Source organism: Amia ocellicauda, chromosome 13, assembly GCF_036373705.1.
Source record: "Amia ocellicauda isolate fAmiCal2 chromosome 13, fAmiCal2.hap1, whole genome shotgun sequence".
In the NCBI taxonomy this organism is placed as follows: Eukaryota; Metazoa; Chordata; class Actinopteri; order Amiiformes; family Amiidae; genus Amia; species Amia ocellicauda.
This window is the reverse complement of record NC_089862.1, coordinates 30630853-30919210: the sequence shown is the minus strand read 5'-3', so window position 1 is coordinate 30919210 and position 288358 is coordinate 30630853. Positions and strand designations below refer to the sequence as shown.

Sequence of the window (288358 nt, the reverse complement as noted above, 5' to 3'; positions counted from 1 at the left end):
CTTTGAGACCTTCAGCAGCTTTACAACAGGTAATGTAACTTCTCACATCTGGGGCAGCCATCTGGTTAATGCGAGGGGCTGAGGTCTGATCTCATTTCCTCCCACAATGCTGCCTGACTGTGAGCAGAAACCAGCCATGCAGACTTCATTAATCATCACACTGCCGGTGGAGCTGTCAGTAAGATTGTTTGCATGTGTTAGGTGTCTGTACACACACCGTTGCACACCATATCTGTGCTCAAAATATTCATAACCTTGTCTACTTCTCCAGTGAGAGACACACAAAAAGAATCGAACCCAAAGTGAGATAATAGAGACTATTTATACTGTCACCTGCTGGTACCTTCCATCACTCCGAATGAGATATATTCTCAGGCTGTCTTCTCAAGATCATTTGCAGGGTTTTTAATTGTATTAAAAACCAAAACAGTGAACAATTTGGTTCTCAAGAGGAAGGAAAATAATCCAGAGAAAAGAGCAAGTGCAATAAACAACAGCTCTGCATAGCTGCACACATACCTGGGGAGGGGAAGGTATCAGTCATTTCATTTTGTGTTTAAACAATGAAGGAAAAAACCTTGAGTTCATTTGCAATTACATTCTCAGACTTTGTTGCATTTAGGACTTGCAGTGGCTGTCACCACCGCAATTAATGTGTGCACCAACGTCTCAAGACCTTTACAGTGTGGTAATCAGTGGCTTGTTTACCTGTAGCTCAGGATGTGCTACACAGGAAGTCGAGCAGCTAATGTGTTATGTCCTTGTTAACACATGCTATTTAGAGGGAGTGGGTGTGTGTGTGGGGGGGGGGGTGTTGTTATTGTCTACCATAGCTTAAATGAATGTTTATTGATCTGGCTGTTTTTATTGTTTTGATAGAAAACCGCATGATACTCGATGCCTTTGCCCAGCAGTGCAGCCGGGTCCTGAGTCTCCTCAACAACAACGGCAAGTTCCTGGACCCCAAACCGCCGCCATCGATGATGCCGCACATAAAGCAGGAGGAGGGGTGCTACATGGAGAGGTTAGGACCGTGCCAGATGGGCAAGGGAGCCCCCAGCGACATAGAGACCCCGGACAGCCTCGACACAGAGCTGCAGTATGCGCAGAAGAAGCACCAGACCTCCGCCTTCCTGCGGGTCTTCACTGAGTCCCTCCAGAGCTACCTGATTGCCGGTAACCGGCCGTCTCAGAGCTCCGCCGGGGACTACTGCCACACCACCGACATGGACCCTCTCTCCAGCTCCCCGGCACACACTCTGGGGGGCTGGACATCGCCCACCACCTCCGAGTCCCACGGCCACCCCTCGTCCACTCTACCAGAGGAGGAGGAGGAAGAGGAGGGATGCTGTCCGCGCTGTCTGGAGCTGGAGCAGGAGGTCCTCTCCCTCCAGCAGGAGAACGAGGAGCTGCGGAGGAAACTGGACAGCGTTCCAGGTATTATTCCTGCGGGTACCTTCTCGTGGGGTTTAAGGTCAAACATCACATGATCACATTGACCCCCTGTGTCCCCATTCACCCCAGTTTACAATTAAGTGTAGTAGTATAAGTAGTAAATCTAGTGTACCCAGATTGTGGTAGCAACTCGCATGGAAAACCAAACATCTCACCTTGTAGCTACATCTGCTATTCACCCAGTGCCAGTACTGGTAGAATGAGCGCGGGAGGACGGGGCCCACCCTGGGGTTTCCACCTGGCACCTTCTCGTCAGGGGATCGCGGCGAGATGAGGTGAGACAGCCATAGCTGCTTCTCTCTTCCTCACTGCTGGGAGCACAGATGCCAGATGTCCTGTAGCATATTTTATCACTGCGTACTGCGTGCCATCTGAATTTAACAGGCTGATCACAGAAACCAAAGGTGCTTTCTACTCCAATAGATGAAGGTGGAAATAAGTGGAACAGTGGGATCACGTGGCCCTCAAAAGCTTTTATATAGACAGTGTTGGAAAAGAACAAGCAAAGGGGCAAAGTATTCAAATGTGAAGGATACTTATTGAGTTATAGCTCATTAAAGAAACAATACTTCACCAAAATCTTAGCTAGCTGTGATATTCGTATTGGAATACTCCACCTTATTCTGTTTATTGTCTTGATTAGATCACAACTCTTACCTTTATAAAAGTTTACTGTAACGTGCTGTGGTAATTACTATGTAAATTGTAGGAATGCAAATAAAAAGGTATCATTAACAATGATACCAACAATGGGGGTGGAAAAACCTTCAAAGCAAAGTGTATGTGTGGAAAAAGACAGATTTCTTAAGGGAATCCTATTACCCTGGTGAATTCTTAATGAATACTCACGCAGGTTCATGGCTGAATGACACAATTTAACACTGTTTTACTATCTGAAACATGCAGCTTGATTTCAGTTAATGCCTGGTGACCTGGAATCAAAAGGGTTATTTATGCACTACCTTTTCGTGCCAACACTTTGGTGGATGAATCACATAGTCTAGTGTGGTGAAGTAGCAATTAAGAAATTACAGGGCTTTCTGTTCCACAAAATGAGTCCTCTGAGGCAGTTTACTTGGGATTAAAAAGGCCTGGAGGTGGGTCCCTGTGAAGAAAAAGCTTTGCAAATTCCACAACACCTGCTAATTAAACACAGAAACGGCAGAGACTTTTCTCAGATTCTGTAATTCCATATCTAAAGAGTTTATTAAATTCTATTTCCTCATGGAACGTGTCAAATTAATTTGAATTGCACTGCGACATATTTCATACTAATCCACAAAACGTACTGTTGCTAGTGTAAATGAAAACGGCCTTTTATGCATTTTATTTAGGTCCTGAGTTGGAGCTAATTGTGGATGCTGCGAGCAAACACACCATTTTTCCTCAATAGAAAGATGATTGGATTTACAACAAAACGTCCCTGGTTGCTCCACTTGCCTTAACAGCACATTGTGTGGTGATTACATTAATCTGTGCTTATAAATGTATTTCAGTCACTCACCCAGTTGCTGCCAAGTTCCCAATCTTTGTAATACTGTCACATTGGCACTAGTGGCCTCTTTGAAATTTTAAAATGGATTGTGTGATATACCCTCAAGAAGGCGATTTGTAGGCAAAGGTTTTGTTTTTCAAAATGATATGCAGACAGCCTGAAATGTTATTTGCATCAGAAACAACAACAGCGGGTTTTAAAGTTGAGGTAGCTCAAGAACAACTAATCTGTCTGCTGAAATAACCCCATCTGAATTGATACATCATGCATGTTCTTTCATTCTTGTTGTAATTCTTTCTTTGTCTCTTTATTATTTTTACTGCCCAGTGTCTATTGTGTCAGAGTTTTAAATTAATACCAGAGGCAAACATTAGACAGATATTGTAGGCATCTAGGTGATTAATCTGGATTTTAATGAAAATATAAATATGATTTAATATTGTGTTATCCCTCAATCGGATCTTATCAAACAAATGTAAAAGCGTTAACTATAAGACAACCTCAATCATAAGATAGGAAAAGAAAATGGCTTAACAGTTATAAATACAAATATAATAATGAAAGTGAATGGGGTTAGGAAGGATTTCTGTGAATTAAAATTCAGATATTTGAACAGGAAGTGTGTTGCAGCTTACTGTAAAGCAGCTCAGAAGAGGTGCTGCATGTGAATAGTGAAAAACCTGCTGGGATTTTTCACTCTTAGCAGAAGTGCTCGCAAGAAAACAGATTAACATTCCTTAATGGGGTTTCCTGATGATGTCTTAATTGTCTCCTTGCAGTGCCCTGTCAGAACGTCTTAGACTATTTCAAAAGAGTGCTTCAGCATCATAACCAGTTTGTGCAGCCGGTAGCGGAGGAGCAGCTGACGGAGGTAAGGACCTAAACAGGCCTACTGCTCTTCATGATCATCCAAAAGGCCCCTAAATGTCCTCAGAGTGTTTTTTTGCATCCCAATCAAATCATGTTCTTATCCATTGGGAGTCACCTCATGGTTAAGTGTTTTGCTTCCTTGAGATTGTGTCCAGAAAGGTAGAGGTGAACTCACAGCGGCCTTCCTAATATTGAATTGTGCTTTCCTGAAGCAATGTCTTGCAAAAATAAGATGAAAGTGTTTGAATTATCGCAGTATGTTTTGCAGAGAGTTGATAAACATTGACAAATTGTTGAAGAACGTAAAGAGGGTAATTTTGAAAGCTTCTTGCTTCATCACAAAATCAACTCTTCTTTCTGAACTGAATTTCTTTTTCCTGTGCTTGAATATACCTCATGATCTCTTCATCACGGTCTTGATTTCTTTCACAAACACTAGCCTGCACCCACACATTTTTGTGAATATTTTATTTTTGAGTACACATTTTGTTCTGCATATTATTTCTGGTACATTCCTGATGATGCATTTTGGGCAGTGTCTGGTAGATGGTTAATTGTAAGTGTTAAGTAGTCTTCCCTGGATAAATTAACAGTGCAGAGATCAAATTTGAACAGACAAAGCAATGTCAGGTTGGTTGATAATGTGCGTGAAACGAGCCTGCGTCAGGCCATTCTCAGTGAGGAGATGGAAGAGCAGTGCGAGGGCGCACTGTAGCAACAGGGGGGAGTAGTGTAGCGATCTTGAGCCTCGCTAAGGGGCCTGGGCCTTTTAGGGATGCAGTAAGATCACTGCATTGTGGTGCGGGAGAATGGGGTCGAGTCCCTGTCATGGCCAGAACCCCCCGGGTCGTTACAATATAATGTGAAGAGATTGAAGAATTCTCTGCATTATAGCCAGTGTGTATAAAATAATTGCTCAGAGAATATGTTCATATTTCAAATTGAGATTGACTAACTTGTACAGGTTTGTGTGCCTTAAGACCTTCAAGGTAAAAGATGTTACACAGTAATGGGGAATGAGCATTGTGGATTATTGTGTTTCCTGTAGAATGGGCTTTTACTGTTGAATTATATAGAAACTGTCATCTGTTTTTTTTTAAATACATAAGACAGGGTTTTGTTTTGTGAAGGGCAGGCTCTTTATTGCAGAAGAGGCGGAAATCGAGTGAAAAGCGTACTTTTGTGGTTTTAACTTTTACGTTCTGTGGTTTTCTTCTTACTCCAACTGATACTGCCCTGATCTGGGCCGACTATTAATTTAAAAATGGTCTTGTAGCATGCAGCAGTCCTACTGCACAGTTTTGATTTGCCACACTCTCTACGCACCATAAAATTGTTTCTTTGGGGCTTGAGAAAAAAGTTTAAGAACAAGGAGGTTCTACTACTCATTTATTTTCTTCTTAATTGCTAGAAGCTTATTAATTCAAATACTTGAATGAGCTGCATTTAAGAAGGATCCCAGTGAACCTGCTTCCAGCTGGTTAGGCACTTTGTTCTTGACAACCACAGCTCTTTGAGTAAAGGCCTTCTGTTTTCTGTCCAAAATAGCTTGCACTTCACCTGTTTTGTTTTATTATTTTAATTGAGTAGTTATTTGTGTTTACTGTGTCCTTTCAGGATTTTGAATACTTAAATATATGAGCTGTTTTGTTGTGCTATATATACATAGTATACATGTGTGTGTTAACGTACAATATGTATTGAAGAGAATAATTAACTTTCATTAGAATCAGCTTTTAAACTCCAAGGTTAAATTGCTGGAGCATAGAAATCTCATTATCGCTGGTGTAGATACGTTTGTTAGGGTTTTTAAAGGGGTTAATATGGTGGTGAAGTTAACTTATGGCTCTTCAGATAGGGCAATCAGCTTGAAATGTTTTCACCATGTTAATTGTTATAACATTTATTACCTAACACAACAAATGGATACTATTTTTATAGGCAAACTATAGGTTCTCTAACACTGGTCGTTCTCTTGGTGTTTAGGGAAGTAAGCAGCTGCTGGGCAACTATCCTGTTTACATCACCAATAAGCAGTGGGACGAGGCGGTGAACTCCTCCAAGAAAGATGGCCGCCGGCTCCTGCGCTACCTGATTCGGTTTGTGTTCACCACAGATGAGCTGAAGTATTCGTGCGGGCTGGGGAAGAGGAAGAGGTCCGTGCAGATGGGAGATGCCGGCCCCGAGAGACGCCCTCTAAACCCAGTTAAAGTCACATGCCTCAGAGGTACGGCAACATCTTCGGTAGAGCTGGGATCAGCATGTTACACTTTCCTGCCTTTTTGCTTAATTTTCAAGATACTTTTATTATATTCAAATGTATCATGTTTACTACCTTTTCAGAGTTTGGTCGTTGATATAAATTTGAAAGAGCAGCCTAATGTTCATCTCTGTGGTCCTCACTAGTTACACATCCCTGCTTTGATTCTCCTCTCGTGCGATCCTGCTGTTTTCCAGATATTTCTAATTCACATACATGTTTGAAGCATTACTCCTGCCCTTACTAATGAGCTCCACAAATCTCTTCACTTATCTCAAATCTACATCTGACAGTCAGTTTTGCGCTCTGAGCTCCTGCAGAAGAGCATTTTCAATTTGAAATGCCGACCTTCAGATCGGATGTCTTCAAGGAATTTTCCCCTCGTTTGATTTTAATCCGTCATTTGCATCCTAACAGAAATTTTTGGAATGTGTATGCGTTTTCTTTGTCACAGATTTACACCGACACACAGTAGAGATCGCGAAAACGGACATTAAGCTCTGTGGATGAGATTTGCCGCAAACGGGGACTGAATCCTCTTCTATGTCTTCCCCCCGCAGAGTTCATCCGAATGCACTGTGCCTCAAACCCGGACTGGTGGATGCCTTCCGAGGAGCAGATCAACAAGGTGTTCAGCGACGCGGTGGGTCATGCGCGGCAGGGCCGGGCGGTGGGCACCTTCCTGGGCAGTAGCTGCAGCAGCAGCGGCGGCAGCAACAGCACGTACTTTGAGAGCTTTGAGAGTCATCTGTCACAAGATGACATCTTCCTCAAGGTTTCCCAAGACGGCTCTGGGGACTGAGCCGGCCCCCACGGTGGGGAGAGGTTTGTCAGCGTTTGCCCGATTGGATGTGACCTCTCAAGGCCAAAACAAAACTAAGCAAGTCACCAAACTATTTGGGCACTTAACACACCATTAAGGGATTTCTATAGTATTCCTCACATGGGATGATTACCTTTCTCCAGATCTCTTCAAAAGCTCACATATCTTAATCTTACCCAGAGGTCAGCGTTTTATTCCAATGAATCTGGCTGTGGCACTGTCATTTGTTTCGAACCAAGAGCCTGTGTAAATGTGCGTACATTTTTAATTCAATCATACAATTCTCGAACCTTTTTTATGCCTTCTTGAAGGTTATTGATGTATTTGGGGGGGCAGCTATTTTTATATCTTAACTTATGGACCAGTCAGACAAAAGATGCCTAGAACTATATATGTATGTATATGCAGTACATATATTTTTTTAACAGAAAAAGAATATACCTCTGAAGTTTTCCAAAGTTAAGATAACTAATAGGTGGAAATAAAATAGAATGATCTGGGTTTTCATCAAAGACCTCAAAAAAAGAATAGATTAATTTTATGATAACTAATTATGTTGCCATTCAGAAATCGCTACAGTTTGTTATTCAGATAAAATCTTGTTCCAGATTATTACTTCTTACCTAAAATTTGAAAACAAGAGAAATACATCTAGTTATACATCTGAATCAATTTGTACTTGATTTTTATCTTTGTACTTGATACTTATCACACACAGCTTTTCTCAACTTCTCAAGCTAAGTATATAAAATATATCATTTTATAAAGGGGCTCTAGGTAGATAGGGTCTGCTGTGTTGTACTGTAATAAGCTACTTATACTAATACATAATATTTACTTTTTTAATACATGGAGAAACCAAACACATGGAGTGGTCAGAATTATTTTAGTTGATTTAAAAGTGGTTGTGAGAAATGGCAGTGAGTTCAACTAAACATACAGCAGCAGTTAGATTATTGTTTACAAAGAAAGAGACAGAGAAATCTGTGAATTTATAAGAACATATCTCCAATTAATTATTGGAAAAAATATACTTTCTTTGACCAAATGGTACTATTAGTAACTAACAAAGGTGCTGCAGGTCGCTTAATGCCTTGATCGACAGTGGAGACTAGATTTTCCTACATTCCTTAGGTTGGTGGATTGAATATTATTCACTGACAGCCAACGTGTTGCACACAGGCTGTGTCGTTTACATCAGCTGGAAGGACCTTCTCCCTCGACCTTTTTAAAAAAGGGAGCAACTTTTCCAACAAAAACAAGACATTCCATTTATACTCCAAAGTGTCAGGCTGAAACATGCTGGTCCGACAGTGTACGTTTGGTAACCGGTTTTCTCACCATCTCTCAGTCATGTGTCATGTTCTGTGGCTTGTTTGGATCCATAAAAAATGTATAACTCATTGAAGCTTACATGTGCAAGTGTCATTTCTTTTGCTTTTGTATGCCATCAAGTCAGATTCACTTGGCCTCTGCTGTACGTTTCTAGATGGAAGGATAGTGGCAGTTTTATCAGTGTGCAGGACAGCAAATGTGTTACTTCCCTTGTGCTGGTAACTTACCACTTACTTTCCGTGTAAGTGATAGTACTTCAGTTTGTATTTTTGCATAGATAATTTATGAAAACATAAATAATGCCTACAGCAATATCTTTATCTCAAAATGCCCCCAGCATTGGACTTGCTGTTTAAGTTACCCTTCTTTACTGTTACTATTGCTCTAGGTACCTTGCTTTAATGCTTCTAGATCAATGCTCTGATGTCTTTGTTTCCTGAATGTCATTTCATGCTCCTTCTCATTACGTCCCTCCAGAAATGGTCGGTGTCGAAGGCTTTATTGATACATTGCTTTGCTGTGTGTCAATATTGTATACCTGTTCACTTCAGACGCAAGGTGTCATGGCTCAGGATTCAATCAACGCACCCCTCTCAACAGCTGCCCCAGTAGGAGTAGAGAGCCCCACAAACTGGCCAATGAATTAGACCACTAATGTTCAATTATTGTTGGTGGAATTCAGCTGTTTAACAAAACAGTACTTTAAACCCTCTTTTAAATGTTCTCAGTTTCTCCAAAGATACCCGTGTGCTTGTGCCTAAATATTTTTGTGACTTGCCATTGGGACTGTTTTTCAAATATTGTCTTCTTACTTAGCCTCAATGACTGTTTCAGTGGTTTACTTCTTACTGGTGTAACAGCACTTCTCAGTACATAGGTGTGTGTGTGGTAGGTCTTATAAAGGATATGCATTCCACCCAGTGTTTCAGTTGTCAAAAACAGATAACCAAATATCCAGCAGTACTGTATTTAGATTCAGTTCCATAGCTAATGAACAAATAAAAAAGAGACTTTCATTTCATTCTCATTTTGCATTTTTTTTTATATTCGTCATTCTCAGCTTGTGGCCATTTTACATTACTACTTATATATATATATATATATATATATATATACATACACTCACCTAAAGGATTATTAGGAACACCATACTAATACTGTGTTTGACCCCCTTTCGCCTTCAGAACTGCCTTAATTCTACGTGGCATTGATTCAACAAGGTGCTGAAAGCATTCTTTAGAAATGTTGGCCCATCTTGATAGGATAGCATCTTGCAGTTGATGGAGATTTGTGGGATGCACATCCAGGGCACAAAGCTCCCGTTCCACCACATCCCAAAGATGCTCTATTGGGTTGAGATCTGGTGACTGTGGGGGCCAGTTTAGTACAGTGAACTCATTGTCATGTTCAAGAAACCAATTTGAAATGATTCGACCTTTGGTGCATTATCCTGCTGGAAGTAGCCATCAGAGGATGGGTACATGGTGGTCATAAAGGGATGGACATGGTCAGAAACAATGCTCAGGTAGGCCGTGGCATTTAAACGATGCCCAATTGGCACTAAGGGGCCTAAAGTGTGCCAAGAAAACATCCCCCACACCATTACACCACCACCACCAGCCTGCACAGTGGTAACAAGGCATGATGGATCCATGTTCTCATTCTGTTTACGCCAAATTCTGACTCTACCATCTGAATGTCTCAACAGAAAGCGAGACTCATCAGACCAGGCAACATTTTTCCAGTCTTCAACTGTCCCATTTTGGTGAGCTTGTGCAAATTGTAGCCTCTTTTTCCTATTTGTAGTGGAGATGAGTGGTACCCGGTGGGGTCTTCTGCTGTTGTAGCCCATCCGCCTCAAGGTTGTACGTGTTGTGGCTTCACAAATGCTTTGCTGCATACCTCGGTTGTAACGAGTGGTTATTTCAGTCAAAGTTGCTCTTCTATCAGCTTGAATCAGTCGGCCCATTCTCCTCTGACCTCTAGCATCAACAAGGCATTTTCGCCCACAGGACTGCCTCATACTGGATGTTTTTCCCTTTTCACACCATTCTTTGTAAACCCTAGAAATGGTTGTGCGTGAAAATCCCAGTAACTGAGCAGATTGTGAAATACTAAGACCGGCCCGTCTGGCACCAACAACCATGCCACGCTCAAAATTGCTTAAATCACCCTTCTTTCCCATTCAGACATTCAGTTTGGAGTTCAGGAGATTGTCTTGACCAGGACCACACCCCTAAATGCATTGAAGCAACTGCCATGTGATTGGTTGGTTAGATAATTGAATTAATGAGAAATTGAACAGGTGTTCCTAATAATCCTTTAGGTGAGTGTACATACATCATTGTAGTTATGTCTTCACACCCTTCATTTTGAATCGTTTGAGAGTCAGACAAGGAAGAAGTCACTGCGTTGATCACACCCAAGAGTGTTCATTCACACCTGTCCAGGCAGTCTCTACGAACAAAAGATCACAAGCGGTTTTATAGCAGTAAAAGATAGGTGTATACATTCTAAGAGTCTCCAGTCAGGAGGTCACACAATCACAATATTTTGCCTTACTTCATGGCTACTTATCGCGTGCAGCCCTTTGATGTCGCTTAACTACCAGTTTGTCCTTGTTGCTTTTTCGTAGTAAGTCAGCTTGATTAATTAACAGACTTTCTCCGAAGCACGCTGCTGCACCTGGTACAATAATGAGACAGACTTCTCATTCTTTCTAAAACATATATCCTTCTGGATAGTTCTTTTTGTGATCAATTTATTACAAAATGTTGGGACATGGAAGAGACGATACAAGAAGACAAATCAGAACAATCCCATTATCCTCCTTGTCTCCTCTCTGTGGCAACCCATCCCTCCACACACTTTTTAGCTACACCTGACCCTCAATCCTTCTAGATAGTTTTGTAACTTACAGACAGTTTTGCAATCTTACAGACTTCAGTTTGGTTTCTGTGGAGCAGGAGACAAAAGTCTCAACGTCTTAACAGAGTTCAGCCGTCTGCATTCCTTACACTTTCCAATGGCCAACAAGCTGAAAATATATTATTCATAAAGAAATATAGTTTAAAGAACAATGTTTATTACACTAATTTAATGAATTAACAGTTTGGTTTCAAATAAAGGGTGTGAATACTTTCAACAAGGGTATACACATTTATATATAGATTTGACTTTTGTGGAGGCCAAAATGTTGAGAATATTTTTATTATTTTGTATCCAGGTGATGTATGTTTAAAGCCATTACCCAGTATTGCTTTAACCGGTCATCTTCAATTCCATGGAGGGATCAAATTACGATACAGCACTTTATTTTAGAAGCCTGTGGTTGAAAGGTGAGGATTCAGTATACCGAAAACTGAAATGCAGTCAGCTCTGAGAAAGATGGTGTCAGTGGTTCTACATTACTGTGGAGACAACAAGGGGATTAATAAAGTGTACTTAGTTATATACAGAACTGACCCAGGAGGCTGCGCATCTGATATGTACAGTTTATTTCCGAGCGATTTCTCTCCACCCTGTCATAAGGGCTGGAAGGATGAGCGGTTTGAATGTAAGCTGCTTAAAGAGCATTATTTAACACAAAAGTAAATTACTTCATAGGAGATAGCTGGGGTGTGAGCAGTCTGGGTGGATGTAAATAGGGCCGATGAGAAATTGTACTCAGGGCATTGTAATTAGCGCCTTTTCAGGATCTCTCTTCAACTGTCTTGTCACTCCCGTGTACAACACCTTTAACCTCACACACACACACTTCAGTCTCGGAAAACACTGGAATTTGAAACTGCCACTTTTCTGAACTCCTACAAGACGGCATATTTCAAAGTAATAAGTTCCGTGCCAGCCCAGACGTGGCAGGCAAGAAAGGAGACAAGACCAAAGGAACAAAAACAGATCGGTTTCGATACATCAGTCAAGTCACTTTAATTCGTTTCGGGCTGAGGAATAGAGAGGGGTCTGTATCTAGAGTCTGAATTCCAACTCCAGACCTTGCCTTTGTGACATCGTCCTACGTCTTTTCAGTCTGAAGCAGTATGTATGTCACAGGATAATTTTGAATCCAAATGCAAGTCGGTGAATTTGACTGTTTGGAAGACAGATCTAGTGTAGGATATCTCCCTGGTAGGGTTGTGGCTGAAGTACAGGTTACATCTTAAGCAAAACATGAAATATAACAAGCCATTTTCATAGTGAGATTTAAAAATAATAATAAAAAAATTCTATACACGCTAATAAGCCTAATCTGTAGCATTTGACTGTTAAATTGGATGTTGGCATTAAAAAAGGGAAGAGACTTAAGAGAAATTCAACGTGAATTCTGTTACTTTAGTCTGGCACAGGTTTTAAACAGTAGGGTTTTATGTTAGTCGCAAAGTGGTGGTCATGTTTACAATCAACTAGTCATCTTCTGAGGTGCCTTGTGCATGATGTATCGCCCCCTTTCTCAAAGAGCATTTAATGTGCTGAACCAGACTGCAGACAGCTTCTTAACCACACAGCGTGAGTCACCAAAAGATATTGCTCTTCAGATCCTGTGCTCAAACATTTTTATCATCGCCATGGATGATAAAGCCTGCAGGAAAAACAAAACGCTCCTCATGCACAACATATTAGAGAAAATAAACAGAATGGGAAAACGACTGGTTAGTAACGGCTTTTGTGATCCGTTTGTGAAGTGTCAATTAAATTAATTTAAATACAGCAAATGCATTCCTATAATGAGTTTGGACTGTCCTTGTACAATATAAAACAGGTGAAAACCTCACAATTACATCACATTACAGCTGTCTGCTGAGTATAGTATTGATGTTTTTTTATGGATTACTGTCTGAAATTACGATTTGTGTGAAAGCCAATTATTAATTCTGTACAGCCTTTCCTTTGAAAAGATATATTATTTGTTAAAAGCCTTTCTCTCCTCGAAATCAAGGATGTGAAACTTAAGAAAAAACATTCTTTAATTTGAAAGGAAACAAAGATAGTTTAGATAAAGTGTTCATAAAGTGATGGTGCTGCCATTAAAACCAAAGCTTTTGTAGCAAACGTGGCTACACGTGCAACATGTTGTTGTAGCATTTGTACATTTACGTAAAATTCAATTTAATGAACTAATCCAATAGTACAGAATTATTGTTGCCTTTATAGTTGGATGGTTTTTTAACATTGTTTTCTAGAAATGTAGTATGTAACAACTTGATTGTGCTGTACATAAACACCACATATTGGTATATTGTTGGATTTTTTTTTACTTCATGTTGTATTTAGAAAGAAGTAGCACAGAATTGGCCTATGTAGCAAATATACACTGTACAATGTTTAAAAACGTTTTTATTTGGTGGTTTATGTCATGGTGGGTGATTTTCTTTTTTTCTTTATCATCAGTACCTTTTCTTTTTGATTTTGCCTCATTGATCGCTTTATGAACACTGACCTAAATTATAAAAGCCAAGTTGCTTTTATCAGATGTACAGATGACACGGGGGTGCGGTTTGCAATTTGCAAGATTCTGATTTACTGCTTATCCTGAAACATATAAAACAAAGGATTTCATTGGCCTAATGTTTGTGTTTTGGTTCAGGGGTGGTTAACTGGAATTTACAACCGTAAGGGAAGGGTTTGCAGAGATGATACCTTATTTTAAAACTGATGTCCACCTGCTCAGAACTCACTGGTAAAGATCTGCTCAAATTGGAAGGAAATCTTTCTCACTGCCCAGTATTAGAAAGGCCAAGGCTGTACAGAGAACAGAACATTAACCAGCAGAGTCCAAACAAGAAAAGATTTGCCTTTATGACTACATGATGAGTCTTCTCAAAAATGTAGTCCAGTTTGGTTTACACGTTGGTCCTGACCCTGGCAATAAAGCAATTAAATGTTTCAAGTAAAGGGCTTGCACTCACTTTGTCTGGTGATTACTGCTTATGTATGTCTTGGGAGTAAACGAGGGCACCGAAAACGGTCTGAAAGTGTCCTGGAGTTGTGAAACTTGTTCACAACCTATCTTTTTTTTTTTTTTTTTAAACCCACCACACATGAATTTTGCATCTTCCATCATCCAGCATATCTCAAAACGTTCTGAAGGCCTTTGTTAACAAATGACCTTGAAATATATACTTTTTTTTAATGCTGTGACTGGCCTTTGATTGTGAGCATTCAAACAAACAAAACTAGGCTTCCTCGGAGTGGCGTCTCAGATGCCTCTACATTGTTTTAATGCTTACACATAGAATGACCATTGTGAACTTGTACTGAAATGTCAAACTTAATTTATGTATTTTATATTCTTAAGTGACTGTTCCTGTAAACACTGTGAAGCAAAAAGTAATATCTATTTTTTTTTAAGGTCATTGTTATACTTTGTTTTTTCCTTCCTGCTGTTGTGTGTAACGTTCATGGCACAACCTTTAACCATGTCGATTTTCTTGAAATGAAAGATCTCTAAATTGTTTCAAATTCATTACATTTCAAGAAATTACATATTAAATGTGCTTTGATTCACGTTTCTCAGTTTGTGATGATTTTTATTCTTGGTCTGATATGGGGGTTGTTCTATCAAACTATAAACCACATTAACATGCATAGATAGTATTCAGGGAGGCATCTGACTATTTAATTGGGGACTCGCCGAGTACAAAGGTGGGGAGCCCTGCCCTGAACACTGTGTAAGGATTGTAGGCACATACAATGAAAGGACTGCAAGAGCCAATGTAATAAATAATCACAATTTATTTACCTCCTCCTTCAACAGAAGTCCCATTGGTCTTACAAGGTCAATCTGAAATCATCAATAATGCCATCTTTAAAAATATATATCCCCATAAATACATTTGCTTCAGTCTCCAGCACTCCGTGGTTGAACCCAGGGCTTTTTATTTGCAGATGAATCCCTTGTTCCTTTGTGACAGGGATTGCGATCATAACTGGTATTTTCACAAGACGGGTCAAAATTAAAACGATACGAGTCACTTTTGGATCAGTTCGTGCTTGCATAAAACAGGTAAAATTAAACATTCAGTAAGGTGTTCATTAATCTGAATGTTTGAGGACCAGTTAAAACATTATAATTAAAAATAATAATAATAATGGATCTGCCTGTAAGACCCAGCACGTTTTGTCTGCACAGAAATCCAATTGACAACATCAACTGCTTCGGTCTGTTTTTAAACATGTTCAGAATTAACATATTTTTAAACCACACATGGCAGGAAACATTACAGACTTCTTTAAATGCATCTAATTTCCAAACAAAGGTACATTCCCCCCAAATAAACAGTGATTCAATCCTTACTAAAAACTTGCGGGCACTGTTTAATAATACACCACATTTACGCAATATTAAATAAACAGCAAATAAAAATCAGATCTTTGGGACGTTTCTGTGTATCGCAGCAGACCCTCATGATTCAGATGCATGGAGCCCTGCTTGTCAAATTGCTGAAAAGCTTGAAGTAAAAACTGAAACTAGGATACAATATCTGCTTATGTATAGATTCATTAAATGTCAACATATTTGTAATGTCACTATAGTTTCCAATAATTGCTAAACAGATGTTGTATTCATCTAATACTGCCAGATGTGATTTTCAAATACTCTACCAGCTCTGATAAACATAAATGCATTCCTCAACTACCTTTTACTAACGTTTCCATTGGACCACTTCACTGAAACAGCGCCTCAATTCCTGCAAATTGCTAATTTCCATTAAGTTAAACCCGATTGCTTATACTGCTCACCTGCAATTGTGAAATCAACAGGGGAATTTAACCACATAACTCCACATTGTACACCACCAGTATTTTCACCGCGGGGGGGGAGGATATGCACAGATTTTTGCTACTGAATGGAAGGACAAGCAACATGTGATCGATAAACAACAACTACGGCACTAAACTGCTCTGTCTGTTGGCCAGCGAAGTCAGGGTTTTATTTTCATGTGTGGTACAGAGGCTGGCATAGTTTAAGTTAAAGGGCACGAGCTGACAATAACCTATGTTGTTAAGGATATAGCAATCTTCTTTTTACCGCTTTCTTTTGCATTCCTTCTCTAACTACTTCTTCTGACAGTCACTTCAGATACAGCACAGTACTTTTACAGGATCTCCAGATCTACGTGCCGGACGTCTGGGTTGCGTTGCTGGAACAACAAACAAGAAACCAAGGTTAGATTGGAGCGGCCAAAAGTTGGTATATATTCAAATACTTGTTTTAAAACGTAAACGAACATAAAACGAATTTCCACATAAGCGCCAGCCCCAGATGTTTGGGTTAATCTGGGTTCCTGGTGCAAGCTCTTATGTGCCTCACGTTCTTAAGCATCGTCAAGATAAAGCCCTACAGAGCTAGGCAGATAGAAAACCAACCAGTTTTGTAAATAACATTCCACTAATCTTGAGCTTCATCTCTAATAACATAAGTCTTAAATCAAAATATGGATAGCCATTCAGAGAAATAGGTTCCTTTCAGATTTTTTTATTTTTATTTTTTTCCTCCTTGCAGTAATTTGGACTTCTGGAGATTGTACAAGTCAATTGGCTTTGACGTCCCACGGCCGGCGTTTACACTGGCATCCTCACACCACGAGGATCCCACCAGCCCGTCTCCGGCAGCCAGCTAGTCTTGGTGGCCTGTTTTCTTTGGAAGGGAAGTCTTATAACCTGAGCTTCTCCGAGTCCTAATACAATCCACTTTGGTCCTAATCTCTGTTTTTCTTGGACGGCTATACGCTGAGGTAAACATTCACCTTGAAAACACAGGCGATGCGATCCTGACATAAAGAACGGCAACTCTACAAGCTCACCTTCAGCTCCTTTTCCAGCCGGTCCACCTCCGCTCCCAGCGTGTCGATGATGTTCTCCCCGTGTTTCAGCATGAAGTTTTCCAGCTCCTCGGGACTCTTGACCAGCTGAATCTCCTGTGGGGATGAAGGGCCACAGTGACGGAGGGATCGTAGCAGAGACACGTCAGATGGGTTTTGTTTTCTGACTTTGTCATACAGGGTTTAAACGCAACCTTTTAACAGGAATCTCATATGAAAATGAAGTGTATTTATCTGTATGTGAAATTCTTATTTATGCATGCGTGTTCAAATGCCAATCTTCACAGTGATCTATATTACCAAAGCAAAACAATAATAGACGTATTTATAGTTCGTTTTTTTTTTTTTTACGATTCTGAAATTCCACCCTTCAATGTCATGTAAGGATGAAAGTTTTTTTTTTTTTTTAATAATATTGACCATAAACACACTGCCATAACAAACCTAAAATCACTTAAATTTGAAAGCCCAACTTAAAACATGAAAAAGGTACACTGGTCTTACGCCACTAAAGTCTTCACAAAAGACAAAAATACAACCAGCCTAAATACATCAAGTTCACAGAATTCGTATTGTGATTGAAATGCGCAAAAAAACAAGATGACAATCCCTCATTCTTAACAAACACAACTTTTCCAGAAACCCTGGCTTCCATGAACAAAAAGCCATATATTTTTTTATTTATTTATTTATTTATTTATTTTTTTTAAGTGCCAATAGGGATCTCATAGTATAAAATCAACACATCAAGAAAACGGTAGCCTGCATTTTTCATATGGATAAAAAGATTTCAACTTCAACGTATTCAATTAAAAGGGGCGTGGGGGGCCACAACAACTTTAGAGAAAGGACATTTAGTGCCTTGATTGATCCTAGAGGGCTCCTGCCACAGACACCAGCTGTCACATTGTGGCGATAAGAGATAAAACAAGGAGGGGAAACATTAATGTAGAATTAAAGTCACTACGGCAGAGAAATGGTTATCGGGGACCTGCTCTCATTTTCCGAGGTATGTCCGGAGACTCCCGTAGAAGAGAGTAAATCACAGCGGAGGCATGCGAAAATGTGCACGGGCGAGATAACCAGTGAGCAGATAAAAGGAGCTGGGGGAAAACAAAAGCCTATCAGAGGTAGGTAGGGAGAAGGAGCCGCTGTTCATAAAGAGTGACAAAAGGGGGAAGGACAGTGAATAGAGATACAATGCATACAGGGCCTGACAAGTAGAGGCTCTGAAGAAAATAAAAGTGAAAGGGAAAGTAAAGACAGAGCAGCCCCATTAAAAAAAAAAAAAGAGGAAGCAGTACAGATATACAGTGCCTATTGCAATCTTGGTGGTGCAATGCCATAAACATAGCTACGACCGAACCAGCTTTGACAGAAGACCTGGGCGTCATCTAACAGCGATGCAGAGCTCCAGGCGCAAGACCGTGGTGTTTGTTACAGGTTTGAAATGCAGGTTTGAAGTGCAGCAGTCCTCCATACGTACATTCAGAATTTGTTCGATGTCTTGTTTCTCCAGGTAAGACCTTGTAACGACTCTGCCGTCAAAATCCACTTCTGCCTTGAAGCGCACTTTGCTTAAACCCATATCTGTGGCTTTCACATCGTGGATACCCCTGCAAGAAAACAAGGACACTTAAAACATCCCATAATGCAACGGCCCCGCTCTCCAAAAATCCACGCGTCCACGATCGCGTCCACAAACCAAGGGGCTTCCGCTCACACGTCTTCATTTTCATAGACTGCAGTAAATACGGGATCTTCTGAATGTGCTAATTTCTCCACTATCAGGGAAAAGATCTGATAAAAACGAACAGACTATAATATGATCAAGTGAAAGGGAATTGGGTTTGATGGGTATGAAATTAATCTCTGTCAAGGGACTCTTCACGGAGATGCGAAAAACACACATCCAAGCCAGCTGCATATTTAAGCTCATTTATTTTTAGAGGATTTCATACGCTCCGTGAATTTTGTCACGGGTTTCCTCGGTTTACGATGCACATCACTTTAAAACATGACTGCTACTTTCAGAGTAATAAAGAGCCTAAAGATTTTCCAGTTCCATTTAAGAACCTTCACAATCACACAGTGACGGTTTTGGTAGAATGAAAGCACCATTTAAATAGGGGACGCTTGGGAGAGGGATACTCCATTGGGAAGATAACTCTGCTCACCTTACGGCCGGGTCACTTTCCAGGAACTCCGTTAGCTTCTGGACCTGTTCTGGCTGGATGGACCTTCCCAGCAGGGCCTCAGTGTTCGTGTAGATCAGGAAGGCAGACACAGTCCCTAGAAGAGTGCCGACGCCCAGCGAGCCAAGGCAGTCATAGTAGGGATTCCCTGGAGGAACGACGTCACAGTGAAGAAAGAGAAAACACACACAATGTGCTATATAAAGTGTATTTCTAACACTTTACACTGTGCTCAGGGTATTAATGAACCAGTGCTACACAGAACAAATGAAAAATATATGATGAATCATTATTTATATTGTAAACATGTAGAGACCGACTGCTGTTTACTGGGATATTGGTAATTTCATTTCTAAACAGCTGTGTTTGCCGTAATAAGAACTGAACGCCGCCTCTCACATGTAACCATCCAGAGTTCTGCAAACATCAAATCACCCCCCTTTGTGGAAAACGAAATGTAAGATTGTAATGGTGACCTCTAGTGGTGTTCATTTGTAATGTAGCACAGTTTGAATGACACCCAGTTAATACAGTTTAATTGGCATTCTGGGGAGTTTCCGAAATAAATACAATATAATAGATTTCCCAGGATTGCATAAGTATAAGCTTTGTACAGAATGATAGGACATTTAAGCCTCAATTAATCTTAATAGATAGTTGAGGGAGCTTGCAAAAAAGGGGTTTACACGACAGACTTATAATAATGTTTTTAACAGTATTTCTATCCCTTTTAAGAATTTCATGAACTATAGCACTTCAAAAAACACGTGATGGCATCAAATTATTACATCTTAATAATGTCCTCCCCCCGTGAAACTATTCATTTGGAAATTTTTTTTTTTTTTTTCCGATAGATCATTTGTGACCAGAAAGCTCTGGGGTAAGCGTGACTATGTGACAATGCATCATATTTCAGATTTCCAGCGGATCCTTGACCTAAACGCACAGTCGTCTTGGGTACCTGTTAAAGATGTGAGTCCCATACAACCCGCCGCTAAGATGACTCCCAGCACGGCGGCAGTGTCTTCCAGCAACACGACATTGGTGCTGGGGTCACGGCTCTGCATGACTGCGAGACAAACACGACACGGAGCATCCATGTTATGAACAGCATGAGAATAACAACGAGCGGATACTGAAGGATACTGGGGTTCCCACAGCATATTAATAGGAGCAAGTCTGAGTTTCAACCCATATAAGTATTATATAGTGATAATATATATTAAGAGAAGCCGCAGTTCGGAGCAAGTGGACACATCTTGCAGAGGGCTTCACCCAGCAGTGGATCGCAGTGCTAGCAGGGATTCACTCGTATGTTAAAGTATGGTCCCCTGACCTTAAACTAGATGGGATTGATTGAAAAACAACAGCTCTGAATCTATAGCACTGTTGTACACTGTAAACTATATGCACACAACTATTTTCTGAAGCAGAAGTGGAATTATTTTGTCTTTCATCTTGGTCGATGTCCCAGTTTGACCTTTAGCAAAAGATGCACACATACTTAACAGTTTGATTGACTTCATAGTTAAGAGTGCAGCTACAAAAGGCCTTCTAAACACATGTCAGTTTGAGGTATGAAAAGATGCTGAAATGTTAATGAAATTGTGCGATCTAGGGCATGCGTCAAGACAACCCACAAAGACGCCAGGCATTTGATCAAAGGCACAATGCCGAAGCATCGGAGGGGGTGAAGAGGTGAAGGAGGTTGTCTGGCACAGATGCGGAGAATGTCAATGTGTAAAGTATCTAATATTCGCAGTCCATATCTTCATCTCCTCATTTGTCTACATAGTTCTAAGCAGATAAGTATGTTGTCTGCATTTGTGAATTATTGGTAAATCATCAAAAAGCATTTTATTGTGAAAGTAGAGGAAATACCACTTCTGGCCTCCAACAGCCCTCTCAGCCCTCTGTACACTGCAATAGGTTTCAAAAGATGCTTGGAAAGTCTTTTTAATATTTGTTAATGCATCCTTGAAAACAGACAAGGGGTGAACAAAATGTCATGTGTCAACAAATGGGGGAAACAGTTTCAATTATTAATTATGTAATCAGTTATTTGTGTTTGGCCATTTGACCTTTAAAGCACATGTACATACCGTACTCATAAAAGGAGACCCCGTGTAATTTAGAGCTCTTCTTAATTTCATTGATCGCCACCAACAGTGTTGCTGGAGAAAAAAAGAGAAGGAAGAAAAATAGGTTATAATGATGCTATCTTCCTCTTTAAGAGCAAGCTGCACAGACAGAGCAGGGGACTGGTACCCAAGGGCCCATGAGCCAGTGGCCCGAATTCCTGGGAGCTCAATTAAGGCTGCGGTGATGGCTCATGTATGAGACAGAGGGATCAGGTTTGTTCTAGCTGATCAAAAGAGGAAAAGGAAAAGGATATTTTGGGTTGCCACTCTTTGATCTCTCCTAGGTTGAGAACAGGAGATGCCTTCTAAGTAGCGCTACGCCTTCAACAGACCTGTTCTTCACTCATTACTGTGAATCATTGGAATCAGTTCATCTTTTTCTCTTCTTACTTGACAGCTCTGATACGCTTTATCATTCTTCATACGTGACTTGAGTCCAGTTACCAGGGCAACAAATGAAAGAAATTATTCCAGAATCGGATAGTAATTAAAAACTGTCCCCCTCATTTCACGCTTCATTTCCAGGGCAATATACATCACAATGGCACTCATTATTATTTTACATACCTCCCTCGGAGACCAGGGACCCTGCCAGGATGCAGTACGCCTGAAAGAAAACAAGAGTGTCAGTTTTTCAGACAAAAATGAGCCAGCGAGTTGTGCCCAAGATGGAGCAGTTTGAATCTGAGTTGGGGTTCCAACCTCCAACTCCCCTTCCACAATTACAAGCCAGTCTACCTTTTCCTACTAATTTGTTCTATGATAATTCTTAATGTACTGCTCTGCGTTGGCTCAGTCTTTTAGCCTAGCTTGGTGTGTAACATGTACCGAATCACGAGCAGCATGCGTGGCTCGCAGAATAGCATTGTGAGCTGCCAGACACGTCCCCAACAACATAAATTAACAAGACACTAGAAAATAACTATACAACTATAAAAAGACTAGAGTAAGCAATATTTTTCATTTAAATTCATTTCATGATTGAAATATTAAAATTCTATTTCAGGAAACTCAAAGACACTCAGTTTGTACCTATAAAGGCCACATCCAGGTCCAAGGTACCCATCAGACCCCTCAAAAGCATTTGCCAATCAAAAGTGACCAAACCGCACAGACCCAGACCATTGTTTCTTACCCAGAGCAGAGACTCAATGGGCTGGGGGTGCAGGAGACCAATCACCCCATGGTACCAGGAGAGGCCTGCTCCCATCATAAAGATGCCCACACCACTGATGAGGGACGCAATGTAGCGCATGTTGGAAAATCCATACCTGCGAGTAGGAAATGGGTATAAAGATTACACGCACATCTGAGTTGAGGAGCATGTAAGATTCAACTCACCGTAGGGGTAAAGGCGAATGAAAAACAAACACTACAGCAAGGCCTCCGTCATCAAAACTCAGGCAATAAATACGTTTTGAGGAGTAAACTCTACAAGTAAACACTAGATATCTAGTAGCCTGGAAATTAAGTTGGAAATCTTCCAGGATTCATGGGAACCCGGACAGGTGAAATATGAAAATAAAGTGAGCTCGGAGACGAGTCACTCATTACAATCTAAAGGTTTAAATTCTGTCTGTTATAATACAGGTTCTACTATCAGCAAGAAGACAAACTCCTTTTTGTGACTTTGATTTTCAAATTCAAATTAACATTCTTCACTAAATTCTATTTTGAATTTAATTCTAAAACTCAGCTTAGCAGAAACAATATGATCATGATTAATATGATGCAGGAATATAAGCAGTGAAAAATAAAAACACAAAAAAGGACTGTCTTACGGATGGATAGCATCAGGGTTCCTGACAGACTGACTGATGCCCAGAGCAAGCAAGGCCTAAATGAACGAAAAGCCTACATCAGTGGGGATAAATATTTTGGTCGGAAGATAACCATCACAGTGCATATCTGCTTAATACTTAATCGAATATTATGTCACACTGTAAAATGTATAAATTTAATACAGCTGCTGAAAATTGCACACAAGAATCAGACTGTGTATTCAATAATTAATTAAAACTTAATATGAGCAGACAAGTGTGTGTAATTACAAATTAAAACTTTTTCAGACACTTTTTCCACTGTTTTTGTTAGCTCAAAAACAAACTAATACCTGCGCTGTCGCAAATGAACATGAAAGTGAAGGAATGTCATCACATTCAGAAGTTAACACTGTTAGTCAACAGCTCTAAAGTTATCGAAGACTCAGTATCTTAGATCTAGGTCTTTCTTCACTGAATAATTATATATAACAAGTACGCAGCAAGAAACTTCAACACGAGAACAGGACTAACCTGGTTGCATGTGTCTGCCAGAGAGTGAATGGCTTCGGAGAACATGCTGGCCGATCCAGTGTACACCCAAGCCAGAAGCTTAAAGAAGAAATTCAACCCATTGCTGAAAATAAAAGTTAAATGTGTGTGTAAATATATTTTCATTCAAAGAAAAAAAAAGACAACCAGCATATCAAGTTGCAATACAGATATTTTGAATCGTGAGTGAGATTTCTTCAAATACTTCTGTGAAATACACATTTTATTTCAGGACTGTAGTGTAAATCATACGAGATGATTTTAAATTATTATAATGGTGTTTTTAAAAAAAGAAATCCAATACTAGGAAGAATGGTAGAATGAAACAGAATGAACGTCCTAGATAACAGACTGGTGCTGTTTGAGTGACCTTCGACCTCGGACAAAGCACATCCAAAATACCACACGCAGTTCTCAGGAAGAGCATGTTTTACTGTGCAGCTCAAAAAAGCACAGGATGCTGAAACAGGTTTCAACACCATCAAAGTTCACAAGCAGCCAGACTCAATAACTTTCAACCACAGCTTAGAAACAACACAACTCACATCATAATGTGAAGCTTAAACCCTCACTCTGAATACTGAACTATACCGAATTCCTCTCTAAATTATTTATTAAAATAGATATAAAACTGACCTTTTGGGTTAATTAAATGAGCATGCTGCATTAAAATCTTGTCTTAATGTCATGCACTGATAGTGAACTTAACTATCTAAGCAGGATGGGGCTAATGCAGTCAAGGCACACTGCCTTGCATGTGATCGCACAAGCATGGGAACTTAATCAATGTAATGTAATATATTAACAGGGTTAAAGAAATAGCATGTGAAATATTAGTGTGCCTCATCTGCTGGAGGGTGGCACCCGTGTCCACTATATGTTGATGTGTGTGCATTAGCCTTAGAATTGCACACATACACATAGACAGGACATCACGCTGAGGTGGTCTTCGCACAAAACTGCTGTTCATTCTGAAAGACTTGTCCAACTCAGAACAGGAAGTTTAATTTTAGAAAACTCACATGCATATAGCCACCATCACAACCTTCCCCGGCCCTTGTAAAAACGTTGTCCGCTTGCCTGCGCGTGGCTGTGTATGAAGAAAAAAAGCTTCATAAGTATTACAAAATGGTAGACAAAATCTAATTCCGTTTGTTCAAGATAAGACATGCACCCACCTTAGTGTTGCCAAAAAAATCTTTGTATTCTTTTAACAACTTCTGATTTCGAAACAAATCTGAAAGGGTAGAGGGAATTGTGGGGTTTCGGATTAGTTCAGTTTGGTTAAAAAGAAAAAAAACAACAACATTCAAATCTGAGATGGGGCTATGTTTTGATGATCATAATCTCCAAAGAAACAATACCACAATATTTTTTTTGCTTTGGGCAACTCTGAACTGTACCTACTTTCTTTAAATTCTCTCTCCACTTCTTTCCTCTGGTTGCGTTCCCTGGCAAGGGCCTCTGGGCTTCCCCACACCTCCAGTGCTCTGAAGGAAGGGATACAGGACATTTCTACTTGAACAAGTGTATCTGGCGCAGACAACAATAACAAGATATATTCAGTCACAGAAAGTGGGTAGAATATGTCACATAATACATTGTACTTTTATTTTTTTTCCATACACCACCATTTTGACTCTATGGACATTCATCTTCTTTTTTTTTTATATATAATACCATTTAAAACTCACTTGACTTCCACATCTGAGCGCAGGAACACTGTAAAAGCCTCCGTATCATCATGTGGGCTCCTTCGCCGGATCTTCCTTAGCTGTTCTAGGTCACTACGTGAAAATGAAATCTCCTTAAGCTTACAGTGTAAAATATTAAGCGGTTTCACACTTCTTGGTCTTTGGAGGTGGAGGTCTGGTTACCTGGTTTTGAGACAGAACTCATTCATGGCCCTGACGGCAGTGATGAAGTTGTTCTGGGTGTATCTGGAGCCATAGTCCCTCTTCTTCAGCACTGCCCTCACTAGGAGCATACAAATAATACACTGAAATACTGGCATAGACATTTAACATCAATCAGGGAAAAAACAACACAAGGACAGTCTGAATGAGATTCCACACTGGCTTGACATTTACTACACAGTATGTTAGAGCGGATGAACAATATTATGAATGGACAGAAACTTCTAGAGTGGTATTTATTCAACCATGGATCTTTTTACATGTTGACTAGAACCATGTCACCGATTGTCTTTTGTATTCACAGGGCCGATACAAATGTATCCAATTAGCTCAATTGGTCAAAATGTCGGGACAATCAGAAGTCACTGCAAGCTACGAAGGGCTAGGTATAGCCTTTACATTATTCTTCTCTGAAATAAGAGGATAAAGGTTACCGAGAACAGCAGAGCTTTTAAACAACTCTGTATTTGTGTTGAAACATAATACCTAAACATTTAATAGATGTGGATTCACTGGTACCATTTGAAATGCACAACAGTGAGGTATTTTGATGAATGAGCTGCTAGCAAGTCAACTGAGCAACGCGTGCAGAGTGACACCCACTGGTTTGCAACCCTTCAATTTGTGTAATAAAAGCCGCATTGGGCTTCGCTCAGACAAAAGTGTGTGTCCGCAAGCATCACCTTTCACTTGTATTGTTTCATTGGCACCGGAAACTGATGCAGAGGGACTCTGACCTAAAAACAGAAAAAGAAAGAAGCGTCTCTTTAATTGAATTAGTTCTACCCATGCCCGTATATGCACTGTAAACTGGAATCACAGTCAGAGGTCTGATATCATCAAGAGAGACACCTCTCATTGGAGCACATGTTGAGCTCAACCAACAAAAAGTACAAAAGACTGAAGAACCCAGTTACTGGTAATCTCAGAATTTCTTGATGGTTGTACGTGGGATTTAACAGAGTGGATGTGGGCCAACTTACCATTGTTAGCTGTTGGTTTTTCTGGAGTTCCTGAGGTACTAGGTTTGTCTGGCCCAGATGCAGACGAGCCATTCTTCCGACTGTCAGAGTTTGAATAGAAACGTATGGGGCCTGTTGCTAAGGCAGACACATGGCTGTCAGGGAAATTAAACCAGAGGGTTCGTATACCTCCGCCACTTTGCCATCCTACAGTAGAAAACCAAAAACATTACACTTCATTAATCTCATAGGAACCCATCATTCGCTATATTGGCATGGCCATCTTGATGGTTCTTTTGTAGATTCTGCAGTAGAGTTTCACATTATGTCTATTTCACACCCCATTACATTATTGGGAATTGTCTCCAGGAAATATTAGTTTCACAAATGTTTTGCAGCTTATTTTTTAGGGCAGAGGCCTGACGAAATAGATTGTTTTGGAAAATACAATCGAATCATAGCATTGCGACTACCATCTTAAAAACAAAAAACAGGTGTGGGGAGGGGGCCTTACCATGACAGATTCGAGTTGCATGGTGCTGCAAATAGAATCGACAGAATGCATGCCATGGTCTCTGGGCCAGACCTGGAAACATCCTCACTAGACTCTGGAGGAGAAGGGATGATCCTGCTGGGAAGACAGATGCAGCAATGGTTTTACAGAATTTACCACAATGGCAAGATGAAAACCCAGAAGAAAATGATTTTAAGCATTTCAAGTATAACTTTAAACAAATAAAGAGGTTAATTAAATTGTATTTTTGATGAGTGGATTACTAAAGAGCAGAGCAAGAGTTCTGGGGTAAAGATATTCTGATGATGAATGTTTGATGTCAAAGCAGTATCCTTTGAAACCTAGACTGTGGTGACTGTAGCAGGCTAGTTTACACAGAATGGAAAATTACAATTGTATTTGGGGAGAAATTAAAGATGAATGACCTGACATAGGCTAAATAAATTAAATGGCTTTAATGTTCTTAGTTATTCTGCTTCTCTACGTGGAATCACAGAAGTGGAGAAAAAGAAATACAGGCTTCTGTCTCTGCAAGAAGCAGAAAACTGTTTGAGCAACATAGTACATCTCTCTCTCATATACACACACAAACACAGTACTGTGCAGAGGTTTTAGGCAGGTGTGAAGAAATGCCATAAGTAAGAATGCTTTCAAAAATAGATGTTAATAGATTATATTTATCAATTAACTAAATGCAAAGTCAAATCAATATTTGATGTGACCACCCTGTGCCTTCAAAACAGCATCAATTCTTCTAGGTACACTTGCACACAGTTTTTGTAGGAACTCGGCAGGTAGGTTGGCCCAAACATCTTGGAGAACTAACCACAGTTCTTCTGTGGATTTAGGCAGCCTCAGTTGCTTCTCTCTTCATGTAATCCCAGACAGACTCGATGATGTTGAGATTAGGGTTCTGTGGGGGCCATAAAATCACTTCCAGGACTCCTTGTTCTTCTTTACGCTGAAGATAGTTTAATGACGTTCTTAATGTTTGGGGTCATTCTCATGCTGCAGAATAAATTTGGGGTCAATCAGATGCCTCCCTGATGGTATTGCATGATGGATAAGTATCTGCCTGTACTTCTCAGCATTGAGGAAACCATTAATTCTGACCAAATCCCCAACTCCATTTGCAGAAATGTAGCTCCAAACTTGCAAGGAACCTCCACCATGCTCCACTGTTGCCTGCAGACACTCTCCAGCCCTTAGGTGAACAAACTGCCTTCTACTACAGCCAAATATTTCAAATTTCTGCACCCCAGTTCCTGTGTTTTCATGCATAGTTGAGTCGCTTGGCCTTGTTGCCAAGTCCGAGGTATTGCTTTTTGGCTGCAAGTCATCCATGAAGGCCACTTCTGACCAGACTTCTGCGGACAGTAGGTGTACCAGGGCCCCACTGTTTTCTGACAATTCTGAGCTGATGGCACTGCTGGACATCTTCCGATTGTGAAGGGAAGTAAGCATGATCTATCTTTCATCTACTGCAGTAAGTTTCCTTGGCCAACTTATGCGTCTCCGGTCCTCAGCATTGCCCGTTTCTTGTGCTTCTCCAAACGAGCTTGGACAGCACATAAGAACATAAGAAAGTTAACAAACGAGAGGAGGCCATTCGACCCATTGTGCTTGTTTGGTGTCCATTAACATCTGAGTGATCCAAGGAAACTATCCAGTCTGATTTTAAATGTTCCCAAATTTTCAGCTTCAACCATATCGCTGGGGAGTTTGTCCAGATTGTGACAACTCTCGATGTGAAGAAGTGTCTCCTGTTTTCCGTTTTGAATGCCTTGAAGCCCAATTTCCAGCTGATCCCAGCTGATCTGGAAAAGCTCCTCTGATTTGATGTGGTCAATGCCTTTCATGATTTTGAAGACTTGAATCAAGTCCCCACGTAGTCTCCTCTGTTCCAGGGTGAAAAGGTTCAGGTCCTCAGTCTCTCAGTAGGACTTTCCCTTCAGACCTGGAATAAGTCTGGTTGCTCTCCTCTGAACTGCCTCTAGAGCAACAATATCTTTCTTGAAGTGTGGAGCCCAGAACTGTCCACAGTATCCAGATGAGCTCTAACTAGTGCATTGTACAGTCTGAACATCACTGCCCTTGTTCTCAATTCTACACTTTTGACAATATACCCTAGCATTTTGTTTGCCTTTTTTATTGCTTCCCCACATTGTTTGGATGGAGAAAGTGAGGAGTCCACATAGACTCCTAGGTCTTTCTCATGCGTTACTTCAGCTAGTTCTACTCCTCCCATAGTGTAATATAGTGGACATTTTTGTTACCTGCATGTATTATCTTGCACTTGTCCACAATGAATTTCATTTGCCAGGTGTCGGCCCACAACTGAATATTGTCCAAGTCCCTTTGAATAGCCTGTGCTGCCGAGATTGTATCTGCTGAGCCACCTATTTTAGTATCATCTGCAAATTTGACAAGTTTGCTAACTATCCCAGAGTGCAGATCATTAATATAGATTAGAAAAAGCACAGGCCCTAGTACTGATCCCTGTGGAACTCCACTAACAACCTCACTCCAGTTAGAAGCGACTCCTCTAATCGACACCCTCTGTTTCCTAGACATCAACCAGTTCATAATATCTACTTACATTACCCTGAATGCCTACAGCTTCCAATTTGAGGATCAGTCTTTGGTGTGGAACCTTATCAAAAGCTTTTTGAAAATCTAAGTATATCATATCATATGCTTTCACATGATCTACAGCTGCAGTTGCATGTTCAAAGAACTCTAATAAGTTAGTAAGGCATGATCTGCCTCGTCTAAACCCATGTTGACTATCTCCAAGTACATGGTTTTCATTAAGATGCTCCTATATTTTCTGTCTAATCTATATATAATCTGCTAAAATATTAAATATTACTTAAACATGTATTAAACACTCACCTCCTCACAATATAGGAAACAGTGATCCAAATAGCTTAACAGTGTTCAACTACCATCTTCACAAACACTGAACAAAGGATGCTAATATTGTTGAATTCACAAGTTTATATATAGAAACTTATAACTTAGTGGTAAAACAATTTCTTGCACTGCCATCTACAGTTCAGGGTACTACTAATAATCATATAAATCATGCCGATATTCCTTTAAAGTAAATCCCATACAACACTGCCAAACCAAAACAACCTATATTGCTTTCTGATTGCGCCCCAGATATGTGCAATTCAAGTCCCAAGTAGTGTCCCAACTGCATGCACAAATCAGACAGGAATAAGTTGCACCCAAATCACAAATAGGAGGCTGAACCAGCAAACATTTTTATTCAGTTCACTTCATATGTTGTTTACAGTCATAGGTCCCCGTTTCTAATCTTGGGTTTTGAAATATGCAGGTTTCGGTTTAATAATGACGGCTGAGGGATTGGGCTAAAGTCAGGACTGCTGGGGGATCCTGGATAAGATCAGCTCCAGCAGCAGAAGACAGTATTTGAACCCGCTGCAAGTCACGCACGTCGGCACGTAGACTGCACCACATGAACCCATCTCACCAACTTGGAAGTGCTCATAGGCTTATGTCAGCCCATGCAAACCCAAGCACAACTCGACCGGACAATCATGCAGTCATCCAACCGGTTATCTGCACATGTAGTCATGCGTGGTATGTCCGGACAGCCCCCGGCCATCACGTCGTCCTTACCTGTGCGCGGTAACTACTGATCCTCATTTCTCAATCCATCCTCTGCCTGACAGGCTTCACGGAACTGCCATCGCCGCCGCAAACACTAGGATGATGACGCTGCTCTCGCGAGATCTCGCTGCACGGTAACTCCGTGCCTTCGCCTGTCATCGCGAGAGTTTGTGATTCCGGTCTCCGCGGTTGTGACGCGGTGAAGGTCATTGATATTCAGAGCTGGAAACGAAATCGAGGCTCTCTTTAGATGAGCAGTTTGCCATTCAGGAGCTAGTGTAATGTCACAGTCGAAATCTTATTTAAATTATGTATATATTTAAACTTTTACAATGTCACCTTAGGAATAGAACTATCTTCTCAGACCAGTTTTGCCATTCAATAAAGTTATTACTTTTCATATTTTTATCTATAGAGTAGCTAACTCTAGTAAAATGTATCAATGTGGTCCCTAGTATCAATTGACATGTTCATTTACTTATATTGTTTGGTACAGATTTGAAACACCAGGAGCCCAAACAAGTATATACATGTTTTTTGTTTGTTTGTTTGTTTGTTTGTTCGTTCGTTTTTCATTGCTGAATCTGTTATTTTAAAATGTATTTATTGAATGTGGTCATATTGTATCTATTATCTTTAGTAATATAAATGTGTCATGCGGTCTTTTTATTATTCGTCTATTCAAGATGCAGTTGTCTCCGCAAAATAAAAATCCATTGGGTAAAAAGAAAATCCTGTACAAATGAATATATATTGCCACCATTATATTCAATGCAGATGTACAAACAACCACACTTCTGCATTAATATTATGAGAGCAGAATATACTCAGAGGGCCACTGGATGGCAGTCATACACAAATGCAGTGCTGTGCTACGGACATGTTTGCAGTAACATTTAGTTTAACGCAACAGGTGTCTGGGAAGTGTGTGTGTGCTATATTTTAATGTGCTGTACAATATTAATGTTTCATAATGCATGATGCCTGATGACATCTCTGATGATACAACTATACACCCTTCACACGACTATGAACTTATATTATTACCTATTCACTGAACGGGAATGCCATTAAACACGTAAACATGTCTAGCTGTCTAGCTGTCATTCCTCTTCAACCATTAATGATCAATAATTGGATTAAAATAAAAATTGGAGCTGAATATTTCTGCAGGTTGGCTGCCCTGATTCACAGTGGGTTAGTTTCGTTTTGTTTAATTTGATTGACCGAAACTGAATCCTTCTCAAAGGTATTATCTGCGATCGTCTATGAAAAATGACTCTGAGTCATATCCTCACTGTCAGAAAGATGGGTCTCTTAAATAAACCTGGCCTGAAATGTATGTACTGGACATTTTAAACGCAGTTCTAGTGGGGGGAAATGAAAGATACACTGCAACGCCTGCTCTTCTGCTGAAACCAAGTGACTTCCTCATTTGGAAATCACGTGTCAAGTCTGTGATCATGTGACCACCCGACTGCACAGTAACCCGGAACCAATTGCCGTTTCTAGTCATTCATTCGTTGTTTATGGTGTTCCACATTGACAGGTAACTCTTATGTCTTTTAAAAAATACGAAATATATCCGTAATATTCACAAGGTGATGCGAGACTAATACTAGGGGCACAATACGTGTGTAGGTCATGGCCAGCACTGTTTGCAGCTGGTGCAGTGCAGTGCAGTGTAGTGTGTGTTGAAGTCCGGTGTGGTTGTGGACGGAGGCCTGGAGATCAGTGAGTAAGCAGTCTGTCAGTTTTGTAAAGAAGGAAACAAGAAGGGTAAAGCCACTTAAAAACAATAAATAAGCTAACATGAACACGAATTGAAATTACTACTCCTTCTCCCTGTACATATATTTTACATTTACTGTATTTGTAATGTAATAATTAAATTTCACTCTAGTCATGTCATATGTACAGCTATATTTATATAGCTTAATCGGGTTTAGGGAATATTTCAGCCATTGAATGAAAATCAAATGTTTGATTAATTTACTTTTGGGTGCGTCGGTGCTGTTGGAGGGTATGCATTTTCGTTGCAGTGCATTTTGTTAAATCGCTCTCATCGCATGTGTTTGTTACCATTAACTTATCGATATTTGCATAATTTAGTATTATTTATGATGGGAGACTAATATGTGACGTTCACTGTGTGTGTGTGACTGTCAGGTAAAATATATATGTATGATCCTGCAGTTTCTAAATGAGTAACGTAACAGTATAGTAGTGTTTTAGATATATTAAATATTCAACCTAGGGTAATACTGAATAATATTCTATAATTGCTTTTTTTACATACATAAATCACCGCCTCTTCATACAGTCTACTGTCCGTGTTCTTTTGATTTAGTTTGATCACCAGCAGGTTTAATTTTTACTAATCATATTTTTAACTGAAATCAGCATGTCATTTTTCTTTTATACATACAACTAGTGCTACACAACATGTATGTTTTCTGGGTGGGCTGCAGAATGACTGACTGAGGTGATTGACGGTATAGAATATACATTTAAACAATTGCAGTTCTTGGAAGAAAAAGTGGCAACTGATTTACTTTAGAAGAAAGGATGAATGTCCTTTACTTAACATTCATATATCAATAAGCTACTATTTTTATGTGATTTGATTTTCGAGCTACTGTTAACCTTTTTTATTATTATTTTGGTTCACTATGAGCAGTTAAAAACAGATGGAGAAACTATGTGCATTGATTTCAGAATGTAAATTAGGTACAGTACAATCTAGTTTGTGTAATACAGCTATGCCAAATGTCTGCTTTTATAATAACATAATTTCTGTATGCGTTTCCTTTATTTCTAGGATTTTTTGAGCATATCAGTGAAAGTATAACGTATCCAAATATGGCTGCAGATTCGATGGAAATTGATGACTCTTTGTACAGGTCAGTGGCACAGTATTTGTCTCCTACACAAGTTTTAACTACATTTTGATTATCTCTAAAATCATATTCAACAGAATGGATTGTTCTTAATATGTCTGCTTATTTGAAGCTCGCCTATACATCAGACACAAGCTCTGTGTTTTGATATTTTTATTCATAAGCTGCCCAGCTTTGTTTGCATGGAGATAGCTATTAAAGCCTGTGTTGTATTGTAGTATTCTGTTTAAATTAAACTCTGGTGCTTCTTTCTCTTTCTGTCATAGTCGCCAGCGCTATGTCCTGGGAGACAATGCCATGCAGCAGATGGCCCAGTCTAACGTGTTCCTCAGTGGATTGGGAGGGCTTGGCGTGGAGATGGGTAAGGCATGCTGTCGTACTGAAGGAAACCATAAGGACATCCTGCACCTTTCAGAATTGTACCCCAGTTCACAAACATTGTTATATCTCACTTTTGGTTAATTAGGGCTACTTAATTAGAGCACCCACCTCTCCTGGATTTGCAGTGATTTTCTTAAGGAAACCCAAACTAATGCTTTGTATATCTTCTCTGTTTTTTTTACAGCAAAAAACATAGTTCTCGCTGGAGTAAAGGTATTTAAATCGTTTTTCTTTCCAATGTTACATTGTTTTCCTATTGACATAATCCAGAGAGAGACTATTTAGTGTCTAGTGCAATAGTCTCTTTGAGCTGTTTTTCTTGTTCCATTCCATCATGTAAAAATATGTGTAGTGCAATATTCATTTTCAGTCAGCTCTTTTAATGATTAATTCACAGATGCAGAAATCAGTTCCCTATGCTTTCCTTATGCACTTATTACAGGCATTGACTGTCCATGACACAAAGAAGTGCGAGACGTGGGATCTAGGTACCAATTTCTTTATCCGTGAAGAGGATGTCCTGAGCCACAGAAATAGGTATATAATTGCATTGTAAAATCTGTCCAGCACTATCAGGATACTCTTGCACTGCATTGTCCCAAATCCACGTACACAGTGTTTGGTTAAAGTACAATCTTGTTTCAATGTATTTTATATTTCTTGCATAAGATGACAACATATATTTTAATATTTACCACACCCAGCACAGTGCATCACATAAATAACCATGAAAGCAGAGCCCAGAACAAAGTATTGAAATACATACACAAATAATTGCAGGAATAAAAGACCTCAGTGACCTAGTAAAAAAAAAAAAAAAGAAAAGAAAAACGTGAAGTTCAGATATCCAAGGTGAAGAGGGATTGTATTTTAATATTAGCTCTGCCTACTATGAACGTTAGACTCAAGTCCAATTGTCTACTTTTTGAATGTGAATCCACATGGAGGTGTTGTCATATTTATTTTCTTTATTTAATTTTTTTTCTTCAGAGTGGAAACTGTGTATCCCCGTATTGCTGAATTAAATCCTTATGTTCAGGTCAACATGTCATCTGCTGCTCTGGATGAAACCACTGACTTGTCATTTTTAAAGAATTATCAGGTCAGATTGTTTTTCTATGCTGGCAGGGAGACCTATAATTTAGCCGCGAGTTACTGTTGGAAGTTTTCAATGAGTGAAAAGTGAGAACTACAGAGTTTAATATTACCCCTCAAATTATGGGCATGTATGAAAAGTAAGAATAATATATTCTGTAAAATAATTAAGTTTGGTCAACAACAGAGCTTGTATATAGAACCAGTTATTTAGAATATTAAGTTTTTCACACAGCTTGGATTTTCTTTTTTTGTACATATAAATGTAAAGGCTGGAAAATATAAGAAACGATAAATAACATAGAAAGTTAATAAACTTATTAGCTTATCACCTAAAGGTAGGAAACATATGTGTTAGACTGGCTTTGTGTTGTGATTTTCCAATGCTGCAAATGGCTATACAGGGAAGAGAGTCTTGTGTTGCTTTGGTTGATAAAATAAATGCTGGTCCAGTGGCATTTTAACATATTAAATAGTGACAATTTGTAATGTAAAACAAATCTCTGCACCTCTAGAAAGAGGCTGTTATAATTTTTGTGTTGCTTGTAGCCTACAGCATTGTTAAAAATAACATAAATTAGCAATTGATTTTGTAAAGTGAACTGTTTGTTTCTTTATTGCTTTTATTAGTGTGTGATTCTAACAGAAGTGAGGATTCATCTGCAAAAGAAGATTAATGACTTTTGCCATTCACAGCAACCACCAATTAAGGTAAAGATATTAGAAAATCAAAGTTAGCACTACTTAATGCAATTGTAAATAAAAATGTAAATACAGTTTCTGAATGAAAATGAAACGTATAATAGCCATTTGAAAATGCAGTATTTAAAAAAAAAAAAAAAAAAAAAAAAGTATAATTGATTTTGTGTTGTGTTTCTTTGGCAGTTCATCAGCTGTGATGTGTATGGAATCTGTGCACGCATTTTCTGTGATTTTGGCAATGTGTTTGAAGTCTCTGACCCTAATGGAGAAGAACCTAAGGAAATCTTTGTGCAGAGCATAACACAGGTACGTGTTATGTAAAGGATTATCAGATTAACCTCAAAGCAAGGTAAAAGGCCACCTTAATTATGATGCTGTCTTTTTCAAAACCTTCCTCAAAAGAAAACCACATGATCACATCTAATCTGAGAAAAAATTCAATTATTTGTCCCTGAAACTGCAGAGTTGCAAATTAGTAGCTGTAATAACATTTAAGTTTTCATTTGACTAAAATAGTACATGGCAACTTTAGTACATTGTGCTTTATTATTTATTTATTTATTTATTTATTATTTAAGGCTTCTTTTAACATTCAGGAAAGGCTAAAATAGCTATTAACAGTATTACAATAAGCTGTACGTTATAATTAGTGACAAGTTTGGTAACATTTGCAGAATTCCCAGAAAAACAGCACCCACCCCAAAATAATCTTACTGTACTCAGTGCTGTGTTTACGGTTATGCTCTTCTTTCAGGACAATCCTGGTATAGTGACTTGTATGGACAACAGGACCCATGGCTTTCAAACTGGACAGTGTGTTGTCTTCCGGGAGGTTAATGGCATGTCAGAGTTAAATGGAACCACTCGCCAAATCACAGGTAAGAGACGCAGAAGTTTGTCCTCTGGGCAGTGTTGTGTGACTGTGGATCAAAACCTTCCACAAGGTCCTCACAGGACCAGACACTGACTCTTCCCTTCAGTGGATTTGCTTCAATCCTCAAATATTTTAAAGCAACCTGTGTGTGTGTGTCTCTTTGAGTAGGGGTTAGGGACATTTGTACATCAAGAGAAACATATTTTCACATGAGTATGAGATAAACAGATGTTTTGAATATTCTATTTGTTTTGCACCATTTCCACAAGTTAACATGTATTTTCTCACATCTGATTAGTCATCCTTGTCACATATGTTCATCCTGAAAAAACATTGAGTAGAATATATGGTAAAATACACAGCATTTGGAAGAACAATGTAGTTTCCATGTGTAGAAGTAGGAGCTCTGTTATTGAGTTTACTATAATGAGTTTAGGTTTTATTTATGTCTTTAAATTATTTTGTTATCTTGTTTAGACTGGACTCATATTCCAATCTACATACATATTTATATAATGTTGTTAACTTGTCTTCAAAATGGAATAACTCTATTATTATTATTAATTGTAAGCATGTTTTTTCTTGCTTTCCCCAGTGCTTTCGCCCTATACATTTTCAATAGGAGACACATCTAGTTTGCAACCCTATGCCCATGGAGGAATAGTACTTCTGGTTAAAACCCCCAAGACATACTACTTTGTAAGTGGATGATCGGTATTAGAGTATTACATTGAAGCAAATTGCACTGACAGTACTTTAAAAACTTTTAATCTCTCATTCAAATGATTCCTGTTTTAATTTCTATGTACACAGCCTGATTTGCAAATGGGTGAGACTGAAAAAAGAATTAAATCTTCACTTTATCTCCTAATTTGTCCATTTGAAGAGGTTTCTTTTTCAAACATGTTTCTGGCTCATAAAAGGGAGGATTTAAGATGGAAATACGAATGTATAAATGTGGATTTTTCCAGCAAAGAGTAAACGCTTGTGTAAACATATATATTTTATAAGTGGACATTATTTATGGCATTCAACAAAAATAAGAAGGCCTTGAGGTTATTGAATACCTCTCCTTTCAGCATTTTTAATTTTCTATTTTTGGAAGGTAATAAAGCACCCTTTCGTACCAAAAAGCTTAAGAAATGGTCGCTGAAGATGATATTTTGTTATTGTTGTAGGATACATTTTCTCCCAGTTGTGATAAACAAGGAAGTACCAGATAGGGTCTTTAAAATAATGAACTGCCAGAGACATAAATTAGTGAGACACTGCTTAGCTGTGGAGTCTGAGGTCGATATTTCATTCTCTGTGAATCGATTAATCTTTTTTTTTTATTATTCCAGGAAAAAATGGAGAAGCAGCTTTTAGAACCAACTTGCCTTACTCCTGACTTCAGTAAACCTGACGTAAGAGTTCTGTCTTTTTGCTACTTTTTAATATGACTACAAAATCATATTTTACTGATATAATGTAGGATTAGTAATACTTCCAATTCCTTGGTGGTAACTGTTTCCCCTCTGTTTTTTCAACAGGCACCGTTGCAGATGCACGCAGCTTTGCTGGCCTTGGATTTATATCAGGAGCAGAACCAACGTTTGCCAGGCATTGGGTAACTCTCCAATCCTCTTTAAATCAGCAGCATAAATATAAAATCTTTTTTTTATTATTCTCCATCTGAAAATGAGTGACTAATGAGATGTTTCTACTCAGGCCAATGTGACCTATATAAGACATATAATTTAGAAAGTTTACAAACGAGAGGAGGCCATTCGACCCATCGCTTACCTTTTACAGGTGGTAGTACAGGATCAATGGTTTATAGGCCTGTTGTACATTATGTGGAAGAAAACACTCAGGAAATAGCTTACCAGATGCACACACTGTTATTTAGTTATTCATTTATCTATTTGGTGTACTCTATATACAGTTGAAGTCAAGGAAAAAATGTTGAACTACATTATTTTTGGATAAATTTGTTTATAACATAATGACATTCATTCAAGCAAAAGAATAATTATAATAGCAAACTGTTAGTTTATGTATGCATTCATTCATTTCATAGGAGTCTTCAAGATTCCGAAGTACTAATCAAGCTGACGAACGAAATTAACAAAACCTTAGTGAATAAAGTAAGTATGATTTTATTTGTTGTTTTAGAGCCGGAGAAAGCACTAGGGTTTATGCCAATCCAGCTATAATTTGCAACTATCTATATATGAAAAGAAAAGTTCTATATTATAAAAATATGTGGTGGGGGTCTTCTCCATGTAATATGTAATGTTTCTTTTTTTACATTAATTAAATTAGATTTTTTTTAATTATCCTAAAAATGCTATGTATTGTTGTATTGCCAGGCTGATGTCAATGAGGAGCTGGTGAAGTGGCTGTCCCGCTCGGCTCGGGGCTCCCTGCCCCCTCTGGCAGCTGCAGTGGGGGGGATAGCCAGCCAGGAGGCCCTGAAAGCGCTGACGGGGAAGTTTGCTCCTCTGCAGCAGTGGGTGGGTTCTTGCTTCATGCTTCCTTGCCCAGCACAACGTCACAACAACTTGCAATTCAGTCCAGTCCAGTCCGGTCTCAGCTGCCAGTGAGCTCATTCCATGGCAAGATACCCGAGAGCTCAACGGAATTGGCTGACAGACGACGAAAATAATGTCTTCAGAAATCAATAAAATCTCTTGATCAAATGGCTCCCTCAAATGGAGAATGTGCACAGAGCAGCAGTTTCTGGGACTTCACAGATGTATCATTTATATGGGCAGATAAATCAAGTGTGTTTGCTATATACAAATTAGATTTTTCTCTTTCTTAGAGCAGTGACCTGGAGGTGCAATTTACTGTATTGACTTTAAGAATTCACACATACATATTTAAATATAAATAAATAGTTGACAGATTTATTATAGCCCAGGTTTGTCTTGCACACAAGAAGTGACATATTCCGTGCATAACGCTTTTCTCCCTTTTTCACGCTGGAGGTTTAGAACAATAACAAATTGTTCGACGAATGTCTATTGATTGTTTTAGAAATGTTGCTTGATCTTATTTTGATGCAACATATTTATTGTCTCTGTCTTAAGTTCTACCTGGATGCAATGGAAGTGCTGAAATCTCTTGACAGCTGTTCTACAGAGGAGTTCTTTCCAAAGTAAGACTCTGTTTTCATAAATATTGTCCTGTCCCTAAGAGGTTACAAACCAGACTTTGGTTGTTTGGTTGATATTAGCACTGTGCTTATTGAAGGATCGAGTGCATCAGTGACCACACCACGGTGAAATTGTTTGTGACGCCAACATCTGTGTGTCAGGGCACTGTGTCTGTAATGAGCAAGGAAGAACAACACATATGTCAGCTTATCGGTTTCGGTGAGGATTAGTAATGTGAGGTCTCTTCCTTTTCTGTGCAGAGGAGATCGATATGATGCCTTGCGTGCTTGCATTGGAGAAACCATGTGCCAAAAACTACACAAAATGAGAACGTTTATGGTAAGCACATTCAGAAAGGAAACCAGTGTGTAAATGTGATAATAGCGCACAAGAGCAGTATAGTAGAAATAATCTCTCTGTCCCTGGCTTCATTACTCAGATGAGTTCCTACCAATTTCAAATAAAAATAAAAATATGACTGATTTAATTGATGTGCACTTACCTTATCATGTACAGGAAATTGTGAGAGTTGTAATTGTAACATCATTAATTGTATTTAATAAGAGATTAATTACTTTACACACAACGTTGCTAGAGTCAAGCTGTATTAGTAGGATTGTCCATAAGATTGTAGCACGTTTTGAATTTACATTTAATTTCATGAGTGAGGTGGGTGACAGTCCCTAGCAAATGCTCTCATCTTTCATGCCGTTCTGTCTTCCAGGTGGGCTGTGGTGCGATTGGCTGTGAAATGCTGAAGAACTTTGCTCTTCTTGGTGTTGGGTTAGCCAGCAACTCTGGAGAGGTAGGGAGCAGTCGGTCAGGGACTCCCTTTACCAATTTAGATGGTTGTCCATTCGTTAGTGGTCTTGACACCATCTTCCCATGTAGTCCTCCTGAGATTATGGTATGGGAAAGATAGGGGACAAAGACTGTGGACTCTTGGGCAACCTCATTTCACTGTATTGAATTTCCATGAGAAACACACAGAATGTAAATGAATGGAGTCGCCTTCCCATTACTAAGCTTGTATGAATGTTTGTGATTTTATTTATGTGTATTAACTGTTTTTTTCATTTCTCTTCATTCCAGATAACTATCACAGATCCAGATTTAATTGAAAAGTCTAATCTGAACAGGCAGTTTCTTTTTCGACCTCATCATATACAGGTAACACAGCTTTACACACATCACTTATAGTGTTGACCACAAACATGTAAACTTCTAATGGGATTAAAGAAGGACAACAAAATGAATTGTTTATTCACTTATCAAGGTATTTTTCTCACGTGTTTCTGCAGAAGCCAAAAAGCTCAACGGCAGCGGCGGCAACATTAGAAATCAACCCACAGTTAAAAATCGATGCTCATCTCCACAAAGTATGCCCAGCCACTGAAAGCATGTACAGTGATGAGTTCTACACCAGACTGGATGTTGTTGTGACAGCACTGGATAATGTGGAGGCCAGAAGATACGTAGACAGGTACAGCCTTTGACTCATATTTGATCTAATTACTATTATTTTAAAATGAATTGGTCTAGTCATACCTTCTTGAAGAAATATCAACAGATTTTATATCGAGATGACAGATGGAGTGCTTGATTTTTCCAGTCATTGGTACATAACATAGACTTTGGTTGGCACGTGTCTACCACATTGGCCTGTTGCAATAATCCACGTGTATTTAATGTGTTTTAGCCGAAGCGTGTCAAACCAGAGAGCTCTCCTGGATTCAGGGACCATGGGAACAAAGGGACACACGGAAATCATTGTACCAAACCTGACCGAGTCTTACAACAGCCATGTGAGTATATACCGAATCAAAGAAGTGAGCAGCTCTAATGCCAGTGCCAAGCGAGAGTTACTGAGGCACTATCATGTGGTGCTTTTGACAGCTGAGGGCAAGGATGTTGAGAAAGTGGAGGGGGTTATAAAGCAACATCTAAGGGACCTTCAGTTAAACTGCCAATACACTTTCTCCTTTTGATTTAAACTACTTAAATCCAGCACCTACACCAAGGGGGCTTCCATCTAAGGTCCAATAACCTCTTTTGTTCTTGCTAGTGTGTTTATGTATTTATGCTTTTCTTTCTTCAGCGAGATCCTCCAGAAGAAGAGGTACCATTCTGTACATTAAAGTCTTTCCCTGCAGTTATTGAGCACACGATACAGTGGGCCAGAGACAAGGTAACCCTCATCCCTCACACTGGGTTACACTGAGGAGGTGGTGGTTTTTTAAATGTCAGCTGACTGACACTCTTGATTTCTCCCTGCAGTTTGAAAGTGCATTTACACACAAGCCTTCAATCTACAACAAATTCTGGCAGACATACTCATCTGCAGAAGAGGTATTACAGGTAAGAACAGGCATGAATACACAACTGAAGTTTAAACACAATAATATTAGTATTATGTAGCAGATATAGTTTTGAACAGATACTGAAAGTCACTAATCTTTCCCCTCTGTCTTTATGTTGTCAGAGAATGAAGGCCCAAGAAAGCATGGAGGGATCTTTTCAAGTCATCAAGTTACTCAGTCGAAGACCAACACAGTGGGCACATTGCATCACCCTTGCTAGATTGAAATTTGAAAAATACTTCAAAAGAAAGGTAGGCTTCCTATGAATCGATTGCACTAATTGAAAGTTTCTTGCCTTGCCTGACTGTCTGTGGTTTACCGGATCAGTTTAGGCTTCGGTGGCAAGAAGAATTTGAGGATTCGAAGACATTGTAACAAATATAGTGATTCTTAAAAATAAAGTGCTTGCTTACGGTGATCGATCTACCTTAACCAATAGATATGTTTTGTGTGTTTTCATTACTGTTTAGTGCAGAATTACATAATGTTTCTGAATTTCAGGCTATCCAGTTGCTGCATTCGTTTCCTCTGGATACAAAGCTGAAAGATGGCAGTAAGTATTACAATTTACAGAATTAAAGTATTTATTACATATGTCTCTCTTCTAAACTGTATCCTTCATCCTTTGAAAACCCATAATACAATGATGTTAGTTTAATAGTTATTTAAAATGAATCCATTTTAGTTAAAGGACGAAAATGGTACCTTCACATGTATTTTGTGATTTGTGAACAAAATGTCCTATTTGTTTATAATGTTATATAAGAACATAAGAATATGAGAGTTTACAAACGAGAGGAGGCCATTCGACCCATCGTGCTCGTTTGGATATCATGATATCATACAGTAAGGGTATACTTGAAGAAAAGGCATCATAGATCAGCTCCTAACACAAGTAAACTTGTATTTTAATCTATACTATAGCCATATTTTTAACTTTGTCGAATATTTAAGGATTTTTTCTTACCACAAACTAACATCAATCATGGATGGTATCAATGATGTATACTCTTCTGAAATACTGCTCAGCAGAAATATTGTATTATTAGCAGCTGTGCACTATTTCCTTTTTAATTGTACATTGAGGTATATTTGTAATTTTCTTTACAGGTCTGTTCTGGCAATCCCCTAAAAGACCACCTTCTCCAATTGAATTTGACTTGAAAGATTCTTTGTAAGTTACCGATCTCTCTGGAGAGATGTCTGAAACTAAAACATGTTAGTGATACATAAAACAACCAGTATACATTTTATCTGGATCATTGATCATACTACTTTTTATTTGTAATGTTTTAATAATCATAGTAAATAACCAAGCTTTTAAATGCATTGTTTTGTGAGCTAAATAGACAATTAATTGTTAACTTAAAATAACTGACTCTAACGCCGTATAGCGTTTTAATTAAATATACAAAAATATAACTCATTTATTGCAAGAGCACCATAATGTATGTAGGTGTATTATATTCTAAACCTTTTCTTATTTGTCTCAAGGCACTGCAGTTTTATTGTTAGTGCAGCAAAACTGTATGCAGCAGTATACAACATCCCTTACACAGAAAAGGTAAGTAAGTTCTTGTCACTTTTTTTTAACACAGATTTGATTTTGATAGTCTAATTCTTGTCTGCTTAAACAGTCTATACTATTAGAGTGTTGCAAAGCTTCAATTGGTTTTGACCATTAACTTTCCACACATTCTCTGGTCCTTGTGTCACTGTGGAGTTGGAAGTATTCCTTGGGCTCAACCTGTTCAGGTCCTCCATAAACCCCCTTGTCATCTCCTCATTGTTTGGTGTCCTGTTTCGCCCACAGGATCTGTCACTAGAAGCCATCTCCCAGATCATTACAGATGTGAAGATTCCCGAATACAAGCCTGCGGAAAAGGTTTGTCTTTTCATCACGCGTTCAAGCAATCACATGACTCGTTTCAGTTCATTGCACATCTGTTAACGTATCTGATAAAATGTGTGTGGATCTCAAGGAAGCCAGCATACCATCCGCTTGAATTTGATCCAGGGTATTTGCCTAGAAAATATAGGGGTGGTGGGGGAGTGCAGACACTGGCAGTGCTTTTAAACAAGACAGGAGGACACACGTAGTGCTGAAATGTGATTCCCGTGTTTTTAGTAGACGTTAAAAAACGAATGGGGAAAAATGAATGCGTTTCTTCAGGAAGTTTTTTTTTTTTTTTTTTTTTTTTAAATACTCTTTCAACAGAAAATTGAAATCGACGAAAATGCCAAGAAGCCTGAGCAGACGAAGCTGGTAGTGAGCAGTGAAGAGGAGCGGGAAGCCATCGCCCAGCTGGAGGAAGCCATCTCTGCAAATGCAGTCACAAAAGGTGTGCTTATCTGAACAGAAAGGTAGTCATAGCTCAACGGGTGGAGGAGTATTTAAGAGAGTAACTAAAGCTTTGTGTTTTCCTTGCCTTCAGCTCATCTCCAGATGAAGCTGGTCATGTTTGAGAAAGACAACGACAGCAACGGACACATAGACTTCATCACAGCCGCCTCCAACCTGAGAGCCAGGATGTACAACATTGAGGCCGCAAACCGACTGAAGACTAAGAGAATAGCGGGCAAGATCATCCCTGCCATCGCAACCGCCACCGCAGCTGTGTCAGGGCTGGTAAGATGAACTTCTAGACCTTTAGTTTCAAAAGTGGGGGGGTTCAGTCTTGTTCAGGAGAATAAAGTGTTGGGGGGAGGGCATTACTGCTGCTAGGTTACGTGAGTTTCCACATGGTCTTCGTTCATGAAAAGTGGTTTTACGCTACGAAAATAACAATTGAAAGTAAAATAACATGTCTCTGTCTTTCAAAAAGTGAGAGGGACAATATGTGAGGCCTCCCCTAGATTTCAAGTTTCCATTTGCTTTGATCTGTATCTTCCCTTTACCACGTCAGTTTATTTAATCTACTCATCTTTTATGTGGATGGCTTCAAAGTCTTTTTCATCTCTTGGTATCCATCTTTTGCCCATCTTTGGCCCATTGCCGTTTTAACATTTGCATTTTTTTATGTAACCTGTCCTTGGATCCATTTGTTTATTGTTTTCTCTCTCCTTGTCATTCCAAGATACTTTTCAATCATTTAATTCTCTATTTCTAGGTGGCATTAGAGCTGGTGAAGATTGCTGCAGGATCCAGCTTTGACTCTTACAGGAACTGTTTTTTCAATCTCGCTATCCCGATAATAGTGTTCACAGAACCCGCAGAGGTGAAACGGACACAGATCAGGTACGTGCCTGAGATTATAAATGAGACGGGAATATGTGGTTTAATAAATGATGCTAACAGGACCTTCTGTTTTCATACTTTGCATTAAATTAGGCCCATTGAAAGAATCCAATGCAAGTCTGTGGAAAGTGATATGCAGTTGGATGTTATAGGCTGATCCGTGGACTGCTTGCTGCCCCTCAGTAAGCCTCACTATTTTGTGCCGCTCATTAACATTTGCGGCCGGTATTTCAACAGAGAACACATCTCCTTCTCCATTTGGGATCGATGGACGATTTATGGGAAAGAAGACTTCACCCTCTCAGACTTCATTAATGCTGTTAGGGTAAGACCACAGTTCGCAGCGTGTTTATTTTTAAAGTACAGGTATACCCAGTGAGAACTAAAACCATTAGCCGATTTAAAATAATAGTAAAAAATGCAAAGCAGGGTACAAAGTATATTGTTCGGTAATCTGGAATAAGAGACGAGGCTTTGAGGAAAGCCTTCAAAACCCTGCCGCGTTGCTAGGTATGTTGTTATATAATCTCGCTCTGTAATGCGATGACTCTTTTTACTGGGCAAAGTCCTGTTTGTTGAACTCCAAGAAGAAATGTCGAGGCTGTGCAGAGCTTCGCATGGACCGCTCCACCAGAACTCCGATTCTGTCACAGTCATTGCTTATTAAGCCTTAAGACACTCTTGGCAAAACAAGATCTAACACTTTCCTTCCACTGTTTCTTAAAATCGCCTGATCACTAGTCCAGTTTGTCCAGACGGCGATGTAAATGGAGAACATCAATTTTCTTTTTTTTTCTTACCCCCCAGGAAAAGTATGGGATCGAGCCCACCATGGTGGTCCATGGTGTAAAAATGCTCTATGTCCCGGTAATGCCAGGACATAACAAGAGACTTAAACTCACGTAAGTAGAACAAGGACAGCTTGAGAACGAGGTACAGGGTGGGCCAAACATAAAATACATACCTTTTCTCTTCACATTTACTTCCAGGGCTTTTACGCATGAGATGGTTTAAGGAGACTGACCTGGACAAATTGTTAAAGTTATATAGCCATGTTTTTTTCTCATTTTTAAATTAATTAATTAATGTAAACATCACTCTGTAGTACTAGAAGGATTCCATTCTCAACTCAAATGAACTATTTATTTGCTCCACCAATCAACCATTGTGTTCTATATAGTGCATGTATGTATACACCAATCAGCCATAACATTATGACCACTGAGAGGTAAAGTGAGTAACACTGATAATCTCGTTATCATGGCACCTGTCAATGGGTGGGATATATTAGGCAGCAAATGAACATTTTGTCCTCTAAGTTGATGTGTTAGAAGCAGGAAAAATGGGCAAGCGTAAGGATCTGAGCGACAAGGGCCAAATTGTGATGGCTAGACGACTGGGTCAGAGCATCTCCAAAACTGCAGCTCTTGTGAGGTGTTCCCGGTCTGCAGTGGTCAGTACCTATCAAAAGTGGTCCAAGGAAGGAAAAGCGGTGAACCGGCGACAGGGTCATGGGCGGCCAAGGCTCATTGATGCACATGGGGAGCGAAGGCTGGCCCGTGTGGTCCGATCCAACAGACGAGCTACTGTAGCTCAGATTGCTGAAAAAGTGAATGCTCGTTCTGATAGAAAGGTGTCAGAACACACAGTGCATCACAGTTTGTTGCGTATGGGGCTGCATAGCCACAGACCAGTCAGGGTGCCCATGCTGACCCCTGTCCACTGCCGAAAGAGCCTACAATGGGCACGTGAGCATCAGAACTGGACCACGGAGCAATGGAAGAAGGTGGCCTGGTCTGATGAATCACGAGTTCAAAGTGTTGACTTGGCCTCCAAATTCCCCAGATCTCAATCCAATGGAGCATCTGTGGGATGTGCTGGACAAACAAGTCCGATCCATGGAGGCCCCACCTAGCAACTTACAGGACTTAAAGCATCTGCTGCTAACGTCTTGGTGCCAGATACCACAGCACACCTTCAGAGGTCTAGTGGAGTCCATGCCTCGACGGGTCAGGGCTGTTTTGGCAGCAAAAGGGGGACCTACACAATATTAGGCAGGTGGTCATAATGTTATGGCTGATCGGTGTGTATATATATATACAGTGGGGGGAAAAAGTATTTGATCCCCTGCTGATTTTGTACGTTTGCCCACTGACAAAGAAATGATCAGTCTAATTTTAATGGTAGGTGTATTTTAACAGTGAGAGACAGAATAACAACAAAAAAATCCAGAAAAATGCATTTCAAAAAAGTTATAAATTGATTTGCATGTTAATGAGGGAAATAAGTATTTGACCCCTTCGACTTAGTACTTGGTGGCAAAGCCCTTGCTGGCAATCACAGAGGTCAGACGTTTCTTGTAGTTGGCCACCAGGTTTGCACACATCTCAGGAGGGATTTTGTCCCACTCCTCTTTGCAGATCCTCTCCAAGTCATTAAGGTTTCGAGGCTGACGTTTGGCAACTCGAACCTTCAACTCCCTCCACAGATTTTCTATGGGATTAAGGTCTGGAGACTGGCTAGGCCACTCCAGGACCTTAATGTGCTTCTTCTTGAGCCACTCCTTTGTTGCCTTGGCTGTGTGTTTTGGGTCATTGTCATGCTGGAATACCCATCCACGACCCATTTTCAATGCCCTGACTGAGGGAAGGAGGTTCTCACCCAAGATTTGATGGTACATGGCCCCGTCCATCGTCCCTTTGATGCGGTGCAGTTGTCCTGTCCCCTTAGCAGAAAAACACCCCCAAAGCATAATGTTTCCACCTCCATGTTTGATGGTGGGGATGGTGTTCTTGGGGTCATTCCTCCTCCTCCAAACACGGTGAGTTGAGTTGATGCCAAAGAGCTCGATTTTGGTCTCATCTGACCACAACACTTTCACCCAGTTCTCCTCTGAACCATTCAGATGTTGGCAAACTTCAGACGGGCCTGTACATGTGCTTTCTTGAGCAGGGGAACCTTGCGGGCGCTGCAGGATTTCAGTCCTTCACGGCATAGTGTGTTACCAATTGTTTTCTTGGTGACTATGGTCCCAGCTGCCTTGAGATCATTAACAAGATCCTCCCGTGTAGTTCTGGGCTGATTCCTCACCATTCTCATGATCATTGAAACTTCACGAGGTGAGATCTTGCATGGAGCTCCAGACCGAGGGAGACTGACAGTTATTTTGTGTTTCTTCCATTTGCGAATAATCGCACCAACTGTTGTCACCTTCTCACCAAGCTGCTTGGCGATGGTCTTGTAGCCCATTCCAGCCTTGTGTAGGTCTACAATCTTGTCCCTGACATCCTTGGACAGCTCTTTGGTCTTGGCCATGGTGGAGAGTTTGGAATCTGATTGATTGATTGCTTCTGTGGACAGGTGTCTTTTACACAGGTAACGAGCTGAGATTAGGAGAGTCCCTTTAAGAGAGTGCTCCTAATCTCAGCTCGTTACCTGTATAAAAGACACCTGGGAGCCAGAAATCTTGCTGATTGATAGGGGATCAAATACTTATTTCCCTCATTAACATGCAAATCAATGTACAATTTTTTTGAAATGCGTTTTTCTGGATTTTTTTGTTGTTATTCTGTCTCTCACTGTTAAAATACACCTACCATTAAAATTATAGATTGATCATTTCTTTGTCAGTGGGCAAACGTACAAAATCAGCAGGGGATCAAATACTTTTTTCCCTCACTGTATATATATTACACACACACACACTTTTTCTCCCTCCTAAATGTTTACTCTTCAGTTTGTACATTATTTTACAACTGGCATTGAGAAATGTCTCTCTGTGGCATAGCTGTACATTTCATATCTTGGAATATTCCTATTGTTCCAGAATGCAAAAGCTCATCAAGCCATCGTCGGAGAAGAGATACGTGGACTTGACTGTGTCTTTTGCTCCTGAATTGGATGGGGATGAGGACCTGCCAGGACCCCCGGTGAGATACTATTTCTGCCAGGAACACATCTGAGAGAACAGCTGACTGAGAAACCAAGGACCACTAACAATTTGGACTGCAGTGTAGCACTTGACTGTAAATACTTTTATATTTTATTGCATAGTTCTCTATGCCGATGCCTTAAGGTGTGTTTAACAGTTAACTTTATAAATGACCCAGTAAAAATGTACACATGGAGACCGTTTTCATTGTTTTTTTTGTTAGCCTTTCACATCCTTGGTATCTTGAACACGAGCTCGAGGATTAATGTAAGCACCAGCACACCAAAGATTCGTTTTTTTGTTTTTTTTAAAGCAAATGAATGCTGAACTGTGAAGCGTAACCCTGATGCATTGTAGTACTGCAGGTTCAGAACCAGTCCAACAAGAGATCAGCCCGTTCACGCCTGCATTGGTTCCTTACAATAACTCATGAACACAAGGGAAGCAACCAGACGTGTTGATTTCGATCGTTTTTTATGTATTTAAAAAGAGATCTGAAGTATTATTTATAGATGTTAATTGCCAATCTTTTTCTTTATTTATTTTTCTTCGTGTTAAGTCGCTCTGTTTTATACTGGTGTCACGAACCATTGGAAAGACCGCAGTACTATAACTTCTTGTGCATTACAGGGTATTAGATTGTGCCAGTTACTTTTTTATCTTTAAATCTGTCTTTATTTATCTTTATGAAACAAACCACAAACTGACTCTGAACACCTTTATGTGAATGTGTTCATCTCTGCAGTACATATAGCATTCTTGCCACATTGGTCTCTGTTGACTCTCACGGGCTTGTAACTTACATTTGTGTGCAGTATTGCCTGCAAGTTCCTTCTCACTGCGCCTGTACGGTACAATAAAGGCTCTGTAAAGCATCTTGTATTTGTATACACACAATATGTAAAACTGTGCAACATCTTACTGCAGCTTGGAACAATACAGACAAACACCATATCAGTAGGTCAAAGTGCAGTTATTATACTTTGATTTTGATTCAATAAACAGGTGGTAAATCTGTCAGAGTGCGATAACTTGAAACCAACATATCTATCATTTGTGTCCAATCAACAGCATTTATAAGTTACACTGAGGTTCCTTTTTATAGATTTTCCTTCCTCCCCCATTTCGAACAATCAACGACTGAAGTTTTGAAATGTGCATCATGTTTCTGAATGAAATGTAAAACACCCAGTAAAATATGCATTTGGAATACACCAGAAATCTTGTTTTATCTTTGAGAATTACATCCCATTCCAGTGATGAGTATAAGGCCATTTACATGACTCAAATTGAGATTTAACCAGACATCAAGTTACGTGCATTTTGTTTTCTCTCATTCTTCAAGGAAAAAAAAAAACACTGACTAGATCCAATCAATGGGACTTTAACAGATTTGATCAGATCAGAATTGTTTACCACAAGGAAGCAAACTTGGTATAAAATGTCTGAGATTCCAGTAAACCCATTCCAGCTACATGTTTCCCTATTATTTGAGATTGATTTGCTCTTGTTAACCTCAAAGTTAACCTTAAAGGCATCCTTAACCATTCTTTTTTTAAATTTCTTTCCTCGATTTTCTTAAATCACCAGAAAGTTATAACTGAACCCAGTGTGTTGAAAGCCATATTCCTTTGATACATTTAAACTACTCTTTGTTTCAATAGATTGACTATTGAGAATGTAGATGTGGAAACTGGACAAATAAAATGCCAAACTGCAGATGGACCAGATTCATTTTGAAAGACAACATAACTATTTAAATTGTAGTTGAACGCTTCACCAACCAGTTTATTATTTATCCACTTTCATTGAGATTCAAAAAACAGTATCACAAACATGGTAATTACATTTAGAAATATAATACACAAGTATCAAGAGCAGTCCTGTCACAAATACAGTTTATAAAACATACCATGATTGAAGCTTTTATACATTTATGGTAATATATATATATATATATATATATATATATATATATTAATGTTTCTCAAGTCTAGTTCATGGGGGCTGCAATGGAAGTCTGACTTGGTTAAAAAATCCTATTAAATATAATAAAGTATGGTACTCAGTTGAGAAATAGTGGCATAAACTATTTGATTTATATGAACATGTTTTGTTTCAGAGACCGTCTGAAATACTGATTTCAAGAAACCCAAAACCAAATGGTGCAGTTTGGTTTCGATTTCTACAGGTTTATGTTTGTACATCTTTGAATTCAGAAACTAAACACTTTTTCTTAGCACATCATCCATACATACATTGTGAGGTCTTACATAAATTGGGAACTTGCTGAAGCTATCGTCAACATTGTGAAGATAGTGCTAAAATTCACATCATGAGTATCGTATTCTCGACACTAACAAAAACTCCACTAGTGGTTGAACTTTGTGGAGGAGGGTACAAATGCTCTATGGATTTTAAAGCACAAGTGTCCTTAATGAATGCAGGTGACAGGGCAAGGAGATTTTCTGTTACACTGTACCTGATTGATTTATTAACCCCTGACAAGTCTGGATGTTTAATTTATTTGTAATCCTTTAAGCTCCATTAATTAGCTTTTTCCTGGCGTTCTTTCCTGGTCTGTAACTTCTGAGTGAGTTCCTTTTTAAAAGCATCTGGACATCCTTGAAGGAAAGGGAAATTCATCAAAAAAATATTTAGTAAACCACCTACACATACGTAATATTAGGTCCCTCTATTTAAAAGAGTGTGTGCGTAGGCCGCCACCATCAACACTGCGAGTGAGATGGGTTGGGACTGAACGCAGTGGGCTCTAGGTCTCACTTAACATAATTTTCCATGTGGCCCACTCTCTCCTCACCTTTATCTTCGGGGCAGTCAATATCAAGGTAAAAGTCGTCATCTGCTGAGCTCTGAGATGACCTGAGAAGAGGAGGCCGTGGGTGTATCATAGGAGACACTTTTGCCTGGGGAACCACCTTCTGAGAAAACCCCATCTTGGCCAGAAGAGGGGGCTTTTCTAGGGGCATGACTGAAACAGACAATGGTACCAGTAAGGCGGGTCCCACTGTAAATCTGTGAGCCACAAAGATTATGAACTATGTATTCCACTGTGTTTAATTATAATGAATGTTATATATCTATGTATGTTCATTATGGCAATGCTATCTGTGTGCCAGAGAATACTGAATGCTCCAAAAGAGAGTAAAATCAAAACGTTCTTATAGATGACAAGTGTAAGTACAGGATCATGTTCATAATATGATGGTTACATACTGTACCTATTCTGGTGTCATACTGTTGTTCCATAATGTAAGGCCTGAGGTAACAATTTGTCTCCTTTATAAAATGTTCAAGAACAGCATTTAGAGATTTGACGGTAATCTGTGAACCATAAGAAAAACATTTGTATTTTTAATATATAGGCCTATTTCTAAAATCCAAATGCTGTCACAATGCCGGATGACCTTGGCAGGCTTGTCATGTCCTAATACAATGGATATTAAAAGCCTCCTCTATCTCTCACCAGTGTCAACAGCTTTCTAATGTAGATATACTCTAGGGAAGATACGTGATATATATATATATATATATATAACATTTTTAGTAAACAGAATTTTTGGGAGTTCAACCCCAATAGATGTATGTAGTAGAAGGTATACAGAGTTTATTTTGGCCAAGACACGCTTGATTAAGGGACCGATGACCTGGCCATGAGGACAAGATCATTGGAACCCCCCCTCCACTAGATCAAACTAGCCAAACTTCAGTTTAAATTACATGAAAGGAACTTACAGGTGTCTCAAGAGCAATGGCATATCCGCCATCCACAGAAGTCACCCTGTAGTGTTTTAGAGTTGGTCCGCTGCAATACAATAAATTATATTTCCTTATTTGTAGGTTCAAAAACATTCCAGATCAGAGTAATAATGGACATTTCCATGCCATAAACATGTGATGTGGCATGTGTTCCTCTGAATCAAATCCCACTTTGATTTGCACCACTATATAACCCTGGATGCCTTTAATTCTCAATTATACCATATTGGTGACTGTATTTACTGTAAATAAGCTGAGGTTTTTAACCAATTAAGCATTACTGTGGGTTTCAATGGATCCCATTTTCATGTATCTCAAATTCATGGAAGTTCTTAATTTAAATTTAAACACTTTCAATTTAAATGATGGTTGTTTGGCATCCTACACAAGACAGCAACTGATATATGGGAACATCTTATAAATTATTGGTATACAAAGCATAGTGGATATGCACCACAGTAACCTGTACATCTGTTGCAAGCAACAATTTAAGACGACTCGTACACTGTGTATATGAGTGTTGTAATATCTAATACAAATATTACTGTTATTATTTTTATAGCCAACGTTAACCTTCAACCCTCAGAATCTGTCAGCTATATACACACAACATATTTTTTATAAATCACTTAATGGCTCAAATACAAACCTTGGGAGCAACTGCCTTATTGTAACAGCGTAGTTCAGATTGTCACTGCCCGGCCTCAAAATCATGTTTCCATAATCTGGGAATTCCTCCAACATTTCTATAGCTTTTGACCGAGACACATTGTAGAAACACCTGGCAAAATCATATGTTGGTATGAACACATGTTACACATCCATGTTAAAAAAAAAAAAAATATATATATATATATATATATATATATATATGTTTGATATTGAAATGATTGCATTAAAATGTTTTTAAACAGGAATAACTGGCAATTACAATGCATAGATGAAGCAGAAATTCTTATGAATAAAGCAGAGGGTACTCATTAACACAGATATGTTGTAGTTGTGGTAAATGACAGGTGTTTTGTGTCCCTAAGGTGGTAAGGTAGTCCTCTGTGGAGCATACATGGATGTCCTGTTGTAACCCTGTCGCTGCAGGTCTGGAGAACACCACAGTCTTTACTTACGCAGGAACGTCTGTAATGACATCATCGTAAGTCTCAGACACAGAATGCTGGACCGCCGCTGCTGCTGCTGCTGCACAGGGCTCTGAAACCCTTCGAGCAGGAGGCTTGGTGGCCCGTCTTTCTCTTTCCATCTCGTTCACTTCCGCCAGGCGATAGAGCTGCCCAGGGAGCAGCTGGAGTTTAGTGGGTATTTTCAACTGCGGAGAGAAAACAGAAGGGAGATGTCAAGATGCCCAGACAGAAACAACCCCAAACTCTTTTGGAAGTGATCGTGTTCAGGCCATACCACCATATAATGGCACGACTGTTACAATCAAACCCCCATGTCCCACTACTCAGCCATGGACACTAATTTCCAAAAAAGACAAACCAGCATTAATAACCCTCACAGAATAGGGCTTATGAACACACATACATGGTTATTATATTCTCAAGATCCTGTTTCCAAGTAATCCCTAAATTAAGGAAGATCAAATTGAATATTTATCATCACCTGCATTTCCTATACATCTGTTTATAAATAGTAGGCTTCATACTCATTATCAAACTTCTTTGGATAGATACAAATAAATAAATATCCTAATTATAAGCTTTTATGAGTCTTGTTTTTAAGTGTAGCGTTTTGTATTTAGTTCAGTAGTGCTATTCTGGTAAGTGTTTAAAATAACATATATTAGGTTACTGTCACGGTCACAAAGGACATTTGGGGTGTGTCACTCCAAACAGAAAACAGAAACGTCCCTTTTTCAAGAGACTGTATTTTAAAGATAATTTTGTAAAAATCCAAATAACTTTACAGATCTTTATTGTAAAGGGTTTAAACAATGTTTTCCATGCTTGTTCAATGAACCATAAAGTAATGAACATGCACCTGTGGCACGGTCGTTAAGACACTAACAGCTTACAGACGGTAGGCAATTAAGGTCACAGTTATAAAAACATAGGACACTAAAGTGACCTTTCTACTGACTCTGAAAAACACCAAAAGAAAGATGCCCAGGGTCCCTGCTCATCTGTGTGAACGTGCCTTAGGCATGCTGCAAGGAGACATGAGGACTGCAGATGTGGCCAGGGCAATACATTGCAATGTCCGTACTGTGAGACGCCTAAGACAGCGCTACAGGGAGACAGGAAGGACAGCTGATCATCCTCGCAGTGACAGACCACGTGTAACAACACCTGCACAGGATCGGTACATCCGAATATTACACCTGCGGGACAGGTACAGGATGGCAACAACATCTGCCCGAGTTACACCAGGAATGCACAATCCCTCCATCAGTGCTCAGACTGTCCGCAATAGGCTGAGAGAGGCTGGACTGAGGGCTTGTAGGCCTGTTGTAAGGCAGGTCCTCACCAGACATCACCGGCAACAACGTGGCCTATGGGCACAAACCCACCTTCGCTGGATGCAAGACAGGAATGTCAGTGTCTGCCATGGCCAGCGAAGAGCCTGGATGTCAGTCCCATTGAGCACGTCTGGGACCTGTTGGATCGGAGGGCGAGGGATAGGGCCATTCCCCCCAGAAATGTCCGGGAACTTGCAAGTGCTTTGGTGGAAGAGTGGGGTAACATCTCACAGCAAGAACTGGCAAATCTGGTGCCGCCCATGAGGAGGAGATGCACTGCAGGACTTAATGCAGCTGGTGGCCGCATCAGATACTGACTGTTACTTTTGATTTTGACCCCCCCTTTGTTCAGGGACACATTATTCCATTTCTGTTAGTCACATGTCTGTGAAACTTGTTCAGTTTATGTCTTAGTTGTTGAATCTTTTTATGTTCATACAAATATTTACACACATTAAGTTTGCTGAAAATAAAAGCAGTTGAAAGTGAGAGGATGTTTCTTTTTTTGCTGAGTATATATGTGCCAGTCATTGAAGAGTGACACATATTGTGACACAATGTGAGCTTTAGTAATTGACGGCATTCCTGCAGAGCTCGGCATTCGTGCAGGGCTTCTGTGGGGCTCCTCTCCCATTTTGTCAAAGTCTGTATTTTATGTTTTGGATTCTGGGGGGTTTCTGGAAGAGAATGATTTAGGTTTTATCCATGCTGACCTCCAGGGCCCAGATCTTGTATCAGATACAGTCTTGAGAGAGTGAGACAGGAAGTGACTGGTTGCTTACTGACAGCTCGGCCTTTGACCTTTTGATTGTTTTGGAGAACCCCCTACCGGACATAGACAGGACAATGACCACAAGACTGCCTCACGCCCGAGACTGCACCTAAGAATAGTTAATTTCATTTGACTCCCCTTTTCCATCCACTTATCAAAGGTTACGACTGGTAGCATTCCAGGCTGATTAAATATTAACCCAAACAGAAACAATAGCACTCACAACCTTGTTCTTGACCTTTTCCATGCTGGTCCCGTTTTCAATATTTTAACAAGACTCACAACAAAACAATCATGTATTTTTTTACAAAAGACTGCTAATTCACAGCCTGGTTCTAACGAATAGGGCAATTAAAAAGAATAAAAGAAAAGAGCATTTCTACCCAGAATTAGAATGTGTAGACTGATCACTTTTCTGACAAGGTCACAAAAGCTGATGTCTTCAAGCACTAAAAACAAAAAACAAATATGAGAGCTTGACATTTCCCATCTGTGTGCCCATGTCTGGACTGTTAGCAGTGTATGTCTGTTTGTCTTTTATTGGTGTTTGTTTAGAGACAAACCATGTTTGGTTAGACTCGAGAAGAGCTAGGTTTTGGGTTTGAGTTTTGTCTTTTGACCACGGACACTGTCTAATATACATTCCCTGTCATTTCACCATGTCCCTGCCTATTTGTATGCCTGTTTTCAGGACCCCGCCTATTTATTGAGCCCAGCACCGTGCTCATCCCCCCACGTAAAACAAAAATATGAACCCACCATGGCCAAAGTAAGAATGAAGCCTCTCCATTCCTCGGCAGCATCCACATTATCGATCTGAAGGAGACATAAGGACAGGATTTCATCTTCAGATGGTATATTTACTTAAACATATTAAGAAAAGCTTAAGTGTTAATATTAATACATAAGCGATTATATCCACATCATATCATTCAAGGCTATCTCATGACCCCTTCAGAATTAGATTACAACTCTGCAATACTGAGGTTTGCTAAAATGTACTAATGTACCTATTGATAACTCAGGACAAGTGTGAACTGGAAACGCAAGTGTCAATATTTGAAAACCACAGGCTTTTGTGATTTGTATTTCCTGCTCATGTGTTTCCATCCAACAGGCTTCTGAACACCTTTTCTTAAATGATTAGCATTGGTCTAAAAGTGATTAATTTTAGACCACACACTAGTCATATTTGCTTTTAAGCTTTCACAAAATGGCAAAGTAATGGACACTGGGCAAGCTACCAAAAAGACAAAACATTTACTTAATGCTTGTATTTATTTTTTGTACAGATATTATTTTTTGTGGTCTATGAATCGATCGCAAACTGCATTCGAAATGTGTGGCTGCTGGACAACACAAATGACTGCCTTGAATATTTGAAAATGGGGAAGAAGTACATTTTCCATTTGTGATAAGCTTATCTTGATGTGAAGTAGCAGTGAGTGACTTACTACCTCCACTACATGCTTACTTGTAGTCAGTAACTAAGGTGTCAATTTGGCCATTTAGCACTGAGCTGCTGAGATTTTCTATTATGTACTGACTTATATTACAGTAGGCCAAATCCACTGATCCCATTTCAGAGTTTCTGCATGAAAGAACTAATCTAGCATTGTTTGCCTCTGTTTTCTAACAATATGTGGCCATGAAGTTGACAAAGAAAGTAATCCCTCCAAAGAAAAAGTTTCCAATTGGCAACTGGCTTGTATTTGCACTACTCCTCTGACATTGGGTATCTGGGAAGCTTATGAAGTGTTTCGGAAAACCTATGAAATTGTAGTTTGCCATTAACTGGGCAAACTTACAAGTGAGCATTTAATTATGGTGATATTGTGTATACTCACGGTCATTTAAAATATTCAACACAATTACTTAGGCTTAATTCGCAGCTTATTTATTGGTTGAATAAGGCTTTTTGGTTTTGCTCAATGTTGCATTCTATGGGACAATTTGTAATGGCTTATAAGCAACTGAAAGTATGTTTTCTAGTGGCTGCTGTATAATATGGCACCATAACACAAATTCCAGATCCTACACAGCTAACAATGAACCACAAATTACAGCAGGTAGAAAAAACACAAAGAGAAAAAATGTCACTCTTACATGGTTCAGAACAGAAGATGAATTAGCCCACTTACCTTCAGCTGAACTTCCTCGTTCTGTAATGTTAATGTGAACACAGCAGTGTTGGACTTCGTATTTGTATTATCAACAACCATCGCTTTCAGAGTCTCCAGCTCCAGCTTTTCAGAGTACTGTAATTAAATAATGGTCACATTTTACAATAATGCGCACCAATTCTTACTGAACTGATGTATTCAAACACAGGAATAATACATAAAGACCTTATACACTTTCTCTAAGTTCTGCTGTTAATCACATGCATAACAATTTAGGGTCAGAGTTAGGGATAGGGTTTCAGACTAGGTTTGGGAACATGTGATCAACATCAGAACTCAGAGGCATTCATATGTTTTTCCTGTGGGATTCAGACATGAATTCATTAATAATTGCTGCCCCTTATTGTAAAGTATTACCAACATAACAATCTCAGAAACCATACAAATATTTCACAATTCAAGTAGATAAGACAGTGTGGCATTTCCAGGCTCTCCTCCAACAGATAGACAGTTTATAATTTGGGTTTTTTGTTGAACTCGTAATTGAGAGAATGTACCATTACCACAGTACTGCACAGCACAGTTTTGTGTGTAAAATGAGGAGATATTAAATTAATTGAAATAGTCATCACTATTGTTTGTTCTTTATTGAGAGTAAATTCAATGTTAAGAAAGACACTGAAGAGAGGTCAAAACAAAAGACTAAAATGTGACCAATATATGTGTGTGTTGATTACTGACTAGGCACAACTGACTACACTCTTCCAAAGCCAAACCCTTACAATTCACAAAATACTTTTAGAAGATGCTCTCAATCCACAATAAGGAATCTTACCACTGTGTTTTTGTCATCTGAGTACAGGAAGAGAGTGGATCCTCTCAGCTCCGCGAAAAACTTCTTAAAATTCTGCCAAATTGCAAGATACAAACTCGGTGACTCCGGTGATTTGAAACATAAGAACATTAATTTAAGAAATATCTCAAGGATACACATCAACATATAGAAAAGCATTGCAAAATGTGTAAAATACTGCACTGTATACAGGGTTTAAATAGGTATTAACAGGGAACATATTGGGAGTGCCAGTGGAGCATAGTGGACTTTTCCATTGCTTAGGTTTCAATAGTTGCTCAGGAAACCATTGTGCTTGAATTATAATATATCTTAATAATTGCATTTGTAATCATTAGACCTATTGACATAGTATTAGTGTTAGTTTTCTTTACTGTGTTGTCATTTATGTGTCACTTAGAGACTGCAAGACTGTGATAAGCTGTTTATTTGCACAGTCAATGAACATTTGCTAAGTCCACTGAGAATCCAGGTTCACTTTTTTAAAATATATAGGTAATATAAAGATTTGATTTTATCATGCTAAAACTACCAGAACCATTTAGAAAGATGTGGACCCAGAAGAGATAAACTCCACAAGAATAAGGAAAGATAAAGGAGGGACACATGGGAGGGAAAACAGAAGCCTACCCTGATATATGTGTATACAATAATATATTCTTGCACATTTTAACTATAAATCAAATTATTTATTTTTGTTTCTGGGCAATAAGAGGTGTTGATTATTGAGACAATGTCGATATGATACCTTCGACTAGTCGCTGAAAATAAAATCCCAGGAAAATGATATGTAACATGCAAAAGTATAATGCTGATTTTAATTGTACATACTTCAATTATTTAAAGGGAACAACTGCTGAGGGCGTCTGAGTTGGTTCTAACATGGGTGTGTGTATGAGATCAACTGTTTTAATCTGAGATCCCATAGTTTTACTTCAAGAAAATAAAAAAGATTAGGCAAACGTGTTCAAAACTATTTGATTTTCGTCCAATTTTTATTTGATTTTATTACAAACTAACAGCAAAAGGCTGTCCCGATTACTTATTAAAACGATCAGTATTAGAAAACACACTTGCCTTCTCTCCAGTGTATTTTTTGTGCAGAAAGCCCTCGTAGTAGAGGGGTAGAGCCGTGATGCTCTCCCTCTTCTTGCTGACCCCTCTAGGCGCTGGGATCGGGGCCGCCATGGTCACTCAAGTCCAGCTAATGCGAAATTTCCTTGTCCTGAGTTACAACCAAGACCACTAAGCACTTCGCCTTCAAATGGTAGCTATAAAACTAGAACTTATCAGAGCTGAGATAAGGAAGCTGTCCAGAGAAAAAACCTTCCTGGAAATCCCACTGAATTACTAACAAAGCAGTTGCACATTGACCTCCCTATATTGGCCATCGCCCAATACCATGTTTGTGGAGTGGAGTGCTTTTGAATGCTTTTTCCAGTGTATTTAATCACACGGCCGACTTGAATAAAGTATACACTATTGTTAAGTATAAATATGCATATATACTATATGTCAATGCTTTGGTTATTCCTGTTTTACATTTAACCATTCCAGCAATATTTAAGACTGGAATTAGAGTTAACAACTCATATTCAGCCATTAATCACTCAATTAAATATAACTGTTGATACTTTACTTTCACTCTGATAATCAACACACAGGAGACAATTAAAGTCACCTAGATTTGCAAGGGGTAAAACAAAAAGCTCACATAAAGACAAAGGTGAGGAACAAATGTAGCAAGAAGAACCAAGGTGGTTTGGCCTTTAATTGGATTATTGCTAGGTTTTACATTATTTCCATTGCGTCTGAGGGTAATTCAAAAATAAATAAAAATCGGTGATATATCATATGTTCATATATATTTATTGATAATTTACACAATTGAACACACTATTCCACAAAACTACAGCTCTTAATACACCCCAGAATATATTATTTTAGTTCACATACACATTTTTTTTATATTCTATCAAAATAACAAAAGAAGAACCACCAAACAAAACAGGTTGTTCATTAAATGTATACAAAAATATATAAAATCAGCTTTTGACAGACAACAGCATATCAGATGCAAAACCAACAATCTGAACAATCCTTTGTTTCTCTGTAAATGTCAGCCAGACCACGATGTGCTGAGTGCCTTGTTCTCGTCTGTAACTTTGTTCCAGTTGAAACAACGGTTACATTATGATCTGAATGTGTAACTCCAGCGATATCTAATTTTGTAACACAACACCTTGTTGTTCAGAGTCTCAGCTGAGCTGTCTGTAAGTATGGAGAGCTCTGGCACCTGCGCATGATACATCGCAGCCTGAAGGATGGGCAAATGTGCCACTCTGTTTTTGCTGGTCAGAGCTTCCCTCTATGGCATGTCTTAATTAACTGATCAAGAGATGTCTTTGTGTTGCTTATATCTTAAATCTGCATATTTGTGTATCACAAAATTCACCACTAATCTTTGCTCCCTCCAAGCAATCTTCAAAAGGCAGGGAAACTGTGTTATCCTTGCTGCTTATTGCCTTTCCTTCTTTATCCATCCAGCCTTCTCTCCAACCCTCATTCTAAGCATTTAAGCTGTCATATTTAGGAGCCCTTACTGATCACTGTAACAGTGTTGAAAATAATGTAGTGTCTAGGCAATATCAACCAATTATCATCCCAGAAGTAAATTTTATTTCCCTGCTGTTCATACAGTCAAATATTTTTCCAAAGGGAGACTGATTGGTGAAAAGTTAAAAATAATATTTCATTTGATACCACTCTCATGACTGTCAATACAAAGGCATAGTTTAAGCATGTAAAAAGCCCTTAAACATATATATCACTTGCATCCCAAAAACTAACAATTGTAAAGATTGCCAATGCATACAGAGACCATCTTTGATTTGAATTCAGACAGCACATCATTATTAGTACTTATGTGGATCAAGAATTCTGAATTCTTACTTTACAGATGGTTAGAAGTCCGTAGGTTGGTGTAAATGCCACTCGTAATTTAGCTTCTCAGTCATTGCTTGAGGTTTTAAAAACAGTGTGCGCAGAAAGGACAAATAGACGTCCAATCTTGGCATGGCCTGCTCTTCACTTTAGATAGAGCTGGTGAGAGATCTGCAGTGCTGTTCAACATTTTGAGAAATGTTATGCATTGCAAATGGAGCAAACACATTTCTTCCATAGTTTAACGTGCGCACCATGTTTAGCACATGAGCAAGATTACCATCAAGAGACAGACATCTGGCCCATTATATGTATTTGGTTGCTAGAGGGTTGGTGATTCAAGTACGACATAAAACTGCTTTTCAAACGATTTCTTCCAGACACTACCTGGCAGACTTTTTGTGGAAAGATATGCCCCGTATTTGCTGCCCTAAAGACTTACACACAACTTCCAACTTCAACTTTGTCATATTAATTTCCCTTATCAGAATCTTTATAATTCAATAAAGACTTTTTGTACACAGACCAGGATGAGATAACCGATCCCATTGCTTACATACAAATATGGTTTCTGATGTTTGACAGCTACATTGTGGCATTCAGTAGCTACAACCTGGATACAGTTGTCCATTTTCCTTCATTCTGCATTAACCTTGAAAACACAACAGTACAGAAATCCTTGTGGAAGAGGAAGATGCCAGGAAGAAGAATGCCAAGGCATTTCTGAGATTGTTAGAGCGGATCTGTAATATGGGCTCCTCAGAGATCACAAATCTGAAATGTATTTGACATTTAATGCAGTATGGCAAAGGGTTAATTTTAACATGTTGGAGATACAGATATGAAATCCCTAAGGAAAAAATAGAAAGTACTGGATAGTACAAATAAATATATTTTAGAAAGTATGGCTAACAAGACAGTAGTACTAATAGATTAAAATTTCCCACCTTCCGATCTTTTCAATGCGAAATTCATTATTACTTCAAATATGTGGATATGAAATTTCTATGTAAATTCTTCACACCATCTGTAATTTGCAGTAAAACAAAAAAACTTAAATACAAATATGGACTTAAGATGTAAGATCTGTGCAGATATGTAACAAAATCTGTAACAAATAAATAAGTGCTTTCAAAAAAAATATATAATCTCTTATATTGTATGCTTAAATATATTTGTGAAATATATATAAATGATAAGCCTATCAGGAAAGGAATCAGTATTTGAGTATTATTTGATTATGATGTTTAACTTTAAAGTCATCTATTTTTAAATAATTTGTTTTGTATGGACAAAAACAACAAATTAATTTGAATGCTTGAAAAATACACATTTCCTGCACTTCTTAAATAATGTTAATTTTAGTGTGTTAAACCATTTTCGGTTGAAAAGGTAGGTGGATGCGCAAACCTCTGCCCAAAATATTAGTCGAAAAAGTGTAATTATTCATTTTAATGTAAAAGATTCATATTAATGTTAAGGTGCCTCAACTATAAACTTGGGTATAATTAAATTCTTGGAAAACAAATCAAGGAAAACACATTTATCTCAGGTATGATTTTGGTTGAGTAAAGCTGTATTAAATACTTTGGAACTCTCCTAAAAAACAAAAAATAAGCCGGAGCTATCAGTAACATATTGTAGAGTCTGGCAAAAGCATACTTCTAGTGTGTGTACAGTTTAGTGGACACAAAAAATGTAGTCTTTTTCAAAAACAAAGTAATACAAATAAAGCATTTTAGGGGGGATTTTAACTACAATTGAAAATTATATACATTTGTTTCCACCTCTGTTTAACGAAAAATAATAAAGTCCACTCTAAATTTAAGGTGCAGTTGTTCAATCTTCTCTCTTTTTGTTTTTTTGTTTTTAAACAATGAGATATTAAATGTTTCTTTAGGCGCCCACTAAAGCGTACTCTGCATCTCCTGGAGAACATTTTCCGAACTCAACTAAATCCAAGGCCCTAAGCAGAAAAACCGAGCCGGTGCTTGCTGGTGCAATGTAAGTAACTGAACACAGACAATCACCGCGGCGGGAGAAGATTCACTTCTCCGACTCCTTGTCCTTGTCCTTGTCTCTAGGTATTCGTCCCAAGCTGTAGAACTCCTTATTGGGCCGCATGTCGGTGACATGCGCGATGCGGTTGGACATGGCGAAGAAGGCAGCTATGGCGGCAATGTCCCAGGCGGCCTCGCGGTCAAAGCCGTGGGTCTCCAGGTTGCGGAAGTGTTCCTCCGTGATGGTGTCGCACCGGCTGACCGCCAGGGCAAAATCCAGCATGGCTCTCTCTCGGGCCTGCAGTTCAGCCACCTCGTAGTTCACAGCAACCTTTGAGAGCACAGACACAATGAGTTTAATCCACTGGCACGCCTCAATACTGACAACAAATACGTTCACATTCCATACAGAACTCCACATTCTAACTAGAATTCCAAAGGTTCTGAGGGCTTACACACCAGAGTATGATCTTATTGAATACATCTCCAATTGAGAACACTGCTGCTGACTCAGGGTGTTGATTTCCACCTTAATGGACTGCTGAACAGTACTTTGTTGGTGAAAAAAAATAATTACATAAATAAATAATTACATAATAACAAAAAAAATCCCCCAAGGAATACTATTCAGTTGTCCCTTTATTTCCATGTTCAGTAACTTACCGTCTTCCTTCTGTGGGTAACCTTTTCCCTGATTAATCTTTATTATAGCTCAAATTCATAGCAGAAGGGGTTGCCATCAGACATTTCAAACTTCTACATGAACAGCTTGTTCTCCACTGCCATTGAAAACAATGTAAAACAGTCACCTGGTCTGCTAGAGTGGGGTTTTTGGAGTAGATACGGTGCAAAGCACTGTGGGCCACCACACAATACAGGCACCTGTTGTTGATGCTGGTGGCCACCACAATCAGCTCTTTATCTTCTTTGCTGAGTCGCCCTGAAGCAAAAAAATCAAACAAATGCTCAGAACAGCTGTTTCCACTTACAAAACTTACTGTAATCCACAGAATGGAGATATTAATAGATGTTTTTTTCTCAGTTTTAAAACATAAGATGCATGACTAATAATCTTTGTAACACAAGAAACATGCGCCAAAACCTAATATCCAGTTATTGACTCTCGTCTTATCTTCCCTTTCTATTAATGTTGAAGAAATGGTCTTTGCCAGGCAGGTCAGATGATGTCTGCGGGACACAACCGCCTTAAATCATGTCAACCTGCCTTCTAGCACCACCATAGCACTGAAAGAGCATGACTTGCATAAACAATAAGGAAGAAGTCTGTTTACCGGTTTCATTATTCATCAGGGCATTGTAGTAGGCAAAGAAGGCCCTGAACTCAGCTGGGCGGTGAGAAAGCACTTTGAACACATTTGGTAAAAATCCACCCTGCAAGTGTAAATGCAAATCATTAGTTCAGCCTGTTGTACAATTGTAAACAAAAGCATTTACAAGACAAGTTTATGTGCTTTGCATTGGTCTCTCATTTATTTCCTTGCTGTGAATTTTGAGGACATATCTGCAATGCTAACTAGTTATTCTGAAAATAATTCGAAAAACACTGAATCCCTGGCAGCTTGCAGGGGTAAGAAAATAGCAGCATTTTACCAACCAGAAAAAGGAACCATTCAATAAAAAACACACTTTCACATCACAGTTCCTCCTGCAGATCTCCACACAGAGAAGACTTTCCAGAAGTGAGAAACAAAAAAGACATGTTCCAAAACAGGTGAAAATAAATACCCGAGTACTGATGGAGGCTAATGTCAAGTATGTTAGGTTTTATGATAGCAGTTTGTGTGACACTGCAACAAAACACAGACTGCGTACAAGTCATTTTCTGCTGCTGTCTTTAGCTACTCCAGAGTTGTGCATGTAACCTGATAACACTAGACTCATTTGACTGGACAAATATTGTTGTTTTGTGAACCAGTTCACGGACAGGTGAACATTAAATGGTAATCAGTTTCTCTCAGTATGTATGCAGTACATTTCTAAATGTTTATTTCGAGAGATTAAGCAAGTATAATGTTACAGCAATAAGGAATATCAACAACACTAAAAACAATAAGTAATTCAGACTATTTTAACCAACTAATTGAAGCCCAGAAATGACCTGGGCATTGCTGGGAACACTAAATAAATGCTTTTTTGTAACCACATTAATATAAAGCTTCCACATGTCCTAAATATTTTCATGGGGGAAACAACCACACCTGTGTCTCAATCTCTTCCACAATTTAATCCCATATAATTCAGTAAGAGAGATTACCTTGGTCTCCACCTCTTCCATGAGCTCCACAATGTCATAAGGAAGGTCCTTCTTGTATGGGATAGGGAACCGCCCGATGGGCTCCGAGGGCCGGGCACAGTACCTCCTCCGAGGGGGACAGGCTGCTCTTGTCCACTGACACTGACCCACATGTTTGGATAATCGCTAAAATACACACAGAATTATGTGTAGCCAGTCATCCCCCAAAATATTTTAACAACAGATGACAATACGTTAATGATTTCATTAATTAACTGTTAAAAGTCAGACAGAGACTTATTTTCTTGGACTGTTATCTTCCTGCTGGACAAATACAACGACAGATGATACGCAGAAATGTGTCAAATATATATATGTATACACACACACAATACAACTTTGCAGATATTCTTAGCTAAATATACTGACTACAAGTAATACATAAATATTGTGCCATAAAGGAGTTAATCATAAGGAAGGAGGAAAGGCAGACTGCCAGAATAATAGGCTTACATTTCCCACATGATTAAATTCAAGACTAGATCAATACTTAGATACAATTCGGTTGTTATTTTATTACATTATATTTGTATTGGGAAAACAAATCTACAGATATGTTGTGTACCGTGTGTTACGTAGCAAAAATTGTAAATAATATTACATCATTTGATCGCTACAATATATAAACAGCGGCACATTTGGTAGATAATAACTTTATTTTGTCAAATTCGATGCACCAGCTGTGCCAAATAAAAAGTTTATATAAAATTACTTTTTTACTTACTAGCTGATAAGAGTGGCGGAAAAAAACGAGATTACGCAGCCCCTTGAAACAGCTCCCAGCCCAAGCCATGTTGTTCAAGCGTAAACCTCAGGCGAGTTCTGCTTCCTGGTTCATGGTCCTCCTCGTCCAATCACAGAGCGCCATTCGTGACACACCCCCTTGATTCCGCTCCACCCTCTATAAATAGCGCACTGAGGGCTTTCTAATCGCTGTCCTGTCCTCTGTGTAGGTGTGTTTCGTGACTGTAGTCTGGGTATTAATAATGCCCTCTAGCGGGTCTGTTTATTTCCAAACAACGTGAAAACCACTGTAGTTATTGTTTAGCATAATTGAAAAGGTATTTAAAACTGATTGATGTGATGTATATACAACTAAAGACGATTGTTCTTTCTGTTTTATGATTGACTGGTAAGGGATATACACTGTAGAGGCCGCAGAAAACACACTTATGTCTGGTCTCAGCCATTTATACACACACACACACACACACACACACTTAAATACGGATCCCAAGGCGTCAGGTTCAACTACACAGGAGTGTGTTCCAGACACCCACAACTCTCAGTGTAGAGGTCCTGGCCTGTTTGCACCTGCACTTCATTGCACTTGTTACTTTCGTTGGTGCAATTGTGTCAGTGTTGGTTGTCAAATAACTGTTTAGGGAATGTTGTTAATATAATATTTGCAATAATATCCTTTAACTTAACATTGCATAAACTCCATTGGAAAACAGGAATAGCATGTGCACCTCCCCTCCGCTGGATGGCGCTATATGGTCGCGGTGGGACTGAAATAAGATTGTTCCTCTTCCGGGGGCTTGCATCCTCTCAATGCAGTTTTTGTTTACATCGAGGGGTTGTGCATTTGGGAAGGGTTTGTGTCAGTACATCGCATCATCACATCGCCATGGCAGGGTATGGAGTGATGGCCGATGAAGGAACCATAGATTACTCCGTGCATGAAGCGTGGAATGAGGCCACCAACGTGTACCTGCTGGTCATTCTGGTCAGCTTTGGGCTCCTCATGTACGCCAGAAAGTGAGTCCCTTGTGTTGCCTTTTTCTTTTTGCATTCACACATACGCATCAACAACGCATCTCCTTTGTACTGCCTGTATGATATCCATTGCTGGTGAATGACTCAGTTCACACAATTCATATAAACCAGCGAAATCCTACAACAACTAAACCGTTCAGTGCTAACGTTTTTATTTGCACGCACGGGTGTATTGCATTTCATTGTATGCATGAATGCGTGATGCAGGCGTGCACGTATGTATTTAGTCATATTGTCTCTTAGCGCACAATATGATTCCAGATCGCGATTGTTAAAATGGTTTGTGTGATCAATTAAATTGTCAGTAAGGGGCCTCTTGGGTCATTGCAATTGAGGGGGATATGGAGAGGAAGACACTCTGCTTGTAAACAGAAATAAATGCATAGTGCTAAACGTTACACATAATAATTTAATGCAAAAGAGGCTTAGAACAATTCTAGTTTTAGATGCATTAGGATTGTATTGTATTTTTGTATAATACAACACTTAACTAAAATGGTTTCAAATACCACAGTAAACAGGATGCAACCATGATGTACTTTATACCCAACGTTCATGGAAAACATGGTTTGTGTGGTTAAATATAGCTACGTATTTTTACCATGAACAGTAAGTACAGTATATCTTTCAATAAATGGAGATTATGGGTAAGTTCATGTGAAATAGTGTAGTTTAGTAATAGGCCTATATTCATGAATTACTATATGTTTAACAATGGACGTATTGTGAGTTATATTGTTATTAATATGAATATTTTATACAGTGAATCATTATAGACAAATAAGGAAAAGACACCCGAAGAGAATACATACAGAATGCATCTGAATATCAATTACATTTGGCTTCCTATACCTAAATATTTCATTTTGTTGCTTCTTAAAACTTTTTCTTATTCATTAATGCAAAGTTTGTATTAGCCAGTAAATGATACTCAGACATGTCCTATAGGTCTCTTTGGCTGTCCCACATAAAACTTTCTGTTCATCCCATGTGACATTATGACTGTGCTTTTCCATATTTGTCTAGTATTTACATGTTAGAGTAATTTAACATTTAAACACGGCTTTAAACAATCTTCAAACAGCACATAAGCAATCGCCAATAGGAATAGCCTAGATTTTCCCTTGTTAACGTTTTACAACTTATCTATGAAGAAAATAAAATAACATAACAAAAACTGTACAGATATTTAAAATAAATCAATAATCCCCAATACAACCATATGATTTCCTTTTCTTACTTTTCCAGAAACAAAAGGAAGATCATGAGGATTTTCGCACTTCCTCCAACAGTGGGATCTACACCAGAGCCTAACTTCTATGATGGCTTACAGAAAGTGCGCTTACGGCAACAGCTAGAGATGTACTCCCTTGGTAAGGAAGGTACCTCTATCAGTAGACTTCATTATGTAATTGTTGTCCTTCATGAGCCCTCAATTATACAACTGAGACAAGATGCTCTTTTTTACAGATGCAGATCACAGATACAGATTTGGCTGTGGAGAATCAATACCAAATATGTATTTATTATTACAAAGTGCAGACTCTATGTATAGAAAATAAATTAACAGAATACGTGCTTTGATAGTCTTTTAAAAGTATGAGACATTTCTTCTTTGGAATAATCCATTCATTTTTGTATCACTTCTAGCAAGAAAATATGACCAACAGCAGCAGCAAGTTCAACCCGATAGTGTACAACTTTCCATGGAGTGAATACCAGAAGAGACTTTTTTTTTTGTACTATTACAAATGTGAACTGTGGCATTCATTAATATGTGCAATAAATCATTTTATTTAGCGTTTTGTTGAACTGAGGACTCAGGACTGTTTTAGTAAAAATATTATTTAAACTTGAAAATGTTTGATAATGTTATGCATTTCTTGTAATATATGTACAGTCAAGCTTAAAGGGTTACCTCATCATCAGGAAGCTGAAAAATGAAGATCAACATTAAAATAAAATGTGAATCAAAAATGGGCAATACTTGTCATACTTAAGAAGGCCCTCCTCAGTAAGGGATATCATCTGATTGCCTTTAACTACAGCACAGCCATCCTACAGCCAGTTTACATTTTTGTTGCATCCTGCTGTTAAATACATTATTCAAGTTTTTGTTGACCTGTTTTAATACATTTTTGTGGATATTGCCTGCATAAAAAACAGCAAACAGCCACCTGGAGTGCAGTCCATTTCCCTTTAGCTGATTCCTGATAGTTTGCATCAAAATAGAACTAACAGTGGACCTCTTTGCACATCTACAGACCTTAAACAGCACTCCTCAAGTTTCTGGAGGGCACCTCTGGTTGGTGCCAAGATCAAACCTCAAAGGTCTTGATAAATGGATGAAACGTTTGGAAAGATCTGGTTGGAAAGATTCCTTCTGTTCTCCGTGCTCGCTGTGAGTTGGTAGAATGATGTTATTTTTGTCTATAATAATAATAATAATAATAATAAAAAAAAACTCATCCTTTGAACCTTAAGCTTTGAATCATGAAGTGTTACTTAATACGTGTAATCTGGAATTATGCAACAATGTAGGGCATGCACAACCGCACGGGCCAAGTTGAATTTAAATTTAAATTTTACCACATTATGAAATTGATTAAATTACTGTTGTAAAACAAATGCAGTCAGAAAATTAATTGCAAGCACTATTTACAATGAGGTTCACACCCAGTTCCCTAATTCCTAACGCCCCACAGTGTGCAGAGGGTAACGCAGCTCTGATCTGGAACAAAGTCTTCTAGTTTTCCTTCCTCCATTACCCCCCCATCAAGTATGGTCCTTTCTGAAATATTACTCAGGATGTGAGGGGATGATGCACAGATAAAAAGTAAAGGTTAAAATGAAGTTATGCATTTGTGATGAATTGTCAATTGTTGCTGACAATGTGATCCTCCTAAAATGAAATAAATCATAAAACAAAACCTTTTAAAGCACAGTTCTCAAACGCAGTTCCTGGAGACCCCCAGTGTCCTGGGGTTTTCATTCCAGCTGTAGCTCTCAATTATCTAATTAAATATTTTATCAGTTAGACCTATATAATATTGTTTTGTTGGAATTTTCATTATTTTGGTTAAAGTTGCACTACATTGGAATGCCATTTACAGTCTGTTACAGCTTTCAAGTAAATCAGCCAGTTAGACCAATTATGTAACCAAGTTTGGAACCAAAGTTGAAATTGAGAGTGGCTCCTCGTGAGCTGAATTTTGAAGTCCCTGTTCTAAATCAAAGCAATAATACAAGATTGCGAAATGGCGTGTATCTGTACGAATGTTTTGTTTTGCCCAGCAGAGGGCTGTATGTGGAAAACTTTCAAATGGCACCAGATGGTTTTACAATGAGAGAACAGTGTTCTTGGGACATTGGGTAGGGATGACAGGAATTTTGTGATCACAGCTTTGCAGTTTCCTGTTTTGAGTTACAAGCTTGTATCTTATCTATAACCAGACACTGCATATTTCACTATTCTTAGCTTATTGTTAGCAAAGGTACTTAGGCAGATGAAGAGAATTTGGAGATGTGTTGGGAATGCTTCCTAATAGTCTGGCTATTGTTTCTAAATTTCAGAAAGGGATTTATTTATTTTTATTTCAAGAATGCTGTATATTTGACACTGAAAAATACTTCAAAAGGTCCTTACTTATAATGTACATATATAAGTACTTGTGTAACAGGATGTGCATACTTGTTCAATTCCCTGCAAAAAATTAAGAACAGAAACAAATATGTAATAGAAGTGGGGGGTCTTAAGATGCACACACATCACATTGTGGTCTGGTACCATAATCATTACACATGGAGCTACTATATAATGTGAAGAGTGATGTTGAATGCCCTTCACAGAGTGTCCATTTTGACTTTTCCATTTAGTTCTTTCCCATGAATGCAATTTTTTGTAATATTTCACTCTAGTAATGGTGTTACTGGGATAGGTTGCTATTATTATCATTTTTATTCCCATTATACATTCCTGCAAGGCTCAGAGGATAAATTATTTTGACAGTGTGAGTTAACAAACACAGCAACATGTCTGTGTCAGCTGTTCATGAATGATTTATTACACATTAATTCAGCTCACAAGCTGTGAAGATTCCATTCATTTTGCGCCTCTTATTATAGTGTTTGATAATGCATAAATCAGTCTAGATGTGACAGATGGATATATCTTGTATTGCACAGATACTGGCTTTGGTCATTAGTGAGGAAATGACATTATGACTTTTCATTTATTACTGGTGTCAGTGGAACGCTGAGAGTTGAAAGCACACAGACTGAAGATGCTGCTTCCCTTTGTCTGCATGGTATCTAGTCCCCACATTTAAAAATATACCCAAATGGGTGTCTGGCACTCAGGAGTGAATGTAGGAACCAACGATAAAACCATGAATAGGAAAAACATATAAGAACATAAATAATGTTTCTTATATATGTTCAAGTACAGATTATATAATATGTTTTATGAATTCATATGTATAACATTTGTAATATGTTTGGAACATAATGGAATATATTCCCAGGAATGTCACTTCTGGTTCTCCTGTTTTCCAGGTGTTTCTTTGTGTAAATGATCCTCTCCAAACATCACAACATGATACAGACTCTCTTCACATCAAAGACAAGACAAAACAATCTCTCATTCAAGTACATAGAGATGTGCCAATCAAACATGCCTGGACCAGGAGGCTTCTCAGAAACCTTCTAAAACAAAGGAATGAAATAACCACATCACTAAAATAAATATTTCAGTCTAGTTTTTAGAAATATGAATGCATAGTCACACCGCACTGTCACGCTGTTCTGTGGCACTGCCACTGTGTCAGGCTTTTCTTATGTACACTAATTCTATAGCCAAATCATAATTGTAATGAACAAGACAGCTGGCTTTGGAAAAGCAAACTTACCTCAAAATGTTGGATGTATGTCTGCACAGTAATTCTAAACTCAAGCATTTGTTTTCGTTTGCTGGCCACAAGCCCCGTTATGTTATTGCATGATGATTGAGACAGAACAGCTATTTTTTAAGTCACCTTGAAACAGATCATCTTGTAAAATGAGACTGAGGACCTCTCTAGAGGGCCTCACTAGAGGGTGAAGATTCGATTTTCAAAGAATTGCAATAAAATGCAATCGGGAAGGTACTGAGTCAAAGTTCTTGCACTGAGATGAAAGACATACTGTTGGCAGGTGGTACAATCAGAATCACTCTGTTCTTGTTAGGGATCCATTGTAAGCGTATAACTTTCTGCAATAAAACCGCTATACCTGTACGTATATATATATATATATATATATATATATATATCTATATATATATATCAGTTTATTTTTCAAATATTCATATGTCTTTATAAATTGATTTATCTTATTGTAAGAAAACAAAAGTCCTCAAATGTCATAAGAGACTCAAGGTACAGTTAAGTCCATTTGTACGTTTTTAGGTGTATTGGATTAAACAGTGCCCAAAATAGGCTGTTACTGGCCCAGAAATGTCAGTTTAGATTAATGGTTTAATCAACCAGACTGTGTTTTGCCAAGTTCTCTAAATATGTTTTGATGGAGGTAGTCTGTGGGGACAGGAAGTTTTAAGAAAATACTGAAAGTGACCAAAAATGTAAACTATGTTTGCGTTACAACAATGCAAAGGGCACAAAAACACCAACGCTGAATGATGCAGACCTTTATAATCACATGTACAGTGGGACTGGAAGCTGCACAGACATGTCTATTTCACTCTTCAGACATTTAAACACGATGTCCCAAAGCTGTACAAACAGATTAGCATCCTCAATGTGAAGAGCCAACTTTGCAAAGGCTGATGTTCAAGGAAAGTCTGAGCCAGACATTTGAATCTGTCATAATTGTACTTCTATTTCTTTAAACTGCATAGAATATGTCTGACTTGAACAGCTGTACATCTGCCTTCACTCAAAGCAGGCTGAGTGAAGCGTGAGGTAAAATGAAAGTTGGAACGCAGCTTCAGAAAGTCTAGCTAACTTAAACAACATAAAAAATACAGCATATAGATAATATAAAGACTATACTCTGAACAATTATCCTTTCAATGATTAAACTAAAGGATTGTGATCATTAAACAGAATTATATTTTATAGAACACCCTCCAGTAATGCTTCAACAGGGCAGCATGAAATCAAAGGATAGAAAATAAGTCGCCATCAAGTACAGGTGTACTTTAAAAGAAGATACAAATGATGTTGAAGAATGATTTGTATTGTGCCCATTTGTCACTTCTGTATGTGTACCAGCAAAACCATTGTCCATTACCAACTCCATGTCTGACTATTGGCACAACTCGGGAGTGGTCCCATAAACAAAGATTGGTATTCTGTAAATGAAAATTGCAAGAGAAGTCAATGTCCCATAATAGATTGCAAACGAGAGTCGGTAGATACAGAAATGCTGTGAACAGAAGTGAATGAGAAGAATGGATGAAAAGAACTAAAGGAGAAGAGAGACTGATTATTTAAAAGTAGAGGACTAATTATTTTCTCACCAGCATTCAAGGATGAAGATGAGAAACTGATATTGCAGGAGGAATTATGGCTTGAAAACGTTTGCTGAGATGAGGAAAACATTAAAAAATGCCTAGAATGCACCCTGAAGCATGAAGAATGGTATTCAGCCATTAGACCTTTAGGAACTATGTGAAAATATGTAATGCCCCTTAACTATTTGTTCGCAGCCTGAAAAACTGGAGAACTCACTAACGTCTAGTAAACTGTATATATAATGCCAATACATAAATGCTGTTATTATGCAGAGCCAGGCAACAACAGATGTATTAATATAATGTCCAACATATATAAAATCTTACACTACATTATTATACATATGTTCCAATACATTTAATGAGGTTGTTCATTCGTTAGGGAATGCTTTAAACCCAAGCACAACTGATGTGTGTGGCTGTAGTTCATACAATGGCCACACTTTACTGCAGTAAGAAGCAGATTTATTTCTGGAATGAAAAGCTTTCAAGCTTGTGCCAACTGTGTTCACTGTTGACGTTTCCTCCCCATGTAATATAAGGAACGCTGTCTCTCAAGGTGATTCATTTGAAGGCTCCTTCGCCCTGCTGAAATATAGCGGCTTTTCCAGAATAGGCTGAGATTTATGTTACCTGCTTTCATGGGAAACACACGGCAGTCTGCTGATAATAAGAACAGCTCAACGAAAGGGAGCACTTCTGTCATAATGGGGAAGTTAAGTATGATGAGTCTCAGTGCCTTCTTTCATGTGGAGTGCTAATATACTGTTCACAAAGTACTCCTCTGTAATCATTCTCATGGGTGAAGGGCCAAGTTTTCATTTTGTAACTCACAGTTATGCTTGAAAGGACAATTAATACAGTGAAGGCAACAATAATAATAATGGAAGCTACGTATCCAACGCTCTTAGTGTAGATAAGACAACTCTACAAAACACATGGCCTGACGATGTCATTCATTTGTTTAATGTGCATCAAACTGTAACAATTTATGAATGTATCAGTCATTACATTGTCAAAAATGGTAATTCAGTCATTTACATACAAATGCAATGAGCTACAGATGGAAGGTTGCTCTGGATGACAGTGGGTGTGTGTCAAGGCTGCTTAATCTTCTCTTCACTTTTTAACATGTTGGGAAACATCATGACAGCAGTCAGAAGCACAATGAAAACGGTGCACCAATGATGTAAAGCAGGGATTCCTAACGTTTTGATAATGTAGGGCCAATTTCCAGAGGTTGCAAGGGATGGGGAGGTAATGTAACAAAAAGGTAATGTAACAATAACAAAAAAAAGTAGTAGTTCCCCCAACAAAAGATCCATGTTGAACACCAAAACTACAAAGATCATTCCCCTGATGTAGTTGAAGCTAAATACAGTTTTACTAATAATACAACAGATAAAGTGCCTGTATATTGAACTGCAAAGTTCCTTGCAGTTGTTCTGTAAACATTACAAAAGCTATCTAGTTGCTTCAACTGCATTAAGTAATCTAGCATTGTTTAGATGGTACATTGATGTCTTTATACCACAGTGATTGAGCATTTTCCCCGTTGGAAAGCGCTAGGAGATGACAAAATAATTGTGCTCTCATAATACTTGGAGGGATGGGACCAACTGCAAAACACAGAACACAAATAAACGTAAGCATTTGTTTTAATTAAATGAAGAATGCCTTTTCTAATACACACAATTATGTTGATACAGTTCACTAAGGTATGCTAGTATATTGTTATTTGTATTGTTGTTGTTAATAATAACAGATCAATTTACTTATTGTCTGCTTGAGTGAGATTTATGATGCTGACTTCTCCTAGCAACAATCTCTGATAACCTGGTCTTGATTCATGTTGTCACAATTTAATATCCCACAATACAGCATTTAAATTTGAATGTAACTCTGTTTATCACTGCAGTAGATCTGTATAAGGGATATTATGGTCACATTTGTAATGTTTTATTTACTTTGAGATTGACTTATTTTATACATTATGTTATAGTTGACTTTACAATTAAAGCATACTCTACTTAAACTATATTTTAAGATTGGATAAGAGGAGGTGAAGCTACAACTGTGAGTTGTAGAGGTCAGGTTTTCTACTAATCATGCCTCCATTTGCCATTCCAGATATTTGATCTTTGCCATCAATTGTTGACCTGTTCTGATGATGAACTGAGGGTTTATGGAATAGTAATTAGGTGACACATTGGGTGTGCATGTTTATAATGTGGGGGATAATGGAACATGGAGGGAGGACTTCAGGCTTTTTCAAGGTGAAGTGTATGAAATGATTAGTCCTACAATGATTGGCCAACTATAATGAAACCTCGTTCTACTAATCACTATATTATAGGTTACATTTCTTGACATGCCTTAAATAGCTCCCTTTACCAGTTCAACACATTTCTAATAAGTATTTTCATTGATAATTTTGCCACCCCAAAATAACTACTGGACCCATCTGGCCACCCCATTTAAAATGTTCTGGATGGGACGTGATGTGGGGGTCCAGAGAACAGGTGTAGAGAGAGATAACAAGAGGGGTCCCAGGACGAATCCCTGGGGCACATCTTTTGAGAAAGGTTGCAGTGTGGATGATGAACCGCGGCCGCTGAGGTAGGAGCAGAACAACCTAAGCTCAGTGCTAGAGATTCTCAAAGTCAGTAAGAGACGAGAGGAGGATGGAGTGATTGACAGTGTAAAAGGCTGCAGAGAGATCAAGGAGGATCAGGACAGAAAACAGTGAATCAGTAACAAGTGGAATCATCGAGGCTTGTTGGAAAGAAAAGGGGGAAATGGCCAGAGAGGAATGAGGTGTGAAGGGAGGAGTTCAAGGGGGGTAGAGCAGGAGTAGTTGCCTGAGGAAGGGATCTAGAGCACAGGTGGGTTTGTGGCCTTGAAGCAGGGTGGAGAGCTCTGAGCCAGACAGAGGTGAGAAAGAAGATAAGTCAGTTAGGAAGCTGATGAAGAAGGTGGAGAAGAGTTTGCGGGGGTTATTGACAGAGGATTCAAAGAGTGACTTGAAAGCAACACTTCTTAGCCGGAGTAAGTGAGGAGGAGAATTAGGACAAGAACAGTAGAAGTCAAACCAGGCAGGGAGTTTGGTCCTCTTCCATGTTTTCAGCAAAATGCAGATTGGATTTAGCTGAGCAGAGATGCAGAAGTGATCCATATAAAACTTCGGAACAAATTATCGAGCTCCAAACCTTGTTCAAAACAGCAATGTTGCTCTGGAATTTCAGTCATGAGCACACCAGATAATATATTATCAATCAAGTGTTGTTTGCTTGTGAAAATGCATTGTCTCTATTTGTTTATATCTGCTGGATTGTGTGGATGTTTGCAAGGTGAATTGCAGCCGGATCTTTCTTCTGTGATAGTTGTGTCACCACCCTCTTGTAGAATGAAAATGGACTCGACTAGGCTGGGAGGACAGTTTAGACTGATATTGCCATGCAAGTGGATTTCATTTTCATTTGGGCGTAAAGGCAGTCATTGTTTAGTACGGCGTGTATATGTAAAGCGGTCACATTGCCAGAGACTGTGAAGCCCGGGTGCTGCACGCATGCGTGTCCTGTACCCGAGTCTGGGCAGTATGCATAGGCTGTCATTGGCGGGTTTGCGTGTGTTTGACACTCGAGTCCAGATCTCTGTCTGATTGACTGCTACAGCATTGCACTCGTGTTTGCGAATTAAGAGCAAAGCAACGAATTCATAGTAAAATCAGCCGGCGGGCAGCTGTGCGCTGTTTTTGCAGGGAAACCCCGGAGCTGCGGGACATGGACTGAGTCCGAACCACGACCCAACATCTGCAAGTACACGTGTCTGTGTTTGGACTGAAATAAAATGTGTTAGTTACACATCTGCGGTGCACTGGGGTCTCTGATGGGAGGGCGAGTCGAGGGGGTGAAATTACTGACATGGGCAGTTGGGCTGGTTTCCCGCGTCACCCGGGACCCCCGTCAGCGAGCCGTGAATGTAATATATGCGTTTAATAAAGTTAGGATCACAACATATATAGAGAGGACAGTGATGATGATGATAATAATGAGATGTCTAGTCATAAACATGCCTCTAAACCTCATTTTAATCTCATTACTTTGGGCAGGAGACTCAAATGTTATAAAGACAAACAAACAATGGAAACGCGCATGCGCTGTCGTTGACGCTCAGTCCGCCGGTTTGGAACGCTGCGGCTCAGCAAGCCTCGGGTAAACCAGTTATGACGTAGACAGTCATCGTCATCGTATCCTGTATTACATGTGAACAGTATACACAAGAGGACACACTGCATTAGCTCTGTTGAGTTGAAGACAACTGCTCTTGAGTCGGTAAGATTGTATTTTGTTTGTGTTCTGTTTGTATATTCGTATCCTATATCACTGGGTTGTACATTGTGTCAGCCATGTCCAGTTAAGACCTTCTTTCAATAAAGCAACTCGGCATTCATTGGTGATACTATTGACAAGTTTACTCTGGAACCTAACATTTGAAATGCACTTTACAAAGCCAACTGCAGTTACCCATATTGGGAAATAAATCAAATGTATGCAATGGAGTGCGAAGCATTTCTAAAAGCAGATAGGTATATAGGTTTAATAGTGTAATTTGTACTAGCTAGAGCCTGATACAAGCCTGGCGTTAGTATTAGCAGGAGGCATTTAAAATGTGTTTTTACATTCGAATATAAAATCAATTTGAATCAAGAAAACATGTACATCATGTGCATATTTATTTATATTTGTTTTAACATATTTATAATTTGTTATTCATTGTGTTAATGAGTATATCACCCTGCTTTGCATGGGTTCTTAACGACTTAATCAATCAGTCAGCTGGTTTAATTGGTAACATAACACGTTAGTGTTTGCTTTGCTTACCTGTCTTTTTCTATTGTATTCTGCAGACGGATTGTAAAGAATTTGATGATGACAGGAATGAACCCTACTGGACAAGGTACTGTGGGCCCGATATTCAACGTGTCTGCGTGCCACGCAGAGGGGTCTACAGCTCGTTGCATATGGCTATCGCACATGAATGCCATTGTTTTCCATATTTAAAACCCTCCCGTTCACCCATTAATTGAATGCAAGGCACAATATGGGGGCAGTGGCTGAAATGATACGGGATCCTGCTAATATTTTAGAAAAGCAAACCTTAAAAATATGAGGCGGCACTTAGAAGACTTAGGGCCAGATTAAATCAAAACGTTGACCCTCCCACTAATAGAGAACTACAGAACTGTACTCAGTTGCGGTTTCATTTTCATTAAGATGCCACTTTCTTCTAATCAGAAATATAACCGCTATGATGTACAGGTTTGTAGTTTGCTATTAGTGGGTGGGTCAAAGTTTTGATTTAATCCGGCCCTCAGACTGGAGCAAACTGGATACAGAGTCATTTGAAAATGGATGGTTATATTTTAAGAATATACTACTTGAGGCTCAGGAGAAATTCATACCAAAACTTAAAATTGAGGACCAAAAAACATTGGCCAAAATGGTTTAATAGAGGTATGCAAGAGAAAGAAAATGTTGTATAGCGCATACAAAAGAGAGAGAGAGACAAAACAAAATACAAAGAAAATGTTGAACTGCAATGAGATCTTAAGAAAGGGATCAGGAAAGCAAGGAGGGGAATATAAAGAAACATAGCTCTTGGAGCTAAAACTAATGCAAAGAGCTTCTTTCAATACTACAACAGCAAGAGGTCAATAAAGGAGGAAGCAAAACAGATTAAGGGCAAACATGGAAGTATCTTGGAAAACAAACAAGATGTGGCAAATGTTCTAAATGAGTATTTCACAGAGGTTTTTAAAAAACATGCCACAGGTTCAAAACCAGTCCAGTCAAACCCTAAGAGAGATCAGGATAAATGAGGAGGAGGTACTAAAGGGACTAGCAGAATTAGCCAGATGGGATGTTTCCAACAATACTTAAAGAAATGAGGGACATGCCACTAACTCAAATATTCCAAATGACACTTAGAACGGGATGTGCCAACTGACTGGAAGACGGCAAATGTCAAACCAATCTACAAGAAAGGGGACAAGACTGAGCCAGGAAATTACAGACCAATCAGTCGCACCTGCATCACTTATAAAATGCCAAGACCAAGACCAAGAGTCAAAACACATCTCAGCCATGTGCGGCGCTGAGAGCCGGACGGCTGCAGTGAAGGTGCGTCTCTAAGGGAGTTACCTCAGATGGATGCAGGCGTACAAAACCTGCTGGCAGTAGAACTGACTGGCAGCCACCGTGGGACGATCCCTGATGTATTTCTGTGGAGGGTGGAAGAAAACGGGTTTGTGACACTGAAGACACAGTATACTTGTACAGACAAGCATCTATACGAATCCAGTACTCAAGGAAACCCCACTGACCATCATCACGTTCAGCACCTCCGCTTTGCGGGGGAAGTCCACCCCAGCACTCCCGATTGCCTGAGCCATGATGCTCACGCTGAAACACACGCTGGCCCTGACGGTGAGGTCCTGCAGGAGAAGACACATCATCTCAGTCTCTGACGGCCGTCACCAGCAATGAACAGCCACTTGTGGACAATCGCACTCTCTCTTGTTTAAGACGTATCTTGCCTACCGTGGAGGTGAAGAAGGGGCGCAGTTTGGGCAGGATGTAGCGCCTCAGGTATACCTGCCGCTGTGCTTTGGGGATCTGCAGGGTTATGAACCCATAAGAGAGAATCACTCTCCTGTAGAGCTGGGTCTGCAGGAGAAAACGCGGCAGATTATGCAAGATGGTGGCCATGTTTTGTATGTGAGCATCCTTCGCTCTTTAGGGGGAAGGTTTGACCCACGGGCCCCGTCCCTCAGGACTCAGATCCGTTTGGTCTTCGGTAGTGGCAGCCGTGTTGTGTATCAGCAAACAAACACAATCTGTGTCCTGTGGGCGGGTGTGGACAGTGTGAGCAGACCGTGGATGGCGTACCTGACTGGCGCAGCGGACACTCAGCTTCCGCAGATCGCGTCCGCTTTCAAAGATCCCCACAGTGACGATCGAGGCCACCACTCTCAGCGGGCAAGACAGAGGCTTTTTCCCGGCCACCGTCTCCAGCGCCTCTCTTATGACACGCTGATGCTTCATTGGCACCTGTGGCATGAACGGGACAAGAAAGAACTAATACCTACTGTGCAGGTGTTCAGTCGGTGGGGAACTGAGCTGGGAGCGAATAGAGATTGTACCTGTGTTTGTCACAATCCTCTGCACTTTAGTAAGACTCATACTAACTGCAGATGACTTCATTTGAACCCTATTCTTTAAAATAGTCAAGTGAAATGATAACTGCATGTGTATAATATACTCATTTTAAAAACGACATAAAAATGCATCCAAAAAGGTTCTGTCAGACTGTGTACATTGTGATTCAAGATTTCACCTCAGGGTTCTCTTCCATGTCCCGAAAGAACAGAAGAGTCTTCCGGAGACAGTCCTCCAGGTCGGCCAGCACACGTGCATCATGGGTGTCCGATTCCTGGCCCTGATTGTGGGTCAGGGTCTGATTCAACTGAACCCACTGGAAGCACCTCTGACTGTAGAAACACTCGATGTGTGCTGTTAACAGATCAGCCCCACAGTAACTGTGCATAGAGAGACTTGACCTGAATCACAGTGGCTCTTCTATGATGGGTTACATCAGCTCAGTGTTTTGGCTGAAGTGATCAATTTAAAGCAACGTGGGTTTGATGTTTATGCTCTTTTTTCCCCAGTCAAGTGGGACCCTTCTACAATGAGAAGCAGGCCCGTCTTGTGCAGCTGTGTGTCGGGGCAGTCCTGAGTCGCCCCAGCGAGGCCGTCAGCGAGGCTTACTTTGAGGTAGGATCTGTGGAGCCTGTGGCCCACTGTCTTGACACGATGACTGGGGACCTGCAGGACAATCCTTATGCACACTTCATCCTGTTCCACTCATTCTATTAATCATTTAATACTGAAACAGGTCCAGAGCTGATAATGACTTTTGTGAGTCGTCAATAATAAGTGTGATGTTGGTGAATGAACAATACAATTCATTCATCTGTCCTAAATCTCCTGTGAGAAATATGGAGCAGAAATGGGAGTCCAGGGAAGAGAGATTGGCCACAAAGATGTAACGGCATTAGATATGATCACAAGTGTTCAATTTAAACACTTTAAAGACCGTGTGTCACATGAATACTGTGCTGTCGTTGTATCTAACAGCTTGTGTCTGTCTTGTGTTGGAGGTGTTCTCAGGCGACACATGTGGCCTCTTTGCCCTGATCACAGCCACGCTGACTCAGGACGTCTGCCTCGAGACACTGGAGGAGATGCTGGAGGTCAGCCATTTCACCTCGCCTCACAGCAGAGTGACCGCCACGCTATCGGCTGTCCGAGAGACTGGGTTCTTTTTTCTGTGCACATTACAATAGGACAACAATTGATGCTGAACAAGCCCCTGTGTCTAGAGATGCCATTGCTTAGTGAGGGGCAGTGATGTTTAAAGACTAATATGGATGCTACAGAGATTGTGACTCCTTCAGTGGCGCTGCGGTGTTCCTACTTTCCAGCACAGTTTTGGATCAATGTCACATCTCTGTGGAAGTCATCGTTTGTGTCTCTCTGTCCCATAAGGAGCCCTGACATGAAAAGAACGAGAGACGAATCTAGTGATATTTAAAAAGTGTGTTTATTCAGGTCTAGTTCTGCTTGTGTTCACTCCCTCTCTCTGGCATCACTCCCTCCTCAGCCCCTGCTGTCCAGCTGTTCCTCTCTGTGCAACGTGGCAAAAGTGATGGCCATGACACTGGTGAGCGCCGTCCTGGGCATCTACGGGATGATGAGTGTCACCCGGGTGAGTCAGATTGAGCTTTTGTCAGTAAGTTGAGCAGTGCGGCTCGTGTTCACACGTTGATGCTGGGACACCAGACTGGTCTTGTCATTGATCCGGGTCCGGGTGGCTGTTCTTTCCTGCAGGGGTCAGGGCTCGTCCCGGTTGCCGGCCTGCTGGCCTCGCTGGTCCCGAGATGCTGTGATCCAGAGCCGGTGGTCGCTCAACAGGCTGTGACCAGCATCAAGATGGCTCTGGACATGTGGCTGTATTATGAAGGTAACGGTGGCTGTGAAGTGAGCAGCTCAGTGCGTGTGCGTGCGTGTGTGCGTGCGTGTGTGCGTGCGTGCGTGCGTGCGTGCGTGCGTGCGTGCGTGCGTGCGTGCGTGCGTGTGTGCGTGCGTGTGTGCGTGCGTGTGTGCGCGTGTGCGTGCGTGTGTGCACCTGACAGTGTACAACGCCTTGTCTGTCGGCTAAACCTTTCATTTCTTCTTTAAAGATGGTTACATTGACGATGAGAAGATGGACTACATAAGGCAGTGGATTAAGGACGAGTCCTCCGGCTCGGACTCTTGCGTTGCTCTCGTCCAGGTGAGGCCTACGTCCAGCCCTGCCGTCTCCACAGCGGGACCACAGTCTTCCTCCCACAGAGCCCAGGGTCACGTGCTGTGTCATACTCGTATTGTTGCCCAACCCCAGGCCATATTGAGTCCTTCAGTCTTGCTTTCCCTCTCCCACACCTGGCCCACGGAGAGGGAGAGGAGAGGAGCCGCGTCACCTCAGGGGTTTAAGAGTGTCTGCTGCATCAATGGTCGAGGGCTGAGTGTGTCTCTGTGTTTCAGATTGTCAGCGAGTGTCTCCGTCCCCGTCACAGGCAGACTCTGATTCAGGGTCTGCTTACTAGACTCCATGACCCCCAGCCCAGCTCCGCCCAGGCCTGCTGCGCTCTCCTGTGCCAGCTCTTGAGCTCTCACCAAGATGAGCTCACCGAACTGGTGAGTTAGAGCGTCTGTTGCGCTATAGAGCGTCTCTATAGCAAGTGTTTGAACTTCTGGACAGGAAGCTCAGCTCTGGCCTCCCTGCTGGGAAGAAGAGATCTGTACGATTCAAAATGTAAATCAATCGGTGCCCAGTGTTAGATGTCAGTCTGTTACCCAGAGAAAAGCGTGTGTGAAATATTAATTGTCCTGTGTGCATGTCTCCAGCTCCCTCAGGTGCTGCATGGGTTTCTGGGCCTGTCCGGTGCGGAGGACAGCGTGCGGCAGAGCGTGAAGGAGGGCGTCCTCTGGCTGGTGTTCCAGGGCAGAGCCTTGGCCATCGAGTCCCTCATCAGCCACCCAGCACCCGCTGACCAGTGAGCATTTAAACATCATCCTAACCATCCTGTGAAGAGGAGGGATACGATTCTCTAAGGGAGCAGACATGTTTGGAGTCCCACAGCTTGTCTAATGTTTTTAAAATGCTTGTGTCAGATATCCACACAATGTCCACATGTTGTTTCCAACGCTATTTCCGACACGATTCGATTCTATCGAGTGTCGGCCTCACTGTGCCCTATTGAGAGTGAGAGGCGGTCGGTCAAGGTGCGGGTTGGCACACACTGAGTGTCTGCTTATGTTTTCCAGCACCATTCGGTACCAGCTGTGGCGCCGGGAGCTGTGGGGGGCCATCGGGGCCAGCAATCTGGGCCCCTGGACGTTCAGGGCGCTGGTGGAGAAGCTCCAATCGGCGACCAGAAGTCAGGCCTCTGTGGTAAGTGTCCAGAATGCTGCTCATGATGAGGACACGCACAGAGCTCTCCCTCCAGACTCTGACTCAATCTGCTTGTCTTTGCCGTTGTCAGGCCTGTGCTGTACAGGATGTCCTGGCCGAGCTCAGCCAGGAGGCATTCACGTTTGCTGAGGTCTTTGCTGCCCTGCTGCCTCTCCTGGGTGTCGAGGATTCAGACGGAGACTTCGCTGTCCAGGGGTAAGAGCGTGTGTGGGGAGCCAGGGGTCACCCTGAGTGCGCACCAGAACAGAACCGCTCCTTGTTTAACGTGTCTCCCTTTATTTCCGCTGACGCTGTCTCTCCCTCTCTCCAGCTTCGTGGCGAATTCTCTGAAGGTCCTGCTGTCCAGAGCCCAGCTGGGCGAGGTGGCTCTTCAACAGGACTGGGGCCTGATCCGGGAACCAGGCCAGCAACCTGAGGGCATCTTCCGGCTGACCAGGTATGACGAGCCGGGCCCGAGCATTAGGCCCAGAGCAGATCCAAAAACCTTCTTCACAGGTGTTCATTAACGCAAGATTAATACGGCCGATAACTGTACATAGACACCCTCATAATCAACCCCCAACAGGGAGACATTGATCTTTAGAGAAAAAACTTGCAAAATTAGTGAGCTGGCAGGAAAGCAGGCATGTAAAGAATGGACCCTGATCCTTGTGCTGTTGATCCACAGGGCTCTGAAGACTTTCGCCGCCCCCGTTCTGCCAGAGGTGGTGCAGCTTCTCTGGCAGCGATACGGCAGCGCAGACCGAGGCCAGAAGATCTGCATCGCTGCCTTCTTCGCCGGAGTGAGTGTCACGCCCGGGACCTTCATGTGATCCAATGATGCGTGTGTCCAGTGAATGTCTAGTCCTCTCCAGAATGTCTGACTCACCCGTCTCTTTTCTCTCCCCCTTTCACAGCTTCTGCGGCAGCCGCACCCGACCGACCCCTGTCTGCTGACCGAGGTCAGGAATCTGACACTGCAGATGTGCGAGGAGCCCCTGGAGGACGTCTGCCATCTGGCCATGCAGGGGCTGAAGGCTGAGCCCACGGAGGTAAAGAGAAACGGCCCAGTGATGGCTTCTCTCTCAGGGCATCATATCTGTGTGCAAGAGGAGGAGAAGCTGCACATGTTGTGCTTCTAGGCTCATTCTTGTCATGTTGGTGTCCATGTGGTTTTGACTGGGTGTGTGGCGTTCCTGCCTCAGTGCTGTGTTTACATCGATGCTATTAATGCACTCTTTCACCGTGTTCTTACATTTTCTCTGCTCAGATGCACAGATACGCCACAGAGCAGCTAAAGCTGTTGAAGGGCGCTCTGTCCCAGTATGTCGTGGAAGGGAAGTGGGACATCCTGAGTGCCGTCTCCAGTCTGGTCACCATCCTGCGCTTCTGTGAGGACGGCACGGCCCAGAGGATCATCCCCAAGCTGTACCACACGGCCAAGGAGTGCCTGGAGAATGTAAGTGTTGGACTGATTTGCTGTCCTTCATTTCCTCGGTTCCATTAGTGCAGAAGATCCTCTGTCTCAGAAACACAGTGGCTCTAATCTGCCTTCATTGATTCTGGAGTTGCTCATGTGTGCTGGTCCAGGAGTTTAGCAGGCACGTGTGTCAGCTGCTTTCTTGAGGAGCAGAATTGAAGTAAATCATTTGACTTTGTTTTAATCCAGGACAATAGTTTGTATATATGTACAATATCATTTTTTCTTGGAGGATATATATGTTTTATTGTGTTTTCGTAAAAAATACTGTCAATTAAATTCATTCACTTAGTCAATTGTGTTTATCTAACACATATTTAACAATAGCTCAGGCTTTGTAAAACAGAATGGAATATCTCCAGGATTGAACACTGCCATCCTGTCCCATGCAGAAGACGTGCCTATTTATAATTATATACCATCCTCAATTAAAGAAGAGGATGTTATACAGCGTTTCCATCACTGGAGCGGATTGAAACCCAAGCTTTCTGCCATCGAGATTGACAGGTCTGTGCTTGTGTTGCAGCCGGACTCGGAGATCCGCTGGGCCACCGTGCTGCTGCTGGGGCAGCTGGTGAAGGCGGCTTCTATGAAAAGCTCTCTCCAGAAGCAGTGCCACGGCTCGCTGGCCATGCTGCTGCTGCACCTGCAGGACCCGCTCCCGGCCGCCTCCCAGGTAAGTACACTGGGCCGCGGATACCACGGAGACCTCCAGTAGTTCTTCAAAATCGTGCTCCAGGGCAAACCGTGGGGTCGTCAGCTTGACAGGTTTACAAACGTAACTGTGTGGAGTGAAAGGAATCGGAAGGAAAAGGTCTTCATCTCTGCTGTGTAAACTATGAAAAAGTGGGTGACTTCCCCTCAGGAAGGGGACGAGTGGTTTCTCTGTGGATGGCACCGTGTGGAGATTGAATATGAAGACTGATGATGAGCTCAGAGTGAAGGAAACCCAACAGCGGCTCAAAGTGGTCTTCCTCAAAGTGTTAACCCTTCCCCTGTGGTCTGACCGGTGCCTGAATGAACAGTGCGGTGTTGTGGTGTCCCCCCCAGGCGTGCCAGCGGACCCTGCGGCAGTGCGCTCCGGCGCTGAGTTGCCCGACTCTCACTGATCGTGGGGCACCTGAGCCAGGAGACTTTGGATTTCCCATCCTTCGTGAGGGACGTGGCCGCTGCGTTGGTGAGTCACTGTGGGTTCCTGGTGGAGTTTCGCTCCTTGTGTGTGCCGAAGCATTCCAGCCTCGCTGTCTGTACATGGCCTCTGGTATCTCCTGCTGAACCCGGTTATTGTCCCCGCAGCGAGCGCAGCTCCCCAGCGAGATGGCCGTGTATCGACGCTGTGCCCTGCGCCTCTACAAGAGCAGCACCCCTCACCTCCGTGCCGGCACAGCTGTGTTCATTGGTAAGAGAGCCAGACAGCTTGGTCCGCAGTGCTGCTGTTTTTATTGGTGAGATTAAGCGTTTCCTGTGCCGCTGTCCCGCTGCGTCTCGTGCGGCTTCACACCTGTTGTTTTTCTGTGTCAGGGGCCCTTCTCAGGAACATGGACAGGACCATCTGCAGCTTCTACGCCTCGAGGAAGCTCAAAACAGGTACCAGAACGCCCGTGGCTTCGATGGTCGTGTTCTCGCTTGCTGTGATTCCAGAAGTTTCCGTGCTTACATAATGTGAAAGAATGACAATGAGGAACTTCATTTACAACAGAAACAATCATCTGTGTCTCCTCCTGTCAGCCCATTTGTGTGATGAAACGATGGGCCAATAAAATAATGAAATAGTCCCCAATGAAACCAGATACGCCCTGCTTACCCTGATGTGAGACGCTTCTGATCTGTGTTTCTCTCCTCCTAGCTCTCTCTGCCCTCCTGAAGGACTCTGATCCACTGGTCCAGAGGAAGGCAGCCGAAGTCCAGGCCGGCATCCCCCGGCGCTGAGGCCCGGCGCTGGGGACACGGGGGCGCCTCCCGACCATCAAGGAGGTGACTGTGCTTTAGGCTCCTTTGAAAGAGCAACTCCCTTTGCTGAAATAATCAATTCAGAACATTGTCTGATATAGCAGGGACTTTCTTCATCCCAGACTGGTGTCTGAACGGCTCAGACTAAGCTCATGTGTTATCTGCTTATCTGTAACTGATTACATATAACATATTGTTCAAGCACATTGTAGAGAAGGTGGTATAAAATGATATGTGGTCTGTAACCTGCGGTTGTTTGTTTCTGTCTTGCAGGCATCCAACTCTGCTGCTGCTGGTGGCAGAACTATCCAGCCCACTTCACTGGTGTGGGAGAGGAGTCACAAGAGGTCATCTGTCCAGCTCTGTCTAAGAGGGGGTTTAGCTCACTACCATAGGAGCCTCTTTGAAACCTCTTTCTGTCCAAGCTGCCTATTGGCCCCTGTGTGTGTCACTCAAACAGTCCCTTCCTGTGTCCTGTTTGTATTTAATGTGGCACACACAGGGACTTCCTGTTTGACAGGAGACCAGACTCCGGTGTGACCTTGTGACCCCTGGGCAGAGCGTCCTCTCTCAGGTGACCGGGGCTGCGTCCCCAAACCGTCGCTGTGTTTCCAGTGGGAAGTTCTGCCCCGGGAAGGGTTTATTGTGGGACCAGACCATTGCACGGGAGGGGGCAGCGAGCTGCTGAGGGAGTCCTGCAACTCAGGTTATGCGTTTCACCTCTGAGAATGAGGAGCGCTTGTCATTTCATAATTTAACTTTGTTTAATTGTAAAACAGCACACAGTATTGTGTTCTCATCATTGCTCTCTCCTTAAATCATGCCAGAAGGTCCCAGACGGGTTTCTGTCCGGCCTTGACAGCTGATTTGTTTCTCAGTCTCATGGCGCGGACCCTTTCCCAGCCGAGATCGAGATCGCTGTCCCGTGTGATATGAGGGGAACCAACAGTTTCTACAAATTTGGATGTGTTTTCCAGTGACAAGTTTCTGATATCTGTCGATCACTACGCTGAGCGGCCACTCACTCTCTGCAGTGGATGTTATCAGCGTCTTCCTATCAGAAACTTGTCACTGGAAAACACATCCAATTTTGTAGAAACTGAGGTGAGAGCAATGATGAGAACACAATACTGTGTGCTGTTTTACAATTAAACGAAGTTAAAATATGAAATGACAAGCGCTCTTCATTCTCAGAGGTGAAACGCTTAACCTGAGTTGCAGGACCCCCTCAGCAGCTCGCTGCCCCCTCCCGTGTGATGGTCTGGTCCCACAGTAACCCCTCCCCGGGGCAGTGCTTCCCACAGGAAACACAGCGACGGGTTGCGGACGCAGCCCCGGTCACCTGAGAGAGGATGCTCTGCCCAGGGGTCACAAGGTCACATCAGGGTCCAGTCTCCCGGCAAACAGGAGGTCCCTGTGTGTGTCACATTAAATACAAACAGGAAACAGGAAGGGACTGTTTGAGTGACACACACAGGGGCCTATAGGCAGCTTGGACAGAAAGAGGTTTCGATGAGGCTATGGTAGTGAGCTAAACCCCCCTCTTAGACAGAGCTTCCTCTCCCAGACGCATCGTTTCAAGCCAATGAAGATCAGAGATTGTAAGTACAGCTGATTTCTTTTGTTTGTACAGATTTGTCTGCATATATCCAAGTTAGGGGTGTGAATTGTTAACAGATTGTCACACATTTGTATTGTTCCACAATTGGTTCAACTTTGTGATAAAAAGTTAGTAGTGCTCAGTGGGTCAGATATAGGGGGGGCGCGGGATGGACGCTGGTATTCATGTATCAAAGTTACTTGTCTGCTTCACACTGATTGCTCAGAGTGAGTTCCTGTATTTATTAATGAAACGCAGTGCAGTATACAGTGTGCATGATTCATTCACTGTGGGACGTGTATTATTTCAACTCCGGGGAGCGAAAGCACATTGGCCTCCATTCTATCAGGTCAAAGGGAAAATATCACACATACATATTCACAAATGTATATGCAGTGCTTTTACACGGCTACATTATGTGTTTAACAGTTTAACATTGTGTGTCTCTTCTCAGCAATTCCTCCGAAGTAGAAGCAGGAAATGTCATCACAGAATGGCTTCGGCATCTGAGGACAGAAGACGAGTAGAAAGATCAAGCCAGCAAGGAGAGTTTACTTTATTATTTATTTATTTATTATGTATTATTTATTGTTGTTGTTGTTGTTATTATTATTTATTGAACTGAATGTTTGCTGGTATCAGGAGCCAATAATTTAAATTAATAATAAAACAAATATCAGTCAAATGTTACATTCTGTTTTTATTGATGGTCATTTGTAATATTGCACAGTTAGCTACAAAAATGATAAGGTTCTCCCAAAAACAGTAGATCCCTCTATCCACGGGGTACAGCAGAAAGCAATAAGGGGTGGGAGTATATAAATGCAAGGGCATCCACAAAAATGCATTCATGACCTTTAGCCCGTGTGCTGGAGACAGATCTGGAGTCGGCAGTTCCAATCAGAGCGTATTACGTGCGCATGGGAAACGATAAAACACAACAAGGAAGTGTTAAGCATGTTTCTCTCTTTTTCTGATTTTCAAGGAAATACAAGGCTTATATTTCCCTTCTGGGACACGTCCTCAAGGGCCTGACATTTTACTAACAGTGTCCGATTGGTCATCCTAGTTCCTACAGCAGCGATTTTATTGGGATTCTATCATAAGTCTTTTCACCTCATCAATATTACCATCACCAACACTCATGAATAATAATCATTAACCTCTAAATTGCGAGCTGCATTGGAAGGTCATTTGCCGATAGCAAAGATAGGATGTAAGTCATTCAAGTTGAATAAGTAGCAAGAGATGAATGCAGGCTGCTGACTGTAGTCACTGCCAGTCATTTTGTTTTCCCGTTGTGTTCATTGATAACAGAGAAGAAAGTGATTGAAAAGGAACACAAGTTGCATAGAAAGAATGCCGGCCATTAATAGTTACTGTTAGAGAATTCCAGGGTCACAGAGGCACAAAAGGATTAGTTTTTCATCCACACTGGACAGAGCTACAGATAATACAATACTGTGTTTGTGATTTCTTACACTCGATTAGGACCACAGCTCACTACTAATATGTTTTTCTACTGTATATGTGTAGACCACATATACCAACACTTCCACATTGTGTACAATGTTCTAAATCTAGAGATTGCATTATAATTGCTGTAAACAAAAAAGCTGCCTTATCGCTTCCCACACATGACTAAATCTTGTGTTTGTGACAAGAAAGGGTTGTGCGATCCGGGGTCAAGGTGGATGAATAAAAGCAGTTCAGAAGCTCAGTAGATCAAGGGCGCTGAAAGTCTTTATTATAAACAGTTCACAGTCCACATAGGGAAATGAACAAGCACATGAAATGCAGTAGAAAAAACTGATTTGTCAAAAAATGCAGTTCCTCTGAGACAATTAAGAGACCACTTAACATTGATTTCTGAACTTGCAGTGGTCTCTTAATTCTTCCCAGAGCTGTATATAAAATGTCCCTGTGCATATTTCTACTGTCCAGGATTAAATCTTTAAGGAGAGATTTCAGCAGAAATAGAAATAAAACCAACGTCTCAGGAACAGACAGAAACTAGACTGACCCGACTGATCGCACATGCGCACTTTCAAACATTGTAATAGAACTACTTGGGACAATAATTAAAATCCCTTTTTAAATCATTATCTTCATCATATACGACTGACTTGGCATTTGGCTTTATAAAACAGTCTGCATTGCGAAGTCTTCACTTTAAAATAGATTTGAACTCATGTCACAATGTGCGTATAGCTTTATATTCAATACATAAAATGTAGATGATTAAAACTACCTGTAAAAGGATGCCAATAATCTATCTTTGAAAACATGGATTATCTGGACCTGGAATATCGACAACACACTGAAAACATGTTTTCATAATAATAATAATAATAATAATAATAATAATAACACAAACTTTCAAATCAATAGAACTGTTAGTTTATTGTTACACATCTCTGCACTCTGGTAGGATTGAGGAAAGAACATGTATATATATACATATATATATATATATATATATATATAGTGTTAGTGTTTGCTTGGAGATGATGTAACAACTACTCCAAGTAGTTTTTAAATGAGCTACTTTTTACTTTTACTTGAGTAGTTTTTTATACAAGTACTTTTACTTCTACTTGAATAAAATCAAAGTAACAGTACTTCTACTCGAGTAGCATTTTTCAGTACTCTTTCCACCTCTGCTGGCATAACTACAGTGAGGGAAAAAAGTATTTGATCCCCTGCTGATTTTGTACGTTTGCCCACTGACAAAGAAATGATCAGTCTATAATTGTAATGGTATGTGTATTTTAACAGTGAGAGACAGAATAACAACAAAAAAATCCAGAAAAACGCATTTCAAAAAAGTTATACATTGATTTGCATGTTAATGAGGGAAATAAGTATTTGATCCCCTATCAATCAGCAAGATTTCTGGCTCCCAGGTGTCTTTTATACAGGTAACGAGCTGATATTAGGAGCACTCTCTTAAAGGGAGTGCTTCTAATCTCAGCTCGTTACCTGTATAAAAGACACCTGTCCACAGAAGCAATCAATCAATCAGATTCCAAACTCTCCACCATGGCCAAGACCAAAGAGCTGTCCAAGGATGTCAGGGACAAGATTGTAGACCTACACAAGGCTGGAATGGTTGGGGCGATTATTCGCAAATGGAAGAAACACAAAATAACTGTCAGTCTCCCTCGGTCTGGGGCTCCATGCAAGATCTCACCTCGTGGAGTTTCAATGATCATGAGAACGGTGAGGAATCAGCCCAGAACTACACGGGAGGATCTTGTTAATGATCTCAAGGCAGCTGGGACCATAGTCACCAAGAAAACAATTGGTAACACACTACGCCGTGAAGGACTGAAATCCTGCAGCGCCCGCAAGGTCCCCCTGCTCAAGAAAGCACATGTACAGGCCCGTCTGAAGTTTGCCAACATCTGAATGGTTCAGAGGAGAACTGGGTGAAAGTGTTGTGGTCAGATGAGACCAAAATCGAGCTCTTTGGCATCAACTCAACTCGCCGTGTTTGGAGGAGGAGGAATGACCCCAAGAACACCATCCCCACCGTCAAACATGGAGGTGGAAACATTATGCTTTGAGGGTGTTTTTCTGCTAAGGGGACAGGACAACTGCACCGCATCAAAGGGACCTCCTTCCCTCAGCCAGGGCATTGAAAATGAGTCGTGGATGGGTATTCCAGCATGACAATGACCCAAAACACACAGCCAAGGCAACAAAGGAGTGGCTCAAGAAGAAGCACATTAAGGTCCTGGAGTGGCCTAGCCAGTCTCCAGACTTTAATCCCATAGAAAATCTGTGGAGGGAGCTGAAGGTTCGAGTTGCCAAACGTCAGCCTCGAAACCTTAATGACTTGGAGAGGATCTGCAAAGAGGAGTGGGACAAAATCCCTCCTGAGATGTGTGCAAACCTGGTGGCCAACTACAAGAAACGTCTGACCTCTGTGATTGCCAACAAGGGTTTTGCCACCAAGTACTAAGTCGAAGGGGTCAAATACTTATTTCCCTCATTAACATGCAAATCAATTTATAACTTTTTTGAAATGCGTTTTTCAGGATTTTTTTGTTGTTATTCTGTCTCTCACTGTTAAAATACACCTACCATTAAAATTATAGACTGATCATTTCTTTGTCAGTGGGCAAACGTACAAAATCATCAGGGGATGAAATACTTTTTTCCCCCACTGTACCTGATCTAGCCAAAACCATAGGCCACCCCACAAGAAATCTTTGTCCCATCCTGGCCACCCCACTTGAGAAGCTCTGGACATGCCCCTACTCATAGCCAGCTAATTTTGCAGCCTCACTTGCTTTACTTACATTTTGGAAAATAGAGTTGTTGAGCTGAAAAATCCTCCTCAACGATAGAACACTAGATCTAAAAAAAATCACAAAACATTTTTACTAACTTTAACTCTTGGTAGATTTTATTAATGCTGCAGTATACGTTACCCGCACAGCAGTAAGCAGGGCTACTCAAGTGTGAATAACAGATTCGTGAAGGTATACTATTTGGAGGGAACTGCAGCACTGATATCATTCATCACTCTGTCACAATGAGAGGATATTATGTAGAGACCAGAGTGGTTGGCAGACAAACAAAAGGATTCACATTATACCACACCGTCAACCTGCCAGTTAAAAGAATGAAAGAGAACTACCATATTTGGTGCCACTTGATGTTTTTCTCTGAAGCACATGGGTTGAAAGCCATTTTGAAAAACTCTGGGAATGCAAAACAAAGAGTCATGTCAGTTGTGATTCTTGCATGGTCCTAATGGCTGAGAGAGAGAAAGTAAGATTTGCTGTATTCTTTTTGTGTAACCAAGTGTCTCCAGCAGAAATGAAGAAGGTTAAAATCCTGTTGGTGTTTAACTTTTCTGGCTGCTACTGGAGTTCAAGGCCATGGTTGCGGCTTTCAGTTTACTTAATAAGATCTCTGGGGAATAACTGACTTGTTTGATACAATATTTGACCACCTGTTAAGTAAAATTGTAAAAGTTGTCTAAATATTTTTTCTCATGTCTTCTGGGGGGCTCCTGTTACTGGTTTCTCGTCAGGAATTGCACAAAAACGGCCTTGGCTGGGGGAGGCAGCCAGCTGCAGCAGGGTAATTGGCTGAGCCAAAGATCTTCAGCAATTCTCTGTCCAACTGTGTTCACAAATGACAAGAACCCAGGCTGGTCATATTAGGGTATATCCTTTCAAAAACAGGCAAATGCACCAGGATTCACACTACTGCATAAAACAATCAAGCTAGATAATATATAGTGTAGGACTTAATAAATGCCCAAATCAAATTCTTAAATCGAAATAAAATAAAACACTACCACTACATAATATATGACAGTCATTTTAAGGAAATAGTTTACTTTCTGAGGGTATATAGATACCATCTTTGTAAAGTAGAGAAGTTACATTTAATACAATTTCACACATTCCCTGAGAGTTAAAGCTGTTTCCTTAATCCACAATGCACTCCATGTCTCACTGTTTGGCCCGTGGTCATGAAAGCTGAAATAAATTAACATTTAAACTTTAGTGGAAGTGATTCTTTTTTTCTCACACAATTGTTTCAAATTACATGTTTGGACGAGCAACTTTTCCACGGTGCAGTTCAATTTACTTCTGTCTTTCCCATAGTTTACTGGGAAACAAGCATCTCCACATGAAGCGCAGTGTGATTTGCCAGTTTACAAAACCCAACTTAATTCAGTGATTTGCAGATTGATACTTTATGTTATATTTTGTCAAATACAATAAACACTGTAAACTCTAAAAGCGATATCTTAAAGGAATGTTTTATTACAAAAGAAGGACATATCTTCATTACATTTTCAATTTTGGTGGCTCTGCAAGGAATTGTAGGGGCTTAAGATGAGAATGGCTCTATTATGTGTAAACTGAAGAAGAAGGGTGCGATTCCCCACCTACACACATACAGTGCATGAACTAAACATACCCCAGATCTACACTGCAGTAGGAAAACCTGTGACAGTGAGACACAAGCATGTGATGTTACTTTAATTGAAACAAATCCTTTTCGTGCCACAAGGAGGACAAAACACAAGACTCTAAAGGTTTGATTCTGTAATTATTTATTAAATTCAATCCATACATGAACAAAGTGGTGATTGTTCAGCTTTTCATTGCTGGGTGTTGTGTGGTTGTAAACACTTTTCAAGATTGATTGTGCTAAGAGGTTATTGGCCTTTTGGTTGAAGTTGGAGCCTCATTAAAGTTTCTTCACCATACTTAACAATACATCCATGTATTATCTTGTTAATATCATACGGTAAAATATTAACTTACAGTGGCCAGTTTATTTTACAACCTAACACCATACATAGCTGACTCTAGACTCCTATTGTTAATTGTTTAGTGTGTTAAAGCAACATCAGTAGGATGCATATGCATTACATTATATACTTTCATGACTTTGTGAAAAAGTTGTAAATTTGAGAAGACACCATAGGACTCAGATGTGCTTTAGAAAGCACATACATTGTCTCCCTTTGAAAAAGATGGATCTGCATATAAGTTACAGATTGCAACAACTGCCCATAGCGTACTGAAGTCAGTGTCAGAAATAATCCTCTCAGCTCTGCAGGTATTCTGTTTATATTTTCTTTTAAGCTCAGTAATATATCATGCCTGGAAAATATTATTAGGGTGGATTATTTTAAGACGTTCCTCATGGAAGATCATAGGGTCTTTCTGTGGAATTTCACACCTTGGCAGACTCAATTTTAAACACTGGCAAATGTTCTTTGTGTTTCCCAAGCAACTCTACTTCATGCCAACTCCCAGATTCTGCCAAGATTAGGTCTCTCCACATGTTCCCATGAGCATTTTTAGCCATCAATTCCAGTTTGATGGATAACTAGATAGATGGACCAAAAATGAACTCACCTAAATGTAGTGGTGACTGTCAAGAATAAGAGCCAACGTCCTTCAAGTCCACACACTCACACTTGAAATAGGAGGCTCCCGCACAATGAACTGGTTTCACATTGTTGTTTTTTCCAAATTAAACATATTTTTCAAATATACACAAAACAAAATACATTTTTAAAATAAGTACATTCTATAATTGCGGTGCTGGATTGCTGTAACCTGGTACAATACAGTGGTGCAAGCAGTGCTGTACCAGTGGTAACTGAAGTAGTGGGTATACTCTAATATGAAAATATTAGTGCTGGCAATTCTTGGACAGATGGGCCAGGGAATGGCAAATGAATGACAGAATTCATCATAGGAATTATAGGAGAGTATATACAAAATCTTCATGGGTATATGCAAAGATATGTGGGCATACTCACAATTCCTTCCAATCACGTGGATGTACTGTGTATGTGTATCACTGGGTTGTTCTGTCCTCAGCTTTCGATGTCATTTGAAAGGGGGTAAAATATGGGAGATATAGTTTTTCTAATCAGGTAAAATAAATAATACATTCAGTGGTGTGAATATTGTCATACCTTAATGAAGGTGGATTTTTCCAGATATGATATTTGACTTGACCAGATGTGTACCCTATTGCACCTGATATGTAAGGTTTCACAGCCTGACAATAGTTGGAAACAGTGAGCGTTCAGTTGATACTTATGACCATGTCTAGCCAGGAAGTTACTCAGCGTACAGTTTTTTTGTGTTTGCCACTGCTAAGCAGCTTCATTGTTCAGAATCATCAGAAAAAAGTTTCTGGTAATGATGAATAAGCGTCAGAAAGCGAAAAACTCCAGCTGGCAAAGAGGAAAAAAATTGCCACCCAAATAAGACTAAATGAAATAAACATGTTGGTTCTTTGCCATAATCCCAGAGGAGATAACTCTTAGTGCTGGGAAAGATGAGTCAATAAAACCCTCAGCGCCTGAGATTCTTTGTAGACCAAGATTTGAATTTATCACTTTCAATCTCTTGAATAAAAGAATAGGGTGAGGGGATAATGTGTCACAGATCCCTCTTTTCTGGATCCATAGATTTGTCAGAGTGCAAATAGCTACAGCATGGAGGGACAGGGGCCAGGAAAAGAATCGTCCAGCAGGGGATAGAGTTTACTATTAAAAACTTCAAAGAGGATGCTAATGGAAACTGAATGCTAACCAGTCTGTAGCATCTTCTTCAAAAGCCTGTAAAAACAACTGACCCTGGTTTGAACTAAAAATAATAATAAGGCTACCAGCATATATTAGTTATAATTTTCAGAAAGGTGTTGCTGACTTCGCGTCTAGTCAAATAATACAGTGAGAATTTGCATGTTTTCACTTCTGATGGGCATGAGAGGCATACCTTAGCACAGAGTTTTCTAGAATGAGAACATCTAGGTTTGGTAGGGTTCACTGCACTCAGAATTGTGAGAAATACGAAAGTGATCTCATATGAGAAGAGGACATGTGCTTAGCGACATCTTGTGTGAATAAAGCACAAAAAATCGTACTCTGTAACTGACTACTTCAGAGCAGGTGTGCTAAACAAGGATATTCCTGTGTTTAGTGGTAACATGCCCCGGATATTTGTATTTATTTATTTTGCGTTAACAAGATGTTACAATGAGATAAGAGTAACAACCACCACAAACAGCAAGATGGGATAAATGGCTTATTTTTGTTCACAGTCTTTCTTGTGTGGCAGTTTGGGAGACTCAGTTTTGGCTCAATTTGAGCAAAATAACAAAACTAACCAAATAAAATTAAATTTTGACTAGTTTTAGTTCAAATGGGCAGCAATTTATGGGCATAAAAATAAAAGAGGAGACTGACAGGGAATTGTGACATGTTCTTTATAGCTGGTGCTCCACGGAGGACTGGGTTCGAACAACATTATTTTAAAGTCCTATATATAAATATATACCACACTATTGTCTTTTGATATAAAGACTTGCCAGAAAGCCCAAACAATGGAAAACTGCAAGCGGTATATTTTGAGTTAGAAATTGATCTTATTACTTATCATGATAAATAGAGTAGCCTACTGGTACAAATATTTCAATCTGAAGGGTTTGCATACCCATAGACTGCATCATCATACTTTAATTGAGGCAGAAATGTGGAAGCAATTACATTTTAAGCTGGGGAAAATAAAAAATATTTATAATTGAAATTCCCAGATATTTGTAACGATCAACAAACTCACTTACAAGAAATGTAACAAATTACAAAGCATTACAAAACGAGAGAGTTCCAGCTCAGAGCTGAGTAAGAGCGTAAGATCAATGTGTAGTTGTATAATATTAAATAAGCCATGCCTTGTTACACTCACCATAATGTAATACAGCACTGGACTGAACTGCCTCTGATCTGACTGATGGCAGGAAATGCTTATCCAGTGCTGAACATGTGTGTTTTATATAAGATATCAAGTAAATGCAATTTGATTGGACTTTCTGTCAGTTTTGCTATTTCTGTTTGCTGGAGATCATTTACCTCTCTATTCAAGAGATGCTTTTAGCAGACACAATCACCAGGTCAGCCAATTCTTTGAGGGACTGAATACATTGTGCTTGTTTTTAAGTCACTTCAATTTATAATCAACCTCCTGATCATATCTCAATGATAATGTTGATCTCAAATCAGAAACATCCTAGTTTACAGGCATTTGATATCAGTGGAGTCAAATATACAAAACACTGGTAATTCAGTGTACTGTAGCACAGTAGCCAGTAGGGCCCATTGTGTCCATTAGCCTTGGTTTCAAGAGTAAGCCATTCAAAAACTGTCCAATCTAATTCTGTGCATTGTTTAAAAACTTTTAAAAGCCTACCATGAGATCAGAGGTACTTAAAAGTTGTTAACAGGTGCCAACTGTATTGTTAATTCACGAGAACGGACACATTTAGTATTCGGACTTCCAGCGACTAGAATATCAAGCATTGATGGCTTTGAATTGCGACGGGTTTGACGTCCATGTGGGGCATAATTAAATGGAAAAAGCCTTTGACTGACTTCTCCTTTGGTGAAAAGTTTGCTATAGGCTCTCAGCTGGAGAGAAAACGAATGGAAAATCAGCAGCGCAATACTCTGAGGTGGGCAAAGACAGCCAGGTCCAGCGCCAAGAATATTCCCAAGCTTCGGCTTTAACATGCACATGTGGTTTTAGGTTTGTAAGGGGACGATTGGCTTCACTGTGCTTTTTTTTCCTTTTATTTTTTAAATTCTGAATCTACCCTCCTTTGCTTCAGTACGTAAACAAATCATATAATATTACTTTAATAAGAAAAAATGAGAGGTCAAATCAAGCCCAGAGCAGCGTTTTATACATGCTGTGTATCGTGGCGTTGTAGTTGTAGCGTAGGCATCAGATCCTATCCTTAAGCATAAGCTGAAATAACAGGAATGCTACTTTAAGGTATGGTTAAAGAAAGTTTAATAATGCAGATGAGGTCATATGACCTATAACCTTTGTCCCCCAAAAGTGTAAAGGTCAAAATCAATGTTGATGTATTTAAATATGAGCAATACACCCTCAACTACACATTTAACTTGCCCACAACAGAGAAGAGGGACAATTATGGAGGCACTTAGTTTAACAAAATCCAATCAATTAGGTGTTTTGCTGCTGCCACAACATAGGCCCAATGAGCTGCACTTCAAAAGGGTTAAAAATATTGTCTTATTCTTCTGACCTTGATGTTTGCACAGAAACTAAGGAGCCAAATATTGAAATTGTAAACAGCTGCACTGTCAGTCGAGTAATCTTACTTGTCATTACTGGCAATTTTTATCAATTTCATAATTTATCAGTGAGTCAGCCATATTTGTTAAGAGGCCAAAAGATTGTATCTGTGACCCATCTATATAATCTTTCATCACTTGCTACTAAGTTGTTTCAGTTTGCCCAGCTCTCACATTTTTCAGAGATTTCCATTCGGAAATTACCTTGAAAGAAAAAATAATATATTTTAAGGATATAAATTCAATGAATTAATTGGTGATACAAATGTAATCCTATAGAATGTGATAGACCAGTTGTTAATAGCATCATCCTTACACCATCTTTTTTGAGTCTTGAAATACCTACCTCAATAAATTAATAGAAAGAGAGCACATTCATAACTGCACTGTTATTTATAACAATACATACATGAAACACTGTGTGTCAATGCTCTTTCTTTGATTTTTTCCAATGGTTTGGACTGATCTAGACTTGTTTTTATGATTTGTACAAGATTAAGTTACCATTTAAGGAAGGACACCTAGAAAAAAAAAAACACTGGGATTTTATTTGTCATTATAAATAGTCTTCATAATTGTATCTACAGGTGAGCATGCAATAAACATAAAATATATAATTATGTACTGTATAAATTTCAACAGAAATAATATTGTGGTTATGGTCAGTAGCAAAAACATAATGTTGTCTATAGGGGCAAAAAGTAATATGAGACAATTACATATAATTTTGTTTCCTGCCACACATATAACAGGTTTACAATATGGTGCTAACCATATGCACAAACCACAACTCTCTCGACAAAAACCTATTAAATATGTAAATACTCCACATTCTGGTTCACTTAGTTAGTTTGACACACATTCTGTTCAGTACACATATGCTACAGTGAAACTCAGATCCATTTCATGCTTAAAAATAAACTATACATTGACTATAGCATATCTAACAAAATAATCCAAACCAAATGTAACTATATCCAAAAACTCATTATTATTAAGGATATATTATTGTATATACACTGTTAATGTGGAACTACTATTTGATCACCCAGCCTCAATTACAATTGCTCTGAAGGTTGTTTTCAACCCTCTGACTGAGAGGAAAACACATCCTGTAATGTTTTTTTCTTTTGTGAAAAGTGAAAACTGATCTTTTGTATAAGCCAGAGGTTTACGAATAGTTTTCTCTTCAGAGGAAGATGTCAGTAAGATTCAGGGTTGCTCCAAGAAAAAGAAAAATCACATGATATCCCTAGTCACATTTGGTGAATTACTCTTTGTAAATAACTTAATTTGCTTTATTTCACCACCACAATATTTGGCATTGCTGCTGAATTTCAAACAGATTGTCCCAGTCTCACTGAGCGCTGCAGGTTTTCCCTTTCTCTTGATTACAGATGCACATTTACATGTTTGCAGTGATTTAATTACAACTTACACAAAAGCCACAAATAAACTGCTTCACTGGCAAATGGACCACAGTGCTGGGAACAGACACTGTTGAATTGCAATTTTCCTGCTTTTTATATTCTCGAACTTTGATTTTTGAGACGAACTGCTGAAATGGTTTATAGAGGCACTTACAAAAAAACAAATATGAAAGAAATGACTCTGCACTACATTGCTGTGGATTGTGGCCTTTGTGTGTTGAAACAGTCTGACGCTGCGCTCATGTTTGCTAAGATATCACAGTAAAATATTGTCTTTGTAGTATTGTTAGTGGAAAAGTCAGGAATGCCAGAGACGCTTCATTATTTACTTTTGTTCCATAACCTGCTGTTCCCCAAGTTATGATTAGCACATCTTCATCCATATTCATTGTTGGGGGGGTGGGCATCTTTTTGTAAGCCTGTATGAAGTGTGATTGTGGAGCAAATGTACAGTTCCAGTTCCAGGCGGTCCAAGTCTTCAGGTGATGTAGAAACAGGCCTGCCTGCTGTGCTGGTGATCCAGGATTAATCGGCAGCCCAGACTGCTCCTCCACGCGTCACAATACATTAAAACGTTTGACTTGAATATATTCCATGGAATGCAATGGTAGCCTGAGAACATCTGAAGTCAGCGGCACATAGAGGTCCATATAAAGCAGGATCCACACCTCAAATCGCACATGGAAAAAACTCATGCATTGATAATGTTACATTTACAGTACATCAAATATAATCTCAGGAACTGAAAACAGATGTGCTATTAACGATGCTGAGAAAATAGAAGAAAAACAACATACCCTTTCATGACCAATCGTGATTAACTTCGCAGAGCCTTGTGATGTCACACAGTTGGTACTTGGTACTTGGGTAAGTCTCAGCACTGTTTTAATGCCTTCCCTCCAACCATTTACCTGCTTTAGTTATGTTGCAAATGTTTCAACACCTTTACACTGTGCTACATGCTTATAAATTTACAGTTTACAGCTTCTGCTCAGAGGTCAAGTTGATCCAATGGCCAGCTGTAACAGTGCAGATTGGCAAAGCACTGCCAAGGTTGGGGGCGTTCGAAGACCTTGGGTTCCCTTGATTTATGGTCCAAGAGCGACCCCTGTGGCTTGCTGGGTACCTGTTTAGGCTTATCAGTCAGAGCTGCCTGGTTCGCTCGGTGGACGAACAGTGTGGTCAGTCAGCTGTCTGCCTCTCTCCTGTGTCAGCACAGCGGTCACCGCGGGGGGGGGGGGCTACATTAAATAACAGTTGGTGACCACAGACTATACATTGTTTGTAGTTTATTGTCTTAAAAACATACAACCGTGAAAGGCCATTGTTGTAATTGCTGTGAAAATGTATGAAGGGATACAAATACATAAATATAACTATATCTATGTTTTTGTTCTGACCTAGCCAATCACATTTTGACTCCATTGCCCAATACACTAGGAATAAATGCGCCACTGGGATTGAATATTAAACCTATATCACTTAGAACATCAAAAGAATTGCAAAACCCTGAGCCCCATCAGCCAATATGAAAAGAAAATGTAAAATTAGTTTGGACAAATCATAGCAAAGGAAATAATTAAAGGGTAAATAGGGACAACACTACAGAGACGTCAGTTCCTGTCTCCAGAGTTTTAAAGCACTTCTATCAGGTTAGACTCAATGCCTGCAATATCTCCAGAATAGTTGGCTTGATTACAAACAAAACAAGTGCAGCGTGCATTTTGAATGATTGAGACTTCATTTTAAAATTGCCAACACAGTTGTTATTCTTTCATTCAGAGTTTTAAAGAAATTTGGATCGAATTCTAATGTAAATTCTAAACCTAATCATTCTAAGCCATTCTAGATTTGAATAGTGCTGTATTCTCACTGAGAAGTTAACCCTTTTTCCATAACATTGCATAATTGTGTCCAAACAACGAAAAAGTGGACATTTAAGTGGCTCAACCAATACAATAATAAATAGTAAAAATGTATCCGTGTAATATGATTAAATTAAAGATGTCATTTATATACATTTAAAGGCAAATGTCTGCCATTTTGTATCATTCTGTACACCTAACTAATTTACTACACTAATGGAGAAGGCCAATAAATAAATATTCTTACAGAATTTCAATGATGTGAGGATTTTACCGTATGTGCAAACATACCCTACTAGAATACAGTCCCATTCTCAGCTAATCCACTTTATGGAGAAATCCAAATGAAATACAGCCTGGAAGGATGCTTTTGTACGACTAACTGACAGTAATTGTCTATTTCACGCTGAAAAAACATTGATTGTGCTTTTAAGAAACTCACCATAACATGTACAAAACATATCCTGGGGTGAAAGTCACAATACTTCCATGGTAACAACCTCCAGAAACAGATGGAACAAACCTTGTCGGGTAACTTTTACTGTTTACTTTCATTTATGACAAAAGAGAAAGAGAATTAACAGCTTCAATTACAATCTCGAAGAAACAAAACACTCTAAGCTGTATGAGCACTACATTTCAGTACAAATATTTAAGCTAGGCTATTGCAATGCTCAAAGTCAAAGGAATTTTTACATTAGCTTTCTACCTGCATGTTACATATGTTCACTAGACATGTTTAACACACAAAACCACAACTGCATTCATTATGATGGCATCTACACAAAGTTAAAGACTACCTTAACAAAACGTTTTTCTTTTTTAATTGCCAGTTTCCCAGCATTTTAACAATGACATTTATATGGGGGATTTAAAAAAAATGTATTTTTTTTTTCACAAAATCTAAGTGTCAGATTACATGTTTATATAATTCTCTGCAGCTTTGGCCCAAAACTCAAACATTTTGGCTAGATCAATGTCTGCCATATGTGCTTATTATTTATTTATTTATCCTTTTTTTTTTACAAACATTGATTAAGGAGACATGCACTTTTTCCTATAAGTGTGTGAATTTAGCCTCATATCTGTATTAGAATTGCAATATGAAGACTTCCATAATACTATACCATAGGACTACAATGTACAGTTTCTTGTTATTCAGTAGTGAGTATAAAGCAAGAGTCTTCCTCTATCAATGATAAAACCTGGTGCTTAGAATCGAGACCCACAAAAGACTTCCATAAGCTGTTCAATTTGAGACTTTTTAAAATACTTTTTCAAGTAGTTGACTTTATAATAGTTTCTGTAAGCCCTGTAACATGAATGGGAAGCGTCTTGTTTAGTGTTGTGGCATATTTGTGGTTCATTCCATGAATGGCAACAACTGTGGATTGTGGACTGAAAGGGTATATGAGGTGAAATCTAAATATTTGACCTACTTAGGTGCTAGCAATGCTTAGCTGTCTAAGGCGACAGATTATATATATTTGATGTTAGTCTGTTCTCCTTATTAGGAAGGATGTAATTTCAAAGGTAAATCACTGCAATGCATCTTGATTTCCATATGTACATTTGCAAGAGCTCTAACAGGATATTGGAAACATCTCCATTTGTAGAAGGCCATATGTATAACAAACACCTGCTGCAGCTTTGTTACCACATGTAATTGTTAGACATTCCTTCCAGACCAAATAGAATTACATAGGAATGTAACAAAGCCTATAAGCAAGATGAGACTATTTGTCTCACCATGTTTGTTTGGTTGTTAGTATCCGATTAAGTGAAGAATTTCATCTAGTTGCCTCTTGAAGGATCAGTTTGAACAATAAGGCTGGGTAGTTTGTCCCAGATGCCCACAACCTTTTCACCTCATTTCCATGGACAAGGACAGACTGGCAGTCTGGCCGGATGTGGCCTCGCTTGCATTCCTTCTTACTAGCATTGGCGGTCAAGGTAAGTTCAATTAAAAGCTGTGTTTCCATATAATGCAGGTTAACCAAATACGTGGGTGGTTCTTTCCCGGAAAGCCTCTCTGGATAAGGTTGAATGATGAAGTTTACAAAACAAAAAGGATGGATCACATTGCTGGGATTGTGACAGTCATAACAATAATTTTATTCACTTAATAATAAGAAAATTGTCAAATTGTGGCTCAATCGGGATTGGAGTGATACAGAGAGATGAAATAGGCAGAGGACTCTGCTGAAATCAAACAAGAGGAACCTTAATTTGCTAATTTAATAAACAAATAAATCTCCATAGCCGAAAATGAAAATAATAACTTCCAAAATATAAATATTAGCTATAGCTATCTCCTTTGGTCCAGGTACTCCTGCTTTTATCAACTGCTGTCTTTGCAGTACCTAATTTCCAGTTTCATAAAATACAGTACAATTCCACTGGCCTTCACTTCAAAACTCTGTAACAACTGTCATGGGTGGACAGCAACACACCGTCAATAACACGACTATGCCACCCCGATTTATTTAGTGAGAATGGGGAACCTCACAACCACCCTTCCCTGTGCAGTTCGGTCAGGATACCTGGCCAAATACCATAGGCTCAGCGAAGGAACACATATTTTTTAATTCAACTTGCTGTATAGAAAAATCTCTTCAAATAATTAAAAGATATCTGGTACTAATTTAAAGATATCTGAAATACATTTAAAGATGATTTAAAGTCTGAGATTATCATGTCCTGTTCATTAACATTAATTCATAAATTCTGTTCATTACTTTCTATGTAAATGAATGAGTAAACAGGATGTGATACTCTCAGCCAACATAAAGGAAGTCATTTACAGATATCTTTAAATGATTTGCACATATCTCTAAATGGACAGGAAGTAATTTGCAGATACTGTTCTCCCAAACTGTAGAACCCAAGCCCCACTTCCAAAGGCCAATTACAATTTTAAGTCAAGCACCGTCCCTACATAATACTGAACTTTGCATTTTTTAATTATTATGCACTATTGCATTACAGACAAGAATGTGTCATCACTATATACTGTACAGGCTTCCTACACTACAAATAACAAATAACAGTAACTGTATAACTGTGCTGTATATTACCACACAAATTTGGTTAAAAATAATTAGATTAATTCTATTCCGAGGCATGCACGTCTTGACTGTAACAAAAGGGAACCAATGAGAAGAGATTAAATGAAATGAAAACCCACAGAGAAAAGAACTAAAGAACAGTCTAGAACATTCTATTATTGATAGAATGAGGTTGTTGAATAACAATACTATTAATCTAAATACTAATTTATTGACCCTGTGACCCTCACCAGGATAAGCGGTTTCAACGATGGATGGATGGATAGATGGACTAATTTATAGAATCTTCTTAAAATGAAAAAGTAGTAAAATACACACATTAATCACATTCATAATAATTATTATTATTACTTATTCACTAGCTTATAAATTAAAGTACAAAATAGCATTCTCTCTGCAAAACAATTGGCTAAATCTACTGAAGATGCAGTTGGACAGCATATACGTTCTGTCTTTGTAGCACAAATAAAAACAATGTAACACAATCACTCAGTTGCTGTATCTGACAGGGAGGGTATATTCTTGACAATTTATTATGGGCAATGTCACTTTATAATGACCTTGTGTTGTTACACAAAGCAAACCCTACAACCTGTCACACATTCTTAGTGACCCATTACTGAACCACTCATTAGAAGGTAATTTGTTTTAAAACTCTTGTCTAAATTAGTCAAAACTATTGATGGTAGTAATTAAATCAGTAACAAGCCCCCTAAAATACACACACACACACTACCACCACTAGTGTTGTATTATGTTGTCTTGGTGGTGGTGCAGACCACAGCAGGACTTGTTTAAAGTGAGGTTGACTTTGGCAGCAAGCAAAAGTGCAAAGATTGAGCTGCTCATGTGGCCCCCTCCTCCGTGCTCTGTTGCTCTGTAGTGGAACCGGTCATCACAGCACTCCCTGTACGAGCTCTTGCCACTTTGAGGGATAAGGGGGTGTGACTGTGGTTACGGGGAGGAGGTGGTTATTAAGAGTTTGTGAAGACCACATACTTCATACTGGTAACAGATGTATTACACAAGAGCCGTGTTCCAGCACACAGCAGCCAGTACTGGGCTCTCTTGTGCCAACTTCTCTAGAGCGCTGTCCTCTCTGCATAAAGCCATGAAGATGAACTGGATATGTGTGGCTGTGTTTCTTTTCATCTGCTGCAGTTTGTGCACCTCTTTTCCACAAGAAAGCATCCAGTTAAAAAAGGTAAGTGATGGTCTGCTGAGATATAATTTTTCTTCCTGAATTTTTATTTTTATATATACCTAAAAAATTACCGAAAAGGAAACAGGAAAAACAGATTACAGGGAAATGAACTTTAACTATTTCACTTTAATCTAATCCTTCAGTCTATATAGCAGTATATTTAAAAGTTCCTTTGTGCTTAGGGCGTTCAAAGGCAAGGAATTTGTAGAAACAGGTTCCCCTGAATGATTGTTCAGCTAAATGGTTTTAGGTTCAATCAGATAATTAAGGACTTGATTGCTGTGCACAGGATTAGTTATGTAGGGCCATCTGTTCTGAGACATTGTTTGTTATTGTTTGCTGTGATTTTTGGGTTTTTCCTCTCTTTTTTAACTTTCATATCAAGTTTCATAAAAAGATTGAGATTGTGCTTTAAACTGGATTCTCTGTGCAAATAATTTGAGAACGACAAATTTGTCAAAATGCCTAGGTACAATGTCAGTTTTCAAAATGTTGCTGGTGTTGTTTTCATAAAATCATAGCTTAGATCAATTGCACTTTGCTCCTTTTCCTGTTTCTAGGACTGAAAATCGTCATCTATACTCCAAAATCTTTAAACAGAGGGTGCTATATTTTCTCAGTCATGCGTCAATCAAACATTTTGCGCGATTTGAGCCCCATCAGCTGTGAGCACTGCGGAACGTGTTGAACTAGGAGGTGTATGTAACAAGTGAGACATAAAAGCTACAGAAAAGCAGGGTAATACGAAATGAATGGTGAGCTGAAGTTTCACTTTTTGGGGGTAAATGCGCAGCTTATAATGAAATTGAAAGCAGTTTAAATCTGATACTGTGGTCTTCAGAATTATAGCCAAGTACTCCAGGGTAGGGCTATTGTAAGACCACCTAGGTATAAAGGTTACATCACTGCAGTATTGGCTTTCACTGAGGCTTATATATAATAGGAATACATACACCAGCATAGGAAACTCTATATTGTAATTAAAATCAGATCATGTTCTGCAGAGGGTTTACAGTATTTCCGTAGGATTTGAAATTGTTTTAAAAAACCATGTGCTAAAAGAAGTGGTCGTATGATTTTGAATTAAAACATAAAAAAAATGCTATATAGCTTGTATTAAGGAATTTAAAAGATTAGAAACAGGGTAAGCACAGTTTATAGATACATTTCAGTTTCCACAATACCAACTAGGGAAAGCTCAGTTCATAGTTTTCATTAAATGTGAATTTTCAAACACTTTCAATTTATACCTGAATTTACCTTAAGAAATACACTGTTATAAATGCTGAGAAGCATTGTGAAAAACCTGAAAAAGACAAACATATGCTTACCTTCATTGGTTTTGATTGAATGTGTGACACAGATGAAAAATGCATTACATGATTATTATTAAAAAACATTTTACAATTAAGGACAAATAATTTTGAAATCAACATTGTTATTTTAGTATGCATCATTTTGGACACTTGAAACAACTACTGTTGCACTGTGGGTTTAAAGTACATTGTTTTTCCACTGTACCTAATTTTGTGATAGGCAGCATGTTTTTTACTATCGGTGATATTGCACCCATACACACATCTTGTGTACCATTGACTGTGTACAGCTGTGACAAGTTCCTGTACTGACATGGTGGCACTTCTCTCAAGTCTGCCTTCAACCCACCTTTCTACACCTCTCTCTGACAGGTTTGCAAAGGCCAAGCAACGGCCACAATGTAAAATATACATCAAATGACAACTTCATTTGAGTTCTGATTTTGAGCACATGAACCCTGGCCCTAACCCTAAATCCAAATCCTACACTGCAAAAAATACAAGTCTTATCAAGTATATTTATCTTGTTTCCAGGCTAAATAAATCTAACCATCCTTAAAAAAAGACACATTTAATTAACAAACAAGATAATAACACATGTTTCTAAGAAAATATGCCTTGAATATGTTGTATTTTGTCTTGTTCCATTGGCAGATTTTTTTCACTTATTTTAAGCAATTTTTGAGCAATTTTTAAGACATTCCCCTTTTCTACCCACCTCACCCATCCTTGTTCTCAACTGGATGTAGCTGTTTAATCTCTTTTATTTCTGTATCACTATGAAATGATAGTATTATGAAGATATTTTTCAATGCTACAAAGTTGATAACTATGAGGGTTGAAGTTTCACTTCTGGCATCAGTTCTAAAGACATCTTTAAACAAAATGTAATCAAACATTAGATGAAAGATCAGTGATATTTTTCACAGACTGGTTCTTAGACTGATTTCACTGATAAAGACACTGCTGTCCTGTGATGTCTTACAAGCCAGCTGGGTTATGGCTAAATCTACACATGCATACTGTTTAAATTAATTAAATAATTGATTTATAATAATCATAATATTCTGCCTTGGATATCACTTAAAGGTCTTATGGAGACTCTACCCCCCAAAATAATAGTGATTGTTCACACGTTTTCCTTCTTCATTCATTCCACATTTTGAAAAATACTGCATCACGGCTGAGACATGTCTGTAGAAAACTCACTGTCACATCCGCGGTGGCTAGCGCTGTCTGAGTGAGCGAGTGCCAGGGAAAGACGTCTGTAAGCATTCAGTCAACAGCTCACTTAAAGCCACTTGAAAAAAAACTCGCTCTGCAAGCATTTTAATTCGATAAACATCATTAAGTTTGGTTTTGAGATCTATAAAACAGAGAAGTGACAACTCGACATCGGTCGGGCCGTTGTAAACACATATGATACGTTTTCCAGAGCACTATTAAAATCCTCTGAGGAATATTTTGTGGATTTCTCCTTACATAAATAAGTTACAAATAAAGTGTAATTCAACAAGCCCAATTTGAAAATGAAATCCTGAGTTTTTCTGAGTATTTTGATATATGCACACATGCTGTAGTTGAAACATCCAAATCTGAGGTATAACCATGAATGCTACAGTGGTGCCATGATCCAGACCAAGTAGACTGATGTCTGTCAGCTGCCAAGGTTGCTTCAGAGCTCAGAGGAGGGATGTGGAGGCGCTGCTGGGATGCAGTGTCTGTGGTCAGACCTCAGATTTGAACTGGCATCACAGACACACCACTGAGCCCTTGATATTCACAGCCTCAAATCAACAACACCAATCAAGATGGGAAAGGGACTGTATGCACTTCTGAGTCTGCTAGGGGAGTAATGTCACCATAATAGTCCTGTGCACAAGATGAGTCTCTTATAAAGCTGAAACAAATAAGGTAACATTCAGCTTGCTCTTCTAAAGAAATTGGTTACATTTTAGTAAACTCATTTTGTTATCTATTTTACCAATGAAATTCTGACTTTAGGTTTCATTTCACACATGGAATAGCATGACGATGCTGACCAATGATAACATCTATCCAACTCCACAATTCAAAGCCCTCTAACACTTCCAATTATGGATTCCTCCTCTCTTCCTGTTTTAATTAAAAGCACTCCTCAGATACGGTGGCTATGCCTGAAGTGTATGCCAAAATTAGACTGCACATGGCCTGGAAAATAATGAAACGGGCCAGACAAACACTCCCCAAAGGGTTGGAGGGCGACGCACAGGAGTCTTGCCTTTAGCACAAACTATCAATATGATATTCATTTACAGGAAATACAGGTTTTGTTAATTAAATACTCATTAGTGGCAGTAACAGCAGTACTCTATTGGGGGTCACTTTTTCCCCCTGTAATTTATTGTTAATGTGAAAATCTGGAACTGGGTCATTTGAATGGGACCCAATGAGCTGTTTGTAAAGCAGTTTCTGGATCATTACCAGGACAACTTGAACTGCCTATCACAAACATGGACTGGTTTAATTGCTATAATCCTTCACAAACGAAAAGGAGGACTGTATTGTTTCCATCCAGAATACATTGTAAAGATCCATTAATAACATAAAATACCATAGCATGTTCATGAAGGAATGTGTCTTACTTTTCAGTTTAAATTATGTGTTTCATGAATAGAAACAATTGCTACAATTTAAATGAGAATATACAGTAAAGATAATTTATTATACAAACAATGCCAACTGAGGTCTTTAATAAGCACCAAATAAAAAAAAATCCAGTAGTAGTTCAACAAAATTGGATGTTTACTTGTTCTATAGTCCTGGCGTAGTCAAGGTTTTACTGGCCAAACCATGAACAGTGTCCAAGTAACCCTGCCTTGGCCCGATGTCAAGATCAGTAGTTTAAAGAACAATGTTCACTTATTCTCTTCTCCTGGCTTTCAAAGTTAGCTGGGGTGTATTTAATGGGGGGATTATAGGTTCAGGATATCTCCGAAACAATTTAGAATAAAAATCTTAAACAATCTGGAGAAAGTAGACATTTTTGGTGTGTTGTCTCATTGTGTTTAAAAAAGGACAGCAATCATTGATGCACATATTAAGTCAGTGTTACTGGAAGTTTTTCTACCACAATGTGTACGTAACATTTATTTTCATTGACTATTGTGGTTTGCATGTTCTGTACATATTATTGGCAATTTGATACCTGGGCAACAGCGAAGGAAGCAGGCGAGGCAAATTTAAAGCAAGAACAAATATATAAAAAGGAAGCAGTATAATGGCCAAAAAGCACAACTGCCTTTTGGCTGATCTTTTCCGAATCTAGAGCAAAATGTACAAATTGGCTGTCAGTCTGCTTCCGTTTATTGATTCGAAGACACCCAATTAAGACCTTCATTCAAATACCAGTAGTAAAAGTAATCTAAAGGACTTTGTAATGGCAGAAATGGAAATACACCATGCACAAGAGCAAATTACAAATGCATCAAATATATAACCTGTGCTGCAAATTATATATGAACTCTATGCTGGCATAGCAAGAACTGAGTAAATGTCGATCTGGATACAAATGTTTTAAATGTTTTAAAAAGAAAATGCAACATTGTCGGTTGAGATGTTAATGTATGTTTCTCATCCAAACATCACTCCATAACATTTCAACAGGGATCATTCATCTGGGTAGAGCAGTGCAGTTTCTTCCTTTCCTCCCTTTTCTTTCTTTCTTCTTTCCTTCCATAATTTCTTTCAATATAGCTAGAGTTCTCCAAGACTGAAGACCATGTCACCAAACTCTATAAGCTGCATGTTATAAGCTCTGTCAGTTAAAGCACAGTGGTATCTGGTGGCAATGTGTGGATGTGTGAGACTGCCAAAAGCACAATGGTCTGATCCAATATTTCAGTTCTTGCAAACACACAGCTGCATTCTGTTTGTCCCAAACTTCTCTTCATTTATAATAGAACATTGTAGACATGTAGCTTAAATTAGCAGAGGCAGGGGTCACAGGAGAAATGTTATTATGACAAAACTATGCCTGAGGAAGTGTCTGGTAATTTACTCATCATGATGACAGAGAATTGTATTTCCTTTTGTTGAATCACAGAGCAGGGCTTAGCTTTGAATTTGAGTTGATAGTATTTCATTTTGTGTCATTTGTAGTCAAACCAGTTCTGAATTCGAGGAAAACATTTCTGGAATATATTTTCAACCTTTGAAATAATAATATGGAATTCAGAAGACTACAACAGAAAGTAATGGATCAATAAACTTAATTTAAGAATTGCTTGCTCCGTTGAGAATCTCAGTGTACTTCTCAGTCTAATACGGAAATGAGAGGTGTATCCTTTGTATTGGCATGGTTGACAATCAAAGAAGACTCTTCATCTTCTTCAGCGGTTGCTAAAGGATCTCTCATCACCAGACTCTCCTAATGATCATTTCAATGTCGGATTAACCCATTTTCCTGGTACCATTGGTGTACATTTAGATCCTGTAACCTAGATATGTTAAATACATCTGTCTAATAAATAAACTAATACATATAAAATGCAATAAAAAAGATGGTCACCTCCTGGGATCCAATTTGTCGAGGATTTAGAACTTCCTCAACATGACAGATGGCCAAGACTTACTCATGAGTTTTGACATATACTTCAAACATGTCCAATTTTAAAGCCTTGGAGTCCTCCACTGGCAAAGCTTTGTGATGCGCAATACTGCTTCATTGCGAAAACATACATCTATAAGTGGGTGCAAGTAGATAAATGAGCTAGAAAATGACACTATCTATGATAACAGATTGTAGAGGAATTAAACTCTGTATACAAATATATATACAAACAGCTGTATAACTTATCCAAATGGAGTTTGCACAGGGCAGAATGAGAAACAAGCAATTCAGGACAGCTTGCAGCTTATGAGGCCAAAGAGTCCTGTCCGATATGAAGCTTTTGAATATTGACTTGTGTAGACTTCAGGTCATAGTGTGTGGTTCAATATTTGTCAAATCAATTGCTCTAGAATTTCTTACATGACGGGAGATACATTTTTCTGATTCTTAAAGGCCTTAAACTATCAGTATGACTACTATGGGATGAAGAATGAATTGATCTTTTGTTAAGTAGTTACCAGTACATTGAGCTAGAGCTTTACGTCTTCTTTTGGCAATGTTAGAGGTGCTGAAAGGATACAACTGGGACCTTGGTGGGGGTAATACGGGAAGAGAATGAGGGGAGAGAATATAATTAAAGTAAAGAAAGTGAAAAACATGCAGTGGACTGAGACCAATGGGTCAGATTGCCACATTCTGGTGCAGTCTGACAGAGCCTTGGCCCATAATTGGCAGAATGATTGTATAGATATATTGTCGTTCAAATTGAAGATATTTATAGTTTTCCATGAAACTTTAGAGCTCATTGGTCTTGTTAAACTGCTTTCAATTCAATTCATATTATTGTCTCACTGCTCTTGGGTGAATTTTTTGAATTACATATGTCTATATCCATCCTTTAATTGAAGGGGATCTGTGTGGGGTGTTTTCAGTATTTAATTGTAAAATACTCTATTTCCCTTATATCTATAACATCTAAGAAGGCTGGCGTAGTTGACTTTTGCTTATCTGGCTTTTGCTATGTGATGTGCTTTTAAAGACACCACATTTATTTCATTTTTATTGAGTAATGTTATGAAGAGGTCACTTTTTATTTGATGCTGGTACACGAACATTTTCATTAGCAGTCTGAATCAGCAGGGGAGCAGCGAGGTGCTGTCTCAGATGCAAAGACTGAAAGCTGCTTTGTTTCTATTTAGAAGTATAAGAGGTGAATTAAAACATAAAAATAAATACAAGTTTTGAATTCATCCACAAATCCACCACGAGATCCATTTAATGTGTGCTGCATAAGCAATTTTCTGCTTTTTCAAAGAGGACATTTTTAATTTATTATCTATCCAACTAAGAATAGGAATTAGCAATAGTTCTGGTTTTAAAGGTACAAAAAGCTACTACCTTATAGTAGGCAACTGAGCTCTTTCACAAAGGAAAGGTTGTTGGGGGTATTATTATACTTGTAAGAAGGTTTTCTCTTAGAAAGCAGGGACCCCTATCTATCAAGGCATTCTCAAATACTTACTAAGACGTGATCCAAGAAAGTGGAAGGTGAATAATCAATCCAGGTGTAAGTGTCTGTTTAATGGCTTTCTTCCAACTTAAATAGCAGGCATTGTCCATCTTATAATTCATGTTATTTATTCATTAGCAGACACCCTTATCCAGGGTGAATTACAGTTTACACAAGTAACATTTTAAAGCATAAAAAGTGCAGCAATACAATCAGTACAAAATACTATAAGCATATACAATATATACAAGTATATAAGTATACAAGTAATTTTCACTAGGATGAAAAGATAGTTATTTTTTTATTATTTCTAAACTGATCTCCGTATTCACATTGACATTACTTATACCATGTTTACACTAGTTGGGGGTAGGATAGCTTTAAGATGGATTAGATTTATTTTTGCAAACAGCTGACCCATGCTAACATTGAGCACTTCCAGAGGTGGAAGAGAATTGGCTTTCATCTGTTTTAAATCCAGCCTAGGTCTTTTTGCTGGACTGTTAATGCTGATTTTATTTTATTCAGCAATTAGAATTAATTGAATTAGGTTCAAAAGAAAGATGTATTCAAAACACTATTATATTATATATAAACATGAGAATTAATATTCATGAATGTAAAAATATTAAAATACGAGATTTTTTAAATGTTGGGGAAAAAAATAAAAAAACAAATTTTCCCTTTTTCTATTTTTGGCTTAGTCTGTAAACTCACATTTGTACTACATCTCTTTATAATCCAGCAGTTTTCTGTTCCAAGTTTTTGTATGAAAATAATAAATAGCTATGATTAATATAATTACCTTTAGGCTGAAAATGCCAAACTCATCTGCAGATCTGGCCAACAGCTAATAATGAACTGTTAATCTTAAATTGTGCTTTAGAAAACCCTTTGCTCCTCTGTGACTGACATGTATAGCTCAGACCCAAGATGGATTAATGCGCTCATTAGTGCCAACTAAACATGACAATTATAAGGATCTTTGCAATCAATGTGACCCAGGCCAGTGTAAATGGGGATAGAGAACATTAAGATTAAAGTAGTGCTAAATAAATTTCAGCATTAGTTATTTCATATATATATATATATATATATATATGTATGGCTATATATATATATATATATATATATATATATATATATATATATATATATATATATATATATATATATATATATAAACATACACACACATAACAATACTTAAAGCATTTAGTTAAGCAGAAAAAGATTTCTCAAGAATAACCATAAATCCTCCCTTAGGCAGCGTCTCTTTATCAAACATATGGCAGAACAATGTAAATATCCTCTTTCAGTCGACCATTGAGAATGCAAAACCCCTTGAAAACCCCAAAAGAAATTAATGTTGTTATGAGACTAACATCCTTGATTTAAACCAACATAACAAAAACTGTAACTAACCTGATTAAATGCCTTTTGAAGGAGAGAAAAGAAAAGGTCTGAGTAACAATTTTTCATATATATATATATATATATATATATATATATATATAGAGAGAGAGAGAGAGAGAGAGAGAGAGAGAGAGAGAGAGAGAGAGATTGAACTTCTGGAACAGGACCAAGATTTGTCCACTTGTTTCATTATACAGCATTTTCCATGTTACTCCAACACAACTGTGTACCATACACCACTATTTACACTGGAGTATCAATAAAAGCTCCTAATTCTAAGTTTTGATTACACTTTTACTTAATTTCCACTTGTTTCCTTGTGTCAATGCTTCATTGTTGAGATTGAAGTCGTTCTTCAGTGGATTGACTTTGTCACTATCTCTCAAGATTTTGAATACTTGAATACCCCTTGAAATAATTAAATAAATAAGAGTCTGCTTGGCCTTGTCTAACATTGACAGATGTTTCAGACATCTGTTTAGTCATTGCTCTGGTTGCTATAACTATTTTTATTTTAATAACATGGTACAAAACTGAACACAACTTTCAATGATTTAATCCCTTTATGGGATTTATGGGAAACAAAGAACTAGGAGGTTTGTATTAATAGAAATATGACACAATCTCCCCTCCTCTGCTTAAAGAATTTCATAAATATTGTCTTATTATGCATGTGGTTTAAAAAAATAAACATTTGACACAATATTTATAAAATATTCAATATTATTAATATGAGAATTTGGGAAAATGCAATTAAAAAAATGTAAATGTTAGTCATTTCAAGCACATTGCTAAGATAGCGTACAGTATTTTAAACTAGAGCGGACGAGAATAAGAAGCCAGAGCCAACGTTCAAGAACATACTAATGCAGTACATTCTCCCTTACAACAACAGGCAATGGATACGTAACCTAATTTAGTTAAAACTTATACGTGTAACAAGTTTGCCAATGCGTTGTTGTTTTAGGCTTTTCTGCAGCTGCCATATGTTTTTTATAATGCTGGTATAAACTTGGATGATAAACACCAAACACGGGTATGTTTCTTATTTCAAAAAATGGTAACAGTTACTTGAATGTTTCTTTTTTTAATCAAGTGGTGGTACTGTGGGTCTTCTCTGTTTGCAGTTCAGGAATTTAATGAAGAAGCCCTCATGAACATTAAAATACCATGCTGACCTTCATCTTACATCCAGTCACATGTATGATTATTTGAAGAATTTACATATGTAAGTGTTGGTAACATAAGATTCACAAACGATAAGCTGTACTTTTTGTCTGAATTTTGTACATTTGCCATACATTCCTGTGGTTTGTCACCTCTCCAATTCACATCTCGCAGACAGCAGGGGGGAGAGCAAAATATAACATTTTATACTTTTAAAATCAAGCAATCAGAATCCTGGTGGGAAACAGACTGAAATACAAATTAAATTTAGAAGGACAAATTGAAAGACAGAACCTACTAAAAGATTTGCATCTTTACGTTACATGTTCACTTCTGCATGTACAATCATAGAAAATCATATAACTGTGAAGAAATGACAACCATTTTAAATCATTCATGTTTAAAGTCACCAGAGACTTGAATTATCACCATGGGATGGTCACTGCTGACCTGTTGAAAACTGGAAAGGATTTTTTTTTTTTTGGAAGCAAGGACATTATTGTATTAAATAATTATTTTCCATTCTTTAACTGTATTTTAATTTATATTTTTATTGATGTGGAACCTTTCATTATAGTTATTTATATCTTATTATCGGACAAAAAGTGCATCATAGGTAAAGTGAAGCTGAGAACCTGAGAATTGATGATGTCACTAACTGGTAAAATACCATCATACGGCTTACAGAGAAGAAATGAAGTAGATTAAACTGATTGTTTATTCATAGTTACAGTTCTAAAGGGAAGGTATTGTATAAGGGATATTGTAAGCAAAATATATTTTATATAACCCACAAATCGATAAATAAATAAAAAATGGTAAGCAATGTAAACACAAAAGTATCTGGGGCAGAACAAAAACAAAAACAAAGGAAAACATTGACTGTCTTTTTCCATTCCACCCTTACTGCTTATCGCTGACTTCAGTTCCACATCAAATTTCTCAAAAGCAAAGAAATGGTAAAGAGACACCTTGAAACTCTCTCATCAAATGGGTTACAGGAGCCTTGAATAAGAGTGTTGTTTCAGCTGTGAAGTGAAACTATGTGAAAAGAAAAACATTTGTAACACAAAAAGTGGGAATGGGAATGTTGAGATTATATAGTTGCTAGTGGAGATAATGTAAAGCCTTCATATTGTTTCATTCTTGAGCATCGTTCATATACCTTAAAGAAGGCAACTGGTGGGAGAAGTATTTAACTTTCATAAGATAATGTAAACTAGAAGAAAGTAAATGAAAAAACGAACAACCAGTGATGAAATTGATGCATCTATTTCACTGCCTTGGTGACCTCATCCCCATTGACATTTCACTGTAAATGTTTGTTTTTCAGAATCGATGAGTTTTCCTTGGTATAGCTGTATTTCAATACGATTTCTATGTTTACGTTTGACTGCCAATGCATATGCCACTGTAAAAAAATACTTATCTTTACATGTGTTTCTTATGCTCATAATTTGCATGAAAACATAGAAGATATATATTACTCCTTTAGCTCACATAATTTTACATTTTTTTCCGAAGACCACAAATTGCCCTAATCATTATGGAGCATATCTAAATTGTTGACTGGGAGTTTTATATCATTTTGGCTTTCCTTGAATTCTGTCAGAGATTAATGGGAGACTGGTAATTGATTGTCAGCCAGTGACCATGTTCCAAACCATGGTGGTTGGATGTACAAAATTTCCACAGAAAAATGTTTGCTCTTAACATCACATTTTTATTTAGTCTACACGGAAATGAGCTACTCCACATTTTTAAATCTTATTTATTTACGTTGTCGGTACTAAGTGATATAATTAAGTGAATTAGCTCTTGTCAGAAAGTTCACAAGCATTCTTATGTTATTAATTGAATATAATCAAAGAAGATAAAATACATTGGGCTGGATTTTAAATGCTACACTCTGGCGTAGATCAATATGAAGTCAATGGGCTTTTGTACTTGAGTACTTTCTGAAACAGCCTTTTGTGTGCAGGAGTGTAAGTGTTTCTAGATGACCTATTACTAAGACCCTGGGAAAAGGAACCTCATATTAGATGAGGTGAAGCCAGGGCTCATGGTAGAAGTGAGGAAAAGGTGCATGAGAGATCAATTGCTCTTCGATCATTCAGGCATGCCCAGACGGAGGCATGGCCAAACTGTGATCCAGCAGTTCTATACATGCATAATTTATTAAAATATCCAGCTGCTTTTGTCAAATCAGCTTTTTTCTGTAGTTTCTCCACTTTTGATCTTGAGAGGCCAATTATTTGTAATCATTGATGCTTTTCTTCCGACTAACTTTTCTCGAAGAGTCTGTGCACGCGCGGTTCATATTTCTCTATGGAGGGGCAAAATATTGTATTGTAGAGTGACGCAATGTTTTGAAAAGGATTGTTATATCCCAGTCAGATATGAAATATCCCCCCTTGTAAATACTTATAGACAGGCACAGACAATCAAATTGGCAAACTTCATTTCACAGAATGTTTCTGATTAATTTGTTTAGGTTTATAACATTTGTTTATTATGATTCTCTATGCTGTATTTATTGAACACTGATAAATCCTAGAGAGCAGCAGCCAAGATTGGAGAAAATTGGTACTAAAAGTATGGGCACTATTCCTAGTGATAATGCCTAGTCCAACAAGCATATTATTGTAGTCATCAGAGTTTCACTGCTTAATTCACATTTGTGGCAATTTCTAGACAGTTTTTTTTATTATTATTATTGGCCATTTGGGAACCCTGTAGGATGTCACAATACTGGCCAAATGACTGACAGGCATAGCTTCCACATTAACTGCGTAGAATAAAAACAAACTGTCCCGACCTTGCTGTGCTTGCTGCGGTTTCCCATCTCATCTATGACAGCAGATCATGTCATGTTGCAGCAATTTCAGTGCGTAATGTCAGTGTGCTCACTTACTGTGCTCTGTGTTAATGTCATTCTTGCCTCACTGTTTTCGAAGCAGTAGTAGCCGTATTAAACAGGTCTGCATAAGCCAAGTCTCAAGTTGATTTTTTATTCGTGGCGTAACCAAGATTGTGACAGCATTCTGAAAATAACCAGAGCACACATTTTCTAGGTTTCAGATGCCTTTCAATCTTTCCACAGATTTATTCCCAGAATATGTATCTTGTCCTGCTTTTGGTTTCATTACAGAAACTTTCCAGGATGATCTTTATAACCCTGTTAAAGATGGAAGAACTATATCCGATTACAGTCACAAGCTTTCAACTTTTTTACACAGATATTGCAAGAGCAATGAATGCCTAAAGTCAGAACTGCATCTTTTTTGTGAGGAATCATACATGGAGCGCTTAATCATAGCCTGTCAAAACTTGTTCAAAATCTGTCAGGCTAAAATTGTAAGGATACTCCTTAAAAGCTTTTAAATTGAACTAGACTTTGTGAAAACCTCATGTTGTTCAACATTAGTGTAGAAATTGAGAAAAGAATCAGGACATTTGAGGCACGCATCGCCTTATTAAAAACACATTCAGGACTTTCCCCATCAAATTCTGTGTAGCACTGCAGCATAGGAACCATTTCTCTGGGACAGAGAGGTTGTTTACACAGGAAAACAACTACAAATCGCCCGTGATAAAAAAACGAAATAAAAACTTCTCTGCAGTACAAAACTTTAGAGTCTCTTCTGTGAATCGAATATATATTTTATTTTGATGGCTACAGGAACAAATTACAAAAATATTGTAAGAATAATCCCTCTCCAACCACAGAAATGTGCTTAAAAACCCACACATATGTTTGCCAATCACAGTGGTATGTTTCTGTATGAATGTATATAATGTGTACGGAATCATGTCTGTCTGTAAATTATTTTGATTAAGTATTGCATCTTAATGAAAAGCATAGCCATTTCAGTAACAAAGTGTGTTAATGTTATACTCGTATCCTTTAAATACCTCAGAAATGAATTAAGCTGAAAGAAACAAACAAATAAACAAAAATAACTCAATAAGAACAGTTTGACAGTACAGGAAATCCAACCTAAATTTAAATAGTAATGGTCAAGGTTGAAAAAGCCATACAAATTTTCAGGGGTGCCAGTAACTTAGTTAACCCATTCAGAAAACTAATAGTCCACAAAAAGAAGTTTCATTGGAGTTTGTCTCCACGGTAGAAAACAAAACTGAAATGTTAGAATGGTTTCCCACCTGGCAAAACATATAACTTCACATGTATACAGAACATGAGCTTGGATGGCCATGTAATGATCAACCCATTGAGATATTTCAACACGCAGAGGCACAGATATTGTTTTCCACACAATGACCAAAAATGAAAATCTCTTTACTTTTGGGTAATGGTCAGAGTGAGCCTTTTGCCTGAATTGACACTTACCACCGTTTATTTGTGACATTAAAATGAATTACCATCGATTATCTGAATTGACCAGTCCATTTGCCTGTAATCAGGATTTTACAAAAGGTACATTATATGTTGTTGCTCTACACTGGCGAGTTAAATGTGCATATTGGATATTTTCAAAATGTTTCAGGAAAAGGAGAGGGACAGGCGTAACTTTGTAATGTGCAAGCTAGAAGTGGGTCATAGCCATGTAGTGTGTCTGTATTAAATCTGACCACAATATAATCTTTAATCCTTCTCCTGGCTCCACATCGGACTGTTTTACAATTCAAAGAAATTCCCTGCTGTTGATATAACAGTCATTTTCTTGAGTTCCCTCTCAACATGGGACCCGTCACAATGCACATATTCTCATGGTAATTTTCTGGAACCCGAAAGCATTTCATTGAAAAATGGGACTGAAGATTATTCATTTTCCTTATTTATCATACCAAGCTTCTCCACAATGAAAGTGTCGGCCTTGGATAATGTGCTGGTGGTTTTACTTTTTTTACATTTGAATCACAATAACAAGAAGCAAGTTGATACAGCTGGATACGTATAGACATACACATATAAAACTGGATTACTCAGAATGTTTTTTCTTAGATACCAGAAAAAGGAACAAAAACATTTCAGATGCCTGACAGAGTTATATGCTCTGGTTAGAAATAGGCCTATTATGGCCTTCCAAAATTAAAAAGGAAAAATGTATTAATTCTTTTTTGTTTCATTAATTCCATCTCTTTAATTGGCAGACAAAACACAACCCACAATATATTTACATTACATTACAGTAAAGTGTTTGCAGATGTGCAGATGGTTCTCTTTGTTTGTAATAATAATGCAAGAGGGTGATTATTGATTTACCTTCAATATCCACGTCACTCAGATTAGAGAATGAATGATAACAGTAATGAGGGGATTTAGTATAAGAATTGAGGGTAAAATCCCTGTTGAGATTTAGGTTTAAGATATCTTTGAAACCGACTTTGAAAATGCTACATAACAGATTTTCGATAAATTCATTTCTAACGCATCACCAGTGAGTCAACATGAGATTCACTTGTTATTCCAACTCTTCACCCCAGGAGGGCTGATTCAGAGATATTGTATTTCAGATGTGTGCGCTGAACATAGCTGAGCTGCCAGTTACCATTAGTCAACATCATAACTGTATAAACGTGGGCTCATTTTGTATATCAGTATAACAGGACAAAGTCTGATAAGAAACATAATTATCTCATGAAACAGGTGGTACTCGATTAAAAGGGATTTGAGAAACTGGCAGAGTGAGAGATCTGCCTTGCCTTCCCAGATCTATGTTCAGAAAAAGGGGTTGAATATGTGTAAATATAAAAAGAAAGCTCTTCTGTGAAATGCTGAAAATTAATACATAAGTTATAGTCCACAGACACCTGCTATCACAGAGGAGTCCAGAAAACATTTTCATATGAAAATCCAATAAAATATATTGTATTTGTTTGAAATTCAATTCCTTTATTATTAATCATTATAATCATTATTAAGAAGTAACATTGGTCTACACTTGATTTCCCCCGAGGCACCGGAATGTGAAGAGGCTCTCATGGACAAATGTGGAATTTGCTTTGGAGACAACTCGGCCTGTGAAGTTGTCACTGGGACTTTCACGCGCTCCATTCTCTCAGTTGGATACCACAAAATTCTCGAAATTCCCAAAGGAGCGACAGAAATCAAAATAAAAGAGATGGTGAAGAGTACAAATTATCTGGGTAGGTGCACTTTCCCTTGTTTAAAGCCACTTGAGGGCGTTTCATGCTTGACCTGAGTGATTCCCCCTAATCGTAATCTACAGAACCACAAAGATAACATGGTTCAAAGAAAAAAAAAAGTATTGTATTTGTTTTCACAGTGTAGCAATTCACACATAAAATTGTCTAAGTTCTCATGACTTTACAAAATCATATATGAAAGGGTTTATTAATGTATGCATACACTTTATTAATTTATTCACACAAGTATACAATATGGTCAGTCACTGTAGAATCTGTAGAGTTTAACATAAATAATTTAGTGCTGGAAACATTTTAAAAACATGTTAAACTCCCCAGCAATGTGGTAGAAGCTGAAAGTTTGGGAACATTTAAAAATAGACTGGATAGGATCGTTGGATCACTCAGTTATTAATGGACACCAAATGAGCACGATGGGTCGAATGGCCTCCTCTCGATTGTAAACTTTCTTATGATTCTTCTTATGTTTCTTATGGTCTGGGATTTTTCCCCAAGACTGAAGATGGGAAATCCTACATTAGATTGCAATAACAAACTAAAAGACTACACAAATACCATGTCTTACCACAGCTAATGACCCTATGGGTAATATCACAAAACAATATGTTGAGTTTAGTAATGCACAGTGAAAGTATCATAAAACAATATGGAAGTACAGAGAAAGAAGAGTTGATTTGTTAAAAAACACAGTAAAGGGGTAAAATTAAACTGGTAAACTTTGTTAACGGACTCCTTAAGTTAGTTAAGTTATGAAAAAAACATACACAAAATGTGTTACTTTCAGATTTGTCTGTAAAGTCTCCTAGCTGTCATGTCAATGATGTTTCGTAGCAATAAGAGACCAGCATGGCGAGGCCGTCATCAATGGGAACTGGGCCATCGACAGACCAGGGCAGTTTCTAGCAGCAGGGACAACATTCACCTACAAGAGACCCAATGAGATCCGCAGCAAAGCCGGAGAGTCCATTACAGCACAGGGACCCACGAATGAAGTGTTGCATATTTATGTAAGAGACTTCTTCTAGGCAATCTCACTGCCATTTGTTCTCAGTTCACAGGTTTTCTACTCCTGAGTAATTTGAGATGTTTTGATTCTGCAAGGTTTGCATTTCATGTGTATATATTTCTTATTTGGCATATTATGATTTTAGTATGCCTGTTCTTTTTCCTTCTTGCTAAACTGGCTCTGTTTTTCATTACAAAGATTTCATAACAACCATATCCTTAATTTATTTTTGAAATCTTTAAAGAACATCACTATATTCCTTAGATTTATTGAGGATCAGCTGTTTTGTAATATACAAAAGATTGTGGTATTCTTGGAAGGACAAAACCTTAAATTTGGATACAAATATATATAAGCAGGATACTATTGAGAAAGGGGAGATCAGGATCATTAAAACTTATGGACAATTATCTAAATTATTATTTGGCAGGATATGATATCATCAGTTCCCACTCGAAGACTACAACAGTACCCAAAGCAAGCAGCATGTGAATGGATATAGGCCATGTTGTATGTCTCTTTTCATTAAAATACAAAATAATACAATTAATTTGGATCAGATTAATATCTAAACCTGATGTTTATTACTCCATGTAATGTTTTTATTATTGTCATTAATTGGATTTCTTTTCCCTAGGTCATATATCAACAGGCGAACCCCAGTGTGTATTATGAGTACATTTTACCCAGAGATAATATTTTCAGCATACAACCAGTACCTCATTCTGACATCCAACCACTGGGTGAGTAAAATACTAGTAAAACATCAGATCTTGAAATACATGATCATAAATAAATAAATAAATAAATAAATACATACATAAATAAACATATATATATATATATATATATATATATATATATATATATATATATATATTTTTTTTTTTTTATTGAGTTACAAGTTACCCATAAGGAATGTAAGACTATATGTATTGTCCTAATTTCCTGTAGTTTTAGTGCTCACATGTATAAAGCTTTAGTTTATTATAGCTCCCTGGTTACACTACTGTATTAGATGGCAAAAGAAGAAGAAAAAGATTGTTTTATTTGTGTTCAGTAATATTAAAGTGAATAACACGAATCCAGAAAGAATGGCAGTAAAATGCTGATGGTAGAAAATATATCTGAACAAAATGCATCATTTTTACAAGCAGGAATTGCTTGGAAAACAATAGCTTGTATATAAAACATTATTTAAAGCCAGTCTGTTTCAGTGTGGCACCTGACACTAGGCAAAACACTAATAAAATAAGCAGATTAAATGTGTGGTAGCTAACCATAAATTGTGCTAATTTTAAAACAACGATGAAGCCAAACAAATTTGCACTTGGGGAAAGAAATGCTGTCAATACAGAGGCAGTAGACTAAAACTGACCAAAGTAACTTGGCAAAGTGACTAAGGGGATCTAAGCTTAAACTGAATAAATCACTTTGGTAATGATCAGTGATTCACAGTGAATCCACAGATGCATCACTTTACAGTCACTACTGTAGTGCCACAATAATTACGGGGTATGATATAGGGGCAAAAGAAGAAGCTTCGTATGACACCTCTGACCCATAAAACACTTTTGTAGGTGGGTTATTATATAGGGAGGTCATTGTATGGTCAGGTCATTGCATGAAGAGCGATGGGTCTTATCAGACAATTAAAGGCCACGCAGATTGTTTGAATTCTCCATCAGGGGAAAGGAAAGGCTGGCCACAGATCATTTCAGTGTTTATGTTCTGGAGCACCCTCGAGGTTTATTACATAGTAAAAAGCAGTGTAAATAGACAGCTTCGTGGGTGGCCTGCTCTTACAAGCACATATCACATAACAAGTTCTGCACTGCCCTGATAGCATGCTGATGTTCAATCATTAACACCATTTAGAAAAGCTAGAAAGCTGTCAGCAACTTTGTTACACTGTTTATAACCAGCCAACCACAGGGATAATACAGGTTCTCCCCATAGGGCTAGTCTGAAAGATTAAAACCTCCCCAGGAAAACAACTGTATCTAGTTATAGTGGCTCCCTTGCACTGAAATTTGACTTGCCCATTGCACTTATTGATAACTAATACTCTGTAACCCCCAACCCACAAACCCAACCCATAACCACAGTCTGGATGAATGCAATTGTGGCACACACCCTGTTCCCAGACAACTGGGCAGATTTTCCATCCATTTAGATTAAAAACTCAAACCAGATTTCCATCCAGAAGGAAATAAATCATATCTTCCCTTTTTGTATTGTTACAATCAATGTATTATTAAAAAAATAGAAGAAAAGAGGCTGGATGCAGACATAACATATCTTGCTGGTTAATAATTGCTTAAACACAAGCTGTGTGTTGCTGTTTCTCCTTTAAAAGCACTTTACTCAAATATTTGGAGACTAAAGTATTGGACAATGCAAAGATAGTTCTACTTGTTTCTGTCATAGTTAGCCAGGGGATGTAGTTATACTGAAAAGAAAACATAGAAATCTAACTTGTCAACCTCATATTCTGTCACTTTTACTTACGTTTTTTACTTCTGTGATGTTTAAATTAGCCATTTCTGAAAGACTAATTCCCAAAGTAAAATTAGAGAACAGAATCTTCAGTAAGAATATTTTTTCCTGACTTATAAGGTAAGGTGGATGCAATGCTGCCCTGAAAAATGTGTCCTCACTGGCCTTTTTCATCCCCAATGGTTCCTCAGGTGAGACACAAAGCAGTCAACTCGGACCCTACACTGTGAACGGACAGAGCTATTCTCTGAGTGATGCCAATGGAGACAACTTTGTAAATGGAGTCCACACCAATCAGGTCTCTGTAGAACAATTCACTCCCACCACCCTGCAGCCGTATGATTCTGCACTTTGGGACGACAGGAATGAGTCCCAGACGGCGTACAACTGGAAGTACGCTGGAATGACTCCATGCAGTGCCTCCTGTGGGGGAGGTAAGGTGCCATCTCAATCCAGTGTGGTCTACCTGTGTGGTCTACCTTAGTCAAACTGTGTTGTATCAGTAGCATATTGTGTGGCGTCAGCCGGGGTGTCACTGTTCACTGTGCACAGAAATTGACATAATAGTGTACTGTACATGATCACATATTCATGGATATTCAATCTATATAAATCTGTACTTTTTTGTTTGAGGAAATACTTATTTGTATGAATTCAGTATGTTCATTAAGAGTATTTAGAGACCCATGAGAGAGACATGGGTAAATACTGCATGTGTGTGTCTGCATCATGCTCAGCTCAGATTCTTCTTGTGCTTTTTGTGACAGGCACCCAGTTCCCTTTGTTCATCTGTGTGGAGAGATCGACTCACGAGCCTGTGTCCGAAAGCCTCTGTGATGAACATTCAAGGCCAACGCCTGAAGAGGAAGCTTGCAACACTCAGCCCTGCCCTGCCTTGTATGTTCAACCACTTATGCTTTTTGTTTTTAATGTTAGTTAAGTGTTCACACTTACAACAGCTGCTGGACAGATAGTTCTGGAAATATGAATTGCTCTCTCAATTTGTAATGTGACTAAACTAATACACTGGGATCCTCCAATAATCCTTTTTCTTTCTAGAATTAAAACTCTTGGTCTAGACTTTGCATTTAAGCTTAAGGAAACTAATTTGAATGATAACCCCTTTAATGGTAGGAATAATTTGGCTCATTTGAATATCACTTGTCAATCAGTCCAAGAGGAATTAAGTAAATCCAAGAAAGTCCAAACTTATTCGTTCTGCTTTACCACATAAAAGAAGACTGAAGTGGGTAAAACTGGTGATTTCATAGATGACGTCAACTCTCTAGGTGTTTGCGGTTGTGGATGAACTTCATTATTGGCAGAGCGTTTACACATCTCATTCACTCAACAGCACCACACATACCACAATCCTTTCAGTTCCCATTATAGTAACGCTGATGTGAAAAAAAAAAATTACAATCTGTTATTTGTAGCTGAGCAGTCAACTGCCTTGCTGATTGAAACAAATATTTAACATCAAGTGATGACAGTTCTGGAGCTGGTAGATGCACTCTTGGACTTGTCTGTGTCTGGTTTTGTTCATGGCTGCTGCAGCTGGGACATTGGCGAATGGTCTGAATGCAGTAAAACTTGTGGTCCAGGGATCCAGCATCGGCAGGTGCTGTGCAGACAAGCTACCGTCAACCAAACGACCACCGTCCCGCCACATCACTGTCGCTACCTGGAGAAGCCAGCGACCACCACCACCTGCCAGCTGAAGATCTGCAGTGAGTGGCAAATCCGCACTGAGTGGACTTCGGTTTGTATTCACAAGAAACCCCTGTGTGTGCCTCTGTGTCCCAAAATTATTGACATACGTCTACAGATCTGATTTTCACATTTTGATGTACGTGCCTTCACGTTACCAAGAGCACTCCAAAACTCAAAGTACAGCTAAATCTTTATATAAATAGTAAGCTAAAGTAGTTCACCTTTGGAGTTAAATATTCTGCATTCTTCTGATGTGGATTTTGACATTCCAACTGCAATGTTCCGGTTAGTTTAACTAGGCTGCTGCAGCTAGTTGTTGCCAAGTGGTCAGCAATATCCTGGAAGCTAAGAAATCATCACTGATCCATCAAAGTAATGAGTTACAATACTTTTGATTCTTTACCATGAATGCTGGCTTAAAATTCCAAAAACTTGCATCTAACAGCAGGTTCAGCTACATGGAAAAAAAGACTGAAAGCAAGACTTGTCTTGTTTATGGAAACAGGAAAGGAGTCGTAGTCACACACGTTAGTGAGAGAGAATTACTGTCGTCCTCCTTAATATTCAGATCTGGTAACTTGTTTTTGTAGTAAACAGCACCCCGTCTCCCCTGCTTTGTCTTAAATGAAGAGTGGTCCAACCTCTTATCACCCCACATAAGGTGGAGTAGGATAAGAATGTGTACAAAAATATGTGAAACTAAACCACTGCTGTTTTTATTTGCCTTTCATCTTCTCTGCTATCATATGACATCTTTTCGCTAAAGGATTTTATCTTTATTTTTATGCAGCGGATACCTATGCAGTCATAAGTATTCCTGGTCAATTTTGTGTGTAGCACAACTGGTTTGTGAGTCTGGTGTGTGACCATGCTCCATTGTCCTCCTTGTGTTGCAGTGCTCTGTGCCCTGTGGGGTAGGACAGAGGACCAGGGACATCAAATGCGTTGACAATCTTGGAGACGTGGTGGAGGATGAAGAATGCAACATGAAGCTGAAACCAGGGGACTCCGAAAACTGTGACATGGGGGCGTGCAGCAAGAGCTGGTTCATCACAGAATGGAGTGACAGGGTACGTGAACTACGGAACCACCTGAAGAGACACAGCCAGAGTCTCATAATTAAAAACAATATACTAGACAAGATTTCCAGATATTTAAGAATAATGCCGACTGTCTTCTTTTCTCTTTCTCTCCCAACACTGCAGTGCTCAGCCGAATGTGGAAGTGGCAGCCAGACCAGGGATGTGGTTTGTCTCATGAACCACATCAGCAGCCTGCCACTGGAAGGCTGTGGCAACGAGAAGCCAACAGAGACGAAAGCCTGTGACTTCGGCCCCTGCCACGAGAAAGTGGATTGGTATACTGGGCCCTGGGGACAGGTAAACTAGAAAGAAAAAACACAATACTGAAAATATGAATGTCAGACACAGTGGCTCCAGGGAGAAATTGGAAAAGGATCCACAGAACCTGGTAGTTACTAACTTTGTGAAAAGAATATCCTCCCACATGCACATTCAATGTTGCCTTCCAGTTGAAGATTCAGACACAGGCAAAGGTATTGTGTTGGCAAGAGTTAGAGTTAGATCACATAATTAACTAACACTTCTATTAGTGTTCAGGTTTTTACAGTGTAAACTGAGACATAAGTGGAGGAATATGATGAACAAGATAAGTGCTCAGCTGTTCGTAGCTTCACATTTTGGTTTTGGCAATGGTTGATATTCTGATTAGGAGACTATTAGCTCTAATAAGAGCCAGACTTTCTATTATGTGTTTCCTGTGTAAGCAGCTATACCATGAATCCTATTGCTTTTCGCAAGAGAGTTTAGATATCACAATTCTGTTTTCCACAGTGCTCTGCAGAGTGTGGCAATGGCACTAAGACCCGGAGTGTGGTGTGCCTCAGACAGTCCAACAGCAGCTTCATGGAAGCAGACCTCTGGGAATGTGGTCACCTCCAGCCACCTCCCGCGGCACAGGACTGCTTCCTGAAGAAGTGTGGGGCCAAGTGGTTTACTACTGAGTGGAGTGTGGTGAGTGCTGAAGCTCAGAGGTTCATGCAAATAAAGCTACCTAGGACTCCACAACCGTGAGAGTGAACGGCTGATATCTCCTGAGCTTGATAGTGAAACAAGTACTGAAAATCTAGTGCTGAACATGAAGATACCTACTTCTAGATGTGTTTAAAATGAATGGGTAGAAGACCAGTGGAAAAGGAAATCAAAACATGGGGAGGTCTGTGGAGGCTTTGAGGTGGAGAGCCCTACACAGTACTTCCATGCTACTGGTCCCTTATGGTCAGAGCTAATAAGCTACAAATGGTCATGTGATTTTTCCTTGCCTGTAGTGCTCCAAATCGTGCGAGGGGGGATACAGGGTCAGAGAAGTCCGCTGCCTAGCAGACGATAAGACGCAAAGCAGCAATTGTGACCCGTTCCTTATGCCAGAAGACCGAGAGGAATGCAACATCCATCAGTGCATTCCTGAGATTGGTAGGATTTTTTTCCTTCTTTTTAAAAACATATAGTTTTATCTGATGAGTACCATGTAATAGCACAGAAAGGACAAGCTTATATTTCTCGTGCTACACTGGAAAAAATTACACGGCACCCTTACAACAGGTGAACTGTCACTTTTATGTTGATACATAATGTATAATACCGAACAAAATGTCTAGTATGTCATAAATAGTATTGACGTACAACTAAACCAATGAGCTAGTGCATCCATCATCAGGTATTTTCCTTGATTTATGAACAGACCGACATGCACTGCTGACTTGTTGTTTCTTCATGTAAAACAGTAGAAAGAGGTCTAACCAGCTTCTTCACTTCAGTTATATACACATTTATTCCCTTCAAAATCAAATTAGTGTCTTCACCTCTAGATTGCTTTCAAAGTCGTTCAGGTAAATTTAGGAAAAATGCATTACAACATACATCTCAGGTGGCACTTCCCAATGATTAATTAATTAATCCCAATTAATTATGTAATCTCGTCTTCTATTCCAGATGCGAACTGTAAGGACATGTACTTCAACTGCAATGTCGTGGTGCAAGCAAGGCTCTGCGTTTACTCCTATTACAGAACCGCCTGCTGTGCCTCCTGCTCCAAAGTCAGTAGGAGGGAAGCTCACCTGAGAAGGAGATGACTTCAGTTGAACAAGCCTCCTCATTGCTTGCAACTTACAGACATCCATACTGGTTGAATGTCGAAAACCATTAAGGCACTGTATGTGCTTTGAGCCTCTTTACAACAAGTAATAAAAAAAAAACAAGTTGGAGGTCCAGCGATTGATTTTTGCACAATTAAGGGGAATATATGGTACATATTATATTAAGTTCATTTATTGTTGAAAACCTTGAACTGTCCTGTATTTTCCTGCATTGAGAAACACATTCAGTATGCCCACTGGACCTTACATAACAGAAACACCAGTTTCAGGAGAGGTACCATTATAGGGAACATGCTGGGTAAACAGGACAACAGTATTGATTGATGATAAATAAATGGTGTTCATTATTCCAAACTAGGGGTTCAGTATACCCAATGGCAACCTCCTTACTTACATACTACCAGCTACTAAATTATCATAACTCATAAAGCACAGAGAAGTTACATTAGATGGGCGATTTAATGCATCTTAAAATAACACATTGCATTCTTGTGATATCTGAAAGGTTTTACAGGATAAACCATGATCTAGTACTGAATTTTAGTATCTTGCAGTTTTTGTTTTTATTTGCGTTTTAAACTATAGTGAATGAAACAAAACAAAACCAATGTATTTTCCCATTTCTATTTTGCTTCATTCATGATCATTGCATTGCAGGGCTGTGTATGACTTGTGTAGTGAGGCTGTTCGGTGTTGTGTGCAGAGGGAGATCTGACTGGAGTGACAGCACCACTAATTGGATTTTGGGAACTCAGCATTCAAATCTAGACAGCAGAGTTGTGAAGGGGTGGGAAGGCATGCCTCTTAGCACCAGCTAGGGCTACTCAAACATGCAACCCTTCAAAACCACTGCAATTTGCTCAACATTCTCAGTAGCAATACTGATCCCACCAATATAATTTATAATGGCTTTAGGAAAAGCTGTATAATAGTTCCTAGTTACCCATCCAGATTTCATTTAGGTGCCAAATTAGCAGATGATTCTAAAGGACAAACTGCGAACTCTGCAACAACATCAGAAGCTCTACAAAAAGATGCAGTTACTTTTCAAATCTAAATAGAAAACAAATGCAGTACAAATGTGTAGTAAAAGGGAAACGTCTACATGTTGTAGCAAGAATGTATAGAACGCACCGATCTGGAGAAATTACTCAAAAGATGGATGATGTGTTTGTGATACAGTCCTCATAAATAAAGTAAAAGTATAGTTAAACCAATGGAGGTTCTGGTACAACCTAACACACAAGAGTTCATTTTTGAATAACCCCTGGAAGTCCTGAAATATATTTCTGGCCTAAAGGAGCTCTGGCTCTTCTTCTGGTCCTGGAATGTCCATTTGGCTGTTGGCTTGATTAGGCCACTTGGATCCATATAGTTTGTCAACCACTGATGCCCCTTGTGCTCCAACTGGGATTGGGATGCAGGAAAATGCTTAACAGTGGTCCTTATTATCCATTTCCTCTTCCTTCTCTTGGACTTTTTGGAGTTGTCAGTATCAAATGGTTCAAACTGATATGGCTGTATAATGCATGCCTCCACCTTGGATAATTACAACCATTTGAAGTGTAACAGCCATCCTGTTATGTCAATTTACCATAATATCAATTAGTACACATTCAGCAAAGGCGTGACAAACAGAAATATGTTCACAGTAAAGCAGCGATATATTGCATTTCCCTTCTGTTGTGTCTTTTTTTTTTTTTTTCTCCTTCAGGAAACTATAAAATCCTTACATTCCATTATTTTGCTTTGTGAAGTCAATAAAAAAATCCTTTAGCAATTCAGCATTTCTGGCGTCTACAGAGTCAAAGGGTTAATGCTTTGAAATGTCAATATTATAAGTATTAATCCACATAAAACAAATTGTGACAAATAAAAAATCCTTTTATGAAAGCTGTGTTTACATTTTGGTGTAAGATCATTTCAGAAGCCAAGAATAATCGCAGCAGAATGTGTGGCCTTGGCAGATGACCTTGGTAAACTGTTTGGCAATCATATATATATATAAACAAACATTTACTTTCTGCATGCATGTATGTATATCCATAGGCTTTTGTTCATAAAATGCACAAAAGACATGACACCCACACATTAATTTTCCAGAATATGTTTCTTTACTGATATAAATCAGACTTTTTAAGTGTTTAACTCTTTTTGAACTCACAGACTGAATGTAGAATAGAGCCCAAGATATCCCACTGTCCAGCTGAAATACAGTTTTCTGATTGTTCAGGTATATTATCACATTCAGAGAAACGCTACTCTATTATCTTACAACTAAAAATCACTGATTATGCTATTTTTTTGTTTTAATACATTGCCAAGGACATCATCCAAGTAACTTCAATGTAACTCCAAAATATAACTTTGTTTATCAAATTAAAATACAGATTTGTTTTTAAGCATCGTACCAACAATCATTTATTAATACTGTCAAAGTTTACAAAGCCACATAAATAAACCAAAAATACAGTATATAAAATACAAAGGGAAAAAAAAAAAACTCTCATAAATGACAATTAACAGAGGTGAACCAATAGAAATGAATTTTGACACGAGCAACAATAAATTTACCCCTGAGATTACAAAAATATTCAATCCTGGTATGCAAGTTTACATCAGTTACTAGTATATACTGATATATATATATATATACATATATACATATATATATATATATACATATATATATATATATATATATATATATATATATATATATATATATACATATATACATATATATATATATATATATATATATATATATATATATATATATATATATATATATATATATATATATATATACATATACATTGTGCTACAGATAGAAGGCACATGAGAGTCAGGCAGTGTTAACCTCGAGGCAAAACACTGCACCCTTGTAGTGTCAGCTGGAAGTTGAAAGAAAAAAAGCAGACAAACAAAACAGGAAAATAACAAAGGTCCTAAAATAAGTTTTAATGGCAGTGTAAAAGACACCAGAAGAGTTAAGGCCAATTACCAAGAAACCCATATAATTCAGTAAGTTCTGAACAACCACACAGGTTTACAGGTTTTCCCCATATGCTAGTCCACGGTGTACAATGTGAAGCCTATTATATTCAAATGAGGCTTGTCGAAGATTTTATGCACAATATAAATGTATTGTAGATAAATATACAAGGCTGCTGTCAATCGTCAAGAGAACATCCAAGCATTCGAGGCAATACCTTTGGTTTAGGGTTAGTATAATTTTATATATATATATATATATATATATATATATAAAATTATAACTAACTAATATAGAGTTAGTATAATTATATATTTATATGTATTAACAATCATTGAGTACACTGAAAAGAGTACGAAGAAACAGCTAAAATAATGGATGGACAGACAGACCTACACTGACACACATATAATGTACAAAGGCCATAATTTAATAACTTCAAATTTGACAAAGCTTTTTCTCTTATTCTTTAAATATGTTCAAGTTTTTTTTTTTTTTTTTTTTTTTTCCCTTTCTCTTCTCTTTCCCCCCCATGTACACATCTCAAGCACAAGAACAAGTACAAAACGAAACTCAGGAGGGGAAGAAAATTAAATTAATGTCGATTTCAAGTTTGTCATTCCACGTGTGCAAGTCAACAATGCTACACTCGTAAGACGCGCCTCGTCAGTGCTGCTCTTGAAAGCTTAACAAGCTGCAGGACCCAGCTCTCTCTCTACATACCGTAACGTGTCAGAGACTTGGATCTCTCCAGTGGGCATCGCGGCAGGACAGGCCTCACTCGCTGTCGGTCTCCACGTCCGAGTCCGACCACTCGACCGGGGTCAGCATGCCTCTGCGCTGCGCGTACTCAATGACCGCCATGTAACAGAAATAATACTGGTCCCAGGTCTGGATACTGAAAGCACGTTGAGTCCGCATTCTCCTCACTGTCTGGTTCACATCCACCGTGCCAATGTCCTCTAATCTGGAGAGGCAAATATCCAGAGTGCAAAACGTACCTGAAGAGACGAGAGAAAGAGTCAGAAAATGTGACAAATGCACAACAGGAATAGTGTACATTGTCACCCTTGATCTTGAATCTGAAAATACATTTTTAAAGCTGGCTGCCAGAACAACAGGTTGCATTTCCCACAACTGCAGAAGAAGCGACACAAAACAATGTGGCTTTAACAAAACAGATGAACGCTGAATGTTAAATGTTAAAAGGATAAATGTTAAAAAGCCACTTTTAAACATACTTGGAGATCACTGCAAAACAGAAGACGTTAATCTTTAACTACTATATATTTTTGTCATATAAAGTTTGCTGGGAATGGGTGAATACAACAATTCTAAGTATCCTTTTCAAAACCACACCAGTACCTGTTCTTCCAATCCCTGCACTGCAGTGAACCACCACAGGCGGGCCCTCCGGTGGGCCGGTCCACTGTGATGCCCGGACGGCCGCATCCTGGTGCTGCTTCACCTGGGCCCGGAAATCCAGCATCGCCGAGGCGGACTTGGGAACGCCGAAATCTGGCCAGCTCATGTACAGATAGTGTGCCACGTCTCTGCTCTCACCTGTCTGGGCAGAAGGAAACACGGTCGATAGCACCACTAATGCTCTGGCTTTACAAAAACAGACGTGCGCATTAACAAAACACATACAGACAGTTTGTTCAGACCAGTGTTCACTACATGTAAAATACACTACATGGAGATAAACAAACATGCACACAGTCGATACTTTCGTTTTACTGAAAATATCGCAACTGATTTTACATGATGTTGAAGATGTAGAACGTAAGAAGCAGAATAAACTGTAATGCAAGTAAACATTTGTTGTGAACCTGGAAACCTCAGCGATAATTCACTTTTCACATTTTCATTCCAATTACTATAGAATAAAAACCAGTAGTTAGGTTCTCATCTTACCTCCTTGCTGTAAACCTGTAAATGGGAAAGCTTGAAGTCTTGAAAGATCTCTATATGTACATTTCGAATGAGGAACTGCCCATAGTCCTCCGTCTTGCCAGCCTCCAGTGGCCAGTATTGTCCGCATTTTATTCTACCCCTTTCCACAACTCTGAAAACAATTAGTGCATGTTGTCAAATTCTGTTTTTTATTTTATTCTGTATCAAAATAAATATAAAAACTGGAAAATATTAAACAAACAGACTTGAAATAATTACCTTGTTGTCATTACAATAATTAAAACCTTTTGTTCCCATACCATGCGCCAGAAGTCGCCGAATGTTTTTGGCAGAGGCCCTGAAGAAATTCACATGTTAGTAAAACAGTACTCTGGCAAGCATTCAAACTAAACAATTCACTATTAGCACAATAAGACTTAAAATACGGCAAAAGTCAGTAAACACTGAGAACTAAGACACACTTAAAAAAAATATGATCTAGAAAGTTCTCACAAACATTTACTATTAAAGGCATGAGAAATTAAGAGAAGAAAAACGTGTAATACAAATTGAACTTACCCTGTGTAGCTATATAGGCATTCTTTCGCTTATATCCATCCATAAAACTTGCATTGATATAATCAGAAGTCTGAGAGAAAAATAAATTGATACATGTTTAATGAACAAGTTTCTTTCTAGAATTTCCATACAGGTAATGAGGTGTTGAACACAACTTGATTGGCTGAAGAATAAAAGGATAGTCTGAACCAGGGGGCCAATCAATCAGACCACCATAATTGCAACTGAGTGACATGTATCACAGCCGATGGGAGGTAAGATTCAGTTTTTGTCTTTGGTCAGTTCTCTGCATTTTAAAAATCATCAATTATTGAACTGAATAATATTACATTTTATTCATAAAAACAAAACATTGAGTGAAAAGGAGGATACATTCCTTCAATGTTTTTTAAATTACCTCCACATTCAAAATATAGTGAATTCAATCAAACTTAAACCTAAACAGATCTGCAAAGTGGCCTCTCAATTCTTCAGAGAGCAAAACAACAATTTGAAAGGATACCCAGTCCTTACACGCAGTTTCTATGAGGTTCTTATACATGACTGCTGTGAATAACAATGAATTTAAAGGATTTAATTAATACAAACACTGGAAATGACTAATGGATGCCCTTTACTAATTGTAAAAGGCTTAACCTTCTGTAGAATAAAATGCGTATTAACACCTGTGAAAAACACAAGTGATAAGGAGCATCAGATTGTATCCTACGGGAATAAATGTCAGTTAAACCAAAGGGCAGAGAGGAAAAAAAAAAAAAAAAACCATTTATTATAGATAACAACAAGGATGTATTCGGATATAAAATTAATATTTGCCTTCTTCAATCCAGACCTCTGTCGCCATCTAGTGTTGCAGTCAATATTCTTTGAAGTTTGCTTTCTGACTACATTAAAACTGTAATCAAGTTGAAAACAGAACATACAATTATCTTAATAATGATACTGTTCTGATTAGAATTAAAAAGTCAAACTTGTATCTTTAATTTTGTTTCTGTGGCCTTGGTTCATTTGAAGCTATGGCTTTAATTTGTAATCTATTTTCTTAACACCTACTTCTTTAGATGCCAAGTCACTTAAAGGTAAAATTCAAGGTCTAACAAGTATTTGATTGGAGAAATGCAAATCACAAATACAAAGGTCTCAATATCTTGTTTGTATGTAAAGTCTGTGCAGCTAGGGACCACATGATTGATCTCTGGGAAAGTAACACGTGAGCCCTTATATTTAACTTCTCCTTGAATTAAGAACTATACGCATATTAACTTTAAACAAAAGTTGCAAAGTTAAAAAAAGTATTTCCATTCAAACTTCTGGATTTTATTTTATGATGGCAGTATACTTTTAATTTGAATTAGTCAGAAACTATAGTTTCTATAGATTTAGGAAATAATCAATCTACATTTAAATCTGTAAGCTTGAACACCGAGTCCTAGTGTTGTGTGTCTTGAGGGGTGGTGTCCTTCTGTTACTAAATACAAGTTTGATCACAATCTGTTTTGAAGGATATTAAATCACAATGCCAAAGAGTCTGTTTGGCTGTAACAATAAACCTGGAATGTCCTGCATTCAGGTAACGTAGCAGCATTCATCTAATGTGAAAAGAGTGAGGACAATGTGAATACACCTTTAAATATGCATTCTTTGTTTGAAAAAAAAAAAAAAATAGGCATGTACAATTTTACATTTATATATTTTTTTTTACGAGCTGATTAATGACAAGGGACTGGCTACCATTTAAATGAAATATGAATGCACTTCACAGCTAGACATTGTATTTATTTAAATTACCCATCTACGATTCAATTTATTTTTTGTCAGTTGCTGTAAACACCATCTCCCTGAAGAGAGAGAGAGTGCCAATGGGAGAAAGAGTGAGAGTGGAACAACATTCTAGGTCCTATATTTTCCTCTCATCTTAAAAGGAAAGGTTTTACACTTTTCCCAAAGTCAGACCCCACTATATACAAAGACTATCCCCACAAGTATACAGTGCACATACCTCATCGTCGTCATTCAGAGGGCTGAGCTTCACTCTGGACTGGTCCAGACACAGGACGTCACTGTACCGGTTTTTGATTTGATTGTAAGGCTTCCTGGAAACAACACAGCCAAAGGGTGTATTACTACTTCTGCTGCAATTTTAAAACTGGAGGTTAACAGTGCAATCAAATGTATCTGCATTTCTCTTGCCACTCTTTTGTAACTTGTGGATAAAATTGCCATTATTAAATATATACATAAATACACACACAAACAAATAAAACCCTTAAGGGTAAACAATGAATTATACTACTGTGAGATGTACAGGCTATTGCTATTTGGTTTCACTCATTATTCAAAGTAACTCTCCATGGGGTGTAAAAGCATTCAAAGTACAGCCACACCTTCACTGACATCTGAAAATGACTTGCTGTAATGTTACTCCCCCAACTTTTTTTTTTTTTTTCTTGAGAAGGATGGGGCATTTTTTACCTCAACAGTTATTTGATCAAACTTTTTCTTGATTTGCTTTCTCATAGATGACATATGGTGAAATATAGGTTTCATTTTTTTAAATTATTTGCCTGCAAGAGTGAGTACCTTTTCCATAAAAAAACAAAACAAACAAAAAATAAACTTACTGAACAAGAGATTAAAAAATCTAAATGTAATAACAAGTAACTATTCACACTATTATACCTATACCACACTTTACTAAGGTACCTAAGTTGCGTTATACCCTTGTAACCTGCACATCAGATTGGTCATTCAATATCTTCCAACAAACTGCAATACTTTTTTTTTCCCCGACGTTCACACATTTACACTGATTTTTGCATGCATATAGCTACGAGAGACCCTGTGTTGACAGCAGTGGCTTCATACAGTGAACACTCTCCTAGAACTGGGAATTCTCCATTTTGAAAACTCTCCAAACTGTATGGTGAAATTTGTATTACGTTTCTACTTGTGTCAGCTTCCTTCTACTATTTGAATGTGAGATAATGCAATAATCATTCCTGACAAAATAATGAAATGCTTTAATTAAAACTTAGACCTGTGACAAATAATGCATATTTTCAAAGGGACCCCCCCCCAAACCTCATGATGCAAATGCTTACTTAGAGTAATCAAAAGTGCCAGATGGGGGCTCTTTCCTGATCTCCTCATACTCCTGATATATGCCCTTCTTTTTTTTCCTTTTGACGTGCAGAACTAATTCCTTTACTGGCATCCCCCCCTCCTCTGGCATGTGGATGGACAGCTCTGCCGCGGTGGGCAGCGGCCGGGACTTCTGTGGCAGCGGGGGCACGCTCAGGTCCTCGGAGGCGTGCTTGTGCGAGGGTGTGTCCGGCGGCGTTTCCGACTGGGGCGGCGGCCTCCTCCCGTTGGCGTTGGGGGTGCAGTCCTTACCATCGGCCCCCTGGTAGTTTGCACACAACACAGAGCCGTTCCAGTGCTGACAGTTGCCCTGGGCGGTGGGTTCGGCCTGAAGGTTGCTAGTCCTGCTCTCGTGATAGTGATTGTGTAGGTGTGTGGTGTTGTCAGTCAGTCCGGTCTGAGCGCAGTTGGAGTTCAGCCCGTCGCTGGTCGGCGTCTGCTCCAAAGTGTACGAGTGGAGGAGGTTGCCCATACAATCCCCTTTCTGCTGGCTCTGGCTGGAGTTCACGCAAGCTTGGATCCAGGCTATGTGACTGTACTGGGAAGAGCCGCCCAGGTGCTCGGGCAGGGACTCCATAGGTATGTGGCTGGTCAGTTCATGGGCTTTCACAGTACACACCTTGGAAAGCACAATACAAAATTAAAAAACATGTATAAATGCAAAGAGCAGAGCTTGACACTGGTACAGCATGATTTTTAACATATTCTTCTTAAAACAAACAAAACACAGTCAACCATAAACATTTATTTTAATTCTATTCGATCAATCCATTTAATATGTGACCAGGGAAGCTATTATGTCCATTTGAGTTTATGATAAAATTGCATTTATATTGTTAAGAATTACATTTATAATTACTATTAAATAACTCCAAGGAAAACAGTGAACAAAGTACACATGCAAATAATTTGACATCATTTTAATGAGATACATGTACCATTGTGTGTGTGTTCTGGAGAAACATCAACACAAATCTAAAATGAAAGGGATCAATGAAACAACCTTATTTAATGTTCTTGTGCTTAACCAGGGTTAAAGCTATACAGAATTGAGGCTACAACCAGCATGAATTGTGTCTCAGAAAAAATAAAGTGCATTACACTGTGAATTGGAATACAAACATCTGATTAAATACACTTTAAGTAGGGACTTATTCCGTCAGTCTAATGGTTCATGCCCTGCCTGGAATGGCAAATAATGAAGCTAAAAATATTATCTAATGAGGATTGCGCATGCAGATAATTTTACACACAGCAAAAAACAAGTTGCCCCCTAAGCAGCAAACTCATGTGACTGGCAGTGGTAAAAAAAAAAAAAAAAAAAAAGTCTGTCCCCTCAAGTGATTATTTCAGAAATTGACAAATTATATTATGAATCTCTGAATTTACCAATTCTAATTCCGAATAATTCATGTTGATGCTTTCAATTCATTAGCTAAAGCATTACCCATTATTATTATCTGTATCAGTTGTGTTGTTCTGTACCCATCTCCTAATATCCTTGAAGATTATACATTAATTTTGAATTAAGTTCAGTTAATTTTTTTGCTTCTGGAGTCAAAAGGAAGGATATTCTCTTTGATAAATCATATTTGATTTACAATGAGAAAATCCAGTATGCTCCTTATTCTTAAAAGTGGAACAGTAATCATTCATTTGTAACAGAGCTAACAACATGAATGAAGAAAAGGGTAATGTCCCTCAGCATTTTTGTCACCACAAAAAGGAGACCTCCTCAACAATACTAATTATTTATTTTTAAGAGCTGTCTTTTCGAATCTCTCAGAAATGTAGCCACAGCAACAGCACTATTTTCACAATATAAACTAACTAAAACTAGGGCTACTGTGGTTCCCACCATGTGTGCTGGCAAAAAAATCATGCTGGTAGCCTCATCTGAGAAGCACTACTGTCCACTATTTACCAATCTGAAAAGTAATGAAGGCTGCATCACCTGGTGTTCACTGTATCTTGTTGCAATGAGGGGGGAAATGAGAAAACAAATAAAATGATTTTTTTTTTTCTCCAAAAAATGAGTCTTAAATTAACAGTAATCTACCCAAAATGAACAAAGTGCAGGAGAGGATGAAAACGACAACATATGGTCTTACTATTAATAGTTACATTTTAAAGCTATACCTTAACCCTTTCTATAGCTTACACCAGATTGCAATAATGAAGCATTACAGTATCATTATCACCATGAAGCTGAAACATCAAGCAAATTACAAAGATGACTGTTTACCTGAGCATCATCTTAAAACAGAAACTCATACTTTGACAGCATGAATGTCATTATACAGGCATATTCATTTATCTAGGTCTTTCTATAGTTTTAAATCACATCCTTATCACAGTAACAGGGACATTTAAAATATTATTTGCACGGTCCAGGTCAGTCATCTGTAAATGGGTTTTTGTTTGCATGCTGTAGATCAAATTAGCTGAGGCTGCCATGTTTTATACGACCAAGAAGTTTTCCCGCGGTCTACTGGACGTGGCTCATGCAGGAAGTAATTTCCAGTGGTCCGGATACAGCTGTGTTTAAATTTGGGAGTTCTGTACAGAAAGGGCTTAGAAGGCTGACATTTGTTGAAAGGAAAAGTCCTGACACTTTTCTTGTGTAATAATCTTACCCTTTCTCGTAGCTTTTCCCTCACAAATAGCCGGAGAACAGCGAAAGGTGCCCGAAACCACAGCGGAGATGAAACGATGAACACACACTTGAGCCGGGCAGGAAACGCACCCTGGTAAACAAAACAAACATTAGTACAAGACCAAGTTCTCATTAAATCCTATTAAAGAACAAGAGTTTCAACATAAACACATATTAAGTGTATGTTCAGCTTCATAAGACTATCCAAAGTTATAAGGTGGATTCTAGAAACTTCAGAAACCATGAAGCTTACAAGTACACCCTTCAATTGTAAGCCCTCAGGTGCATAACATTTTATAGAATATCTTATAGTACTGTAAACATGGAACCTTTTCTAACAAATCTACAGTACAAATATATTATAATAGGGAAATGGTTTATTCTAAATATGGAAAGCCACAGCCTGCATTTCATAGGCAGATTTACAATTATGTTTTGTTTACAGTAATGCCTAGATAAGCAACCATTATTTGAATAACAATTTAATTTGCTAGGAAAGCTGTAATAAGACATTTTGAGTGATGGATTTGGAGTGATGGAACAGCCACTTTGAATCCAAATAAGATGCACAGGAATTGAGTGCTGCATTTATTTCGGTCTGCACTCAAGACTCATTGTTGCCATGTTTTGGCTTCATATCCTCTTTCTTTTTATCACTGTGATAAAGCGTGCATGCGTTTATTACCCAAACTGAAGCAGACATTCTTCTTTTGACAAAGAGAAGCATCTACTAAAATATGACAATTGCTACACAAATTTCAATTAATATAATGGCAGCATTGTTTTGTGTCGATTACGGCCAATTCCGAACAGACTCCAGTAAAACATCACTAAATGAGATGTGAAAAGAGACAGGAAGCAGAAGTACGAGTTATTTTTATATGCGATAAGGCAGGTCTTTGTTTGGATTATTACATTTCTCTTCCCCCTTCTTTTGTTGGTTTCCATTCTACATCTTTTCTTGATATTGCGAGAGCTCCTGTTCCTCATTTGAATAATGTCAGACCCTCATGTTGCTGCAGCCCAATTTTTTCATGCTCTGGTTAACTTATTATTCTCTGAAGAAAGAGTCGCCACATCCCTGGTTGCCTGTTAAGCTAAGGGATTCAACACTACAGCACATTCACTCAAACCAGGGGACCACTGTACTCGGTTTAAGTACAAACAAATACATTCTTGCATACATTTTTGTAGATAAAAAGGTCAAAGACTTTTTATTTATGCAATACTCCTAGTATAATTTCTATACTGATTTATGCTTTCAAACTCATATTTCTGACCGCTGACAAGGTCTTTCATGATATGGTCTGATATGGGAACGACTGCTATAAGAATTCAAAATCTAGAGAATAACCAGCAGTTGGCAAAATATTCCATGAAGGCTGTGTTTGGATCTTCTCTGCATTCTTAACAGTATGTGGGTGTGGAGAAAATAACCGAAGCTCCCCCAGGAGGGAACCTTGCGATGCTCTTGTCACAGACAAACACCCACTGGATATCAACATCACCAAAAATAACATTGCTTAGATGTAATGAGGAAATATATTTAAGCTATTTGAAGTTATGGGAGACTTCACTGACCTTCCAAGAAATAAAATGAAAAAACAAAACAAAAAAACATAACTGGTTGTTTCTGCTCTGCTATACTGTAGTAATAACTAATATGAGAGGTATTATGTTTATGTAGGAGACGAAATTATGATTCCATTCAGTGAATTTCAACCTGTAAATTACGTGATTTTTGGCACATTAAGAAAAAAGGAAAATCAAGTTTAAACTGCTGTTTTCTTAAATGTTTTTAACAATACAGAATTATCTTTTTCAAGAAAGACTGGGTCTCAAACTCAGCCCTGTCAGAAAACAAACTGAACCACTGTACTGTAGTGACAATGAAGGGACATGCATAGCAGAAATACTTCCACATTTCAAAATAACAGAGAGGGAAAAAATATATACCTTTAGCAGATTTAAGATTTTCACACAGAGCTCATAGTCAAAGTTTCCATACGTGGAATGGGTCATGTCATAGATGAATATCAGACCAGCTCGCTGGGTGTGCATACTGAGGGGGAAAAAGACACATAAATACAAAATAAGAGCGAGAGGGAGATTTGTCCTGATAGAAAGTAGATTTGCCTTTAAGCAATAAAAAAATGTTTTTAAAACATTTTAGATATATGCCAAAAGAAAGAAGGAGCTAATAAATTGTTCTAACACAGATTAAAACAAATGCCTACTTTTCAAGACAATAAAAAAACATTGCTTAAATGTTACAGGTAAAAGCAATTTAAAAACAGTTAATCACTGGAAAGGCATAAGACCTCTCAAAACAAGTAACTTTTCTGATTTTTTTCTTCTAAATTAATTGTTGTGTTCTCTCTCTACAGCAGTGCATGCTGACCAAGTGTGTGACTCACTATCTGAAAAGGTCTTGAAAGGAAAGGGGAAAAAGGGATGGAACAAATGGTCGGCTGCTTTAAATTCAACAAAACAGTTCCTGCTTTTTCAATTGCACAGCACATGCAAGGAATTTTAAGCTGGATTTATATTTTGCATTTGAATGTAAATGTTAAACAGTGGTATATAAACAGCATGAGCGCCCAACTGGACGAGTTTGCGATCAGAATTTTAACAAGTTTTTGTGGGAAGCTAATTCTACAGGTGGTGAAGTGGTACATTTAATTTGAAAGCATATACGCTATAAAAATATGAAATTATAGAAGTATATATTTTTTTTGTTCTATTAAAAGCTGATTGACAGAATTTGTAAAATGCACACGAATATGAGATTTAGGCAAATCAACAACTAACTCCCATCTGATATAATTGACCTTTCTTTCCACCTTCATTTAGACTTGGTGGGATTAGTTGCTTTAGGGACACTGAATTTTAATTACGAAAATGAAGTCAATTAAAATTAAGATCAGGGTATATTTAAATTTTACATTTCAGAGAAATCCTCCTTACCAGACGAATGTATCCACCAACTACCAAAGACACTATAATTAATAATCTAAAAACGAAACACTTCTTGGGTTCTATTTATACAAGAAAAACCTGATGCTAGACTGTGAAGTAGGTTTTCAATATGCCAGCCATGGTGTTATATCGGGTGCTTGTGACACAGTTGGTTTATATTCATAAGCTTTCTCTGTGAGACTCTCGGATATCAAATAGCTTTCTCCTGCAACCACCCTTTAATGGGGTACAATCTCCAGTATACACGAGTCTTGTCCAATTTGTATACCAAAACTCGAATGCTCCGTCACCTCATCGATGCACCCAGTCACCAGGGTACCGTTTTACTGGCTTAAATGTTAAAGGTAAAATGATTCCATCCTGACAGGGAACAAATAGCAGTCTTGATGAGAGCTTTTACATAAGCATGCACAACACTAATGAATGAACTCCAGCTACATAAATTCTTGAAAAGGCAAAATAAAATTAAACAAATGTATGCAAAAAGAGAAAAAGAAAGAAACACTAAGGAACCATTATAATGACAACAAATACACAGCATACACACAGTTTTGAATACCTTTCAATAGCTCTGTCCAGTTGATAGATGATCGCCTGGAGCACAGCTTTATGTGTAGTTATGTCCGGCCTGTGTAATCGGGCTGTGAACAAGGCAAGTGCTGCCCCCTTAGCATCTCTCCCAGGCTAGGATGGACAGAGAAAAGCTGAATTACCTTGACATTACATAAAGAGTACCAAAAACACAGATGGAGTGAGCACAAGAAGAGCCATGGCAGTCATTCTGTCTCATATAACAGTGTAAGATAAGTGATTGTCCGTGACTTTGGCTAAATCCATGTATTCAGCGTCAGGATCACAAACATTAAACAGGTTATTCAATTCAACCTAGATCCGCCCAGCCACTTTGACTGCTGTTTAAAATGCATGTTTTAAATTACAAACTACAATTTGCTATAATTTTTTATATGTTAAAAATAGCCTGTACTGTAATTGTATAGGGCTTTGTATAACAGCACAAACATCTTCTTCAAAACTATCAAAACATTTTGTGACTTTCATTGTCACTGTCATGTAAAGAGTAACAATATTTTTTGGGTCCCAATTTGAAAGAACATCATTATATAGCTAAAGGCACGTGTAGCAGTTATTTATCTGATACCAACATAAATTCTGAAATCTGAAAAAATTCTGAAAAAAAATCCTATTGCAATACATTTATTGGCAGGACTTTTTAAAAATAAATATCATTGTAAATTAATCAATCAGCAAAAACAAAACAAAAACTTCAGGATTCTTAGATGCAATAGAAACAACATACTTACTAGAACTGTAAATTTACCACTCAGCAGTTCTGATCGAAGTGGCTCCTCATCAGGATTGATATTGTAAATTCCTTCTTTTAATCTTGTGTTCTGATTGTGGAAACAATGACAATATTATTGAATCTGCTGTTGTTATGATCATCTTTCAGAAGAGGTCCAGACAAGCTACCTGCTGCAAACATACAGAATAATGCTTACAAAGTATTCATCTAGGTAAAGGGACAATGCATTCATTAAGAATTTATAATTGTTTCATTTGTTCAAATTGAAGTTTCACATCACCATTTCCGTGAGTATTTCCCCCCTTAAAATGTGCCCATATAGCCTGTAGTTTGTCATAAAATGAGAGGCCACCGATTCAGACCTTGCTTGTTGCGAAGACACACACATTAAACACACAGTTAGCCTGTAAAAGAGAAGCTGTCATTTTACAGGAAAAATTACAGTGACACCATAAAAGTGACACCATTTTCATCTCAAACTGTTCATAAATTAGTCAAATGCTACCTTAAGTGAAAGCCTTACCAAGCCAAAGGTTAAGATTGGCTAAATATAAATGTTTCTGTTACTGTTTAAAAATCCAGGTGTGAATGCCAGGAATGGTTTTAGAGGGTGGTAAGCAGATCTGAGTTTCTCCAAATCTATATCAGGGAACATACATGGCCTATTTCTAACACAGCATGAGCAGAATCTTATTAACCTTACACAGGGCATTACAGTTGCTCTCTAATGGCAAACAAATGGTGTGTATAATGTAAATTATTATAAACAATAAATGGTGAGACTAATCTTTCCTATCTATTTACATGTAACTAAGAAACCAAACCAAATTAAAAAACCTTACTTTATAGGCCTGAAATAAATCAATGGCTCGAGAGATATCAAACTTTCGTGCCATCAAAAATTTCACAGCAGTATTATGAGACACCAGGACAACATTGGGTTGCTCTCTACTTTTCAGTTCCGTGAAAAACTCTTCTACAGCCTGTAAAAGAAAAAAGAAATAAAAGAGTATTTTAGTACTTTTCTTCATTTCTCTCGCTCTCAGAAACAGAAGGCTTTCTGGCACTCTGCTTTGAACTCAAATGTTTAATATTAATTGCTGAATTACAAAAAACCCACACACAAAACAAAACTCACATGCACGTAGGCCACATTTCTGAACTTGTTCCACTCAATGTTGTGGACTTGATTTAGCACTGCGTAACCACTAAATCTCAGATATTTACTATGATGTGTTAATTCATGTAGACTATAGATTTTTAATTAGTTTTTTACAGTAAGCTTTACAAGGGTAATTGGCAAGGGTAGGCCACTTAACTAAAAGCATTTTACCATGGTTTGACATGAAGCATGTTCCATCTGCCATGACTTGCATGTGTGTAGTTATGGGATTCCAGTAGCCCAACAGGATTCGTTAAATACTTGTACTTGAATGAACACTAGTTATGTCTACACAGACTACCTTTCATAAACAATGCTGAATTATCAGTAGGATCGAAAAAAAAAAAGCTTTTTTTCTTTGAAAGCCTGTAGTACAATAAAACCTAAAAAAAAATCCATCCATTACTACAAGTAAGGAGATTGGATATTCTCACAATTTCACATCACGAATGGCAGTTGCATGTTATTCTGATAATCTCCAAAAGTAATCTCTCTCTCTGCTAGAGTACATGAAATGAAACAGCAGAAAGAATAATCTCTACCAAAAGCTGCATAAAACTGACTACAACATATGTCAGCGATGACGAGGTAAATGCACACTCCGGTTACTGTATTTATTTAAAAAAAAAAAAAAAAAAAAAAAAGTTGCTCGGAGTAAGAGGGTTAAATTATATGCAAAGTAAAATTAATGCAATCTCAAAATGTCAACCCTATTAAACTCATTAAACTGGATTCTCAACAACAGAGTTATAGAACAGTACATAATCTCTTTGCTGGCATCCTTCCTAGTTGGAATTGTCTGCTTAATAAATCAATATACCTTTTATGTTATTAAGTTTAATGTTGCCTGCTTTACCCCGCTTGAGATTTAAAAACGTCAATCTTACTGAAATGGCTATTAAAATAAATGTGAAGTTTGACTCAGTTTGCATAAATGTTTAACCCATCTGTTTGACTCTTTTACTCTATGTTGCTTGAATTAACAAACATGTTTTCAATGACTTCGCCCAGAATCTCATGGAAACATTATAAGAATATTTTACTATATTTTGATTTGATGAAATAAAACCACTTAAAAGTTGTTAGTTAGTGACCCAAAGATTAGAAGCCACAATTTCTCTTTCCATTATATGCATATGCTGTAATGCTGAAGTAGCTTATATAATAGTAGTAATTTCCTAAATTGACTTTAACAAATGTTCAGAGATAAGAACATAAGGAAGTTTACAAACGAGAGGAGGCCATTCGCCCCATCGTGCTCGTTTGGTGTCCATTAATAACTAACTGATCCAAGGATCCTATCCAGTCTGTTTTTGAATGTTCCCAAATTGTCTCTTCAGACACATCGCTGGGGAGTTTGTTCCAGATTGTGATGATTTTGTGAAGAAGTGTCTCCTGTTTTCCATTTTGAATGCCTTGAAGCCCAATTTCCATTTGTGTCCCCGGGTCTGTGTGTCCCTGCTGATCTGGAAAAGCTCCTCTGGTTTGATGTGGTCAATGCCCTTCATGATTTTGAAGACTTGGATCAAGTCCACGTAGTCTCCTCTGTTCCAGGGTGAAAAGGTTCAGGTCCTCAGTCTCTCAGTAGGACAATCCCTTCAGACCTGGAATAAGTCTGGTTGCTCTCCTCTGAACTGCCTCTAGAGCAGCGATATCTTTCTGGAAGTGTGGAGCCCAGAACTGCACACAGTATCCAGATGAGCTCTAACTAGTGCATTGTACAGTCTGAACATCACTGCCCTTGTTCTCAATTCTACACTTTTGACAATATACCCTAGCATTGTGTTTGCCTTTTTTATTGCTTCCCCACATTGTTTGGATGGAGAAAATGAGGAGTCCACGTAGACTTTTAGGTCTTTCTAATGCGTTACTTCATCTAGATTTGTACCTCCCATAGTGTAATTATAGTGGACATTTTTGTTACCTGCATGTAATACCTTGCACTGAATTTCATTTTCCAGGTGTCGGCCCACAACTGAATATTATCCAAGACCCTTTGAATAGCCTGTGCTGCCGAGATTGTATCTGCTGAGCCACCTATTTTAGTATCATCTGCAAATTTGACAAGTTTGCTAACTATCCCAGAGTCCAGATCATTAACATAGATTAGAAACAGCACAGGCCCTAATACTGATCCCTGTGGAACTCCACTAACAACCTCACTCCAGTTAGTCAAACTCTAACCACACCCTCTGTTTCCTAGACATCAACCAGTTCATAATCCATCGACTTACATTACCCTGAATGCCTGCAGCTTCCAATTTGAGGATCAGTCTTTGGTGTGGAACCTTATCAAAAGCTTTTTGAAAATCTAAGTATATCATATCACATGCTTTCACGTGATCTACAGCAGCAGTTGCATGTTCAAAGAACTCTAATAAATTAGTAAGACATGATCTGCCTCGTCTAAACCCATGTTGACTATCTCCAAGAATATGGTTTTTATTAAGATGCTCCTCTATTTTCCGTCTAATAATTTTTTCCAACATTTTACAAGTGATGCAGGTGAGACTGATTGGTCTGTAATTTCCTGGCTAAGTTTTGTCTCCTTTCTTGTGGATTGGTATGACATTTGCTGTCTTCCAGTCAGCTGGCACAAGTATAATTTGTGCCATTTGTGTCACAGATGAGTGTTTGAAAGGGAATATTACTTCTGTTGACAAGACATGGATCTACATGTGTGTTCCCGGTAAATTAATGTTTATATTATTTATATATATATATATATATATATATATATATATATATATATATATACACATATACATACATATACATACATATATATATATACACATATATATATATATATATATATATATACATACATATATATATATATACACATATATATATATATATACATACATATATACACACACACACACACACACAAGTTAATACTGAAAAGATGAAAGGATATAGACATTTTAGCTACATCCAGAATTCTGCTAATGAACATGCTAACAAGCATAATAAAATGACTATTAGAAATGATTAAAGTAAAGCAAAGAGATGACTAAGTGGTTTCTCAAAAGATGGCTTAATGATGAGGTTATATTGGCCTCTTGGAGCTGGAGGGCTGAAGAATAGCTTAAAAAAAAGAAAAAAACCTAGATGTGCAAAAAACAGTGCAAAATGATGCAGGGTGTATGGCATGCTGGGGTATATTTAATTTCTGAACAATAGCCTAATTCTACTCAAGATGTGTGGTAACATGCTTTTCCACCAAGCACTTGTTGTAAAGCATACATAGTGAAGCTGTTCAAGAGTATGTTTATATATTATTGAAGTCATCTTCATACTTCTGGGAAATCTTCGTCATTGTAACATGGAGATGTTAGCATGGTTTTAGCTGGCATGGACAGACGTGAAGTGGTCATCCCACGGACAACAAAGTTAACTTCAAAGAACAGGACTACAGAATGCTGCTGACGAAGTGACACACATTCTATTCCAGAAGAGAATGTAAATATATACACTATATATATATACACACACACATATATATATGATATAGATTACTAATCATTTAACACATATTTTCCATTTCCCTACAGAGATGTTAAGAGTTGTAAATTTTTTTTGGTAGATGACAGAAAAAACAAATATATATATGTGATAAAATGTGGATGATATGGTAGTTTTGATTAAAATATATATAATATATATATATATATATATATATATATATATATATATAATAAATAATCTAAGAGATAATCAAACGTAGCACTCAAAATATGATGCCAGAAGTTAAATGATGCCAAGGTTTGAATTCACTTAAACAATTACATGTAGCACTAGATGATACAATCAATTAATTATAAAGCCAACACAATACCACTGAGAAATAAATTAATACAAGTATTCAAAGGACATTAATTATAACAGAAAATTCATTTAACATTGTAACTAAAAATATTTGTGACATGAACAGTGGCTTTCAATGTACCACTTTATATAATTTTATTTTTAAATAAGCATTTTGTAAGTCTATTATGTCTGAATCCATGGTTTACCATTGATATTGGCTAATCTACCACTAGCACAGTTGTTTACTTGTATAGTAAACAGCCTGGAAGCTAAGCATTAAAACACAAACCCCCAAAATACAACCAGTGTCTTGAAAGAGAAAATAAAAGTCCTGGTACTTAAGCTTTCATCAATATTGAATTGATATCAAATTTTCAGTACTCAGACATTTGAGATTGAGAAGCACTAGACTAGTTACAAGCAATGGTTACAATTAAAATGCAGTGCTTCTAATTGAGTGCAGCATAGGTGCAGCAGCTGAGAGCACAGAATGATCCGAAGACTTGGAAACTGTGGGAACAGATCTGATTTCATAGCCATCAAATTGAAGAGCAGCCAGGGAGAGGGAGGCATAATAGCATATTCTGAAAATCCGTTGGCAACATTTCAGTTTTATTAACTAACAAACATCTATTATCATTTAGGCATAAGGCTAGAAACAAACCACAGCTACAGTACGCCATGACAAAAATGTGTAACTGATACATAAGGAAATAACATGTTAAAAAGTCTATTCAACACACCAAAGCTCACAGTTTTTGTATGTAAGGGATGAGTATCAAATAAATCAAGAAACATTTTCATAAATCAAGAAGTATTATGCTCTACAATACTGCCTGGCTATTGTTAATCAATACATGCATAACAATGTTAACTACAGAATAATTATTATTGTGTTGTAGGTTAATTGTTTAGCAAGAGTTTCTATAATCTATACAGGTTTTTTCTTTTATAATCATATAGGCTTTATTTTGCATTCCTAAATTCCAATGCTAAATCTGAAATAAATATTATGAAATGGCTTCCACATGAAAATAAACCCATAAAAAAGGCACACTGTGGTAAATATAGAAAAGCAAGCCAGAACATTCCTTCGTAAATATCCAGTGCAGTGGCTTGTGACTGGCAATGGCAAATAGCTCCAAACCTTGCAGGAGGTGCTCTTCAGTAAAAATAATACATACTTACGTAGATAATATTAAATGTGGGCGAAATTGCGATTAAGAGTTAGCATACGTTATTTAACATCTACATGTCTGTGGTATATCAATTGTATCAACAGTCATTTTGAGAAGTAACTGACAAATTATTGCAGCAATTGCTGTGCTAATTTGCTAGCAAGTCTGCGGAAAAGAGAAAAAGAAATATATATGTAAAACCTCACAGTGGTATATTGGGTGACCACATTATAGAAGCAACAAGCTGCATTATATAGTAACAGTAGAACAAATCCAGCATATTCTGTAAAAGCATACAGAAACTGTTGCTCCACTTTCAAATCAAGCCCGGATCTTCATTGTCACATGCATACAAACATGATAACTATAACAGCTATGGAAAATGAATGTGCTGCAGAACACCTACATGAGAAGATAAGCTACTGACTTATTTCTCAGAAAAGCCTGCTGTGTTGTATTGGACTTCCCCTTTCCCGTCGACTGTGGTACACTCAGCACTTTTTTTGGTAAAAACGAATCTGATTCTGGTAATGCTATTGTAACATCTAAATTTGAAAATTAAATACCACATTGTTTTTCAATTTGAGACTAATTGGGAATGGAAAAAGGCAAGCTTAGGCCCAGAGGCACTTAAACCTCAGCTTCTGTACTGTTTATATTAAAACATAAATACATACACACACAAATATATATAACTAATTAGGGGGGGAAATAACATTGAATACTACAGCAAATCCCTGGGATGGGGACATGTTCTCTTGACCAAGGCTTTGCAAGTGTATTAATTAATCACTCAGTAAAATATGAGCATTTGGTATGATGGTCATTAACACAGTAAGTGAATAGTTAATCTGATTTATTGTGCAATATAATGCAGATTACCCAGACAAGTTAGGTCCAGACTGTTGTTGACTGCCTTTCAAAAAGTCTGATGTACATTTCACTTAACACTAAGTTTTATGCCTAAAGTCGGGCAACCAATTTGGCAGATGAAACCCATTCGAGCGGCATGAAAAGCACTCACCAGTATGCAACATACAATTCAAAATACTGTTACTACTGGAGAAGCAAGCTACAGCCTGCAGTGCAGCAAGCATAAACTGGCCTCTCTCAGGATTTGTGTCATAGAGAGATCTAGCAATTGAAGGGTGCCAACAACCTCACACAGTCCTATATTGGAGTATTGCATAAAATCTGTTAAAGTTCAATGAATCCCCTACCATCCCCACCCTAGTGCAATGAAGAGAGACACGGCTATGGCAAATCGAAGGCGTGGCAATTCCAGCCCTCTATACACAAACACCAAAACCCAAGATGTGCACATATTTACTGAGACACCTTTGATTGCCTGACACATTGAGAAGATCACTGTTGGCTGCACTGACGTGTGGTTATTGACCATAGTTAATCCCTTTTAAGTACCCCCTCATTTCTCTCATTCTTTCCAACAATACCCCTTACTTCGATATAGGTGCGTGTGTTTATTTCTAGATCTACAGAAAAACAGCATACGCAAGATATACACCTATATGTTTATATATGAAAGCTCTCATCGCAAAAAACAATCGGCCAGAAAACATCTAGTCGTCAATTAAGCAGCTCAACACGAATCCACACCCCACAAATCAGTGCCGTGTTTACCGTTCACACACCATGTGCAAATAGGCGGATGCTTGGAGGAACAGTCTTTACGGTTAATGATCTGCTTACTGTAAAAGTAGAAAAAGGGACTAAAAAAAAAAACTTAACCCAAGAGAACCTAGCTTGGGCCTTCGTCACTCCTCCCTCGGTCCCTCCCTCCTACTTTTACACTATGTGATCCCAAGACATGCTCCAGCCTCATACCACCACACAACGGCCCTAACGTGCAGCTGAAACCGGCCTTTGTCCCCACTCTCACTACCTGCTGACGAAATGTGATCAAGACTCACAAGCCACGCTCGAAGAAATATAATAAAAAATACTGTTTGACGGCTCTTACCAGCTCCTCCTGGTCTGTCAGACCCTCCGCCATCTTTCAGCCTCAGCAACAGCCTCCTTGCAGGACCGCCCACTAGCCTCGCTCTCAAACCGCCCAGCTGAGCGGAGGAAGGGCACAGGTCGCAGATGTGTGGCGCAGATGTCCGCAGGTCTGCGCTGCTCCACCAATGGGATCGGCGGCATTCTGCAGATCTGCGCAGAACTGCGTAAATCTGCGCTACATAAACACGACCACAGTTTGCGCTTGTTACTCGGCCAGAAGAGCAGATTGGATACATTAATAACATTTCATTGCGGATTTTACGGGATTTCTTCAATTATATGGAATTCTATATAATGTATTAAAATCGTATTTTTAAGCTTTTTCCAATGTATTCCACATAACCTTTATGTATATCGTTTTTGTTACCATCATTATCAAAATCAAAACTATCTATATTTTAAAACTAATTGTTTCATTTATCTTCTTGATCTAAATCCGATTGTCGTGCCAAAATGTGGTATGCATTAACTATGTGTTTTTTGTAAAACTACAGATGAATGAAAAATAAGAACTTTTAGAATCACTGCCAAAATCCTCAAAACAGTCACAGAATCAATCAATACATGCATACAAGGGAACAAACATCTGGGTCCATTTGAAATGTTCAACCCAAAGTATTATAGCTAACCCAATGTTAGACATTCAACTGCAACCAATTAATTAGGTGATTGAGGCCTTTTTATACGTCTTTTAGACCAGATTGACCCTGGCTCTTGAAAGAGAGAATAGCAAGGGTTTGGGAAACATACCATTTATGCATTATCACTTGTTGCTTCTACTGTAAAAGAACTGTAAACGGTTGCATTTGTTTTAAATTACTTTCCTCAAATTGAACAACCTGGTATGTTATATGTCTAATGCAAAACATCTACAACATGTACTCTTGCATTCAGGAATGTTTAAAATACCCATCTCCTAGTGTAATTTTATCCATTATATATTTTATTCCTTTATATTTGCATTTTATAGGGATTTAGGATAGATTTATGGACAGGTATCTACACATGACTCTTCCTCATTTGTGCTCTTGTCAGTCACACACACAGCTAGACTCTTCAACCCTGCCCTGACCACCTCTCCTAGGTCATAGCTGTATTGTTGAGCGGGCCAATTCTGCATCATTGTGGTCCCCATGTGAGTAGCTGGCATCTGGGGTTGCATAACGCGAACCTGGTAGCTGGGCATGGTAATTGTGCCATCACTAGCAAGCACACTGGCTCCCAAATGTAGGAGGTTTCTGGGTCACATTACCACTATAGAGGCATTCTTATTATTTACTGGGGCTGTATTGGCTACAGATGCAGGAGATGGACATTTTATTTTAAGTATTTGCCTGTGTTTTCTTGCTTTGCTGCTATTGTTATTTTAAATGCACTATTCTGCACACACAGGTTATTTGGTGCAAGGTGCCTCAGGCTGTCTCCCTGTCGCACAGACTCACGGGAAGGAACCTGTTGCCTGGACACGATAAACACATGGCTGCCGCGGCCGTTTAGCTGCTTCTTGTCCGGTTGGGATAAACTTTTCTTTTCCCGTAAAAAAATGTAAGTAATTACTCAAGAAGCAACAGTTAATATAACAATAAGCCTGTCAAATAAATAATTTATACTTGTCAAAAAAATTATAAGGAAAAAGGTATGTTTCTTAATGTACAATATTAAGTTTAGACTACTGTAGAATATACAGAACAATATAGTGTGTTTCTAATTATGATGTACGACACCAACTTACCGACTTATTGCACTGATTATATACATTATTTGTATTGCCATATTTAATTTGTTCTTCTCGTCTTTATTCAGTTGTATTACTTTTCCACTGTTCTGTAAAACATTATTACGCAAAACTAAAAGTAATGATGAGAAAAAAATAACTTGCTGTTTTAAATAAGCTAATTTAATTGAAATACCACGCAAACGTGTGATTATATCATTAATTAAAGTACTATTTAATAAAATTTTTCTCAATATGTTTTTTTTTTTCCTGGCCTTTCCTTTCAGCATTGCATGCCTGCATTGCATTTATCTATTTTTCTCAATGCTATTGAATGGACAATTTTCTGCCATTCATTTAATCCTGTCCCACAAGGACTGAATAATAGGCTATGGGATTGATAATGCCTCTGGAGCAACACAAATTCCAGTTATAAAGGTGTTAGAAATATCCTGTAATTGTCTTAAAATATGCAGTCACACCCTTTTAACAACTCAAAGATTAATAAGAGACCAATACGCAAAGATGCAAATGTTGATGAAAAATTCACAAACAGGGCAGTAGCTTTCAGGTAATTCTTTTAAGATTTTGTAAGTATGGTCCCCTACTGTGTATCGCACGATTGTTAACAACATAAGGCTGCAGCCACACCTTGAATGCAAGGGTTTCCTGGACATATGAGATAACTTGTAGGTGGTTTCAGTTGCTGTAAAATCACTTGTAATCAACAGTTAAGCTGGTGGTCTTGTCACCTGACCATGTCATTAATTTAGTCTCTTACCATCATTTAAAACATGTTACTGTTAATGCTTAATGGTGACACATTTAACACTGTAAACACACATCTGCATATTCTACATACATACTGCTTTAACTCTTCATTTGTATAGGTGTTCTTGCTGACTTATATATAGGCCTAATTTGCACAAACTACTTCCAGGAGTAATTCAGTTATTTTATTTTATTTAGTAGCTAGAGCATCTTTTTCACAGTTTTTATAATTGACCTGTTATTTGCATTTAATTTAGCAAGGTATAAGCTTTTCAAGTTCATGCATTTAGGATATGCTAAGCTCTCATTTAATCTCTGCAAGTTTCCAATGAAGAGATCAAATCAACTCATTAAAATAATATACATTTGAACTTTCTAGTGGAAAGGAAAATACAATTCTGGAAATTCTGGAAAGATGTCCAAATTTTTGGCAGAAGCCTTGCACCGCTCGCCTGAAAATGAAGAGGACTTTCCGAGGCCTCCTGAGAGAGAGCCGGTGGTGCCAGTTGGCAGGATTGACAGCGGTGTGCTGAAAGCCAGGCTCATATCTGCTGTTCCAAGTCAGTTTCTTGCAAACCCACAAGCTTTAACATTTTCACACAACACCAAGTCACAAGACCGGAGACGAGCAGCACAGCAACCCATTAAGCTGGAGCCTTTGGTATGTAAATGCTTTTAATGTATCTTATCACAGTGTTGTTATTTGATGTGTCTGTTTGGATATAGCAATTTCCAAAACGTGGAGTATAGATGTAAGTGTGTGAGTGTCTGTGTGTGTGGGGCGGGGTGACACTGCTTGTGTTTTCTCTCCTATAAGCTTGTCATGGCTGCCAGAATGTATTATTGGCAAACTCAAATGTTGAGCTGGTTGAAACACATTCTCACATTATTATTATATTATTTACAATGTATTGCTCTCCATTATTTCCATTAAGTGGGGCAAAATGACCATGCCATACAAACATGGAAGGTCCACTGGCAACTTTAAGTCTTATATCAACTGGAAGTTTGAAATTGTGAAATATTTAAATAATATAGCAAACAGCAAGCTTATTACATTATTACTGGGAAACTAAGCAGCACGGAAATGCAGCAGAAAAATTCAATAAAGCGAAACAAAAATTAAAAATCCTGTGAATGGCAGTGGTGGAGAAAGATACGGCAATAAACCCAGATATCAAATAGTAACAACAGGATTATCCTGTACATAAGCAGGAGGAGATTACAAACCTGTCAGTATGATGTGACTGGTCTTTTTTAAGCATGTTATCTTTACCTTTAGCCTGTTTTGAAGACATACCAGGACCACAAACAGCCGGATTACATTCACAAGAAGAACAGAGAGAGGCTTATATGTGCAGGATGGCACCCACCTTCTGCCGAACAATTAACAGCATCAGTTCATCTCCCAGAAATCCGAGATGGTTTGAAAGTAAAGCAGGTTTGATTCTTTTTGGAGGGGTGGAAGGTTAGATAATACTGAATTCTATTTGATACAGTTGCTATAATTCATTGTGACCAATCACGGCCCAGCGCTCATTGATTGCCCTATGGAATGATGATTGTGACATGGTCTTCCTGTGTAATAGTCATGAATAAACTGATGAACACATAGATCATGTCACAAACAAAAGTCACGACTGTCTCGTTAGCTATCAAACCGAGCAAATTAAGTGATTACAGGCTGTGTGTGCTCAAATCAGTGGGTGTGCGCCATATACTTGGCCATACCCTCCTCTTCATCCCTGTTTACATCTGAGAGATAATAAAGAAACGTTTACTCCTGGAAAAAGAAACATCTTTGATAACTGTTTCTGATTTTCCGGTGTTAGTGCTGTGTCGTGAGGAGCTGTTTTTGACGTGATAGTTGCTGCACAGTCTGTTGATGTTATTTGTATTGCATATTTAAAAATGATCTGATTAATTGCAGGTGCAGCTAATTCAGAGTAGAACATGTTCTCCTACTCCACCAAAAAAGCCACGGGTCTCTGGGGGCAGATCTGCTATCTATGCCAAATCATCCTCCCAGCTAACCTTCAACTCAACAGAAGAAGTCATCAGAGCCAAGATTCACAACCCTCAGGACATTGTGTGGATCATTCGAAACAACCCCAAACTGGGCTTTCTTTACATGACGTCAGCTGTTCCTAAAGCCTCAATAAAATATGATGCATACAACTTGAAGTAAGCTTATCTTTTTGTGTTTAAAGTGTGCAGGTAGTGATTTATATTAATATATTTTCTTGATTTTGTGAGTTTATGCAAGTTTTATTCAGTCAGCGTATGTTGGCTTGGCAAAAAAGTATACGTCAATGAAAAAGAAGATAGAAACATTTCTGCCACTATAATAATCACATTCCTCTTTAAGGCTACTAAAATGTGTTTTTGTGTCACTTTTTCCTTTATCGCAAATCCCTCACTAACAATAAGGCTTGTATAATATTTTTTTAACTGGGTCTCTATTTTGGTGGTAGACTATCATACATAGGCCATGCACAGTAGAGTAGACTTTTAATGATGTTATAATACCTGGGTGTGGCTTTAGATGACATTAGGAAGTATGCTGACTTCACATCCCAGTCCAAACACTGATTTTGATCCGCAGATTTGCTGTTTGGCCATATCTAGTATGTGGTGCAGTGTGAAATGACATTATAACATGATAGTTGTTACATCAAAAAACATCGGTTTCATAGTTAAAATTTTTCTGGGTATATTTTACACTGTGTGAATGTTGTTTAATGGCATTCACTGCATGCATTATAATGCACGTATACAATTTGATTGTATATATTACCTCCTGTTGACATTGGGCCTTCGGCAGTATGCGGTTTATATAAAATATGTTTTTCCAAAAGGAGTTCAACAGATGTAGGCCTACATCACAATTTGGGTGTTTCTGCCTATGATAAAAACTTAGCTGACAAATTATTTGTAATCTCTTTTGGGAACTGGAAAGGAATAGAAAAGAGTGTAACCTAGTACAATTATGCTTTCTATGTTATGTGCTTGGTTAAAGGGAAAAAATTAGCAACAAGATGTTGACTGAATTTGGTTCAGTAGTTAGCGTTACACTAATTCAGGTTTCATCTGTGTGTGGTAAGATAGTACCACCAGCTACAACAATTTATCTGTGGTGTTTTACTTTTTCTTTTTAACTTTCACCATAATCATTTGTTTTTCCACAGCAGCACTTTAATGTATAGTATATTAACAGGACAGTCTGGAAATATTATGTATTATTATACACACCAAACCCAAGAGGAAGGTTTCAATTATTATTAAATAGAAAGAAGTGGAAATAATCTTTGAATCTGTGAAAGTGATTCCTTTTTTGTGTGTGTCTGTTTAGGATTGTCACCTATGAAAACATTAACAAAGCGGACTACTACACCATCACCCAGCAGGGGGTCACCCACAATGTGGACGGGGAGGTGGATTTCTTGCCTTTAGACCGCTGGGAGCAGGAGTATGTCTACCACCGGCAGCTCTTACAGATACAAGTATTTGCACTGTTTCGGAAATGGAAAGCATTTAAAGTTTGGAGGACAAACGTACGGTCTAAGAAGATCAATGCATGTAAAAGAGCACTTCAGGAGCACCTGTTCATTGTTAACGAGGTCAGTTTGTTCACTTTTGTCTTTATTGGGCACTGCAATATGAACATGCACTGATAGTCAAAGGTATGGGATCACCTGGACTGAACTTGGTTGGCTCTGCAATCTTTTTATACTCTCCTGTTATGATTAATTGATAACAGAAAATATTTAATTTAATTATAATTATCTTACTGTTTTACAATTGTTTGCTAGTTTTATTTTACTTTATCTGTTGTTTGTGTACCACCTAAAGAGCCCCATCCATGTTTCACTCTAGGCACTATGTAACATTTTTTTTACGGCTTGACTGTTTTTCTTTCCATACTTTTACTTCTTGGAACTGAAAGGTTCAAAAATTCATTGATGTGCTCATAACACTCTCCCCTCTCTCTATTTTTCTTTAAAATTACTAGGAAATTAATTCAGTTAAGGAATCTTCAGATTGTATTTTTAGATAATCCTTTCATAGAAACAGTTTTTATGTTGTCTGATTGTGAATGGAAGGTGTGTCCGTATCTTTTATTTGTCAGTCTCTGCGTCCTGCCCTCATTGATATCCGTGAAATGTGTTACCGCATCAGCGATATGGGGCTGTGTCGGATTGAGAAGAATCACACATACACCCTGGAAGGCTTCAGAGCTGTCCAGTTCAAACAGCTGGAGGAGGTGAGGTGTTTTCCACAAACAGAATACTGAACACCATGTTTAGTTGGATAAGGTAGATGATTGTACTCGTACATCACACTTGTGAGTGCATACATTCTTTCTTTTGTTTTCCTGGTTTCAGAAAAATGTCACATTAATGACAGGTGAAGGAAACTGTGAAAGGATTTTGGACCTTTGCTGTTTGACACTCAACATCTCTGTGTTTCTAAATGGTAATGGATGTTATTGTGGTCGATTATTTGCAGGTTGCAGCTCGTTTGGGAGAGTTTAGGGAGCTGGTGAAAGAAGTGGCTCGCAGTGCATGCCGCACTGCTTTGCTTGAAGCTGGATATACTCCTGATTTTTACATCTATGAATCAGGCAATGGAGGTACTTTAAAAAAAATAACAACAATCTATAAAATGAGGGGGTAATCTGTTAGTATTGCATGTTTTAAACATATCTGGTTGTGATGTTAATGGCTCTTTCAGGTACAAAGTATTTCTATAGGGTTGTTTTCCACATTACATCAGGAATGATTCAGTCCACCATTAGCAGGCATTGTCAGGGACATGTCAACCTAGCTGCATCTGTGGGAAACAGTGCAATTCATTGTGGAGAACTTCCATCTCCTGTATGTTTTGTGAGGCCACTGGAAGCTGTTGGAGAAGTGTACCAAAATGTATTTTTTTTCTCCTGGAGGTGGTCAGTATCCAGGTGGCCAGTGCATGATGAACTGATTAGTATTCTCCCACACAATGCCACAACCTAACATTGCCATGCACACCTGTGTTGCATTTTGTGACCTGTCGCACAATGTCCTAGTCATCAACAGTCAGTCTTGATACAGACTTCCATCATAGGGTAAATCATGTAGAGTAGAACTGCATACATTTCAATCACACTCTGTTACTGACATACCTGCAGGACAAGGACAGGAGGCTGGAGCTCCTGGATTTATAAACCAATCCCAAGCTGACCTGGAGATGATGTATGAGGAGTCACCACAAAAAATGTCCTACACTGAGCAAGCCAATAAGAGATCCCACTGTAGAAGGCTAACCTGGTTTGTTTTTACATGTGCTCTCAGGATACCTCAGCTATAACCTAAAGTGAAGCTTCTAATAGAATATGCTTGGGTTGTGGGGCTTTTTGATGATACCACAAAGGGAATTATGCCCAAATAGAGTTTAATGTATACATATATTTAGACTCTTTACAAAATAACAGGTTCCCCAGAAATGAGATATCTTGCAAGTCAACAGTAGAGGTGGAAAATGTGTAAAAAAAATAAAATAATCTATAAACATTCTATATGGACTTTGAGTCCAACAGAACTAGTTAGAGTGCAATACTGTGTTAAACCATCAGATGGCATTACAACCATTGCAACACCAGTAATTAATTTGTCGTCTTTGGTGCAGCAAGGTGTTCTAGAGCTATAATGTAAACAGTAGCTCAATCTAGAATACATTTAAAGTCAAGTAAAATCCTGGACTAAATGAATTAACAGTGACTTAAACAAAATGCATTTATAAAACGTGTAAGGACCCAGGCTTCTGTTCAAGTAGGATGTGACAAAATTACGAGGATTAAAGAACACAGAACAAGTCTTAAGAAAATATTCACTAAATGCCTTTACATGAAAATTGAAATAAAACCCCCATGTTAGAGAGCAGCGGTAAATATACTTAATCTTGGGGACTTTGCTCATAAGTGGGACTTGCAGTACAGCGTAAATATAGTCATCCTTGTTGGTAACTGGCAGAACAAGTGTTAGCTCCATGTCTAACTTCTAACTTTAAGTGTCCTGTCATGTAACGATCAGTAATAACAATTAATAACTGTTTTGTGTGTATGTTTTTTGGCCTTTTTGTCTTGTAGCTTCATCCGCCTTGCTGATTACCTCATTGTTAACACAATGCACATCCTAGCAGTGAATTCAGTAACAACTCTGCTGAACTACCTGAAGGATCAAACCAGCCAGACCCCCAACACAGAAGTGATTCAGAGCTGGGCTATCCCACCACCAGAGAAAGAAAAGGACACCCAGAAGAAGGTATAGTGAATGGTTGATTCAAACTGTGCTGAACCAGTTCAAGTACATTTATCTGTGTAAAAGTTGTATCTGGTTAATTGAGGAATTATGAATCTTCAGGAATATGTTGCTAGTTCTTTTTTAATCAAATACATTAAAAAGGTTACCACTTGGAAAAACACATTAATCTAATTAAAGTGATTTTATTGCCCAATACACAATACATCTGTCAATCCCATCCACCAATCGGCAAAGGTAGAGACACAGTTCTTCTTCATTAAAACACCAGTAGCTGCTTACTAATGTATATATACACTAGCTGCTCAGCTCCTGCTACAGTAACCTCTTGACAAATTAATAGTGAAGGGGGAGTTAATAGTATCTAATGCAAACTGGAAATATAGGAATAAAATGGAAGCTTCATAAAACAACCCAATAAAGAGTTACAGAGGAATTCAGACTGAGAACAGAATACTTAATTTGTCCAGAACCCCCTGATTGACTGTATTGGGTTGATTGCTGTGTTTTTTTCTAATCATTGTAAATGTTGTAGACTGCTCTAGTCAGTCTAACCAGTATGCTGAAGATGTTTTCCATAATTATTTCAGGGGAGTCAGGGAGATCCGGAAAATGAGGGGGCTCTCCTGCCAATGTTCGTGTCAGAGCTCATGCTGGAGACAGAGAACCTGCTCTTTAAACCATCAGTCGATGAGTTTCTGGTCAGTGCAGGACGCTGATGTACAGGTGTCGCAGTGTAGTCTTTTCACATCCCTTTCTCTGAAACCATTAAGGCATTAAGGAGGAAGGAGGAAACTGACATCCAGAAAACTGCACGCATAGAGGAACTTTCAAGCTTGAAGAAAATACACTTCCAAATTCAAATACATTCAATGTGTTGCATCGGCATGATACTTCCTTATTTATACTTCAGTGAAAATATTTCCTGGTAGCTATTATACCTAAACATCGTTCACTGATATACAGCATTTAAATATTTAGAGACACTTTCAATTCAACAAAGATCAGTACACCAGATATACTTTACCTAAATCTCAAAATAAAATCCCACAATTTTTTGGCCATCATTCGATTGGTCAATCTACATCATAAATATGACATATGACATTTGTTTCAAAAGGTCATTAACATGCCTTTCTTTTGTTGTAGGACTGTACTGTTGATATCATTTTTAGATTCAAGAAAACTGTGTTGTCACTGGACTGTCTTGTACCGGACCCTTACTTTGATGCTTTTACTCAACCGATGATAAACAACAAAGTGGAAGAGAAGACATGCGGGGACGGGCCGAGCTTGGAAACAGTGTTTGATGATGACAAGCACCTGAAGACCGTAGTCCAGGGAATAAAGGTGCCGTCAGGTTTTATAATATCTCAAAATATGCAAAACATATCTATAATGTATTCAGAAGGTGAAAGTAATTTTTAATATGCATTGTGTTTTTCTTTAACGTCTTGTTAGGATGCTATTCAATTTGCGTTTGATGCAGCTAATGTGTACGCGGAAACATTTGAAAGATTCCGCCTGTTCTACAGAGAAAATGAAAGCCTTAACTTGGAGGAACTCAGACAACAAGATCATGGTATGTCCATTAGATTAGCTATATTAGATTATTATTAAACTGTGATTGGCAGCAATGGGCAAGAGCACTATAAGAAATCGTTAAATAAGCAGTCAAAATGCGTTTCAACATCACAGCTTCACATACATTTCTTTGCTTTAATCAATATCAATCAAACAAGATGGCTGACCACCACGTATTTCCTTGTTTTTACCTGATGTTTCAGCACAGCACAAGCTCTGTATGTATGACCAATTCGCATATCAATGCCCTCTTTCCCTTCGTTTGCATAACATTGAGTGGACAGCTGGTCTTCCCTGTAACATAAATTTAGCCCATGAGAACATAAACAGATATAGGGCTATATCAAAATGTTCTGTGAAGAACTAAAACACTAACAATTTATCTATTTCACACCTTACCTCACCTGTATCTTACATTATCCAAAGCTATCTTGGCAAATAAAATTAAAAAAACATATCATTTTGTATCTTGATTTTGTTTGCTTGCTCTGTAAAGTGCTTTTGTTTGGCTGACTATGCTGCCCCCATATTGTGTTTTTTTTAATATGAAACAAACTGCAGGTGTGTCTTTCTTTGGCGAGCATTTGGAGAAATATCACAGAGAACACAAAGATGCTCTGGCTATAATGCAGGAGAGACACCTGGGTCTGCTTCTTATTGATGCCACACAACTCAAGGACAAACTCATTCCCTCTCCTCTTCGGTGCTTAGAGGCAAGTATGAATTAATTTCTCAAGTGTATTTTACATTAGCCTCCTTTGCCGAAATAGTAATAATGATGGTAAGAATGTCCAAGTGATATTCTGACTTGGGCAAGTGTACCAGGCAAGTGTTTTTTTTCCATTATATGTTCTTGTTTATGTAGTAAATCCCATTGTTTCTCTTTCAGGCTGTAAATGACATGCTTCCACTTCTTGCAAAAAAGAAAATGGATGCCATTATTGCAGAGGCTCAAGATGCTCAGTTCAGACTGGAGTTTGTTCCCACAGCTACGACAGAGTATGTCAGCAGCCTGACGTTCCTGGATGAGATTCAGGAGCGGGTAAGAGACGTGCTGGTGTTGCAGTGTATTTCCTGTGGTTTCATTCTGTGTACTAATCACACAGAAGCTAAGGATGGAATCGTATTGAAATTTGAACATACAGTGTGTATTTGTTTTTAAATGCTAAGCGTGCAAATTCTTAACAGTTCATGCATTTCTGTTTACAGATTGAAAAACTTGACGAGGAAACTGAGATAGTGACTCAAATGTACATGCTCATTGACCAGTATCAGGTTCCCACGCCACCTGAGGATTTCGCTGTGTATGCAACTCTGAAGCCCTCCGTCACTGTGGTCAGGAATGTGATTGACAAGGCAGTGGGTGAAAGAGACGCCAACGTTGACAAGTTCTGTCAGCATCTGGACAAAGACATCTCAGAACTGAACCAGGAAGTGAAGAGACTAAAGCAAGAAGCCCAGGTATTTTTCAGAGGAAACTAATTTCTGTTGCCTTTCAAAAACAAGGCCATGTTTGAAGGCTGGGATGCCAGGAGGTGAGGGTGATATTTTCACTTAGGCCCAGAGTGAATCAAAATGTTGACCTACCTCCCACACATAGATTAAAATACTAAATTTGTATGAAAGAAAGCTACTGGTAGCATCCCACTTTCAGTAAAAAAAAACAAAAAAAAAAACAGATTACACCAGCAGTGACTTTACACGTTGGATATACACTCACCTAAAGGATTATTAGGAACACCTGTTCAATTTCTCATTAATGCAATTATCTAACCAACCAATCACAAGGCAGTTGCTTCAATGCATTTAGGGGTGTGGTCCTGGTTAAGACAATCTCCTGAACTCCAAACTGAATGTCTGAATGGGAAAGAAAGGTGATTTAAGCAATTTTGAGCGTGGCATGGTTGTTGGTGCCAGACGGGCCGGTCTGAGTATTTCACAATCTGCTCAGTTACTGGGATTTTCACGCACAACCATTTCTAGGGTTTACAAAGAATGGTGTGAAAAGGGAAAAACATCCAGTATGCGGCAGTCCTGTGGGCGAAAATGCCTTGTTGATGCTAGAGGTCAGAGGAGAATGGGCCGACTGATTCAAGCTGATAGAAGAGCAACTTTGACTGAAATAACCACTCGTTACAACCGAGGTATGCAGCAAAGCATTTGTGAAGCCACAACAGGTACAACCTTGAGGCGGATGGGCTACAACAGCAGTAGACCCCACCGGGTACCACTCATCTCCACTACAAATAGGAAAAAGAGGCTACAATTTGCACAAGCTCAGCAAAATTGGACAGTTGAAGACTGGAAAAATGTTGCCTGGTCTGATGAGTCTCGATTTCTGTTGAGACATTCAGATGGTAGAGTCAGAATTTGGCGTAAACAGAATGAGAACATGGATCCATCATGCCTTGTTACCACTGTGCAGGCTGGTGGTGGTGGTGTAATGGTGTGGGGGATGTTTTCTTGGCACACTTTAGGCCCCTTAGTGCCAATTGGGCATCGTTTAAATGCCACGGCCTACCTGAGCATTGTTTCTGATCATGTCCATCCCTTTATGACCACCATGTACCCATCCTCTGATGGCTACTTCCAGCAGGATAATGCACCATGTCACAAAGGTCGAATCATTTCAAATTGGTTTCTTGAACATGACAATGAGTTCACTGTACTAAACTGGCCCCCACAGTCACCAGATCTCAACCCAATAGAGCATCTTTGGGATGTGGTGGAACGGGAGCTTCGTGCCCTGGATGTGCATCCCACAAATCTCCATCAACTGCAAGATGCTATCCTATCAATATGGGCCAACATTTCTAAAGAATGCTTTCAGCACCTTGTTGAATCAATGCCACGTAGAATTAAGGCAGTTCTGAAGGTGAAAGGGGGTCAAACACAGTATTAGTATGGTGTTCCTAATAATCCTTTAGGTGAGTGTATTGTGTTATTGTTTGCATATGATACACAACATTGTTCATAGGAATATTCAGCATGGGGGAAATATTGTAATGCCAGAGCTAGACAACACCAAACCCAGTTCTATGACATACAATGTTTAGTTATTAAAACTAGTTAATTGTGGTATCATTACCCATTCTATACATCCTCATCATTGCCCTTATTGCACTTTTCCTCAATTCTCTCAATTCTTTCAATTCTTTCAATCTCAGAATCCACAGATACTAGACATTTCTGCAGAAGTACCGAAGGTCAGACAATTACTACACGAAATGCAGGCAACCATTGAAGAGCTGCAGAAACAGGCATTCCAATACAAGTCATACCAAAAAAACTTTAAGGTACTTTTTAATATTCATAATACTGTTTTCAGTTACATGCCACTTCTGTATGTACATTATATTTCCAATTAAAACAATGTATTTCTTTCCAATTTCATTTTAAACCAAACCAAGACAATAAACACTCCTTTACCTAAACAAGATATTAACTAAGAAATGAACATAATTAAATGAATGGAACTGTGTAAGTAAATGCTTGTATCTGAAATAACACTAAAACGTAATATGACTCGATAAATACTGTTGTATTTAAAGGTTTTAAATAACAAGTAGTTAAAATGATGACCTGCAGCACATTAAATGTATATATGTAAGATAATTTGCGAACATTGTATTCAAAACATAGCACATGGGATTCATTAGAAAGTGTATCTCATCATCAAACGAAGTGCCAGAGTTCTTTATGCAATAATTAAGCCAGATAAGTGTTGACCCTTTTAGGTGGAAGTAACCAAATTTGAGGCTCTGGAGGAGCTAAGTGCAGAACTGAAACTCAAGCAGCTGCTGTGGGATTCTCTGGAGGAATGGGATGCTCTTCAGAGTGACTGGATAGAGGTTAGTTTCCAAAGCTGGATTTAAAAACAGGCATTGCAGATATAAATAGAAAACCGAGCAGAATTATTTCAATTAAAAATAAAAAAATTCTGCATTTTACATTTATATGATTTATAGATGGTATACAAATGTCATATATTCAGTCAGAAGCCATGTGTATGGTGTTTTCTCCAATTTTAGTATAATGAGATTCTGTGGGACAGTTTTCCATAATACACAAACTTATTCTTAGTTTTAACATGAGTTTTTTCATGTGTGTCATCTATATGATTGTTCTTTGTGCAGTGCAAGTTTGATACTCTGGATCCTGAACAATTAAGTTCTCAAGTTGCGAAGTATGCCAAGTTTGTCAGCCAGTTGGAAAAAGGCCTTCCTCCAAACAATGTGGTTCCCAGACTTAAAGGAAAGGTGGAGTGGATGAGAGAAAAGGTGAGTTATTCTATTTTAGTCCAATCCGAATCTTTTTACTCGTGTACACCTTTAATAACATGGGATGTCAATATTATTGCAGCTCCCGGTTATCACGGACTTGAGAAACCCTTTCCTGAAGCCAAGACATTGGGACACACTTGAGCGTCTCATCGAAGCTAAACTGGTAGACGAGCCACTTTCTTTGGCCAGGCTGCTCGAGCTCAATGCTTTTGAGTTTTCTGAAGATATTCAAGAGGTGTCAGGACAAGCTTCTGGGGAGGCCTCTCTAGAAACCATTTTGAAAAAGGTCAGGATACTGTTTGTGTATGTGTATATACTGTATTTGACTTGAATTAAGGCTATTACTGCTCTGAGTTTAGTGGGGTATAGTAACATAACATACAGTAATGAGAGGAGGCCATTCGCCCCATCGTGCTCGTTGGTGTCCATTAATAACTAAGTGATCCAAGGATCCTGTCCAGTATATTTTTAAATGTTCCCAAATTGTCTCTTCAGCCACATCACTGGGGAGTTTGTTCCAGATGTGACTACTCTCTGTGTGAAGAAGTGTCTCCTCTTTTCTGTCTTGAATGCCTTGAAGCCCAATTTCCATTTGTGTCCCCTGGGTCTGTGTGTCCCTGCAGATCTGGAAAAGCTCCTCTGGTTTGATGTGGTCAATGCCCTTTATGATTTTAAAGACTTGAATCAAGTCCCTACATAGTCTCCTCTGTTCCAGGGTGAAAAGGTTCAGTTCCTCAGTCTCTCAGTAGGACTTTCCCTTCAGACCTGGAATAAGTCTGGTTGCTCTCCTCTGAACTGCCTCTAGAGCAGCGATATCTTTCTTGAAGTGTGGAGCCCAGAACTGCACACAGTATCCAGATGAGCTCTAACTAGTGCATTGTACAGTCTGAACATCACTGCCCTTGTTCTCAATTCTACACTTTTGACTATATACCCTAACATCCTGTTTGTCTTTTTTATTGCTTCCCCACATTGTTTGGATGGAGAAAGTGAGGAGTCCATGTAGACTCCTAGGTCTTTCTCATGCGTTACTTCATCCAGTTCTGTTCCTCCCATAGTGTAATCATAGTGGACATTTTTGTTACCTGCATGTAATACCTTGCACTTGTCCACATTGAATTTCATCTGCCAGGTGTCGGCCCACAACTGAATATTGTCCAAGTCCCTTTGAATAGCCTGTGCTGCCGAGATTGTATCTGCTGAGCCGCCTATTTTAGTATCATCTGCAAATTTGACAAGTTTGCTAACTATTCCAGAGTCCAGATCATTAATATAGGTTTGGAAAATCAAAGGCCCTAATACTGATCCCTGTGGAACTCCACTAACAACCTCACTCCAGTTAGAAGCGACTCCTGTAATCGACACCCTCTGTTTCCTATACATCAACCAGCTCATAATCCATCTACTTACATTACCCTGAATGCCTACAGCTTCCAATTTGAGGATCAGTCTTTGGTGTGGAACCTTATGAAAAGCTTTTTGAAAATCTAAGTATATCATATCATATGCTTTCACGTGATCTACAGCTGCAGTTGCATTTTCAGAAAATTCAAATAAAGTAGTAAGACATGATCTGCCTCATCTAAACCCATCTCCAAGAATATGATTTTCGTTAAGATGCTCCTCGAGCAGTAACAGAGCAGTGTCTTACCATATTACTCATTTCATGTATATTGTCTTTTCTGAAATCTCAAATGGCGTAGGTTGAAGACGCCTGGAAAACAACAGAGTTTGTTGTCCTCAGTCATCGGGACACTAAAGATGTTTTCATTCTCGGTGGGACAGATGATATTCAGGTGAGTGGGAGTCTGAACAGACACATATATAAAAGTAGGGCATAGATAGTAGGTTGAGTAATGCTTAACTAGACCATATCAATTGGCTAACTTATATGTCTGAAATGTGCATGTATGTATGTGAAATTAGCCATATACATCTGTCTGTCTATGGTGTTTCCAGGTCCTTCTTGATGACAGCACCATCAATGTAGCAACTGTGGCCTCTTCAAGACATGTTGGCCCAATCAAACCCCGGGTGGATGAATTGCAGAGGCAGCTTGCACTGTTTAGTCAAACACTGGTGAGACCTTTCTTCTGGAAAACAACTGCATATTTCAAGCATGAGATTGATAGTCAGACAGAACCCTGTGTGTAGAGGAAGACTGGAAGGAAACACAAACAAGCAGCAGGGCAATCATGGCTGACTTGTTTATTAACTGAACAATTCTCCAAGCAGTTCTTTTTTTAATAATGGATAAAGAGGTGTGATGAAATTAATTAAGCTCTGGGCTTGTACTGCTGCAATTGGAGAATGTATTCAGGCAGGGTTTCTACTAACTGATTGATTTATTCTTGTCTGACAGGAAGAATGGTTAGCATGCCAAAGGAACTGGCTGTATTTAGAAAGCATCTTTAGTGCCCCTGACATTCAGAGACAGCTTCCTGCTGAAGCTAAAATGTTTCTTCAAGTGGATAAGTCCTGGAAGGAGATCATGAGAAAAGTCAATCGTCTGCCCAACTCCCTCCGTGCAGCTACTCAGCCAGGTGCGTCAAGGAGCTTTTATAAGAGCAAGAAGTCATGTCATATTTGAGTTTTGGTTCCTCATATGCTTCACTCTATCTAGGCCTCCTGGAAACTTTTCAGAACAACAATGCTTTACTCGATCAGATTCAGAAGTGCCTGGAAGCTTATTTGGAGTCAAAGAGAGTTATCTTTCCAAGGTGAGTGAGAGGGTTTCTTTAACACAAAGTGATTTCCAATTTATCACTTGGCATTAGTGAAGCTAAATCCTCTCATAAGGTCTGGATGCTTATTTCCAGTTTCTGTAGGTCAAGTGAATGGAATTCACATTATCCTGAATACCATTCATGAAAAATACAAGCACAATTATTGTAACACTTTTACCAATTAAAAAATAATTTGTCAAGTTGTATGCATGTTACCATCAATGTCTAGCTGTGTTTCCCTTGGCCAAGTCTTGCTTTTAGTAAATTTATACTTAGTTGACAGGCTTACAGGTTGCTTTCCACTGTAATATACAGATTGGAGACAAATTAAAGGAAAAACCAACATAAAGTGTCTCAGGTGGTGTTGGGCACCACGAGCCCCAGAACAGCTTCAATGGTCTTGGCACAGAGTCTCTGGACTCTACTGGAGGGATGAACACCACTCTTCCAAAAGATATTCCCTCATTTGGTGTTTTGATGATGGTGGTGAAGAGTGCTGTCTAACACGTCGGTCCAGAATCTCCCATAGGTGTTCAATTGTGTTGATTCACATAATTTTAATTATATGATGGGGCATTGTCATCCTGGAAGAGACCACTCTCATCAGGATAGAAATGTTCACTATACGATAAAGGTGATCACTCAGAATATGATTTGCAGTGAACCTTCCCTCTAAGGGGACAAGTGGACCCAAACCATGCCAGGAAAATGCCCCCCAGAGCATAACAGAGCCTCCAGACCCCCTCACTGTAGGGGTCCAGCAGTCAGGCCTGTCCCGTTCTCTTGGTGTCCCACACAGGCACTCGCCCACTTGTCCAGAACACGAGCCAGTTGAGCGTCTGTGTGACTGATGCTCCTGCCATTCGTGCCCCAATAATGACCCCTCTTTCAAAGTTGCATCTGAAATATTAAATCTGATATACAGATTGTTTTTTTTTAATATAGTCATTCACTAAACCACATATCATAAATCACTTGGGAAATGGAAGCAAAATTAAATAAAATATAATTCCCACTGATGCAGGGTTAAAGGCATATATGAACCTAGAGGATTACGCTGTACTTTTGAGGTCTAGTGAAAACTGTCCTCGTTCTACAAAGAACTCAATATAACCCTGTCTTAATGTGTTAGACATGTCTCCATTGGGAACAGCAATCAGAGGGGATTTATGATACACTTGGTGAAATGTCCGTATAAAGTAGTGTTTGATCTGTCAGTGGTTAAGGGATGGGTTCACTCCATCACACCTAGCATTTTACAAAATATTTTTTCATTTGTTTCAATCAGCCTTTAACACATGTCCAGACTATGTTTTAAAGGTTAGTCTTTGTGATTGCATCCAGTTTTGATTATGTACAACAGTGAATTGAGTATTCTTCTTTTGACGGTTCATGCACTTTTGTTCATGCGCAGGTTTTATTTTCTGTCCAACGATGAGCTGCTGGAGATCCTGGCACAGACCCGTAACCCCCAGGCTGTCCAGCCGCACCTGCGCAAGTGCTTCGACTCCATTTCAAAGCTGGAGTTTGCACTGATCTCCCAAACAGAGGGCAAGATGACCCCTGCTGGAGAAGGAGAGCAGGAGAAAGTCTTCAGCAATGAGATCCTAGCCATGCTCTCTCCTGAGGGAGAAAGGGTATCTTCTGTGTTTCCTTCATATTTTCTATGCTTTTAAATTGCACTCAACGTCCATTAACAGCATATGTAAAAATAGCATTGGAAAAAAATTGCCTTTAATAATAGCCACATTAAACACTGGTGAACTTAGTTTACCAAATGTAAAAAAATAAACAGACACAATACAGTTTCAGGGGAAAAAAAATAAGAAAGAAAGAGAGAAAGAAACAGAAAATGATGGAAAGCAAACCATTTATTGCAGTAGCATTCCAGCATGAGAGCATAACTGATTGTAATTTTCACCCTTCTTGGTGTCAGATGCTGTTGCTAATTTAGCTCCTCTGGCAAGTCTCTGTTAAATGGTTGATGATGAAAATGCTGCCAAATTAGTCACCAGCTGCCTTTCCTGTCCCTTTAAGAAAAATGACTCTTACTTGTCATCTGCAGTTTTTCTTTTTGGACTATTGTAATGTTTAATTATTGGAGAATCTACCCTTACTATATACACCTCCTGTTGAAGTCCCAAAATAAGAACTTTCCTTTGTCCGTTATGTTTTTAATGTCATGTAGAGTTTCATTATAGTCCACCATATTTACCATAAAGGTACCCTACAGCAAGTGGTGGAAGAACATGTGATTCACCTAGATTATGGTTGTGTGATACTTTGGGCTTAAACCTCAGAATGTTGACTTTCATGCAATTAATACGTATAGATTTCCTCATGGTTGGCGCTTTAATTATGCAATTTTTACTGCTTTTGTCTTATAGGTTGGTCTCGGCAAAGGACTGAAAGCGAGAGGGAATGTGGAAGAGTGGTTGGGGAAGGTGGAGGAGGCCATGTTCTCCTCTCTGAGGCGCTTGAGCTTTGCATCCATCGACGATCACAAGAAGAAGGATAGAGAGGAGTGGGTGGTGGCTGGCCATCCGTCTCAGGTACGGCATTGACACACAGACCCGGTTCTCAGAGCAACGCAACAGGCTCGTGACAATGCCTGGCGAAGTATAGGAGTCCAGTGAGCGCAGGCTGCCATTGTGCAGAGAGATTTATCCCAATTTGAGAAACATAATTTGTGTTTATCTATAAAAAAGTCAAGACACAGCCATTGTATTTTTAACTTCACTTTGTATGTTGTGCCGTATGTAACTCAGGTACAGAAAAAAAAAAAAAAAAAGGTCAACTATAGTTTCATGTTGTTTCACAATGTATTCCTTACTCTTTCTTTGACTTTGTGTTAAACCACCATTATAATTCACTCATAGGTTGTACTGACAATATCGCAGTTGATGTGGTGCCGAGACCTGACAAACTGCTTAGAAGGGGATGACCACGATCACTTTGAAGCCTTGATTAAATTTGAAGACATCAACATTGGGGTACGACTGTGCATTCAGTTGGCTACTAATTTAATAACAATAATAATAATAATGCTAAGAACAAAAAAAAATGAATAACAGAAACTTCCTGCTATCTAGCTATGAAATTGAACTTATTTTCTTTTCCATATTAATTCATAGAAGTTGAATGCCTTAGCTGGATTAGTACGCGGAAACCTTTCCAAACTCCACCGAAGTATAATAACTGCACTTATTACAATTGATGTGCATGCGAGAGACATCGTCACCGAACTCATCAAAGAAAAGGTATCGTAATTAATTTCTTGAAGTTGTACTAGTTTCAATATTGTTATAAGCATATTGCACTTGTATTTCACCAAACATTTACATATACAATGTCCATTTCTTTATTTTTTACCTACTTTATAATTTCTTCAGTTTAAAACAAAAATGGGGCTAGTGTGATAGTACTGCTCCTGTCATCGTAATAAGACCTTTATGAATAAGAAGGAAATCACTGCAGTCTGTACCATAGAGAAGGGGAATGTCATGCATAACTGTGTCATATCCTAATGTTATTTGTTTTAAGCAAACTATGAATGAATGTATGTGCTGTGTAATTCTCTCTTTCTGTTTATGAGATGTTTTCAGCCCAGCGGTAGTACAGGGGCTTTCCTGCTGCTAAATCCTTGAACAGCAACACATTTTTTGTAAAAACAATACAACACACTGAACACTGCAGTTGTTAAGTGTCTCGGAAAACTTCAAATATGTTTATTGAACAGTCATGAAGGGAAGTTTCATGTGTCATTTTTCATGTTGTAGGAGTTCTTATTTATTTTTCAAAGTTATAAGGTCAATTGGCAAATATGTCCCATTACGAAGAAAAAAACTTTAATATTGGAATAGTATTGGACAGATATCGAGGGCTCTTTGAGTCTAGTGACTTAATGATTTACAGTCATTTGACAGGAAGTTATAAAGTGGTGTTTTTTTTCAGGTGGACTCAAGCTCAAGCTTTGAATGGCAAAGGCAGCTACGATACTACTGGGATACTGACCTTGGCAACTGTGTGGCAAGGATGGCTTTGTCCCAATACACCTATGGCTATGAGTATTTAGGGGCTTGCCCACGGCTAGTGATCACTCCTCTTACTGTAAGTGTTTGTTTGTTTATTTCTTATAACAGGACATATGTTTCTAATTTTTAATATCAGTTTCAAATACCATTGTGATACTGATGTGAATATTAAACAAACAAGGAAAAAATGGAAAAGAAATATACAACAGAACCAGTAATTTGAGGAAATGGAATTGGTTACAAATGTATGACATCTTTGTTACTTTTCATATGCAGAATAAAAACAAGTGCAGTGCAGATTTCTCTTTAAAAGAAATAGATTTAAGTTAGACATATTCCATTTAGCATAACTGCAGATGTCTCAAAGCATAACATACCAGCTGGAATGTCATACAAATCTTTGTGAATGTTGATGCATTTAATTTAAAATACTGCCTTGGGGTGGCATGTTTGATTATAATTATTGATAGAAGCCCGTTAATTAGCATACACTTTACCCATGTCTGTCTTTGCCTTAGGCGGCATATTCTTCGCTTGCACAGTGTTTGATCAAAAGGCATCATGCAAATGACTGTAGAAGGTTAATTGCTTAATTAGAAGGGCATATTCCCATAGCCAGCAATCTTATAATCAAATCGGATTGCATTGATGTTATTCTACGTTTTCTAAATATTTAGTCAGTCCGCTTTGACACTGGCAGCGTATGAATAAGAATGTGCTTCAGCAGCTGGATCTTATAGAGATACTAAGTAAAAAAAAGAATTAGCATGAACAACTGATTAATACAGTAAAATGTATATCTGATAAGGTCTAATTATGTCAGGCCATTGCTTTGCTTCCGTATCCTTACAATGGCTATAGAGATGCATAATTAAAATGTCTGGCATGTGCATGACCAAACATGACAGAGACTCGCTGTCATCTCAAGATAAAATAAAGTAAAGTAATATAATCGCTGTTCAGTTTCCACACGAGTGTTTATATTCTCTGTTGCTTTTACAAACTATTGTTCTCCAGGACAAAACTTTGAAAGATTTAGATATGTGTGGGTCTGAAATAAATACAATCACACCTTTCACTACTAAAAGATTGAAAAGGCATCCTTAGGGCTAGCCACAACATCCACTGTGATTATCAATTTACACTTCCTCTGCTAGGATCGCTGTTACCTGTGCCTAATGGGAGCCCTGCAGCTGGACCTGGGAGGAGCTCCTGCTGGCCCTGCTGGTACAGGCAAGACAGAGACTACCAAAGACCTGGCCAAGGCCCTGGCCATCCAGTGTGTGGTGTTCAACTGCTCCGATGGACTGGACTATAAGGTGGACAGTCAAATCTGTTCTGTGTCCCACATGAAATTGGCAGACTCCTATGCAGTCATTTCAGCTATATAGTGTTCGTTGTTGTTCTAAGCCTCTAGGTGGCAGTGTGACCTTATGTATATACATTGTAGACTGATTTACTTGTCTCTCCCAATTTGATTATATAATCGATGTTAATAATGAAATACTGTAATGCTAAAATGTAACATAAGATGTGATGATTTTGAGTAAGGCAGTGTATAATTACTAAAGCTCTGTGCCAAGAAGTGCCTTGACATTTCATTCCTAAATCTGAAACAAACAACCCTCACCTTAAATTACCAGCAAGATAGATATTCCCCTGGTCATGCTGTCTGTCAAAACAATTATCTACAGTTTGGGATTGACATAATCGGTCTCCTTTTTGAAGAGTTTAATAAAAAGTACCCTGAAGTTACATTTACATGAGGTTTAAATGTCTGCATCCCACATAAGATAAACACTGATTGTAATATGTTTTTGTAAAATTTAACATTTAAACTGCAAATGTTTATATGTATTAGCTAATAATAATTAAATTATCAAATACAGACATGCTTCACAGTTATGCAATTTTTTCCCCCACAGTTAATTATCTATTTTTGTTTAATAAATTAAAAGGAAATGGATTAGGCACATTCATATAGTAGTTATAAATTAAGACATACATCACATATTGTCATTTACAATAATTATTCAAATCATATTAATTTGTTCATGCTACAGTTTCTGGGACAAAATCTTAACATTTACTCTACAGAAGATCATGGATTGTAGTTACTTTCTGTAACCTTTCTTCAAACTAGTATTCTCCATTGAAGAGTATTGGATACTCTGATTATTTCACACTTGCAAATACTTCCAAATAGCTGTTTTGCTTGGTATATATTTAATAATTGGATCAATTTGTACATGAGCCTCTCATGGTGACACGACTCCACTAGACTATAAAGCATGTATAACCCCCGAGTCTGGACACTGGTCTGTTGGCATAGTGGGTGGGCTGCCTGTGTTGGAATTTGAATCTGGGTTCTGAGACTCTACATATTTTATTTATCATATTTTAAATAATTATATTATTTTATCACCTCCAACCTTTTCACAGTTTTCTGTGACAACAAACACAAATTGATTGATTGATCTTGTATCTGCCTCCCCCTGCCTTTGTTTCTTAGATGATGGGACGGTTCTTCAGCGGCCTGGCTCAGTCTGGGGCCTGGTGCTGTTTTGACGAATTTAATCGGATTGACATTGAGGTTCTCTCCGTTATTGCTCAGCAGCTCATCACCATTAGAAACGCGAAGGCCGCAAAGGTATGACATCTCCCTCCTGTACTGTAAGGTTCCTGAGTCAGGAACAGAAAAAAGTTACAAATGAGAAAAGGCCCGTCTAGCTCGTTTGGTTGCATGCTAATAACTCACTGATCCAAAGATTTATCCAAGCTGTTTGGTAAGGATCCCAGTGTGTCTGCTTCAGGGTAGTGGCTGGGTAGCATGTTCCTGTCTCCCATAACCCTCTGTGCAAAGGAAGTGCATTGGCTATTTAATTTCCATGTGTGGCACCTGAAGTTCAAGAGAAAACATGAATATTAATGTAAATGTACTTTTTTACTTGAAGCTTTCCAGGTTCATGTTTGAGGGTCGTGAAATAAAGCTGGTCATGACGTGTGCGGCTTTCATTACAATGAACCCTGGCTATGCTGGAAGAACTGAACTGCCAGATAACTTGAAGGCTCTGTTTAGACCTATAGCGATGATGGTTCCCAATTATGCCCTGATTGCAGAGGTAAGAGGAAACTCTTCATTTTCAGTGTCGTAAAAGTCGTTTCAGTTCCAGGAATTTTTCACATGCTGACAAGTTTCTAACCCTGTAAGTTATAGGTCCATGGCACTGCATGTTATGGGGTCAACTTAAAGTTAGTGCAGAGGTGTAATTGACATCACTTGGGACCTCAAAAGAAATCCCAATAATGCAACAAAACTGCCCATATTTGGTATTTCACTAGTTCCTTTAAGGCTCGCAGACAGACGGCAGCTTCAAAGACGTACTGCTGTACCTTTTGCAAATAATAAAAAAAAAAACACCAGGATATGAGGTGAAAAGTACAGAAAGCCACCGACTGATTTCCCAAAGGCATTTTATTTATGTTTGTCTGTTTCTGAATAATATACAGACAGTTTTTAAATGTCAGAAATGCAATAAAATGCATATTGAATATTTTATACTGTGACTATCCAGTTAGGAAAACTCCTGTGCAGTTTTATTGAAAGTGGTCTTTTAATAATCTTGTCACGGAATTGTTAGTTAAACTTTTGACTGTGTATCTGGAATGTATGAGCCATTTAAAGGATGATGTGCACATTCAAATGACAGATTTAAAAGTGAGACCATCTTATAAACATATGATACTGAAAAACTCACAATTTTAATCAAATATCTTGTAAAAAAAGAATGGCTAAGTAAAAAATAAATGTATAAAATGACATCTACAACATTATTTACTGCATATTATAGATAACTGTTTTAAAATGTAAGATTGTAGTCTGACTGCAAATCATAATTACCATTTCATTCTGTAAAACACATCGAACAGAAAGAAAAGGGTTTATACAGAGTTCTGCTAAAGTAACATGGAGTGTACAAAGACTGGCAACTATTAGTACTATTATATATATATATATATATATATATATATCGATCAGCCATAACATGACCACTGACTGACACTGAATAACACTGATAATATCGTTATTATGGCACCTGTCAGTGGGTGGGATATATTAGGCAGCAAGTGAACATTTTGTCCTCAAAGTTGATGTGTTAGAAGCAGGAAAAATGGGCAAGCGTAAGGATCTGAGCGACTTTGACAAGGGCCAAATTGTGATGGCTAGACGACTGGGTCAGAGCATCTCCAAAACTGCAGCTCTTGTGGGGTGTTCCCGGTCTGCAGTGGTTCCAAGGAAGGAAAAGCAGTGAACCGGCGACAGGGTCATGGGCGGCCAAGGCTCATTGATGCACGCGGGGAGCGAAGGCTGGCCCGTGTGGTCCGATCCAACAGACGAGCTACTGTAGCTCAAATTGCTGAAAAAGTGAATGCTGGTTCTGATAGAAAGGTGTCAGAACACACAGTGCATCGCAGTTTGTTGTGTATGGGGCTGCATAGCCACAGACGAGTCAGGGTGCCCATGCTGACCCCTGTCCACTGCCGAAAGCGCCTACAATGGGCACGTGAGCATCAGAACTGGACCACGGAGCTGATGAATCATGAGTTCAAGGTGTTGACTTCCAAATTCCCCAGATCTCAATCCAATCGAGCATCTGTGGGATGTGCTGGACAAACAAGTCCGATCCATGGAGGCCCCACCTCGCAACTTACAGGACTTAAAGGATCTACTGCTAACGTCTTGGTGCCAGATACCACAGCACACCTTCAGAGGTCTAGTGCAGTCCATTCCTCGACGGGTCAGGGCTGCAAAAGGGGGACCTACACAATATTAGGCAGGTGGTCATAATGTTATGGCTGATCGGTGTATATATATATATATGTATAGGTTATGATTATATTTTTAATATATTTTATATATATATATAAACAAATCAGTTAAAAATTATCTTTCCCATTATAAATTCCTGGAATAAATGAAACCTTAAGAAATGGATTGTAACTTCACCAAGTTATGAAAATGTGATTCATTAGTGTTCTCACATTTCAGTATATAGTGAACAATCAATATTAATCATGTTATTGACAAAATCAATCAATCAATACATTTTTATTCGATTTAGCACCCTTTGCATAGTTGCTTCAGAGCAACAGTTAAGTGATTCACAGGCAAAGCAAAAAAGGAAAAACAAAAAACTCCTATATTATTATTATTTTTATTTCTTGGCAGACGCCCTTATCCAGGGCGACTTACAACATAAGTGCAAAACAAAGTGCAAAATACAGTTAAGTAAAAGCATCAATCATTACAAATTCAATTACATAAAACATAGCAATACAAAATAATAATACAGGATATATATAGGATATATAGGACGACATATTTTTATAAGAGATAACAAACCTCTCCAGGTACAAGTCTTAAGGGCTAGACCTAATGGTTGCCCCCCCTCCAGGCAATGTATCAGAAACAGGCAGCAGGAAGTCCAGAGAGTTCTTATTCCGTGCTGCTGTTGTGGTCCTCCCTCTGGGGGGTGCCAGCACACTGATTGAAAATGAAGCTAAATGAAATGAAAATGAAGTAAAGTGTTCTCTCTGTAAACCTCTTGTGACCAATTTGGGAGGAATTCTAGAAATGAAATAATTCTTAACTTTAAAATGAATTATTTGAATAGCTATGTTTTTTTTTGTTTGTTTTATTTAAAAATGGAAAGAATCCATAACTTTTAAAATGTTTCTTCTGCCGTTCAGGTGATTCTATACTCTGAAGGTTTTGAATCCAGTAAGATTCTGGCCCGAAAGATGACTCAGATGTACAAGCTGTGCAGCGAGCAGCTTTCACAGCAGGACCATTATGACTTTGGGATGCGGGCTGTGAAGTCTGTGCTGGTCATGGCTGGGTAGGAAAGCTCTGTTTGTTCCCTAGATACCCTTAAAACCCACAGATATTTTACATTTCAAATATTGAATACCTGCATAATTTATAGATGTTGACCCCACCATTCTGTTAAGGGCGGCACATTTTAAAGCAAGCCTGGTGATTTTGAACTGGAACTTGTAGTGATTGTTTCCCCAGCAAGTCTCAGAAATGAAAGTACAAGAGATAAAGGATTATTGGTATGTGTATGTTTTGCAAATATATAATGATGAGACTCATTCTTGTGTAAGAGCTGAGAGCATTTGCTTTATGTGCAGGTCCCTAAAACGTGAGAACCCTCAGCTCAGTGAAGATGTGGTTTTGATCAGAGCTCTACGAGACTCCAACCTTCCCAAATTTCTCACAGATGATGCTGTGCTTTTCAGGTACTGATGTTGTTCATTGAAAAAAAAAAAAAAAAAAAAAAAAAAAAAATATATATATATATATATATATATATATACAGCTGAGAGGTTGTGTTAGAACTGGGCAAATAAAGAATTTCAGCACATGGTTCAATTCCAGCTAAATCACATTTTCAGATGCATTTTCCTCTGTTTTCTGATATGTGTTCTAGCTCTGTAACTGCTTGAAAAGGTTTAGACATGTTGTTGCATGTAAATATGAACACACTGGTGGGCTAGTCTAGCAGTGCACATTTGTTCATCTTATAATATGCATGTGCTGCACAGTAATTCCCAGTAAAGCTTACAAAGATGGGAATAAACCCAGAAGGTTAACTTCTGTGCTTTTCACTTTCAGTGGGATTCTCTCAGACCTCTTTCCCGGCATCACCATTCCAGATCACGACTATGGCATCCTGCAGTCCACCATTGTGGATATGATGCTTAAACGCGGTTTGCAAGCTGTGCCCAATATGATCCACAAAATAATTCAGTTGTATGAGACCATGATTGTGCGCCACGGCGTTATGCTTGTGGGGCCGACGGGAGGAGGGAAAACCACGGTGTACACGATCCTCGCAGACACGTTAGACACTCTCCACAAACTGGGGCATGACAATCCCTATTACCAACCCGTTAAGACATACGTGCTCAACCCCAAATCGGTCACGATGGGAGAGCTGTACGGAGAGGTGAACAGCCTGACTCTAGAGTGGAAGGATGGCCTGATGGCTCTCAGTGTCCGAGCCGCTGTCAATGACACCACTGAGGATCACAAGTGGATCATTAGTGATGGGCCTGTAGATGCCCTGTGGATTGAGAACATGAACACCGTGCTGGATGACAACAAGATGCTGTGTCTCGCCAACAGTGAAAGAATCAAGTTAACGCCTTCTATTCACATGCTGTTTGAAGTAAGTGGTAATAAATCCGGAGCAGAATCAGTTACTTCTCTTATGTGAAAAAGTCCTGACTGTCTCTGTATGTAAATTACAGTCAGTTGGAATCTTGCTCAACAAATCATACTGCTAGATGTAAGCCCCACAGTCACAATGAGAATATAATAACACCATGTTATAAGTAGTAGAGTACAGCTACAGGTGAGCATGGCTTCCGGATTGCTCTCTGTGCTGGATGTTGAGTAGGTTTCTAAATGGAAAATTAGATTTCTTACAGTAAATGTTAACCAAAGTAGTATTTTTAATCCTTGCAGCTGATTAAATTAAGAACGTTGAATCTTGCTTTTTTTAAACGTGATATTCAGAACACAAATGATCTTTCTTTATGAATTTATCTACTTATTTATGTATTATTGTTTTTTGTATTATTCCTTATGCCAATGCAGTTGTTTTACAACCTGATTAGTTTTCTGATTTGCTTCACTGCTGCAAAACTATGCTTGGAGACAGTCATTCCTCATTTAGTGGCTCAACATTTTAGACAGATAACAGACAGTTGACACTGCCAGCTTCAGGCTGCAAACATACATCCGAGTTATCCGTCAACCCGTACATGGAGCATGCCAAAACAGACAGCATAATACATTGGATATACAAAAAAAAAAAAATGTATGGTAGATGTGGTGGCCTCTTTCTGAAACCCATCACTTCTTCAAATGTGTCTTTGTAAGAACATGGCTCAGGTAGATTTGTCATGTTTGCCTTCAATCCAGTTTGTTTTGGTATTTGTGAGTCCTTATTATGACTTATCATTTGTGTGTGTGTGTATGTGTTTAATACATTGTCTCAGTCACAATTAGTATGCACTCCCTAAAATGTATTATACTAGCTTGCAATTTAGATGGAAATCAATAGATTTAATTGGTAATTAAAATAATGTTTAATAAGTTGTTTGCTATAATTAATGCTTAAACCGATTCAGGAGATAATCTCCCCAAGCTAAGGCAAAAGCTGTATTTTCAAATTTCATTTCCTCTATTATTATTATTTTTTTTGCTAACATGTTAAAGCTACATTATTTCCTATTAAATGCAAAAAAGGGCAATTAACTAAAGGGGGAACAGCTTAAATCCCCAAACCAAATCCCGAACACAAAAATGTTATGGGCATTGAAAAAAGCTCACCACAATCCAGCATCAGCAAAGTCAGCATTTAAAATGTTTATCCATGGAAAGCAAGAGTGGAATTGAAGAAAGCTTTTAGAAGCATAAGGCTGAACAGTTAGGTGGCTATTAGATTACGAATGATTGTTAGGACACAAACCACACCAAAAGAAAGTTACCATGGGTAAAAGAGCAAAACAAGTTTCAACAATGATGATTGGGCAAAAGTACTCCGTATTTAGATTTTATTTTATAAAGTTAGTAAAATGTCGGGAGATGAGGAATAATGATCAATGTTTTCAAAGATGGTTATTTTTCAGTTTCTTATTCTGCTCCATTCTCACTTTTTGTTGGTTGGTTTCGGGGGCCTGGGGCTTTCTTTGTAAAGAGTAGAGTTGATGAGGCATTTCATCCTCATTGCTGTTTTCACAGCTGTCAGATTTGGCAGCTCTAGTATTTTGGTCTGAGGGTGTATGTCATCGACAGGCGATGACAGTTTGTTTTTTGTGAGGATCAAAGTAATTCTCACACCAATAAGTTGGATAAAGCTCTGAAGCCTCCAAATGATAAATTCTTTTTTTTCATGGCTTCTGATTTTTTTGTTTCCAATAAAATAATGTTCCATTGAAGAAAAATGACCCTAGTTGGCTTCCCCAGTAAGTTTAGTTCAGTTAATCTATGGTCTTTTTTGCAGAAAGAATCTATTAAAATTAAGCAAGTGATAGACCAAGAATAGAAACACCACCAATAGCAGACAAAGTAGTAAACTTGCTTTTACAACTGCAATATGAAGCTTACAAATTATTTCTGATGTATTCTATTCACCCAGCATACACAATTTCAGGGAGTGTGTCATCATTTGGTCAGGGGCTGTGAAGATACATTTATACCTGCCTTTCGGAGTTATGGAAGTGCCTGTTACTTTCTTATTCTTGCTGTTGTTTTTTCATCTCTTCAGGTCCAAGATCTGAAGGTTGCATCCCCAGCTACGGTTAGCCGTTGTGGAATGGTTTATATTGACTCCGAAGAACTGAAGTGGATGCCCTATGTGCAGACGTGGATCACAGGACTCTCCAAAAAGGTACATCATCTGATTGCACTTTGAAATGGTTATGGAAAAATCTCTCACTTATGATTTAATTTTTTAGTTTAGGCATACGCCAGCATGCAGTCCAGTGCTCATCTTTAATTGTTTTAAACCACTGTAGAAGTAAATGTTCTGTCTACTTTAATTCTGATGCCATTCCGGATTTTGTGATTGATTCTTTCTACAAAAAACAGAATCAGTTCAGACTTGATGTACTCACTGTATGTGATCAGTTGTCCTCCATCTCAGGATTTAGGAACCCAAAAGCCCTAAAGAATGAAAAACGGGTTGATCTTCTTGCCTACACTAAACTTGAGGAAGCAACGTACTGCATGAATTCCATTTGTTCTTACTGATACACAGGAGAATTTACAAAGTTTACAAAGAGAATTGTGTGAGGGCAATGTGAATGAGGACCTGCAAGGTGATTCATAATGGTCCAAGTCTCCTGATGTGTTGGGGCTGGACTGCATTTGTTTTTCCACCCTGCATTCTTTGGCGCAGTACACAATTTAACCAAGACACAGTATCTAAGCAGCCTCTATTTGTTACAATCATAAACATTCAAAAGCCACAATCCATGAAGATCATGCAGAACAATTCACCTTTTCCCCAAGAAACTGAGCATGTCAAAACAAATTTACATCTGCTTTCCACTGGTAGCCAAATAGCAATCATAGAATTTCTACATTCATATTTGTGGGCCCAACATTTTAGTTTCATATTTATTTGCAGTTAAAATTGCAGTATTTCCTGTGGAAGAAGTCAGTTGTGGAAGAATTCCAGGAGTAACACTATTGCAAGTGATATAAATTAAGTAAAGCAATAATTTGACTCAAGAAACTCAGGCAATTAATTAATGTTATGCTGTAATGAGTCAATATACACAAACAAGATTCACATCTGTTTGTTTTTTTTATCCCAAATTAATTAGTTAATATTAGAAGTTGAATGCAATTATTCAAAAGCTTGACATAAAAAAAACAAAAGCCCATTATTTGCAGCATTTAAACTCCTTTTTCCTGGAGCAATTAACAGGCTTATTTTGTACAGTGAGGGAAAAAATATTTGATCCCCTGCTGATTTTGTACGTTTGCCCACTGCCAAAGAAATGATCAGTCTATAATTTTAATGTTAGGTGTATTTTAACAGTGAGAGACAGAATAACAACAAAAAAATCCAGAAAAACACATTTCAAAAAAGTTATAAATTGATTTGCATGTTAATGAGGGAAATAAGTATTTGATCCCCTATCAATCAGCAAGATTTCTGGCTCCCAGGTGTCTTTTATACAGGTAACGAGCTGAGATTAGGAGCATTAGGGCATTGAAAATGGGTCGTGGATGGGTATTCCAGCAATGACCCAAAACACACAGCCAAGGCAACAAAGGAGTGGCTCAAGAAGAAGCACATTAAGGTCCTGGAGTGGCCTAGCCAGTCTCCAGACCTTAATCCCATAGAAAATCTGTGGAGGGAGCTGAAGGTTCGAGTTGCCAAACGTCAGCCTCGAAACCTTAATGACTTGGAGAGGATCTGCAAAGAGGAGAGGGACAAAATCCCTCCTGAGATGTGTGCAAACCTGGTGGCCAACTACAAGAAACGTCTGACCTCTGTGATTGCCAACAAGGGTTTTGCCACCAAGTACTAAGTCGAAGGGGTCAAATACTTATTTCACTCATTAACATGCAAAACAATGTATAACTTTTTAGAAATGAGTTTTTCTGGATTTTTTTTGTTGTTATTCTGTCTCTCACTGTTAAAATACACCTACCATTAAAATTATAGACTGATCATTTCTTTGTCAGTGGGCAAACATACAAAATCAGCAGGGGATCAAATACTTTTTTCCCTCACTGTATATGATGAAATACAATAGACAAAGTATATGCAGCATTCTTCACTCTATAAATCCTATGATTTAATCCAAAGGACTGCAAGTCCCAAAGATGCATTATTTAATATGTCCCTTGGAAATGAAAGTTCATTAGAAAAAAAAAGCGTTTAAATCATCAGACCTCTTAACTAATATGTGAGCTAAAATGGTGCTGTGGAATTTGAATTGGGTTTTCCCAAGTTGAAAGAAGAAGGGCTATATACTATGAACAATTAAACACATAACAAATCTGAAGTGCATACCCAAATCCTTCCACTTATATGGAATTATGAATGCTATTCTGTTTTCAGTTGTTTCTCTTGTGGTTTATGATGGTACAGAGTTTGTGAGAAGTAGATGTATGTCTGAAGTAGTAACTACTGTATTCCATTCCTTACAGTTATCAGAGGAGACCAAGCAGTATTTGTTGGATCTCTTTACCTGCTATGTGGAGGTTGGGCTTCAGTTCGTAGCTAAGAAGTGTATTCAGGCCATGTCTCAGGTGGACATCAGCAAAGTGACCACTCTCTGCTGTCTCCTGGAGTCTCTGCTGCTAGGCAAGGGTGGGCCTGATCTGAACATGGTAAATTATTCAATTTAATGTAAATAAAAAATGAATTACCTGATGTCATGGTCAAAAAATTTCATTTTTTTTTCCTAGAATCTGAGCAAGTCAAACAATACATTTCTGCTTTCTGCATGCAGATCATTATAGAGTTTCTAGATTGATGGTATGTTTGTTGGTCCATCTTTATACTTTATTTGCACAGCGACCTCCAGAGTTTGCTCACCCAGTTTGTTTGTTACTCCCTGTCATGGATTTCTGTAATAACATTTGTTCTTACCAGATTAATCAGAGAACTGTCAAGAAAATTTAACATTTTAAAAAACTGAGCACTTAAAGCTTTCTGACATCTTTCCATGTTTCCATATACATACAAATATACAAACAAACACCAATAGAAAACACTGGATCCAGGTGAAATTACTTTATTTCTATCATGTTTTGTGTCATTTTGTGTAGTTAGAAAAAAGGCAGTAATACTGCATAGGCACCTACTTGTGAATACAATTTTAACATTATATCTGGAGACTATGAAAATCTGCTGCTTAAAACAAAAATAGATGGCATTACCTAAAACATCGACTAACATTAATAAAAATGCTTGGGACAGTTATTCTGGATATGTAGTTATCCTGTCAGCTTGGTCTCTTTTAATATACAGTGCTAAATTATGCCAACTTAAAATATGCAGTTAATGGAAGTACAAGTCAAATGTATCATGCAATCAAATTATTTTTTTCATTTCATCTTATGCAGGATCCAGCTAAATTAAGCACGATTCTGTGCCAGACGTTTGTTTTCTGTTACCTCTGGTCAGTGGGTGGAAATTTGACAGATAATTACTGGGACGTCTTTGACACCTTTGTAAGGCAACAGTTTGAGGACAACACTGATGCTAAGGTAGGTTGTCTTCTTCATGAGTCTGCATAGAGCACCAATGACAACATTTAGCTCATTCAAATAAAAATCATAAAATAGATTCTTGATTTCATATTTATGCAATTCACAGTGAGAAAATTGTATTTAAAGCCACTGTACTTTTACAGTTACTAGTATTGGAAGGAAATTAACTATTCAATATAAGAAGTGCTTATCAATTGAATCTACACAAATTGGGGTTTTATATTTCATTTAATCTGCTGGTGTAAAATACTTTTTGTCTTTAATACAGTGTGGGACTAATCTACAGTGAGGGAAAAAAGTATTTGATCCCCTGGTGATTTTGTACGTTTGCCCACTGACAAAGAAATGATCAGTCTATAATTTTAATGGTAGGTGTATTTTAACAGTGAGAGACAGAATAACAACAAATAAATCCAGAAAAACGCATTTCAAAGCAGTTGTCCTGTCCCCTTAGCAGAAAAACACCCCCAAAGCATAATGTTTCCACCTCCATGTTTGACGGTGGGGATGGTGTTCTTGGGGTCATTCCTCCTCCTCCAAACACGGTGAGTTGAGTTGATGCCAAAGAGCTCGATTTTGGTCTCATCAAACCACAACACTTTCACCCAGTTCTCCTCTGAATCATTCAGATGTTCATTGGCAAACTTCAGACGGGCTGTAATGTGCTTTCTTGAGCAGGGGGACCTTGCGAGCGCTGCAGGATTTCAGTCCTTCACGGCGTAGTGTGTTACCAATTGTTTTCTTGGTGACTATGGTCCCAGCTGCCTTGAGATCATTAACAAGATCCTCCCGTGTAGTTCTGGGCTGATTCCACACCGTTCTCATGATCACTGAAACTCCACGAGGTGAGATCTTGCATGGAGCCCCAGACCGAGGGAGACTGACAGTTATTTTGTGTTTCTTCCATTTGCGAATAATCGCACCAACTGTTGTCACCTTCTCACCAAGCTGCTTGGTGATGGTCTTGTAGCCCATTCCAGCCTTGTGTAGGTCTACAACCTTGTCCCTGACATCCTTGGACAGCTCTTTGGTTTTGGCCATGGTGGAGAGTTTGGAATCTGATTGATTGATTGCTTCTGTGGACAGGTGTCTTTTATACAGGTAATGAGCTGAGATTAGGAGCACTCCCTTTAAGAGAGTGCTTCTAATCTCAGCTCGTTACCTGTATAAAAGACACCTGGGAGCCAGAAATCTTGCTGAATGATAGGGGATCAAATACTTATTTCCCTCATTAACATGCAAATCAATTTATAACTTTTTTTTTTTTTTCTGGATTTTTTTGTTGTTATTCTGTCTCTCACTGTTAAAATACACCTACCATTAAAATTACAGACTGATCATTTATTTGTCAGTTTGCAAACGTACAAAACGTACTACGTACTGTTTTAATGGCGTGATATGTAATTGATTCAATCAAACCAGGAGATAACTGTAATGTAGAATGTCAATCTAAAAATTCTAAAATTGAGAAAAGGCCTATTACTACTGACAAATATCATATTTATGTGTAACCGTAGTATCTTTGTTTTTTGTAATATTAAAGAGTAAAACAGGGACACAGTTATGTATTTTATTTAATTTTATTGAATTAAGACCCTACTATTAGGCCCAGTTGTATACAGCCCTCCAGCCCTCAGCACAGATCTAACTTCACTGTTGTGTGGAATCAGTCCCCAGCTGGAAGGCTGTTAGGCATGCAGAAAGACAGACATTTCATTAGACACATTAGCTAACCAGGAGAAAAACACTGAGCACAACATGAAAGTACATGTGTGTTGTGCAAAATACGTATAAATACGTATTATGAAACTTACTTTTTTAAATCTATTTGTCGATCTGTACATTATTTAGTGGTTCTAAGGCATTCTGTCATTTTCCACTTTTTTCTCAATATTTGGCAACATGTTTTCATTTACAATCTGCACCTGATGCTCATTGCATGTGTTTACAGTAATACAGAATCAAAACATAATTGAATGTGTGCCTTTGTAACTTTTTTGTTAATTGTCTGACACCTGCCATTTAGCACCTCATGAAAGCAGAGAGGAAGTGTGACAATAGTAGCAAGGCATCCATTTATTCAGTGAAAAAACAATCACAAATCCTTGCTGTTTGCCAATGTTAATCATCCCTCTTTGCAAAGCAGGCAAAATGTTTTAGTGTTGATCTGTGGTTGTGCACAAGGGATAGAAGTCAATTATGTGTTTACATTGCAAACTGTAACTTAATTCACACATAGCTCAGAACTAAAGATGCTGGCAGTTAAATTTGAATTTGGAGCAGTACTCAATTCTCAAACATCTCAAAGTATTTTACAGACAGAAGGGGACGTATCCAGCACTGTATCAACAAGTGAGGAATTAGCCATTAAACTAGGGAAGGGGAATGGGGGTGGTAAGGACAGACAAGTTTGACAGCATGAAATGTGATTAATCTAGTGCTTCAGGGTTTGCACACATCCTCTTTTTAGATACTACCATGGGATATTAAATAATCGTAAACTGTCAGCACCTTGGTGTCACATGAACCTGACAACCTCACAGTGTCTCACGTCATCACACTGGGGTGCAGGTTTAGAGTTTCTGGCCCAGAGGGAAGTGACACCTGCTGGTCCACTGACACCACTTCCAGCTGCCACTTGAATCTCTTTGAAAGCCCAACTTTGCTAGTTTCCTAGATCTGACAACATGAGTCTTTAATGCGGTTTTGCTGCTGTTATACATGACTGTTCCAATCTGTAGATGTTCTTGATAGATGTGCGTGTATTCTGTTTTCAGAGATGGAAGATTTACTCTTTCCTGTTTGTTCCTATCAATAGCTACCAAGCTCGGGGGATTTGTGGAGTGTTTACATGGATTATGACAACAAGCGCCTCGAACCTTGGGAGAGAGTCATCCCCAGTTTCAATTACGACAAAGAGATCCCATTTTTTGAGATGCTCGTGCCAACAACCGATACTGTTCGCTATGGCTACCTAATGGAGAAATTACTAGCCGTCAGACACTCTGTACTTTTCACTGGGTTAACAGGTGTGGGGAAGGTAATTAGAGATTTCTCTAATCAATACAATTATAAATGTAAAATGGACAAGCAGACAGACAATTGTGCAGAGGCCAAGCTGAAACATTTTAAAAATAACAAGACAAGAACTAAGGACAACAGTTTGAGTATTTGAGACCTCTTATATCTATCTGAGACATACACAGATGTACTTTCAGTTCCAAATACAGACGAATATTCAAGAGTACTTGAATGCTGTCAAGGAGATTTTTCTTTCTACTGATTGAATAGTTGTTTGTAAAGTGCTGCCTTAGACCTTATTTGCCATTTAACTGTTCTGTTCTTTTAATGTAAAATGCAAGTCTTAAAACCTGAAAACTGTAAAAGAAGAATATCGAACCGCTGACATAAAAATCACAAGTACAGTTTATAGTTTGAGTTCCAATCTCAAATACACTCAAAAAGACTGCATTCATCATCAGTGCAGTCAAGGAATTTAACAGTCATCTCCAAGAGGTGATTGTAACACATTTCTCTTAATTTAAATTACTTTATATGCAGTCTATTTTTTCAAAGGCACATTTTCTTTAAATTCAGGTTAACTGCTGCATATTCCAGACACATTTTTTTAACCAATGCTTTAAATTAACATTGGCTTTAATGAGAGACTCTGCTTCATGTCTTTAGTCAGTCGTAGCCCGTGGATTGCTCAACAATATTCAAGAAAAGGCTGGGTATGTTCCTGTTTACATCAACTTCTCAGCTCAGACATCTTCTGTTAGGACACAGGAAATCATCGAGTCTAAACTAGAAAAGAAAAGAAAAAACATACTGGGTAAGATGATTCTTTATATGTAAACATTATAATACAGCACTCATACAGTCTGGTTTGAGAGGTAGTTACTCTTATAAATACAATTTTTTTATATGTAATTACGGAATTAATATGTATATGGTAAGACACATTTTTCATTTAGAGATATCTCAAAGTACAATTTAAGATATCTTAAACTGAATTGCAGATATCTCAAACTAACTCATATTCAGTTTGTGATATGTCAAATAGAATAGGAAGACAATCTGAGATATCTCGAATTGACTTCCTGTGAAAATGCTGTATGTTTTGTATGGACTTCTTTTCTATTTAAAGATATCTCAGATTGACTTCCTGTCCTGGAATTTGGCTTGTCATAATATGTAATCAAGTTGTTATGGATAATGTGAGTTGATGATTACCATTTTAAGTTAAACATATTTGGGTATTGATGTGATTTTAGGTGCTCCTGGAAATAAAAAGGTGATTATTTTTGTGGATGACCTCAACATGCCCAAACTCGACCACTATGGATCTCAGCCACCCATTGAGCTACTTCGGCAGTATCAGGACTTCCATGGATTTTATGACAGAGAAAAGTTTTTCTGGAAGGAAATTCAGGTAATTACACTTTGTGAAAAGACAGGCCAGATGACCTCCTCTCATTAGTAACCTTTCCCATGTTTTTAGGTTGATGTGTTACTGTTGCACATTCATTGAGAAACTTACTACTGCATTATGCTCTCTATCTATAGTACGAAGATGTGAGCCAAATTCACAGTGGAAATGTTAAGATCAGTCTTATGGAAGAAGTCTACTAATTTAATTAGCTAACATAATTAGCTCTAATATCCAATGTACATATTTTTCTTAATTTGCCAGTTCAACCACATGATAAGCAAGTCTTATTTCCAATGACATCCCTTCACCACCTGTAGTTGTTTGTGTTTGATTTACATGTCCTTCTTATTGTATGTGCCAGCTGGAAAAGCTGTACAATATGCTATATGTTCCTCCTCATCTGTATGATTGAACAGATTTATTTTGGACTTATGTAGACACTCAAAATTAGATATAGCAATGGGGCGTATCTCACCTAAATATGATGGACAACAACTTCACCGAAATAACGGCAGGTGTATTGTATATCTCCGATCCATGTATCATAAAACCTTTGTGATTGGGAAATGTATTTTGATGTGGGGATATTATGGTAAAGAGCAGGAAGATATTCTGCTAATTAGACCAAAAGCACTGTGGCTGTCAGAGTCCCTTGTGGATAATTGTGTTAACCTGTTATCAAAGGCAAATATTTAGCAGCCTGGTGCTGGCGCTGTGATGCTGCTGACAGCGCTCCAGAAGGCAAACCCAACTCCAGCTGCTTCGGTGTATGCTGATTATTATTTTTTCTGCATAGCTCAGTTCTGCAGAAGGTACAGCCCAGGTGCTGCACACACTAAAACTGATACACACCGAAAGCCTCATGGACAGAGAATCATTACCTTGTTGATGTTTATTTTCATTTTATTAAATTGATTTTAGCAAATGAGGCTTCACAAGGATCTCCCTTGGACTCGCTCCCAGATGTCATTGCAGTTGCCCTGTCCTGCCCTGTCTCATTTGAACAGATTCCAAGTACACTTATAAAATAATAGAATCACATTGTATCATTACTTTTTAATAGTTTTTAGATTTCATTTCTGGCTGGGGTTTAAATAAACAAACAATCAAACAAACAAACAAGCAAATACATAATTAAATATGTAATCATAATGCAATATGATATGGTACAACACAATGCAATTAAAAATACTTTGAATATTAAAAAAAGGCAATTATGCTTTACTTCAGTGTCTTCAGTTGGCTGCTCTTGACTTTCCTCCTCTCAGGATATGACCATTGCAGCTGCTTGTGCGCCCCCTGGAGGCGGCCGCAACCCCGTCACTCCGCGCTTCATCCGCCACTTCAGCATGTTCTGCCTCCCCACGCCGTCCGAGCACAGCCTCAAACAGATCTTCAAGGCAAGCGCACATGACACGGCTCGCTATATACACGTGTTAGAACTGTGGTCTGATTTCAGGATAACTTTCATAACTTAAACCTGCGGAACATTTGTTTTACCAGAAAGGAACATTTGGTTTGGGGGATCTTCACCAAATAGGTTAAATCAGTTATCAACATTGCAGTACTTAGTCCATCACACTATTCTAATAAATTGGCACATAACTGTCTACAGTACTTAACTTCTGCATACATGTACAACTCCAGTTCTCAGTGAGGAAACCAATTTACATCATAGTCACATCGTTTAGGGATATGACTGATTTGTCATAAATATTTGTTTTGGGGGGGAGGGGGTTATCCTGCTAATTTGACTCTCATTGACACACCACTTCATATTCAGGCCATCCTAAACGGGTTCTTAATGGAGTTCCCATCAGCGGTTAAGCAGACGGCCACAAGCATCGTTGAGGCGGCAGTGGAAATCTACCGGAGAATGAGCATTGATCTCCTTCCCACACCAGCCAAGTCCCACTATGTGTTCAATTTGCGAGACTTATCGAAGTGCATGCAAGGTAGGATTGCTCAGACCATTGAGATATGAATAATACGGCTGGTAGGGGGTAAGAAACTAGTTACACAGTTGATTTGCTGTACTGAGATAAGATTGGAAAACCAACCAGTCAGTTTCAAGGTCTTCTAGACTACTTTCTTCAGATGATTTGAGTATTATATCACTATCTTGTTCTTATTGAGTAGAACATCTGAATATTTTTAAGAGACCTGGTAACATAACAATCAGTGTTTGCAGTTTTGTATCTGTCCTTGTATAATATTGATATTTCAAATGCATTTTGTAGTATTATTGTGCTAATGAGACACTACACAGTAGATGTATGTACATGTAAGCATATAGAAAAGGTTGTGAAAAGTTTGAAAAGTTTACTAAATAGTTGTTTCAGAAAACTAGTTTCTATTGTCATGTTAATAAGATAAGGTGGTGGGATTAAATTGCTATTATATATATTGCCCTGGTGCATAATTATAACAGTTAAACAGTGCATTGGGAAATTTAGCAGCCTATAAATGTAAAAACATGTTTTTAAGTAAGAAAGAAAAAATATATATGACTATAGATACAGAAATGGAATTTGTATCTATTATGTACATATATAAACAGTCAATTTTATTGACTTATTTCAGCAGTAAACTCCCTCATTGAGTTCCTCACATGTATTCTCCTGGTGTCCACTTGGCCCAGTTCGGATGAGGCAGCAGTATTTTCATAGCTAGGCCTTGGTGTAAACTGTAGTGAATTCATTAGTTTTTTTTTTTTTTAATTGCTAAAGATATCTCAGGGAAAGTATATGCATTTTTATGTCAACTTTGAATTTGTGGATTATGTAAAATCACTTTAGAAAAATGTTAACCAGTTTTCTTTCATTAATGTGGAAGTAGAAAATAAATAAACTGTATGTATGTATTTACCTAGGAATCCTTCAGTGTGAGCCGGGGACAGTGAGAGACCAGAATCAGATTTTCAGATTGTTTTGTCATGAGTGTCAAAGAGTTTTCCATGACCGTCTAATCAACAATGAAGATAAAAGCTACTTTAATTCAATCATCTCCGAGATGGCCAGTAAGATTTCTTATTTTGTGAACACTTATTTTATTATTTAAAAAATAAATATATATATACATGTCAAGTGTCAGAAGTACAAATTCCAAAGACGAGGTTGTTTGAAAACACTGTAGTGGTATAGTGGTATAGTGGTATAGAAAGTAAAAAAAAAAAAACCTTAATGGATATTCCTCTTGGCCCCCAGAAAGAAAGAGTAATGTGATTTTCTCTGTCATCTTTCAGGTAAATATTTTGGATTTCAGATTGAACCCAGTTATTTTGTTACACAGCCAATCATTTTTGGGGATTTCATGAAGGTAACTTTTCTTCAAATTCTGCAGAGAACCGGAGCTATTCAGATGAAACAGCCATATCCAAACATACACATAATTAATTGAAGATAGACTCTTTATTTAACCTATTTACCTTGTTGCCTTCTGCAAGAGGCAGATTTAATCTGAAGGCTTTACAGTGAGAGACCTCTACAGTATTCAGAAATGTATCTGTAGGAAACAGAATCTGCATTGAGAACATTTCATGTCAGACAGTTAAAATTAAACCACTGGATACTGATATTCATATTAAAACACATGACAACAAAATATGTATTGTATATTATACTTTTTTTTTATGCCACAAAACTGGATATTAAAGTATTCTAACAACCATAAATATGTAATTCTATTATTTCTCCACCTCCATCTCCTCCTTAATTGTTATTAGTATGACTTTATAATTTCAGGTTGGGGCAGAAAAAGCTGACCGCATCTATGAAGATTTGATTGATACAAATAAGATAAGATTAGTTCTTCAGGACTACCTCGATGACTACAATATGTCTAATTCCAAAGAAACTAAGCTTGTGTTTTTCCAGGATGCCATAGAGCATGTTTCAAGGTAACCCATTGTGTTCTATTGATCTAATTTAATATCTACTTCAATGATACTGTATGTTTATTTATATAATTCTGTAGAGAACACCAGATCCGTTTTGATCCATCAATGAGAGACCACAGGCGCAGTGACTTTCTGCTTAGAAATGTTATCCCGACGCACGTTGCATGGTTATACAATAGTTAGTTATGTTACTATCAAGATAGAAACTAAAGTATTATCATGAGTAGCAAGAAAGCCTTTTTAATAGTTTTAATTAAAGCGTGCTCCAGATAACGCCTATTTTAAAACTAGTCCAGTATATTGAGAATGAAACACACTGTCTCCGCTGTAGGATTGCACGGATGATTCGACAGGAGAGAGGAAACGCCCTTCTGGTGGGTGTTGGGGGGACAGGAAAGCAGTCCCTCACCAGGCTGGCTGCCCACATGTGCGGGTATCAGTGCTTTCAGATCGAGCTCAGCCGCGGATATAACTATGCCAGCTTCCATGAGGACCTCCGCAAGCTCTACAAAATGGCAGGAGTGGAGGGTAAAGACATGGTGTTCCTGTTCACAGACACACAGGTATCTGCTTGTTTTTAATCACTGCCGTGTCTTATAAAAAAACATAACATAAGGTAACATAAGGTATTCATGACCTTGGTGGGTGTTGTTGTTGCTTAATCATTGAGAATAAATGTAAAACATAGTTTTATTTAGATATTGTATTGCTGTTCATTATTCCTCACATTTTACATAGAGAACTTTTTGTGACTTAAAAATATTGTGAGAAGATACATTTGGTAGAAAATACTTTTCTGAACATCATACAGATTGTTTGATGTTGGAAACAAGTTACTTTTGTTTGACTTTTGTATGATATTTTGTGACACCATTTAAAAAGAGGACTACTGTACTTTCTAATAAGAATTTGAAAATAAGTGTGTAATGTTTTTATTTTTTCATTTTAATGGATAGTAGATAAATTCTCTGAACAGAATGCTAATATTAAGCTGCAGAAAAAACAACTATGTATTGTTTTTGTTTTCAATGTACTTGCTTATTGTGATTGTATCATGGAAAAGTAAGTAATAACTGCTCATTAATGGTTTTACAGATCGTTGTAGAGGAGTTTTTGGAAGATATTAACAACATGCTGAATTCTGGAGAAGTTCCTAATCTGTTTGAGAAGGATGAGCTGGAGCAAGTTCTGGCAGCAACTCGACCCAGAGCTAAAGAAGCAGGAATACCAGAGGGGAACAGAGATGAGGTCGGAATAAATATACTTCACTTTAAAATCTTATAATGGCAATGGTAATTATGTTTTAGATGGTAGGATTTGTGCATTATTAGTTGTCTTTTTCATGTCATAATTAGTTCACATAATTTTACACCATACATCAGCTCATGTATAAATAACAAACTTTTGTATCCAAGCTACATCTTATTACCACAAATCAAAACTAATTGAATTGAAAGTCTAAATAACTCCAGGCATAGCTCCTAAACTTGTCTGATCTCTTTGTGTAGGTGTTCCAGTATTTTATCTCCCGTGTCCGGGAAAAGGTCCACATTGTTTTGTGTATGAGCCCTGTGGGAGATGCGTTCAGGGCACGCTGCCGGATGTTTCCATCGTTGGTAAACTGCTGCACCATTGACTGGTTTGTTCAGGTCAGTTGGACACTCAACTTTATACTTTGCAGAAACTATAAACTATACTTATAAGAAACTATAATTAATTACATAATTACACTACGGTACACTAGCACTGACTGCTCTGACACTACAGGACATTAACACTGGCTAACTAGCCTTGTGTGGCAGCCATCTTGGTTCCAAACCCCAATCTGCTAACACTTTTTTAACGAAGGTTTATGGATACTTGTGCCAAGCTTGAAACAGTTCTTCACACTAATGCCTTGATTGACTTTCACTCAGTTGCAAAAGACAAATTACCGACGTGGAGTTTGATGGCTGTTTTTTTGTTTGCCAGAGGCTTCTTGCTTATACACCAAAGAGACTCACCACAAAGTACTGGGGCATTAATTTATGATTGAGTTGAAATGTCTACTCCTGCGACTGGAAGCTATGCCCCAGCACTTCAAAACTACCCGTGACAGCCTTTCCACACAGAACTGTAAATGTGGCACAGCAATACCTCTCTGACTATTTTATATATTTCTGGAAGTATCACTTGCAAACCTAGATGTAGGTTTTGTTATTTTAATTAGATTTTTGTAAGAAAAAGTGTTAAATAACAAATCTCAATTAGTTGTTCATGGCAGCTTTTATTAATAATAACGCTGCATACTGTCTGTGTGTGCAGAAGTGATGAATGGTTGGGCAATTAATAAATAAGAGAGAACAATTCCCATGTAACAGGTCATTTTGTCTCTATTTATATTTTTCCTCTCAGTGACCTCTCTGGCTGGGTTAAAAAAAAAATCTAAACGTTACTTCACAATGCAGATTTATTTAAAACAATCAAGTCACAATGAAGAATCATTCAGCTTTAAAACGAGCTGTAAGAACATGTGCATGTGTTTTTATTTTTGTTGTTTTAAAAAGCATTCTGTTTTTATTAGGCTACCATTGATAATATATACACTATAATCCCAAAGTCTTTTTCACAACAGAAGTAACAAAATACAGCTATTTATTCCATTAATAGGATAAAGACCCTCCATTGACCTCAAAGGCTGCTGAAAGTCTTATGATAGATGGAAGTCATTACTTCTGCTGAAGAGTATCTAGTACAGCAAGAATAATTTGTCTTCACTTCATTGCAGAGGTGATCCTATAGGTTCCTCAGGCATGACTCAGAGCAAGCGGTGACATCTTGTACAAGTTGTTCCGACAGTCACAGCTTTGTAATTAGGAATCATACGTATATAGATATATGGACCCTCACCATAATATTCTTTGAGTACTGGCAGAGCACCGTTTTCCAAAAATTCAAAACAAGAAAACAGCAGTCATGGTTCTCTTGGAAAAAATAAACATTCTACACCCCATCACCGAGGGTAAAATCCATTTCTGGTGGAGGGCCACTCATCCAATTACTTTTCATATGTTTAGGTTTAGTCATGGTTGTTACTTATCTATATGATCTCCCGTAGAGACTGGCAACACAGCGTGGCCATCAGCCAAGGCTTCCATTGTTATTTCTTTACCCTCGTCCACAGTTTTTGAATTGAATCCCTCCTATTCACCCTCAAAGCGCAACTTAAGACATGTTTCACTAGAGAACTCTAGCTCAGTCATTTCTGGGCTTCTTTTGCCCACAGTACTGAATTAAACTCACAGAGTATTCCTTGGCATTATAAATCAGTTTTTATATTATATATTTTACTGTAGATACTTTTTTATTCTTATTACAATCAATATATTCATGAACTACAGCTGGAGAGCCATTTATATGTAAACAATAATTTAATGAAACCTTGTGTATCCCCAGAGAAAAATCCTGTGAAATTAAACAAATGATCAATCCATGGATTGAAGAGGGTTATTGAAATGCAAAAGTTCAAACTTTTAAAATACATGCTGCTTTTTTGTGCCGGTTGTCTCCACAGAGTACACAATTAGAATACAGTATATGATATCAGTATGTCTTCTTGCTGGAATTGGGTGCACATTGTGGATTAACTGAACTGCTCACAAAGCTACCTTTTTCTTTGTGACATTGCAGTGGCCCAGGGAAGCACTCCTGTCCGTCTCACAGACGTTCTTCAAGAACATTGACCTTGGGAGGGATGAAATGAAAGACAGGTTTTCAGAAATGTGTGTTGAGATTCATGTCAGTGTAACTGAGATGGCAGATCAATATTTTGCTGAGCTGCGCCGGAGGTATTACACAACCCCAACATCATATCTGGAATTGATCAACCTCTACTTATCAATGTTAGGAGAGAAAAGAAAACAACTGGTTTCGGTAAGAGGGTTTTTTCTGTGGTGCGAATCCTTCTACATGTCCTCAGGCAGGACTCCAAAAATTACTACACTTAACTTCTGTACTGATACTTAACCTTAAGATAATTAAGTTATGTAGACTTTTTTACTGTTATTTTGTCAAACACTGATATTGTTAAGCCATTATTGGGACTATTGGGATTCACTAGTACAACTTCTTGTAGTATTATTTATTAGCTGCATCCCAAAATGTGCTACTCTTTTTCTGAAATGAAATGAACCGCAGCTAATTTTCCAAAAGAACATGAGAATGAAAAGAACAGATGTCTCTTTTCTGTTTCTGTGTTTCTTTTGCTAGATTTTCACCTTTTAAAATGTTCCTCCTTTTGTAAGAAGGGGGAGTTGTTTGCTTTTGTATAATGTATCTCTCCAGGACAGTTACCATCATTGTCATCACTGTGCTGTCAACTTTTACCATATGCTCTACTATAGCTGTTGATAACTTCTAGTAAAGGATAATAGTACTCCTGAAACCTTTTAATGTCGTTTAAACCATGTCTGATTATATAAAGTATGTTGTTGATATATTTTTAGGCCCGCGATCGAGTAAAGAATGGTCTCACCAAACTGCTAGAAACAAATGTATTGGTGGACAAAATGAAAGTGGACCTCTCAGCTCTGGAGCCAGTCTTAAAACAGAAGTCCACAGATGTCAATGCTCTGATGGAAAAGCTGTCAGTGGATCAGGAAAAAGCAGACCAGGTATGTGACTTTCTTTCAACGAACTAAAATAAACAATAAACAAATTGTCTATTAAGTACTTGCTGTAGTGTTATTTAGTTGTGTGTTCTCACGGGAACATACATACATACGTACATACATACTTCAGTGCTGAATAGAGATTGTATCTCATTAACAAGAGCATATCGGTTGTTAAGGTGTTGCCTGCTTAATTTGATCATGGTCTCATGCTTACATAATACATAATAATAATAATAATAATAATAATAATAATAATAATAATAATATCAACATTTTATTTATATTGCACTTTTCATACATACACCAAAAAGCACTGTACAGAAATAAAATTAAAATTAAATAAAATATGGTTACAGTGGGGGAATAAAGTATTTGATCCCCTGCTGATTTTGTACGTTTGTCCACTGACAAATAAATGATCAGTCTATCATTTTAATGGTAGGTGTATTTTAACAGTGAGAGACAGAATAACAAAAAACGCATTTCAGAAAAGTTATAAATTGATTTGCATGTTAATGAGGGAAATAAGTATTTGACCCCTTCGACTTAATACTTGGTGGCAAAACCCTTGTTGGCAATCACAGAGGTCAGACGTTTCTTGTAGTTGGCCACCAGGTTTGCACACATCTCAGGAGGGATTTTGTCCCACTCCTCTTTGCAGATCCTCTCCAAGTCATTAAGGTTTCGAGGCTGACGTTTGGCAACTCGAACCTTCAGCTCCCTCCACAGATTTTCTATGGGATTAAGGTCTGGAGACTGGCTAGGCCACTCCAGGACCTTAATGTGCTTCTTCTTGAGCCACTCCTTTGTTGCCTTGGCTGTGCGTTTTGGGTCATTGTCATGCTGGAATACCCATCCATGACCCATTTTCAATGCCCTGGCTGAGGGAAGGAGGTCCCTTTGATGCGGTGCAGTTGTCCTGTCCCCTTAGCAGAAAGACACCCCCAAAGCATAATGTTTCCACCTCCATGTTTGACGGTGGTGATGGTGTTCTTGGGGTCATTCCTCCTCCTCCAAACACAGCGAGTTGAGTTGATGCCAAAGAGCTCGATTTTGGTCTCATCTGACCACAACACTTTCACCCAGTTCTCCTCTGAATCATTCAGATGTTCATTGGCAAACTTCAGACGGGCCTGTACATGTGCTTTCTTGAGCAGGGGGACCTTGCGGGCCCTGCAGGATTTCAGTCCTTCTCGGCGTAGTGTGTTACCAATTGTTTTCTTGGTGACTATGGTCCCAGCTGCCTTGAGATCATTAACAAGATCCTCCCGTGTAGTTCTGGGCTGATTCCTCACCGTTCTCATGATCATTGAAACTCCACGAGGTGAGATCTTGCATGGAGCCCCAGACCGGGGGAGACTGACAGTTATTTTGTGTTTCTTCCATTTGCGAATAATCGCACCAACTGTTGTCACCTTCTCACCAAGCTGCTTGGCGATGGTCTTGTAGCCCATTCCAGCCTTGTGTAGGTCTACAATCTTGTCCCTGACATCCTTGGACAGCTCTTTGGTCTTGGCCACGGTGGAGAGTTTGGAATCTGATTGATTGATTGCTTCTGTGGACAGGTGTCTTTTATACAGGTAACGAGCTGAGATTAGGAGCACTCCCTTTAAGAGAGTGCTCCTAATCTCAGCTCGTTACCTGTATAAAAGACACCTGGGAGCCAGAAATCTTGCTGATTGATAGGGGATCAAATACTTATTTCCCTCATTAACATGCAAATCAATTTATAACTTTTTTGAAATGCATTTTTCTGGATTTTTTTGTTGTTATTCTGTCTCTCACTGTTAAAATACACCTACCATTAAAATTATAGACTGATCATTTCTTTGTCAGTGGGCAAACGTACAAAATCAGCAGGGGATCAAATACTTTTTTCCCCCACTGTATATACATAGAGACATACACATACAGAGAAACATATATGATTATAAATATATACATGTATACACAGAAATATACATGCATATAAACATATACATATATATAATCTATTCTAAAATGGTGAATGGTAAAAAAAAAAAAAAAATCTAGAAACAGCCATGCAACATAAATGCTTTTTAAGGTCAACATCAAGGCAGACTTCAAGTGGCCTGATAACTCTTTGCCCGGTTGTGGTCCAGCCCAGCTAGGTAATCTGGACTCAGAGTGTATAAGATCATTATGGTGATCTCGTCCCTCTTCGTGCTTAGTAGGGCATCCAAACCCGCCACATCAGGGCAAGGCTTATGACATGGTGGGTTTGTCAATCTGCTGGTGAAGGTGTGTGGATTGAGCAACCAGAAATGTGCCTAAGATGGTGTAGCATAATTCCTGTTTGTTGTCAGGTTCGGCGTGTTGTGAAGGAAGATGAAGCGATGGCAAAGGTAAAGGCCGAGGACACGCAGGCCATTGCTGACGATGCCCAGAGAGATCTGGATGAAGCTCTCCCAGCCCTAGAGAGTGCAAACAAAGCCCTGGATGCCTTGGACAAAGCAGACATCTCTGAAATCCGAGTGTTCACCAAACCACCGGATCTCGTCATGACGGTGATGGAAGCTATCTGCATCCTCCTCAATGCAAAGTAAGTCTCAAAAGTGAAAGGAGTGATAATATTTATCACATAACTCAAATGTTTAATAACTCAAAAGAAAGAGATCTGAACTTTGACATCTCCCACTTCAATGTGTATTGTCACACACAGCAATTGATTGTTTTTCTATTTTTCTAATAAAAGGATTAAACTTGTGATACAGTTGACCCTTTCCCTGGCATGAAAAGGGGATTATAACAAAAATGTTACTCAAAAAGTTTGGTGAAAAGATACATTTGTTTTTCTGTTGAGGGTTGATTGCAGAAGTTCTGTCCTGTCTCTGTCCCATGATTTATTGATCATACCCACTTAAGATAGTTTAACCTGTTATCTAAATGCTCAACAATCAATACTGATTTGACAGAATCAGTAGTGAAATAGTTTGACATTTATTAGCCTCCATGGGTATTTTGTTCCAATTTTGTACTTTAAAATAATAATAATAAAAGCTTCCTAAAGGTTGGAAATGATGCTCAAATATTCTTTTTCTTCAGTCTACTTTCTCCTGGAACAGAATTGATGTCTTAAAAAAAATCAGTTAAATGTGGATTTTAATTCACAAAAAATGTCATTTTACACTTGTATAAGAAGAAAAAAAAATCAAGATTCTTATGATGAAATCTAAAACAATATACGTCAGGTGGTTACATAATTGCTTTGGAATTTAATAGTCTGAAAAAAAAAAAATCCACTGGCAAGTAAAGATATATTGTACTGTATAAAATGTATTTTCAATGTATGGTATCAATAACTGTTTTTAAAGCACTGAGAGAAAAAAAGATTAAATAAGTTTGCAGTTTGCAATTTTAAAATGTACAACATTATTCTACATGCAAAAATGCCTACAGAATATTGTAAAGACCTCAAACCTATTTATATTAGACATTTGGTTATATAATATATATTTTATTTATGCCTTCATAAATTATATGTTGAAATAATGCTGTATTTCTGCATGGCTTGTTTTAATCTGTGAAAGTATTGCTCACAATGCAGAGCCATACTTTATATACAGCTTGGTAGATGTCCACTGTTGGGGTTGAGGTTTAATACATGTCTTTAAATCATTACAGTTAGAAAACTGAATTAACACCAGACAGAGCTTTCTGTTGCTCCTGTCAATCTTGAGGTGCTCCTGTTATCAATAGCTCCTTGACATTGCTGAATTGGTCATTTCAATTCACACAGGGCCTTACCAGGGCCTTATCACACATCTAATTGAATAATGGAAATTGTATTTCATGAGCCATATTTATGCAATTATTATTGCACATACACAAGAACAGTTAACCTCAAGTATTAACCTCTTTTTCACTTCTGAATTACAATACTAAATGTAAAAATGTGCTGTGCTGTTGTTTTCTACTATTGTTTATTGTTTAACCAATAACTTGAAATGACATTACATCATTTAAATCAAAATAGCAAAACATAAAGGTCCAAAGCAATAATTGTTAAATGAATACAGTGCTATTGAAAACACTATACACTTGTAATCTACCTGTACCACCTTTAGGAAGTCATGATACTCCCTCTGTCAGGACTCTTTATCATTATATAAACACAGCCACTGGGAGGTATAGTGATGGAGAGCTCTCCTGAGGTAGTTAAATACTGAAATAAAATACAATTTGGAGTAGTACAGAGATAATACTTAATGCAGGAAGGTAAAAATGATGGCTGTGTCATTTCTCATGGGTGATAAACTATAGCACTATCCATATAAAGGACCATGCCTCACACAATATCCTTGACAGATTTTTACATAATTTATCTGACCTCTGAGAGTGCAGAAATTCTATATTAATTTTATCATAACATCTCAAGATTCAACTATTGTCTATAGATATTACACTAATCATATTCTGTTAAACAATCCAGAAATTAATTGTGAGAGAAATCTCTCCAATGGCATTTTTTTCTTATATGATATGTCTTAATTTCATATTAGATTTTGTAAGTGAAAATTGAATACATTTATTAAAACCCTGAAACCAAGTGTACAATGTCTTTCAAGATTTGTACATATTATTTTTGAAAGAATAGCTTAGAAAAGCAACATCCAAATGTTAACGTTTTAATCATAAAATGATTTTGACACCAGAATGTATTGTCTCCATTCTATTAAATCTGAAGAGACAGGGAAATAGATTAATAAATTTGTCAGCATACCTGGATACATTTCTACGCACATGCATCTGTCTGTTTTTAAAACAGGTCCGACATATCCAAGTAATTGCAAATTGGATAAATATATTTTTTATGGAAAACAAATTAATTATAAACAGCATCCAAAACAATCGTGCAGCCACATGGCTTCTCCACAATAGTAAAACATCAAATTAATACGGTCAGTGTAAACTGACATTGAATGAGTTCAATTTATTTATAGAAAACAACAATGGTAAAACATCCAGTACATAAAATCAACTTTACCATATAACGCGCTCTATACCTGGAAACCTGAAACTACGCCTGCCTTTCTAGACTACACACTCAACTCACAAAAAGCACGTTAAGCATATGACTTATCGTTCCATTATTGTTTTTGAAATTTGGAGATGATGCAGAATTCATGCAAACCACTGGATATGTATGTGCATGATGTTTAGATATGTAAGGTATAAATTACCTTAGAAATGGTATATATCCATGGGACTGCAATTTACTTATAGCACAGCTACTTGTCACTTTGGCAAAGAAAAATAATTAAAATAATAAATAAAGCATAAATATTAAAAGTACTGAAACATACTGCGATATTATGAGATTGATCTACTCCATATGTAGGGTGTCCCAGTAAAATATTTGCCCAGAATACGCTTCTGAGTTACGAGTAAAAATTATGATTGAGTTTCAGTAAATCTTGGTAGGTTTTAAGTTTGGAATTTCACATACAAGAAGCACCATTTCCAGAGGTCAAAGGGATCGTATTTCATATGACATTATACCAATTTCATTTGATCTTTTTTTGTTCAACCCATTCAGTGCAGTGTGCGAATCAGTGCAGAGCTCGAGGACTGGAATTTAATTCTTATACAGAAGAAAAGTATATATTTCTTGAGTATTCCCCAAGTATATGAAATTTGCAAATAAAATTTTCCTAATAATCTTTTTATTTGTATTTCTTTTTTGCCTGCAGGCCTGACTGGGCTAGTGCCAAACATGTCTTGGGGGATTCCAATTTCCTGAAGAAACTTATGGAGTATGATAAAGACAACATCAAACCACAGATTTTACAAAAGCTTCAAAAGTATATCAACAATCCAGAATTCATACCCGAGAAAGTTGAAAAAGTATCAAAAGCTTGTAAGTCCATGTGTATGTGGGTGCGGGCCATGGATTTGTATTCAAGGGTTGTTAAAGAAGTGGAACCAAAGAAACAAAAACTCGCTAAAGCTCAGGTAACTTTCTCTTAATTTGAACCCCTTTTATACACAGAAACCGTATCACACTAGATCTGTTTCAAACGTTTCAAAGAGATGGAATGTAACAATACTTTATTCATAGGTAACCCAAAAAGTATTTGACAGAAAACACATTAAAGTGGTAACGAAAGTGGTAAAAACAACACACCATAAAAATAATTACCCATTCAGAATAAATCAAAGTAAAATTGGTGTAGGAGGTTTACTGAACTGGTAAAGTAACTTATTTGTCATGTGTCATAAAATACTCATCAGAATCAGTGTATATTCTATAAATACATATTTGGTTATTGCAATTATTTTATTATCATAACCTGTTGATTATAATCCACATTCTGAGCTTTACAGATGTTATTTACATTTACTCAATGACACAATCTCTCAACTTATCTATGACAATGAATGATGTAAAATATACCCAGTGAGTCTGTGTCAGTCTTGGCTCACTGGGTATAAATCTGCCAAACTTCCCTCTGCCCTCATGTCACCTGCTCCCATGTGTTTGGTTCCTATGTGGCAATCTTACTCTTTTCCTATCTTTTGACACCCAGGCAGAGCTGGATGTGACCATGTCGACCCTCAGAGAAAAACAGGAGAAACTGAAAAACGTGGAGGATCAGATCAAAGTGCTGCAGGATCAGTTTGAGAGCAGTGTTGCTGAGAAAGAGACCCTTGGTAATTGGAAGAGTTTCGAATGGCGCACAACTTCATTGTGGTTTCAACTCCCGTTTGTGCTGTCAGAAACTCTCACTGTTTGGGACTGCTGAGGGGCTCATCTGGTCATCTGGCCAAAGTGCAAGATGGGTCCTGCAGCCCGAGCTCAGACTGTGCTAGCCAAAGCCAGCCTTAAATTAGCCAAGATCAGGTGGCGTGGAATAGGCTGTTACCCATCAGTGATCTCTGTTACTTGCAAGATGTGGGGCAGATTGAATGTTGTCGTTTGGCTCGAAAGGTCCTGCATTTATCTTTCATATTCGCTGTGCAAAACCATACGCAAGAAGCTTGACAGTGCATATCTCAGAGATTGATGTGGTCTTTAGTTCTATCAAATCAGTGCAGGATTACAGTGAGGCAGGTTGAATAGCATTTGGTAGTTCCAAATTGAGGGGGGGTGGTAATTGGTGAATGCTTAACCTCCTATTCAAATCAGCTCTCCAAAAGGATGAGGGAATAATTACAATAGCACTAGGTATCATTCAAGGTCTCTTTTCTAGGTTAAACCATTTGTTATTAAAATAAAACATTGGTAGATTGTATATCAACCCCCTTAATCATAAAATATATCAAATGAAACAGGGTAGCTGGGCCTCAGTGTTTACAGAAAGAGCTCAGTCAGGTTTTTTCTGGGCTGAGTATCTCCTTTAGTTTGGGTCATTATTTGTGGGGTGAAATAAAATACCATTAGGGTGGGATAAGAGGACATGAAAAGGCTTCAAGGGGTTTCAGGGTGGTGGAAATAGGAAATTGGTGGTGGCAGGACCTTTCGAGTCATCTTTTATGCAAAATGTGAGAGAAAACAGACTGAAACACATAATGGAAATTATACTTATACATGTTCCCTTTCTTATGTCCTGTGTCCAGCTAAAACAATGGCTCTGACAAAGGCCCGACTGAAACGGGCAGGAAAGCTCACGGCTGCACTGGGAGACGAGCAGGTGCGCTGGCAGGAGAGCATCACGGAGTTTGAAGAGGAAATCTCAAACGTGATTGGAAATGTCTTCATCGCCGCTGCCTGTGTTGCGTACTATGGAGCCTTTACATCTCATTATAGACAACTGGTATGTGACGTCTTAAACAAAAGCTGTGATACATGTTACTGGTAAACAGTGATCCCAAATACATTCCTTGGTATTGTTTAGTATGTTGTGGCTTCTCAATCATTTGCAGTCAATAGAAATAACAGACAGATAGACAAATAGCAAAATAATTGTATTCCAACCATCATCATAGAAAAATCCCCAAATCTCCCAGCTAGGCAAATATAACTTCACCAATAATATAAAAAGTACATTCATCAGAATTTTTCAACTGTCCTTTACTCAGGAGAGAGATAACATAATATTATTTGGCATAGGGAAGTCACATCCTATTTTGCTCAGAACAACAATGTCAAAACTAAGCAAAATATGAAGTACAAGAAGGGACCTTTCTTACTGAACTCTACTGAGTAAAGCTATAAACCGTAAAAAGACTAAACATGGTTAGTTAATTCAGCTGACATAACGTGGGATTTTCAAAACACTTATCTGTCAAAAGTCAGTCACCAGTAAATCTTTTATTTTGAAAGCTGCGGTGCTTTACATAAATACAAATTCATTAATACATAAATCTAGGACAAATTACAGATTTATAGGCAGTATAAAGCAAAATAAAAGTTGAGGACAAGACCTGAGAATCCCAGAAGAGCCCCTCTTAGTGTTTGTGGAACTGACAGATGAGCGGATGATTACTCATTATGGGGTGAATACACAAACAATCCTCAAGTTATGCTTGGCTTTTTTTATTCATTTGGCAGAAAAATAACCACTACACAGTGGGGTGTCTAACATAGTTACCTGCTAGTCTCTAATGTTATCTTTCAAGAGTTGCATTTTTCATGTGTTCCAGATTTTACAGCAATAGTTATAGGCAATGATGCAGTGATTTGACCGGGTATATGGTCACAAACAGGCTTTCTAATGGCAGTATTTAATACTAAATAGCCACTTTTAAACCCAGTGTTTAGTAATTGTGCTTTGTTATGAAATCCAATTTAACAAGTTCCAACAATCTTCTAACACCTCGTTAAAACAACAACAAAAATCACACAGAATTCAGCTGTTATTACATGTAACTTCCGCAGAACACAGTAATCTTTATAAACATGTTCTGCTGAATGTTTTAAAAGTATTTGCAGGTTTAATATTGTGTGTTTCAATATTAAATATTCAATATTCAATATTCAGCTCTGAAGGTAAATATTGCTAATAATTAAAATATGCCTGACAGCCTGGCATAGTTAGGCTTAATTTACGGATTTTGTTTTTTCCCTTAATAGCATGTCTCAACTAAAGCATGTTTGAAGAAATGTGTACTTCATGTTCAGTTTTTTTCTCTGTTCTTTTTCACAGCTCATAGATAGATGGATTACACGTTGCCAGGAGCTTGACATTCCAATAAGCCCAAACTTTAGCCTCATAAACATATTAGGTGATCCGTACGAGATTCGCCAGTGGAATACTGATGGCCTGCCAAGAGACACTGTCTCCACAGAGAATGGGATTCTAGTGACCCGTGGGCGTCGGTGGCCTCTGATGATTGATCCCCAGGACCAGGTAATGGATGTCAATAACTTCTGCGTAGTGCTAAAGACAACAATATTATGTAGACAAGTTAAATTCTCTTCATTGGTCGCATACAGTTTCCAGCTGTTGTGATATATCACCCTAGTTTGGCCTTTGCTTGAATTGCTCAGCCCTTTATGCAAATTAGCCTGAGTCGGTATTGTCTTTGGTTTCAAGCATAACAGATGTTTCCCTGATATCAAATTCATCACTTGCTCTGACTATGCTAGCTATTCATTTATGGTGTATAAACCATTAGTGCTTGTGGCATTACTAAAACCCCTGATGTCAAATAAAGTGGATTTCTCACATCCTAATGGGGATTCTCAAAGCATATAATCAATTAGATTGAAAGACCTAACTTGGGCTCTTAAAGCTGCAGTTATCACAGACTGCAAGCACATTTTATTTTATTGCACCTGGGATATCCCTGCTTCAACCTGTGCTTTAACGTCATGCAGATAAACACAGAGCATGGTTATCTGTGTCTGACAGGAGAACTTGCAAGGCAAGGATAAAAGGAATGTATATGTGTGACACCAATTTGTTGTTACAGATAAACAAGACCGCAGATTGGGGTCAAATTCTGCAAATTCTGAAGAGACAGTTCAGCAGGTCAAATACCATTGTCTTGGGAGGATATCTCTTTATGAGGTGGCCTGATTATACATTATACAGTAGTGGAGCACAGAAGAAAACTAAAATATGTGTGATGTTGAAACAAATAATTTCTGAAATAAACTGTTAGAATATTTTGACTTACCATCGCCTTGCGTGCACATAATACAGACATATTAAGGAACCCAAGTTTCTAGATCCACATATTTTCCCCTTATTGCTGGTTGAGTCAGGATCCTACATTTTAATAAACATTTAAAACCAACTACACATGAATACTGCCTGAGAGATCATCAGAGGTGTTAAAATGATCTGTTATAGCTAATATTTAATATTTTACTTTTGTCAGAGATTTGGGGTTAGAACAGAAAAGGCAATACTGACTAGGCCTACAGTTAAAGAGGTGGTTTGGTCAAGCCAAGGTTTACTTTCACTGAATAACCCTTATAGCCCATGTGTTATTTCATGTTTTATTTTTTGTAGTCATCAGTGGTAGACCTTGGTGTTCTTTTAAGACAGATGCCTAACCCAGACTTAACATAAAGTGACAATGACAAACCAAACCTGTCAAAATGCAAGCCCAGTGAAGCATAGTTTTCTTTTCTTTCATTCCATTCTGATGATTGAATGTTTAAACTAGAGGTGCAGAACATAGAACAACTATTGGAAGCAGGAGGGCTGACATACTGATGAAGGGTCTGTCTGTGAGTTCCTTGAGATATTGTCCATGGAAGCCAAGCGTGCTGCCATACATGACACATCTGTCACTTGTGAAGTACTGCACACAGCTTCAGATCTGGAGAAATTGAAAGATTATGGAGTGAATATACAGATTGCAAATGGTCAGAATCGGTTTTATTAAGGGGAGTTGGGACTTTGTAACTGGCTTTGCTGGGTAGCTAACTCTTGCTCAATATGACTAAGGGGGAAATAAATACTCTTTAACTTAACTTTTTAAATTTAACTGCCCATGTTTGTGAAGCAAGCTTAATGAAAGAAGTCTGAAGTGCTTCATGGATGCAGGACTAAAGGTGCTAAAGGTTCAGTTTTCTGAAAGGCTTGTGAGTGGTGAATGACACATTTCATAGTGCCTAGCAATAAAGTACCTCAATATTTAATATATATATACACTCACCTAAAGGATTATTAGGAACACCTGTTCAATTTCTCATTAATGCAATTATCTAACCAACCAATCACATGGCAGTTGCTTCAATGCATTTAGGGGTGTGGTCCTGGTCAAGACAATCTCCTGAACTCCAAACTGAATGTCTGAAAGGGAAAGAAAGGTGATTTAAGCAATTTTGAGCGTGGCATGGTTGTTGGTGCCAGACGGGCCGGTCTGAGTATTTCACAATCTGCTCAGTTACTGGGATTTTCACGCACAACCATTTCTAGGGTTTACAAAGAATGGTGTGAAAAGGGAAAAACATCCAGTATGCGGCAGTCCTGTGGGCGAAAATGCCTTGTTGATGCTAGAGGTCAGAGGAGAATGGGCCGACTGATTCAAGCTGATAGAAGAGCAACTTTGACTGAAATAACCACTCGTTACAACCGAGGTATGCAGCAAAGCATTTGTGAAGCCACAACACGTACAACCTTGAGGCGGATGGGCTACAACAGCAGAAGACCCCACCGGGTACCACTCATCTCCACTACAAATAGGAAAAAGAGGCTACAATTTGCACAAGCTCACCAAAATTGGACAGTTGAAGACTGGAAAAATGTTGCCTGGTCTGATGAGTCTCGATTTCTGTTGAGACATTCAGATGGTAGAGTCAGAATTTGGCATAAACAGAATGAGAACATGGATCCATCATGCCTTGTTACCACTGTGCAGGCTGGTGGTGGTGGTGTAATGGTGTGGGGGATGTTTTCTTGGCACACTTTAGGCCCCTTAGTGCCAATTGGGCATCGTTTAAATGCCACGGCCTACCTGAGCATTGTTTCTGACCATGTCCATCCATTTATGACCACCATGTACCCATCCTCTGATGGCTACTTCCAGCAGGATAATGCACCATGTCACAAAGGTCGAATCATTTCAAATTGGTTTCTTGAACATGACAATGAGTTCACTGTACTAAACTGGCCCCCACAGTCACCAGATCTCAACCCAATAGAGCATCTTTGGGATGTGGTGGAACGGGAGCTTCGTGCCCTGGATGTGCATCCCACAAATCTCCATCAACTGCAAGATGCTATCCTATCAATATGGGCCAACATTTCTAAAGAATGCTTTCAGCACCTTGTTGAATCAATGCCACGTAGAATTAAGGCAGTTCTGAAGGCGAAAGGGGGTCAAACACAGTATTAGTATGGTGTTCCTAATAATCCTTTAGGTGAGTGTATATATATATATATATATATAAATCAGCAGCAGCAGCAGCCTAATAGATCCACTGCTGGATGAAGGCCTCCCCAAGATGTTTCCACTTGCTTTAATCTATAGCATCCCTTTTCCATGTCATGCCTGCAAAGTTTATTATTTAATCTTCCCATCTTTTTATGTGTTCGTCTTCTAGGTCTTTTTAGAATATGTGTGCAAATGAGTATCAATTTAGACATTTAAGAAACGGAAGATTGTATTAGTGATACAACTAATAATTAAGGTTCTGTGCATTTAGTCTGAAGATGATACAGATGTTGCTAGAGAAGATAATGGTGAAACAAGTACCATGAAGTTCAAAGCAAATACCAAGTATGTGTTTGTGTAGATCACAACCATAGATATGTGTCCAACAGTTCAGTTGGAGCATTGCTGACATGGCTTTGTGCAATGCTCAAAAGTCCTTCAAGTTTTTGCTTATGTGTTTAAAATACAGCACACCGTCTTGCCATTCCTTTAATGTTGTAGACTTCACTCATTTCCTAATTGTCTCAGTCTCAAAAACTACCTTATTTTATTCTTGTAAATATGGAATAGTGATGTAATCATATTCTCTGTGACCCATCTTTGACCTCTGGGCATTGTTTGTGTTCTTTACTGAAGTGGAAACAGCCACTTCTGTTCATTCACATCTATATAAATGATTTCACACTGTTCCCTGCTCATAGCCCTTGGGTTTCTTTTTTTTTTTTCGTTTACATCTGCTATGTGTGTTACACATAGGGGGCTTCTGTTAACTCTTTTTTTTATAAAACATTATTCTGTCTCACTGCAACATACTGTGATCTTAAATTAAAGAATTGTAGGAAAGCATGTTGTGAGATAAATTAGGTAATCATTGTAGCAAACTATTTACCCTTAAATAAATAAATTATATATACAGTGAGGGAAAAAAGTATTTGATCCCCTGCTGATTTTGTACGTTTGCCCACTGACAAAGAAATGATCAGTCTATAATTTTAATGGTAGGTGTATTTTCACAGTGAGAGACAGAATAACAACAAAAAAAATCCAGAAAAACTCATTTCAAAAAAGTTATACATTGTTTTGCATGTTAATGAGGGAAATAAGTATTTGACCCCTTCGACTTAGTACTTGGTGGCAAAACCCTTGTTGGCAATCACAGAGGTCAGACGTTTCTTGTAGTTGGCCACCAGGTTTGCACACATCTCAGGAGGGATTTTGTCCCACTCCTCTTTGCAGATCCTCTCCAAGCCATTAAGGTTTCGAGGCTGACGTTTGGCAACTCGAACCTTCAACTCCCTTTACAGATTTTCTATGGGATTAAGGTCTGGAGACTGGCTAGGCCACTCCAGGACCTTAATGTGCTTCTTCTTGAGCCACTCCTTTGTTGCCTTGGCTGTGTGTTTTGGGTCATTGTCATGCTGGAATACCCATCCACGACCCATTTTCAATGCCCTGGCTGAGGGAAGGAGGTTCTCACCCAAGATTTGACGGTACATGGCCCCGTCCATCGTCCCTTTGATGCGGTGCAGTTGTCCTGTCCCCTTAGCAGAAAAACACCCCCAAAGCATAATGTTTCCACCTCCATGTTTGATGGTGGGGATGGTGTTCTTGGGGTCATAGGCAGCATTTCTCCTCCTCCAAACACGGCGAGTTGAGTTGATGCCAAAGAGCTCGATTTTGGTCTCATCTGACCACAACACTTTCACCCAGTTCTCCTCTGAATCATTCAGATGTTCATTGGCAAACTTCAGACGGGCCTGTACATGTGCTTTCTTGAGCAGGGGGACCTTGCGGGCGCTGCAGGATTTCAGTCCTTCAAGGCGTAGTGTGTTACCAATTGTTTTCTTGGTGACTATGGTCCCAGCTGCCTTGAGATCATTAACAAGATCCTCCCGTGTAGTTCTGGGCTGATTCCTCACCGTTCTCATGATCATTGAAACTCCAAGAGGTGAGATCTTGCATGGAGCCCCAGACCAAGGGAGACTGACAGTTTTTTTGTGTTTCTTCCATTTGTGAATAATCGCAACAACTGTTGTCACCTCCTCACCAAGCTGCTTGGCGATGGTATTGTAGCCCATTCCAGCCTTGTGTAGGTCTACAATCTTGTCCCTGACTTCCTTGGACAGTTCTTTGGTCTTGGCCTTGGTGGAGAGATTGGAATCTGATTGATTGATTGCTTCTGTGGACAGGTGTCTTTTATACAGGTAACGAGCTACGTGCTCCTAATCTCAGCTCATTACCTCTATAAAAGACACCTGGGAGCCAGAAATCTTGCTGATTGATAGGGGATCAAATACTTATTTCACTCATTAACATGCAAATCAATTTATAACTTTTTTGAAATGCGTTTTTCAGGATTTTTTTGTTTGTTATTCTGTCTCTCACTGTTAAAATACACCTACCATTAAAATTATAGACTGATCATTTCTTTGTCAGTGGGCAAACGTACAAAATCAGCAGGGGATCAAATACTTTTTTCCTTCACTGTATACATGTATATTACCTTGTATAAAGGAATAAACATGTCAATTCAGGTGTCACTTTTCTGAACTGAAAGGGCAGGGGTTCATTTGTAGTCAGTCAGTGTTAATACATTTGTTTTGTTTTCACATAAGATTTAAAGACAAGTCATTTTCTTAGTAGTTATCTTAATTTAGTTATAAACCTTAATAGTGTTAATTATCTTCCAGTAAAGCACAAGTGTGAACGCTCAGAAGGCAACATGATAAATGTATTTAATCCATTACATGTTATAAACATGTAATATAGTAATATAAACATGTTATAGTCATCCAAGAATAGCTCCATCTTCATTACAATGTGTAGAGATTATAGTTTATCATTAAAGTTCTCATTAATCTTTATTCTTGTGTATTCATCATAGGTGGTTACTCAGGAAGGGATTTTTATCAAAATATACCTAGTACAAACCTAGGACATTGTTGTTAGTGTTAAAAATGTTCCATTGCTATCAATGTAATCTACAACTTTAGAAAGTTTCACACTGCTTTTGCATTCAATATACAGTGCAGAAGGAAAACTGACATGTTATATTTAATATATACTTTTTCTTCCATGTGTTGTAGGCAAACCGCTGGATAAGAACCAAGGAAACTAAAAATGGACTAAAAGTGATTAAGCTGACCGATTCTGGTTTTCTCCGTACCTTGGAAAATGCTATACGGTTGGGCATGCCTGTCTTGCTGGAGGAGGTATTTGTTGTATTCAATTAGTAAAATGCATTTAAAGATATGTATCTCTTCAGGTTATGAAATCAATGTTGAATTTGAGCATTTTAAATTATCATGGGAAGAATGCACTTCTTTAGATATATTTTCTTACAGTTTCAGAACACCCAAAAAATGAATTTCAGCTGTATGGATATTGCATCAATCTTAAAACTTTGTACTTTAAAAGTCTGATATGCAGTCCCTATCATTATCATAAGTACAGACTGTCTTCTATTGCTTACACCAATGAAGGTGAAGGATAGAGTCTTCCCTAATCAGAAGGCCCTAGCTTAGCTGAGGCATATAATTTCTGTAAAAAATCCCCAGGTTAGCAAATGTAGTACCCGTGGAAATGGTGAATGACTTTCACTGCTCTGAGGGTGTAGTTTTCTTAATTGACAAAATATTATTTAATTGTTAAAGCCCTTGTGAATTCCTACAGCTCATAAATCAAATTCAATTCTTCAACCATCATATATGTACTGCAGCTTCCTTTTACTTTGTGTTCATTAAACAAAGTGATATGTTGTTTTTCAGCTCAAGGAAACCCTTGATCCTTCTTTGGAGCCCATTCTGTTGAAGCAGACATTTGTTACAGGGGGAAGAACGCTCATTCGGCTGGGAGATTCTGATATTGACTACGATAAAAACTTCAGATTCTACATGACGACCAAAATGGCCAACCCCCACTACCTACCTGAGGTAAAATACAATATTTACATACATTCCTGTGCAGACCACACTTAAACTGGCAGAGTCATTCAGCCCAATACATTAAGCTAGACAAGCACATTGAAACACACAATTCGATATTACAGAAAAGTCCAACATGGAGGAATATGAATGTTATGAAGGCTGTCTTTGTGTATTTTAGTAACATATAGAGACGTGTTAATATAGTGGTATGAAACATCTAATGTTTGGTGAACCCTGTTTTTAGCAGACATTTCACAGCTCACAATCAGTTGTCCTGAGCTTTTTTTGTCATTTGCTCTTTACTTCCTGAGGCTTTGGTGTCCCACTGCCTACTGGTAATGTGATTCATCCCTGTCACTGTCATTATCGCATTTCCTGTGGCTTTGTGGAAAGTCCTTCAGTGGAGATTGGTAGAGAATCTAATGGAATCTGTATCTAATTTGTGTCACATTATCGCTGTCTTTTCACCCTGTGCAAGTTGTAATACCGTAAGCCTCTTAGGAATTCAAAGGATATTTGCAAAAGATATTGAAATGCCTGCTCATTACTACTGCATTTCTTGCACACATTACACACATTAACGTCCTTATATTGGGATCTGTGCCGTGTTAATATCTGTGGCGTTGCAAGAATGGCCTCATGAATCTGACGAGGTTATCCACTTTTCACTTTTAGAAGCTATTCCTTTTCAGGGCTTATAAACACTTAAATGTGTATTAATCATTCAATATCGCTTACAATAATAATGATGATGATATTAATAATATATGGATGGTTTATTAATTTTCACATGCACATTATTAATCAATGTGTATATTTTCATTATTAACATAGTCTGAATTAAATAGTTTTGCCCAAATTAATTAACTTCTAATTAAGCAACCGTGTCACCCAATTAATAAAACCATGTGAATGAATAGATGAGCATAATTTAATGTTTATATTTATTTTTTGCCATGTCATCTCCAGGGCTCCATTACTGGAGTACAGCTAGTATAGAATAACAAGATTAACTGTGGCTCCCATAATTCCTAGCACAACCAGGTGAATACTGTCTGCCAGTAGAAACTGTAGCTTCTGACCTGGCACAAAGATTTAATATATAATGTATTACAACATTGAACTGGGTACAGCTATTCATATGCTGATTTGTCAGAAATATTAAACTGCAATAGCAGCTGGAATTGCATTTAATTTTTGACGACAGCTTATCTCAATAAAATTAAACTGATGACTGTGACTTACATCAGGGACATGTACATGTAATTCTGTTTACATACAATTATAGTTATAGTTATATGCACCAAGTGTAATAGGCATGTGCATTGTTGAAAATCATTAAAGCAATAAACCAAAATATTTATTCATAGTTTGAGAGCAGAGTCATTGGTAAAAGCTTTGTGGCATCAATCAAGCATTTTTTAAATCTTTTTTTATTATTATTTTTGATTTCAAGCCTTTAAATGACCATCTGGATGTTTATTATTATACAAATATTTTTGATTCAATGGGGATTACAGGGAAACAAAAAAGGAGGTCAAAACCATACGTTCTGCACTGGCATGCTTCCCAGTTGTCCTCAGTGCAGCGAAGTGTACATATGTGAAATTATGTCCACCTGCCATGAAAAATATCGCTTTGTTTAACAAGCAGCGATTCTAGTTTATCATTGTGCTACAGCAATGTGTCGAGTGTGTGATGGGTTTCTGCACTGGGCCATGCCAAATGTGATGCATCTCAGCTAAACTGTTATCTGGAATTATTTATTTTTCCTATTAGGTTTTCCCCATAAACTAATGAAAATAATTCTCTCGGAATGGGTGCTAATTTTGAAATTTCCTGCATGGTCTCCAATTAAGATCAGCAACTTGCTGAGGCCAAGACGTCTGTCAGCAAAATTCTGCAAGCAATTTGCAATGCTGTGTATCCATTTATACATTAATCTGAAACTTAATAGTGAACAAAAATAAGGAATTAAAAGAATAATGAAAAGATAAACAAAACTGAAGAAGTATTGTGCTGTTTAATTTTTTACTGCAGAAAACACAAAGCCAAAGGGAAGTTACAAATACATGTGGTAAGCTTTCTTTATGGTAGAATAACTTAATAATCTGACATCAGTTGTGGTCTACCCTCAACAGATAAAACATGAATAAGGAATACATATTTCTTGCATATTTATGTATTCATTTATTTTAATTCTTTGTAGGTCTGTATTAAAGTCACTATTATCAACTTCACTGTAACAAAATCGGGACTGGAGGACCAGCTGCTCAGGTAGAGATTTCAGCTTCCTTATTATCAGGCTGCCATTAAGTTTCATGACCAATAAAAGGTTGCACGAGGGCATGGGCCAGATGTGGAGACTCCAGCCTACTGATCCATGTTCAGATCTGCATATTTGAGCACATTTTCCCTCACTTTCACCACATGCTGTGGAGACTAGTATATGATTCAGAAAAAGATGCAGTAGACTAAGAACATTTATTGGGGATTACTTCCCTAGATACAATTGTATTAAGGTATATGTATTTGTTGGGAGCTGCAGTCCAATTTTTACACAACCGGTCTCAACACAGTTTTTTTGGTTGAATTAGTGTTCAAATATATAACTGATTATTAAGTATAGTTTAATGAACGGTGTGTAATAAAATACACGAATCAGAGAATAACATTGTTTCAAATGAGAGGTGTGAATACTTTTGAACACAGCTGTATCTGATCAGTGCATGCCAAGCATTTATTTGTATTTTGTAACTTGTGTCCCTCTTCTTTATGCAGTGATGTGGTGAGGCTAGAGAGACCTGATCTGGAAGAACAGAGAAACCAGTTGATTGTCAGGATAAATGCTGATAAAAATCAGCTGAAGGCGATTGAAGACAGGATCTTAAAGCTCTTGTTCACTTCAGAGGGCAACATTCTGGACAACGAAGAGCTCATTAATACGCTGCAGGAGTCCAAGGTGATTTCCACCATTCTTGAGCTTTATCTCGTCAAATTGTATAATCTCCGAAAATATGGAATCTGTTCTCCTAATCAAAAGTCTTGTATACTTAGTCTAAAGAAAAGGGCAAGAGTGAGATGGCTGATTTGCTTCTTTGTTCTTAAGTATACGTGTCAGCATTTTCCTTTTCCTACAGCTTGTTTCTTGTTTTTTTACCTCTTGTTCACTATCTATCACTTCTTTCATTTCAAAGAACAAATTGGACCTATTCCCATCACCCTGTCTCTTCTCATAATGTTATTGAAACAGGCAGTTCAATTGCAGGGGATTCATGCCATTCTAATTTAACGGTTAAAATATGTTTATTGTTAGGGGTTTGACTGTCACAGTTTTGTTCATATATATATATATATATATATATATATATATATATATATAATTCTTATTTTTTAAATTGTTTTTACTTTGTTTTAATAGCCCCTGTGCAAGCTTTTTTTTTAAAGCATGTAATCATTTTGCAACTGTGCTTATAAAATGTGGCCAGTAGCAAGGGTATGCCTTTCTGGATAAAGCTGACTTTTTCATAACTTAAAAACTGTGCTGCTTCTTTTCCCCAGAGCAGTATGTGAGCTTGAAACTTTTGGCTAAGGAACGTGGGGAAGCTAACACTCTTTATACAGATGCTAACTCCTTGTAATCTTAACAAGATTGATCATTTGGGTGTAAGGATGTTGAGATTGATTTTATATTATGAAGAATTAATTAATTAATGTATTTATTGTAAACCCTATTACTCGGTGAGATTAAAGATCAAACAGACTCTTTTAATAGTGGACTTTCAGCCAGTTACGGAAACCAATGGAACTTATACTAACCTGATGTACAAGCAATTATTTATGCATTCATTGCTGATTCTATTGATTTTCATCCTTTGTCGTAGAAAAATAAATAAATAAATAGATATGGATTTCAATTGTTCCTCATTTATATGCTCTCCTGACTCAGGTATGAAAGACATTAATTATTTAGCTTTCTATCATTTCAAGGAGCTGATCTGCTGTCGGGACCAATTATTCTTTAATCTTAGAGAACACCGTGAGCTCAAGCTAGTAAAAGATTCATATTTGTTTCATCTAGATGGCTTATGGCTTATTCTGAACATCATTGCCATTCATTTTTAGAATCATATTAAAAGGCATGCAGGACTTTAAATGACTGTATATGCATTTTTACTTTGTGAGTTTGTGAGTCTACAGCTACAGACTTTAATTGCACAGTATGTTTTTCAGATCGTATTTAGTATTCACTAGTCTTATTGTGATGGAGTAGTCCCTCATGTTCAACAATTATACTGTTATTATATTTCTTAGCACCCTTATCCAGGGTGACTTACATTAATTACAATATATCACACAGCTGTAGGTTAAACATGCTATCACAACAGGAAGAGACACACTTGTGGGGTCATGTATGTTAAGATGCATTTTGTTGCAAATACAGAAAGGGCAACACAAATAACGTTCAAATTTCCTCAGTGTTTACTTAGACTATTTTTTTACAGAAGGAAACATGAAAAGTAGTTTGTCATTTTACCTTAAAGCCTTATAATACCAACCTCCTTAAAGCATGCTATATATATTTATTAATAAGTATGTTTGACACTTTATGTTCTAATCTTCACCGACACACCTGATAGAAGTTCCATTTAGAACAAAAAAAGATCCTCAACTGCACTACAACATGGACCGTCAACCCTTCGTCTATCAACTTTATTTTCTTCTTCTTCTTGAAACTTTTTGTTTTAAACAGTCTTCAGCTATCAAAGGAAAAAGAAATGGACAATACATTTTCCCAACTCAAATAACTGTAATTGATCTTGAACACAGAGGGCTTTGATTTAAATTCCACTCAGTCTTTCTTACTTCTGCATTGAATCTCTGTGTTTCAGGTTACATCAGCTGCCATTAAATCCAGATTGCAAGAAGCTGAAGCCACAGAATTGAAGATCAATGCTGCCCGTGAAAAGTATCGCCCCGTTGCAACCCGTGGATCTGTGATGTACTTTGTGATCGCCAACCTGTCAGAAATTGACCCTATGTATCAATTCTCCTTAAAATACTTCAAACAGGTACTATAGCCTACAATACAGTATAGCTTTAAAGAGTTGTACAAAAATCAGTTACTTTGTATTCAGCTCGGTTTTGTTCTTTTTTTTTCTTTTCTATAGAACCACATTTTTAAAAACAATACTTCTAATGTCCGATTTAATAATTTATATATGAGTTTTTATAGTGCATTGCATCTATTACTGCATAATGTTGAAAATCAATGTGACTTTGAAACAAGTAGTTACTAAGAGTCAGTCAGGTATAGTTTTCTCTAAGAAATGTTATTTATATAGGGAACTAGAAAAAACAATGTGTTTATTACATTTTGTAATAAAACCTTATTTATGTTTTTGCATTGCTACCAGAGTTTTACTAGTGAATCTTAATACAACATTTAGTTTAACTTTATCTAGTTTAAATTTAGTTTAAATGTATCTATGTGTTCGTTTTCTTCTGGCAGCTGTTCAATATGACCATCGAGACCTCTGAGAAAAGCAGCGTTCTGGAGGAGCGCTTGGCAGTCTTACTCTCACAAACCCTCCTCACCATGTACACCAACATATCTCGGGGGCTGTTTGAGCAACACAAACTGATATACAGCTTCATGCTTTGCATCGAGATCATGCGACAGCAAGGAGAGATCTCTGACCCAGAATGGAACTTCTTTCTGCGAGGGACTGCCGGTATTGATAAGGTAAGCATCCTTCATTCAGAGATGGATAAGAGATTGTGGTTTGGAAAGTTATGAGAAAGTACTGATCATCCAAAACATGACCTGGCAATTCTGGATTAATAAGGGCATTCATGCAAGTATAACATACAAATTAAATGGCAATTCACATTTTAGAATCGGTTTATTTTTGAACTTTTATTCTGAACTGTAAGCACATTCTTTACCAGCTTGACTCCGCTTAAAATGTAGACAAGATTCATGCATCATCAGAGATAATCAGTGTATGCCACTTGCTTCATTTCACATTGCACGCCACAGTGCAAGCAGCAAAGCTAATGTCAGATGGAGGGTTGATGCAGCTCTCTCTGATAACACTGGAAACTGTCAAGCACGCAGCCAATCACTGGGTCATGCTGCAGGAAGCTGAGTCTCTAGCTCACTTCAAACAAAGTCATCCCAATCAGCCCCCAACCACAGTGTCCTGCTCTTTGTAGACTGGCAGACATGATCGGCTAATCCTGAAGCCTACAGATATTTGGACTATGGTACCCAAAGTAAGCTTTGAGCAGAGGCCTATACCACTAAAGCCTCTCAGGAGCACTAAACCTAAATAAAACGTTTAAAAAACTCTTTAAATATCTTTCTCAATACTTTTTATTTTAGTTTATTCACTAAGCATTTTTCTATGCTGTAATTAAAAGAAAGTAAATATTAAAATAGCATCTTAGATCTCAGTCAAGCGGTCATGAACAAACTAGTGATCAACCTACACTCACCTAAAGGATTATTAGGAACACCTGTTCAATTTGTCATTAATGCAATTATCTAACCAACCAATCACATGGCAGTTGCTTCAGTGCATTTAGGGGTGTGGTCCTGGTCAAGACAATCTCCTGAACTCCAAACTGAATGTCTGAATGGGAAAGAAAGGTGATTTAAGCAATTTTGAGCGTGGCATGGTTGTTGGTGTCAGACGGGCCGGTCTGAGTATTTCACAATCTGCTCAGTTACTGGGATTTTCATGCACAACCATTTCTAGGGTTTACAAAGAATGGTGTGAAAAGGGAAAAACATCCAGTATGCGGCAGTCCTGTGGGCGAAAATGCCTTGTTGATGCCAGAGGTCAGAGGAGAATGGGCCGACTGATTCAAGCTGATAGAAGAGCAACTTTGACTGAAATAACCACACGTTACAACCGAGGTGTGCAGCAAAGCATTTGTGAAGCCACAACACGTACAACCTTGAGGCGGATGGGCTACAACAGCAGAAGACCCCACCGGGTACCACTCATCTCCACTACAAATAGGAAAAAGAGGCTACAATTTGCACAAGCTCACCAAAATTGGACAGTTGAAGACTGGAAAAATGTTGCCTGGTCTGATGAGTCTCGATTTCTGTTGAGACATTCAGATGGTAGAGTCAGAATTTGGCGTAAACAGAATGAGAACATGGATCCATCATGCCTTGTTACCACTGTGCAGGCTGGTGGTGGTGGTGTAATGGTGTGGGGGATGTTTTCTTGGCACACTTTAGGCCCCTTAGTGCCAATTGGGCATCGTTTAAATGCCACGGCCTACCTGAGCATTGTTTCTGACCATGTCCATCCCTTGTCCCATGTCCATGACCACCATGTACCCATCCTCTGATGGCTACTTCCAGCAGGATAATGCACCATGTCACAAAGGTCGAATAATTTCAAATTGGTTTCTTGAACATGACAATGAGTTCACTGTACTGAACTGGCCCCCACAGTCACCAGATCTCAACCCAATAGAGCATCTTTGGGATGTGGTGGAACGGGAGCTTCGTGCCCTGGATGTGCATCCCACAAATCTCCATCAACTGCAAGATGCTATCCTATCAATATGGGCCAACATTTCTAAAGAATGCTTTCAGCACCTTGTTGAATCAATGCCACGGAGAATTAAGGCAGTTCTGAAGGCGAAAGGGGGTCAAACACAGTATTAGTATGGTGTTCCTAATAATCTTTTAGGTGAGTGTATAGTGATTTCACACACACAAAAACAAAACAAAAATGTATTTGTTATTTTTTGTTTTGAGGTATTTTAGACCATACAAAGGTTCTGGAAACAGTGTAATCTTCTGCTGGGGCTCCATGGAAATTAAATTCCAGACCCAACTCTTCTGTCTTCTTTAGTATTCAACAGCAGGCCTGGACTAGCATTATCATTTACTGTACAGATTACAGACTAAAGGTCTTTGACATCTATCAATTTCAAACAAGATTGCTGAATAACCCAGAAGGAAGGTTACCTCAGCAACAAAACAAAACCAATTTAAGTTCTGACCTGAATGAGAAATGCTAAATAATATAATTACAGAGTTACTTTTTTGCAGTGTTGTTTTAAAATCTTCCTCCTTATGAGTTACAATGTTTGAATATGTATTTGAAGATCGTTCTGCCCGTTACATATATTGTTTTTTTCAATATGGTGGTGAGTGTGGAGCTGGGGTTGGGGAGATTGAAAGGTGTCCCCTAATACCATCTGTGTGTTATAGCACTTTCTTTTTTGGGGAAAGGTTTATTTCTGACTCATTGTGAATTTATCACACACCCGACTATTTTGCATGTGGAAACAAATGAGAAAACTAAGACAAAGGTAATGATATTGAAACAAACAATATAGCAATTACACCTTTAACTGCAGGGAAGTGTATGGATAGTGACGTTGTGGCAGTAGGCAGCTTTCATTTCACACTTTCCTCACACTGAGCTGATAGATGCATCTTTAAAAACTAATTTGTACACTTTGATGCCCTCCATCAGAAGAACAACCAGTACAGACAGGGAATTCACCACCTCTGTAACCAGTTGTAAGATCCTCAGTACATCCTGGAACTGGTTGTGGTGATCATTGAAGTCTATGTAAATCCTTTCCTTTGTTTCTCTGTTCTTTATAATCCACACGCCAAACTACAATGATCATTGTTGCATATTTTATGTCATGCAGCACTTCAAATGTTATCTGAGTCCCTACATTGCTCTTGGTTTTATAAAATCTCCACAAATCAAAGTATAACAGTTTCTTCTTCTTCTGTAGTACTTTAAATTCTTTGTTACCTCTGCTAACCAAATCCTCTTTTGATAAACCTTCCCATGCATAAAATTGCACACTGGTGTCAACACAGTTATTTATAGTCCTTGACACCAATCTAATATAAAAATTAACCGACCGATAAGCACATCACTTGTGATTTCAACAGTCAACATTTCAATGATGAAGAAAGAAGATTTAGGTATCTTTCCTAATCTAAACAGTCTGTTATCAAAATAACAAGTATACAGGTACTGACTATGAAAATATACTGTTTATTTGTTGTTTTGTGTTTTTTATAGTCTACAGTACATACTGTATTCCTTATTTATTATAGTTGTGTTGAAGGTCAAATAGATTTGTCTGTGAGAATATACCTGTGTACTGAATTGTGGAAATACAGTTGAAAGAGTTAAAAAACATAAACAAAATAACAACAAATTAAATTCTGATTAAATTAACTCCAATGTGAGCTTAGCTAATGGACATGATTGTGAATAAAATAAATGAGGCCTAATGGCTCACCTACTCATCGAAAATTGAACACACTTACACTTTCTCTGTAGTCATCATGGCACTCCACAATTAAGCCTCATAAGAAGGACAATTGTTTATTTGTGGTGCCTTTTATGATGAGTCACCTGATGCTAGCAACTATGGGAATGCAGTGCCATGGCATTAATATTCTTGTAATTACCTTTTTCCAGCAGCTAATGCTTCAGTGAATCCCTCTGCCCACCACTATAATGTAAAATACGTTCCCTTTATATATTTAGGGTATTTATGTATTTGATGAAAAATCTAAAATCGCACATTCTTTAAAAAGTATCTTTCCATGAATATGGCAGTTGGTCTTGCTGGAAGAAGTATTTGGAGGGGAATCATTGATTGCAATTTCTCTTGCTGGCCTTTCACATTACAAATGAATGGTGGCAGAGCAGGGCTCGTCATTACCGAGGGTCACGGTAGGCCTCACAAAGACAGCTGAATTACAGCCCCTGCTGCTGCAGCGGACAGAATGGCTTGCTATGGGTGACTGTGTCTGTAGTGAGAACGGTTTTGTCTAACACATTACTACAACAAAGCTTATATATTACAATGGCCTAGTTCTGCTGTTTTGCCATCTGCTGGGAGTTTGTGCTGCCAGTTGAGGTACCAGTGAAGTCATCCATCTTTATTCATGAAATATTCTGCCAGTTCCACAAGCTCCACAAAAAAACCTTGATGCAGTGGTTCACCTGAGATGTACTGACCCAAAAATGCCTACTGCCTTGTTGGCAGACTGTAATTCCTTAATTTGACTTACTACCAACACTTGCAATTAGTGAGGCAGCTGTCTGGTACAACTTTTTCCATCTGTAACAGATAATGACTTTAAACAATTCACTGATACTCTTGAAAGGATTCTACTACTCATTGAATTAATGTGAAGTTTGAATATTCTTCCTCTAGATGCAGTTTGAAAATCTGAACGTTACACTGAACATCCCACATTGGTGGTGCCTTTACTGCTGCTGCCACATTGTTTGAAGACCAGCATGTTTCAATGGACCTTCTTGTCTTTCTCTGAACAGGAGCACACAGATAAGCCTGATGTTCCCTGGCTGACAGATCTCGACTGGGAAACATGCTGTGACTTAGAGAACAGGCTGCTTTGCTTCAAGGGAATCAAAAAGGAAATTGTGATGACTCCTATTAACATTAAACTAGGTAGTTTATTTGATCTGATACCAGTTATGACTGTCAAATGCTTAAATTCTATCTTTTCTCAAAAAGGAGAAAAGACAATGTGATCCCAAATCAACTATTCTCCATTAAGCTTCAATTTAATTAGGACCAGTCATCTATTCTTATCCACATTCCAGTGCTTAGAGTTACTCTACCAGGTCACTCTAATTAACCACTAAGTAACCAGGTGAACTTGACCTTATCAAATTTAATTAAATGGGAAAAAAGCAGTAGAACAACATTTGTTGAACCTTTGTTTGTTTGTTTTCTTTCCATTGGTAATTATTTAGACGTAAAAGATGTAAATAAGAGTGGGTTTAGGATTATTTGACACTTGACTTTCTACTAGAGCATGTGAAACCTCTATGAACACGATGGATGTAATCTGATACAGAACTGATGAATTGAGAAGCTGTATGTTTAGAACGAGAGAGGAGTGCTTAAACTGCTTGACACACATATTTGACAGAAGTCTTCAGTAGTGGAGATATTACATTTGGGGTAAGATCAGTTGACTTTGCTGTCCAGTGAAAGATTATAAATAAGTACCTGGGAGTACTTCACTATTCTCTGAGAAATCTGAAGTCATATGCAAGCAGATTTGAGGGAAAGCTTGGTAATGTATGTTAGAATCAATATACAGTGTAGAATTGAACTGATTTGGGAAATGATAGGCACTTAAGCTAAATGTGTATAACATTAACATTATGAAATCAGTAATTATAGACCAGATAGGAACTATATAGCAAAGGTATAATGATGAATATTCACAGTTGGTTCCAAGAAGGTCTTTGTCCACATACAGTATATCCTTGATCTGGTATATCTCACTTTTAAAGAAGTAGAAATATGTTAAGAAAAAGTATATCCGGATTAAATTCTAGAATACGGGATGTGTAGAGAGGTCAGAGAAGAGCAACCAGACAGACCACAGGTCATGTGAGTAATGAGGACACACTGAAGCCTCTTCTTATTGGCCATTGTAATTGAGTCAATAATGGCTGAGGTGAAACCCTTTTTAAAATATTTAAGCAAATACATAAAGTTGACTCCAATTATTTCAAATGTTGACCAAGCAGCCTGCAATGAAAAATAATGGAAACTTCATGGACATTATATACTTCTACTTATTCAGTTATTACACTGAATATTATTAATGGAGGTTAATCCCCTGGGAGCTTTCAACTTTGTGGTTGACACTGTGATGGAATTGCTCAGTGTAGAGCAAAATTATCTCCAATTGTCTGTTCTCATCCTTCTGTTTCTGCCTTCAATGCTTCCAAACTGCTCTCTTTCTTTGACCATTTATAAAGGTAGTTTAAATAGTTTAGCATTTCCATGATCATGTGGCCTTCTATGGGATATCCCGAGACCTACGTATTTAACCAGATAGAAGTAGGATCAATATAGAGCCGCAAGAGCGACGTTCCTTTAATAGTTGGTGTGATGGGAGTCCATCTGGTAATGGTTTTGCTATATGAATATGTAGATAACACAGCTAGGCTATTACAAAAATAATATATTACTATACTTAATCCTAGGGCGCCTTGAAATTACCATTAACCCAGAATCGTGGGAAGGCTACATCACTGATTTACCACCGTACTCGAACGAAAGCGCGGAGGATGAAGAGGACGATGTCATCAGAGGTCACTGGAATAAAAGGCTGGGTCCTTTTCAAAAGCTCATCCTAATTAAGAGCTTTGCAGAGGAAAAGGTATGTCTCATTACCAGCTTGACACCATATATCGCATACCATAACCTACATATCAGGCTCTCCTTTGAACAGTGATGTCCCTTGTTATTTAGAAACTGTTGTGAAAATGCCTGGTGGAGAGGTAATCGAAATGATTCTAAATATGCTAATGCTTCTGTCTCATCTACTGATCCATTCATGCCATGGATGTTTTCTCCAGCACTGACTCACTAGTGATTCACATTGCTGATACATCGCCATGCAGAGAGCTATCTATTCTCAGTAAACAGAACACCCTACTGCACATATTTTAGATAATACACAGAAGAGATAATTTAAAAATTCATTCTTGAAGCCATTATACATAAGTTATTTGTCAGATGCCTTTATCCAAAGCAAAAAAAAATACAGCTGAATGAAAGGACAGCATATCACAAACAGCACCAAATCCCAGTCTAATCCAAATGTTATTACTGTTATTATTATTGAATGATCTGACTGAGTGGGGATTGTATAGGGATAGTTGATTCATTGAAGTAAAATACCAGAGAAAACCTATGCTATGATATAGTGGGAGCTAAAATGAGTAGTGAACTTTTTATTTATCTATTAGCAGCTATTTTATATATTGGTTCAAGTACAATACGTACAACTTCCCACACTGTACTTATTAGGCCTTCAGTGTGACATCCAGGCAGTGAAAATGATGGATGGCAGGCATTATATTTGATATAAATGTGCATTTTCTGTTTATTATGTATTCAAGTATTCATTTTTCCTTGTAGGTGGTGTTTGCAGTCACAGACTTTGTGATAGAAAGCCTGGGGAAACAATTTGTGGAAAACCCTCCCGTAGACTTGGCCACTTTGTACAACGATATGTCTCCTTCAACTCCTCTGGTCTTCATCTTAAGTACTGGCTCTGACCCCATGGGAGCCTTCCAGAGGTTTGCCAAGGAGCGAGGATACTTGGATCGGTAGGAGCCTGTAACTGTGCAATTCATTTTGTAGAAATCCCCACATTCCCCCTCGTACAGAATTTAAAGATACAGGCTGGATTTTCTGTGCTTAGAAACTCCACATGTTTAGATACGTACTTTATTTTGAGATACATTTTTAGGGGTGTTTCTGTGTACAGGGTTACAACACACTAGGGTTGTTATTCAAAATTACATTTAAGAGCTGAACTGATATTTTCAACAGTTTTTATAATGCAAGTACAATTTGGTAATTTTCCCTATTTCCATCAACAAATTACCATTATATTGGATCAAGTAAATCTGTAAACCTTTTTGCTCTTTCACTTGGAATTAAATACTCTTCTTACTAAATGAGACGCACTAATCCTAATGAATCTCACTATTTCAATGGATTCACTTCAGGGTCGCAGATCTGCTGCCTGTAACCAGAAGCTTATCCACATGGCAATCTGTAGAAGTAATTCTACAAACAATATTTGTCAGTGACTTCCTCTACCTACGTAAATGTAAACTCTGCGTAAACTCTGTTAAAATCATTCTGTTATACTGTTGATGCTTCAGCAAAAAGATTATAAGGAATGACTTAGCCTTTAGTAAATCTACATTATAATCTGCCCTTTTCTTCATTCACATGCAAGATCATACAATGTTTCCTTAATCGTGTTACGTAACAATTGTTTTTCCCTGAATATGTTTAAGAATCAGGTCTGTCAATTTTAGAGAACTAGAATACAGACTATAAAGCACTAAAATGTAATATACAGTGAGGGAAAAAAGTATTTGATCCCCTGCTGATTTTGTACGTTTGCCCACTGACAAAGAAATGATCAGTCTATAATTGTAATGGTAGGTGTATTTTAACAGTGAGAGACAGAATAACAAAAAAATCCAGAAAAACGCATTTCAAAAAAGTTATAAATTGATTTGCATGTTAATGAGGGAAATAAGTATTTGATCCCCTATCAATCAGCAAGATTTCTGGCTCCCAGGTGTCTTTTATATAGGTAACGAGCTGAGATTAGGAGCACTCCCTTTAAGAGAGTGCTCCTAATCTCAGCTCGTTACCTGTATAAATCTTGCTGATTGATAGGGGATCAAATACTTATTTCCCTCATTAACATGCAAATCAATTTATAACTTTTTTGAAATGCGTTTTTTCTGGATTTTTTTGTTATTCTGTCTCTCACTGTTAAAATACACCTACCATTACAATTATAGACTGATCATTTCTTTGTCAGTGGGCAAACGTACAAAATCAGCAGGGGATCAAATACTTTTTTCCCTCACTGTAATATGATTGTTAATGGCAGGACAATTCTATTTCTGTTGTGGAATCTTAGTTACAGAGTCCTGAGAGGTTTATTCCAGTACCTTTGCACTGCGTAGTATATGGGGGTTGAATTATCAAGTTGTTGGTTATATTGATGATAGCTGGTCGGCCATCACTATTGCTCTGTGAAGGTTTTGTTTGCTGCCCTTTCTATACCATCATTCTTGAATAGGTCACTTGCTTATTATTTTTGGAAATATCTCAAGAACTGACCTGATTTGAATATGTTGAAACAAGGTCAGTGTGATGTGCTTGTGCTTTCCTGACATGCCATGCTGGGGAACACATGTCACAGATCCTCTGAGCTCACTGAGGTAACATCAGCACCATTAGATGAGGACTGGGGTGATTCAGATAGTGGATGGATACAAAGAGGTGGAAATTGCTCTGTCCCAGGCTGAGGCAAATTACTTTATTAACTAATTAGTATTCCCTTTCTAATGGGACCAGTACTTCTGGGACTTTCTTCGTCTTGGCCTTGGCCATCATCACCCAAAAACTTTGGGCTGTGCTAATGTCATCCTGGTCTGGCCTAGTTTCTGCAAGACACTCTGATCTGGCAGTTCCTTTACTGGCCATTTGTTTGTAAAATCCCAGTAGACTTGAGGTCAGACAAAGGTGTTTGGACCAGCAGTAGATTAAAGTTTCAGCGAGGCTTTTGAGACTTTCAAAGCAGTTGTACGCACGCCAACATTCCTTGCATATGCTTTATAGTCTACATTAGGCTTTCTGTTGGCTTCAGGTATCAGGTGCTCACAGCATGGGACATTGCGGACACCAGGCTGCATTTGTGCAACCTTTTAAGGTCTTTAGATGAGGAGGTTTTAGGTGTGAGTGCATTTGTAATGTGCTTTATGGAGTAATCACGTGAGGCTACTCCTGCAGCAATGCATATCACATATAGACAGGAAAAACCATTTGATAATGACTGTTGTTCTCCCTAAAGTAGCTAAGGTCATATATGTATGTGTGTATGTATGTACCGTATATGTATACAAACTTCTCTATTCCTCTACACTGTTTCCTATATTTTAGAGTGCAGTCCATATCGCTGGGGCAAGGACAGGGTCCCATTGCTGAGAAAATGATCAAAGAAGCCCTCAAAAGTGGCAACTGGATATTCCTGCAAAACTGCCACCTTGCAGTGTCCTGGATGCTGGCAATGGAAGAGCTGATCAAAACTTTCACAGAGCCCAGTAAGTGTTGCACCCCTCCTGAACCCTTTAAAATGTCAGTTAATATGCCATTTCGAATATTAACCCAAACAGGAGACCTTAAATGAAGGCACTTGCTTTTTTTTTTCTCTCTCTCATTCTTTCTATTTACCGAGGAGATAGAAAGAAAGAGACTGGTGCAAAGATCTGTACCTTAAGATTACGTTTTGTGTTCAGTCTGAGCTTAATAAACTCCTGTAAGATGGATTGCATTTTAACCTGGCTTGCGGATGAGATTGGTTTTGAACCTGAGAGATGAGGAGAAAATAAGTTCATCTCGGAGGTCACTGTATTTTCAGAAGTGTGCTTCAGATTGCTGTGCTGCTACAGTTACAGCTTGTGACCAGTACATATTAATTGTTTTTACACACTGCATGAGACACCAGAATGATTTTAAGTGCTAGACATTAGACATCTGAATTCTTTATTTCAATGTATTTATTTATTTTTCTAGGATTTTTTGTAGTTTCCTCTTTGTCTATACATGTATAATATGTTTGTATCATTTTACCATGTGCTTTTCCACAATAACATTACTTTATGTGATTATAGCTATTGCATATTGTGGAACGGTCATATATATGATATATTTCAGTGAGATTTCTTGGTAATTGCATAATTGCATTGCCTAAAATGTATATCCAGACAAACAGATCTACATAGCATATGGTTCTGAAAGCAAACTGCAAACCAAATAATAAAATCAGAGGTGCAGCATAAGCTTAACATCTATAATTGAAGGAGTAGTAACATTTCATATAAAAAAGTGTTTGTTACATTAGTCTGCTTACTGATTCGTTTTCAAGTGCAGTTCTGGTGTACCATTAAGATACTATTCTTACTATTACTATTAGGTTAAGCTTAGGGTTTTATTTTAGATAATACGGCTACCAAATTATATGTCGTATACAAGATACATTTTGAAATCTCAATTTAAATGTATTAATGTTTTAATAAATGTATATATTTTTAAATCTTTCAGATACGTCTATTCATGAGAACTTCAGGTTGTTCCTCAGCTCTATGCCCACAAAAATCTTCCCAGTGACTGTCCTACAGAACTCTGTCAAGGTACAGTCTTGCTTTACACACATGTATTTATTGGCACAATGACATAAACCTCTGAAAAATATGTAGATTAATTTCTCTGCCTTGATGTATATGTATGCTGTGTAATGCGTTATTAAACCTCAACTCATCATCTTTGTTTTTAATCATTAAACCACAAAATTAGAGAATCTAGCTATGATGTAGGTATCAGCCTTCTTTAATAAAATACAAATATATGAATGGTTCTGTAGGGGCAAAAGTGATGCTAAAGAATATATTATTGCACTGGTGTTTTGAAATTACACACTATACATTCATAGTGACTGAATTGTCTTATATACCTATTCCAAAATGGAGAGACATAAATAAATCTAGTTCTACAGAAAGTGGTACAACAAGCAAGACTGTTCTCATGTTTAAATGAGGCCATAAGAAATGTTACATATTTAGGCCATCTAGATTATTTGGTTTCAAGTAACTTTTTGATCCATTAATGTTAACTAGCCATTACATAAAGGAAACCAGGACATCACCCTCAACAGGTCAGGAATTGTGTATGTTTCTCTAATGTAATCTCTTTCCAGGGCTTTCTAGTTTTGTAATATGTGACACAGGCTTAAATCAATATTATACATCACATCTCATTACTGCATTTGGACTGATCTGAGTGGTTTATAAAAATACACTAACTATTTTATAATAAACAGTAATTGTTTAATTTTATGTTGTAGTGGAATCAACATTTGTTTTGAGTTTTTTGTATTTTATTTGTAAAGATACTAGGAATGTCCTTAAGAGGAAAATCCCTTTTAATTTAAGTTTCGGTCAACTGAAGTAGGCATTGCTGTTTTGCTTAAAGAACAAATGTAGTCATTGACAAGAAAACCTTTCAGATCCTGTATGAAAGCCTCTGTTTCCTACATGCTTGTACAAAATGAGTGGTATGGCAGGCTTCTTTGTCTTGCCTAATGTCTACTGTAAGTAAAATAAATGTGTCAGTTGTGTTATAGAATATGACATGAATGTTAGATGATATTTCATATTTATGCAGCATTTCATACGTTGATTACATAATTGTTCATCAGATCGGTTTCATTGTGGTGGCTTAGCTTTAAGCTTTTAGGGAAATACCTCTCCCAGCTAAACAAAAACACAGGTAAAAACTAGCAGAGCCATGTTTTTGTTTAGAGTCTTCAATAAATTGGTAAATTCATCCCTATGTGAGACATCTGTCTAAAGTACTGCAGCCATGATCTGGAGCATTCCAGTTTGATGCAGTGGCAATTCATGTGCAGTCCATCACTACCAGCACAGGAGCTGTTTGATAACATCCTGTTTTGTCTGAGTTTGGTAGGGAGTTACTGATGTGAAAGCCTGGCAAAACACTAAAAGCTGCTAACCTCACATCCGGACCGCTGATAAATATGATGACTAATGAAGCCTCAAAGGAAGCCGTGCAACCTCAAGCATGCCAAGGGTTCAGCTTCCACTCAGTTTAATAATTATTTTATGAAGATGTCTCAGGTGGAATATTAATTGTAGAGTGTCTATTATTAAATGTGCTTGAAATTCCTACCCAGGTACATGTGTATGATATTGTAATATGATAGATATGTATATGATGGTGTCTCAAATATGCATTAATTGATCTATTTTAGAGTAAATCTTATCCATAGTTGAAATATCTGTTGTGGCCAAGTAGCAATTTTATTTTACATAATAACTGTTCAGTACTGATTGATGATATGTATATCAAGAAGAGCACTTTCTGAGATGGGTATCCATTCAATCAGTCTCTCCCTACACTTTGCATCAGAGTCTACGTTTCATGAAAATTCACAGAAGTCATTCAAAACTAATTGTGAAAGGTGAAAACAAGGCATTGACCTGCCTTTCACTTCATATAAAATATATTGCCCCAGATCTCCCTTAATTTTTTTAAGTGTAATTCGTCTTTAAAGATTTTTGCTTGTCGATGGGTAAATGTCTAACCGTGCTTTCATTATGGCTTGTATGGGTTGATGTGTTAAAAGGCATTATAAATATTCAATTAATTTATCTGATTAAAATGTTAATAAGGTTGGCAGAGGCTGCGTTGGAGAACGGTGAACAAGCCAGAAAGAAAGCAAGAAACTATGGTACAAATGCCAAAGCCAGTGATCGATTGGTCAAGCTTCCTGTGTTTAGAGATGTAGGCCTATGTGTCTATGTTTGTGTGTTTTTATTCATTGTGATCTGATCTGTGATGAGGGAAAATACAAATGCTAAACGTAAACAGTGAAATTCAGTCTCCACACTCTCGATCACACCTCACTGATATGTTAATGCCCAGCGAGGCCTCTATATTATAGAGTCCCAACTGAGAGAATGAATACGAACTGAAAAATCATTAGGAAATCTGACCTTTACACTCAGACCATGACAACTCCAGTAATGCCAGCTGCTGCACTATCCCATTTTCTTTAGGTTACCAACGAACCACCAAAGGGACTGAGGGCGAACATCAGAAGAGCGTTTACAGAGCTCACAAACACTTTCTTTGAGGAACATATCCTCGCAAGGAAGTGGAGGAAACTCATCTTTGGTCTCTGCTTTTTCCATGCAATAATTCAGGTATTTAATGTGATAAAAACTGAAGAAAAGAAACAAACAAACAAACAAAACATTTTTTTCAAACATTTTAGATAATGAATAAAATAGTTAACATATTTTTTGGATGAAATAACTTGGGTTACAGTTTACAGAATTCACTACATGATAATCATTTTTACTTTTGCTTAATATGACACATATTGTTGCTTACAGTTTGATCATTTACAGTATACTGAAATATTTTAGAATTAAAACATTCAATTCTATTTACATAGAACTGACTGAAATGGATGGAGATGTGAAGAATGTCAGTGACCTTCTGGATTTTAATCAAACATTCAAATAATTTACCACTAACTGGACACGTCTAAGTTTGTTTCATACAGTTTTCATCATTTCAGATTGAACACAGTGTCATAGAAATATAGCTCTTACAGAAGTATTTACACACACTCTCTCTCTTTCTATATATATATATATATAAACCCACTGACCACTGCACCACCAGGCTGGCCTGCACATACCTAATCAGGCTCAAAAGTCATTATTAAGGTCTCTTTTTCCTCATATGTTTTAACATCCAGCGGTGTTTATTTACATTCTGAAGTTCAGTGTTGAATTATTTGCAAATATGTAAATGCAGGCCTTTAGCGAAGCCACTCTTGATAGTGTCAAAGGTGAGTAAGTGGTCGACTTACAGCACACACAGCATGTGAAAACTGAATTAAATGTACAATTAACAAACTGTATTATTGCCCTTTGCTCTTTTACTTACTCGGTTGCAGGTTGTTCTGTTTGTTCTTCCCCTATAGGATGTGATTTATTCATGCTCGTTTCAGTGAGAATACCCTTTTTCTCCCTATTGAATTTCTGAACAGCAGACTTATGTGGACAACTGGGGTGGAGAGAAAATGATTTGTTTTTTTATTATTGTAGGAGCGGAAGAAGTTTGGAGCGCTTGGCTGGAATATTCGCTATGAGTTTAATGACAGCGACAGAGAGTGTGCTCTCCTCAACCTGAACCTCTATTGCCAAGAAGGAAAGATCCCCTGGGATGCACTTATCTACATTACAGGTGATGTATCTGCATACCAGTATATTATTTATAACTCTAATGGTACTGGGCCATTTCAGAGTTTAACAATCTTAATGTGAATTGAAATACAAAGGCAAAGGCATAGGCCATTACCTACTGTAATTGCAAGACTTTATGAAATAAGAAAATTGAAAGAAAAAAGAAGAAAGAAAGAAATTAAAATAAATACAGAGTTCTGCAGCTCATTGATTTAGACAAGGCTTTATCTCCTTCCTTTCCCATTAGAACGTAGTTCCAACGAGAGACCCAGGGAGAAAAGGGAGTGATAATTATGGTGCAGTTATTTCTTCATAACAATCATTGTTCCATACTTTTTTCATTTTTATTACATAACCTGCTAAGTAGTGAAAGTGATATATTTGTATAATTAGCAGCAGTTCTACACGCATCATTCTTGCAGAAGTGAAATATGAGACACCGAATCAATGATGTTTTAATTGTCATAAAACAGACAAATATGTTTGCTATCTGCAATGCGGCTGGGAAAGTTTGTCTCCACCTTATTAGAATGTGGAGTAGATTAAGATACACTTCTCCAGTGGCTGAAATGGCAGTAAAACGTCTGTTCAGTATGTCAGTTGGAACAGTGTGGTATTTATTAATATTGTACAATACTGATGATGCTGCATCAAAGTGAGCACAAAGGCCAGGAATATATTATATTATAGAACTAGACTATATTCCTCCCACAAAATTTCCAAATGTTGTACCCATCTTCAGCAAATTAAATTCACAAATTTTTAGCATTTTTATATATATTGCCATTCTGTATTCTTCTGAGCCTGGAATATGTTAATGACTTGGACGTGCTTTATCGATCGAGATGTTGGAGAGCTCGGTTAGGAACGTGTCTTATGAGTCCATGCTCCTGCAGGGGAGATTACTTACGGTGGGAGAGTGACAGACTCCTGGGACCAGCGGTGTCTGCGCACCATCCTCAAGAGTTTCTTCTCCCCCCCCACACTGGAAGACCACTATACATACTCCTTGTCAGGCAAGTAAACTCCCACCCGGCCTCTCTGGACCATGTCTGACACAATCCATGAATGTAGATATTTAAGGATTATAGTTGCGAGGGGGATCTCACAATGGAACAATTGCTTTTCTTCACGTCCAAGTATGTTTTCAGTAGAAAGTTCTGTGAAAACTGGTTTAACACTGTGACCAAAATGGGTGAAGCTCATGAAATCTTGGTTTCAAAAGATTTCAAACATGAAAATTTTAAAAAGACATATATCAACAAATGTCCTTTTTAGGCTTTAATAACAAGGTCTGAAGTGTTTGTGAGTGTTAATTTAAAAACATTTACTGATAATTTAACACTTTTTTGAACATATTTTCCAAAACAAGTCCTTAAAAATCTCATTACTGCAACGGTCTGAAAACATCAAGACTATTAGGAAAGCTAATACATTTTCACATTTTTAAAAATTGATTATTAACAGTCATGCACAGTTACTTGAAACTCTGAAATAATATATATATTTAAATTTATATTTTTATTTGATTTTGACTGATTTCTCTCATTACCGCAACACCTTCTGCAATCAACAACCAAATTTTTTTAATATTTCATTGAAACCTGACATATTTTCAAAATGACATGGCAAACCTGAAAGAACATAACGTATAGATTCTGCACATGCATTTAAAAGCAAACTACTATTTTTCCATGCATTCAATTAACATTAAATGAACACATGTTGCGGTAATGATACATAAGTTTCAGAAATGAGGTTGATGATTTCGGTAATGATAATACTTGTACTAAAACTGAGGTATGGTTAAAAGCATTATAAAATTTAATGTAGAAAATAAATGAGATAATATTGGCACAATCATGGATTCAAGTTCAATCAATTTCATTTTGCAGTGCTTCAAAAGTACATAACATACATAGGCTAAAAACAGAGAACACATAAAAACACATACAACAGCATTAGAACAGTGCTAAACAGGGCAACATTAGAACATATGCTAAAAACACGTAAACCATTTTACCATGGCACTGAAAAATTATCGACCACCTTGGGCAAATACCACAGAGCAGATGTGTATAATTTGTGCACAGCTAAAATATCAAACAAGTATAAATACACATACCATACACACTTCTAATTCATGGAAGTAGTCCATTTGGGAGCAGGTACTATTTTTTCCCCCAATGTTGACTGGTTGTGTTACAAATACATTTGTTTCTAAACTTCAAAATGATTGTGAACTAATTACTTTGGCAAGGTAGCTGTGGTATAAGCAGGATAAATCAGTTAACCACACTCCAGGGGGTTAACTGGCCCTCCGCTTCATGGTAATGAGATCAACTTGGAGGTAGGGTGCACTTGGCCATTGTATGGTGGTAACCATCACAGTCCAGTCACCACCCCAACGCCTCCTGCTACCATGTCAATCCCCCTTCCAATTCCAGTGTTTTACACACATTTGTTTGTGTACTGTGCCCAGATCTCAGGCAAGACACAGAAGTTTTGAGCTGAGGATGTGGCAGGTTGTGGCTCTGGGATGATGGCTTTTCTCCCTCAAATCTGATGGATGGAATGAAAAATGTGTTCGCTCATAGTATCGACCTCGTATTAGAACATAAGAAAGTTTACAAACGAGAGGAAGCCATTCGACCCATCGTGCTCGTTTGATGTCCATTAATAACTAAGTGATCCAAGGATCCTATCCAGTCTATTTTTAAACGTTCCCAAATTTTCAGCTTCAACCACATTGCTGTGGAGTTTGTTCCAGATTGTGACAACTCTCTGTGTGAAGAAGCGTCTCGTTTTCCATTTTGAATGCCTTGAAGCCCAATTTCCATTTGTGTCCCCGGGTCCGTGTGTCCCTGCTGATCTGAAAAAGCTGTCGATGCCCTTCATGATTTTGAAGATCAAGTCCCCACATAGTCTCCTCTGTTCCAGGGTGAAAAGGTTCAGTTCCTCAGTCTCTCAGTAGGACATTCCCTTCAGACCTGGAATAAGTCTGGTTGCTCTCCTCTGAACTGCCTCTAGAGCAGCGATATCTTTCTTGAAGTGTGGAGCCCAGAACTGTACACAGTATCCAGATGAGGTCTAACTAGTGCATTGTACAGTCTGAACATCACTGCCCTTGTTCTAAACTCTACACTTTTGACAATATACCCTAGCATTCTGTTTGCCTTTTTTATTGCATCCCCACACTGTTTGGATGGAGAAAGTGAGGAGTCAACATAGACTCCTAGGTCTATCTCATGTATTGACCATTGCCAATCTGGAAAAAAGGTAAAACAAAAAATACTTAATACAGTGAGGGAAAAAAGTATTTCATCCCCTGCTGATTTTGTACGTTTGCCCACTGACAAAGAAATGATCAGTCTATAATTTTAATGGTAGGTGTATTTTAACAGTGAGAGACAGAATAACAACAAAAAAATCCAGAAAAACGCATTTCAAAAAAGTTATAAATTGATTTGCATGTTAATGAGGGAAATAAGTTTTTGATCCCCTATCAATCAGCAAGATTTCTGACTCCCAGGTGTCTTTTATACAGGTAACGAGCTGAGATTAGGAGCACTCTCTTAAAGGGATAGCTCCTAATCTCAGCTCGTTACCTGTATAAAAGACACCTGTCCACAGAAGCAATTAATCAATCAGATTCCAAACTCTCCACCATGGCCAAGACCAAAGAGCTGTCCAAGGATGTCAGGGACAAGATTGTAGACCTACACAAGGCTGGAATGGGCTACAAGACCATCGCCAAGCAGCTTGGTGAGAAGGTGACAACAGTTGGTGCGATTATTCGCAAATGGAAGAAACACAAAATAACTGTCAGTCTCCCTCGGTCTGGGGCTCCATGCAAGATCTCACCTCGTGGTGTTTCAATGATCATGAGAACGGTGAGGAATCAGCCCAGAACTACACGGGAGGATCTTGTTAATGATCTCAAGGCAGCTGGGACCATAGTCACCAAGAAAACAATTGGTAGCACACTACGCCGTGAAGGACTGAAATCCTGCAGCACCCGCAAGGTCCCCCTGATCAAGAAAGCACATGTACAGGCCCATCTGAAGTTTGCCAATGAACATCTGAATGATTCAGAGGAGAACTGAGTGAAAGCGTTGTGGTCAGATGAGACCAAAATCGAGCTCTTTGGCATTAACTCAACTCGCCGTGTTTGGAGGAGGAGGAATGACCCCAAGAACACCATCCCCACCGTCAAACATGGAGGTGGAAACATTATGCTTTGGGGGTGTTTTTCTGCTAAGGGGACAGGACAACTGCACCGCATCAAAGGGACGATGGACGGGGCCATGTACCGTCAAATCTTGGGTGAGAACCTCCTTCCCTCAGCCAGGGCATTGAAAATGGGTCGTGGATGGGTATTCCAGCATGACAATGACCCAAAACACACAGCCAAGGCAACAAAGGAGTGGCTCAAGAAGAAGCACATTAAGGTCCTGGAGTGGCCTAGCCAGTCTCCAGACCTTAATCCCATAGAAAATCTGTGGAGGGAGCTGAAGGTTCGAGTTGCCAAACGTCAGCCTCTCAACCTTAATGACTTGGAGAGGATCTGCAAAGAGGAGTGGGACAAAATCCCTCCTGAGATGTGTGCAAACCTGGTGGCCAACTACAAGAAACGTCTGACCTCTGTGATTGCCAACAAGGGTTTTGCCACCAAGTACTAAGTCGAAGGGGTCAAATACTTATTTCACTCATTAACATGCAAATTAATTTATTACTTTTTTGAAATGTGTTTTTCTGGATGTTTTTGTTGTTATTCTGTCTCTCACTGTTAAAATACACCTACCATTAAAATGATAGACTGATCATTTCTTTGTCAGTGGGCAAACGCACAAAATCAGCAGTGGATCAAATACTTTTTTCCCTAACTGTATATAGCGGTGGCTTTCAGCCAACCAGATTACACTTTTGTCCTTAATTGTCCCTTCACTTTCCTCGGTTCTTTATTCTTTATTACATTACGAAAATCAATGAACTAATTTGACTTAATTGGGATAAATCACATGCAGTACCACTCTCTGTCTGGACACTTTCCCTTTATTGAAATGTTGAACTCTTTAGACTTAAGTCTCAAAATCCAGTTACTTCACATTTGCTTTTGCTTTTTGAAACCCTGCAGTCATTTATAACATAATTCAATGAAAACATAGGCAATCCAAATAATTACAACAATGTATAATAATTGCCTCCATTATATATAATGTAATTTATACTATTGTGCTACTCAGAAAGCAGAATTGAAATGTTTCTTAGTGTTCTTAGTCTGATGGGCAGATTTTTACCCAGGTTTGTTTGGGTGGTGTTTGCTGGGTCCCTGTTTTTTTGGTTGGAGTATGGATAATCTTTTGCTTTTTGTGCACTTAGCCAGGCACCTGTGGAAAAACTAAATTGCAGATCAGGCTGTAATAACACAGAATCCACCCTGGGTTTCAGAGAGAAAATGATTCAGCGATCAAAACCAATGTATTTAGAATTAACATAATATGCTGACAATTTATCGTATATTAAAATTGCATTGGGATTCGTAATCAAAATGCAATATTTCAGGATTCAAACACAGATTTATTTTAACTGTTCAAAATTGGTTTTACAGCCAAATACCCTTGGTGAATAAAGCAATAATATATTAATGTTTATATAGCAAAAAGGGCCAAATATGACCAAAGAGGCTATATCCCTGACCGCGCAGTCTGTCCAATGAAGTGGCCACTCTGTCTATTGAAAGGCTGAATACATGAGGCAATTTAAAGTGAAGTTATTACATTGATTTGCTGGGCATCTGTATTGGGCAGCTTGAGTCATGTGCAAACTATCATTCAGGACACATTCTACAGAACACATCCATCCACACACATCCATGGGGACATTTATTGAGGGACTAAATTAACCATAAGCAGTGAGGGACCAAAGTCAGTAAAAAGAGGCTGCCTTTGTCTGTATAGCATGAGTGAACTGGAGGACTCCATATCAGACTCACATGATAGGAAAATGCACTGGAAATAGCTATAGTTCCCAGCTGCTCGGCAAACAGAAGTATACATACATTTGGGATTTATATCTTGGATTGGATTGTATGGATTGTATGTATGGATTTATGACTGCAACGATGGATGTCTCCTCCATATAAACCTTTCAAACTTTTCCTTCTTTTTCTTCAACTTATTGTGCTCTCAATATAATATTCTTCAGCTAACACTTGCTCGGTATTTCAATCATTCACTTTTCTTCTTCTGCATATCTGGTATACATTACTATTATTACTATTCCATAATCACCATTATCTCACTGTCAAAGGAGGTAAGACTATCGAATACATCAAGATCAATGAGAGTCCAGTTCCTACTGATCCCCCCACCTTGCTTTTTAAAATATCTTTCAAAAATAATCAGGTGAAAAGACAACAGAATGTTCCATCTATTCCCCTCATTTCTAAATAAACAAAACAAAAATCATATTCAAGTTATGGGAGACTGGGGAGTCGTGCGCAATATTCCAGTACATAAGTATCTAACTGTTCGATAAAGGATTTACATGGAAGCCAATTTATGTTTCCCCAAAGAGCTATGGATCACAGAGTACTTGACAAGCAGAGACTACTGTGCCATTGACGTGAGCTCCCATTTCAAATCCTGTTATCCTGTGATAACAGAGTCTAACACAATTATATCTATGAAGTATTGTCACAAAGCATCACCCCAGAATGCACACTGAGAGAGATTGACAGGTGGAGCTTCTGTATAAAATGTTCAGAAATGTACAGGTTTGCACTGATTCAACAAAACGCAAGAAAATGTGCTTAATCATCATGCTCCTTGTATTCATAATGGTAAACCGAATTCTTACTTACCTAGATTTAATTGCTTCCCTTTTGTTAAAAATGTCAGTTTACATATAAACAGTTGAGACATCTAATGAGCATGTTTGAAACCCCAATGTTTTTAATTTTGTGAAGGGAAGCGAACAATTACATATTTGGAGTAAAATTATGAAAGACAAACTTACATTTCCCTGGCTGGTTTAAGATCAAATAATGAAAACACACATTTTACGCCTGATATGAGGTTTACAAATGGAGATCTCAGTGTTGTCTTGCTTCAGTTAAAATAATGTTAACGTTGTCAGACGGTAATTACAAACATTTTTGGAGAGGAGTATCATTTTTTACTCCATGGATATTTTGTTACGCATTTATATAATGCATCTTTGCCTTGTTTTATTTATTTAGCTTTTTTCATGTATTGTGTCTTGTTGCTTCTGGATGATTTCAAGGTTGTGAGGGTTGCTTTCCATATTTTTTTTATACCTGGTACGTGTTGGTTTACTCTGATGTGTGGTTTATTTTTTGCTTCACTGTTGTATATGGCATTTAAATTTGTGCTTAATGTCACATATACGCAGTTACAAGTAAGGAGGGGAAACAACATGGATTTAACAGTGGTTCTGTTGGAGGAAATGCATAAGTAACTATGACAAATAACCTGAGGCAGTTTGCCCTCCCACACAACCATACTTCTTTCAGAAAAGCACCCATGCATTCTGAATATAATTTGAGCTTCTTTAACAATTCATAGATTGAGGTAGAGTGATGAGTGGAGAATTGTCAGATTTTTAGAAAGTGTCCATACAGACATGAACATCTGATTTACCTATATTAATTATATTGAGTGCAGAATACATTGGTTACAAGCCTCTTGAATTGTAGGTCACCAAGAAAATGAAAATACATGAGAATGAGTCAAAGCCGCATCATCTTCTTTCCATAATTGATTATTTATGTGTTTACGTATGTATTATTTCTTTATTCATGTATATCATTCTGTATTCATTTGTGTATTAATTTATTTATTTTACACGATTCTATAATAATAATAATAATAATAATAATTAAACTAAATCCCAGAGTAGATGAAGCAGTATCAGAAATATAATGTAAACGTCTCCGTCTGTCAGCAAATTTCTGCTATTCCCGAAATGGACAATAATTCTGCCGCATATTGTCATTTCTAGGAAATCCCATTCACGACCACTATCTGAACCCTAAATATCACCAGTTTGATAGCCAGAGAGGACAAGAATAATTTTACTATTCAGACACCTTTGTATAGAACTACAAGGAAACTAATAACAGGATTAATTTTTATCACTATTAATCACTAAATTAGTCAGTCACTATTTCGTCTCTGATACCTGGAGAATACAGTGAAATTCAGGAGGCATGGCAGTCATTATTGTTTCACCCCAACACTTCTTCCAACTGTCCCTCCTCAAGATGGCCTTTCATACAATTTTTTATGGAGGTGTGCTGACCTCTAATTTTTGGAAAGACTTCCAGTCTTCCTCCTAATGTTCTAAACCTCCCCAAGTCACTGTCAATGGGGGACCACACGATTTTGGTTAACAAACACAAGCATGATATGATACGTGTATGCACCTTGACAGTTTTTATACATGGGAAATTAATGGACGAATGGAATGAAAGCATGCAAAGCTGTACTAAAAAAGGCCATAATATTCAGACATCAGAATATCTCACATTCTGTACACCGCTCACTAGACAGTTTTAAGCTTTAGACAAACACCAAAATATATATTTGTAAAACTAAAATAATTTTGCTCAAGGTAAATTCATGCCATGTTATTAGACAAAACATAAGTAAGGAAATATCTGATAATTATAGTCTATATATTGAAAAATAAATAAATATAAGCTTTAGCTTACTCTAAAGGTTTGTACTCTTATAATGTCTTTATGATGTCACAGATCTCTGTGGTGCAATTCCTTACTTAAAGCCCATGCACTGTAAAGAATCACAGAGACATTAAAAATTAAAACAATCTTAATCTTGTCTCAGTAGCTTCACGTTTTCTCAATCAGTGGTTGAGTAATTCAGTAATTGTTTATTTTGTCTAATTGAATTTCCATATTGTATTAGCTGCCCTTTCTTTACATTCAGTTTAGCACACTTTGCAGTTCCACATTAATCATCATTAATTTATTTCTGTACATGGAAAGGCATTCCAGGAGTTAATTGCTCTCGTATTTATAAAAGATTATTGGAGAGACGATTCATGAGATTTCAGCAGACAGAGTCCCCTCTCCAGCCATAGTTCACCATTAATTATTAACAGTCCTTTATTAATTAATTACCATTATTTGTGCTCTGAACATTCTGATAAGGTACTAAGCTCTTTTTTATGGCACCCCATCAACAACCATTTACTTTAATTCATAAGATATAAGGACCCTTGTCATCTGTTTGTTTCTCGTTTTAATCAGTGAAAGTGAACAAATATAGAATTCAGTCTTTTCAATTATTTATCTTGCAGCAATTAAAATGTCTTGTTAATGCATTGTTCTCTGGAAGTCGTAGCCTCCATTGGGAAAAGACTGTCTGAATTGGTATTGACATTGGCAAGATGGAGGCTGCAATCTGGGATGGGAATTCACTACTACCCCTAGTTCCCTTTAGCATATTTTTTAACTCCATGAACATTACTAAAAGGACTACATATCCCAGATAGCAACAACATTGTTTCCAAATTAGAAAACAACTGAGCTTGCTAGTATTACTTATTTCAAATGTATTCTCCAATAGTTCTTTAGCCTGCGTTTCTGCTTGTCCATTTATCAGTTGATTTTCAAGCTTTCATTAATGTCAAATGACTTGTAGTGAAATCTATTTCTGGAAAGTAAATTCCATAATGCTTTGAATTTACGTGTTTTTAAGAAGAAAACAAGTTGCTACTAGACTTACTAGACAAACCTATGTTACATTAGGTTTTATTTAAACAGGTTACTTCCTGTAGACCCATTTGACTTTTACAGTTAGAGACTGGCAACTGAAATACAGTTTCAGTGGCGCTTCAACATTTTTTTTCTGATGGGTTTCTCATTCACAGTGTATTTGTAAATGTGTGGGGAAAGGAGCAGCAGTAGAAGGAAAGCTCAGCTAGTGAGCAGTGGGTCCCAGAGTCCATGCTGGGAAAATGAGTCAGGACTGGAGGAGGACTGGGGGCTGCTTCTGGCAGAACAAGAAAACAATTACACAGACGTTCACTGGCACAAAGTCTGTCAACTGTATTATCTGAGGAGTATAAACAACACAGAAATTCCACAGTAAGGTTTTAAAGAATGGAAAATATTGTATATGTGGAGCTCCTCTTGTTTAAGTGACCTATACTTATAAAATATAAAATAGGACTAAAATTGAACTCTACCATGTCAAAATCTTAAATGACAAAGAATGCATTTCAATGAACAACACAGGATCTGAAAACAGCCAAGGCATCACAGACGTAAGAGATGTCATTTATTTTTCATCATTCGGGGTGACAGTATGCTTCTATGCACTTGATGTTGTCCCTGTTAAATTAAATCTGTAAATAAAATACGTAAAGTAATGAATAATTATTATTTAACACTTTTCAAAGTGTTGCTTTTGTTCACAAAAACAAAGCAGCATTCCAGTGATGAAAGTCAAGGTGAAAATCACCTCCCCTGAAACTCTCTACAAGCATGTGCGTTCCTAAACCAAATTAATTAATTTATTTTTACACTGATGTTCAAAGACTTAGCCATTCCCTTCACCCCCACATTCTCTTGCAACCGTGACTTATGTGTAATGAACACTAATGACTACCGGAAGAGCCATTAACGTCCGAGACAAAGTAAAACTTAGTTCATATTTCTTTTAATGTGTTACGAGTATAAGCACTTCATCCACTGTTGCTTGTTTACAACACCTAGCTGGCCACAGAAGATAAAACACCTAATGGAACCCAGAGGATTAATTTGCAGATGGTTTTAAAGAAATCTATAACTTATCCCAATATATGAAAGTGTGGGCTAGGCTTTGATCAGAATAAGTTGACAGTGAAAACTTGTTTTAGAGTAGTCTCCCTCTGGTTATCATGTTGAAGAGCCTGTTCAGATCTTTCAACTTTTTTACCTTAATGAGATTTCGCATCTCAGGTAAAATTATGGAGCATTTCAATTACTTTCGTTTGTTCTGAATTTGTTGTATGAATTTATCACTCTAGAGGTATTTGCATGAACTAAACCGAAGAAAAGTGCACAAATAGGTATGTTTAATTGGCTTTGCAGGATTATGCTTCAAATAACACTTCATCTTGTGACAGGGAAATGTATATGTATATATATATATATATATATATATATATATATATAAAAAAAAGCTTTAAAGAATGTTTGCCGTTGGAAAGAAAGTAGAATTTAAATAATAAATTATTACTCCTTATAGATTTCAGATGAATGCAGACTGTTTATTTGTAATAATGTGAGAGATGACTTACCTGTGAAGAAGGTCTTTCTTCACTTTAATTTCTGCCTTTAATGAATCATGTTTTCATTGACATACAGGCAGTGCCCCAAATTACATTGAAGTAATGAGTGTTTTATCCTTAATGGCAGGGATATATTTTGCTCCTGAGGCCGACAGTTTGCAAGATTACACGGAATACATTGAAAACCTGCCTTTGATTGACGATCCAGAGATTTTTGGAATGCATGAAAATGCCAATTTGGCTTTCCAGGTTTGTAATAATTTTAATTAGCTGTCTGTGGCCTTTTAAAAAACATTGGCAGGGTGGTGAAAACAAGGAGAGCATTTTTTTACAGTTATTACCTCATAACAGAGTAATGCAATATACAGGAGATTATGGGTACCATTCAAACTAGTTTAATTGTTATGATTTCTAGTTGTTACCTCATTTTTTTATTGCTGATGTGTGGAAAAAATGTGTGGGGGAGGTGTATCCTTGTTTGAAACTAAAAGTTACATAAATGCAGACAATGGATACTTTTATTATATTTATTAGAGGTTTATCTATTTCTCCAGAACATGTGCCCATTAAGAATAATGTACAGATTTGACAAAGACAGCTAATGTTACATGGAAATGGTCCGCCCACATTAGTTTTCTTTAGAATGTCTTCTTTAAAGCCATTTAAAAAAATGCTGTGCTTTATCATATAACCAATCATGTTAGCAGATAACCTTCAATGTATCAAAACAAAACTGAAAGAAAACAAAGCGTGTCTGTAATACTTCACTCAGCAATGCCATTATGAGTCCATCCTTAATGTATGTAATTGTTGCTTCTACCACATTTTAATCCACAGTTTATTAAATGAAGTCTGTGAAAGTTGATCTTTCCAGCTGATTTTTTGGTTAAAACAGCAACAGTTCTTACTTAGTCTCAATAGGTTTATGATATCCAGTGTTTTTCTCTTACTCTGACAGCGCCAGGAGACCACCACCCTGATCAACTCTATCCTGGAAGTTCAACCAAGGTCATCAGCACGAGGGGCCGGAAAGAGCAATGATGAAATAGTCCAGGATCTTGCAGACTCCATATTAGGCAAAATCCTAGGTGAGCTTTGAGGAGGAACATTAATATCTGAGCATTATGAGTTGTGTCATTTGATCTGTCTATAAATGTGTACATATATATTTGCAATATACACCCTTTCCTTAATTTTCCCTATGTTTCCTGGTAGAAAAACTTGAAATGGAGGCAGCATCAGAGGCCTTGTTCACCAAAGATGCCAAAGGCCGCGTGAATTCACTGACCACAGTGTTGGGACAGGAAGTTGATCGTTTTAACAATTTGTTGGGACTCCTCAGGGTAGGTATCTCTTTAACATAGGCATGCATGCTTGTCAACAATTCAGTTAATACCGATTATGGTTTAATTGAAGCAATACACTCGCACTGTATTCCTGCTCAGATGATTGCCTGGATGGTCATTTTACTCCAATATGGATTTCAAACTGCAAAACACCTGATCTTTGATGTTTTTATGCTTCTGTTGGCTTCCTAAACCCAGGTATTTGAGTTATTGTTTCACAAGTCTAATACAGAAAATGGGTATTTGCAGAATAAATGTATAGTTTGTGTCTTACTTTAAAGAGTCTATTGTAATTTATTAAAACCAGGGCTTAATTTGTGCTGGATCCTGCCGGAAAAGGATCCGGGACCTCTCGGGATTTGAGTGTCTGTGTTCTGGTACCTATTTGCTCCAATCCAGTACCTAACGTGGAAAAAAAAAAACGCTCTCAAAGTTTTTGACCGTCAAGGCACCCCCACCCCCCCCCTCACTGTTATTGACCCTGCTAACCCCACCCCCTCCCACTCTCACAGTTCATGACCGTCACCCCCCATGCTCTCACATTCTGCTCCACTCTCATATTCGCTCTGCGTTCTGGCACCTTCTGATTTACAAATTAAGCACTGATTAAAACATTCACTTTAGTGTTATGGGGCTCCAAATAAAGGACATAGATGCTATTTCTGATATAATTGAAAGTCTGTATATAATAAACCCATTTTCATAGATTCATAATAACTAGCGTTCCACAATACTTACCAAGTCAGAGACCTAATTATTATTTAATTAGTACATTAAAGCCAGTCTGTCATTCCTCTGTAAGGCCATTTGTTGTGTGCACTGAGAAATAAAATATTAAAAACTCCAATGCTTATTTTTTAACCCTATGCATAACAATATTAAATACTATGTCATTATTTTTTGTTCTTGTTTTTTTAATTATGGCAAGCAGAATGTGAGAAAACAATGACAGATTAAACTGGGGTGTGATGAGCAGCTGTTATAATCTGTCATCGTGCTGCTTGTCTTTTTTTACCTCTCTCTTAAGTTCTTTCTCTCAGTTCGTAGTCTGCCTTTTCTCCATTTGGTTTCACAACCTGTAATACACAGTTCAATTGTCACAACTCACTGTAACATTTAATGCTATCACCAAATATATTTTATGTTTAAAAATCTAATTTAACGTTGATTTCCAATCCAAATAATGAAAGGATAAATCTCACAGCCAGAACAAATTATGATCAGCTATTGTCTCAATAAATGTCAGAGGGGGGTTAAATAAAAAAGCATCACATTACTTTTTTCCATTTCCTTTAAGCGAAGCGCAACAGCGCATTAGCAGTTGTACTTTTAATACTGTGTTCAACTCTTTTAGTGTGTCAGGTCAGGCCCGTGTTAACACAGATTCCGAAGTATGCACAACAAAACACTGAAAATAACCAACTGAATTGTTTCAAGCTGGGATTGTCTCATTTATCTACCACAGCGATAAGAAAGCCATATGGTTCAGTTGTACATAGCTGTAAGAATAGTGTTGTTTTTTAATAGATGCCAGAATGGAAGTGATTGAAAATGGAGTGGATGTAACCATCCATATTTGAGTTGACAAACACACAATACCTCCTCCAAAGCACAATACTGTTAAGCTGTAGTCTAAACAGCTGTCCTGTTTAAGTGTGCTGGCGTATTGCTGGTGTTTTATAGGTCAGGAGACGTAGGCAGCTCACTGTGTTGGAATGAAGCTCTCACTAAATTAGACAGTCCTGTTATGTAGATAATGCAAATCACCCTGAAATAACCCTGAATTGCACACTGTCCTTCTTAATTAATCCCTTTGCATGCAGGCAAACCACGTTCATTTACATCACAACCATATTGTTTATGAGTTTGAAGATCACAAAGGGGAAATTAAATTGCTCATTATACCCATTAATGTTGTCCTTAAAGTTGCCTGTTCAGTTTTATTTTGTTTGCTGGAGATGAACATGTCCTTATTCTACTTCTCAATTATTAATTTTCTGTTTTTCATCATCAGAAAAGTCAATGAAGCATATGGCAGTTTGTTTTTGATATATTAATGGCATCTACATTATATCTATTGTTTAATAGCACATTAGAACAATTACTCTCATGAATCTTTAATTTAAAAGGTGCCTCAGTTTTACTTTTTAAACTTTCTATGACATCAGTGATATATATATATATATATATAATTATAATTATTTTTCATGTTTCTCCCCCCCTCAAGAACTCTTTAAACACACTGAAGAAAGCGATCGCTGGATTTGTGGTCATGTCTGAAGAGATGGAGAAGATTTACAACAGTTTCCTCAATAACCAAGTTCCTGCTCAATGGGCGAGTGCAGCGTACCCCTCTCTGAAGCCCCTGGGCAGCTGGGTGAAAGATCTGGCCCTGCGCACTGCTTTTATTGAAGTAAGAGTTTCCCCTAACATGTCCGCACTTGTGCAACAGACGCATGGTGGAGAGTCAACAATTGCATACTGTTCCTTTCCCAAAGATTACAGAAATATATAAGTATACTATTAAATGAAACAATGACAGCAATCCTATAATTTTAGTGAAGAACAGATTTTCATGAAAGTAGATAGTAGATTTAAGTGCAGAAATTGAATTATAGTAAATCCTATAGTTTTGCTCCATTTGGAAAGCATTGCTTAATTGTTATTGTTTTCTAATCTTTATACAAAAGAAAAGCAGCATTTATTTTGAAATGTGATCCTAACTATCTTCATGTACACTTTAGTAAACACATTGCCAATTAAAATGTAATCCATCTCCATTAGGTAAATATTACAGATATTACAGACATAAGTAAATAACACAGCCATCACACTTCCATAACCATAATGGTGCAGTTTCTATTCAACACAAATAAAGTAGTATTTCTTCAGTTTGACAGTCTGCCTTTAACGATGATGATAAATTAAAAGATAATTACAACAGCTGTCAAAACATTTGAGACAGCTCACCTAAACTATGCTCTAATATTTATGCTATTTGACTTATGTTTCTATTTTAATGTAATATATACATTTCTGGAACATGACTCTGATGTGAGCCAAAGATGCGCATTTTATTTGCTTCACAAAGTGTAAGCACCTTCAATTGCAGCTAAAGCCAACACCACTAGCACCCCTGCCATAGGTCGGCATCTTTGCTTTCAATCCATCCATCCAGTCAAAGTGCACCGTTCTAACTAATTAAGTCTCACAGCCTTACATGCACACGTGTGACAGTTATATGATTATGAGATTATTTCCAGGAAGACAAAAGCATTAAGCGCACCAATGCACTTTCCCATTTGGATCAGCCCAGGGGGTGAACGACACACATTCATCCCTCACCATTACATATTGCATGATATTTAAGGGCTCATAGAACAAAGCTAAAAACCAGATGGCTGTAGCTCTTTTGTTTCTCTGTCATTTCAGAGTAAAGGTGCATGTGCAACACTTGGCCTGGGATTTCATTCTCTGTAGAAATGACCGCTTGATCCATGTGACTGACTGACAAAAAATAAACCTCAACAGTCCTCACAGCCATGCAGTCATTTTAGATATGAGATGATACCACGTTACACCTCTTATCAACGAGCAAATGCAAGGCACGATCTCTGAACTCAAAATGAAAGGAATCTCATGTGGCTGGTATGCCCTTATGTATAGATATTTGTTTCTCCAATAATAGCACGAGTCAAGGTCTTGAAAGCACTCATTTTGGGGGGCGGAGTAGGGCATTTACCATCACAGACACACATCTCAACTATAATGAACTATTGACAAAGTCGAGTAGAAAAACACCCATCACCTTCAATACTGGGAGGGGAAGGACAGCTTGTTAACGCATTATTAACTTTCAGGCGATACAGCATTCAATAAAATAATCTGTTTTGGACCACTTGTCTATGGGGTGGTGGTGTACTTCTGTTTCCATGCACCGCTGATACTATCAATACTATGACACTGCTCTTAAATACTATGCTTTGTTTCCTGTTTTTAGAGTTGGATTAAAAGAGGTCAGCCCAAGTCCTTCTGGATTTCAGGGTTCTTCTTCCCTCAAGGATTTCTGACAGGTAGCACATGTGTATTAACTGGCACAGTGGTCATACACACAAGCAATTATGAATTTTACACTTGTGTTTAAACACTCCTGTACGCGTCTTACTTTCTTATTATGTTATGGAGCTTTGATTTTACTGTTACTCAGTGCACCGTATGCTTTTACAGTATCACCGGTCCTATTACTAAAGTGATTGCACAGTGAATGATTTGATGTACAGTGTAATTCGTTTGCATTCTTAGGGGCGTTGCAAAACCATGCTCGAACCTACAACCTCCCCATAGACGAGCTGAGCTTCCATTTCAATGTCCTTCCTGTGTATCGGGACCAAGCGGCTGTGACCGAGGCTCTGAAGACCCTGCAGTTCGGCAGCGAGCTCGAGATGGACACAGTGGCAAGTCTTTTTGACAGTTAACTTGTTTGTTTTACAGCAAAGGAGAATCGGTATGAATAGATAGTATTCATTTAATGTTTCTGAGACTGTGAGCGTTGGAGCTGGAAAACTCTGTGTGTGTTTACAGTATGTCCTTCCAGATTTTGAGACGTTGTATTTATTTGACATTACAAAACAAGCACTTACTCCCCGAGCCTCCCTGTGAACATGTGTGAAGTGTGATATTGATATCTGTGTAAAGGTTTAGTGTTTCTAATCTTTATTCCTCATTCCCCCTGAACAGTTTGAAACATTTATTTTAAAATCTAAACTGTTTTACATTTTGTAAGAAAACCACTATCATACCCACAACATTTAAATGAATGAGGGTATGTGACTAGTTGGCAAAGCATTGCTGAACATTCAAAATAAACTATGGAGACACTGCTGGATCTGGAACTGGGCACTGGAGTTGAGAATACGTCATATTCCAGTTCCCCTAGACCTGCACCTGTATTTGTCTTAACTAATCATCCGAGAGACATGCCAGTACATTAAACTGTCACTGTCGGGCTGTCTAGTGCTCACATGCTTTATATGCGACGTATTTCTTAAAAGTGGTTATTCAGCTGAATTCTGTTTGAAGTCTGTTCTTCCTTCCGTGTAGCTGCCGTCTCCAGATGATGGGGTTTTGGTCCACGGCATGTTCATGGACGCCAGCCGCTGGGATGATGAACACATGGTTATTGAGGATGCCCTCCCACGACAGATGAACCCCATGTTACCGGTGGTTCATTTTGAGCCCCGACAAAATTACGTGTCAGATCCATCTCTGTATCACGCACCTCTGTACAAAACTGCAGAGAGAGCAGGAACACTCTCGACCACAGGTGCAGCATGGCTAGCGTTCTGTGTTCTTCCACCAGTTAATCTGTTATTAAGTACATTTTGGGTTTCAGTTGTACTACTGCAAGTGAATATATCTATTAACAATGCATATACAGTGAAACATTATATAAAAATATATATTGTGATTCATACTTGGGAAAACTTGCATCAGAGAAGTAACGTGCGACTAACATTTTGTTATCTGACATAAGCAAACTATAGACAATTATATTTATTAAGCAATATTTCCCTTGTTTACATAATAGATAATCTTCATTCAACAATAATGTAATACCACAATATTAAAACAGATAATTGCAGGACTTGGTAAATGCAATTAGTACCAATGTGTAGCTTAGAATCAATCATTTGTTTCAGTCAAATAAATAATCAGTGGAGGCCTTAAGCATGTTCCCCCTGGGAGTCCTAAGAGTGCTGCAGGATAATTGCAGGAATTTACAGGAAAAGACCTGACCAGGCAACCGAGATTAGCCCCATTGGGTGTAGGACCATGCTGTAATAGTCCTTACACATTCTTGATATGACCTAGTTTTCACATTTGCATTGTGACTTTAAAAGTGCTTTGCTGAAGTATTCATGTCTGCAGAAGTATTGATTGGTGGCAAAAATGATTTCCTGTTCCACTAGAATGGGCTTGAACTTTGACCATCCCCAGGGATCTCACCTAGCCCTGCCAATAAAACGTCACAGAGTAATATTGTGCCTCTCAAGCTATTTTTACTGTGTTATTACTAGTTAAACGGCAGCAGAAGAGGCCACAATATCCACTATTTCTGGGAGATCCAACGGCGGTTACAAAAGTTGACGTAGCTGCTGTGCCTCCAGACTGAACCCCAACTCTGTAACTCATTCTGCAGTCTTTCATTATTTACTGTTGCACTTCCCTGCAACCAAATCCAAAAGGGCTATTTCAATTTCAGTTTCTGATCACAGTGGACTGTAACACATCCTGCAGTTGAGATATAGTTCAAGATACTTAGAAAGTGAGCTAAGTGCTGGCACAGGAGATGGCAGCGGGCATCACAGTGTCATCAGTGGGGTTGTCGATTGTGAGATGATGAGGTCCACATTTAGCACCGAATGGTTTATTGTGTGCAATCAGGATCCTCTTCAAGAGAGTGTCAAAGAGTAACTGATGTTTGTAAAAGTATTGGCACCTGTCAGAAAATACATCAAAGTGTGTACTTTTGCATTTTGTTTCTTACTTTGTTTAGAATTATATATATATATATATATATATTATTATATTTTTTTTCTGTAACAAAAGCAAAAAAAAGTCTTTACTTACGTTTGTGTTTGTTTTTCTAGGTCACTCTACAAACTTCGTTGTGACAGTTTTGCTGCCCTCAAAGAAAGACAGTGACTACTGGATATCAAAAGCCTCCGCTTTACTTTGTCAGCTAAATGAATAATATATCCCTGTTTATATATATTGTCACAATAATCACAATTAATTTAAAAATGTAAAAAAGTTTATACACATGTATTTTAAAGATTCTAAATAAGATTCTAATTTTTTCACATGAAGGGTGTGCACTGTGTCAAGTCTGACAGGGGTTCACTGGGGGCTAGTGTTGTTTTTCTAAATGTATAGCATCGTTAGGTGTAGCCAGCCAGCCTATTGGCCATTCAAAGCTCATGGAGGTGTTTTTATTTAACTATTTTTCTTGGAGGGCCTCCAGCAACTCAGAAATTGATGAAAGATGTAAGTTCACATTGCAGGTTATTAAAACTGACAAATAAGCGTGCTTGGAATTTGAAATGTCTTAGATTAGATCAGGCTGCACACTTATTGCATGCCCCTCCTGTCTGACATTTTGAATTTGTGCAGGTACCGAATTTATGTATTTGTTCCTTTGGAATATTTTTCAAATTTCATCAATAAAACTATTTATCTTAGCTGGCCATTTGTCTTCAGGTTGTTTACACAGGGCTATACTGTATGTATTCTTCAGTGTCATGGAACAGCCATACAGTGAGAAATGGCTGAAGGGTTTGTTTCTCAACATAATAATGAGCCTTCAACAAAGATGACTTTTTCATAATTAACCATCAGAAAGATGAGTTTCCTGTGAAGGAAACAAAGAAAAAGTTATGATTGTGCATAATGTCACAGCAGAAACAGCCCATACAGAATCAAATGTCAATGTTATGCAACAAACAATTACTATACAGACGAACATGGCAGGCAGTAAACATGGTCCCTGTGCAGTAAACCTGCAACCCTGTAGTGGCTGGCAAGCCTCTTGTGACACACATGAGCCCGAATCACCAGCCTTATCTCCATAAGAGCAGCACACTGAGACAGATACACCCCAGGGATTAAAGTGCCGTATGAAAAGACCTGTGAGTCTGATGAACGGCATTGTGACAGGGGAATTGACTTTTTCTGTCTCTGTTCAGAAGCACACACTGACACACTCTCTCTGCAGAAGGTTATTTCAGTCCTGCTTAGTTTTTTTTCTTTGATAAGGAAGGAGCTGCAATAAAGGAGACATACAAATAATATGTATAATAATACATCTGGGCCCTTAGATTAAATGGTAGAAAATAACACAGGAATGAAGGAATGGTCTAAATGATTATATCTGTTGAGGGTTTGTGATCTAAATAGATATATGAGAAGGGTGGGGATTAGATATTATAGGTGCAGTTTGTACAGGGATGAGTTTGACCTTTCCAGCATGTACTCAGTAGATGTAGAATATCTGCCATTTGTTCTTACATAAATCCCACTGTTTTTGAACTATGAACTATGAACAGTTACACATTCCTTTTTTGGGATGAAATTATTTTGAATCAGAGCTTAATAAGATAAAATATAAGAACTGGAGTTAATTTATCAAGCAAATTAACTTAAAAATAAAAAACCCGCCAAGGAATCAATAGTCCATTGACAATAAAAAGTATTCCTATTTGATGGGCTAGATGTGTTAAAAGGACTCTGGTGCAAAAGCAGTTTGCCTTTTCCATCCTCACTTTCACAGAGGCTTTGAGGGCTGTGTGTGTGACAGTGTCAATCAGGTGAGCCTCCAGAGTCAGCTGCTACACGGGTCGTCTCCTCCACGGGTTTCTGCTCTTTTTCATGGTCAATGCAAAGCTAACTAATACCGTCAAAAGCAGCAATGATTTAATGCTGTGATTATCAATGATGAAGAAAGAATAAAGTTGCATACCATACTGTATATATTCTGCTTGATGTGCTAATTCACTGTGTCGGAGAACGTATTGCCTGCATGCTGTATTAGATGTCAGATGCTTCTCTTTAATTAGAGATCCTGTTATTTGAATATGATTCCTGCAACGCGGTGCCTTTTACTCACTTCAACTATGAAAGACTAGAGCTTTGCAGGGTTGTAGAAAAAGAACAACATAAATACTTAATAGAAAAAGTCAGTCTTGAATATTTGTTTTCTTCCTGATGTTTAAAGGTATCATGGTAGCCTCATATTGCTCAGACTTCTTTAGAATTAGTATTTTAGACATCCTTACCAGATGCGGAGATCTCAAGAGACCAGTTTTATATGTAATCACATGTGTAAGAGGAAACTTAGTTACAGACATAATTTCAAATGTAGTTACAATTGTGTACTTACATATACTGTTAATTTGTATATATGTTAATTACATTGTTATAATGCATAATTACACTGTACTTATGAGTAACTACACATGTAGTTACTGAGTACCTACTATGTAAATACACTGTAACTGGGAGACTCATTGTAAAGTGTTACGGAATTGGGTTTAGGATTCAGACTAGGTTAAGAATTAATGTTGGCCTTAGATTGCTTAGAAATGCAGCCTTGTGTTAGTTATAGGGAAGTGACTTGGCTGGATAAACTGATATGAGATGACTCAAGGATTGGATGTACCTTCCCAGTTTGGTCCAAAAAATAACCAGAACCCTCTTCTCGCAGCTCTTTTAACACAACGGGGAGAGTAGGCAAGTCAAGTCTTACCAAAGTTGGTACTACACCTCTTACACGATGAGCTGTTTTGAATGAAAACACTTTGCGGTTGATAATATAGTGCCTGAAACAAACACTGCCCCTTCCTGAACTGTGACTTTTTTTTTCCATTGACACAACCTGTGCATGTAGCAGTACAGCATGAACACAGTGGATGTACAAAAACGTGTTAAGATGGCTGAATCTCTTGCACCTTCATCCTTTCTAATAAGTTGTGCTTGCAAGGACTGCCCACAAAATTCCACCATTTTGAAGAGGAAACATTAAAAATAGTTGATTAACTATTGCTTGGGATTCCTGGGAGAAACTGACCTGTTTTCTGCTCTTTGTTGTTGCAGTATGAAGAAAGTATGTTAGAAAAATGTTACATTATTTTGCTAAAGGTATGTTTTGCAGATACAAAGGAAATAGCTGAATTGCTACAGTGACAACAGCATACAGTTTCTGAAACATTTTGTCATAGAAAATACAAAATTGAAGAAGTGTTTCAAAAAATGTCTTGGTCACATTAAACACCCACCGTGTCTTTCATCTTTGTGCAGATTCTCTTGCTATAAGTTTGAGCTGTTGTCTATTTGACAACCTCTTGGGTTTTTAATCCAGGGTTTCTGAACCTTTATTGATCATTCATACTGCTTTCAACAACATCTTCTCCAATTTGTTTCAATTTATGTGATTGTACATGGAAATTCAATATCATCATACGGGCCCAGTGGTCACACTTGACTAATGCGGTCAGGAAATTCCAACTGTTTGGGAAATTTTAAAGTAAAAAAAATCCCAGAACAACATTTGATAAACCTCTATGTTTCTTTCTAGCTCCGAAACTAAATGTATTGCCAGGAGCAACTTTAAGAAACAGTGTTCACTGCAGAGTCCAAAGATTACACTTATTGCTTCTGAATTGATAATAACTAACTGTGATTGAGAGAACATCATGTCAAACAGGGAGTGGATCTTAAGTTGGAAGGAACATTAAACATTGCATAATGTTACGAGCAGTATGAAATTACATTATAAATTGGGTTATTGCACTTAAAGCAAACAAATTGTGCACAAAACAGGACGAGCACAAGGGTATAGTCATATGGTCACTTCATGGCATTCATGGAATTCATGGCAGAATGCAGAAGGCTGAGATTTACACCGCAGGCTAGAAAAGACATGGAAAAACTGGACTATGTTTGGTGATTCTTATTGTAAAATGGAGGGATTCCCTTCTGGGATGCAAGTTCCTTTTTTTCCTTTTCTGGATTCACTGACATTTCTTAGAAAAAATTAAAAATATTTATTCTGGACATACAATCAGTGGCCATTTTATGAGGTACACCCAGCTAGTACTGGGTAGGACCCCCTTTTATTACAAGAACAGCCTGAATTATTTGCAGCATGGATTCAACAACGTGCTGGAAACATTCCTTAGGGATTTTGGTCCATGCTGACTCAATAGCATCAAGCAGTTCCTTTTTTCAGCATTTTTTGGCCACACATTCATGCTGCAAACCTCCCATTCCACCTCATCCCAAAGGTGCCCTATTGGATTGAGATCTGGGGAGTAAACTGAAGTCTCTCATGTTCTTAGCTGATAGGTTTGATGCATTTTGTGTTCAGAGTTGCCCCTCTACACACCACTGTTGTAAAACCTTCCCTAATCTAATGTTTGGTGAAACAACAACTAAACCTCTTGCTCACGTCTGCATGCTTTATATATTGAGTTGCAGCCATATGATTAGCTGTTTGGCTATTCGAGTTAACGAGCAGGTGTACCCAATACAGTGGCCACTGAGTGTATGTTATTTTATTAATGGTAGGCATTGGGTTTAATCCCTTTAAGCACTGGGAAATTGTTCATTATTTTCATGTTAGTAGTACCTTTGAGATTAGCTCCTTGAAACACTGTATTACTACTACTGTGGAAGAACCTGCATTAATCAGCACTAAATACATTGAAGTGCGTTAGATGCTGGAATGGCAATTTCAATAAAACATTGAAAATAAATCCTATCATCAAACTTGTTGTTCAAAGCTAATTCAATTTAAGAAACACTACACTGGTCTCAATCAGTGGCCTTGAATAAAAATAGAATCTGGATCATGATGTGTCATCTACAAGTTTTCTTTTTATATTTAATCAGATTTGATTTAGAAGAAGTGAAATGTTGGGAATAATTTATTAATACAACTATTTTGGTAAGAGATACAATCTGGCACATTCCCCCGAGGAACTGTTAACTCTTTATTGTTTCATATTTGAAGTTTAATATGACATTTGAGTAAACATAATTCAACTGGCTTGAGAACATGAACCATTGCTATCAAACTGAATAAAATAAATGGAAGATACTGGACATTGGAACAAAATGTATATCAAACATGAATATTATACCAATTATATTGAATAAAGTTAAACAATATTTGTGAAATGAATTAATGATAAACAACAAACAAACAAGAAAAAAAGAGAAGAACTCCAATGTTGTGCATTGAAACACTGAAAAAGTAATGTTATATGTGCTATCCTAAATGGTTGTCTAGCTTGGAAAAGGAATATGTATGCCTGCAAATAAATTGATGTTATTTAATTTGGTCATTTTAGAGCACACTCAATTTGCATAAATACTACACTAAATAGGATCTTATCATTAACACTGTACAGAAAGTTTGTTCTTTATATGTTCTGGTATGCCTTGTACAATGATTTTTTAGCATGAATATTCATTTTTCATGTTAGCATGTTTATTATCTCTTTGCCATTCTAAATTCTAGCATAATAAAATTAAACCACCAAACAACTTGTCATGTATTTACACCACACTTCCCCAGATCAGCTCCAGAGATCCCTGTCTCCCGAATTCTAGTTACGTTTCCTCTTGGCTTTCAGTTTTGCTTTGCCTTGTTACTTAATTAGTCAGGTTAATTAGTCTTTATCACATGCACCTGTTCTCAATAGCCCACGCCCTTTTGGGCTGTGTATTTAAACCCCTTTCTTCCACAAGTGCAATGTGAAGTTTTGTCTACAATCCTGTGACAATGCTGAGCCTTTTTCTCTATGGCTGATTGTGTGTTTTTGACTATTCTTAGATTCCCTATACTGACCTGTTTGCCTGATCATTTACCACCTGCCTGTTTGTAAACTACGACCCTCAGACTCCCTCTTGTACCTTTGCTGTTTCCTATACTTTACATCTACCACCGTAGCTATACGGCCTCGCTTCTAGATGCACTAGTAGAACAGCCGTCCTTAGTATTGTAAGCGTAAGGTGTAAGAGTTGACCTCTGTAGCCCCACTTTGTATATGCTGATTTCAGAAAGTTCCCGGTAGAGCGTGACTGCAGTCCTCTCCTGGACAGCCCAGGTTGGCCCCAAGGGGCCTCTGTGACCCTTGTCTGGAGTTGTGTTGTCGAGGTCATCTAGCAGGCGCAAGGTTGCGCGGGAGTCCTGGCTCCCGGCAAAAGAGGCAGAAACTGCGCTGACGTCACGTTTTATAGAACAGGATGTGGGAAGGGACCTGTTCTGAGTGATGTGCGCAGGGGCCAATGGCAGCTTTGATAGAGTGACGTTTTTGATCGGGTTCCTACGGAAGTGCGCAGAAACCCCCCCCCCCCCCCCCCCTTGGGCAGTGCTTCCTTTTTCTGATAACCAGGGTTGCATTTGCAACATATCGTTTTATGTGTCACATACAAGTGTGTTGCAGAATTAATTCTAAAACACAAAGAACACAGCCTATCAATTTTCAACCTTTCACATGTACTGTGTGGGCTGTTCCTGTCACAACTTCAGGATAATGCTGCTGATCTAATTAGGACTAATTCCTTCTCCAATCTGGGCAGCTGCTCTCCTACACTGGTTACAATGGACTCCCATAAACAGAATTGTAGTTTTCTTTCCTTTTCAACTGATTGGTTGAGAGTCTGAGATTCCATGCAGTACTAATGACACAAGTGGGTATTTTCAGCAGGATTCGAATTATGGCTGGCATGCTTTATTGGTGTAGAACACTCTTTCAGTACAAAATGACAAGTGATAAAACAAAATGGTCTTTTAAAACAAGGATGGTCACGTTTTGCAAGCACACTTCATCCAGAAGACTGAGGCCTTGACAGCACTGCCCCCCCTCACACACACTTTGCAAACACAAAATCATTAATAAAAAAACAAATTATCTTGAAAATTTTGGAATCTCTCTATTCATCTTGTTAACATTGATTTAAATGGATGTAGTAGCTAAGCTTCATGCCAATCATTGATGTTACTTGTCAATATTAATTTGAAACATGTCAGTGAATATTGTGTTTCAGCAACTCCTTATCAACATATAGGCCTGAGAGAAATCTATCACCTTGCCAATAAGGAAGATGTTGGAAGATGTCTAATGTTGTACAGAGGTACAATCCTATACACTGAGTTTAATGCAGCAAGAAATGTAGAAATTGCAGAATGAATCAGGTAGTTTTTACCATTAGATAATTAAATAATAGCATTTATTGCAATGCTGATGTGAGCACTAGTAATTTGAGCACAGGTGGCATGGTGGTTAGCATTGCTGCCTCACAGTTCCAGGGGTCCTGGGTTTGAGTCCCAGTGCAGGGGCCTGTCCGTGTGGAGTTTGCATGTTCTCCCTGTGTCCGCGTGGGTTTCCTCCTATCATCCAAAGACATGCAGGTTAGGTTGATTAGTCACTCTAAATTGCCCTGTGTGTGGTTGCCCAGTGATTGACTAGCATCCCATCCTAGGTGTATTCCTGCCAGGATCAGCTCCAGCTTCCCCACAACCCGCACCAGGATAAGCAGTTTCAAAGATGGATGGATAATTTAAGGACAATCTGCACTGTATTAGGGATTGCATGGGCATATGTATTAATTTATTTTAGTTTTTCAATTTAGACTTTCGAGTTTTTGATTTCACTGCCAATTTGGAATCGGCACTTGTTAATTGACATAGCTCACGCTATAACATCTGAAGTGCACTGTCAGGTCATCTACTTTATTTCACACAAGGTGTTAGCTGTGTGAAGGGCAGAGCAGTAACCGTCGACGAATGAAGTTCTAACAGATAACACTGAAAGCTCGCCGTGTCTGGTAAGCCACAGCTGGGGAAACCCTGGCCCAAGCCACTAAACCTGGAATTGCTTTACCAATTGTGCTCGGTACCCTGGGACATACCGAACAGTTGGCTGCAATCGTGGCCAGCTCAAATTACCAACTGTTCTCTTCTCATATCTCGAGCAGAAGCTTTCACTGTTGGGTGCCGCCGTGGGATTTTCAATCTCATCCCCCCATCTTAATTTGAGGGCATTAACTTACCTGCACAGAAGTATTGTTCTAGGACATTAAGAAGCCAGTTGAACGATGTGTTTTTCCACCCTTTCCACCACAGATGGTACAAAAAGGCCCTGATGACAGCAGCACAGGTCTCCCAACACAGAGAAAATCGATAGTTTTAAGTGTCAGGCCTTTATTCAGGCCAGAATAAATGTGAATATGCTCCTGAGGAATATGAATTGTCCCCTGGTGCTCCTTTTCATATTTCATCTCAGATATCAGAACCACTGGTGCTGAACATCATATAAACATTTGCATGATTAGTATGTTGCACCACCCACGATTCTGTTGGAGCCTGTATGTTCACCAGCTTAGTTAACCTTCACTAATTCCTGACCTGGATTTGAACGTATTTATTATTATCATATGTTTATGGGAATGGCATCTTGCTTAGGGAATATTCCTTTAAACGGTGCAAGTAAGCAATGAAGAGTCCAGCTGGAAACAAAAGGAAGTGATTATCAGACTATAAAATGTGCAATGCCGCACACCAATGCTCACAAAAGCCTTTTATTTATGATGCCTCCCAAGCTCAAAGCACATTCCTCTCATGCATAAAGCAAAAAGAAAGACACCAAAACGCAGCACACTTTAGCTGTTACAATGTTTTGAGTCATACATCAGTGAGACAAGAACAATGGCACAGAAAGTTGACTTCGAAAGCGAGCATAACCACATGTTTGAAAACGGAGACGGAGAGACATTGAGATGAGTTAAATCTTCAAAGGTTTCTGTGGATACAGGAGTCTGCCCAAAAAAAAGAAACAATAATAGTTGCCTTTTATTTCAAGATGTCTTACCTGATGTTGCGATATCTGAATTATGAAAGTAGGAGCATGATCTTTAAACAAAGAGGTGGACATAATGTCTCAGGGAAAACATTAGCTTTGAACGTTCAAACAATGTCTGTCCTCATGGATTTTTGTTGTCTCTCTCTGCCTCATCTACTTTGTGTGTGTGTGTGTGTCCATGTGTGCGTGCGTGCGTGTGTGTGTGTGTGTGTGTGTATAAATCCCAATATTGTCTCTACCTCATGGATGTAGAGAAACACTAGCTTTTCTAGCAGAGTACCTTCCAGGTTAGGCTGCATTCCTCCTCCACTTTCTTTCAGACTCCTTGCTTAAATTAATTAGCAGCTGGTTCTCTTCTGTCAGGTGTCACCATTGACGTACATCTTAGTTCTGAAAGCTGTTTTCAGATTTCTGACAGAGAGGAGACTGTAGACAATGTGTTTCATTAAAAGTAACTGACATAAAATGGTAGTATAGGCTTTTTACATTTTGTTTAGACATCGATCTTAAACCTTGGCAAAAGAAAATGGCTAATTATAGCTTTAATAATAATACAATATTAATAGTAATACAAGTAAATTAAAAGTAATAGTAATAGTTAACAGCAAGACTAAAGACTGATGACAATTGCAAGAGCTGTTTTCACTGCAGATATTCTGAAGAGTAAACAGAGCTGTTTATTTTCCCCTTGATTTCCCTGAATTAAAATGACAAATACAGACATCTCTCTAATCACGCATCACTGTCTTCGTTCAGACAGCTGAGGAAAACCAGTGTGCATCAAGATTACACAGCAAATTGACTTGCTTGGATTTACATTATTTCACCTTTTTTTTTCTTCTTCTTGCTTTGAAATTGTTAATCTAAAATCAGATAAAAAAATAAACAGGTACATTTCTTTCAGTCTATCCACTGGTAAAAATATGCAAACAGTTTCAGAAGGCACAAGTTGTGGCAAAGCTGACCTTGACTAATTTATATAAGATGTAGGTCTCTCACACTGATTGCTTTATTAAAGCAATTTCCCACCAAGGGTTTCTGTAAAGGGGCACAGACTACAGAGAGAAAGACCAACCGTGTGATAAACTGTGATTTCCAAATTAAGCTTTCCTCAGCATTTTGCATAACCAGCATGCAAATTCAGATAAAAATAAAAGTAAGCTGTTTACACACATTTATTTCTGTTGTGATGTATTATTATACACATCTGGTAAACTCACTGAGGCTTCAATTGATGTTATAACCACAGCGTTTATAAACCAATTTCAAAAATTAAACATACCTTAATTGTGCCGAATAAAAACAAATTAAATACACACATTTATATATATATATATATATATATATATATATACCTACTGTATGCATGCACATGTTAACACTGTGTGGTGAGGTATCAGCATGGCTGATATTGATCAGTATTGATTTTCCCTAGCAGAAATGGTTTCTTAATCAATTTACAAATTGGCTGGATATGAAGAGCTGCTTTTCAAAAACGATAACTGCGTGATTGTTCAAAATGTACAGCTCCCAAAATAGTCTAGTTCTAGCAATTTGTCTATATCCAATAGCAGCTAAAGCATGTCTGCATGTCAAGACTTAAAATATCTAATCAAGTGTGGAGAACCAGGACAAAACAAGCTCAATGCAAAATCCTGAGCCCAGTCACTTGAACTGCTTTATTTGTTTACCGGTAATCTCCTCCTCTGGATTTTAATTTTGAGTTACACAGCTCTGTCTCAGATTGTATTTTAAAAAAAAAAATCATGCCATGTCGTGTAAGATATAAATCATTTTGGCAGTTCCTGAACACGGTCCAATTCTAATGAAACCGCAGACGCTGAAACTCTAAAATCAGAAACTTGGTCAGTAATTCACAGTTCAGTTTTGTCCCACATTTTTGGAAAGATTACCTTTTTCAATTTCCCAGTCATAATTTACAACCCCTGCTTCAAGTGGCTGTACAAAGATCCTAGTTAATGGTCTATAAATAATACTCTCATTTCTCTAAGTACAGTGTTAAGAGTACTAGGTGTAAGTCAGCAGTTCTGGGGACCTTGTTTGCTTTCTGCACTCGGAGTCCCTGCTGCACCGTGGTCCTCAGGGGCACCTGGCTCTTCTAGTTTCCATCCCACCTGAGCTCTTAATATGCTAATTGAAATAATTATGCATTTAACTGAATCATTCAATGCCAAGTCTGAGGCAGGTCATGATGTAAAGAAAGCCCCTGGGCGGTGACCTGAGATGAGTCTTTAAGCCTGGGGCATGTGAGTAGTCTCTTCATCAGCAAACACCTTGTGTTATATTAGCTGCTATATTTGACTTTCCATCCTCTGCTCTACTCTCCTGATTGCTTTGAAGTCTGCTTTGATGAATATGTGTGGTTTAAATAAACTAAACCTGCTTCACCAACCTGTTTCCCATATTGCACCAGCTATAGTACAACCTTCCACATCAGGAAGAGACCAAGATATTCTGGTTCCCAACCCTCGTCCTGGTGACTCACTGCCCTGCTGTTTTTTGATCCAACTGCACTCTCAATTAATTAATTGACACCTTATTTGAACTTTCAATTTGCTTCATTTGACTTTTAAAATGGTTTAACTGACAAAAGGCTGGAGAATGTGGGTTCCTTATATACTTAAATATTTAACTTGCCATCTTGGTAGTCTAGGAGTGACATCACTATAAGAAGCTTGTGGTCATGACAAACCAAATGTTTTTCAGTCATTATGTAAAAAATCACTAACCCGATCATTGTGTGGTTTCCAGAACAATGACTCTACCATCGCACTTGTTCATCAATGTCTCATTATGTGCAAAGAGTCTTTTAATTACATGGAGTCATTCTCATTACATTCTCATGGTTATTACTCGTCAAATCATGCCACAATGCAAACAATGAATGATAAATTTAGACTTTGGAAAGCTTTCTTTTCACAATTGACAAGGAAATCTAGAGCTTGAAAGTCTGATCTGCCACAAAACACACTCACAAACACACAAACTTAAAAGCAAAATGTCCTTTAAGGTACCTTGGAAATAAAAAAAATCACAATAACTAGAAATAAGAAAAAGTTATTATGTTATCTTGGTATATGTCTCTTTGTGAAATAGAATAGAAAACAGATGGAGAGACTGCTTGCTATCTGAAAGGCATGTCTCATCAAACACTGTTTCTTCTCAAAGCTAGAGTGCAGTTTCTTAGGGAGGAGCAGACGTCTTTGAAAATCAATTTATACTTTTCATTAAGGCAGAATTTTGTGTTCTAGCAAAAAAGCGGTTTCAAGAAAAAAGTTTGAATGAAAAGACATCCCAAGTTTTTAACTAGAAAGGAAGTTGTTAAAACCTGTGAAGTTACTGAAGGCTTAAAGACAGGAAGGAGTTCCGACCAGGCAATGATTTTAATATAAAATATCAACTTACTCCTTTTTTTAGACATTGCAGTATTATCAAAATGCACAATTTATCCTTCTGGTAATGTTTTCTTATTCTTCTTCATCATCATCTTCTTCTTAATAATACAAATATTAATATAGTACTTAAAGAAGTAGTAGACGTAAAAGTAAAAATAATGTCAGACATATTGAACAATTATTTTAAAAGTTAGCTACATGGTGAGCTCTTGGTTAATATGTATATCTTGTTTAGAGATTAAGTAAGATGTGAAAAAATGATACAAGTAGGAACATATTTTAGCATTTCATAATTTTTAACATGTGAGAAAGAAATGCTTTTGACAACATGGGTTTCAGCTTTAAGATCACCAAGATTATATATTCCTACATTCTTGTACCACAGTATGTCCCCTATCTAGAGGCAGTTCAGAGGAGAGCAACCAGACTTATTCCAGGTCTGAAGGGAACGTCCTACTGAGAGACTGAGGAACTGAACCTTTTCACCCTGGAACAGAGGAGACTACGTGGGGACTTGATCCAAGTCTTCAAAATCATGAAGGGCATCGACCACATCAAACCAGAGGAGCTTTTCCAGATCAGCAGGGACACACGCACCCGGGGACACAAATGGAAATTGGGCTTCAAGGCATTCAAGACAGAAAACAGGAGACACTTCTTCACACAGAGAGGCGTCACAATCTGAACAAACTCCCCAGCGATGTGGTTGAAGCTGAAAGTTTGGGAACATTTAAAAATAGACTGGATAGGATCCTTGGATCACTTAGATATTAATGGACACCAAACGAGCACGATGGGTCGAATGGCCTCCTCTCGTTTGTAAACTTTCTTATGTTCTTATCTCAGTTTCATCAATCTTGTACAGACAGTCTCATCTTATTGCTGAAAAATATGAAACAATACAGAACTATGGGCATACATATGAGCAAGAGGCCATGATGTCATAGGTGATGTCATCGAAGTTGCTGAGACTGGGCAAATGAACAGCGGTGACAAGTGTCAGTGTATCACGAAATATCATTAAGTAGCAAACGGATGGCGGTGCAAAATTCTAAACTCGTATGTATTAAGAAATTATAGAGATTAAACCCAAAAAGCTACAGAAAAGCAAACAATGATATACTTAGATGGAGTTTAAGAAAAGGGCAATGGGACAAAATAGGTATGGAATGACTAAAGAACAGACAGATGCATTTGCTAGGCTTAGGGAAATTTCCTCACAGAAGTAAGGAAATCAAAGGAGATGAGCAACAAATAAGTTACTTAAAGACAAAAACTGCTTCACTGCATAAGATCAAAAGAAAATGAGACATACTGCATTTTACACAGGAACTCACTAAGGAAGAAATTGAACAACACCTTCACTGGATAAAAAGGCCCTGTCTTAGTATATTATATCCCTGTGTATCATTATATTGTTTCCAAATATTCTCAGAGAAAAAAAAAGAATGCTATGCACAGTCCTCTGGCTAGGAAATTGCAGCTGATATAAATGGCATGGATTGTACAATATCTGCTGATTGAAAAGCTGAATTGAATGCCTTACATAATGAATGTGGCCTTAAGGTACTGAGAACATTATGAGAACAAAACATGATTTTCTCTGGTAACAGTATTATAAGGACTGGTCAGAATAATCTAGGGAAAGTCTGATCTTTTCCAAATTGATAGAATTATGGGAACATTAAGCAGGACCGGAGATAATGGAAACATTAACATAATATACAGATTATATACCAATCGGAAGCAGGAGGGTGATAACAGATGTAACACGTAAATCATCTGGATACAAGTTTGGGAAAGAAAGTGACATATTGGAAATCTACAGGTTAAAATGCAACACAGTCCTGTGATAGGGAATGAGGCTTCTGAAATAATTGTCCATTAAGTAATTCTTACTGTTGTGTAAGCCATTAACAGGGGAAAGAGAAACAAGAGGTGTGAATTGAACTTCACGGTAATCTTAATGGTAGCTGTGTACTTCTGAGTGCTCTGGTCCGTGAGGGAATCTATTTATAGCAAAATTGAAACTAATGTTTTAAAGTCATAGCAATGTATGCTCACTTAAAATTAAAAACAATAACTCTTACCTCATTCTTAAGCTTATCAGACAAGTGGCAATAGTGGGACTTTGTTTGGAGCAACTTAATACACACCGAACAGCCATAACAGTATGACCACTGACAGGTGAAGTGAATAACACTGATAATCTCGTTATCATGGCACCTGTCAGTGGGTGGGATATATTAGGCAGCAAGTGAACATTTTGTCCTCAAAGTTGATGTGTTAGAAGCAGGAAAAATGGGCAAGCGTAAGGATCTGAGCGACTTTGACAAGGGCCAAATTGTGATGGCTAGACGACTGGGTCAGAGCATCTCCAAAACTGCAGCTCTTGTGGGGTGTTCTGGGTCTGCAGTGGTCAGTACCTATCAAAAGTGGTCCAAGGAAGGAAAAGCGGTGAACCGGCGACAGGGTCATGGGCGGCCAAGGCTCATTGATGCACGTGGGGAGCGAAGGCTGGCCCGTGTGGTCCGATCCAACAGGCGAGCTACTGTTGCTCAAAGTGCTGAAAAAGTGAATGCTGGTTCTGATAGAAAGGTGTCAGAACACACAGTGCATCGCAGTTTGTTGCGTATGGGGCTGCGTAGCCGCAGACCAGTCAGGGTGCCAATGCTGACCCCTGTCCACTGCTGAAAGTGCCTACAATGGGCACATGAGCATCAGAACTGGACCACGGAGCAATGGAAGAAGGTGGCCTGGTCTGATGAATCACGAGTTCAAGGTGTTGACTTGGCCTCCAAATTCCCCAGATCTCAATCCAATCGAGCATCTGTGGGATGTGCTGGACAAACAAGTCCGATCCCTGGAGGCCCCACCTCACAACTTACAGGATTTAAAGGATCTGCTGCTAACGTCTTGGTGCCAGATACCACAGCACATCTTCAGAGGTCTAGTGGAGTCCATGCCTCGACAGGTGAGGGCTGTTTTGGTGGCAAAATGGGGACCTACACAATATTAGGCAGGTGGTCATAATGTTATGGCTGATCGGTGTACATCTAACCTTTATATATTTTGTGTCAGACCAACTGATAAAATGCTTCTCCTCTTGCAGGTTGTAAGGTAAGATGTTCTTCAGCCACGACACTTTCAGTTAAAAGAAATGCGGACAACTGTTAGGGCATTTTGAAGAACATCCTGCACGAGGCTCCACAAAAATTAACCAAAACAAACAAAAAAGCATTCTATAACATCCTCAAGAGACTTTTCAATATTTGTACTTTTCCACACATGCGAGGCAACTATGAACGTAGCAGCAGCTGTAAATGTCCCAGTTTGAAATGGAAGTATCTATAATGTATTAAGGCCAATGATATCAATTCAGCTGAGCCATCAGAAAGCCTCTAGAGTCTAATGCCTTCTATCTAAGAGCCCATACATCAAATCTATGACACAATAATAATAAAAACAGTCATAGAGCAGGGCAGTTGAAATAAAGGCTATGACCTGAAGTAAATTTGTGGCATTTGAATAAAACAAAATGGCAGATTTCTTCAGCAGATGGATTTTGCCTCTTGTTTCACTAAAATGTGTTTAGTAGAAATTGACCAGCATTCATATTTTTGTTTGTAGGGCTGCTTCTTAAAATGAAACATCACTTGCTTCCATGCATGTCCTCATCTCGTCGAAAATAATGTCCTGTCATTGTAATGAAGAAAGACATTTGATGAAAAACATCTCAAGCTCAGAAAAGCCCTTCAAGGTGAATTAGGATGATGAATACCTTCACAGGACAACTTTCAGTGCTTCTTGTTCCAGTGAAAAATGTGTTCTACTTTTCTTTCCCTAAATAGGTTACAACTTTAATTCTCAAATCCTATTTAAGTATACATACTTATTCCTTTTCTCTAGGTATAGATTTTCATCTTTTTAGGTTGGCAGCTCAGAGTAGAGTACTTGTTTTATTAAAATCCATTATTGTTTTTTCCTTTGCTTTTGTTTATTTTTAGTATTATTTTTGTTAGGTTTTTACCCGATGCCTTGCCGGCCTATATTCCAATAAACAGCTCTCAGCTCCAATAAACATTGAGTGAAGATTTAATTGACTAAGGAATGTGTCTCTTGTTCAGTAGGATGTTGGTTCTTCACAACATTGTAAAGCAATGTCTGCTGAGATTGAGGTCTGAGGCATGAGAAAATTAGATGCATATTTATAGAAGTCAATGACAATTGTGATTTCAAATGCAATATTTTACAAAAGTGCCAAGGGACATTGAAATAAGTGGGTTGCTTTAAAAGTCTGGTCATTAGAGTGGTATTGTAAGTACTGTCTTCACTGTATATTTGATAAAGCACCCACCACCAGTCACCACCCTCCACCAGTGTTATGACAGCCCTCTAACATATAATATGCAGAATGTCAAGAATCTGGGAAGAATGTAAATGACAAATGGAAGTTTAATTCAATATATGTTATCTACCTTAAAAAACAGCCCAATAATTTGCATTTCCCCATTTACAAAATACCGGAGGACACTGGGGTATAAAGCAGCAGGGGTTAATTCACAGCTGATAGATTACTTACCTTGATACCTCTGGCATCAGAAAGTGAATTTCCTTGTGACAAGTTTCGGCTAGTGGAGATTTAGCATTACAATTTTGGAAGTTCAATTTAAATGAAAAGTATGGGAACCCCCAGAGACTGGTGGTGAAGTTCAAAGCTCGCACAAAAGCAGTTTTGTTCCTCTGCCAATGTACTTAAATTGGCGATCCCAAGTCATTTTAGACAGAAGGAAGATTCGATTAAGGAAGTACGAAAGTGAAGAACACAGCAAGGTCATTCAATACCTTAAGGCTTATCTGGTTAACTGATGCAAGGCAATTGATCCTTGTCCACAGGGGCCATAAGTCTCATAGTTCTGAATCTGGCTGAGCTCAAAGTCATTTAGTAAGGCTCATTTGCTTAATTATATATATTTATCTTATTTTTAGCAGATCTTGATGAATTCAAATACACAATAAAAGTACACAATCACTCCCACAAGGTATGAGTGTAGTGTTCATGGACTTGAAATGTGAAAAACTAAATAACCAGATATTATATGATTAATAAGAAGAGCATAAGAACATAAGAAAGTTTACAAACGAGAGGAGACCATTCAACCCATCATGCTCGTTTTGGTGATCCAAGTATCATGTCCAGTCTAGTTCCCTCAGTCTCTCAGTAGGACATTCCCTTTAGACCTGGAATAAGTCTGGTTGCTCTCCTCTGAACTGCCTCTAGAGCAGCGATATCTTTCTTGAAGTGTGGACACAGAACTGTACACAGTATTCCAGATTAGCTATTGTTCGCTTTTTTATTGCTTCCCCACGTTGTTTGGATGGGGAATATACACTCACCTAAAGGATTATTAGGAATACCATACTAATACTGTGTTTGACCCCCTTTCGCCTTCAGAACTGCCTTAATTCTACGTGGCATTGATTCAACAAGGTGCTGAAAGCATTCTTTAGAAATGTTGGCCCATATTGATAGGATAGCATCTTGCAGTTGATGGAGATTTGTGGGATGCACATCCAGGGCACGAAGCTCCCGTTCCACCACATCCCAAAGATGCTCTATTGGGTTGAGATCTGGTGACTGTGGGGGCCAGTTCAGTACAGTGAACTCATTGTCATGTTCAAGAAACCAATTTGAAATTATTCGACCTTTGTGACATGGTGCATTATCCTGCTGGAAGTAGCCATCAGAGGATGGGTACATGGTGGTCATAAAGGGATGGACATGGTCAGAAACAATGCTCAGGTAGGCCGTGGCATTTAAACGATGCCCAATTGGCACTAAGGGGCCTAAAGTGTGCCAAGAAAACATCCCCCACACCATTACACCACCACCACCAGCCTGCACAGTGGTAACAAGGCATGATGGATCCATGTTCTCATTCTGTTTACGCCAAATTCTGACTCTACCATCTGAATGTCTCAACAGAAATCGAGACTCATCAGACCAGGCAACATTTTTCCAGTCTTCAACTGTCCAATTTTGGTGAGCTTGTGCAAATTGTAGCCTCTTTTTCCTATTTGTAGTGGAGATGAGTGGTACCCGGTGGGGTCTTCTGCTGTTGTAGCCCATCCGCCTCAAGGTTGTACGTGTTGTGGCTTCACAAATGCTTTGCTGCATACCTCGGTTGTAACGAGTGGTTATTTCAGTCAAAGTTGCTCTTCTATCAGCTTGAATCAGTCGGCCCATTCTCCTCTGACCTCTGGCAACAACAAGGCATTTTCGCCCACAGGACTGCCGCATACTGGATGTTTTTCCCTTTTCACACCATTCTTTGTAAACCCTAGAAATGGTTGTGCGTGAAAATCCCAGTAACTGAGCAGATTGTGAAATACTCAGACCGGCCCGTCTGGCACCAACAACCATGCCATGCTCAAAATTGCTTAAATCACCTTTCTTTCCCATTCAGACATTCAGTTTGGAGTTCAGGAGATTGTCTTGACCAGGACCACACCCCTAAATGCATTGAAGCAACTGCCATGTGATTGGTTGGTTAGATAATTGCATTAATGAGAAATTGAACAGGTGTTCCTAATAATCCTTTAGGTGAGTGTATAACTGCTTCAATCACATGGCTTGAAACTAAAAAGCAAATGCCTCTCCTGGATTTTGACCCAACAGGCTCTTTAAGGACTTGCTATTTCTTCACTGAAGTAACTTCAGTGTTCCTGACAGAGACTTCAGGTAAACCACAATGGTTTTGAAGACCTTCAGTTTTCTACTACCACAAGGGAATGTTTTAAACTAAAGAAACCAGAACTGGGCAATGCATTGAAAATAATGTTCTTGTCTATCAGATTTGTATTTTTGCATGTTTTGGGGTAGTGCCTAGTCAAAGCCATATTTGTGACATCATCATATGGAACTTAAATGGGGGGGTTGCTACAAGTGTCTTCTGAGGTGTTGCCAATGGATGTCATGTGACAGTCTTTTGAGTACATTGCGTGCGATTATCACTGTCTCTTAATCTGGTTTAATGTTTTTGTTGTTGTTGTTTTTATTCAACCTGACCTGATCTAGAAGTTTAAATCTCATCTATCTGCCTATAAAAATAATACAAATTAATTAAATTTGTACTTTGAGCAATGAGATTTAGCTTAAAAGGGTCAATGCCCAAGCCAGGTACTGAATCAGATTGAGAGGCATTATTCTGCTGTTACTGTGGAGTGCTGGCACATCCTGCATTAAAGTGCTAAATTAAATTGTTTAGGATTTGAACCACAATAAAAGTCAGAGCAAATCTTTGGCCATGGAATTAGGAACAAGGAGGCACAGTAAAGGACAATGATATACATGCACACCCTTATGCTAGATTACCTGTAGTTTAAACAGGGCTAGACCACAGCAAAATCTGCCAATCGCAAAGTTCAAACCTGCACACTATTGCAGCTGAATTTATTGGCAGAAGCCACTTTCTACAACTGCTTAAAGTAGGGCACATTGGAAATTAAAGCAGGAGATGGCTGCGATGGAATATGACATCTGTTCTTCTTGTCTCTTTAATATATACACTTAAGCTGCTAGGAAAAAAGGTTGATTGAATGGTTAACAACTGGAAGTCTGATTCATTCACTAATAATTTGAGGATAGGATTACTGTAATTCCCATTCAAATGTTCTACATCAATCTTTCTTAGATTAACTTAGTTATTTTTCTGAGCTCTTCATTAGAGCCAATGGATTGCAGTGAGACAGACATCCTTTCTGTGATTCTGTGGTATAGACTAGCGCAGGTCATGTGACTTGACACAGGTCTCCCTTAAAACACAAAAAAAGTGACTTGAAGATGACACAGTCTCTGTGTGTGGAGTAAAAGCCCTTAATATTGTGCAGTGAAAATTATAAAAGATAAATGGGGTTAGAACTGTCAGCGTTTAGTGACTTATTTGTCTTAACCATCTGTTATCTGTTAAGTGCATTAGTTTCCCATACATCAAAGTCAACACTTTTTCCCTGATGAGTTGAAATAATAGTGATCTTAGCTGTGGCATATTCACTAGTAAAGACTGGTCAAATAAGTACTCAATTTACTGCACTTTCATTATCATTATATGCAACTAGCCTTTGATCCCATCGCAGCATAGGCAATAGTTAGTACTTAGGATTTTACTTAGGAAATAGTTAAAACTTAGAGAATAGTTAGCTAGGAGTTTTTACCCGCCCCCTGCTCATCTTATTTTATTGCATTTGTACCATCCACTTTGGTTCTACCCTCTCACATGGCTTGAAAGAGATTTTAGTTTATATAAATAAATGATCCAGTTATTAATTTATAATGAATATTTTAATGTCATTTATTACATCCAAATCATTTGTATGCTGGCAAAATAGACTAGGTGTGGTGCTTAGCTAAGAGGAGTTTGAAGGAAAGAAGCAGGTTTTTCTGTTGCCAATTATCTTTAACTATGTGCCTGGTATTGGTTATTTCACTGCATGTTGTACCTCTATAGACAACTATATGCTTTCCTGCATACAATATATACACAAAGACCCACATACATATGAACATACACAAAATTACATAGGACAAGCCTCCCTCTGTCAGTAATAGATTGTACCAGAGGTCTTGTGCTTTTTGAACACCAGGACCAGTAGTATGTATTGTATCATTTTGTACAGCAGTGTACTGCCAGGTATACAATGCCCCTATATCCACATTCCAGTGAACTCAATTCCAAAGAGAATTCACTATAACACTTTACAATAAGTCTCCCTAGTTACAGTGTATTTACATAGTAGGTACTCAATGACTACATTTGTAGTTACTCATAAGAACAGTATAATTATGCATTATTACAATGTAATGAATATGTAAAAATGATTAACAGTATATGCACCAGTTTTTTATGTAATCACATGTGCATTGTGTACTTACATATACCATTACTAATTTCTACACATTAAGTGCATTGTAATAATGCATAATTACACTGTTCTTATGAGTAATGGCAGATGTAGTTACTGACCTACTATGCAAATACACTGTAACTAGGGAGACTTGTTGTAAAGTGTTACCAAATTTGCACTCATCTATATAAAGTGCAGTCAGTAGTAAACCTATGCAGGTACTACAGAAAAAAATGATTTTGAGATCAGCTGCAGCCACATATATTACATCTGAAGTGACAAGCTTCAGGTGTGATCTGATGTAAATTAGAATGGATTTGCCCATCTCTCAACATTTTCTCTTCCCTGCTTCACCCACACAACATGGCCAGGCGGTGGATTATATAAAAACTCTGGCATCACATTGGTATTCATGGTTTATTTAAGCAACTAGTAAATTATGGGAAAGACCTCCCAGCCTCCGCCCTTCTCAGTACTGAATTTGCTCCCCCGCACAGATAGCCGGAACATGTCTTGCATTAATATTCAGTGACCCCCACTTTGGCCTGTTCAGTTCAGTTTATTATGCCTGGCAACAAAACATAAACAGATGATTAAACTACTTTGAAATGACATTGCTTAGTAACTGTTGTATTAAAGGATGACACAATTAAAAGCAGTATTTTAATCCGTGTATACATAAAACCTTCCATGCAGACTGATAATTAAAAAGGTATTTAAAGTCATGTGGCAGGACACCAGTAACAGCCTATACTTAAGGAATTGAATTAAACAAATTTACATAAATGTACATGATTTAAAGTCACGAGTATCAATTGTTTTGGTCAAGTTTCATGCTGTTATTATTATTTATTTCTTGGCAGATGCCCTAATGTTGTCTCCATGTTTTAACTCCCCTGATGTTGATGGGGAGTTCTCAGAAATATGTCAGAAATAACGCACAACAGGGTGTGTGCTGAGGCAATGCTTAATGGGCACCCTGAGTGTTTTGGGAGGCAGGAGGTCACAAGAATGGTCTTATATACAGTTCTTGGAAATCTGTTCACACTGGATACATTTGAACAATGAATCAGTTCCTTGACAAATATAAAAGTAAATATCTTCAGTGCTTGGTATTCAGATTATGATTATGTATTGCCTATGTCTGCGCTAAGGTCACTTTTAACATATAAATTCATTACCAGCCCACTAATCCTGTTTGCAGATTTAGTTTCATTGATGGAATAAAAAAATAAATAATTTTGATATTGTAGGACATGTGAAGAAATTCCGTCATGTTTGATGGTGAAACTTTGTTTGTACAATAATGGAAATTGAATCTGATATGACACTAGTTTCAAATCAGAGTGCAGAAAAAGAAAATCAATTTTTGTAGAGAATATGTATTATATTGGCTTTTTTTTCCAAAGCCACAAGATCAATATTAATTTTATCACGATGCATGATGTTAATTTAACTGACAACTTACATGCCTGACGACGCATCAATTTTGAAAGGGTGGTAAGGAAAAAAGTTATTTATAACTGGTCTTAATTATGTCTGTTATATAGTCCCATTTTATATGAAGAAGAAACAAGTCCATAAATGGCTGAGAAAACCAGGAGCTGCATTCTAAACCCACTGGGGCCTAAATTTGGCATTGGACCGTCCAGTAAAGAAAATTGTAAAAATGGTGGTCGTTAGTATCACTGAGGCATAACAAATACACACTAAACAGCAAGGACACAAACAGACAAACATTAGCAGCACTAGAGTATGTGGTAAATCAAAATAAGGATTACCCAAGGCGGCATAGAGCTGATAAATAGGGAGGAAAGCAATACAAGGTTACAAGGTTTTTTCCATAAAGACCAACCGATGTTTTAATAAGATCCCATGGTCTGCAATATTGAATACTGCAGAGAGCCAACAAATTAAAGTGACAACATCCTACAGTTATATATAAATATAAGCCATATGAACATCATTGTGCCTCCCTATAAAGTCATTAGATTAACAGTTTTACTCCTAGAGTCAGTGTCTTTATGGTTTTACAGGACATGGCAGTTTGTAGTAGTTGCACTATGGGTTTTAAAATCCTTGCAGTGCAAATCACTTATTTTCCGAACCTTACTTATTAGGGTTAACGTGCCTGCCATGCCCAGTACACAGACTTAATCTTGAAATAGCATCTCCTGTGAAAGACAGATCCACTTGAAGTGTATCGTCTCCTATGAATGAAGAGTGGGAATTGGTTTCTATTTTCTGAATTACAAGGAAAGACAGATCCTACCTATAAAATGCCACCACCATTCCCACACATAATACATGTAAGGCCTCACTCTTTACACTGTGTCAAATGGCTAATAAATAAATACATAAATAAATATGACCCTTTAAAACTAGATGTGAATGCACATTTTCTTGAGCATTACAATTGAATACATCTTTACTGAAAGACATCAGTAGACAAACCTTTGGCAACAAATTCTTCAGAATTTCAATATAAAACAATATTGTGCTTATATTACATGGGATATGTAAAATAGACATTGGAACTGACGTGTATGTGTTTAATGACAGTAGATTTTAATATATGTAGGAAAACTGGAATTATATGTCTTTATATAGAGACTATAATGTGTGTGTAGCTTTACTTCATTTGATGCTGTCTGTTTATTTATCATAAGTCGCTGATTGACTTGTTATGTGTGATCGTTACTTCATATGTGTTTTTAAATATTGTCAGGCTGTGCTGTTAACACAGTCTTGTCCATGTCACACTTGTTGGCGAATATCTTTGTCTGCTGATGACTATCAGTTGAATTTCTGACATTCAGATTTGTTGAGACAACTGATATTTGTTTAGAGCCAGACAGTCCACGTTGATGATTCCACTTTGCTTTTTTGTCTCTTGTTTTGACTTGTGTAAGTACTATTACCAAAAATTATAGTAGAGTGTTTTTGAAGTGTTCCATGTGGTTTTAAATTGGTAGTAAAAAAGCACTAGTCAGATACTACTTCTCTTCTAATGCTGAACCTTAATAAAACATGCCTGCATAGTATTCACAAACTCTCAGGCATATATTGAGAAAGTCTTGACCTACCCAAGACACGTGTTGGTAACGTTAGAGAGAGCCGATTAATTATTGAACCTGTTAGGTGTGTTCTTACATCAAATCACTGCGTACTCTGACTACTGTGTGAATGTATGCAGAGTGATGAAAGGTATGGTATTCATTTCAACTCACACAGACATTACACTATGTAACTCCTTTACCCAATCTAAAAGAAGCAAATAGGCCTTTTCATTTTTACCTTTTTCTTGTGTTAAAAACAAAAAAAAACAAAATAAATAAATAAATAAAAATAAACTAATCTAAGACTTGTGTCTGACATTATTCTTCCTAAAAAAATGAAGATAAGATGGCTGGCAATAGCTCTATTTTCTAATAGTAAAAATGTATCTTGTGTAACTTAATGTACTTTAATATCTGTCCAGTTACTACATGATTTATGTTGATACATAAAACGCAAACAATGAAAGCTGGTATAGCTATTTAAATAATTGAATAAAACACTGCTGGTCTTGTAGGTTAAAGTCTGGCATTATTTACAGTCACTAATTATCTAGTGAAGTCTGTTCTGTGTAAATGCCATGGATGCTTTTTACAGCACTCTCTCCTTTATACCTGTCTGAATCTTATGTTCCATTCAGTTTGATATTTGTTTTGAAGTTATCTCCTTTAAAGGCAGGCTACGATGACATCCATTGTCAGTAGATGTGTCCTTAAGAGAACATCAAATCTATTCTTAATAGCATGCATGCCTCCCAAAGTAATAACCACATGTAAATTCAGGTCAGGGGTAAATGTTCCTTTCAGGAGAAGTCATTTTTCCATGAACTTAATTTCTTCATGCAACTCTAGACTCATGATTCTGGACTCGGGACACATAAGCAAATTGCAGAGGATTCTTTCAGGCTAGAAGCAGTGAGCAGTTTACAAACAACAGATAGACTTTTGCCATAACTTCAAGTAAATGGTCGTGATTGGAGAGTGCAAAATGTTTCCTGGCTCAGTTTAGATTTAGGCTCTCAAATAACTAACATAGGATTTGATTACACCTGAGTATCATTTAGTTAGATGTAGAAGATAACAGCTTGTGGCCATTGTGGAAGGTATCCAAAACGTCTTTATAAAATTGAAAACGGCATTCAAAATCTCTCTGGGCATCATCTGACATCTGCAGTACCTAAGTAACCTGAAGGAAAACAAATATGATTTGAAGTCAGCTGCTAATTAGGTTTTAAAGAACGAGATACCGAATATATGAGATTTCAAAGAAGCAGAAATGTATATACCCGTATACAATATGACAAAAATTAATGTGACATCCCTTCTTCTAGTGATCTTCCAGTAGTGTATTATACTAGAGGTTAATTTATGTTTATGATATTCTCTTTTGTTTGGGGAGGTGGGGGGGCACAATTACCCTATTACACTAATAATAGTGACCTTGCAAGAGAACAGTATTCTGGATGTTTTCACATGCAGACTGATAAATAAATAATGTTCTTAACAACCCATAGTGTTATTGCTTCTGCCTGTGGTAGACCTGTTTAAAAAAAAATCTTAAGGACATAGTCTTTGTTTTTGTTTTTACAAATATGAACTTGGCTGAAATCATTATTTTCTTAAGTGTTCAAAATGTATTTATTTGCTAAGTTGTTGGCTTCATTTTAAGAGAGTTTTTAAACCTTAAGCCTTAAGAAAACGACTTTAGTAGATTTGGGAACATGGCCATACTTTTCCAGCTTTATTTTGAGCTGAGATTGAACTGAATGGTTTGAAAGGACAGAGCCGTAACCACCTGGAGCACAGACTGTGTTAATAGAAAAGCTGTGGGAAAGCCGTACACTGGACACACTGGGTGCCCACACAACAGCGTTTTGTTGGCATTTTTCCTTTGTCACAGTATGATGCCTGTGGCATTATTTTCGTCCAAAAAATCTGTCGTGGATTTACAGGAAATACATGTGTCAGAGGAATTGTTAAAATGTGACAGCCATTTAACTCCTGTCAGGAGCTTTGTACCTGAAATCCTCTTGGCTTTCTTTTTCTCATAGCAGGATTAAATCAAAACTTTGAGCCACCTGATCATAGAAAACTACAAACGTGTGCTTGAAAGTGGTTATATTTATTAATGAGTAGAAGAAAGAAGAATTTGACAAAAAAAAAAAAAGTCACCATTGAGTACTACAGGTGTGGAGATTTAAGTTCAACGTTTTGTTTTACTCTGGCCCTTAGTATTTTAAAATGATATAGCCTTAAATGATTTATGGTAATCTAGAAACAAAATATTACATAGCATAATGTATATTAGGGAAATGGTAAAATGCATTCATGAACACACTTTGTATTGCACTTATGTTGTAAGTCGCCCTGTGTTGAGCCGTTATTCATGTTTTATATAAACTGTATTATGTTTTATATTGATAATAATATGCAGACTGAGCAAAGTAGATTCATCAAGCTAGCAACAGGCAGTTGTTTAGGGCATATCCTCTGGACATTCTCCTTAAATAGCCCACAGATACCAGTTTGCTTAGTGTTTGTTTGGGGTTTCCTGTTCTTCTCTCAAGGCTGAAGATTACATTATAATAATCGATTACCTCATTGTCCATTGTTAAAGAGAAACTGTGAGATCGGGCAGTTTGTATACCATAACAGGAAGACATCTGCTTCCCTTTGGAAGAGTGTCCTACAAACTTTGCAGAGTTTGCACCTTTTGAAGCTTCTGATTGGATGAACGGCCATGACATTATAGGCCAGGCCTGGCATGTAAAATAAATCCATTTTATCATCTGTGCATCAAGACTGGGTTCTTCACCATGGATAAGGGTGTCTGCCAAGAAAAAAAATAATAATAAAAAAAAAAAAAAAAAAAAAAAAAATTAATAATAATAATAATAATAATAATAATAACATATACGTCACGGTTTCCCCTAACACTTCTCCAACTCGCCACCAAAGGTCATCGTCACCAGAGTTCTAATCATTGCAACCACATTCCTCAAAACCCAGTGCACTCTCCCTCAGCTCTCATTCACTTCCACTCTTTGCTAAGTCTAGTCATCTTTTGAGTCACTATTCTAAGTATTCCTTTTGATTATTGATTACCTGTTTTCGACCTCATTGTGTACCCCGATCATCGATTCCCGGATTCTGCCTACCAGCTCGTTCACCTCATCATTGACCATTGCTTTCCTTATCGACCTCGCCTTCGGATCCCCCTGGACATTGTTGTTTACCGGTATTGACCCTCGCCTGTCCCTTGACTCCCTTAACTCCCTTAACTCCACACCTGGGTTCATCTCGCCCGAGCTGCTACATTACAGTAGACTTAACCTAAACAAGGAGAAATCTGAACTACAGTCTGCCATGGCTTCTCAGGATGTCCGACTGACCAACCATGACCCCAAACTGCAACAAATCTCAGATACATTGAATCATCTGCTTCAGCAGCTACAACCAAGCACAGCTTCAGCCTCTCCGCCTGCTGTACCTGTCACTGCAAACCCCGCCGCTGCTGTTGCTGCTGCCGCTCGTGAGGCTTCTGGTTCTGCAACGGTGACACAGTCTGTACACCTCGTGACTGCAGAGAAATTTGTTGGCACTCCAGATAGATGTGAGGGGTTTCTATTACAATGTTTTTTGTATTTTGCCAATCAACCCTCCGCCTTCCCAGACGATGCAGCAAGAATAGATTCATCATCACCCTCCTGACCGGGAAAGCTTTGCAAATGGGAGTCTGCAGTGTAGAATCAACGAGGTGATGTCACCGGCTCACTGAGTGTCTTCCCGGCTCAGAGTGAAATTTGTGTCGAGCTCAGGTGGGATAATAATACTGTGTATGTATCAGCTTTACTAGACTTGGGATCTGCCGGCAACTTTATCCACCAAATGACGTTGGAGCAACTGGGTATTCCCCTCATTCCCTGCATACCTCCACTTCATATAAAGGCTGTAAATAACCAACCAGGTTCCAGCCATGTTTCTCATCAAACCAAGTCCCTCACCATGCAA

General features: G+C 38.2%; 10 protein-coding genes and 1 long non-coding RNA gene across 14 annotated transcripts in view; 7 read left to right on the top strand and 4 right to left on the bottom strand.

Moving 5' to 3' along the window:
• The window catches only part of bend4 (BEN domain containing 4), a 28864-nt gene extending 14121 nt beyond the window's left edge, over nt 1-14743 (top strand). The window contains exons 2-5 of the mRNA XM_066720599.1: nt 880-1437; nt 3730-3821; nt 5807-6047; nt 6641-14743. Coding sequence (XP_066576696.1) covers nt 880-1437; nt 3730-3821; nt 5807-6047; nt 6641-6882 — 1133 coding nt within the window. The 3' untranslated portion in view covers nt 6883-14743. The remainder of the gene's footprint in view (nt 1-879; nt 1438-3729; nt 3822-5806; nt 6048-6640) is intronic.
• A 206-nt stretch (nt 14744-14949) lies between these two features.
• slc30a9 (solute carrier family 30 member 9) lies at nt 14950-30864 on the bottom strand. 2 transcript variants are annotated; one of them, XM_066720596.1, is made up of 19 exons: nt 30749-30864; nt 27098-27214; nt 26605-26790; nt 26305-26358; nt 25583-25682; nt 25400-25492; nt 25113-25195; nt 24884-24942; nt 24728-24795; nt 23688-23790; nt 23175-23230; nt 22529-22664; nt 21961-22000; nt 21355-21426; nt 20214-20321; nt 19235-19400; nt 18544-18673; nt 17040-17153; nt 14950-16376 (listed from the first exon to the last, which is right to left on the bottom strand). In XM_066720596.1, exons 2-19 carry the CDS (start codon nt 27177-27179, stop codon nt 16332-16334), a joined length of 1695 nt encoding a protein of 564 aa, XP_066576693.1. In that variant the 5' UTR covers nt 27180-27214; nt 30749-30864; the 3' UTR covers nt 14950-16331. The 2 variants fall into 2 exon arrangements, with proteins under 2 accessions (XP_066576693.1, XP_066576695.1); XM_066720598.1 differs by having other exon boundaries at nt 27098-27211; nt 30749-30855.
• Nucleotides 30865-32209: 1345 nt separating this feature from the next.
• Nucleotides 32210-49559, top strand: uba6 (ubiquitin like modifier activating enzyme 6). 2 transcript variants are annotated; one of them, XM_066720594.1, is made up of 33 exons: nt 32210-32288; nt 33561-33642; nt 33906-34000; nt 34205-34233; nt 34463-34557; nt 35011-35122; nt 35746-35826; nt 36001-36123; nt 36572-36695; nt 37287-37390; nt 38035-38097; nt 38224-38300; nt 38754-38820; nt 39046-39189; nt 39769-39836; nt 40095-40173; nt 40559-40639; nt 40927-41004; nt 41136-41317; nt 41534-41639; nt 41933-42022; nt 42112-42192; nt 42317-42445; nt 42696-42747; nt 43305-43368; nt 43689-43758; nt 44008-44079; nt 44413-44536; nt 44630-44823; nt 45305-45432; nt 45670-45757; nt 46240-46334; nt 49259-49559. In XM_066720594.1, the coding sequence occupies exons 2-33, from the start codon at nt 33602-33604 to the stop codon at nt 49392-49394; spliced, it is 3072 nt and encodes a 1023-aa protein (XP_066576691.1). In that variant the 5' UTR covers nt 32210-32288; nt 33561-33601; the 3' UTR covers nt 49395-49559. The 2 variants fall into 2 exon arrangements, with proteins under 2 accessions (XP_066576691.1, XP_066576692.1); XM_066720595.1 differs by lacking the exon at nt 32210-32288 and adding an exon at nt 32356-32473.
• A 1565-nt stretch (nt 49560-51124) lies between these two features.
• Nucleotides 51125-60682, bottom strand: LOC136766784 (signal-transducing adaptor protein 1). Its single transcript, XM_066720593.1, has 10 exons — nt 60442-60682; nt 59347-59418; nt 58530-58646; nt 57148-57204; nt 54268-54464; nt 53793-53924; nt 53120-53189; nt 52606-52708; nt 52185-52355; nt 51125-51987 (listed from the first exon to the last, which is right to left on the bottom strand). The coding sequence occupies exons 1-10, from the start codon at nt 60550-60552 to the stop codon at nt 51911-51913; spliced, it is 1107 nt and encodes a 368-aa protein (XP_066576690.1). The 5' UTR covers nt 60553-60682; the 3' UTR covers nt 51125-51910.
• Nucleotides 60683-61217: 535 nt separating this feature from the next.
• On the bottom strand, nt 61218-67452 carry LOC136766782 (uncharacterized). Its single transcript, XM_066720592.1, has 5 exons — nt 67346-67452; nt 66583-66747; nt 65600-65699; nt 65117-65247; nt 61218-64638 (listed from the first exon to the last, which is right to left on the bottom strand). The coding sequence occupies exons 1-5, from the start codon at nt 67412-67414 to the stop codon at nt 64354-64356; spliced, it is 750 nt and encodes a 249-aa protein (XP_066576689.1). The 5' UTR covers nt 67415-67452; the 3' UTR covers nt 61218-64353.
• A 683-nt stretch (nt 67453-68135) lies between these two features.
• Nucleotides 68136-70212, top strand: smim19 (small integral membrane protein 19). Of its 2 annotated transcripts, none has more exons than XM_066720590.1 (3): nt 68136-68382; nt 69649-69782; nt 70051-70212. In XM_066720590.1, exons 1-3 carry the CDS (start codon nt 68252-68254, stop codon nt 70113-70115), a joined length of 330 nt encoding a protein of 109 aa, XP_066576687.1. In that variant the 5' UTR covers nt 68136-68251; the 3' UTR covers nt 70116-70212. The 2 variants fall into 2 exon arrangements, with proteins under 2 accessions (XP_066576687.1, XP_066576688.1); XM_066720591.1 differs by having other exon boundaries at nt 68140-68382; nt 69649-69773.
• An 8267-nt stretch (nt 70213-78479) lies between these two features.
• Nucleotides 78480-88223, top strand: LOC136766348 (maestro heat-like repeat-containing protein family member 1). Its single transcript, XM_066719760.1, has 19 exons — nt 78480-78507; nt 78612-78729; nt 79146-79245; nt 79821-79870; nt 82641-82746; nt 83133-83225; nt 83636-83740; nt 83863-83995; nt 84216-84307; nt 84559-84711; nt 84922-85070; nt 85342-85468; nt 85560-85684; nt 85800-85925; nt 86157-86271; nt 86386-86520; nt 86739-86927; nt 87475-87624; nt 87999-88223. Exons 1-19 carry the CDS (start codon nt 78480-78482, stop codon nt 88221-88223), a joined length of 2319 nt encoding a protein of 772 aa, XP_066575857.1.
• A 2185-nt stretch (nt 88224-90408) lies between these two features.
• On the top strand, nt 90409-91188 carry LOC136766294 (uncharacterized). Its single transcript, XR_010821722.1, has 2 exons — nt 90409-90499; nt 90953-91188. It is a non-coding gene; the product is annotated as an uncharacterized LOC136766294 (long non-coding RNA).
• A 17369-nt stretch (nt 91189-108557) lies between these two features.
• On the top strand, nt 108558-135146 carry adamtsl7 (ADAMTS-like 7). The gene is made up of 12 exons (XM_066720589.1): nt 108558-108725; nt 124650-124839; nt 125692-125867; nt 126504-126609; nt 128557-128799; nt 129133-129262; nt 129923-130127; nt 130975-131148; nt 131284-131457; nt 131932-132111; nt 132426-132570; nt 133090-135146. The coding sequence occupies exons 1-12, from the start codon at nt 108633-108635 to the stop codon at nt 133227-133229; spliced, it is 1956 nt and encodes a 651-aa protein (XP_066576686.1). The 5' UTR covers nt 108558-108632; the 3' UTR covers nt 133230-135146.
• An 875-nt stretch (nt 135147-136021) lies between these two features.
• Nucleotides 136022-157044, bottom strand: ptpn9b (protein tyrosine phosphatase non-receptor type 9b). The gene is made up of 13 exons (XM_066720588.1): nt 156964-157044; nt 149669-149809; nt 148825-148914; nt 148062-148186; nt 146480-146585; nt 144504-144614; nt 141828-142486; nt 140726-140819; nt 138727-138796; nt 138427-138505; nt 138169-138319; nt 137617-137818; nt 136022-137252 (listed from the first exon to the last, which is right to left on the bottom strand). The coding sequence occupies exons 1-13, from the start codon at nt 156994-156996 to the stop codon at nt 137029-137031; spliced, it is 2085 nt and encodes a 694-aa protein (XP_066576685.1). The 5' UTR covers nt 156997-157044; the 3' UTR covers nt 136022-137028.
• Nucleotides 157045-158489: 1445 nt separating this feature from the next.
• dnah6 (dynein, axonemal, heavy chain 6) lies at nt 158490-260778 on the top strand. The gene is made up of 77 exons (XM_066719759.1): nt 158490-158549; nt 159869-160150; nt 160772-160930; nt 161420-161673; nt 162842-163109; nt 163619-163753; nt 163999-164122; nt 164660-164798; nt 165617-165791; nt 166379-166489; nt 166938-167138; nt 167250-167370; nt 167934-168085; nt 168262-168414; nt 168582-168833; nt 170540-170668; nt 171110-171223; nt 171509-171652; nt 171735-171941; nt 173359-173451; nt 173615-173734; nt 174018-174198; nt 174279-174375; nt 175796-176018; nt 176769-176933; nt 177261-177374; nt 177516-177641; nt 178336-178491; nt 179573-179734; nt 180928-181065; nt 181370-181537; nt 184167-184315; nt 184611-184718; nt 185095-185650; nt 187757-187879; nt 190159-190341; nt 191080-191223; nt 194045-194266; nt 194914-195061; nt 195504-195661; nt 196930-197061; nt 197445-197616; nt 198534-198680; nt 198906-198979; nt 199405-199559; nt 199891-200122; nt 200655-200807; nt 201068-201208; nt 203229-203471; nt 204044-204211; nt 206539-206774; nt 209926-210187; nt 210763-210886; nt 211793-211989; nt 213322-213525; nt 219595-219720; nt 220276-220440; nt 222644-222711; nt 223216-223396; nt 225327-225506; nt 225947-226180; nt 230790-230925; nt 232485-232660; nt 233425-233615; nt 235984-236144; nt 237145-237233; nt 239679-239825; nt 240741-240879; nt 241775-241894; nt 252328-252449; nt 253159-253288; nt 253416-253543; nt 255774-255959; nt 257547-257619; nt 257849-258000; nt 258647-258869; nt 260197-260778. Exons 2-77 carry the CDS (start codon nt 159905-159907, stop codon nt 260298-260300), a joined length of 12489 nt encoding a protein of 4162 aa, XP_066575856.1. The 5' UTR covers nt 158490-158549; nt 159869-159904; the 3' UTR covers nt 260301-260778.
• Nucleotides 260779-288358: the final 27580 nt, after the last annotated feature.

Coding starts and splice junctions, on each gene's coding strand:
- slc30a9 (XM_066720596.1), bottom strand. CDS start 27,179: ATGTTTCCAGGTCTGGCCCAGAGACCATGGCATGCATTCTGTCGATTC. Junction 24,943..25,112: donor GGAGAGAGAATTTAAAGAAA/GTAGGTACAGTT, acceptor CTACCCTTTCAG/ATTTGTTTCGAAATCAGAAG. Junction 20,322..21,354: donor GGTCTCCTTTTATGAGTACG/GTATGTACATGT, acceptor TTTGTCTCGCAG/TCATGCAGAGCCGTGACCCC.
- uba6 (XM_066720594.1), top strand. CDS start 33,602: ATGGCTGCAGATTCGATGGAAATTGATGACTCTTTGTACAG. Junction 33,643..33,905: donor ATTGATGACTCTTTGTACAG/GTCAGTGGCACA, acceptor TTTCTGTCATAG/TCGCCAGCGCTATGTCCTGG. Junction 45,758..46,239: donor ACTTCATTAATGCTGTTAGG/GTAAGACCACAG, acceptor CTTACCCCCCAG/GAAAAGTATGGGATCGAGCC.
- LOC136766784 (XM_066720593.1), bottom strand. CDS start 60,552: ATGGCGGCCCCGATCCCAGCGCCTAGAGGGGTCAGCAAGAAGAGGGAG. Junction 54,465..57,147: donor TCATTCTTACTTTGGCCATG/GTGGGTTCATAT, acceptor TTCTCTCCGCAG/TTGAAAATACCCACTAAACT. Junction 52,356..52,605: donor ACAGTATGACACCAGAATAG/GTACAGTATGTA, acceptor TGTCTGTTTCAG/TCATGCCCCTAGAAAAGCCC.
- LOC136766782 (XM_066720592.1), bottom strand. CDS start 67,414: ATGGCTTGGGCTGGGAGCTGTTTCAAGGGGCTGCGTAATCTCGTTTTT. Junction 65,700..66,582: donor TGGAAGAGGTGGAGACCAAG/GTAATCTCTCTT, acceptor TTACACTTGCAG/GGTGGATTTTTACCAAATGT. Junction 64,639..65,116: donor ACCCCACTCTAGCAGACCAG/GTGACTGTTTTA, acceptor GTGCTCTCAAAG/GTTGCTGTGAACTACGAGGT.
- smim19 (XM_066720590.1), top strand. CDS start 68,252: ATGGCAGGGTATGGAGTGATGGCCGATGAAGGAACCATAGATTACTCC. Junction 68,383..69,648: donor CTCCTCATGTACGCCAGAAA/GTGAGTCCCTTG, acceptor TTACTTTTCCAG/AAACAAAAGGAAGATCATGA. Junction 69,783..70,050: donor GTACTCCCTTGGTAAGGAAG/GTACCTCTATCA, acceptor TATCACTTCTAG/CAAGAAAATATGACCAACAG.
- LOC136766348 (XM_066719760.1), top strand. CDS start 78,480: ATGCGTGTCCTGTACCCGAGTCTGGGCA. Junction 85,071..85,341: donor CACCCAGCACCCGCTGACCA/GTGAGCATTTAA, acceptor TATGTTTTCCAG/CACCATTCGGTACCAGCTGT. Junction 86,928..87,474: donor CCAAGGAGTGCCTGGAGAAT/GTAAGTGTTGGA, acceptor CTTGTGTTGCAG/CCGGACTCGGAGATCCGCTG.
- adamtsl7 (XM_066720589.1), top strand. CDS start 108,633: ATGAAGATGAACTGGATATGTGTGGCTGTGTTTCTTTTCATCTGCTGC. Junction 130,128..130,974: donor TCCGCACTGAGTGGACTTCG/GTTTGTATTCAC, acceptor CTTGTGTTGCAG/TGCTCTGTGCCCTGTGGGGT. Junction 131,458..131,931: donor ATACTGGGCCCTGGGGACAG/GTAAACTAGAAA, acceptor TGTTTTCCACAG/TGCTCTGCAGAGTGTGGCAA.
- ptpn9b (XM_066720588.1), bottom strand. CDS start 156,996: ATGGCGGAGGGTCTGACAGACCAGGAGGAGCTG. Junction 148,915..149,668: donor ATTTATTTCAGGCCTATAAA/GTAAGGTTTTTT, acceptor TTCCACAATCAG/AACACAAGATTAAAAGAAGG. Junction 138,797..140,725: donor CTCTGAATGACGACGATGAG/GTATGTGCACTG, acceptor TTTTTCTCTCAG/ACTTCTGATTATATCAATGC.
- dnah6 (XM_066719759.1), top strand. CDS start 159,905: ATGTCCAAATTTTTGGCAGAAGCCTTGCACCGCTCGCCTGAAAATGAA. Junction 160,151..160,771: donor CCATTAAGCTGGAGCCTTTG/GTATGTAAATGC, acceptor CTTTACCTTTAG/CCTGTTTTGAAGACATACCA. Junction 197,617..198,533: donor CTTATCGAAGTGCATGCAAG/GTAGGATTGCTC, acceptor GTATTTACCTAG/GAATCCTTCAGTGTGAGCCG.